Genomic DNA, 203,943 nt, shown 5'->3' on the forward strand with positions numbered 1-203,943 from the left:
TACCACACAGTGTTACTGATAGTGACATCTCACTTCCGCTTCCTTTCGCTCTATTCCGCAAGGTATATTTACTTTATGAATTATGGGTATTACATATTACCCGACTACGAAAAAGCCAAAAGGGTAACGATTTTCACTTCCTATTATCATGATTGTCCTATGTCCCTTGACAGTAAATTCGTCCTAATGGTTAGGGTAACATGGGCTAAATTTGTGTGAAGCCGGGTGACCATAAAATGTGCACTACAAATCTTACTAGCGATAGCCTAAGCAACATTTAATAATAAACTACTTACAACACTGTTATTGCTTTATTTCTGTTTAAATGTCGGATTTGTATTTAGTACTAACTTTATAAAGTCTGCAAGATTTTGTATAAATTCTTTACATTTGGTAAACTACACGACTCAAAATAATGCAATAAAGCGCTGCAGAACATTTCAGAAAGATCAGTGTGCAATCGCCAAGTAAAGTTAGACCATGTATGAAAGTCAAAGCATAGTCAGTCAATAGTTCTTATCGACAAATAGACATGCTTACTAACTACACTCTGTTCCCTGTGCTATTACTAAAAACTTCTTTTTTTTCCTTAGAAACATGGTCAACTTTTCGGCGAATGCTTAGTCTAATTATACGAATATAACATCTAATTCGGTAACTGCAAGCGTACTTGGACAATACACTCAACTATCAGCTGGCTCTTGAGAATGTTATCGAGTAAATATTTAACTCCCACCACACGCGACAGAATACTACCGACCGAGCGACGCCCGGATGATCTGCCGCCATGCTAAAAACAAAAAAAAAAAATGTTTTAAAAAAGGCTTGTTTGTTTCATAAATAAGTAGATGACGCCTGCAACTCCGTTGCGCCGAGATGCGTTTATCGCGCGGGAACCGTACATTTTCCGCGATAAATAAAATAAAATAAAAGATATTTTTATTCAAAATGGGTATCATGATACACTTTTTGAAAGTCGGACGAAGAAACTACGTTGCCTACCACCGGTTCGGGAACTACCCCGCCGAGAAGAACCAGCGTAAGAAACTCGCACGGAGCCATCTTTTACTAAAAAAATGGAAAATTGGAAAATAATATCCTATAACTTTTCCCGGAACTCAAATTATCTCCATACCAAACAGCAAAATCGGTTCAGCGGCTTGGGCTTGAAGAGGTAACAGACAGATAGACAGAGACACAATTTCGCATTTATAATATTAGTAAAGTAAAGTAAGTTCCCGAACCGGTGGTAGGCAACATGTAGACATTCTAAAAATATTTGCTTCAAATTTATTCAGAAATAAAACAATATTTTTTTTTATAAATAAACATGTTAAATTGACAAATAGGTTATTCAGGTGTTTTGCCACTGCTTACTTGTACTGCGAGACTGTCTTTACAGGCACAATAAAATTAAATTATTCGTCAATGTAATCTATGGATCGAATTAGGCTGCGTCCCCATCAGACACGGAGACAAGCACTCTCGTTCGAGCGCAAATATCGACTGAATAGGGACGCACCGTACGCGACACCGTGACACGGTGCTGCGCCGTACCGTATCACGGTGGCGGCGTTGTGCCGTAACACGGTGCCGGCGCCGCGCCGTGTCTGATGGGGACGCAGCCTTATATGCTTCCGCGCGACCGAGCGGCCCGGCTGCAGGCTGTTACATAACGGAATCGCAAGCAATCGTGTGTAACGATTTATTTACTACAATCAATACAACGAACGCTTACCTAATCCGCCATCTGGCGCGTATATTCCCTATTCCTTCTTCTTTCCTTTCTTCTTGCCGATGCGTTTACTGTAGTTCTGCGCTAGCGCGTGCACTATCGACACCACAAAGTACAGAACCATGGCCAACACGAATTTCTCTAGAAGACTAGACAGTATGGACCCTTGGCTCTCCATTTCCGCTCCGTCGTTTTTATGAAGACGAGCCTTTTGGTTCTTCAAAAACTCTAGTAAAGGCTCCTCAAGTTTTGGCCCGATGTACGGTATCTTCTCCACCCAAGTAAGAGCTTGCCTGTAATTTACACGCTTTTATTAGCTTGGGCTGTATGTATGCAATGGAATCTTTGATAACGATTTTTTTCCCTATCTCCAGTAGTTTAATTAATTCAAAACTTGGCATACGTATTTATTTATTTATTTACTAGCTGTTGTCCGCGTCAGCAAAATGTGATAAGAAAGATAATAAAAACCCCTTTTAAATATTCCTTTATAGAAAAAGTGAAATATATCCTCCTTTTCGGAAGTCGGTTAAAAAGTAGCCTAAGTTATTCCTTTCTACATCAGCTATGTGCCTAAAAAAGTCCCGTCAAAATCGCTCCAGCCATTTCAGAGATTAGCCGGAACAAACAGACAGACAGACAGTCAGACATACAGACAAAAATTGTAAAAAATGTTGTTTCGGTGTCTGTACCCTATATACATTCATATGCATTAGTAAAAAACGGTTCTTTCAATATTACAAACAGACACTCCAATTTTATTTATATGTATAGATGTATAGATTTATATAACATGGAAAAGCCAAGTCTTTTTGTATTAAGAGCCAATGACAATGCAACAATTTGTAATTTTTTTAATAAAAAAAAAATATTAACACTACCATAATAATGAAGACGTGAATGAAATAACACGATGAGTAACATTTTATAACTCATTTTTAACTCATCATCATTTTTTACACATTTTTTCTCTTAAATAATATGAACAAAGCTTGTAACTTACTTCATCACCTGGCTAATATTAAATGCAAAAAACCGGTAACTATTTTATTGTTACTTATCGTGTTCTTCCATTCACGTCTTCATGGCGCGGCCATGCCGACTGCAGGCGTAGTCGCAGCTTTTTCTTTGGAGGGGGGGGGGGAGGTGTGTGTCACTCAGTAGTCACTTATCTATTTTTTTTATCTGCGCCCTCGGACGGTTCTGGGTTCACAGCAGCTGTCTAAGGTCGGACGAAGTGGTGGTTAGGGGATATCTAGAAATTTCCTTTTATTATTTAGCAACATTTTGAGATTTTTAAATTTTACCCTAGATTTGGGGGGGAGGCATGTCCCCTGTGCCCCCCCCCCCCCCCTTGGGACCGCGCCTGGCAGACTGTATGGGCGCCGCAGACTCGATCGCACAAAAAGTCTGTCGTCTGCGATCTCCTTTAGGATTACACTGACTCAGTACTCGGTACTCACCCAACAAGAGCCTCATTGAAGGCGATAATAACAAACATCTTCTGTATGTGCATCTTGATCACCGCTTTGCCCAGCAGCGTCGCGCCGAAGAAAGTCCAGAATGGCACCAGAAAATGTCCACAAGTCAGACCAGCCAGGTCGAACAGCGGGTTGGGTATGGACGCACACGCTAAAATGCCAGCGAATCCGACGCGTTGTACTAGCTTCTGGATCATGACTTTTGCCCTGAAATATTTGTTGTTGTGTATGTTTAATTATTTGTTTCGGCTATTGTAATGCCATAATATACGAAATAGACATTCATAAACGCACAGCATTAAAATCGCTCAACAAAATAGAAGAGGTTTGGCGCATTCTTCTATTTTAGGTTTTTTTGGTGGGTCGAGGAGAGAGCGGAAGTAGATCAGACGTTATTGCTAGATTGCATTCAATGTACAGAATCATATTTTGTTATACCAATACCATCCGTGTTCTTACTGCATTCTTGTGAATAAAGAATTATGAATTAATATTGCATGGCTTTTTGCTGCAGTATCCTCAAAAGATCTTAAATCGTTATGCGTTATAGACCTAAAAATCAAATACTGCGCTTCGACCTCCTCTTTTGCTAAGCGATCCTTAAGTGTGGCCATAAAAAGGCCACCGCTTACACAGTGGTCTTTTAATTAGAAGCCACCTGTAAAAAAACAATGTTGTCTCCCGCTTTGTCTCGGGGGTAACACAGTTGACAGTAGCCATTGCCGCCCGTGTGGCCGGCTATGCGTCAAACGGCAGCGCTGCGTCGACGCAACGCGCCGTGTGAGCTGGCTCTAACACAGTTGACAGTAGCCATTGCCGCCCGTGTGGCCGGCTATGCGTCAAACGGCAGCGCTGCGTCGACGCAACGCGCCGTGTGGGCTGGCTCTAACACAGTTGACAGTAGCCATTGCCGCCCGTGTGGCCGGCTATGCGTCAAACGGCAGCGCTGCGTCGACGCAACGCGCCGTGTGGGCTGGCTCTAACACATTCAATGTCACCACAATTTTCTAGTAGTTCCCAACGATGCCACTAGGGCTCTCACTCAAAACTCACCTGCTGCTACTAGACTCTTGTAGCTCAGTGGCGGCGCCGCCGGACAGTCTCGCGGCGCGCGCCATGAAGTACGGCGGCAGCTCACCCAGCGCCGTGCCCATGCCCCACATCATACACTCGATGCGGACCTTGGACATTATACTCCAGATGGTGACGACGGTCGGGCTGACGGTGGTCGGGCAGATTATACTGGAAATAAAGTAGGCATTAGTAAGCTAAATAAACTTATGATAGGTGTAACAACGCCTCGTCGCAACGAGGTCGTGGATTCGATTCCCGCGTTGGAAACATGTTATTTCCGAGTTTGGTTAGGACAATGCAAGCTGATCTTTTTTTTTTTTTTATTAAATAAGGGGGCAAACGAGCAAACGGGTCACCTGATGGTAAGCAACTACCATCGCCCATGAACACTCGCAACATCAGAAGAGCTGCAGGTGCGTTGCCGGCCTTTTAAGAGGGTATACGCTCTTTTCTTGAAGGTTTGCAGGTCGTATCGGTCCGGAAATACTGCTGGTGACAGTTCATTCCAGAGTTTTACAGTGTGCGGCAGAAAGTTACGCGAAAAACGCACTGTGGAAGACTGCCACTCATCAAGGTGATGAGGATGGTATGTTTTTCGCGTGGGACGATAGCGAAAAGTAGCAGGTGGTATGATTCCGAACAATTCCTCAGAGCACTCCCCGTGATACAACCGATAGAGGATGCAGAGTGAAGCAACATCTCGGCGTAATTCCAGGGGGTCCAAGCTGTTTGAAACACTATGGCAGTCAACAATTCGAGCAGCCCTTCGTTGGATACGATCCTGCGCCTTGTAGAGTTGTAGGCGTTGGTCCGGACTGAAGTACTGTCTCGCTCTGTTAAGAACGCCAAGCTTCTTCGAGGCTAATTTGGCCTTACCCTCAAGATGATATCGGAACTGGACTTCGCTCGATATGTTGACGCCAAGTATCTCAATGCTAGGGGAGATAGTTAAAGATGTGCCCTCGAAACGAGGATAAACGACCATTGGTGACTTTTTAGTGGTGAACGCGCAGACTTGTGTCTTGGCGGGGTTGAATTGGACTAAGTTACGTCTACCCCATTCAGAGACCTTCTCCAATGAATTCTCCACCTTAGACACAAGTTCGTTTCGACTCTCAGTGACATTTTGCCGAGAAATATTAGGGGAGCCGGTATATACAGCATCACCTGTACTATCATCCGCATAGCAATGAATGCCTTTGGTTTGTAACATGTCATTGATATGCAGTATGAATAGAGTAGGCGATAGCACACAGCCCTGAGGGACACCAGCATTAACAGACTGAGTTTCCGAGCATTCGCCGTCAACTACGACCTTTATGCTTCTGTCTGCTAAGAAACTAGTGACCCACTTACATAATTTCTCGGGCAGCCCGTATGATGGAAGCTTTGATAGCAGCGCTTTATGCCAAACCCGATCGAAGGCCTTCGCAATGTCCAAACTAACAGCCAATGCCTCTCCCTTCGACTCAATTGCCTGAGCCCAACGATGAGTCAGGTATGCCAAGAGATCACCAGCCGAGCGACCCTTACGGAACCCGTACTGTTTGTCGCTTAGCAATCCCTGGCCATCCAAGTATCGAAGAAGCTGGCTATTGATAATAGATTCCATTATCTTCGAGAAGAGAGAGGTTATAGCGATTGGTCTGTAGTTGGAAGACGCGTCAAGACCGGAGCCAACTCTGGAGCACACTTTTTCAACACAATAGGCGGGATTCCGTCAGGCCCACTCGACTTTTGGATATCAAGGGAACAGAGGGCTTTTCGCACTGAGCGCTGATGAAACCTTATATCCGCATGATGCTCGTGCATCGCGGTATGGTCGGCGGTTTCTGCCCCCCGTCATCCAGGATCGAGTTTGATCACCTGATTGACAAGTAAGATGATCCATGCGTCGGATGGGCATGTAAAAAGTCGGTCCTGCGCCTGATCTCTCGCCGGTCGTGTCGTAGGAGGAGTAGAGAGTGCTCTTGTGTACTGCGCACACACTTGGGCACTATAAAATAATTACTCCTGCGTGGCTGGCCTGGTTTCAATGAAACCGGCCACTGTCACCGAAACTGGTGTGGGAGCTATTAAAACTAAGTGATAATGCCTTAGAGTTTAGGGTGTGAATAGATTCCCTATATCGAGTTTGTAATCAGCGCTGAAAGAGTAACTTTTTTTACATTTGTGTGGGAAAATTATTCATGACGCTTGCCCATACAAATCACAAAAAAATTTTGCTCTTTCAGCGCTTCTTCTTTCACGGCGAACTCGATATGGGAACCCATTCACACCCTAAAGTAGTATCACTTAGTTTTGTTACACCTTGTATAACAATGTAACGGCAGAGATTTAAGACAGTGGATGGTAAATTTAACAAGCATTAATGTTGATATAATGCTCTCGCGCGGCGTGTAACATGCATTCTAATATTACACTTGAGCCGTTTGAGCTCTGCGCCTATGCCAATTTGTAAATCTGTTTCAGGTACATAAAATAAACAATTACACACAGGATATATATTACAGTTTAATTTATGAATAGTTGGTGTTATGAATTACGCGTTTTAATAAAATGTAATACTAATTATTCAGTTATTCTACGGTAATATAGGCTCGCTTTCCAAAGACCGCTGCGATGCGCGCGTAAATCGTGCGCGCTTTTTGTTTTGATCGCACTTTTTTTCATGTCGACAAATTTTTTTGTGTAACTTTCTTACTGATATTATGATTGTAGTTAGTTGGAAAAAAAAATATTTTAGGGCTCCTTATAGGTCAGAGCCAGGGGGGGCAAGCGCCCCAGCTTGCCCCAGTGTGGCTACGCCAGTGCACATGCGAATGTTTTCACTGCGTTTCCGTCTGCAACGTGTTCACGTTTAAGTCGGTAAAACAATTGAGATGAAATTTTGTGTGGAGATTCTAATCAAGTCAATTATGTACAAAATTTCAGCGTGTGCAGCTCCGTGCCGAGACCCAATTACCAACCCTACCAGGCTAGAGTTGGTGCACCCAACAGCCCCACCAGGCTAGGGTTGATACCCCCCAACCCCACCAGCTAGATACTCACTCATTAGGATAAGGCGGTGTGGGGAAATCCAGTGACCCGCATTCATACGCGGCCAACGTGACGCGTGCTATATGCGGGCCCAGGTACAGCAGGAACGTGTGGAGTCCTGTGCCGAGACCCACCGAGCTGAGCACGCCGAGACCCACCCACCAACCCCACCAGGCGAGGGTTGATACTGCCTCCTGGAATAACAGGTGAGAGGGTTAAGTAGGGAATGCCGCATGAAGGTATGCTCTGATGCAATTCAATGGGATCAAATCTAATTTTTTTATTTATTTCTTTATTAGACTCGCCAACAGCAAAACACAGAAATACATTTAAATACACTCACTTAACTAAAACATGCACTTATGTGTAAGCCAATTATAGGTGTGTATGGCATTCATTTAAGAACAGTAGATATTATTTCTTAAATCTAATAATGATTACAAAGTAGTTTTTCGATGTGATCTACATGCAAGTACTAAGAATACTACTGAGTGCCAATATATTTCTCTATTATGTATAATATGTTGATGATTGATATGAACCAGTGATATAAAAATTGGTAGCGCTATAGCCCGCACTGAGCTAAGTTTACATGTAAATTATCATAAATCGAACAATTATAATATTAAGCATTGAGGTCTTACTGAATGTTTAAGTATTAAGTATTAAACAGATATTAGTCATAGCTGTATCTGCTGGTTGGAGAGCCTGGGCTCTCCCGGGTTTTTGAGCTATCCTAATCCTAAGCTATTATTCATATATTATTGAACCAATGACTGAATGAATCTTATACAGAAAGAAAAGATTTGGGCAAAGCATAGAACCCTGTAGGACCCTAATTAATATCTCAATAAAGTATGATGTTCTCACCTGTACAAGGCTCTGGTGAGGTCCATTGATGTAGTATGCGGCGGTAATGCTTGCCAACAATGACACTAAAGTTAGCGCTACTAACTTATATCCTAATAGTCTGAAATGAGAAAAATATTGACTTAAGACAAGCTTTCCACATAACATGTCGTTTGTTAACATGGACATTTTATTTATTATTACTCATTTATAAATTAGAGGATATTAATATTATTACGTTTTGGGACAAGTGTAGAAGACAAGACATTTTTGAGGAGTACAGAATAATATAAAGATTAAAATATAAAGAGTAGACAATTATGGTTAAGGACATCTAGTATTTCCTTTATTTTATTTTGCCTTTATTAAAATGAACCTAGGTTCATTTTAATAAAGGCAAAATAAATTTTGTGACTATTATTTCTTTAGTTGCTTCAATTGCTACCATTTGTAGAAGAAAAATGTGTACTATAGAGAAGTATACCTTTGCAAGCCCGTTGAGCATAATATGAGTAGTTCCCTGAGGAAATATTCTATTGTCTGTACCGGCTTCTTCCATAGCACCAAGCTGTCTGTATCCATTGATACAGCTTTACTCCTGAAAAACATTAGACAACAATTTTAGTATGTGCTCTAAAATAAAACTTTAGTCCTAAGTCCTTACAAATAAAACACTTACACTACAGCTATACAATGTTTTGGCCTTGTCTGATATATTAGAAAAGCTGACTGACCGACAACGACAAAACATTATATAATTACAACATCAGAATTCAGAGTGAAACTTAAAATAATCTTATGACGCCTGAAGTTAAAACCCAATTTAGAAGATAATAAGAGCAGAAAATAGGAACTTAATGCACTTTATGTAACAACTGACAACATCAGTGAAAGTGACTAATTTAATTTAAATTACTAGCTATTCGAATCTTCCAAAAAAGTAACATGAGCAGTTGTTTTTTTTTTTAAATTTTAGTTCTAGTTACTCATAGCTAGTAAGTTAGCGGTTCAATGATCATAAAATTAACAATTTAAACTACGTCAATAGACAAACGGCAATGACAGAATAACCTACTGGCTTTAAAAACAGACATAGAATACTCTCGTAGTATTTAAATATGTATATTAAAGATTTAATTAAACTGTGAAGTTGTTTCGTTTTTTGAACACGATTACAAAACAGAAATATTTGATGGAAGTTAAAAGATAAATAAAATAGGCAAGAGGAATTGGTTTGTAGATTTATGAGATCCCACCTAAATTTCTAATTATTTTACAATTTACACACAACATTTGAATGAGTCGCTATTCGCTAATGGGAAAAATGTCTAGCTATGACTGTTATGAGGATACAGCCTGATTACAGACAAGAAAGACAGACGGATAGATAGCGAAAGCCCAGAAACTTTAACTGAAATTTAGCTTCTAACCTGATGTTGAATGATAAAAAAAACCTGAATATCGTACCAGTGCAGTGTAGTTGCCCCTTAACTTACTTGGTTTCCTTCGGGCCGGAGTGGTGTATGCCGTTGCGGGGTCGCTGCTCCGAGTTCACTGGTACCGCGGATGCCGCCGCCAGCTTGAAATACCCGAGCCGGGCAAGCTAAAAATAATAGCTGATATTAGCTCGATAGTTCAAGGTGTGGGTCGATACGCTGAGAGTTTGAAATTGGAATTTTGTTTTTTTTTTCAACAAAAATGAAGACAAGAGACATTGAATGATTATGCCTCTCTGTTGACTGAAATTTTTATACAATTCTCCTAGGCACACAACGATCATTTTTTGGCGTAATTTCTCTGCTTTGGGATTCGATACCACAGAGAGCGTCTAATATATTTTTTTAACTATTTATATTTGCGTGCCAAGAAACAGTCACAAATGCCAGTCGTAATTTACGAATAGTGACCAAATACCAACCCGTCAGTACTTTAGTTCCGCATACGGTTTCTTTCAAACTAAATATGTACCTACAGTCAGAAAAAAACCTTATTCTTCTGACCTAAGATACATAATATTCTGATTCTTTATTTTCATGATTACTTAATATAATTTTAATGGAGGGTTAAATTACTTTATTTAAAATGTTAGTTTATATGAAAATCGTTATTAAAGTTAAATAATAATGAAATATCTGTGATCCATCAAATTTTACTGCTCTGATTGTTAGTTAATGAAGTAAACAGTAATATCAACAAGCACATAATGTGCTAAGATAAACATTAAACACATAAGATAAACATTTACGTGGTGATGTTCGTCAATACTTCTACGAATCTACGAGATGGGTTCTACGTTATTTATCAACCGATATTATATCACATTACAGCGGGGCTAAAATGGTCACATTTAGCAATTCCTCTCAATCAATTCAGCAAATGAATTGTCTAAACTTTCAAACTGACAAATGTCAAATCAGTACAAAAATACAGAAATGAATTGCAAACAGAATTGCATTTTGCGATTTTAGAAAAATAAATCATATTATGATTCATTGATTGATGATTCTTCAAAGCGACCATTTTAGCCCCGCAGGTCATTACCAGAGTTTAGAATCCACAAGCCTAGCTAGATAGCCTAGCTAGACAGTGGAGCTAGATGGGGTCTTGGGTCGTCTAACATCTCGTATACAAACCCCCTAATAATAATAATAGCTCCCGCACCGGTTTTGGTGACGGTGGTCGGTTTCATTGAAACCAGGCCAGCTATGCAGGAGTAATTTTATAGTGCCCAAGTGTGTGCGCAGTACACAAGAGCACTCTCTACTCCTTTACTCTCATAACCCAGTGGGACGGAAGACCGACACGACCGGCGAGAGATCAGGCGCAGGACCGATTTTTACATGCCCATCCGACGCATGGATCATCTTACCTGCCAGACAATCAGGTGATCAGCCTGCATTGTCCTATCCAAACTTGGAAATAGGTAACATGTTTCCAACGCGGGACTCGAACCCACGACCTCCGAGTCAAGAGCCGATTCTGAGATTCCAATTAAGTGATATATATATATATATATATATATATATATATATATATATATATATATATATATATATATATATATATATATATATATATATAACTAGCTGTTGCCCGCATATAGGGGTTTTCGGGGGCGATAAATCGATCTAACTAGTAATCATTTTTAGAAAATGTCATTTTATTCGTGTTTTATCGAATACCGAGCAAAGATCGGTCAAATAGCTAGTTTAATTTAATGAAAGATAATGAAAATGATACAAATGTAATCTTATCAACAAATCAGATGCAACCCAAATCCCAATAGGTATACCTTATCAGTCCAAAAAACAATCATGGCTTTACAGTTTACTACTCAATGTTAAAATTAAACTATGCTTTGATAAGATAATATTATGTGAGTCGTCAATCTTCAAATTTTTCTGATAAGGCATTTTACCCATGTGGAGGAGTTTCCTTTTTTTTAATACAAAAGATCGGTCTTACTACAAAAGATTTAAATACCTGTTGAACAGTTGATTAGAGAAAAATTCAGTATAGTCTGTCTGTCTGTCTGTCTCCAGGCTCACCAGGCTGTAACTATAGAACAGTAATAGCTAGAGAGTTGAAATTTTTACAGATTATGTATTTCTGTTGCCGCTATAACAACAAATACTGAAATCAAAATAAAATTAATATTAATTAAGGGGGGCTCCCATACAACAAACGTGATTTTTTGGCCTTTTTTGCTCGACATCAATAATGAGAACAGCTAGGTACTTGAATTTTTCTCAAAGTCCTTATATGTGTACTTTAATATTTAATAATAATTTTAAAATAAAATAAATAATTAAGGGGGCTCCCATACAAAAAATACAAATTTTGGCCTAATTTTGCTCTATAATGGTACGGAACCCTTCGTGCGCGAGTCCGACTCGCACTTGGACGATTTTATTTTAACCAAAATCCGCCGAATGCTCTAATAAATCCCTCTCATTATAATACTCATTAAATCGCATAAAACCGTCCATTTTCCTGGCAAACTTTTAAATCTTATTACTGCAGAAATAAGGTCTATTATCGAAAAACAACGTGCTATACCCGCGACTGTACATAGGCTGAAGTCCCCCAGTTTGACCTAATTTAGGGGATCGATTGACGAGATGAAAACTGCTTTTTTCATCACGTCTGGAACTAGACTGGGGAATTACCCTAATAAAAGGGACAAAATCGCTTACACTAGGTTCATCAAGGAGCTCTATTATCTGCATTATCTATTAGGGGACTGACAAGTTACGGACAAACGTAGAGGGAACGTAGAAATTAGACATAGTGTGTCTTTAGCCAAAAATAAGGCAAAGATCTCAACAGAGTGGGCACCCGAAGATGAACGCCGCCGCCGTGGCCGGCCTAGAAAAAGAAGGCGCGATGAGCTGAAAGCATACCAACCAGGCTGGCCAGCGGTGGCGCAGGAGCGAGCACAATGGACAGCATAGGATAGGCCAGCATAGGCTAAAAAAATTTGAACAGTCCACCATTACAATGCTTGTAGCTAGGATATACATTATACAGTGGTAGCCAACCACGAAAGCCCATTCGAGTATGCCCAAGGGGCAAGCCAAAACGGTCTTGGCAGTTGGCGCTCACAAAGAGATTATATCAGAAGAATATTCTACCATCCATACTAATATTATAAATGCGAACGTGTGTCTGTCTGTCTGTCCGTCCGTCCCTCTGTCTGTCGTCTGTCTATCTGTCTGTCTGTCTGTATGTCCATCCGTCCGTCCGTCCGTCCGTCTGTTACCTCTTCACGCCCAAACCGCTGAACCGATTTTGCTGAAATTCGGCATGGAGATACTTTGAATCCCGGGAAAGGACATAGAATACTTTCATGTCGGAAAAATGTACGGTTCTCGCGCGATAAACGAATTTTGGCGCCACGGAGTTGCGGGCGTTATCTAGTACTAAATATTCCAGCATTCGTCCCCAAACAAATATAAATCAAAGTCTAAACTAAACACACACAAAAACACACAGACACACATAAACTACAATTAACAACTACTTACTGCGCCATCGTAGACTAGTGTGAACTATCTAGCTGGCTCTATTAGCTTAAATACCATACAATTTGTATAATTAGAACTAGGGGACCACAATCCAATGAGCAAATAGGGCAATATAATCTATATTAAAAATAGCAAGTTAACCCTTTTAACCGACTGCGAGAGGGGGTTAAGTTTTGAAATGCGTGATTGAAATTGAAGTACCTATTATAAATTACTGAATACTTACTGATGCAATAGGATGTAATCTGTTTGATGAATGAATTTTAGTTGTCTCTTCAAAGTTGTACTCTACCCATGAAAAACTCTATGTAAAAGATATAATATTTTTGTACATTGGCTATACAGTATACACATTTGTTTTACCTCTGGCTAAGTCAAAGAAATAAGAATCACTCTCTTAATAACTTAGACTATGTCCAATAAAAAAAAAGAAAATAACCATAGAGCACTTTGCTCTATGCCCTAGTCTAAACGAAAATTACGCGGGAAGCATTTTCAAAACTTACCCGGATTATTATAAAATCCTTTTCTCAGTTGTCACTAGTCAAGTAGTCACTTAAAAAAAATCGTTCGAAATTTGAATGCTGCTAAAATATGGAACGATAATAATAAATTGTTTTTTCGAAACGGTTGTTGTCACTAATCGATTGCGCATTGGCACACAACACGCACTACGTGTTACGACTATCACTGTCTAGTCACTAGTCTCTAGTAAATAGTAGTAGAAATAAACATGCGTCCGCGCCGGCATGCGGCACTGTGACGCCATAGAGCCTCACTTTCAAAAATATTACGCGATCGCTCTCTACTTTTACTATCGGTAGCGACATAATATTTGCAATAGTGTGAAAATCCATTATTTCCGCTAAGCTGATTTGGATGTTTGTATTGTAGGTTTTGTAGCAGCTAGGAGGCTCACGGCCGCACTGAGATATTTAATGATGATTAAACTTCAATTTAATAAAAAGTTTGACAGATAATATTACCAGGGGCTTATCACTCTTATGTCAATTTTTACCCGAACTACGGCGAAGCAAAAGGAGGGTTATGCAATTAATATTCGTTTCTGAGTGTGGCAGTCAGATTTGTAGCTGAAAGAAAATCAAGGCCTGATGACTGATGAGCTCAATTCTCATATTTGATGAAGTCAAAGTTATGTGCGTCTAATTATTATTAAAGATATCAAAACTGTATTGTTGTAAGATTATTTAGCAGAATTGGCTTGCAAGTTGCTCGAGCGCTAATATTTTATTTAATTATATGGATTATGTAGACAGTAGAATGATGAGGCAAGGAAAATGATTCTGGTCATATTGGTTCGGTTGGTTTAACTTGGGCAAAAGCCTGACGTCTGTTATTTCTTTGTACTTTGAGTTTTAGACGAAATACTTATTGGGGCCGAATATTTGACCTCGTCGAAACTTTCCAATTTGGAGATGGCAAACGATAGAGACATAGTTTGTAGATATCCATCAAACAAAATCTTGTAAGGAGACTTCGATTCTCAATGTCGATAGCAGTGTAGAAGCTAAATAAAAATCGATTTAGAAAATTGCAAGCATAATCTAGAATGGCAATGCTATTAAAATCAAACCCACAAAAGTATACAAAGACGAAACATATGCTAAATTTAAAGAAAACACACACGAAGGCACGTATTCACGCATGTACGCACTCACACGCACGCAAGCAAATACGCATGCACACACGCACGCAAATACGCAAGCACGCACGCACGCACGCAGTACATGGCAGTACGCACTCACACAATTTTCAGTTTATGCTTCACAACTTTCAAGGCACACAAAACACCTACCCAAGGAAATAGAACTCGATATTCATCAATTCATATTGAGCCAGTGACCCATACTATTAAAAGCGGCGATGTGAAACTCTATTTGAGCGAAAATCGATTTTGTAATGTTACCGGCACTCTACATCGATAGGAACTAAGATATAAACAAAGACGAATATAGTCTAAAAGTAATGGCTGCCCTCCAAAACACTAATTAAAACGATAATGTATGCGGGGCAAAGAACTAACCCAGAATAAGAAGAGCTGCATTAGCTGTAGTCTGTACTTCGGATTTTCGTACAAAGTGATCTTTCTTTGTCTTGTTATTTTGTTAAATTAAATTTAGAACGAGATTTGCGTTATATAGCCAGCATCGAAATACAATGAGATTATATAGAACGATAATTCTCATACATTGGACTGCTCAATTAAGCTCCATTTTTAAAAGGTAGCTAGAGCAAGGAAAAATATATGACCGATTCGAGTGAGTCCCAAGCTAAAAGTACGAATTAGCCTTCTGGCTAACGGCGTCAAAAGGCGAAACGGGCCTTAGCGGGGCCCCGTATAAAAAATATTTTGGAAGGGTAAAGGAGAAAAATGCATAAAATTTAAAGAAATGAATCCATTAGGTATATTATATGAAATATTTTGTTTATCATTTGTAATATAAATAAAATGCGAGTTAAACTCGCGCACGAAGGGTTCCGTACCTCAATCGAGCAAAAATAGGCTGAAAATTGTGTTTTTTTTTTTATGGGAGCCCCCCTTAATTATTTAAATTTTACTATTGATTATTAAAGTACAAATTTAACTGAGTATTTCGTCAATATTTCGAGTGCCTATGTGTTGCAGTTATTGATATCGAGCAAAAAATAGCAAAATAATCACGTTTGTTGTATGGGAGCCCCCATTAAATATTAATTTTATTTTGTTTTTAGTATTTGTTCTTATAGCGGCAACAGATATACACATACACAATCTGTGAAAATTTCAGAAATCTAGCTATAGCGGTTCTTGAGTAACAGCCTGGAGACACACAGACAGACAGACGGACAGACATTGGAGTCTTAGTAATAGGGTCCCGTTTTTACCCTTTGGGTACGGAACCCTAAAAATTAGGAAGTTCTCAATAATGTTTGCTTACGCATATGGGGGCCCTCGTAGCCCGGGGCTCCGTCCATTTCATACGGCAAATACGGCGCCTCTGGCCTTAGCTCTACGCATACGCCTCAATTACTCTTCCATAACGTATTTCGTTGGGACAGTCACAATCAAATTGTCGACGGTAAATTAAAAAGCAAAAATAGCATCGCGTGATCGGCGCGTGTTGGGCCACGTCACGTGCACTACGCTTACAACACTACGTGACACTACGCTGTTGTAGCCACGATTAAACTACCATGGTCTTAACCAGACCAGTAGCTTAGACCCTTTCGAAAAAAAAAGAACTACGCTGTTTACTATCAGCTGTTCCTGTTTCAATAACCCCATTGAGGGATTTGCCTAGCAACAGCTTAAACAGCTTCTTATTATAATCAGTTTGTTCTCACAGCACGCTGCATGATCACTTCCACAATTCCTTAATTCTGTGTTAGATTTGCACTGTTTCTGTCTAAACAATGAACTCTGGATGAAGTACTGAATAAAACATCCATACTAGTAATATTATAAAGGTGAAAATGTGTCTGTCTCTCTGTCTGTCTGTCACCTCTTCACGCCCAAACTGCGGAACCGATTTTACTGTTTGGTATGGAGATACTTTGAGCCCCGAGAAAGGACATAGAATACTTTTTATCCCGGAAATAATATTATTGTTTACAATCATACAGTGCTGGCCCAGATGCGGGCTAGTTGGCACTCCTTATTGTTAGTAGGAACTAACCTCAACTATTTACATAAATATCTTAGATAAAGGTTAATAATGCTCATAATAGAACCCTAATAAGAACCCTACATAAGAACTCTGAAGTCTGATAATAACCTACAAAAACTTGTCCTTAAATTGAAGGGAAAATAAATTCTAAGCTACTGCTTAGAATTTCTGCACATAAGTAATTAACCAACAAACAATGTTGAAAGAAACCATTTGTTGTTAACTTATGAGTTGTTAAAAAAAAAGAACAAATTGTTAGTCACAAATTACAATTTGGTGCAGAATATATTAATTTTATGGCACACATGTTGTATTCATGAAAAAGCTAATCAAAAATCATAAGAACTTGTTGGTGCTAATCACTTATTCAATATAAAAATAACATAAAATTTATGTTCTATTATTTTCTGTCTTTGCATTAATAATTTTGTTAATTAATAATGGCACACATTGCATCATGATTTACGGCCGTTCCCAATATTTGATCTATCTCTGGTTTTGCCCTACTAGAGATAGGAATAGCTCACAATTGACATAAAATATATGTCTCTAATGTCTAATGTGAGCTATTCCTATCTCTAGTAGGGCAAAACCAGAGATAGATCAAATATTGGGAACGGCCGTTAATGATTCAATTTATATGTATTCATGATAACAAAAGAATTGAAATTCAGCAAATACCACAAGTATTTCCTGATGTTAAATTGAAAATCAAACATAGTTATCAGTGTCAGTTCAATGTTAACAATAATAATATGGTGGAAACATACTAAAGTACTAAATAATGAGATATTATGGACTATGGTACATGATGACATGTAAATAAATCATATACTACAAGACAAACTACACTACAACACTCTGAAACAATAGTCATATACTACAAAATACACTCTAAAACAACTACATATACAAATGCAAGTGCAGTACTAAGTGACATTGCATTAAACTGCTCCGCAAAACAAATTAAAATCAAGCAAAATATACTCCATAAGCAAATATACCAGCTCATTTTTGTTTCCCGAAGTCCGTTGGCCTCTTTTCCGACACTCCGCTCGTAGCTGTTCCTTGTTCATAGATGCCAATGCATCGGGGCATAGGTTCTGGCGTACTTTCCCATTCTCAGAGACCGAGTTTTGCCGGGGTATCGTAAGTGAGGTAGCTTGATTGCGTACGCGTCTAGACCCAGCTGATTTGGTCATATCTTAGTGTTGTCTAGTATGTCTACTACTTTTGAAGTATTGTCTCTCCATAAATATTTCCTTCCTAATTTCTTGTCTTCATTAGTGGGCATAGGGATGACATACATTAATAATTCATAATACATACACATATAATACACATTATACACTAGGCATTCTTTACATAAATGGACAAACTAAGTAGAATAATAATAAATATCGATTTTATTATTGCCAAGTAGGTTATTATACTTTGTACACAAGTTTATTGTGCCAATACGTTCCTTGGCATCTATTAAACAAAAAGCCACGGTCAGCCTCTAAAAAATAAGCTGAATAGATATTTATTGTTCATAATCATTCGACAGTCAGCAAATTTTGAATGCAATTTCTAACCTATAACAATTAAAGTATTAATTATTTGTATACTTACATACACAGTACGTCCCGAACGTTTATAGGATACTAATTATACATTAGATACAACAATTTTAAAGATTTTGCTAATTTAAAATAAAATAAGAATACGACACACAATCAACCCAACTTTATTTTGTGAAGTAACTAATGTTGCCACATAAAAAAAAATTGTTGAGTGCCGTCCTAGCGCCCTCTATATTATATATGCAATAAATAATAATATTATGCAGTATGCTGTAGCCTGTATGCTACATATTATTATCTAAAAGCGTTAGGAAGGCACATAACAATTAACATTATATAATAATTAATATTTCAGTTCACTATTTTTAATTTATCGATCACTTGTTTTGTTGTTTATGGTGGTTGACGCTGATTCAACGGGTTCACTGTAAAATAATCAAAATAATATTAAAATTTAAAAAACAGAAGATGCCACAAGCATGTTTATTAAATTAAAAATTATCTGTACAATAAAAATTACAGGGCTTTGGACTAACTGTTAACTCTCGAAGATTTGCCAGAGCCCAGAGGCCAGAGCTATAATCTGACAAAAATGAAAAAAGTGAAGAAATTAAAAAGTGGCAACATCGTAGTGTCATCCCTTTCAAATCAATCGAAAAAGGGATGACACTACGATGTTGCCACTTTGGAATTTCTTCATTTTTTTGACATACTAATTATGTGAATCTACAGGCTTAAGAATAAGTAAGTAGGTACATCATAATTCATAATAAATGCATAAATTATATAAACTAACCTGGAACCTTTTACTTCTTTTCCATAAGTGACCATGATTACTACCATTGTAACAACTGCGCCAAAAACCTGAAAAAATACTGTTTTGATAAAATAGTTACCGCCCCATCAATTACATTGTCTCTACGGTACTAAAACTATAGTCCGTTAAGAAAGTGAAGAAATTAAAAAGTGGCAACATCGTAGTGTCATCCCTTTTTTCTTAGATTGATTTGAAAGGCATGACACTACGATGTTGCCACTTTTTAATTTCTTCACTTTCTTGACAGACTGTAGTCTGTACCTATATACCTACTATCTATTCTTTTCGGTGAGCTTTGCGTACAAAGTATAAAATATTTACTTAACAATATTAGGAGCCTTAATTTTTTCTCAAAGATTACCTTAGTACAGAAAGTTCTGGTTAGCGTGAACATGTCTTGGGGCGAGAAGGTCGGTCTCCTCAACACGGTAAGGCTCTGGAAGAGATCCAACTCATTGGACACGGCGACATCCCTGAAGGAGCATTTCAGACGTGACAGGTGATGACGAGTGTTGCCCATCTAAAAATGTATTTATTTCTATTACGTGGCCTTAGCCCGTACCGTGGCGTTCGTAGCCGTACTAGAAGGATGCTGAATAGTTTACACTTGGTTTTCACATAAAGAGGTATCAGGTATGAAGGTACTTTAGGTGCCTAGGAGAGTCCCACCGGCCATATTTTGTCCCCGCTAACTTCTTCAACCCGTCGCGAATTAAGGCGACTACAGCACGAATTTCGGGATTCGGGGTACCGTACTTAGTTAAATGATCTAAGCATAGTTTTTAGCATTAGGTACTTATGTCGGCAACCAAGATACAAATAATTGCTTACACCATATCATATATTAATTATTATTATATTTTGATCGACCTCTGCGGCTTAGTGGTTGAGCGCGAGGTAGCTGGGGCTGCAGGTTCGAATTCCGACTCAACAAAATGTTGTCTATGTCCCTGGGTCATGAATATTTAGTAACTGTCATATTATAATATAAATCTTAAATATTATGCAACTAAAGTAAATATTAAATAAATTTTCGTTGTCTGACACCCATGCATAACACAAATCCTTCGTGTAGGTACTTAGGTACTATAGGGCCGACTGACGTGGTGTGAAGTGTCCATAAAAAATATTATTATATTACATTAACTAGCTGATGACGCCCGCAACTCTGCTGCGCCAAAATTAGTTTATCGCGCGAGAAACGTACATTTTTTTGGGATAAATATTATCATATAATGTACTTTTCCGGGACTCAAAAGTAACTTCATTCCAAATTTCATCAAAATCGGTTCAGCGGTTTGGGTGTCAAGTGGTAACAGGCAGACAGACACACTTTCGCTCGCATTTATAATACTATATCTAGTATGGATATACCTGCTCCTGAATACGGTGGCATTGCTCCGTCAGTAGAACCAGTCGGGTGGTTGTGATGATAAGCCACACCATCGGCAGAACTGCTGCTGCAATGTCTCGATTGTCTAAAAAAATAATTAAGACTCTGTGGAAAATCATTTGCATTATTTGTTCATTTAATTTTTAAGCCGATATTACACGCGCACGTGCGCGCGTGTTACGTGCGCACGTGCGCGTGTTCTGCTGTAGCGTCTGGGAAAACTTGCGCGCGACACTTCCTATTATGTGTCCCTGAATAATTAAAAGTATTTTACCTGTCCAGACAGGACTGCTACAAAAGAGTTTTTAAGGCTCCTATAGGCATTAATAAACGTTACCTACAGCTAACATGTTAAAGTATCTGAGCCCCTAGCCAAGACGTTTTCTGTATCGCTTGTTTATAAAATTTAGAAAAGATGAAATAAATTGGAAAAGACGGATATATTTACGTGAGTACCTAACCTAGGGTAGGTTATTTTCCTGTTCTGAGGTTAGGACTTAGGTGCTCACGTAAATATATTTTCTACACACGTTTGGCATTTAAGCCACATTGGGCACCGTAAGCTGAAGTAATTGTTATACCACTTGCAGATCTATACTGGTGTAGCAAAACAAAGTTATAATACTTAAGAGGGCGACTGACCAAAAAAATCAAACATCGTCCTTCTCTCTTCACACTCACGCCCGTCTTTCATATGCCACGTTCACGTTCAGTTTGCTGTATGGGCCCCCCTTAAATATTAATTTTATTAGGTTTTTAGTATTTGTTGTTATAGCGGCAACAGATATACCTACCTACACATTTACACAATCTGTGAAAATTTCAGAAATCTAGCTATAGCGGTTCTTGAGTTACAGCCTGGAGACACACAGACAGACAGACGGACAGACAGACAGACATTGAAGTCTTAGTAATAGGGTCCCGTTTTTACCCTTTGCGTACGGAACCCTAAAAAGAAACTATCGAGCATTTTTTCAGTAATCGTGTTTTCGTCTTGAGCATTTAATCTTCATGAACTGAAGTTACCTACTTGGGTAAAAAAAACAGTTTTCAAGACCTTACAGATTTTGAGATCTAGGTTTAAGTATGTAGTCAAGTTAGGGTCAGGTGCATTCTTACTCGTAAATAGGTAAATGAGTAGTATAATGTGTCGCAGCCCCCCGGTATAGAGTTTACCGTGAAAAAATATTTTTTTTAACTTTTGTATGGGCAAATTGTTTATCCATACAAATCACTAAAAAAACTCCTTCAGCTATGCTACTTTCACAATGAACTTTATATAGGGGGGTGGGGACCCATATAGTAATTAGTACACCCTAAGCTGTAAAGTATTATCACTTAATTTCGTTACACGGTACACCCACTATCGGTAATAATATATAATGAATATTTACCAACGTTAGTAATCTCCAACACCTGATTGTACATAGACATAATCACGTTGATGGTCATGTACACAGTCATCCACAGGAGTCCTGCTCCATCCTTGTCGTTGATGAAATATATCAATTGACAAAGCTTAGAGTAGGACAGTGCAATTTTACGTATGGTATATTCCGTGGGTTCCTTTGCATTATCAGGAGCTAAAAGTAAAAAAATAATCGGCCAAGTGCGAGTCAGACTCGTGCACGAAGGGTTCCGTACCTTTATAAAGGAAAATAGGCCAAAAATTGTGTTTTTGTATGGGAGCCCACCTTAAATTTTTTATTTTATTTTAATATTATAATTAAATATTAAAGTACACATATAATAAAGGAGTTTGTGAAAAATTCAAGTACCTACTTACCTGTTGCCATTATTTATATGGAGCAAGAAAGGCTGAAAAAATCAGGTTTGATGTATGGGAGCCCCCCTTAAATATTTATTTTATTTTCAGTGTTTGTCGTTATAGCGGCAACAGAAATACACAATCTGTCCAAATTTCAGAAGTCTAGCTATAGCGGTTCTTGAGTTACATCCTGGAGACAGACAGACGGAGGGACGGACGGACAGACATCGAAGTCTTAGTAATAGGGTCCCGTTTTCACCCTTTGGGTACGGAACCCTAAAAAAGGTGTAAAAAATAACGGATAAGGTATGATCATGGTACTTAGACTAATAATAATCTAGACATGCGGTAGCGTGTCAAGCCAAGTTCCAGCATAAGCAACAGCATCCAGCAGCATAATAAATGGTGAGCAGGACCGTGTGTAATATTATAAATATATTACACAGGTATTCTAGAGACTAGAGTCTAAAACACTGTTTTTCAACCCGTACTTCCCGTTCGTGCTAAGTTTGCCGCTGTCAACTGTCACGCGTTTATTATTTTCTCACTCACTCACATTCACTCACAGAACCGAGTGAGTGAGAGAACGGTAAACGCGTGACAGTTGACAGCGGCAAACGCGCGAACGGGTAGTATGTTGTGACACCCTGCCCCCTAGGAGCGAAAAAAATTTCATACACCACACACATCACAAAAAAAGTTGAAAAACAAAGGTCTAGAAGAATGTTAATAACTTACAAAATACCGAAATTTTGCTCCTTACACCAATTATAGCTACGCGGCTGTTTCTCTTCACATCAGTGTGTGGTGTGAAATTCACTTTAGTACCTAAAAAAAATATAAAAAAAATATCCACAGCCGAACATATAACCTCCTCGTTTTTTGGAAGTCGAAATACGTATAATGTAATAAAGCCCCATCAATACACATATAGGTGATAATTTCAACTGTCTATAAAACGGATTTGTACGTGGTCTATACTCTATAGTTATTACAGTTCGACAAGGCTTTATTTGAACGTGGGTGACATTGACGGGAGCGCTGCTGGTAAAGGAGAACTGTCAAACACATGTCAAAAATGACGTTTTTCTATGATAGATGCGTTTAGTTCCTTTTCTCGCCACGTTCAAATAAAGCCTTGTCGAACTGTAGATAAGGAGATACAACCTGCTGCTTCTGATAGACAAACAGAAAGAGAAGCCACCACTCGAAGCCACACTAATATAATATTGGTGAGGCTTCTCTTTCTGTCTATCTAAATATTTTACGTGGTTTTGACATAGAATTATAACGTGTTTTGATATATTATATTTTAGCTTTTAAATAGACTTCACCGATTTTGCCTAATTACTAAACTTACGTTGGAAGTGACTGTTATAAATATTCTTAAGGCTCTTGTTGACCATAACGAGCTCCACGTGTATGTTTTGTATGAAGTATATAAACCTTATCGTTATCAACATCTGAATGTATTGCTGAGTAAAATGAATAGCAGCTACGTAGCTGAGAAAACCTGAAAACCAAATTGTAGCACTGATTTCGTAAATGGTTGCCACGTACGTGCTTGTAGGAAGCTGTAGATTTAAGGTGACGTCGCGATAAAGTAAAAAACCGTATTGGATAAGTTTTAGATTGCTTATTTTCCGGGTCGGCCTCTCATAGAAATTAGAAAACAAGCAATGGAACAGCAAAAATTCGAAAGGACGTAGCGACAAAATGGTTTTTGTCGTGTAATTTAAAAACCATAAATACATTTCATATAAGCTATAGGCAAATTAAAGTGTATGCTTGTACCAATTTATGTACAAATTTTGGAAGCTTAAATCAATCTCCTCTGTTGGCAAAATAGGAATCCCTTTTTTACAGAGGTATTTTTGATTGATTATTCTGTGTTATAAAAGTTGACCAATCGTGTTATGCTATGGGTAATTCAAAGACAAAGACATGATGAATACTGACAATGAACTTTTAATTTCTTAGCTTTAGTCATTGCTGAGAAAAATCGATATCGCTACAGCCAAATTATCAAGGCGTCGCCATAACACTGATGCCCGCTTGCGTCAGCTTGTCGACCGCAACTCCATTGCGGCAAAATTCGTTTATCGCGCGGGAACCGTATATTTTCCCGGGATAAAAATATCCTATGTCTCTTCCCGGGACTCAAATTGCCTCCATACCAAATTTTAGCAAAATCGGTTCTGCAGTTTGGGCGTGAAGAGGTAACAAACAGACAGACACACTTTCACATTTATAATATTAGTTGGATATTGATATACATTTAATAATATGTTTCACTCGTTACCACATAAAATATTATAGTAAGTGATTTTTTTCATAAAACAGTAATTGTAAAAAACAAATGAACTTACCAGTCTGTCTGCACATGGAAATGAACTCTGCGTAGAAACCACACACCACCATTTCCAATATAACATAAATGGTAATGTAGTGATTGATGTATCTTTTCCCAACATTGATTTTGCTTGTCTTTAACTGCTCATACACCTAAAGTAATGGAAGAATGTTAATCTTATATCTTTAAACGAGCAATTCTTGTATATATATTTATAATTGGAATCTTGGAATCGGCTCCAACGATTTTCATGTAAATAGGGGGTTTCGGGGGCGACAAATCGATCTAGCTAGGAATCATTTTTGGAAAATGTCATTTTATTCGTGTTTTATCAATTTATACCGAGCTTTGCCCGGTGAAATAGCTAGTAAATAATTAATTGACACGTTAGTAAAATTGGATGAATAATTTTGTCGCTATATGGTGGAAGAAATACTACCAACACCTTTCTGATTCGATGTAAAACGATTGCTTAAAAAACAACAATATAATAGATTAAAATCCATTCAGTAGTTTGCGTGAAAGAGTAACAAACATCCATGCATACATCCAAACAAACTTTCGCCTTTATAATATTAGTAAGATATCTTTATTCTTTACCTACTAGAAAGGTGGTAAACAGGTGTCACCTGTAACTCGGCTTATCACGACAAATCTGTAATTTTTCTTAATGCTGGATTTACACGGGTGACTAAGGCCACACGATTTACGCCGCACGGTGAAAATCGACCGTCTAAATGACAATTCGACTACGCCGCATTCGGCTAAAGCCGCAAGTCCCAAAATCGTGCGGCCAATAGCCGCATGCGGCTGGTGACTAAAATCTACCGTGCAAACGCTCAGTCGCAAGCGATCGCTTGCTGCAAATACATAGCTGAGACCTGTTAGTCACCCGTGTAAATGCATACAATCTTGTTGGACATTGTTTTCCAAGACTCAAAGTATCGCCAAGTAAGCAATGTCACGTCATTCTACTCGGTAGGTGTAACGAGATCCTTAAAAAGAGGCGACAAGCAAAACGGAGATATACGTATACAGGCCGCAGCGGCCAGGTCGCGGCGGCCATCGAAAGTATGGCGTGGCCGCTGGCGCGGTGCGCGTGGTCTATGGCGGTTTTATAGTTAAGGTAATTCTCGATGGCCGTCGCGACCTGGCCGCTGTGGTTTGGCCGCTAGTGCGCGCCCGTGCTTAGTGTGGATACCTCATTTAACAATTTTCTATTTATAATACTAGTGTATGGATACCTCATTTAAGACCTTATAGCATTTCTTCAAACCAGCTTCTTTCTCCTGTATTTGTAAGTTGTAAGCAGTGATAATGTTTGATAGCAGAAGCGTTATGACGATCAAAACGTATTTTGAGATGTCCGTTTTAAAGTGATTGTGGATGAAGTATTGTGTGTCGAGGTAGATGATAGCGATATCTGAAAGAAGAAAATGCATTTAGCCATTACTTATTACTACCATGAAGTCTCAAAAAAAATGGGCCACTTTTAGAGATAAAAAGAAGTCCGACTGGTACTAGCCCTCTCTCTGCATTCGCTTTAATAAGTTACTATTCATAGTTTGTGAAATAAATCGATATATGAATCAAATATCGATCCAACTATTCACAAACTTTCAAATTTTATGTATACCTAGGTCCTAGGTATTAATATGTTACATAATATATACAGGCTGCAATTAAACCTACCTGCCAATTTCTTTTTTGGGGCTTAGGCCCCAAAAAAAATGATACCTAAGTATCATTAGGTGAGTCCATTAAACTAAAAAAATAGGGTGTTAATTTTTTTACAATAACATATTTTATCCCAAAAAAATCGATGCACAATGGTCATCATATTATTTAATTGTTTTATAATTTTTGGGTACTTTTAGACGCGTACGTTTAGCATATAAAAATGTTCAATAAAGAGAGCTTAAAATACAAAACGTATGACGTCAAACTATGGCGGACAGTGTTTTCGGCGCCATTTATAAGGCATATTTTTCAATTAACATTTTTATGGGTTTCTACTGTGTAAAATATTAAAATATTAGTTTTTTTTTGTAATAATGAATGATTATGAAGCGATTAGCATGAAGAAAAAAATGAGGTCAAGTAGCCTATTACGATATTGCGACCGCTAGTTCATCGCGCCGCTTAAATATCCAGTCGGAAGACCGGTTATGCGTAAAGCGGGGGTGACGCGTGGGGTGGGAGGCGGGAGGCCCGATGCGATGGTCGCCGGCGACCGTTTAGTACCACGTGCGTAGTTGTATAGCTAACACGTTATTTTCTTTGTCACGGCCCCCCCGGCCCCCGCGCTTTAATTAGTGTCTGTTACAATGTACCCTAACCACGATCGAGTGTTATGAAATGTGGAGGCATAGGTGGAGGTGCTACATTTTGAGTGGCGAAATTTACGCGGAACCCAGAGACTGTACGAGCAAGAAAGCCTTCCTCATCTTCGTAATAGCTGATTGATGATTCTCGAATGCAACAGCTGTACCCTGAATCTGAATCGCGAAACAATCAAAGACTCGGATTATGGACAGTTCGCACTTCGCAACACCTGCACACGCCTAGCCAGCCTCGAAGACATGCCTCTGACGAGGTTAAAAGTGACAAAGTTGTGCTTAACAAACTTTTAAAGTCTTAAAGACAGTGTGCAAAATGCGCTAGACTCTGCTTAGAGCAAAACGGATTGCAGTTTGAACTGTGTTTAGTGTAGACAAGATAGATGGAAGTAAATAAGATTTAGAGGTAGGTTGTTTTGATTTTTAATTAGTTATAGTGTGTACATAAGTTAATTGAATTTTATAAATACGCCTAAATGCAAAGGATTTGGTTTAGATTTATTATAAATTTCTAAAGTGTTTATTTTTCGTAATTAAAAAGTTGTAATTTTCCATTCTTCTGATGTGATCAATTAATTTTTTTCTTAACATACCTGTCTACGTCCTTTACATTTGACGGTCCTAAGTCCGTCAAAGTATGAAGGGAAAATTCGCAACTTATGAGTTAGGATAATAACAAGAATCAAGTGACAGATTAGCCCTTAATCAAATTAAGCAATTGCCTAGGGCATCACGTCTGAGGGGGCACCAGAAGAGTAAAGGTTCAAAGACCGATTCTATTGATTCTATTCGGATAGGGGGGCCCACAGGCATGGATTGCTTAGGGCATCAAGTAGTCTTAATCCGTCACTGCAAGAATGTCAATGGAAGGGCGGGGCGGGGCCGGGCCGCGTATGTGTCCATATTTTGTGGTGTTTGGTAGGATAACTTTCGGAGGCTATTTCTCAAAATTTTAGTACTGAGTGATTATAAAAGAAGAAATGCGTGTATTTTTATTTTTAACAAGGATCAATATATCCAAATTTGGCACGAAGGTTAAATTGCACCCTGTAGTTAGTTCTCAAGTGTCACTTATCCTATATCCCTTTCACTCTTTCAAAGTAGCTTCGTACAAAATTTCACAATTTTTAAAAGATTAATTTTGTTCTCATTTTTTTTGGTGAAAAAGTGGGCCCCGTGCGAGTTTCTTACGCCGCGCGCCGGTTCTTCTCGCCGGGTTAGTTCCCGAACCGGTGGTAGGCATCATGTAGGACATTCTGAAAACATTTATTTTAAATTTACCTATTCAGAAATAAAACAATTTTGATTTTGATTTCACGTTAATCGGTTTAGTGACACAGTCGTTTAAACAGACAGACAGACACTTTCGCATTTATAATATTAGCAAGGATTTAGAGTATATTAGCTATGTCCACAATGTGCACTTTCATCTTCAATTTTCGTCATCAACTTTCATATTGGCGCATTCAATAATTGAATGCGTCGCGGGCATGCCTCACGTTCGCTGTTGACTGCGCCATATAGCGCATGCCCTTGACGAACAGAACAAGGCACAGTGTGGACAAAGCTATTTAGTAAAATAATAAATATTTTCATTTAGACTTACACAGACCAATATGAAGTACTCGGCCATACCAAATGATTAACTTTGCCATCCGATTTCCAGCGCCGCCCGGGAAAGGACCAACACCAGTCAAGCACATCAAATACGATACAAGAGTGTGGTTCTCTTGAAATACCATTTTCGGCTGTATGTATGTAATGTAATCTTTGAGTACTATATTTTTACCTGCCTCCAGTAGTTTAATCAATAATAATAATAATAAATTGTTTATTATTCATCTCCATAAATTACAAGTTATAAAGTACTTAAAAACTAATTATTGTTTACGTATACATGTTATTGTTGTAACTTGTGGGAGATCTGGAGTCTAAACTAGGCCAAGCCTGCAATATAGATCTCCAGGCCCCCCCAAAACTAGATTATTATATTATCAGTGTACAGTTTGTGAACATAAGTAAAGTAAGTTACACTCCTTATACAGTGTGTAACAAAAACTAGTGATAATACTTTAGGGTATGTACATGTTCCTTGTAGAGAGTTCACTGTGAAAGTAGCAGCTCTGAAAGACGAACATTTTTTTTCACTTTTGTATGGGCAACGGCCCGAGCGTCACGAGTTTCCCCATACAAAAGTGGACAAGGAACACGTACACACCCTAAAGTATTATCACTTGTTTTTGTTACGTCCTGTATATAATTAATTCGAAACTTTGCAAACGTATCAATTACGTTTACGTACGTAACGTACTATCGCATCTAGAACGACGATAGACACGCATTAAAGACGTTTTCTTCATAAAATGTCTTTATAATTTATATTCCCATTATCCACTCGTTAATATCCTGAAAATATTTACGTAACTTCCTCAAGCAAATAATATATTATGTATTGTAATAAATCAAAACTGTAGGTAAACAGTAATTTGTGAATAGTATACAATTTAATAGCTAAGCTGTTTAGGCAGCTGCAATTAATATTATAAATATATTTAACGTTTACTAGTAAATGAGTTTAAATATATATAAATATTTAATGATTTAACATCAATTCTGATGTTAAAATGTAACGCTATATACTCGTGTACAATAATTGGACACGAGTACTTTTATAATATTCTTATTAATATTCTTCTTATAATATTCTTATTAATAACTTATCATTATTAGTATTTTTTTAGTATTTATAGGTAAAAAGTTAACATTTGTATCGAAAAATGACCGAATTGTTACTAGGTTACGACTTACGAACTACGAGCGTAGACATTCTACGTCGTAGCGCGAAGCTACGCACGCCGTAGCTTCGCGCTACGACGTAGAATGTCTACGAAAGGGTCTATGTTTTGGTTTCAGATTCATAGTACGTATAATTTATGTTATTTTTAGCCTCCGATGATAAAATGAGGCGTTTGTGTATGTCTGTCTATGGAATTGTTTAATTTAAAGATATTTTATTATTATTATTTATGGGAAGCACGAATGAAACAAAAGAATAAAAGAATTTGAAATGATATATTGCAGTATTTTATTACAGTGTTTTAATTTGGTGAGAAATAAAAAAATTGTTATAATATTAGGTACAATTGCTTCCATATTAATTTCTTAGTAGGGTGTACATAGAATAACTCGTCTGCAAAACCTGCAAAAAGTGGCAATATTAGAACACTTCTTCTTTTAATATTTTAATCAAAAATCTAAAGTATCTATAGTGTTACGGTACATGGTATAAGGACACGTGGTGCCATCTAGCGACAAACCAGCGAAACTTACCGAGGGAACACAGGCAACATAAATCCCCTACTCAATACTAGATGGCATGAGGTGCGCAAGTACATACTCAAACTTTCTAGAAAGGTCCAATGTTTGTTTACGTGTTTACCGTTTATTTGTTTGCGTGTTTACGTGTTTTAATTTAGACCTTATGACTGAATCCATAAGGTCTAAATTAAATTTGCCAAAAAAATTCAACTTACCGCACTTATCGTAAGGACGGCAGTTTTATTGTGGTATATGCTCGAGCCTCCTAGAAAGTTCCCACGGTTGTTTACTTGTTTACGTGAATCGGGAACTTTCTGGAATTCGTCTCGCCATATAAAAAGCCGCAGGCAGGCCCGGCGAGTCAGTTCGGTTCGAGCGATCATCAAAGCGACTTCAGAGTGACAACAAGTGAGTGAACCAGTGAGTGAACCAGTGAAACCTGCGACTTGGCTACGACCTAGGACAGTGATAGTGCTTAGTGATTGGACCTAGTGATTAGTGTTTGGACTTAGTGCTAAGTGTTGTGACCTAGTGTGTGCTTGTGTGACCTAAACTTAGTGAATAAAGTCTTCAAGAGAGTCAGCAGGTCTTTCTCTCCAAATCCTTCGAACCCTAGCACGTAACAACAATAATATCTTTAGACGACCTCTGTGGCTCAATCGGTGGGCTGTTGGTAGCTCAAGCCGGGCCGGTCGCGGGTAACTGGAGCCATAATTGCTATAATGTATGGATATAACGTTCCATAAGATGGTATTTCGTTGGATTTACGTCAGAAACTTACAGAAACAAACAACTCCATGTTGAAAGTGATCATGCCGATGGCTGTGAACTCGTCGGGTTTCTGCGTGCGGTGTATGATCATCATGATCGCGCGCCGCACGCCGCGGTCGGGCACGTCCTCCCAGGAGCAGTCGTACGCGTTCTTGGCTAGGTTCTCCTCCTGAAATGGAATGTAGCTGACTGCCGCACTCATAGTGGAACATTAATTACTTAAATGTAATTATGTAATTCAAAATTTTGACATAAGCCCCATACATTATCTGTCTTAATCATAATTAAATGTCTCTAAGTACGGCGGTAAGTGTTTTATTGTGGATGGTAGGGCAATGTATTGTCGACAAGAACTGCTATACTCATTATCTTCCGTACTCCACCGTTTTCTACAAATATTATGTTTGATAATTCCATGTCCATAATACAGTAGTAGACTGTCTACGAATACAGTTTATATTATACGTAGTAAAGGGTAGTTTAAGTCTTCAGGCTTTGTCTCAAACCAATCGAAAAAGCTAAAAGCGAAGCGGATTATAGTTCAAGAAAAAAAAAGGTAAAAAAGATCTAAATACGTACCAATTTTCTCAGTTCAGACGCAAGGAAACACGGCAGAAATATATGCAGGACTGTAGCCATCACGTAGAAGTAATATGTTAAGTTCGAGCCGGTGCCACCCTGGGAACAAACATAAATGAACATCTATAACGTTCCCTCTGACAAACATTTTATTGATTATTTAATGGAGATTTTGAAAAACGTGCATAGAGCTTATGTCAAAACTCAAAATCAACAAGCTTATGCCTGCGTCGGCTTGGCTTCACATAAATCGTCCAAATTATTACGTTCGCCGCCATACAAGTTTCTTACGCCGCGCTGATTTTTCTCGCGGGGTTAGTTCCCAAATCGGTGGTGAGTCAACACGTTTTTTTTCATTTGCTTAAAATCTATGCAAGTATAAAACAATTTTTATTTATTTTATCTGGCTATAAATGTTTTTTTAATGGTAATGTGCCTCCCAACGGAATATAGCCACCTTTGACTCTTGCGACGTGGTCTGTGTGAGCGCCATGCCGAGCTGCAGCACGCCATGACAGAAGATGCCCGCCAGCCACACCTCGAAACTCTTCTGGATGTTCTCCACGAAGCTGGTCAAACATGCACGGAAAAATTGATTATAAATTGATATGGGTCAATCACGCCGAAACGCGACATAGCGACAAAATGATTAACATATCAAAAAATTTCAAATCTCTGTTATAAAAGTTGTAAGAAAAAGATAATTTAATGTATTCTTAATTGCCAGATAAGGAGGAATAATTCAGCCATTGAAATTGTTATATTTTGTTCTCCTTTGGTTTAGTACTTAGTTTCCGCACAAACGTTATAACTATTATCGAGCTGAATACTAATGTTTTCATCAAATAACAAGTCTCTCTAGGCTCTCTAGCCGACGACTATAAGAAGACAATATTATTATAATATTTCCCTAGGCTAATTTAGAGATAAATGCAGAATGTATTCAGCACGCATGGGATCTTAACTTGCTTTACAGACGTATTTTTGGGGGTGTTACGGTCCTGAGATTCGAGTAACAGTAAAAACCTTACAGGCGGCACTCCAGGTGCTCCCGCACGAACTTGGCGACCTTGGCCCTCATGAGCTGCACATCCATGTCATCCAGCAGATGCACCAGGTCTCGGTATATCAGTTTCAGTTTCAGCGCCGCGTGGAACATGAATATTATGAACGAGCTGTCGTATCCTGCGAGTTGTTTGGAGTTATGATTATGATAGACTTGGTAAACATTAAAGGGGGATAACATACTTTAAGCATAATAATTATAAATTCTGATTGGTTAAAGCGTTTGTCTGCTACTTTTTACCCGTCAAACGCTGACCCAGTTGTAATGAAGATACTACGAGAGAAACCTCGAAAGATTTTCAAAAATATAAGAGAAAATTTGCGTGAACTTAAGGCCATCCCCCGAGCAAACGACCTTGACCGTACATTTGCCGCGTTGCCGAGATCGCACTAAAACCCTATTTTTTTACTTATATAATACATATTTGACCTAAAGAAAATTAAAACGGGGAATATGTAGTTTATGATATTGTCGATCTGGAGTGTGTTTCATGTAAAAATAATTTGTAAATACTAAGGAGATGCTGAATGTATGCTTGAATTTTAATAAATTGCTTTTACTTTGGAAGCTGATATCATAAGTATAATAAACAAAAATAGAAAATTTAAAATGTGGAAAGGAATGTTGATATACTGAAGATTATTTCTGTATTTTTATTATGACTTTGTAGCTTTCAAATTATGAGTTTATGAGGCTCTAAATACGGTAAATTACGGAATCTCCGTAGGAAAGCCCCTAAGGGTAATATCTAGGAATTAGATAATTTTTAGCTTCAAACAACTAGCTTTAAGTACTTACACCAGTTTTCTAATTCGAAAATGCTACGCCTATAAGCTACGTCGATTTGCTACGTATCCTATCATTAGATGAGTACCTATTTACTGTCAAAATAGACACTACCTTACTTACCCAAGAACCCGAAAGTCACAATGAAAATAATATACAACTCGTAGATATTAAAATATTCGAAGAACGGCGTAGAATACTGCGTTTCCATGTCCACAAACCAATATCTGACTTCATGGAACATGAATCTTTCTGGTGAATCGCTGAACAGCTGGGAGTATATGGTGGAGACCACAGCCAAGCTTGGGTAAGATACTGCAGTAGCATATAACACTCCATGCCATACTTTGTCCACCTTCCTAGTCAGGGCTATGGATTCGTCAATGATTTTCTGATAGTCTCCTGGCATGCGGTTATACTTCTCATAGTCACTGTTGACTTGGTCGATCACCGCTCTTAGCTCATGCTTTTTGAGGATGCTGCAAACCATCTATAAAAGTTTTATAGTTAAGTAGATAAGAGTGATATTGTAGTGAATTTGTAATGTTGCCGCGTTTTGCATTTTTGTGATGGATATTTGAACTCGCAACACTTTTGACAATCCGTAACATGTTTAAATATTTTGTAGTTTTTGTATTTCCCCTGGTTCTGCTCGAGGTCTATGGCCTGAACTGAAAGGGTACGTCTGAAGTCACGGCTTGTTGGCTTCAGACGTACCCCTAAATTGGTTTTAGTCATCAGACTCATGAAGTCGTTTCGTAAGAGTTACAAAGGTAGGTATTATAGAGTTTTTAAGAAACAATAAATTGACCTTGATAGAAGTAAATATGATGGAGACAACAGCAATGATCTGGCGCGATATATTCGCATAGTCTTTTTCGTAGAATCGGTCCCTGGCGTCCACACCCATGATCACTATGCCAGGTACCGCCAATGTGATGAGAACGACTGTGGGTAAATATGACCTGCTTTAGAATCAGTATTATATTTTATTTTTTCAGGAAATTGGTACATTATAGGGCAATTCCATTCAATCCATAATTAGCTTTGAATAGCTATGGGAATATGCATGGGCGTACCCAGGTAGGTACGGTTTTATATATAATATTATTTATAAATCGACGTTTATTTCATTTTGCAGGAGGGGAATTAGCCCCCCGAAAGATAAAATAAACGTCGATTTTCTTGGCAAGTGGGAATTAAAAACGTGTTCCCTACTCTGCGCAAAATGAAGTATTGAAAAGTAGGTTGAAAGCAAAATACTTTTCAGTTAGATTAATAAAAGTAAATTTTCATGATTTTTTTATCATGGGAAAATGATATTTTCAGAAGTTAAAGTAGGTATCCATTTATTAATAAAAAGTCAAGCGGAATAAGTACAGAAATTTTGAAAATTTGAAAGGAATAACGCCACTTATATTTTTCATTTGAGTTAGAATTTAGCGCTATCTTCACTCTTCAATTGATTCAGTCGGCGTATAGACCAAGGTAGCATTAGAGATACGAACGTTAAGCATTATTCAAAATCTCTTTCTCCCTTATATCCATACAAACTTTCACTATATTATTTACAGAACAAACCTGATGTCCTTTTCCGAATGTGATCGTATTTATTATTGGGATACATGCCCATGAAAGCCAAGAAAAACATAGACACTGAGTATACTTTGTGCAAGGGTTTATATTTTTTGTCATTGTCACCTGAAATTAACATGCCTTCTTAAAATAGGGATAAAAGCAATGATATTATATGAAAAACTCAAGATACAAGGAATATAATGTACCTATCTCTTGTTTACTTTAATTTATATCTATGAATTATCATAATATCAAACGCCTTCACAAATTAAATAGCAATTTCGTCAACTTACATAAAGGCACGATTGAGTCAGACATTTTTAAAAATAATAATTGATACTTCCCCAAATATGTTCGAAAGTAAACCTTTTGAGTAATATTTTTTTTACTAATTACAAATCTTATTTTACCATCGACCTGTTTATAAGACGTGTTTTCATCGAAAACCGCTTTCCTTTCATGAAGCATCTGAACAATAAAATATACCTAATTGTTAATTTTACTTTGCTACTACAATTGAATAATAATTACAGGCTGTACTTTAATAAAAGCTTATGATGGTAACTACCTATTACAGTTTCTCACTTGCCTACTGACACGGCCTTGTATGTACATACAAGGCCGTGTCAGTATAATAACGATATCAGATATGCCTTACGTAAGTAATTAAAGGGAATGCCGATAACTTACTCGTGCAAACTAGGTACTTATTACATATTTTATTAAATTTTAGCAATTAGGTATACGAGTAATATTAAAAGCAAGCTGCGGGCATGGAATGTTTCAATGATGTGACTTGACTCATGTGTTGCTAATAAAAGTCCCAGTAACTTTTTGATACTGCCGCACTCAGAGACGAATATTTTTAACTTATCTGTAGGGTCTGTAGGTAATCAGGGCCCCCGTAAGGCCTCCTGTGTGCAAAAACAGGATTTTGGCGCCCCTTTAGGCAATTTTTGGGACCTTGGTTTTGGCGCCCCTAGATGATGGCGCCCGTGTGCATTGCACACATTGCACTTATGGTAATTGGTAGCGGGGGCCCTGTTATAGGTACCGTAATGAAGATTTTGACTTATGCCCCATATTACATTATCTGTCAAACTCTTCATAAAAATTTCATAAAAATTTAAATGAACGTGGCGAAAAAAGGAACTAACGCTGCCATCATACAAAAATGACATTTTTGACAGCTCTTCTTTACCAGCAGCGAGTGAAGCAACCCGCTCACGTTCGTTTAACGGCCGTTCCCAATATTTGATCTATCTCTTGTTTTGCCCTATTAGAGATAGGAATAGCTCATAATTGACATAAAATATGTCTCTAATGTCTAATGTGAGCTATTCCTATCTCTAGTAGGGCGAAACCAGAGATAGATCAAATATTGGGAACGGCCGTAAAGCTTTGTCGCACCCTTCGAAAGAAAGTTTTCATCAATATTTCCTCAGAATTACCGGTGAACCCCTTTTTTTGGGCTTAAAAAATCGCAAATCGTACAAAGAAATTCATAAGCAGTTTTTAGCCGTTTATCTTTGATACAAAGTTCCCAATTCTGATGAATACTAAGAAAATGTAACACTTCCGGCAAAAATTACGTATGATAAATGGATATTTTAAAATTAATTATTTCACATAACTTGCAGGAGGTTTACTTCTACTATATATATTTCTTATTTAGGTCAGAATCTTTGAATTTATAAATGTTATAACTTACCTACATCCTTAGAGAATATTGTTTGAACCCTCGACGTTTAATAGCCGAAGTGCCATAATAAGATAAAAAAAGAAGAAGACATTAGTGACAGACTGTCAGTGTCACTAGCAACTGTCAATTGTCGTAAGTCATTTGTCATTGTAAAACATGTCATTGGTCTGGGTGGTGGTGGCATTTATTTGATCTGAAATTAGTAAAATAATTGTTTTTATTCGTGATATTAAAATTGTATGAGTCTCATTATGTGTATAAAATACCTATTTATCCGCGGCCGATAAAATTCTACAGCATCATATTGATTTTGTTCCACCAAGATTCAGTCTACAGATTAAATTATTGTCATGGTGAGTCCTGAATATATTACTTTATTTATTATTATTTTTGTGTGTTAGTTGTGTTGTATAAAAATACTAAACATTTCTTTGTAAAATTTCATAGGCATACCTTTTTTGAACATCATATTATGCTCACCAATCGGGTTCATTGCACTTCCAAACTGTTCACAAAAAATTTAAAGTACGCCACTCAGAAGTTAGATTTATGTCCTGCGTTATGAGTTATAACCCTCGCGATTACTCTTGGGAGGATGAGATAACTTTTATACTTACGCTTAGTTTACATACAATAACATGCAACTATTTAATATCATAAGGTGACTTCTACCATATAGTCATTAAATTACCTACTCAATATCCTTATGGTTACTATCACATGGATATATTTTTGTTGTTTTGACTATAAATAAACAAATTCTGAAGTACTGCAATGAAAAACTATGTCTCTACAACTGTTGTTTGGTTATAACTTATATTAGACTATTTTGTTTAAGAAGAAAGCTGAATATCCAGTTTTCTGTAACAGAAGCTTACCTACATAAGCTTACAAACATAATCTCTATTATATTTCTAGTTGGTTTTTATATCGTTGTAAGTGATTGCTTATAGTTTGCTGGATCTGACTACACCTAACTTTTATGAATCCATTGTATTCTCTGACCTTTAGGTGTGTCTTGTACTTCGTCCATCAATCATGCATCAATGGCTTTATTTGAAACTATGCAATGTGGCATACCATTGTAGTACCATTCCTCTGCACCTTCCAAATCAAAAGTTGCGCAATCTGCAACCCTGCTGCGAGGACCTTGACCGCTTCACCATCATCAATTTTTTTACTAAAGATAAAAAGTTGAGCTAGTCTTATATTTATAGTTCTTTAAAGTAACACACACACACACACAGAGTTTCAATCAAAATGATTCTTATGTGGTGGGCATGAGTGTCTATAAAAAATAAAACTGTGAACACAATTTAAGTGTAAAATGGTGTATACACATTGCACAGTAGGGATTGCTAGATGATGAGTGTTTTGTCAGACCTTTATTTTCCATTTATACCACATATTTGTACATGATAATTATTAATTATTATAGTTGGCACAAATCTTTATTAAAAAAGGTGTTAACTTTTAATTTTATACATATTTCTCTTAACACAAAGTGACCAAACACAGCTTAATACTTCGATCGCGGATTCCAGGAATTGCTTTTGTATTCAATTGTTGTCGCTATCACAGGGGCTCTTATGGAGCTTAAAGAATGAATGTTATTACTATTATAATTGTAAAACTTGTTAATTGCTGATTTTGTTAGAACAGAAAATTAACAAAATCTTTAAGGTTCTCAGTGCACAAAGAGCAATCAAGAAACCACATATTACAAAACTCATTTGCTTATCTAATGTGCTATACAGTAAATTATTTAGTAACAGTTAAAACAAGCTTGATAAGTGATAACTGATAACTAATGTTGGGTCTTAGTTTAAACATTGAGCTCTAAAGAAGTCATATGCTTCTGCATTACCAGGCCTACCTACTGGTTGGTACTATGTGATACAGGGTGTAACAAAAAAAGGGATAATATGGGCATGTTCCTTGATGAGAGTTCACTGTGAAAGTAGAAGCGCTGAAAGATCTTTTTTTTCACTTTTGTATGGACAAAGCACCACAAGTTGCCCCATACAAAAGTGAAAAAAATTTGATATTTCACCACTGCTACTTTCACAGTGAACTCTCCACAAGGAACATGTACACACCCTAAAGTATTATCATTTATTTTTGTTACACCCTCTTTAATATGTAGAAATTAAATACTAATAGGATGGTGAGGAAAAATAATTATAGCTTTATTTATTGATATCAAGATAGGAAAAGTTATTATGGTATGAAAAAAAACAAAAAAAACCTAAGAACTCTACCTAGCTCTACCGTCCCAAACTATGGGACCAACAAGCTGTAAAAAGCTAAGGTTTTAAAAATATTTTTGGTGGTTGATGCAGTGGTTTCCGGTTACTGATATTTGTATCATTTCAAATATTATAATTTGTCAAAACAGTGAAGAAATTAAAAAGTGGCAACATTGTAGTGTCATCCCATTTTTCTTAGATTGATTTGAAAGGGATGACACTACGATGTTGCCCCTTTTTAATTTTTTCACTTTTTTGGCAGACTTAATATACATAATATAGTTGCTAAAACAAAATGTCTTATGTTTCCACTAATATTCCATTAAGCTTCATGGCTATATCCTGACGATATTATGAGACTAGTTCTTCTTTACTCTTCTTTTTTCGCCGTACAAAAGGTATTTCCCCTTTGAAACTATAGTGGGGATGAGGATGACAAAGAAATTCCGCGAAGCTTACGTTTCTCACACGAACCGATTGCTAACATTCTCCTATCGTGTTTGTTAGAATTAAACAGCTATATCCATGCCAGAGTAAAGATACAAGGAAATACCAATTTTATGGGTACTTCCCCTTTGGAATCATCTGGATCTTTGTGGGTAAACGTCATTGCAATACACATTTAAAAACACTGCGACCTCTGCGCTTCATTGGCATTGGAAACTGTTACCGGCTGTTATTCTATACACGTTAGGTAATTAGATATTTTATCTCCTCATTACGCATGATGCTTAGATACGTAATCCTCGTACGTACTTCAAAAGAGTATAATATGCCAATCGGAGTTCGGAAGAGGTCTTAATGTGTGCAAAAAGCGTGCCATTTTGATTGGAGCACGATTTGTCTGTGTGATTAGGAAATCAATTTCAAGTAAACCTTAGCTAATTGGGCTTTAAATCTTTTCATTAATTAAGCACTTGACAACGACCTTACAACTATTATATCTAATATTGAGCTAAATGTCAAGAATGAAAGATGATGATGCAAATGAGCAAAATTAATTTAAAAAAATTATTGATTACGGTAATGCATTTTAAATTATATCCGCATTATCCATTTAAGACAATTCTCAGACAGTAAAAACCACTAGTAAGTACCTACCTACCTAGAGTTTTGAGTTTTTCAGAAAAAAAAATGTGTTAAGTATACATTATTATATTGTATACTTGGTGTTTAGGACTTGCTGTAGCCGATTGGCTATAGCAAGTCCTAAACACCATTTTATTCGAATAAAAATAGCACTACACTGTATTTACAATTACAAATCGATGTGAATATACTGTGTGTAGACCGTACAGTCATCAAAGGTCCGTCTTCATGTAATACGTTAGAGGGGCGTGATAGACAAGGACAAAACCTTAACGTCTGCAAAGTATGGATTATCGTAAAATAAATAATGAATAGCAGAGTAGACGATGAAGATTAGAGTGGAATAATCCGCGTGCCAATATCGGGTATACAAGTAACTGCACATAAGAATGTCCGGTTTTAGGAGCGTGTGACGGTGTGCGTGGCCGTTAGCGGGCCTTGACCCCGGTTCACCTGCCACTTGCCAGACGCCAGGAGCTGGCCATTATGATGTAGGAAACGAGATGTGCATGTCTTGAGACTTGAATTTATATTCAAGAGATAATGAGGAGCTGGTCAAATAAAATATAAGAGAGATGAAACACAAGAGATAGGAACGATGTATGGCATATTTAACCTTCGGAAGGCAACAAGGGTGACGCGTCACCCCAACACTCTAGAAATGTATCAATATAACTAGTTTACTATGATTTTTTCTATTTCTAACACTCGATCTATTCTCTAATTTGAGTGGTTCTGATCAGTCGCACGCGTCGATGTTTTGCTGTAAGTTTTTGATTTTGTTATATCGACACCTTTGTTGGGGTGGCCCGTCACTGTCTATCACCCGCGTCTTACCCGTCACTGGGTGTCTGATTGACTTCATCTCTTTTTAACAATATGGACCAAACTGCGAGACGAGTGACAGCATATCATACTTTTGACTATGACATGTAATATATTATGTAACTGACGTGTCGGGTTTTTGCCATAATGCCCGGTTTGCATTATTCCAATCCAGTAATCCAGTCCAGCGCCTTTTTGCATAATTGAATTCCAGTGCCCTTTTACATTCCAATCCAGCGCTGCATTTGCTGCTACAATAATGTAAACGGGCACTGGAATGCACTGAGGAACCAGTGCGTTTTTTCGGCACTGGCCCGTTTACATTATTCCAGGTAATCCAGCGCTGTATTGGAATGCAAACCGGCCATTATAGTACATACGAAAGGGAGAGTTATCGAGGACAATTTTCGTTCTCACGTGGCCTGATTTTAACGATCTATTTTCTCGAGGAATCTCCGCAACCGGTTAGAAGGCAGAAGGTCACCAGTGCCAAATTAATAAGGAACTTGAAATTGAATATTTTATATTCATAAGTTACATTTGCATTTGGCATTTCGGAGATGGCTTTTTGCACGTGCTCTATATTTGGTGTGTGTGTAATGTGTGTACGTGTGGTGTGTGGGGGCGGATGTCTAGCACATAATTATAGTCTTCACACGAAGCTAGACACATGTGTCTGTCTATCGTCTAGAGTTCTAGACTTTAAGTTTATTAGCATTGTCACACTATGTAAATTGTAATAGATGTTCATGGTCGCGTCGCTTATCAGGTCATCCGTCACCTCGTTTTCCGGGATAGTATAACCCGAAATAAACGTTCGTTTAAATGTACTAGAGATCGCCCAATGGTTGAAATTCGACCTTAGTTTCAACGACATTAGGACTACTATATTTTGTAAAAAAATATAGACTTTATCATATACTAGCTGTGCCCTGCGGTGTTACCCGCGGTTTAAGTGATATAATATCATAAAAGACTATGAAAAGTACCAATAATAGGGTCAAAACGTGACGACACATGGTTCTATAACGGTTTATGGTACATAGTGATGATGATTAAGATGAAGGTAATTTGCATAGTAGCTTATATGCTTTCCGCTCTTAAAACAACGTCAAAACTCCCAAACTTGTATCTATAAAGAATCAGGAGTTCTCTGAGCATCTTCCGAACCATGGTATACCTTGGTACAAAATCTTACTTGTTGAAAGCATATGCTTAGAATACTGCTCACGAAACCGAAGTCACCACATGTTTCCATATACATTTTGAGGAGTTCCCTCGATTACTTATGCATCCTTCATCAGATCACCACTTTTGTGAATATAATACCAAATTGGGATGATACCCTATATACCAAAAGAAAAATTTTGAAAATCGGTTAACAAACGGCGGAGTAATCGTTGAACATAAGAAAACGAACATAACACCTCCCCCATTTTGAAAGTCGGTATTATTGTAAAGTTTCATTAAAATCAGTTCAGTAGTTTTTGCGTGAAAGAGTAACAAACATCCATACATCCAAACAAACTTTCACCTTTATAATATTAGTAGGATAGTAGGATAGTTAGATACTACATAGTAGTAAGAGTGAATGTTCAGAAGACTTACGGTAGTAATACTCCCACACCAGTTTCGGTGACGGTGGCCAGTTTCATTGAAACCAGGCCAGTTACGCAGGAGTGATTTTATAGTGCCCACGTGTGTACGCAGTACACGAGCACTCTCTATTCCTTCTACTCTCATAAGTCATAAGTCATAACACAGTGGGACGGAAGACCGACACGACTGGCGAGAGGTCAGGCGCATCCGACGCATCATCATCTTACTTGTCAGACAAACATTCATATAATCAGTTGATCAACCTGCATTGTCCTAACCAAACTTGGAAATAACATGTTTCCAACGCGGGAATCGAACCCACGACCCCCGATACAAAAGCCACGCTCTAAGCCGACCAAAGAGGCCAGACTTCCGGTAGTAGCAAGCTTTATTAATAAAATATAAAAAATAAACGCTTTGCTAACGCGCGTTTTGATATGGATTTGACAGATTCGCAGGACGTCTCACGCAATTGAAATCTATGAAATCCATACAAATTTATGCCGCGCCGCGCTTCGTCTCGCCTCGTCACGTTGCTGTCTGAATTGACCCTTAGTCTGCCGAACACTCGCTCTTAGTCAGTGTCTGCTTTTCTTTATTCGTGCTTTTCGCATGGTCTTAAAAATGCAGAAAAAGATAGCATCCACCTGCAAACTCGAACAGAATATTTTATAATGGACGAATCACGAAAGCAACATAATTATATTTAACTGACTTATTGGCTACCTGGTAGCGGAACGAGTATAGTCAGTAAACATCCGCGAATATTCTTACCTGGAACCATAAACTTTATTCGCGTGGCGCAGAACACTAACGCAATGTTAATGATCAAACCATCAGAGAGTCATTTACCTCTTTGACCTGTCTCTGAGAGTTAGAGTTAGAGTGATCTATAATGATTTCTTAGGTTTACGCGAGTATCACACACAGCGTTGCCAGAGGTCCCGATTTTTTCAACAAAATTAAATATCCCGCGCGGGTCAGGCTCAGTCCCGCTTTTTGGGGAAAGCCCGAGCGTACGTGCAGCGTGCTGAGAAAGAAGTAGAGGGGTGGATTTTCTTAGGAGATAAAGATTCAAAAAACTTTTGATTTTATACCTTTTTTACTTTGTCCCGCTTTTGACTGAAGAATCCCGCTTTTTCACTCAAAAAGTTCCAAAGTCCCGATTTGGCACAAAAAAAATCTGGCAACGCTAATCACACATGATAATATTATAAGCATGAGGTTTAAGCACTATAATTTTTGTCGGTCGTGGTCGCTTGTCGCGCAGCTGCCCCCCCTCGAGAGTCAGGCATGGGCGTACCCTCGGTACGCCCATGCCTGACTCTGAAAGTTAAAATGTCCTTGCTGGTATTAGATCATTTTAAATCGAATTCTTGTTGCATCCAACTAAGTTCTAGTCGTGTGAACTCATGCAACTAGAACTTGCTAAATCTGAGTTACATGAGGCCTGAGGGTTACTACAAGTAAATGACCATAGCATTAAATGGCTAAACTCTTCAACTTTATTATTTGACGCAAGCCGATGACTTGGTATTGCTAGTAGCCCTAGCATGGCCGCCAGTAGAAATGCGAGAGTATAGAATTCAATTTTTGTCGGTCGCGATTAGCCTCGGTAAAGATCGTAACGGCACTTTAAGTTTATGTCCATAGTTCGTCTATACTTTCGCATTTCTACTGGTGGCCATGCTAGGGCTACTGCAGGAAACTTTAATACTACGATTAAAAACGAGCTCATATTGTTTTGGTCTTTATGAACTCTTTGTTTTGACTTCCATCAGGCAACGCATTGTGCATTGGAATATTCCTCTTGAGATACACGGATAATAATAAAGCTCATATTATGGCCCGGATGCATAAACACACTCGTAATCTTCGGCTATTAATTGGAAAGTCGGGAGTGTTTTATGGTCTTAGCTATTGAAGCAAGTTATTGCCATCCATAGATTATTCTCTAGATCAGCTATTCTCAAAGTGTGCTCGTCTTCGATCAAATATATACTTGATCGAAGGTGCAGCTCGCGGAGCTCTGAGGCAAAGGTCTTGTAGGGGCTCCGCGATAATAAAGGAAAGCCCGACTTATTTTTATATATTAGATTATAATCTAATATATAAAAATTAGAGATGTGCCGATCATGACTTTGGCCGACTAGCCGATTAGTCGGCTGCAAAGAAGCCGACTAATCGGCCGACTAGTCGGCCAAGCCGATCATGGTTTCGGAAGTTTCCGTAACGCTTTTTTTACTCCTGATTCGCGGGTAAGTCACACACGCGGCACACCGCCTGCGAAGGTGTCTAATCGTGTCATGTTTACTTCGCGTAGGTACGTTACTTTTTTGTTTTTATGATACAGTTGATGGTTTTCAGTTGTCGACTATTCGCCGACTACAAAAGTGGCCGGATAGTCGGCTTTACCGACTAGTCGGCACATCTCTAATAAAAATAAGTCGGGTTTTCCTTCCTGACGCTATAACTCCAGAACGCACGAATCGATTTCCACGGTTTTGCATTCGTTGGAAAGGTCTCGAGCTCCGTGAGGTCTATAGAAAAAAAATCAGAAAAAACTTCAAGAGAAAAGCAGGAAAACATGGAAAATTATTTTTTGGCAAAACAACGTTTGCCGGGACAGCTAGTTGGTTTTAGAAATGTCATCAGACAGCAGCATAGAGACAATTCATTCAAGGACAAATCATATTTTTTCTTGGGGGGTCAAAAATTTCCGCCACCAAAAAAGTTTGAGAACCGCTGCTCTAGATTATAACAGTACCTTGATTATTCTATTTGAATGCTACATTAACTTATATGTAGCTTAAAATATACGAGGATTCTGAACCTTCCCGTCGGGCTAATCATAGGACAAGGCAAGAATTAGTACTTGCGCCAATAGGCAGTAGGCTACAAACCAAACCAACCTTGTGTTAAAATGTCTGCCTTCTCTGTCATATTACATTTTACAAAGAATAAAAGAGATAGCTTTAGTTAAAGCCAGGCGCAAATGGTATTGTTCTATAGTCTTGCACTTTATGTTAAAACATCTAAAGCTTGCGCAACCTCCATTCCACCACGCAATTAGGTCTGTACATACTTAATAAAAAAATAAAAGGTAGTTAAGTTGTAAAACCACTTAGTCATAATGACTGTTGACTCATGTATCCCTCGGTGTTGGGATTCGCCCTTGGTTTGTTCCAAAGATGATGTGTTTGTATAAAATTCTATTGTGAGGATGGATAAATCTTTGTTCGTATGACGTATCAGGGTTATCTTTAGCATCGTTATTTCTTAAAAAGTTAAGTTATTTTTTTTACAAATTTTCTATATAATATGAATTATCGTAGGAATTATCAGGATATTTTTTAGGTTTCCGTACCCAGAGGGTAAAAACGGGACCCTATATTACTAAGACTTCCATGTCTGTCTGTCTGTCAGCAAGCTATATCTCAAGAACCGCTATAGCTAGATTTCTGAAATTTTCACAGATTGTGTATATCTGTTGCCGCTATAACAACAAAATATACTAAAAACTAAATAAATTAGATATTTAAGGGGGTTTGAGCTTTCCACAACACTAAATTCTATTTGCACCAAGGATTACATTTTTTTTGTAGCGCAAGGTCTTAATTATCACCGTATTTTTCATATTTAAAATATAATCAGTCTCTATATTATTATAAATTAAGTACTTTGATTTTTCAGACTAATTATACCGAAGAATTTATAACTAAGTTGGAAGCTCCACGTGGTTCGAGATGTATGTGAAAGTTTGTTGCATAACATTAAATAGCCTAAAATTAGAGAGATACATAATTGATGCATTCTGGTCTAATGCTTTTGAGTCATAGACGGAATAAAAGATCTTGAGAGTCGTGCATATTATGTATGCAGTTCAATAATATTCTACTTATACAGATCCGTTACGTTCATACTATTTTCCGGCTTAAATCTCTTCCGAACAACATTGACAAATTTGACAGATTAGTGAAACAAAAAATACGAAATACCATTTACATAAAAAAGACAGACTATATAAAAGACGGCCCAATTGGGTCGTATTTGAATTTTGAAGCTTCACAACGCGCGGTAGTAACATATCTGCTGAGTTTTTTATTATTATATCATTGATGTAGTTAGTTTTTAGTTACGTTTTTTCGCCGTTAATCTTTTTATCATAAACTTGTTCACTTTGTCAAACTGCATTTGTCTGAGGCCCGATTCCTGTAACTCGGTCATACGAGGTATGAGAATTTGATTCGTCAAGTAATAATGCGATGTTCGTAATGCCTGATCGTGCTAAACCAGACTTAGCAGTACGCTCGCTGCATCTTGATGTAAATCATGACTGGTTCTCGCAGCATAAAATTGTTATTTGATCGTAACTACCAACTGTAACAGAAAAAGTGGTTTTACTGCGGTAAAAACTAAACAAACATTACAAGTTGTTGTAAAAACGTGTTTAAATTCAATGGGAAATTAAATTTCATTAGATAATACGGAAGATTTACTATTAGACATTCTACGTTCGTATCTACAACGAGATTATCTAGTTATCGATTCACGAATGCTAGTATATTCCGAGCCCGTTTTAATCCAGATGATACATTTGCATATTCCGGTTTATAAATATCAAAATCGGTCGATCTATCTATTTGGCATTCAATGTTACGTTGACATTTTTTGAATAGCTCGAGAATTTTTAATGACCTAATTAAGTGCTAAGTAATAATTTTGTGCATTTTTTATTTTCTTACATATCCGCGTTTAGAATTTGTATACAGAACTCCCTAAAAAGACAAGAGAGTGTAATATACTGTATCATCATCATCATCATATCAGCCTATAGTCGTCCACTGCTGGACATAGGCCTCTCTCAATGAACGCCAAGATGACCGATGTGGAAGATATCGGGTTTTGGTCGGATTGTTTACTGTATATGCTAGTAGCGCCCTCAGTAGCTCTACCATTAGTTTAAAGCTGTAGTTCTTATCGATACTCGATACCGACTACGTAAATTTTTAGTATGGCTTTTACAGCGCCTCAAGCGGTCACTTGCGGAACTAAAATCGCGATACCAAAAATTTACGTAGTCGGTATCGAGTATCGATAAATACTATAGCTTTAAACTCATGGTAGAGAGATCCGACCTTAGTGTAATAGCTTGTACTATTTATATCTATTCTGTGGTAATAGTCCCTATTCAAATCGGGTAAGTAGATTTAGAGATTACTCCCTTCAATGTCACAAACTCACAAATTTTACCTCACAATATTAGTGTAGACCAGCCATGCTCAAACTGTGCTCCACTTATTTAGAACCCTAGATCCCAGCCCCTGGGAAATGTAGAGGATCCGCTAGCGATAGGTACATAAATTGCTTTTAGAAATGTCATCAGACATCAACAATTATTCGTTCTAAGACAACACATATTTTGTTTCACCAGACCTACAATATAGAGCAAAGTCAACACACACATCCACTCTGACATTGGCAACTCACTGAAGCCGCCATAATTAAAGAAGAAGAACACATATTTTGGGGGTCAAAAATATTTAAATATCATTTCTTAGAATGGTTCCACCGCCAAAAAAGTTTGAGAACCGCTGATGTAAACTATGGAATACAGAATATGATTTTAAGTATTCATGAAACCTTGTAGTCTCTTGATTTATACGTTACATTGTCTGTGTGAATTATGAAAATTACTGACATAACCACTAAAATACCTCTAAAAATTAGTTGTTGTGTATAATGTAAGTATAATCTTATGTATTTTATCAACATTTCCACACGGTATTTTCTAAAGGAAACATATCATAAATGTGTTTGAATTTATCCTATGATAACTATTTGCGAATGGCTTCACAGCGGATTTTTCGACTCTGTTACCTAAAGTGTTCTGTGAATGAATTGAAGACGTAAGTGGATGAATTTGATAACTGACATTTTAAAAATCTAAGGACAATTACTCACATTTTCCCTAATAATTTGAACAAACCTTGTAACTTATCTACTTTATCATCTATTAGATATCTGGCTATGTACATAAAATTCATATGATTTTCCCGGTCCTGAAGCTTCCATTTATGCAAAAATAATCGCCAGTCGTGTCGGTCTTCCGTCCCATTGGGTGATAAGAGTAAAAGGAATAGAGAGTGCTCTTGTATACTGCGCACACACTTGGGCACTATAACTGGTGACAGTATGATATAATAAAAATCTTAAATCTATACTAATATTATAATTCTGCAGAGTTTGTTAGTTTGTTTGTTTGTTTGAACGCGCTAATCTCAGGAACTACTGGTCCGATTTGAAAAATTCTTTCAGTGTTAGATAGCCCATTTATCAAGGAAGGCTATAGGCTATATTTTATCACGCTAAGACGAATAGGAGCGAAGAAATAGTGGAAAATGTGGAAAAAACGGGGGAAATTATATGAAAGGGCTTATTTGAACGCGCTAATCTCAGGAACTACTGGTCCGATTTAAAAAAATCTTTCAGTGTTAGATAGCCCATTTGTTGAGGAAGGTTATAGGCTATATTTTATCACACTAATGCCTGTTTTCACCAACGACACCTAAAATTTAGTTGTCCCTTAAGCCAATATAAAGGGGACCTAACGTCAGTTTTGTTTCAATAATTTAGGGGATGAATTGACAACCCCGTAATTCTTAGGTGACGTATATCACTACATAGTATAAAACAAAGTCGCTTTTTCTGTCCACATGTCCCTTTGTTCCCTTTAATTGCGGTTTTCTTTAATAGATAGAGTGATTAAAGAGGAATGTTTGTGATAAATATGAAGATATTTATGGGAGTTCGCTATTTTACAAGTAAAATATCAGACGGCCATTCGATAACAGATTCATTGTCAAGGCAACCGTCATTAAACGTCGTTGTCGTTGCCATATACGTCACCTAAGTGTAACGGGGTCGTCAATCCATCCCCTAAATTATAAGGGTCACCTAATGGTTTGACGGATGAATCGCATAATAGGTTGTTTTAATCAAAATATATACGACACCTAAGTTTTACGGGCTTGTCAATTCATTCCCTAAATTATAATGGTTTAGGTGTCACTTAAACGTTGATGAAAACAAAACTTGTGTTAGGTGCCCCTTATATTGGTTTAACGGACACCTAAATTTTAGGTGTCGTTGGTGAAAACGGGCATGAGACTAATAAGAGCGAAGAAATAGAGGAAAGTGTGGAAAAAACGGGGGGAAATTATTTGAAAGGGCTTATTTGAACGCGCTAATCTCAGGAACTACTGGTCCGATTTGAATAATTCTTTCAATGTTAGATAGCCTATTTATCGAGGAAGGTCATAAGCTATATTTTATTATTCTACAGCTAATAGGAGCGAAGAAATAGAGGAAAATGTGGAAAAAGCAGGGGAAATTATATGAAATTGCTTATTATCTTAAGACCCAATTTCACCAACATATGTTTGTTAAATCCTAACGAGGCATTACTTAACGGAGCTTAGAAAATTAAACAGACTGTTAAAATACTTATGTCCCACAGTAAAAATTTCACAGCGGATTATTAAATGCAATGTTAAGTGAACAACGAGTGAACAACTATCAATTCGTTCATTCTTGTTATAAGGCGACGAAATTGCAATGTACAAGATTAATTAATACGACATGTTTGCTGCAATGTGTCACTTTTTTCCATAGTAGTATAATAGTAGATAATGCGACCAAATTAAAATATCACTAATCGCATACATTTGTTACGCTATAAAATAAAAGTATTACATACATTTCCGTTGTCTGGTACCTGTAACACAAGTCCTTTAGGTACCTAGCACGGGGCCAGACTGACGTGGTGTGAAGCGTCCATAGATAATATTATTATTGGTTTCAATGAAACCGGCCACCGTCACAAAAACCGGTGTGGGAGTTATTATTATTTATACCAAATTCCAGCAAAACCTGTCTGTTAAGACAGACGGACACTTATTCGTATAATATTTACTTTATATTAGTATGGATATGGATACTGGATATCCTAACTCATGAGTCCGCCTATGGCTATAGATTTTCCACTTACATTACCTATTCTGGGTTAATAGTGATTAGTGGGTATCTGATGTATAATAATAATAGCTCCCACACCGGTTTTGGTGACGGTGGCCGGTTTCATTGAAACCAGACCAGCTACACAGGAGTAATTTTATAGTGCCCAAGTGTGTGCGCAGTACACAAGAGTACTCTCTATTCCTTTACTCTCATAACCCAGTGGGACGGACAACCGACACGACTGGCGAGAGATCAGGCGCAGGACCGACTTTTTACATGCCCATCCGACGCATGGATCATCTTACTTGTCAGACAATCAGGTGATCAGCCTGCATTGTCCTAACCAAACTTGGAAATAACATGTTTCCAACGCGAGAATCGAACCCACGACCTCCGAGTCAAGAGCCGCGCTCTATACCACTAGTGACTAGACCACGGAGGCGTGATGTATGATGTATCATGAATCGCCTGTCTTCCTTCTTGCATGAAAGAGAAGGCATAATATTTTGACAAGCCATGTCCATTCATCATCCAAAAATATTTTACTTGTCGTGACTTCGTGACAGTACCTTCGAAAGAATACGGATGTTACTTGTCTTCAAGTAGTTTTTCTTTTTCGACACGAGTGAAGTCATCCGCAAGGCTGTGCAATGGTATCTTGGAGTATTTCACTCCCATCGGCTAACCTCGAGCGGTCGTGACTCGTCTCTTACATTAATTACCACTATGTCAACCTTCAACGTTGGAAAAACGCAGAGTTTACCTTACTCGGGGCCGCACTAAGCGCTACTGGGGTTTGTTGAGAGTGATAATGGAGTCTGAATATTATGTGTAACATGTTACGTTACGGTACAAAAGTCATTCGATGTTCCCAGAAAGATGATGTAGTAGTAGCCAAACTTGTGTTGTGGTGGGTTGTTGTCGGAAGGGAGTAACTCTTTGTATGTATTTGCGATTTGCGACTATACATCATACAAGACGCGCGTCGTTCACTCTCTCTCTTTTAATATATTGTCCGTTGTTCCTACAAAACATTTCGCCCGGCGATGCAACCTATCAACGTTGCGTGAAATGATAAGGAGCATTTTTTTTATGAAATAAGGGGGCAAACGAGCTAACGGGTCACCTGATGGAAAGCAACTTCCGTCGCCCATGGACACTCGCAGCATCAGAAGAGCTGCAGGTGCGTTGCCGGCCTTTTAAGAGGGAATAGGGTAATAGGGGAGGGTAGGGATGGGAAGGGAAGGAAATAGGAGAGGGTAGGGAAAGGAATAGGGTAAGGGATTGGGCCTCCGGTAAACTCACTCACTCGGCGAAACACAGCGCAAGCGCTGTTTCACGCCGGTTTTCTGTGAGAACGTGGTATTTCTCCGGTCGAGCCGGCCCATTCATGCCGAAGCATGGCTCTCCCACGTCTAGCATCAATGCAGCGGCCAGCGGCAAGGCAACGCAACGTTTTTTTGATCTATTGCGAAGTATCTACGAAAGCGACAAAATATCAGACTAGAGAAAATAATTGCGGACATCTAACTCTGTACTAAAAAAAATATTTTGTCGTTAGTATGACCCTATCACCCTAGTATTACAAATGTAGTAAGCAAGCAAATAAAGGAGTTAAATCCGGTATAATCAAGAAACCTACACGTTTGCTTGTAGTATAATCTTTATTTACATTGGCATTAAATATGGTCTCATATCTTTTATCAAAGTTTGTTTTTAACTTTTATATAATAGGTGAAGACATTATGCGGAATCCTGAGAGGCAGGTTCGTCAGTTTTCTCTTAGATGACGAAATACAGACCTTGTATGCAAATATCGTGATTCGTGTATACATAATTAATTTGATTAAATATATTTTTTTATAATAATCGTGATTCGGTGAAGGATGTTCACTTGCTCAGTATTGTGCGGCCGTTGAGTTGACGCAGTGTCGTGAGAGCCTTTTGTGGTTGGCAGAAGGGACATGAGGCCTGAAGTCTGAACTGATAAGGGTGGTTATTACTTATTTACATTAATTGTTCTTCTCCGGTGAAACTATCGCTTGAAGCTTATAGAAAGTGTGGAAGTGGTCTCTTAATTTTATTCGTGTCCACCTCAACGTGGCTAAGTGTAAGTTACTTCTAGTACATACAGACATAACAATTTTAGTTATTTTTTTTTGATTCCCCATTTTTTGCTATGCTTACTTAACACTATCATATTATTATTTATGTAAGTAGATGATTTTAACGCCTCCGTGGTCTAGTGGTTAGAGCGTCGCTCTCGACTCCGGAGGTCGTGGGTTCGAATCCCGCGTTGGAAACATGTTATTTCCAAGTTTGGTTAGGACAATGCAGGCTGATCACCTGATTGTCTGACAAGTAAGATGATCCATGCGTCGGATGGGCATGTAAAAAGTCGGTCCTGCGCCTGATCTCTCGCCGGTCGTGTCGGTCTTCCGTCCCACTGGGTTAAGAGAGTAAAGGAATAGAGAGTGCTCTTGTGTACTGCGCACACACTTGGGCACTATAAAATCACTCCTGCGTACCTGGTCTGGTTTCAATGAAACCGGCCACCGTCACCGAAACCGGTGTGGGGAGTATTATTACCTAAAGAATATTTAATCTTTTATTTTATAATATTAATTATTAAATAATAATCCTTTTCTCTAGTACCTTGAATTAAAATAACTTTAATGCTTATAATTAATGGGTACTTTTATTATTTAACTCTGTGTTGTTACTTGTTGGTTGTTGACTATTTAGTATTTTGCCATACCTCCTACTCCTCTACAAACAGTTCGAAGACTTCGAAGTATATCAAAACTACTATAATTTCGCCTCTATGGGGAAGGCCGGTCGAAACTTTTCGTAGATGCCGCCACCATAGCTTTTACCTGTCAATGATTTTGTCAAACAACAACAACAATTTTATTTAGTAGTTTTGCATAATTTCTGTATTAATTATATTGAAATCATTATGTATTCGTCTTGGCGTGTAAGTGAGCTAAAAGCTGAACTAATGAAAAGAGGCGCATCGCTTAACGGAAGACGGGCAGAATTAGTCGAAAGGTATAACCTCAAAAATATTTGATTTGCATTTTTTTCCAATAAAATTAGGCACTCATAGCCAAAAAATGGAAAAAATGTGTACCTTTTTACAAATATTTTTAAGTTACGTAACAATATTAAGTAAATATTCAATTTGGAGCTTGAATTATAACTTCTATTGTTGTTATTTATTCTTAACTTTTTCACCTTGTAGATTGGAACTTTACGACCGGAATTCCAATTTTGGAAGTGCAGAGAATCAGTCCGTTGACGATGTGATGGAAGTTCCTCATGTTAGGACATATCGGGACATAAATGCTAGTTCATTGTTACCTCATGTAACCCAAACTTACATACGACAGTAATTTTGCTGGTAAGTATACATAACCCACGTACGTAAGTACAAATATTTTCATTACAATTAAATCAAATACCTATAATCACCTATAATATTTTATTACTATTTTTAGTGATGACAAGAAAATAAGTGAAGCTAAGGCATTGTGTGAGTCCCGATACCTACCTTGTTTTAGCAAGAGGATTTGGATTCAAATATGGGGGAAAATACCTTTATTAAAGGATATTGCAAAAAACTATGAAGCAGCTGCAATATGAAGTAAATTTAAAGCTTCACAAAAGTGGAATAGCACAGGAATCTAACTGTAAACAAGTTTTTGTTTCTTATAACTACTTAAACCAAGTTTAGTTATAAGAAACAAAAACTTATTATTCAGCTATATCTGTAATATATTAATTATAAAGCATTAATGTGATGAAACTGGATTAAAGCATTGTTATAATATAAGATCATATAAATAAAACATACATTGATTTTGTACTTTTTATTATCAACAATACATTCCCTAAACTTATACTTATAACATAAAACAAATAAAAAATATTTCTGATGCTAAAGGCACATAAAAAGAGTTTGTAAAATTTTGTATGTTTTTGTTAAACCTATCAATCTCTCAATGTGCACACATTGCCTGGCAAGCTTCTGGTCATGTTTTAGCAAAACCCCTGCTATTTGTGACTTGCCTTTTAAAAAAGTAGGTATGTTAATAGTAAATATTATGTTTTTTTATTGCAAAGATTCAAGACCTATTTGATTTGATTGAACATTAAAACCCCTGTCTGCCATTATAATACAGTCTCCTTCTTGACACTAATTATCTATTAAAGGACTTCACTGTATCATATTTTGACGGTCACTTATTGCTCCGATGTACCCTTGAGAACAATTATCCACCTGGGGTTGGACCTACTAAAAATTTAATAGTATTTTTATTTTTGTATGAGCTAGTATGATTGAGTAGCTCTTTGGGCGGGGTATCTGTAGTATCTGTATCTGTGTATATGTGTTGATTCTTGAGACCTAAAATAATAATTTTATACTTACCTATTATAAAAACATGTATGGAAACAAACTATGTCTACTTATATATTATGATTTACTTACAAAATATAGTTAAAATAATAACATACCTGATAAATACTTATGTTTTGGAAGTCGGAATCATGGATATGTTTACATTTTTATGGGGCCTAACTTCGGGCCTAAAGTTTTTCCTTGTTATAGCTTTCAGCCACATCTTAGCCATATTAGGGTCTTTTGGGAATTATAGTGGGCACCTATTTATTTACAAAACGGGACTTCACACATCTGAGGCATGTTATTTATTTAAAATAATCGAAAATTCCCTTTTAATTCCATACACTTTGACAACTACAAGGTGAAAGCTACTATAGCGCCACTTTGACAGTTGCCAACCCCATTGCCTTCAGTCGTTATCATATTTCTGCGTATTCGTACTTGACCCGCCACCATGGGGGATGTGTGTCACTAACCCGTATACATTATACATAAGACCTATTTTGCTGTCGCTACCTGTGAAAATGAATATGCATCACACTTGAATAATAGCAACTGTATGCACTTGAATTTTTTCTTCTTGCAACTGTAAGAAGTTGGTGATTCGGTTGGCTCTAACCTTGTGGCTCTAAGTCTAACAGTACTCGGCTTTGGTATTTGATCCCTATTGGTGTACATCAGGGAAAGTTTCCTCAATATGAAAGAGTGTAGTTTTGGTACAGAATTTTAATTGGGAAAATATGACCAAATTTACTAATTTGTTTTATCTTAATATTCGTAACTATTATTCATGGGCCAGGAAAAAGGCAACGTAAAATCTAATTAAAATAGTCAAGGCGACTCTGTATTTTTTCATATTTTCCTTCTAGCGCTTTCACTGTGGAATTTTAGTTCCATGGCACTTAATTATTCATATTCAGTTGTAAAGTTTGACTCATCGAGAGTTCAATTCAACTAAAAACTCATCGTGTAATCAGTGAATCTGTTTTTTGTGCCACTATCGTATATGCTTCGTCACGATGCGTACTTCGGTGTACGTAATACAATATTTTATTTAGCACATTGTAACAGCACGCGCGCGCCGCGATTGCTACACCGCAATTAGTTTAGGTCTTCTAATTCTGCGTTTTTGCAACAGACATTATACGTCCTACAATGTGATTTTGTAATTCACCAGATACTGCTGCATTCTTTAAGCACAAATGTTTTACTCGACTTGAGCCCTGTAAAGTTCTTTACCCTTCAATTTGTGATGCTCGATATTGACTGGATACGTTTTTCAATTTCAGGTGAGACTAGCAGCTTGTAGCGCGGGCGGCTGAGCCATGGTGGTGGGAGTGGGCGGCGCGCTGCGGCGCTCGCACCTGGCCGCGCTGGCGGCGCTGGCCACGCTGCTGCTGCTGCTGCTGGCCGCGCGCGCGCCCGCCCCGCCTCCCCTGCTGCGCCCGCGCCCCGCCCCCCGCGCCGCGCCCCCCGCCCCCGCTGCGCCCAACACCACCGCGCCGCACACCGCCTCCCGCGCCGCCGACACCGCCGCGCCGCGCTCCTCGCCTCGCACCTCGCCCCGCACCTCCCCGCGGACCTCCCCGAAGACATCGCCTAAGACGCCCGCGCGCCCGCGCCCCGTGCTCACGCGCGACGTGTACGAAGCGGGCCACTCGCGCCCGCACCCCGAGCTGTGCCCGGCGCTCGGCGCGCACGTGCGCCTGCTCGTGCTCGTCAGCTCGGCGCCGTCGCACACGAGTGCGCGGGAGGCGGTGCGCCTCACGTGGGGCCACTACGCGGCGCGGCGCGACATCTCGTTCGCGTTCGTGCTCGGCGATCCGCCGGCGTCGATGCGCGCCGCCGTGGACGAGGAGGACGCGCTGTACGGCGACATCATCGTCGGGCGGTCCGTCGACTCGTACTCGAACCTCACGCTGAAGACGCTGTCGATGCTGGAGTGGGCGGACACGTACTGCCCGCGCGCGCCGCGCCTGCTCAAGACGGACGACGACATGTTCATCAACGTGCCGCGCCTGCTGCAGTTCGCGGCGGCGCGCGCCAACGAGACGCGCACGGTGTGGGGCAAGGTGGTGCACAAGTCGCTGCCGAAGCGCACCACCAAGTCCAAGTACTACGTGTCGCCGTTGCAGTTCCCCGGCCGCGTGTTCCCGGACTTCGCGACCGGCCCGGCGTACCTGATGACGGCGGATGCGGTGCGGCCGCTGCTGGAGGCGGCGGGAGCGGAGCCCTACGTGCGGCTGGAGGACGTGTTCGTGACGGGCGTGCTGGCGGCCAAGCTGGGCATCAAGCGCCGCCACGCCGCGGAGTTCTACAACAAGAAGGTGGCGGCGCACCCGTGCGCGGTGCAGCGCGGCATCGCCATCCATATGGTGCAGTACCACGAGCAGTTCGACCTGTGGCGCAAGCTGCTGGACGGCAAGACCAAGTGCGCCAGCTAGCCGCGCCGCAGCTAGGCGCCGGCCCGCGATGAATCTCTCTCCGCGCTTGTGATCGCCGAATACTCCCGTTTCTCGACCGCGATGTTATTTTTGTATTATAATTACGAGATGTATTTTTTATACAATTTTTTTACGAAATTAATATTGTAAGCGATAAGTTTTACTGCAGCCGGCGTTCGTCGAAATTGCCATGAATTTATTGTAACGCTGCGCTGGCATTATTTGGGTGAAGTTATGGTTCGGTTGCTGTCAGAATTTTCTGAGGGTGTTGCCCTAATTTGTGTAAAGGCTCGTACGCACTAGCGGCCTTTGTCACTGCGATTTAACGCAGCTAAAGCCTGTAAACAATAATTAGGACTAAAAAGATTGTGCTAATAGATTTTATTAGTATTCTTTTTGCTGATCGCCAGTTATAATCTAGCGAACCTTTAAGATATTATGGGGTTATTCATCCGTGGCCTATTATAACGAGAGCAGCTTACGAGCTTCTATATTTAACTTGTATAAAAATAAACTGTATTTAGCCGCAGATGTTCAGATCTAGCTTTCTGAATTGTATCTAGGCAGTCTAGCATAAATACCTCTAGCTATACCCGTGTACGACGTTTATTTATAGTTTAGATTTTTTATTTATGCTTTTGACTGTATATTTTTTCTGTGATAGGTTTATTTTTAGATTGAAATTTTCTTCTGTATAGCGCGAATCTATTTAACTTTTCAAATTACTTGAGTCATTTAAATCACACAATTTTATTATTTAGGTTTATTAGCAATTTAAAATAGATATTATTCGAATAATAGATTATTTTAAGTTATAAAGGGTTCTGTTTTCGAATACTTCTTTGGAACGAAAGGGTTTATTTACATTAGTTTATTTTTTTTTTATTATTTACTGGTGAGTGTCATAAGATAACAGCCATAGAGATTATAGACGACGATTCTGACTTTATACTTTTTTATTGCTCAGAAAGTAAACTATGGCAAGTATTTTTATGTGACGTGTACCACTGTGCAATGTACAAAATAGTCGTTTTATAAGTACTAAGTATCTTATTTAATACGTCACAAACCTAATGTCCTTAGACCTAGGCAATTTTGACATTAGGCTAGTTACAGACATTTGTATAGTCCGTCAAGAAAGTCATGACAGGCGGGAAATGTTCTAAACGTAATCACGCTTTTATGGTGTATTTTTTTCTTTGTATTTACACAGAGAACGCTTATTACATTTTAAATATTGACACCTTTTTATCTCGAATTAATAAAGTTCTCATATCTTTTATTTCATTTAAAAAAATTCCCGCCTGTCATCACTTTCTTGACAGACTATAATAAAAAATAATTTTGATTGTATCCAATTCCATAGTACTTAATTTATTTTACTGTTATATTTATTTATCTCATAAGTATCAATTAATGAACAAAATGTGAACCTCAAATTATTTTAAAAATCGGAATGAAATAATACTCTTCTATAATAAGATGTCAAGTTAAACTCCTCTTCTAAATTAAATTATTTACAGCAAGTTTACGCTAATGGCAGTAACATGTATTGCCTTTTTCCGATACTTAAAAAAGCTAAGTACATAAGAAAGCTACATTGCTTAGTCATTAGTTTAAGCGTGGTGTAAAAATTTTATTCAGGGGAGTAGGAATATAAAAACCTGACCAATAGAAACAAAAAAAAAACACTTTGAAGATAATACTTGTGTTCTTAGGTATATTTTTTAAATAATAAATACTCAAAAATCTTTGGATAAATAGTTACTTGAAATCTCAATTCGAATCGAAATCACACGAATTTATTTTAAACGAATTTCTCTTAACGATTATTTTACCATGACGTTGAATGAACACTTATTTAAAAACAATGTCACCTGTTAAATATATTTTTTGTGAATTTATTCGTATTATAATTAAATTCTTGGCTGAAAAGAAATTACACACTTAATTCAGTGTGTTTACACCCTAAATATCATTTCTTACTTTTGCCTTCTCTTTCATATGTACGGAAAACGAGGGAGATGAAGCAGTTATGACACATGTGTCTTTCAGATTTGTATCTATGTATATACCAAGTTACATTACATTACATTACTGACTATAATAATTAGTATTAAGCAATTGATACTTGATGTCAGCAATATGTAGCTATTACTAAACATGTTTACATAAAGTCACTAGAATGTATCTATACCAAGATATAGCAATAATGTTGTCAAATCTAGTTTAGAGATGTTGAAAAACCTTATGGTCCATTCTGAAGGATTGCACACCGTTATTAATGTATCTCAGAAATCTTAATTTCAATAAAAAAGTAATTGCCGTTGGACATTATTAATCTGGTTATATCTGACATTATTATCTACTGTGTATAATTGTAACAGTTGATTATCAATCGATAGAATAATTTAATTAAATTAACTTAAAATGTTTTATGTACTGAAGTTAGTAACAAAATGCAGTCACGTGTGTGATGTCATTTCAAAGTGATGTGACGCTGCAACTTCGGATGGGACAATTTGATTTTTTAATGTTGTATTTTTAAGGTTGGAGATACTTGGAATTATGTAAATATAAAGCGAACAAATTACAAAAATATACATATTACAAAATTATAATTTGTTACTTATTTATCCTCTGCATTTTGTAATATTTTATTTAGAAAGTTGCAATGCAAAAGCTACACAATGAAATATTATACATATAATACCTAACTTTAAAACCAGCTATTTTTATGGTGTTATTGTTCTCAATTCCGTAGACTGTAGAGAGTGCGATGTTGTTTTTGTTGAAACTATGTACCTACTACCTATATAATATTATAATAATATAATTATTTTTGAAAATTTAAATCCTTTTCTAAAAGCCTGTCATTGATGGGTTGTTCTTAATGTCATAAAGAATTTGTAATTAATTTAACACAACTTTATTTTAATTACTTTTGTGTAGTTTGTGTTCAGAATTAAAATACCTGATTAAACAAAAGTCTGAAGTCACAACTAAATCTACACAATACACATATCTTACTATATATCCCAAAATTTTTGCATTTATTTGGTAACCAAATCTTTATTTTATACAGATGACGTCGCGTCTACAAACTAGCACATTTAATCATTCGCCACCCTGCTTAAAAATTGGATCTGTCTCAAAGCGATAAAGTGTATAGCGTAAAATGACATTAGGGTGGGCGCACACGCGCGGCCGGGCACTGATTGAAAAGTATTGAGGCGGGATATCGGGACACCAGGCAGTCGACGCGACATGGAGCAGATAGACGGTAGTTCTGCTGGCATCGCCTTCGCGGTAGTCTACTTCACATTCTTCTTGGACAATGTGCTGCTTACTGTGCTGGGTTTGTACTTATTGGGCTATGATTATTTGGATAATTGATATCGCTGATATATTATAGATGTGATTTTGCTTGATTTCCAGGTGGTCCATTGGTTTAAGAAAAGAACCGAGATTCGAGATCGAATTTCTCTTGGCTTTTACAGCGAAGCTGAAGAAGCTTTTTGCATAAATAATTATTTTATTAGTCAATTGTATATTTTGTTCATAGTGTTAAAACCTCTTGGACCCAGTTTGATTTTATTGTATGGTTCTTACTAATCTTATGGTTTTACCTACGGTATAACGTCTCATAAGTCTTATAGTTTTAACTAACTATAGGTACTATTTTTTTAAAGTGCCAATAATCCCGGACTGGGTGCGTGGCGAGGCTCTATCTCTGTGGGCGCAACACGGCGCCCCTTTGGCTGGCATGCTCAACGTCACCGTGCAACAAGCCACTGAAGATGCAGGTGATATCTCATTCTTTATCTCTCTCAGACATAGAACTTCTCATCGAGTGTTTTATCGCACAAGATAATATGCGTAAAACGTGCATTGATCGCCAAGCTACACGGAGTCTTTTCTCGGCCCGTGTGAATTAAATGCAGTCACAGATTTAACTAATACTTCGCTACTCCCTGTACAGCGAGATAATTCAACTCTTGTGTTTGAGAATTCAATAAGTGCATCAACAACTGCATCAGAAAGCTTGCGGTCTACAGAACCGATACACTCTTTAATGTCTTCGGCACACGATTCTATTCTTACGTCAATCTCATTTACCTACTTTTATTAAAGTTTCTACATAATTCCTCACAGTTCTTACAATTTTTAATTTTCCTCCAGGCAACGGCATCGGCACCTCGCAAGCCATAGTGGGCGCGGTGTTGAGCGCCAAAGCAGCAGTGCAGTTGGCGGCGGCGCCCACTGCAGCGGCGTACACAGCCCGCGCGGGGCCTGCCGCTGGCCTGCGTGTAGCTACGGCCCTGCTGGCTGCAGCGGCAGCGGGTATGGGTGATGTTTATACTTATTAATTTTATGACGAAAATCGATTAGCTAACTAAGCCTTACAAACAATTAGTTACCTAAGTACGTACAGATTTTTTTGTTTCCCTTTCCTGGGAAAGCAGGTAACTGAAACTAAGTGTGTGATTTACGTGTGCTATAAAAAAATATTTCTTAACTTTTTTTAAGTCTATTGAGTTTCGCAGAGACTAATTGCATAATTGTCTCGACTAATAAAATAATTTGCAGTAGACTAAAGTAAGATTAATATTTACAAATCCTACTTTGAACAATGAACTACAAAATTTAAAAAAAACCTATTCTAGCTTTTTCATGGTGCGGTCGCGGCACTGGCGGCGCAGCGTGCGCGGGCGTGGCACGGGCGACGCAGGGTGCGGGCGCGGCGCTGGCGGGCGTTGCCGGTGTCGCGTTGGTCGCGCGCGCGTTACCCCCTGCCGCCCGACATAGGGCGTTAGCTGCGCTGCTGGGCGCTGTGGCGTTAGGTAGGTTACTTCAGGTTATGCTCTATTATTCAATCAGGGTGCAGGTGTGGCGCGGGCGACGCAGGGCGCGGGCGCGACGCTGGCGGGCGTGGCCGGCGTTGCGTTGGTCGCGCGCGCGTTACCCCCTGCCGCCCGACCCAGGGCGTTGTTGGGCGCTGTGGCGTTAGGTATACTATGTGTAACTAGTTTAAGTTCTCTTGAGATCTAATTTAAATCTAAACGCGATAAAATGCTAATGATATAGTGGAACTTAATAAGTTCTAAATTCTATTATGATATTGTGGCGGTACCCACAATTAGCCTCACAATCCTGCATCGCACTATCGAAGTTTCGAAGAACGGCAGTGATAATATTATTATATTCAACATCTGAAATGACGTCAGGGGGTTTCGGCCTGACCGAGCATGCTATCTCGATCTTCCTTTTCGGCCGTCACATCAGTAAAATATTATGATGTTGCAGGTGTTTTGGTGGGCTACCCCTTCGGCGGCGCTGCGTACAAACTGTGGAGTCCCGTCGCGCCGTTCCAACTAATCCTTGTAGCTCTGCTGTTCAGCCTCCGTAAGTGCTTAACTGGTTTTTATCGATTTAAAGCCAAAAAAGGTTAATATTTTAAGCAATATATGGGTACGTTTTGACATGAATTAATAGTCAGTAACTATACTTGAACGTTTGTTTTCAGTCGTCCAGTATCTATTCCTGGATAAAGAACAATACAATCGGGTAAGTATCGTACGTCTTAGGCCCGTATAAATAGTCAGTACTCAAGATGCGACCCGGTCTCAAGACGCGGTTCGGCTCTGTGATTGGTCCAAATTTTGACAGCCAACCAATCACAGAGGCTGAACCGTGTCTTGAGACTGGATCTTAAGTACTGACTATTTATACGGGCCTTAGTTTCAATTAGGGCCGGGACACATAAACACGATACGACGTCGTGTCGTACCACGATGTGACGTCGCGTCGTGTTAATCTACGACGAGCATCGTGAAAAACTACGTCACGACATCGTAACGTGCCACGATACACGGCACGACGTCGCGTCGTAGGAACTCACGATTTGTGATCTGTCGGCTGGGTTTGACTTTGACGTAACGCGACCAAACTATCTAGGTCCCTCACCTGCCTAGGAATCAACCTCTCTGATAGTAGGTACATAACTTAGAAAAGCTCTGACTTGGACTAGATAAGCTTCTAGTATTTATGTCTTGTGTTGCTGTTTGGATCTAAATTATAATATTTTGCGCTCTAGGGAACGGAGATGGCGGAGGGCGGGGCGCTGTCCGCGGTGTGGGGAGCAGGGAGGGGCGTGGCGGGCGCCTGCGCGGGCGCCGTGCTGCTCACCACCAGCGTCATGGCCGCGCTCGAGCCCTGCCTGCCGCTGTGGATCATCGGGAAGTTTCATCCAGAGGTCAGTTTGCTTGGATTTAGCCATTTAGATATTATGTAACAAGGAACTGTGCATGCGTGCACAATATGTGCAAATCAAACTTTTAATCGGTTCAGTAATTAAGGAGTCCATCGCGGACAAACAACGTGACACGTATTTTTTTAAATATAAAAACTAGATGACGCCCGCAACTCCGTTGCGCAAATTCGTTTATTGCGCGGGAACCGTACATTTCTCCTGCTTTATCTCCATACCAAATTTCAGCGGTTTGAAGGCGTGAAGAGGTAACAGACAGACAGACAGACAGACGGACAGACACACTTTCGCATTTATAATATGGATAGGTGCTAGTTCTGATTTATAACGACCATTTTTGAAAGCAACTTGTTATATGAAAGTAACAACATAATTTTTGTCTACATTGTCTTGTCGTTCCAGCGCTGGGCTCTCGGCGTGGTGTTCATACCTGACAGCGCCGGCTACCTGCTAGCCACGAGCACGCTGGGCGGCGTGGCGCGGCGGTTGGGGGCGGAGCGAGTGGCACTGACGGGCCAGCTAGCTGTCGGGGTCGCGGCGTTGGTGCTGCCACACGCTACCTCGGTACGTTTATACGTCCTTGGTACTTATAACACAAGTTCATGGTAAAAACTCAGCACCTATAGCTTTATCTCTTTCACGCACTAATATTTTACTTCCTCGGTTACACAGCTAACGATGCGTACGTGTATGCGATAGGCAACAGCAAATGCAACAGGCTAAAATTTTACAATACCAACTGTCGAACAGAATTTTCATATACGAAATGAATTGATGTTGCAAGATACGATTCAAAATGCAATAATTTATGGTTTACTCTAACATCAATGGTCAGGTGCCGCTAGTAGGCGTGGCGCAGGGCGTGCTAGGGGCGGGGCTGGGCGCTACCGACGCGGCATTGCTGCCGGCGCTGTTAGCACGTACTGGCGGGCAGCTGCCGCGTGCCGCGTTGTTGCAGGCTGCAGCTAGTGCTGCCTACGCCGCAGGTACTGTATGTGCATAATGCGAGATTTGATAGACGCCGTAGAGAAGTTTACTTCGATTTGTATGATATTAAAAACGCGCTTGAAGGTGTTAGCGTACTTAGCTGGCCCCTAGACGATCAATTATATTGCACAATCAAATTGAAGAAGGAGAGGATTAATATTGAACGCGCCCTTCAATCTTATTGTCAAACAAGTTGTTCAATAAAATATTGTTCAATATTATTGTAGGTCTAGGGGCCAGCTAAGTAACAATTTTTAGATAGCTCGGTCGAATCGAAATCGCAAGAACAAACTTAGAAGTAAAAATATATAGTGGTAACTAATTCGATGTCATCACAGGATGTCATAAAATTTTTACAGATGAATTATATTAAGGAGTGTACTCCTTAATATAAGTTAGTGTTTCTATTAGTTTTGTAGAAACAGATTAAATAATCACCCTGCATTTCTGATTATTTATTATACTGTTGTCCAGGTCCAATAGTGGGCGGTGTGATATCGTGGGGGTGGGGCTTCGAGTCTGCGCTGCGCACGTTCGGCGTCGCCAACCTGCTTTACGCCGCGTACCTCTACCGCGCGCTGAGGGCCGACCCGCTATCGGAACAGGTAGATTAAACACAGTGCCGGTTTTAGCACCACCCTTTAGAGCCCTGGGCGAGATTTCTTCGACGCCCAGGGTGCTGGTAGTGCTGAAAAAACTGGTGCCCATTTTGTTTGCCTTCAGCGCCTCTTTTTATCCGGCTCCCTGGGCGGTTGCCCTAACGCCGCTTCTGGCTAAACATTACTTGCTTTTCTCCATTTTGTGCTCTAGTGTGTCTATGTCGACTCTTGCAAGCCAGTAAAATTGACGATCGTCTGGTGAAAATTAGGTGCATTCAGTGACGGATTAACCCTTAACCAAATTATAAGCAATTGCCTAGGGCGACGTCTGAGAGGAAGCACACAAAATACGTCCTTAGGGCATCACTATCTTACGTCACCAAAAACCACACCAAAAAAGATAAAAAAAATAAGTTTTTAGGCGGTAAATACAGGTTTAAAGAGTAAAAACCGATTCTAGTTGTATCAAGTAGTCTTTAATCCGTCACTGGTAATTAGAGTTGGTGTTGTCGTTTTCAGTGGGGCGCCAGTGTCTCGGAGGACGAAAGCGATACGGGAGAGGAACTCACTCCACTTGGACAGACACGATAGATGGAACTTGTTGATTAATAATAAACTTCTCTAAAACAATGGCTTCTAGTTTTTATTGTTTAACCTTCTAGTTAAAAAAGTTTTAAGGTGCCGGTTGGCAGCGGACGACATGAACCGTAGACGACGTGTCGTCGTGACACTACTGGTTTCTATGTATTTCTATATGAAATAACCTCCCCAGCTAGCGACACTTCTTCTTCTTTTGGCGTAAGCCTCCCCATTTAGGAGTTGCCAGCGTCAGAGTTGAGGCGAAAAATGTGAACAGTTATAACTTATACAACGTTTCAGAAATACAACCAGTTGTGTCGCGACGACACTTCATCTGCTGCAACTTCATGTAGCTGGCTTCCAACTTGTTTATACGTACATGCTTGTACCTTTATCCGTGTGAGAAAGCTTTGCAATAACACTTTAAGCATACAGGCGTGATCGCAGTTCGCACTAATGCGACACGACGTTTGTAAAACTGAATAGGTCAGATTCACGTTTGTTAGACGTCAGTTCTATGGAATGTGTCGCATCGCTGCCGTGTAGTGCGGTCGGTCCACTGACCTACATTATACACGGTCTTTCTGGTCTTACCTTTAATGAGAGAAGGTCACTGATCTCCATTATACAAGTATAATGGAGGTCAGTGGAGAAGGTTGACTTTTATAGTGTAACCTATTTTATGTAACAAAAAATTTTTTGACTGTTATACTAATAATGACATAAGTGTCAAACATTTAGGTTTATTTTAGGTTTTCGTTTTATAATTTGGAATCAAAATTCAAGTAACCGACCCAAAATGGGTAGAAAAATAGGTAAGGTTTTTAAATTACTGTTTGACACATTTTTTTAAGGTCTAACTAAAATAGGCTAATATGGATTGCCATCTTTTAGGGCCCGGTCCAGGGGCGTACTTACTTCCTCCAACTGTGGGCTATAACCAACACGACCCCTCCCGCTACCGCATGCCCATGTATTCGTTCGGTGTGAAGCCGCCCCTGCACTTCGGGTCGAGAGGCCCCGGGCCCGTCTATCGGATCGAGAAGATGACTCGCGAAGGCATTATATCCGCCCCTGCCTGGAGCCTGGGGGCTAGGTAACTACATTTTTATCATCAATCGGCCATCTCGTCCCAATCTACTTCATAATACTACTTATAACTTCTTCAGGTTTCCAACGCGCACAATAACAACAGCTCCTGGCCCGGGAGCCCACGCGCCCGAGCTTTGCCCAATATTCAAGGAGTTCAGACCGCCTATGTACTCGATGGGGGCCCGCTTTGGTACCGACTTCAGGCGAATAGGCCCCGCCCCTAACGCCTACAGCGTGCTCGGGAACAAACCGTACCCCGCCTACAGCATGGGCGCCAGACTTGGTACCACTGTGAAAGTCCGTAGTCCGGGACCTGCGGTGTACTACCAGCAGAATATAGCTATGTATAAGTACAAGTGAGTATTATTAATCTTCCATTGTCGTCTGTCGCGTCCGCGTGGCAGTGAGAGAAACAGAGTTCGTATTAGCAAACGAAGTTAACTAATAATTAAATTTTTATTATAACTATAAATCCTATTCAACTTCTTTACTGCAAGTAGTGATAAAAACTCTTGAGTCACTTGAGTTCAACATACAATACAGGATGGTGTTTTCAAATACAGTACGACTATCTTGATAAATATGACGCTCGACTGTCGATAGTAGTCGAGATGTATACAATTATACATGCGGATAAGCTCCCAGTACGAAACACATTCAAAAAGCACTTCTTTGTATTATGATTTATGATATACTACAGCCTTACCCCCAAAACTGAAAGATTTTGATTTAAGAGTCTGATTAGTTCCAAACTAGATGACGCCCGCAACTCCGTTGCGCCAAAATTCGTTTATCGCGCGGGAACCGTACATTTTTTCGGGATAAAAAGTATCCTATGTCCTTTCCCGGGACTCAAAGTATCTCCATGCCAAATTTCAACGAAATCGGTTCAGCGGTTTGGGCGTGAAGAGGTAACAGACAGACAGACAGACAGACTTTCGCATTTATAATATTAGTATGGATTGAGCCGCAGCACGATTTTGCGCTAGTATAATATATTATGTCGGAAGTAGCAAAAATTTGAGATCGAGCTGATTCGATTCTCGATTCGATTCTGATTCTGTCGGGAGTAAGGCTGCTGTTCTATCTTTGTGCTATCTCTCTTCCACAGAGCACCGAGCTACTCGCTGGGCGGGCGGCGCGAGTCCGGTAAGTACTCGCGCTCGCCCGGACCCGCCGCCTACCCGCCTGATCTATACAACACAAAGAAGGTAAACCCAAAATATTATTATACAGTAGACCGCTTGATACCGCCCGTATCGAGCGGTCTATTGCACACGCAACACATTCTAATGGTATAAATACCTCTAGGTAACTTAAGATGCGCTTACACGGGCAATAATTACGGCAATAATTGCTCGGCGACACGAATGGAGCGATCTGGAGCAATTAGTGGAGCAACATGGAGCAATTTATTTCATATCGCTCAAATATTCGATATTGCTGCTTGTTGCCGCAAATTGCTTGATGTAGTTGTGACGTCAAAGTTGACGAGAATTGACTGGAGTTGAGCAATTTTAGTTGCCTGTATAAGCGCACCAGTAGTAGTAGTAGTTAAAGTAACTAAACATGTTTGTCTGTAAGTTTGTAATAGTGCTTACAAACTTACAGACAGACATGTTTAGTTACTTTCTACATGCATTTAACTTAGATTAAAAACTGTCTTAAAGATTATTACCACGCAGAAAAAACGACGCCAGCCCTCACAAAGCTCGGCTTTTAGCTAGTAGGTACCTACCTATTTTAGACCTTGAAGAGCTTGTAGTTGTGACTACAGTTTATAATCATAATATACAAATTTCACAAATAATAATATTATTTACAGAGTGGATTCTCATACTCATTCGGTAGAAAACACGGCGATGACTGCCCACCTATGATCACAGATGCAGACAGCATGGAATGTTTGTGAAGATATTCGTCCTCAAAAATTTATAACAAACATAGAGCAAATTATAGTATTGTTCCATTTTAGCGGAGCGGGCCGACAAAAATTTATACAAGTATTCGTGTCAGAGTGCGTGTTTGGTCATAAAACTCACATGAAAGATGCGAACCGCTGCGCCCCGTCACAATTTGTGAAGCTGTTTTTTTTTACATACAAATGGCAACAAAGTTTTTCAAATAAATTGATATTATTGGCAATCATTGGCTGTTTTTATTACCTAACACTAACTAATCCTTCCATACTATATTAAACAGAAATGTGAACCACTAAAATCAGAAATAACAAGTCATCGATTTTCTATACTACTAATTTTTATTACTTAAATTATCTTATAATATACAAAATGTACAATGTAGATTGTAGATTGTAGACATATTACAGTCTAGTATCTTTGAATTTTAAGGGGCATCATAGCAAATATATCTTTTACTGCAATACAATGCTTCAACATAGTGATGTGGCTTGGTTCTTAAGTTGGCACTATAGGCGAACTCGTTGGCCGACGCGTTGGCCGGCGCGCTGGCCCAATGTGTAGAACAGGCGAAATACCTACCGCCAACGCGCGAACGCCCGTTCTACACATTGGGCCAGCGCGCTGGCCAACGCGTTCACCTATATGTAGTGCCGACATTAGGTTAAGTTTCAGCATGATCATGGCAACATTTATCTACTAATTTATGGCCAGAATTTTTTACATTATTTAAAAACTATAAAACCTGAATAGTCTAAAACTTCCTAAGGGATCTCAGGCGGTTGTTACGACGCATACCCATAGCTCTGACACGAATCCAGTACTGTTTAGTGTTTGGGTCCAGGTCTTCTATTCTGGGTGCTTTACCTGTGTTGAGAGTCCATAGCCAGTCAGGGTATTCACTGTCAGGTTTCAACTGTAAAGTAATAAAGTAGGTGTTAATGTACAGTTTGAGACGATGTTTTTGTGACAGTGCCCATGTTTATACTAGTAGTACTTTAGCAGTATACAGGGCAGGATTTATATTTTTTATGAGTAGGAACAGGCTGCTTTAATTTTGCCGCCCCTATGTACAAACTCTACCGCCATCCTAGGACAAAATGACCATGGCCTATACTACCTATACATAAATCCGTTTATACGTGGGAGAGCCATGCTTCGGCACGAATGGGCCGGCTCGATCGGAGAAATTCCACGTTCTCACAGAAAACCGGCGAGAAACAGCGCTTGCGCTGTGTTTCGCCGAGTGAGTGAGTTTACTGGAGGCCCAATCCCCTACCCTATTCCCTTCCCTTCCCATCCCTACCCTCCCCTATTACCCTATTCCCTCAAAGGCCGGCAACGCACCTGCAGCTCTTCTGACGCTACGATTGTCCATGGGCGACGGAAGTTGCTTTCCATCAGGTGGCTTGTTTGCCCCCTTATTTCATAAAAAAATTTGTTGGCAGTACCGTACCTATAATTTTACACTTCATGATACCAACATTTACATAAAATGTATAAGCCCATCTCATACCTTAAGTATGGGTTCATATTCTTAATTACATAACATCTTCAAAGTAAAAAATACTTACTTTAACATCCTCTCCGTTTACATAAATATTAGATCCACAAACATAATTGACAAGTTTGTGAGGGTCGGTTTCAACTGGCAATTCCTTCTTTTCCATTACGCTCAGCTTCCCCACTTTGCCTTTCTTGCCCTTACCCAACCCCATCACACCTGGAATATTTTAATCACAGAAGGATTAGGCAATAGGCATAGATTTAAACAACTATAATATTATGTTTATTTCACAAAATATCAAATTCAATTGGATCCAACGATTTTCATGAAATTTAGTATATAGGCGGCGATCAATCGATCTAGCTAGAAATAATTTTTAGGAAATGTCATTTTATTCGTGTTTTATCGAATACCTACCGAGCAAAGCTCGGTCAAACAGCTAGTGAGATATAATTAGAGGTTATAATTTATGACTGTCTTCATTATAAATACAATAAAATTAACTGCTGTAGAAGCTGTTATAAAAATTATGTACAAAATTATGTACAAATAGTATTATTTTATACCTCCTGCAGCTGAAGTGGTCTTTTTAACGGCATAGTTATTTGCACTTGCATGAAAGTTGGTTATATTAACCACATTATTTACCCTTTTTAGAGGCTGAATAAATGTGCAAGATTTAAACAAAATGTTGCCTAAAATGGTCATTATAACTTTAAATTAAAACTGTTTCTAAAATAACAAAAAAATTGCAAATTATAATTTATTTTTGGTAGGTAGGTAAGACTTTGATTTATTTTCATGGACCTATCTTCTTCTTCCTCTTGGTTCTTTGGCACAGATTACTATTTACTAGTATATTGTTCTTTGGGTTTATTTTTTATTGTCTGTGATGAGTACTGATGACTGATGAGTGATGAGTGATCTTTTATGGTGATCATGGGCCATGATGGCCCACGGAAAATAAGGAAATGTCGTGATCTCAGTTGACATTTATCTATGGTTGACATGTTTCGGTCCAGAGGCCAGTGGACTGGTCAGGTCTTTGACTCTGTTGTGAAGAAGAAGAGGGGAGTTTTGCCTTTAATATGAAAGAGTGCTGACATTATATTTTTAGGGTTAAGATAAGATAAGATAAATATTCTTTATTGTGCATACATTATACATATTATAACAATTTAAAATAAAAGACATTTTTAAAACACAGGTACCTAACACACAATGGCGGCCTTATTACTAATTAGTAATTTCTTCCAGGCAACCACAGGTAGAGGAAACATAATTTTAAGATATATACTCGGCGCGGCGAACCTTGATCCCTATGACACTGACACTGACATTGTAATGGCGTCACCATTAAATTAGGATCATATTGGATGTGTCTAAAAATGCCATTTATAAATTTTACGCAGCTTTATGCCATTACAATGATATTCCATTAGAACTTTTAACAATTCTTAACATTTACAAGAAATTATCTCAATCTGAATTCACGTTTACGTCCTGCAAAACTTACGTCATCACACAACGTAAGTTTTGCAGGACGTAAACGTAATTTCAGGTTGAGATAATTTCTTATAAATGTTAAGAATTGTTAAAAGTTCCAACGGAATATCATTGTAATGCTATAAAGCTACATAAAATTTATAAATGGCATTTTTAGACCGCTCTAATATGATCCTAATTTAATAGTGACGCCATTACAATGTTATTAACTGTCAGTGTCATAGGGATCAAGGTTCGCCGCACCGAGTATAAGTATGGTAAATGTGCCATTAACAAAAATGTATTACATAATATTATATCAAACGTAACATGATGCTTCAAAATAAATATAATAAAAATATAGATATATAATTATAAAATAAATACACAGCTACATACATACATACATAAATACATACATACATAATTACCGTTCCGTACCCAAAGGGTAAAAACGGGACCCTATTACTGAGACATGTCTGTCCATCTGTCTGTCCATCTACAACTCTATCCGCCTGTCTGTCCATCTGTCTGTCCATCTACAACTCTATCCGCCTGTCTGTCCGTCTGTTTGTCAGTCTGTCTGTCCGTCCATCTGTCTGTCAGTCTGTCTCCACACTGTAACTCAAGAACCGCTACAGCTATTAGCTAGACTTTCACAGATTGTGTATTTTTGGTGCCGCTATAATGTCAACAAATACTAAAAACAATATAAAGTTAAGATTAAAGGGGGTCATGCCAAAAAGTCAAAAAGGGCAAAAAAATCACGTTTATTGTATGGGGATACAATAAACGTGATTTTTTTGCCCTTTTTGACTCGTAATCCATAATGGCTACATGTTTGTTATTTAAACACTTGATTTTTTACAAAATCCTGAATTATAATGTGTATTAAACCTAGTTACTTTAATATATAATAACAAAATTAAAATATAAACAATTGGAGGCTCCCATACAAAAACACAATTTTTTCCCTACTTTCGCTAATTACAGTACGGAACCCTTCGTGCGCGAGTCCGACTGCCAAAAATATTGTTCACGAGTCAACAAAATGTGTCCCTTTCTAATCAATCTACGATATAGGGGATATCGTAGATTGATTTGAAAGGGATGACACTACGATGTTGCCACTTTTTAATTTCTTCACTTTCTTGACAGACTGTAGGTATTGGGTAGGTACACAATTTGGTATAGAAGTGACAATTAATGTCAACGGCTTTATTTCGTAAATTTTTAATTTGAGTGTTAATGTTTCGTAGCCGTTGCTATTGCCATACTTTAGTGTGCGAAAAGGAACCAAATTCAAAACGGTTGAAGTATGGGAGTTACGTTTCCTTCATATACTTAATATATATGGTTTCCTTAGTTTTTATTAATCGTAGGTTTTTGTATTATTTTCCTAAAATTCCGTTAACTGGGTTTTTAATGTGTAGGATAATAACCATTACATATTCGTTATCGTGCACAAGTGTAGGAAAGTGATGCAATATCCAGAAACGTGCTATTTTGTGTTCCCTCTAAAACTGTCGAAAGATTCAGTAAAGCGTCTACCACTTTACTAAATCGACGTGGAATCGACCAACTTGACTTCTTAACTGTAATTGACTTTTACTTAGACTTTGATTAGACTTTAGACCTGACAATATTATAGAAAAACGATGCTGAAAATTGTATTTAAAAAAATAGAATATTGTTTTCCCGCCATAATGTACTCGACACTGGCCATGGTTAAATAGCCGAAGTGACATAATAAAAGAGAAAAAAAGAGAATTATAAATGTCAAGTGTCAACTTGACTTGATGTTGCTTGATGTGATGACTGATGTGAGATGTCAACATTCAACAAATTTCCACAATAAAAAAGGGCCGTGCTGTGCTGTGCTGTGTTGTGTGAAATTTTTCTGTTGATTCCTAAACTAACGGTGCTTTTGTTCTTATATTGTAAGCTATTTATTTACGATTTGTTTCATATTTAAATTAAGGCTGAAGAGTGCAAAGTAATAACGTGACGACACCAATTGGTTTTCCTCTCAAGACGGTAAAACCCCACAGTGAGTCATAAGGATAGCTTGTGATTACAGCTTTATGTCGAGCTTATATTATGTTTGAATCGCATCGCGATGAAGATGAACTGAGGCACTATAGTTCAATGACTGACGATTACGAAGACGTGCGTTACCAGGTGAGTCATGTTACATGTATTATAAAAAAGACATTTCTTTATTCTTACTAGGTATATCACCCAGATTGCACTACAGACATTCTATACTTGTATGATGGAATATCACGTATCAAGATTTTGCTACGTGAGCAATATGAAATTCCAGTGGGTACTTCAAAAAATTGTATTGTAATCAATCTGTTACCTACGTCTGTTAATGTGATACTTTATAATATACAGTACAAATACTATAATATATTTACAAGGTCTATTCTTCAAATGAAACCTGTTGACAATGCAGTCACACTTCAAATTCAGATCTGGTTGTTGCACTTGAAAAATTACTTAGCCTTTTGTTTACATGTAAAAGATAGACTACAATATTATATTTTTAACTGACTTCCAAATAGTAGGAAATTATATTTTTTTTGTAACAAGTCATACTAGAAATAATAAATACAATATTAGAAGGGCTAAGAAAAATCTGCTTTTATATTTTTATACCTTGTGAATGCAGCTCTTTTGTATCTATTTCATTTGTGTCTGCATTATGAAGTCATATCATTTCTTTATTTCACAGTATGTTGTTTTCTTACTGAACCTTTGTATTAAGACTTTGATGTCAACAACGACACAACCCTGAAAGAAAATTGCCGTTAACTATAAATATAATATGTATTTCCATGAAGCTTCTGTGTGTGAATGCAAAAGTAATTGAAAAAAAATTAATAATAAATAAATATCCACAGCCGAACATATAACCTCCTTGTTTTTTGGAAGTCGGTTAATAACAGAAATTGAGTTTATCACTATATAAATATTGTTTTTTTTTCAGAAAAATCATTTTCAACACAACAGCTTCATGGGTCTGAGTTTTGGAGTGACTGTATTTTTTGTTATTGTGGGAGGTCTCATATTTTTGGGGATACTGCTATGCCTCTGTCGCTGCCAAAGAAGGAGACGTCAACAGGGTGGACAAATCTTATCACGTAAGTAACACACAATTTTCTGTTAGCCTTTTGTATCAGCATTCAGCAATACATAGACAATTTAGTCATTTGTATGTATGTGTGTACTGTGTACAAACCAAGTGTGTATAATATTTAGTATTTACTATTTGTGGAAACTGCACTTGATGTGTGTATGTATCATGTAAATGTATAATATGCTGACACTGAAACTAAAAAAATTAATATAAATTAGAGACATAAGGATGAAATGGGTAAATAACAAATTGAAAATGTTCTTTTTCTGCAAAAAATTGAGGTTTTAGGACCAGGAAAATGATTTTAAATCTCAAAAATATACATTAATAGTCAGATGATATACAAGGTAATTTACAAGGTTTGTTCTAATTTTAGGGGAGGATATGAATGATGTCCTTATGTTATAAAATGTTATCCATTTCATCAACTTATGTCATCAAAAATGTGTACTTATGTTTTGCCTCAGAAGTTGCTGTACCATTAAATAATTTAATTGGCCTCCTGTAAATGCTTTCCCAAGAGTTATTGTTTACTAATACTAATACATGTTTCTCTTAAGCTTTATACTATAGTATTTTTTTTAATATTTTAAATATTAGTACTCTGTTTTTTGTGAATTTTCTATTATTAGATACTACAGTAGGGCCTTGTTAATCCGGAGAGGCAAAAACACGACCCTTTTGCGGATTATTGAGACATCCGGATTATAGTATGCAATATTTAATGTTAATAAAACACAATATGTTTAACGTTAGTGTCTTTAATAAATGTTTTAATAGCAATGTCTAATATTTACATGGCGGCGCCATGATCTTAGCCAACGCGCTAAATTGTCACTGTACTGCGTATTAGGGTCAATTCAGACCGCAACGCGACAAGGCAAGGCGAGGCGCGGCGCGGCATGAATTTGTATGGATTTGACAGATTTCAATTGCGTGAGACGTCTTGCGAATCTGTCAAATAAATTTATACGTGGGAGAGCCATGCTTCGGCACGAATGGGCCGGCCGACCGGAGAAATACCACGTTCTCACAGAAAACCGGCGTGAAACAGCGCTTGCGCTGTGTTTCGCCGAGTGAGTGAGTTTACCGGAGGCCCAATCCCCTACCCTATTCCCTAACCTACCTCCCTATTCCCTTCCGTTCCCTTCCCATCCCTACCCTCCCCTATTACCCTATTCCCTCTTAAAAGGCCGGCAACGCGCCTGCAGCTCTTCTGATGCTGCGAGTGTCCATGGGCGACGGAAGTTGCTTTCCATCAGGTGACCCGTTTGCTCGTTTGCCCCCTTATTTCATTAAAAAAAAAAATCAATATAAAAGAAATGCATCTAAGCGTCGCGTTGCGGTCTGAATCAACCCTTCCACGAAAGGCGATAAACAAAAGACTGACGGCGCATTGGCTCATGACAACTGACAGCCCGCACCTACACTCGCCGGCCTCCCCCGCGAATCCCATTGCCCGGCCGGATTACAGCGATCACCGAACAAGCGGGAGTCCGGATTACCGAGGCCTTCCTGTAGTATGTATAGTTAAAGTACAGTTATTGAAATGAGTTGTATCACTCAGCGCCTACGCAGCCTGCGCTGAACACAAGCGCCCCTTATCCTCAGCAGATGTACACTCAACCGATATACAATGGTAAGAAGTAGCACTACCTTAGTAGATCTAGCTGCTTCATCATTTATCCTAAAGCTATACTTTGCTATTTAGAGTAGATTCATATTAATATTGGATTTCCTTTGAAAGTTGGATTGAATAATAACTTTTTACTTTTTTTGGTAGGCTAAAAACACGCACACTGTAAAACTTTATTCACTTTTTCAAGAATGAGATTATGTTTTTTGATTTCAGAATTGATGCTGGATTTTGAAATTTAATTTAGTTAGGGCCTGTTTCACCACTTTCTGATAAAGTGCCGAATAGGCTATTCACAACTTTTTTGACAGATTCTCCATACTTCATCTGTTAAGTTAAGTGGTGGATAGCCTATTCGGCACTTATCAGGAAGTGGTGAAACAGGTTACAGGCCCTTAAACTTTCTTTTCTGCATCCTGTAATCTTTTTTTGGTTGCTAACGATAAATTCTTATTTCTATCAAATATTACAAACAATTTTTCTTATCTTGTTTACCAAATAGCATACTATAAGATTGTTTTGTTTACTTTGATTAATTGTTGGAATTATGTTATAACCACTATGTTTGTAGGTGAAGCAGATAGATAGATGACAATCTATTTCTTATTATAAATTCTTCTGTTAAGGCCCTGTATTCCCAGAAACGAAAGATTTTCAAGATTTAAAAGTGACAGGAGACATAAAAATATAGTAATTTAAAGTCTGAAAAAAATATATGTGTTAGTTAAGGATCTAACACAGTGAAATTTATATTCCATTACACATTATCATGAACTTCACTCGATAGAAAAAAATCCCAAAGTTACCTCTTCTTTTAACGAAATTGCCTTACTATGTCCAAATTATTTGGAATTTTCAGATTTTTGAACTGAATTAACGACAAAGAATGTATCTACGGCGTTTCGTTTTTTTGACTCGATTTAATCTATACTAATATTATAATTCTGCAGAGTTTGTTAGTTTGTTTGTTTGAACGCGCTAATCTCAGGAACTACTGGTCCGATTTGAAAAATTCTTTCAGTGTTAGATAGCCCATTTATCGAGGAAGGCTATAGGCTATATTTTATCACGCTAAGACTAAAAAGAGCGAAGAAATAGAGGAAAATGTGGAAAAAACAGAAAATTATTTGAAAGGGCTTATTTGAACCCTCTAATCTCAGGAACTACTGGTCCGATTTGGAAAATTCTTTCAGTGTTGGATAGCCCAGTTATTGACAAAGGCTATAGGCTAAATTTTATTACGCTAAGACTAATATGTGCGAAGAAATAGAGGAAAATGTAAAAAAAAAATGGGGAAAATTATTTGAAAAGGCTTATTTGAACGCGCTAATCTCAGGAACTACAGATCCGATTTAAAAAATTCTTAAAATTTTAGATAGCCCAGTTATCAAGGAAGGCTATAGGTTATATTTTATCTAGCTAAGACTAATAGGAGCCAAGAAATAGAGGGAAAAAAAACGGGGGAAATTATTTAAAAGGGCTTATCTCACGAACTGTTTTTCACGAATTTTTTCTGTTATTTGGATCAGATAAGAAGTAGACCACGTGAAGGATCATAGGCTTATTTTTTTGTGGACTAATTATTTTTCTGTGAAATATCTAATTTACGCGGGCGAAGCCGCGCGGAACGTCTATAGATAATAAAATCGTAGGAAAATCAATTCTGTGCATTGAATATTTTTGTACAATAAATAATACTTGGGACATGATCTACAATGCTAACGCGGACGAAGTCGCGGGCAACAGCTAGTTGATGTATAAAATAACGGCGGTCAAAAAACTATAAAATTGCAGGCGCAAAGGCTCGGCTGGTACGCTTTCAGTCACACACTTTGCGCCTGCTATTTTATAGTTTTTTGACCGCCGTAATATTTTATACATCAATTAAATCGAGTCAAAAAAAAAAAAACGAAACGCCCTAGATATATTCTTTGTCTTTAATTATGTGAGTGTATATCAGACTTTAACCAAATGTACCTTTATGTCCTTTCCTTTAAAATAACAGTTATTAAGAGCCCGTACTATCTTTTTTACTGCTCTCTTCACACTCACGCCCGTCTTTCATATGCCAGGTGAAAAAGGACGATCGCCAAGTTAGCGGGCAGTTATAGGTTTTCTGGTTTTTAAAGGGTTTTTTATATGAAAGTGGTAAAAAGTAATTCCAACATTGTATAGACGACTTTCTCAACAGTACATTGTATTTTTTCATACCGTTAAGACGTCAATACAATCCATAAACAGAAGATATTCTAAACCTTTTACAGCAAAAATCACAAAACTGTCGCGGGTTTGAGTTGGATTATTTAAAGATACTTAAAAAAAATAAAAAATCTATCTGCAACATTAGATTATAATTGAAATGATCTTACATGTTGTGCATTAAAACTTATAGAAATACTGTATTTTAACTGTTAAATCACGTCTGTAAAATGAGCGAAATCGGCAAAATTTCGTATACGGACTCTTAATAATAATTCAAAAAGGTGGCCACGGGACAATTATCGTAACGATTTATCTCCTCGATGTTAAAATCGAACGACAAATTGTACGTGTGTAGCAATATCTCAAACGATTTTACGTTCAAAAGATCGATTGGACGATTTTCTTGACGATCGATCGAAACGACAAATTGCCCCGCGTATGGGCACCTTTAGACTTACCAATTTTGTGGTTTTGGCATGTTTTTCAATATCCTTATAAGTACAAAGTTTCTTATGTAATGTATAACCAAGCTTTTTTAATCGCATGATCTTTTTAGAAGTATTTTTCTTGCGTATTAACTTAAATATAAAATCACAATATATTATGTCTGAGTGTTAATATTGAAATATGCCTCTTTTTGGCCCAAGGCCGACTGCAAACACACTATTTTTAAAGCAAACCATAGATTAAAAGTACATAGAAATGAGGAAGTGAAATGACTTCAAATACTAACTGTATGACGCTTTAGACCAAAATGAACACATTATTTGGTGCAAAACTTACTTTCCCAAACTTATAAAAAACAAAAGCCCCTAGCCAAGACATTACACAAGTCGAACGTCAACTTTATACAATCGAACGCTTAAAATATGTCAATTTCCCTACATTTTTATCGGTGATTCTATAAAGAAGCGATAAAGAAAACGTCTTGGCTAAAGGGCCAGAGGTATATGTACTTAAAAATAACGCCGGGTTATTTGTAAGTTTGGGAAAATCAGTCGTTGGCTCTTGCCAACGACTTTTTTTTCCTATCGGTAGTAAAATACGAGGGCTGTTTGAAACGTTCTCGGTCTAACATACTTCTGCGTGTCTTACAAGCGTATAACTTATACCATGTATAGGGCCAATAATAACTAGATTAAAACCTACGCCTTTTGTAAATTGCCTACTGCCAAGTCAGCAGAAATTTGAAGTCGCGCGTATTCAAACTGCAGTTGCGCTATTAAGGAGTGAGCACTCTGAGACGGGCCGTGCCGGGGCTCAGCGTGCCGGGGCTCATCGCAAAAATCCGCCTCCATACAATTTGTATGGAAGCGGAAATCCGCTGCGCCCCGACATAGTGTGCGGTACGCGCATCCGCAAAGTCTAATAAAATTGAATTGTGAACACGGAATCAGTCTTTGTCATTTTCAACAAGTTTTCCATGTCTAAAATTAAAAAAACAATGTTGTAATCTCGGAATAAATAAATTGATAAAATAAAGAAAGATAAACAAGCTTTTAAAAAATAGCATTACTTTTGTTTAATAATATCGTAAAGATAAAAATAAATGTCTTTGAAAAACCGGTGCCGCGTTTTCCGACAAAATTTGAAGTATCAGGCAGCTCGAAAGTCAAATTGATTTTTAAAAAATATTTTGTACTTACTAAAAAGATTCAAATTATATTCATTTTATTTTATAATGTTCATCATTCATCATCATATCAGCCTATAGTCGTCCACTGCTGGACATAGGCCTCTCTCAATGAACGCCAAGATCACCGATCTCCTGCTACTCGCATCCAACATGGGCCTGCAACTAAGCGGAGATCGTCGTCCCACCTAGTTGGAGGTCGACCTACACCCCGATTTTATAATGTTAACTCATTCATTAGTTTAATTTTTCTTTCTCTCTTTTAATGAGGGTGGAAAATTGAGCTATAAAGAAATTTTCTTGAAAAAGTGGGTGCTACAGATTAAGGCCACAATTTTTTGTTAAGGAATAAACTCTACTAAATTACTGTTACATTCTAAAATAACAGTACATTTTAAAAGGGAAATAGTAATTTATTAGGTCTTTACCAAAAAAAAAAATGTGCAGTAGGGCCCTACGACATTAGGACTACTACCTATATTTTGTAATAAAATATTGCCTCATATTTTTTCAACTCTTGTCTCTGGGACTCAGCTGATCTCAGACTGGCCGTTTAAGCATTGTCTAATAGTATCTAAAATTAAATAAAAAAAACAATAATCCATTTTCAATTTCTCAACTTGTTGTCAGCAGACTGTCATTTTTCCTAGTAGTAGTGTCGTAGTGTGTGTAACGTTTTATTTGTTAAAAATATATATGATAAAAGCATAATTTTAAAATAATATTAGCTCGATGCACTCCTTCACCATATAAACTATAACTGTGCGAAATTTCATGCACCTACGTTTCCCCATTTTTCGTAAAAAGGGTTACAAAGTTTTTCTCTCACGTATTGATATATAGATACGTAAAATAAATTTCACTATCGAAAAATTTGGGCTTGGGTTTCAGTATTACATTACATTTCTCAAATCTAAATTACGGTTACCAGGGACGGAGATATTCACATTACAACGCGACGTAGTCGATCTCGGTGATCATTTTGTAAGACTTTTTTAGTTAACTTTTTTAGTCATTAAAATTTATTGTAATTTGAATTTTAAAGGCATATCTTCTAGTTAAGGACTGAATTTAAAATTGAAAAATCATCTTAAATTATTTCATTGGAAAAAATCGACTTTTAACGTTGTTGAAAAGGAAGATCTTCCGACCGAGCGAAATAGCATGCTCGGTCAGGCCGAAACCCACTGACGTCATTTCAGACGTTGTATATCTTGCCGTTCTCAGAAACTTCGATAGCGCGATGCAGAAATGTTAGGCGAATTGTGGGTACCGCCACATCACTCCCCCCCCGAAGACCTGTGGTATTCTTCGATGCGCTTGTGTTGTCAGGTGTGGGCCGAAGCTACGCGTGCAATGACCAGTACAGCTAAAATGGTCGCTTTGAAGAATCATGATATGAATCATAATATGATTCATTTTTCTAAAATCGCAAAATGCAACTCTGCTTGCAATTCATTTCTGTATTTTTATACTGATTTGACATTTGTCAGTTTGACAGTTTTAACAATTTATTTGCTGAATTGATTGATTGGAATTGCTAAATGTGGCCATTTTAGCCCCGCAGGAGAGTGACCCCGTGCTCTGCTTGTTGACCGGTCGTTGTAGCCTATGGCTGCCCCGTTCAAGCCAGACACGGCTTATGGTCAAGGCGACCCGGCTATGCTCGATGTCTGCTGACGTGGTGCGGGAGGGGCGGGGAGTGTTGATGATGATTGATGTCCAGAAGTGGTCACCAATTTAACGTTGTTAGTGGCGGCCGAAAAGGAAGATCTTCCGACCGAGCGAGATAGCATGCTCGGTCAGGCCGAAGCCCACTGACGTCATTTCAGACGTTGTATATATCTTGCCGTTCTCCGAAACTTCGATAGCGCGATGCAGGAATGTTAGGCGAATTGTGGGTACCGCCACAGACTCAAAGCCGAGGACTTATCATACAGCCCTAGTTATAGCTTTGAAAGTAGAGTAAATATTACTTTAATAATTCCCTTAACAAGCAGTTTAAAGGTACCTACGCGTCCATCGGATCGGAATCGGAGCGCACGCAGCGGACGGATTTGTTGCTTTGTATTGATTTCAATCGTACTGCGTGCACTGAAATGTCATTTCTGCGCCTCACAAATTATAAATGACTACGCACCTTCCGCACCGTACGCCCCGATTCCGACCCGGTGGTCGCGCTTTAAGAGTAGTCAACGTATTCAATCCTAAAAAATAGGTAGTCAATGTAAAATAACCTAAAATTTTATTTCAGCACCACCGCCTGTGCCGCCTGCACCAAATAATACGTATCCGGCAGCAGCATATCCGAGTTACCCCAACACCGGGGGCTCGCCATATCCCACGAATACTCCGTACCCAGTCGCGTCACAGTACCAGGCATCGGCGGCACCTTACCCGGGTGCTGCGTCCTACCCGGCTACAGGGGCCCCGTATCCGGCTGGGGCCCCGTATCCGGCTGGGGCCCCGTATCCGACTGGGGCCCCGTATCCGGCAGCTGGGGCACCGTATCCAACCGCGGCCCCCTATCCGACTGGGGCCCCGGGCGGAGCGTATTCGGCGCCGTTCCCGCAACCGACGGCACCCAGCGCCCCTGAAGCTAGCGGTAAGTTTTTCTTTAACAAGCAACTCCGATTATCGCGCGGGGACCAACCGTTTTTTCTATGACCTTTCCTATCTGTTGAAGTATCTCCATACTACATCTAAATCGGTACAGCCGTTAGATAATCACGAGGTTACAGACAGACTGACTATCGCATTCATAATATTAGTAAGGATAGTTGGGACAAAATAGTGTTTTTGATTTAACCCTAATAGGGATAGTATTTATCATGCGCCTTCACAAATTATTTTGCGTCACAGGGAAATGATGTGACAGAAAACATAATAATATAATACTTGTGAGTCATTTCATGTTTCATCATATTATGAAATTCAAAATAATATTATCGTAGCAACCGGAATGGTTGCATTTAGGCTTGATGATAAAACCTTATCATATTTTGTTCTCAATACACAAACTTTTACTTACAAACTTTTTTGGTGACGGAAAGATTTAGGTAGCCCGTTTAAGAAGTGTTGCCAGACCTACAAAAAGAGAATGTTTTAATATCTTTGAAAGAATTGTCAACGTTGCGTCGACGCAGCGTTGCCGTTTGACGCATAGCCGGCCACACGGGCGCTGCGTCATCGCAGCGTTATTACGAAGCAGTCTTAACGTCAACACCCCCTCCCGCTTCGTTTCGGGGGCTGCTGTCCGTCATATGTGCGTTGCGACGACGCAACACGCTGTATGGACTGGCTCTTAGGCATTAAATTTGAACCTATAATCAAGGCTACCCAAACTTAGTACTCTGACAATATATATTTCAAAGTCAACGACTAGCACCTAAATCTCATTAGTCATTACTAAACCTTAAGCACTTGAAACTCAACATCAAGGACGTTTTTGTGTAACTAATTCTTATCTAAAACACACTGTGTTATTGTTATCAAATGACGCAGGAAAACTATGATTATCATCTCAATGACTATACATTCTACTTTTTACAACACAAAAAATGTTAGTGGAACCCGTACTTTCTTGGAACCCCTTGATTCCGTGGAGCACACTTTGAGAATCTCCGGTACAATTTATTGTTGTAAATAAACTCTCTATTTAATATATTAAATAGTAATTAGCCCTTTTGCTACTACTAGAACAAACATATCTATATCAGGTCCTAGAGTCCCCACAAGAACTGAGTTATAAAAACCCACTTTTACATATTTTTTTATCTTCATGACTCTAACCCTGTAGCACAGGGTAAAAATTTTATATTAAGACTAGCTGTCCCGGTGAACTTCGTGTCACTTTAAAACCTTCCCTGGACTTTTGCGAATATTTTAAGACTAAAATTAGCCCAATCCGTTCAGCCGTTTTCGAGTTTTAGCGTTACCAACACAATTGAAAATCCATTTTTATTTTATGTTATGATTAGATTAAAATATTACAATCGAGGTACTGTTGTACAGTGTACTAGGGCGCCGGCCTAACGTGTGATTTGGGCTTGTCTCATTTTGAGCTCGATAGATATTATAATTTTTCTTAAAATGACACTGAGTACGTTCAAAATTCAAGTCCTTCTTTTTAAAGAAACGCTCAGGTTATTTTTACCTTTCTTCAAGCCCTTTACTCTCGAGTCTCGACACGATCGAGAAACGAATCAGTTCGATATCAAAACTCAAAAGTCTTTTTTTTCTTCAGCGTCAACATTCAGAAAGTGTTTTTTTTTAAACACTTTCTGAACGTTGACGCTACTGGTGCCTACCACCGGTTCGGGAAGTAACCCGGCGAGAAGAACCGGCGTAAGAAACTTGCAACACTGATCATAATATCAACATGTTTTCCTAATCTTTACATTTACACTACTAATTCATGAAAAGACATCTCTTACGAATAATAATACCCTTGACTCTTTGACTATATTATGGTTGATATTGTTATCTGTTATCCAGTCTTCTTAGGGCTTGCGCCTCCGGGCTGGAATACTCCAGGTTAGTTCCATTCCAGAAGGCACAAAAATGCACTGCATGTTCTAGAATTTTATGAATAGATGGTAAATGTGCACTGAATTATTGTCAACCTTGCGCCAGTCTTGGTTATTGTGAAATCGTGCTGTCCAGGGTCGTAGCTACCGCTGAATATCACGTATGAATTATACGAGGCCCCCGAGCCGCAAGGGCCTCCAACGTGCGTTAGAAAAAAATAATATAAACTTTCCATTTCTTTCATTAAATTCACAAAATATGAGAAAAGTAAAAAGGCAACCACTCCTAAAGGCTCACAAACAAAATGTTATATGGGGCTCCGCTGAGGCACGCTACGCTTTTGGTGTTGGCTCTCTCGTTCTTTGTAGTTATGAAAGAGATGGCATGATATTTTGACAACCTAGGTCCAAGACTGACGCATGTAGAGTCCCTTTCCTTTAGTATTAAAACGTATATTCGTAATAAAGATGACGAAAACACTCCCAAACAAAATATAGTTATGAATATTTGAGATTGTGAGTGTTGTTAGAATATTGTGTATGTTTAAATTTCAACAGAACAAACAATAATGTTTAAACAATAAATCGTGTTGTGGAATGTCGCTTGAAATGTTTTGTGTTTAGAAAACATTAAAAGTTAAAACATGTGATTTATTATTAAGGCTCTTTTATATGTATCTTTTCCTTACAAGTTACATCCGCTAGAAATTTAAAATTAATAGAGCTAGAGCTACCCTAGACACAAAGGAGTAGGCAAAGCGACAAATTGAAAAAAGAAAATCTGTCATTTTGTCTGCATATAAATTATTGTTAGTTTTTTGTTTCTTCACATTTCTACTTAGTCATGCTAAATCTTCTTAGGTTAATTGTAACATATCATAATAATATGATATTGTATTATATGTATATTACTTTAAATAATAATGATTTAATATTGTTTCAGCGATGCCACCGAGTTACGACCAGGCTGTGAATATGAACAAGTCACATTAGTCCACGACGTGCTACGAATCTAAATACCTATACTGTTCAAGCCCAATTTAATCTTAACGTAAACAAAATAATAAGTCCTATTAAATTATAGCATCACTTGTTAGGAAGTGACGATAATCCAGTCGCAAATAGCGTAGAATTTCATACGTATTGTTTGTTGTTTATCTCTTTCAATTGCCCGAAAATATTGCTATCTCGTTTCTACTGATAAGCGAGTGAAAAACCCAAGTAGCGACCTCTAAAACTTCTGCGATTGTGATAATCTTTGCTTACGTTAAGGCTGAATTTATATGTGGGATCTATCAGACATGGAGCGGTCACGTTCTCTGTGTTTTATTACGTTGTATAGAGAAAAAGGGGCGTTCTGACCGCGTCAGAATTCCTCCAGTGTGACTGACCGCTCGAACGTAGAATGCGAACGCAGAACGCTTGAACGCGTGACCGCTCTCTGTCTGATGCGCCCGAACGCCCGAACGCGCGGTTAGGCGGATAATTCGCGAAATCAACCAAACCGCGCGTTCACGCCGCCGTATATAAATCCAGACTAAGATCTAAATGTCTGGATGAAATAGTATGATTGTAATTTGTATACAGATCTCACCTCCGTTCTTCCACAATGATTTGCTCCAAGACTGTCCATAGTTTTCTTGTCATGACTGTCAGTGGTTATTTCAATACCAAACATTTCTAAAAGTATAAAATGTAGTGTTTTAAGACCCATTCGATTTTTATTATTAAGTAATTATTATGATTTGTCATGTAAGAAAATGGTGAAGTCTGAAAATACTATCAGAAAAATTGATTCATAGGCTAGACCTACGTTATTTTGTCGGGTTATGTCAAGATGATGTTAGTCGTTAGTCATGATTATCGTCTGACATAACCCGATCGAATTGCGTAGCATATGAATAAATTTCTCTGATGGCACAAATAGTATGAATTGACCACTGGCAGCTTATGATATAGTATACACTTTTGTACGCATACATTGAAATACAGTAAGGAATAGTACAATATTAAGTTACTATTAAGTTACTGTGATAATTGTTATGTGAATTATATATTTAATTATATTATTTGAATAACATTAAAGGCTTATTTAATAAAAATATTTGCTATATCTTTGTCTTTGTCAGTCAAATGGCTTTTCCAATAAGTAAGATAAAGCTAGCAACTAGTAAATATTTTTATAAATAAGAGGGTAAGAGACTTATAGACTAGCCAACATGTAAAAGGCTATAGTTTTTAGTGCACTATAATACTTACAGGCATTTTTTTACTATCTGAAAATGAGATTAATAATCCAGGGTATTTTTTTTGTATTCGAATTATGTTTTCCCTTTTTGTGGAGTGAAGCTATGGTTCCTTTATACTTTTCATAATCTAAGTCTTTTTGCATTTGATGTTATGTATGTTGAATGTTGTTGGGCGAATAAAGATAATACTTAACATAATTTATATCTACTTATGACATGCCGTATTAGGATAAAAAAAAGTTATTTTTTTTGTATTTTGATGACTAATACCTAATTTGTTTATTACTCATATTTTTTGTCTGTGGTCATAAAATAGATAGTCAGTAGATAGTCTATTTTTTGTCAATGGTCAGTGTCCTCCATTATGGGTGTGTTCCGAAATATAGCCCAGTATATTAAATTGTTACTGCTATACTGTTGATTTGTTCCGAAATAAATGAGAGTACATTGATGTGTATCTTACATGCAATACTAGTACAATTTAATGTGTAATATATACAATAACGACACACTTGTCTCAACCAACGCCTCTTGAAACCGACGTCATAAGCACTGGCCAGAATACTGGGTTATATTTCGGAACTTACCCTATATTACAAATCCGCGGCCATTTCGTATTTAAAGAGAACTGCTCAGAGTTTACCCTCGCTGTAACTAGGTGCTATGTCTGTAGCCACGTGTCCCAATATATTATAAACTGTTAATAACTAGTCCTTCGTTGGATAGAGAGAAATTCAGACACTATTTATTGAACGGGGAACGTGCGCAATGAATCTAAAGCGACTTGCTGCCACCTATAGTTTCTACACAGTCCTTAGACTCGATTTATATGAGTCCGGTCGAACGCGCGGATTGGCGGCTACATCGCGAGATCACAAGCAATTGGGATTGTCCATTTTCTTTTAAATAGTGCCCATTACAAAAATATTTCGAGGAATAAGGTCAGTGATCGTTATTCTATATATAAACTAAAAAATACCCATTAGTTACTTATATTTTTAAACAAATATGTTTAACCCTACTTTGACCTTTAATGTCGTCATCACTGGAAGGCATAAAGTTACCAGTACAAATATTTCGTTTGAATTTAAAGATAAGTCAGTGTCCGAATTTCTTTTTATCATACGACCCCCGCGTTCCACTTGACGTTAAAAACGATCAAAACCCTCAAAATAGGAGACATTTTGAGCGTTTTGATCGTTTTTAACGTCAAGTGGAACGCGGGGACATAGATTTCTTATGCATAAAAAATAGAAACCAGAAAAACCTTAAGTGCCATAAGTTATACTAGATGGCGCTGTCGTCGAAATATTTCAAAAACTGGAAGAATTGTTTTTTTTTTTTATGTTCACGTGTATATTTGAATAAATTTATATTTAAATGGTCTTTCTGATCTCTATTGTTTATGATCTTAGAAGTTAGCCAACTTGAATTCCGTCATTGGCAGTAGTGAGTTACGGCCGTTCCCAATATTTGATCTATCTCTGGTTTTGCCCTACTAGAGATAGGAATAGCTCATAATTGACATAAAATATATGTCTCTAATGTCTAATGTGAGCTATTCCTATCTCTAGTAGGGAACGAATCGAAACCAGAGATAGATCAAATATTGGGAACGGCCGTTACACAACCAAATTATTTTTTATCTGCCCTAGCCTAGGTGTTACGTAGAAAGTTATAAAAACGGAATGACACAAACTGAACATAATATAGTGTAATAAGTTGGAAGATTGCTACAAATATTTCGTCCATGTTTATTTTCGGTTCCGAACTATTTTTTAAGGTTACACATTTGACTTAATTTGTATTGGCTATCCTCTAGTCTAGTGGAAACATCTTAGTACTAAATTCACTAAAAAACTCAAAAGCAGTAACACGAATCCGTGAGTGAAATATAAACCTCTTTTTAGAAGATTTAAATAAGGGTTTATACAGACATAAAATCTTGTAAAATTTTATTGTAGTCTAAATTATCATAGTGTGTCGTTCCTTCAAAACTATAAAAAAATTACGAGACTCCGTCTCGCTCAAACTAACGATTTTATCTATTGTAGTGATTATTATGAATTGAACTATGTAAAATGTAAATATAATGATAATGTTATTTACTTGGGTTTTTTATTTCTACCCACCAAAACATGTTTTCCCTTAATCAAGATGACAAGACTGGGCATAAAATTTCATACTTTTGTCATTTTATATGAAACTAGATGACGCCTGCAACTCCTTTAGGCTAAAATTCATTTACCGCGCGGGAACCGTACATTATTTCGGGATATAAACCTATGTCCTTTCCCAGCATGGGCGCCGGCAGGGTGGTGCCAGGTGGACGGTGGTGCACTTGCACTCCTTGGGAATCTCGGGATCAACAGGAATTATTGAAATAAAAAGCCGTCTATTGAAAATAATTTTTTATATACATAATTTTCGTAGAATGGTGCTAATGTTTCGGCACTAAATGTATTTTGACGAAAATAGTCACTGTTGTTCGTAAAAAGAAAAGATTCTTTCTTTTCTATCTAAAATCTGCACCCCTTAGAAATAATTTCTGCCGGCGCCCATGTTTCCCAGGACCCGAAAGTACCTCCATGCCAAATTTCAGCATAATCGTTTCAGCGGTTTTGGCGTGATGAGGTAACAGACAGACAGACACACTTTCGCATTTATAATTTAAGTATGGTATAATGTTATGAATATGGCTAAACGTATAAGCCTTAGGTAATACCAAACTTCATGGCATAGGAAGACTAAAATGCATTCGCTGCTGCGTAAGTGGGGTCTCACTTTTATCCTATTTTACACATGAAGGCGTAAATAAAATTATTTTGAAAAATTAAATATTGTCACTACAGTGACGAAAATAGATAGTATTTTTAAAAAGAAATAAATATATAAATATAATTCATTACGTTGTATTATTTATGCCTTTCAGATTTAATCAGTTACACTGCCTCACTAATCTCGTGCATTTTGCCGTGTGCGGTGTAGCTAATCAATTTTACGCACGTGCATTTCCCGCGATTTTACCCATATAACCCTTCCTGGCAGTCGGGTAAAAAGAGGATTGGATAGTTTGTTTGCGTCTTTTTAGTGTCAAATAGGTTCTCAAACTTATATAGCAAATTGTATTTGCCTACATACGTACGGGGTGTAACAAAACAGTGATAATACTTGAGGTTGTGATTATAGATTATGCTGTAAAAGTAGCAGCGCTGAAAGAGTAACTTTTTTTACTTTTTTCTGGGAAAACTCATGACGCCGCGCTGGAGCTCTTGCTCATACAAATAACAAAAAAAAAATTTCAGCGCTGCTACTTTCACAATGAACTAGCTGTACAAAAGACACACATACCATTCTGTAATATGTACTGGTCTAGACTCTTGACGCATGGTTCCTTAAACCAAATGTAGTCGACCATTCCCCTTTGAGCTAATCTCGCCCCATATCGTAACCGACGAAGGAGGTTTCACTTGTTAATCAACACAGCTTTCATCAAACTTTCCAAGTCGCCTGCGCTATACAAACTGGAAATTGTCCTAGAGGATCTGAGTCAATTGGGTCATATTAAGGTTACGCCTTTAACCTCATAAATAAAAAAAGACTATAATAACTTTTTTTCTCCTTCCAGTATTCCTCAGGCAAATGCTCATGCATTTTATCAAACGTCAATCGTTTAGCACGTATTAAGTCTGGGTAAACTTTTGTTTTTCAAAGGACGGCAACAATTTGGCCACCCACTGTATATTGGATCTTTATTAATGCAAATCAAATCAGTTCTTTGGAAGCTACGATGCAACACGTACATATTAAATAGACTTCTAAAAATACCGTTTACGTTTTTACCTGACACTATTCTAGCTCTTAAAACATGAAGTTTTTTCGCGAGTCCTTGCTTCAATTAGGAGCTACTACGGTTGAAACAAATACACACATAAAAAGTCTGCCAAAAAAGTTTTCGTTAGAATTAGCCTAATATTAAAGCTCGTAAAACATCTAGATTTTTCGCGAGTCCATCTTTCAATTAGGAGCTACGATGGATCAAACAAACACAAACATAAATGGACTGTCAAAATACCGTTTTCGTTAGAATTAGCCTAACATTGTAGCTCGTAAAACATCAAGTTTTTGGCGAGTCCATCCAACGATGGATCTTTCAATTAGGATCTACGATAGACCAAACAAACACACACATAAAATTTGCCAAAAATACTGTTTTTGTTAGGATTAGTGTAATACTCTAGCTCGTAAAACATCTAGTTTTTGGCTAGACCACCAGATAAGGGTAGGCTTATGGTGTTTATGTAAGAGTGTTGGGTGAAGTGTAAAAAATCTGTATGTCAAAATATATGTTGCGCGTGCGTACTGCGCCCAGTCCTGGTGTCGCCTGCTCCTGGGGCGGGGCTGTACATGCTTGATCCTTGATTTATTTTAATTGAAATAATATTTTTAAGAGCCTATTAGTCCCACTGCTAGGCAAAGAATAATTACTGTAGTCAAAACACAAAAATAACTATAGTCAAAACTAAGATGGTAACTTCATTGAAATTGCCATTCATGCCATTCACGGTTTTGACTATAGTACTGTTTTTTTTCAGAAGTAAAATGGGTCTTATAATATTTGTCCACAAGCCAAGACGGCGTCCTTATATTAAGTACGGGTAACATTAAAACTCTACGGGAAATACACTTTAGACAGTACAGTGTAGTTTAAATATGGCCTGTATGCACAATGCATATGCCCCGTAGTGTATTCTATATTTGTGGCATATTTCTTAAAAAAATGGTTCAGAACCTGTTCAATGACAGAAGGAGATTTTCAAATGATGAGATACGTAGCTCGTAGCACACTTGTAGCAAAATCCCGCAACGCTGCGAAAGTGCAACGCGCTACGGAAGCTCTACGCGCTACAGAAGTGCTACGCGCTACGGATATGCTACGCGCTGCGAAAGTGCTACGCGCTACGAAAGTGCTACGAGCTACGGAAGTTCTACGCGCTTCAAAAGTGCTACGCGCTACTGAAGTGCTACGCGCTACGGAAGTGCTACGGGCTACGATACCGCTACGTGCTACGGAAGTTCTACGGGCTACGATACTGCTACGAGCTACGGAATTGCTACGCGCTACGGAAGTACTACGGGCTACGATACTGCTACGCGCTACGGAAGTGCTACGGGCTACGATACTGCTACGCGCTACGGAAGTGCTACGCGTTAGGAAGCGCTACGCGCTATGGAAGTTCTACGCTTCAAAAGTACTACGCGCCATGAAAGTGCTACGCGCTACGAAAAACGCTTGTTTGGAAAAGGAATTTTAATGGTGCTTCACCATCAGCAGAGAATAATACCTCTAATAATAGAAATAGTTTGTATGAGTATACTATAAATTAATTATATATTTCTACTAGATGATTGTGCCAAAATCAGCTGTTTATCGTGTGGGAGCCGGGAACCGTACATTTTTCTGGGACAAAAAGTATCCTATGTCCTTTCCCGGGACCCAAAGTATCTCCATACCAAACTTCAGTAAAATCTATTCAGCGGTTTGGGCGCGAGGAGGTAAAAGACAGACAGACACACTTTCGCATTTATACATTATATTTTTCTATATCTTAACATTTGGTTCAACCCTAGACATTGGCGCCAGTATGTCGCCGCCAATTGTTGCTTCCCTAGGCCCAAGCGTGAGATCACTTGCCATCAGCCATCTCATTTGCACATTCGACATGACCGGACCAGTTTAAAGTTCATATCATAAGTTATGTGTGTGTGAATTGTTACAATGAAGAGACGGAGATTAAATTTTTAGGTGAGTTTTTTTTAGATTTTGAGACATTTTAATAAGATTCAAGTAATTTTTTAACCGCCTTCCAAAAAGGAGGAGGTTATATTATGTTCGCCTATGGATGTTTTTTGTTGATAAGTAATTTTGATTATTGAAGGTTATTTATTTCTTAAGACACTTTTGTAAGTTGCTATAAAGTTAAAGTGCAAGGAACTCTCTGGAGTATATTTTGATGACGTTGCTAAAACACGTTACGAATAGTTTTTCCTTCGATTTACCGAATCCTCTAAGAAACTAAAAAAATAATGCATATTTACATTTAATAATGATAAACAATAGATAAACTCTAGAAATAGGAGGGTCATTTATTTCTGATGAAATGCTCCAAGCTTTTGTTTAAAGTTCCAAATCTTCAAAATATTTTTCAGACTTACTTTTTTTATATTTTTAAAAACCATCAAACTTTAAATTCGTCTAGTTCTAAAAGTGTGTCTAAACCCTATCTATCAACTAAGTAAAGTCAGTCAGAATTTCGATTCATGTTTGCAATGAACTGAGTACCTAAATACTCAACCAATAATTCTTGTCTTCACTTGACTGAGGTCAGTCAGTCAGCATGGATTCCTAACCTATATACCAGGGGTTCCCAAACTTATTTTGTCTACTGCCCATTTTGAGAAAAAAAAAAATTTTAGCGCCCCCATTGTTTCAATTTAAAATGTATCCAGATGAAATAAATTAGCCCCCAAGCCTCTACACAATGCCCCCATTTTTTTCTGGGTCCCACAGCGCCCCCCTTTAGGCCTTCAGCGCCCACAAGGGGTGTCCCTTGTCCTGGCGCTGAAGGTCTAAAGGGGGCCCTTTATTAACACCCACTTTGGGAAAGACTGCTATAAACAATCATCCAACTCCTATTTTCAGTTGGCTGAGTCAGTCAATCACCATGGGTTCCGTCCGCGGCGCCCGCCCGCCGTCCAACACGGCGTACTTCGTGGCGCTGGCCGGCATCCTCTCCCTGCTGCTGCTGCTTTGCTGCTACTTCATATACTTCTGTGTTAAGAGGGTTAGAGGTGAGTGAGGGATTGAGGATGATGGTCAGTTTTTCAGTGTACAGACTGCAGAGTGCAACTACTCGATGTGAAGTTTAATACAATTTGCATCGAATTTGTTACAATTCTGTGAGACTCTTAGAATTACAGATTAGTTTTATGAGTGCGCAGAGTTTTTATTATAAGTAACTCGCAGTTTGGTGAGTCAATATCAAAATGTTTAATTAATTAATCGTTTGTAACAAGTTTAGATATGCCATCTAAACTTGTTATTGTAATTATCTACTTGACGTCGAGTAGTATTAAAAGTGGCACTCAGAATTGTAGAAAGGCCGATGATCGAATGATTCTATCCAATATGCCAAAATGTATTTAAAGAACCTACTTTGAATAATCTATGAAATTCAGATAGCTGTTTTATAGGTTAAAAAGCTCTCTGGATATACTACTGGCTAACAACAACCAAAAAATTAAATTGATAAATTATTCGGCGACTTGCATCAAATTGTGAATCACCTAAAACGTGGACACAAAATTTGACGCTACATTGTATTGCAGAGCTGATGAAGCAAGGTTTACCAGAGCCAGTGGCGTCGGTAAGACCGCCCCCGAAATCGACCTCCTACCCGGTACAACCTGGTATGTACGATGTACACGCCCCCTGGATTTTGGTGGAAATACTGACGAAAAGAAACCATTAGCGTTCATGATTTCGTGTGTGAGTGCGTGAAGTGTGAACAGTGAACTGTGACTTGAGTTTGAAAGACTAAAGACGAAAATGATTTTGAGTCTAAGTTTTCCTTTCATTACAATTCTTAGTGTCAGGACATAAACAATAATTTACCAAGGAATTTGTTTACTAGTTTAAAGGCTTTATGCACTTGTGATTGGTCAAGATGTCCTTTATTGCAGTACATGGATTATTCTTATTTTTCTAGTAAATATAAGCTGCAACTAAAAATTACTTGATTAAAAAGATATGTATTAAGAAGTTCTAAATGGAATACTAATTCTTATAATACGAGAACTTAAATTTTAAAGCACGTTTAATAATAATTTTTAGAATGTTTGTTAAAAAATTGTTGTTTGCGTTTCTATTCGTCAGTGCTTCCATCAGTTTTCTAGGTTCCAGGTTTATTCTAGAAGAAATACACCAATTAATTTGTTTAAAAATAATTGCGATTAAAATAATTGTAATTACGTTCTAAATAACAATCGGGTGAATGCACAGTGTAGTTCTATTAAATTACACGATACAAAGACGCTCTATTCTTAAGTAATAATAATATGTCAAAAACTTTATATTACATTTTTTGAAATCAGGAGTGCTCTGAGGAATTGTTCGGAATCATACCACCTGCAACTTTTCGCCATTGTCCCACGCGAAAAATATACCATCCTTATCACCTTGATGAGTTACAGTCTTCCACCGTGCGTTTCTCGCGTAACTTTCTGCTGCGCACTGTAAAACTCTGGAACGAACTGCCACCAGCAGTATTTCCAGACCTATACGACCTGCAAATTATTCGTGTTCGGAATTTAAAGGCCGGCAACGCACATGCAGCTCTTCTGATGTTGCGAGTGTCAATGGGCGACGGTAGTTGCTTTCCACCAGGTGACCCATTTGCTCGTTTGCCCCCTTATTTCATAAAAAATAAATACAGCCTGAAATTAAGTGACCAAGCTCAGCAAACCATTAAAGTTGTTATGACCCGAAAGACGACACCGTGAAACGTTGTTGGCACAGATTCAAGATATCATCCATCTTTATTAACCTACTCAATGCTAAAATAGCCTTAGGGTCAGGTCACACACAATATGAAATGAGACGAAGCATGACGATGCATAAAATATGCAATATTTAAGGCGGCGACTAACCCTAAAGTGTCGATTTTATAATTCATTTTTAAACTTGAAAATAAGCACCGAATTGTTTCATTTTCTAGAATTAAATACTACATTATATTTCCGAGAATTCGATCTGAGCAAAAACACGATATCTTAAAATTTTCTCGATAGAAAAAAATCACCAAGATGCATCTAATTTTCACGAATTTTTCATTTATTTGCGTGCATTGAACTAAGTTAATATTTTAACACATTGTATAAAACTCTATCATTGAGAGATCGACCTAGCGGATTTTTAAAATGTTGTATATTTATCGAGTTATTGAGAAAAAACTAATTTGGCGATGAATCCGCGTCGTTATTTTTCACCTGGCATATGAAAGACGGGCGTGAGTGTGAAGAGAGAAGGACGATGTTTGATTTTTGGGGTTAGTCGCCCTCTTAAAGTAAAACTAAAACAGCGTAAATTTTGTATAGATATTATCATTGCTTCCCGTTTCGTTACATCTTATTTAGGAGTATCAGTATAGAACGTCTGAGAAACGAATAATAGCTTTTTGGTGTATTTCTAAGAGTAAACAAGGATTGGGCATCAAAATTATTATTCAAAATTTTGTTTCTACTGCTTGTTTAGTATCCAGATATTATACTGGCTTAAAGTTATGGTAACCATTGGTGTTATGTATTATGTGTATCTAGATCCAAAAATTATAGAAACTGGTATCTGATTATGCTTTGTGGTATGTATTATATGGTGTATAGGTAGTGTATAGGCATAAAGTTAATATACCTAGCGGAATAGAGAAAAAAAGGCCTAAACAAGAGAGATGTCACTATCAGTAACACTGCGTGGTAAAAAGAGACGTGTGATACATGACAGCAGCACTCTTTTTTGACGTCCAGTCAGCAAGTGCCGCACGTTGACAATTTAATCTCATAGAATTCATGTTCAATCATGCTTGTGGAAGTGTATACGTACACATATTTTTCACACAGATGAAAACTAATTTTGGTTCCGTTTGACAGCTTGAGATTGTTGCTCTATTCCGCTAGGTATATTAACTTTATGTGTATAGGTAAGTATTAAAATACCTACATATTTTCAAGCTACAATATTGCGGCAAGATTGAAATTATCAGCGTGACCAATTATAATGAAGCATTGACAGGCTCATAGTAATTATTATTATTCATCTTGTCACTCACTACATACTGGTATAGTTCTTGCAATCTACGAGCGCGTGTAGCCTTTATATCCTAAGATCCGACCGTAAAATTCTGCATGAATCGTTTTTTTCGATACTAGTCGTTACCACTTATAGTTCTTGCAATCTATGAGTGCGCGGCGCCCTTAGTTGTGTTGGTGACCATATCTATACACGCGTACATGGCTCGCTCGTTACTGACTGCTCCGTTAGGTACGCACACTAACGAAAATGTATATTCGTATTTCCAACTACAAATAATAGTATTGGATCCGACCGTAAAATCCTGCATGAATCGTTTTTTTCGATCAAATATATTTTAAAATAATCTTTAGAACATATAGAATGGATTAATGTTGGGTTGCCTTGTTAAAAGTAGCCGCAAGTACCTCTGTCAATAGAAAAGTAAGTAATTCAATAGAAAAGTAAGAACTAAGAAGGAATGACATTGAGGAATGACAGGACACTACGCATAAAAATAAAAACGCCTGTTAAATAAAAATAGCAATCTTGCAGGTTCTCGACGTCCTCAAATCCGGCCAGGCATAATAATTGTAGGCCTGAACATTTGTCTTAAACAAAAATGATGGCAACCCCAGTTTGCGGCTATCGTGCAACTGGCAACCATGGATATTCATGCACAAAATGCATAAAACTTTAATTTTGTATCAAAATTACTAAAAAAGTCGATGCTTCAATTTTGATGAAGAACTTTGTCTGTTTACGGGCTGGCAACCCTAGGTTGCGGCTGACTTAGAGCTGGCATCCATTTATACCTTATTTTGTCTCGTCATTTTCTTTCAAATGATGTAAAATTTACTGAAAAAAATATTCATACAAATTATGCATTTATCTCATGAACATTAAACTTAATTAGAGGTACTTGCGGCTACTTTTGACAAGGCAACCCAACATTAATCCATTCTATACGTTCTAAATATTATTTTAAAATATATTTGATCGAAAAAAACGATTCATGCAGGATTTTACGGTCGGATCCAATACTATTATTTGTAGTTGGAAATACGAATATACATTTTCGTTAGTGTGCGTACCTAACGGAGCAGTCAGTAACGAGCGAGCCATGTACGCGTGTATAGATATGGTCACCAACACAACTAAGGGCGCCGCGCACTCATAGATTGCAAGAACTATAAGTGGTAACGACTAGTATATAGTGAATGAAGAGCGCTGATGACTAAAATATCATTGCATACTAGCTGTCCCGGCAAACGTTGTTTTGCCATAAAATGATTTTCCCTGTTTTCCTGCTTTTCTCTTGAAGTTTTTTCAGATTTTTTTTCTATAGACCTCACGGACCCCGAGACCTTTCCAACCAATGCAAGACCGTGGAAATCGGTTCGTGCGTTCTGGAGTTCTGTAGTTATAGCGTCAGGAAGGAAAACCCGACTTATTTTTATATATTAGATAGATTATAAACTCATCTCCTTACCGATAAAATATACTTAAACCTATTTACTTGTCGTGGTCTGCCACATTGGAAAAGTCACAGACAAATAAATTGGGCTGAAAATATTTTTATTAGTAAGAGGATTTCCAAATGCTTAATTATGGATTTCAATGAAAAACTTTTTTTGCAGAGGTCCGAGAGAGTGCGACCGCGATGGCGCGCCTCTGTCAGATGCCGTCTCGCTCTGACGCGGTGTTTCCGTCTCAACAGCCGTCCAATCTTCCCCCACCCCGCGTTCTCTCCCGTCCACAGACGCCGAAACACGTGCCGCAGTGCCCACAGTTGACTGTCGAACCTCCTACGTAGAGGTTAAACTACCCGCAAAAGTTTGTTTGAAGTTGTTTTATATCTAAGGACCACTTGCAATAGCGTTATTGGTAATCTTGTGCCAAAATATAAAAAAACAGGCTCTGGCTATGACAAAAGCAAAAAATCCAGGGCTTTTTGCAGTAGTCTTATTAGTAGTCTTGTGTCATCAAAATATCACAAACACAACAAATAACAATATATGATCACGTGCTACAGTTGGTTGCTAAACCTCCCACGTAAAGTTACAACTACCCGCATAATGCGAAGTTTTTTTATGTCTTTTTCGAAAGACTGGAATAGCTTTATTCCAGAATGACGCAAGTGGACCTGAATTTAAGAAATAAAATCAACAGACTAATAAGAAATAAACAAACTGTAGCATAAGTACTGCATTGTAATGGCAAAGTTATTATATATAATCGTTTTGTTTACGAAAATTGCAAATTGATTTTCTTTTGCTAAGTGATGGCAATATGGTGACAACTGACAACCAGCCTAAAACATTTTTATCTTAGTACTGATTGCTCGGTGGTGTGTTAAATGTCTAATGACATACTTGTTATGTATGCATTAGGCTGGTATTTTAAGGATATAATATACTCAAGTCCTCAAAGGATATTTTCGTATCACCTTAAATTAGTAGGTATCAATTGTGCGCTGTTAAGCATTTGTGTGCATCATACCACAAAAAATATATATGAAGTTATTTATTTACTTCATTTAGAACAAAACTGCATTCATAACTCATAAAAAATATTTGTGAACTAATACACTTAAGCTTAAACATCGGCCAATTCATATAACGAAGTTCCTTATGGCGCGTTCGGCGTTGCGAAAGCAGGCTAGACAGAACGATATATTTTACCTCGATACTTTTTTGTTAGTACCTGCATAATAGGGGCAGAGGGCGTTGATAGTATTCCTTTGCTTCAATTAGATGGCGTTTGTTAGTATTCCCTGTCAATAGATGGCGTTTTAGGGTTCCGTAGCCAAATGGCAAAAAAACGGAACCCTTATAGATTCGTCATGTCTGTCTGTCTGTCCGTCCGTATGTCACAGCCACTTTTCTCCGAAACTATAAGAGCTATACTATTGAAACTTGGTAAGTAGATGTAGTCTGTGAACCGCTTTAAGATTTTGATACAAAAATGGAAAAAAATAAAAAAAATATTAGGGGTCCCCATAGATACAACTGAAATGGAAAAATTTTTTTTTCATCTAACACGCATAGGGCGTGTGGGGTATCTATGGATAGGTCTTCAAAAATCATATTGAGGTTTCTAAAATCATTGTTTTCTAACCTGAAAAGTTTTCGGGAGACACTCTTCCGAAGTGGTAAAATGGGTCCCCCCCCCCCTCTATCTTCTAAAGTAGGGGCACGATAAGTCTAAAAAAATATATGATGTACATTACTAAAAAAACTACCAACAAAAATTGGTTCAAACGAGATCTAGCCAGTATTTTTTTTATACGTCATAAATGGTAAACCTTAATTTAACTTTCATTAAATCAACTGAAATATGAAAATAAATCAAAAACCTCTTAATTTCATAAAAATAAACCTTATTGCTGCTGCGGAACCCTTCATGGGCGAGTTCAACTCGCACTTGGCCGGTTTTTTATATAATTTTTTTAGTGTATAATAATAATATGTATACAGGTTTTTTGAATACAAGAAATATCAAATAACTTCGTTCCATTCGGGTGTCCCTTGTTGACACCTCTCAAGTTTTTATTTTAAAACAGTTATTCATATAATATACAATGCTTTATCAAATTGAGCTTTATAAAAGCTTAGAGCTTTTGTAATTAAATATTTTTTGTAATCATGCCGTAATTATAGTTAGATATTAAACAATAAGAAAGTTTAAAGAAAAATGTTTTTGATTGTGCTTATGATGTTTATCAAAAGAGAGAGAAAGAGAAATATAATAAAGACATTACGTAAAATAATGCTAATATTAAGCGCGTAGTATCTGTGTGTATATTCTATGCCAAAAGTGACCAATAATGTGCCAAATTAGATTAATATTATAGCATAATATTGTGCTTTACCTAACTAATACCAAAATGTTATTCGTATCTAAAGAAAAAAAACTTGATAATACCTAATTTATGAAGTTTTTCCTTAAGATTTATTTAATGAAAAGTAATTAAGAATGTTTAAGATTATTTATTGTTACTAATTGAAATAAACAATAACTTTATAATAGTAAAAAATTATTAAATAATATTATGAACTGTATGTCTGTATCGTAGTTCGTAAGTCTGTCTGTTTATGAATGTCTAATAATGTTAGGCTTTTGATAAAGGCTGTGTATTTATAATAAAATTTAAAAACATATTGTGTTTTTAATTTCTAATAATTATTATATTAAAATACTAGTGTTTGAGAAAAAACTTAAAAGTGTGAGGTTTCCTAGCCCCGGAAAACAGAAGAAATCCCAGAGATTGTTTCTTTTTGCTTTCAATACTCCCAACAAAAAATCCTCACAGATATTTCCAAGAAATTTCTTAAATATAAACTAAGTGATAATACTTTAGGGTGTGTATGTGGGTTCCCTATATAGAAATCGTTGTGATTTGTGAAGGAAGCAGTGCTGAAAGAGTAATTTTTTTTTCATTTTAGTATGAAAAAATTCAATTCATGCGATTTTTAAATCACAATATAAAATTTGGTCTCTCAGCGCTGTTACTTTCAGAGTGATCTTGTGTACTGCGCACACACTTGGACACTATAAAATTACTCCTGCGTAGCTAGCCTGGTTTCAATGAAACCGTTACCGAAACCGGTGTGGGAGCTATTATTACAAGATTGTCAGGCTTAATTAAAGGTGATAAGATAAATATACGGAAGAAAACAAAAGTCTGTTAAGTAAATTTATTTACATAGGAATCAACAGTTACATAAATAGTCAATAGCTTAGCAATAAGCGTATAACGAGATTTCAACATTATAGCGTTAACTATGAGATTTTAAATCAGTTTTTGACTTTCATACAAACTCAATATTCATTTCCACAAGTCATCGTCTATGCAAAGAGTATGAGACACCACTGCACCGTTAATAAAATGTCACACCCAAATCGCTTAACCGATTTTGTGGAAATTTGGTATGTAGATACTTTGAATCCCGGGAAAGGACATAGGATACTTCTTATCCCGAAAAATGTACGGTTCCGGGGGTCGAGTTCTCGAGTTACGGGCGTCATTTAGATAATCATATTTTGGACTAATATTTTTTAAACAACCCATTAATGTGAAATCTGTTTACTAGCGTACATTGGCATATACAAAAAAATAAAAAATACTTATTTTTAACAAATTCTAGCTCGGTGAAGGTCGAAGGTATCTTTCTTTTTCATTCTCATTCTCATACCCAAAATTAATACTTTAAAATAAAAAATACAATTAGATTATACCTATGACCTATCTACCTAAGATAAGTTTATCCGATTGTGTTTTTGTTTAGCTACATAATTGTATTTTAATTGGTCTTAAAGACTAATATAATTTATTATGTGCTACGAGATGGGGAAATATATTCTTTTTCATAAATATAACTTTTGATAATAATATTTTATAAACTGTTTATCTACACTTTCATTGCCAATGCAACAGCTTTAACTTTCCATAAAAATAGCAATTAAGTAAGTAGTTTAAATTATTAGTATTAGGTACGAGTATATCCTGGTCTCTGAACATGTAGAAATTGGGCCAAATGTTCTATTGCTACTTGTCTTTTTCATGAAGATGCGAAAATGTCGTTATTGCATAATCGTGCGCGAGTGGAAAAACACACCCTGTTTTTCATTCGCGCACGTATATTCAGCTTCATACTACCTAGTACAAAGACGTTCTACCTATTCGGGTACCAAGCTTTAGAGCCTGGTTTTGTTTCTTTGACTAGATAGGTAACATTGGACGTATTTTTAATAATTTAATTAAATGAGTTCCCTTCAGGACTGACACACGTGGGATAAGTGACTTCGTTGTTCAGTAACTGATGTTTAAAATTAATTGAAATCTTTACTTTCATTTATTTTTAAGTGCAAAAATACGGGCACATTAATTTTGTTAGAGAAAAGTGGCCGTTAGTAGTAGCTTGTCCCGTGTGTTAGTCCACGCAGTCTTTCACACTATGTAAACCACTGTATAATTCTAGCGTAACTAGACTGTCTATATGGCAGTCTCCTTCCGTTCTCTCGTGGACAGAAGATGGAGCTGATCGTAAGAGGGTGGTGCTTCATCACATTCTTCTAGCTCGTAATCTAAGTCACTCTCTGGAAAAGTTAAAAGATGATAAACGTGAAAGAATATATTGAAATTGGTAAGCCTGACAGCCAATCTGATTCAACATAACTCCAAAGAAGTTCCTGGACATCTGATACTTTTTCCAAAAGAAGCTGACACAATAAAAATGATAATAATTTTACTCATATCTACATTTTCCATGCTTAAAACACGGCTTTCGATTCAGCCACCATTTACCAACCGCGTCGTCTTCAGGAGGATCTGATAGTACCACGCTAGCATCAGATATTCCAATTTCCGGATAAGGTAGCTGAGGCCTGAGTGTGGCGCCAACTAATCTCCAGCCCTGCCATGTCTAACTTACTTCACTCCTTTCCGACGTGCGTGGAGTCGACTCAAGCCACCAAGCACGTCGTCCTCAGCAGTAGGTAATGAGGTTTACCTGATAAAGCGGCGGAGTGTGGTCGCATAGTTGGTGCCAGCACATCTCCAGCACTGCCATGTCTAGCTCGTCCCCACACGCGCTCCACCATAACCCCCGGCTCTCGGTCTAGCCGCCACGCACCAAGCACGTCATCCTCAGCCAAGTAAGACGCATCCGAGTCGTAGCCTACAGCCTCTGTGGAAAAACCCAAGAATTAAAGCATACTGGTATGAATGGTTACTGGTAAGATAGTATCGTTTGTAAGGGTTTTCATAGTTGTATGAGTTAAAAGAGTACTTGGAAAGAAAGAATTGAATTAAAAAAAAAGAAATAATTCAAATTATTAAAGGCGTTTGCATTTCCTAATTCATGCAGGTTTTTTTATCGATATTATCAATTGCATATTGCTATGCTGGAAAACGCGTTTAAGGTCTGGATTGATGCATGTGTCTAACTATGAAAATAAGTTTAGGTAATTACTAAGTTACACCTTACCTACGGATGGAGGAGGAATGGGCACTGGATGAACATTGTACAGACTCGAACGAGATTCCACGGTATGATGTACTGCTCCCGATCTATCTATCTCTTTTCCGTCGACTGTCCCAGTTTCTTCAGTACCAGTTATTTGGAATTCGGGCATCGACTGTTTCTTAACGTCTGCACTCTTGATTGACTCATTTAGGTTTTGTTTCGATACTTTTGGCTTAAATATTTCGTTATCTTTTACTTCCGAAGTATCATTAATCTCGTTGGAAATATCAGTAGCTTCCCCAATATAAAAGCTTGGAGACTCTCTGACCTCTGTAGCATCACTGTCTTTGATATCCTCATTCAATAGCTCCTTGTTACTATTTTTATTTTTTGACGATTTGATATTCGTGTAGTGTTTCTTGCAAGTTCTTTCAACGGTCAATTCATTTGGATTGGTTGCTTCCTCTTCTTCGTTAGAGCTATTGGCTTCGCTGTTGTTGGAGGATTTGAGTGGGATATATAGATCCTTGTTGGATCTCTCCCAGTCTCGTCTATGGAGTACCTCGTCTATGACGCTGGGTGCAGAGTGGTAGCGGGTATCGTCGACTACTTCGTGATGAGATTTTCGTCTTCCGCGTATCTCCTCGTGACTTCTATGAGCTGATAGCGGCTGCTTCGTGCCTGAAATTTGCAATAAAATTTTTAAGTATTATGTTGCAAACATTGTTGTTTGATTGTATAACCAATTACACTAACTTTTTGAAATATTAAATTTTGCTATGATTTTTTAAATTAAATTTGTTTTACCAGAAGTGCTTGGTAAGTGCAAAGACACAGCGCTGCTGCCGAAGCGTTTGCTGGTCCAATCGTGGGATTTTTTCCGGGAACCAACTTCTGTGAAATGAATTATAGGCATTACAATATGACAAAATAGGGCTTATTTTACATCATGCTTTAGGAGTTGATAAGAGAGATATCTGGGCGTAAACTGTAATGGTTCTTTATAAACGAAATGTGTGAATTAAATATTATTCAACTAGAGCAACAGAAACTAGGCAATAAACAAGGAACATTATTGTAACTTACCATGAGTTACAACTGCAGGTTTTTGTGGGTGATTTCCCGAACTGGTATCTGAAATGTGACGGAAGTTATAGAAGTGATCATAAAATAATGAAATGTCTTCATTAAAAAGTAATAGCTTTTATCATAATATGAACATTTAGCATTTAACACATAATTGTGGGAGAGCCATGCTTCGGCGCGAATGGGCCGGCTCGACGAGAAATATCACGTTCTCACAGAAAACCGGCGTAAAACAGCGCTTGCGCTGTGTTTCGCCAAATGTGAGTTTACCGGAGGCCCAATCCCCTACCCTATTCCCTTCCCTACTTCCCCTGTTCCCTTCGCTTCCCATCCCTACCCTCCCCTATTACCCTATTCCCTCTTAAAAGGCCGGCAACGCACCTGCAGCTCTTCTGATGCTGCGAGCGTCCATGGGTGACGGAAGTTGCTTTCTATCAGGTGACCCGTTTGCTCGTTTGCCCCCTTATTTCATTTAAAAAAAAATTCAATTCGTATGGATAGGAGCTTAGATACAATATTATTATTGTTTGTGCTGTCTAAAGTTTTTATTATCTTTTTTTAATTTCCTTAATTATTATGACAGATGGTTGAATATAATGAAGAAAAAATTAACTTTAAAATGACTGATTCTCTTTATTCTAAATACGAAAGCGTGTTGTTTAATTTTTCAGATTAAGCTTCAACTATAATATCTTTTCTCGTTTGTGTTGTGGCAAATATTATGTTCCCGCTTTACTTGATAACCCTGAAATATCCTGGAGATTATGAATTAACCGACTTAAAAAAAAGGTGGTTTATACCAGAGCTATCATCAGCCGGCCAGCAGCAGAGCCAGCACAGCACCAGCAGCGGCGCGCAGACCTCCGCAGCAGCGAACCCGCCCGCGACACCCCAGGCACCCGTCATCATGCTGGAACATCATCATCATGAGGTAAAATAAAAGAATCAAGATCACCAGGACAAACGATTACCGCCAGCTCTAGACATGTATAGGCAGTATAGGCCATGGCCTATACTGCCTATACATGAGCGGCTAGAATGGCGGCAGAGTTCATACATAGAGGCGGCAAGATTAAAGTGGCCTGCACCCATAAAAATATAAATCCGGCCCCGATTACCACCCAAAACTTGAGAGTTGCAATGGTCTATTTACTCGGTGAAATAACTGATGTGCCGCCGTGCCGTGGGGGAAGTTTTTCAGCATCAGGCGTTTTTTCAAAGAAATCTACCAATACTTAAACGATTCTGCTAATACTTAAACGATTCTACGAATACTTAAACGATCGTTAAGTCCATCTTAATACACTTGCTTATCCTTCACGCTTCAAGGCGGTTATATTATATTAGATCGAGGTAAACGTACCATATCTACTTAATATTTCTACACTTACTTGTTATAAGTCTGTTTCGTAATTGCTTGATATTTCAAGGATCCAAATAATAAAAGACATGAAAACACTTCACACGTACTGATTTGAACTACTTAATATGACGAAATATTTAATTTCGATAGATTAATTATTGAATGCTTTAATAAAAAAACAATATACTTAAATTAATTATTGAGTAAATAAATAAATAATAATAAAGAAAATTCAGAATTGAGTAGAATTTTTGTGGAATTTTGGTCGCGGAGTGAGTGATCGCGCGCGAATTTTCTTGATACAATGCTTCAAATGAGAGTATGCATAAAGCTGGTGATACACTAAGAATTGTTTGTTTTTATTCCTCAAAATAACTTGGAAAACGGAAAGGGTTTTTATGTATTACATCTTACTGCAGCAGTCTACACGCGTTATTGCTTTCATAAAGTTGAATTAAGTAATTTAAAAAAATCAAGCTCAGATTAAAAAATATATTTTATGTAGATCAAACTCAAATTTCTCAGCACTGAGTAGGCACTAGGCTGATGACGATGAAGTATAGCTAAGAACACGATCGATAGTGTCAGATTTTAACAAAAAAATTACATCAAAATTGGTCCACCCGTTTGGATGCTACGATGCCACGGACAGACATACACAGACAGACACGCCAAATGTTTTGACATCACACCCCTCTTTTTAAAAATATTAAAAATTTAAAATAAAGGGTTAAAAATTTTCATCAATTAAAATCTATTCTTACATTCTGCACGCTCCCTAACCCAACTTACCTACCATTTATTTTAAACACTTGTTTTACTTTGAAAATTAAATATTTAAACGAATGTCTAAAATTCTTAAAAGTATAAATAAAGCATCCTATTATTTTAGTTTGATGTATCTGACGACAAAGAATATAAACTCTTAAACGTGCCTCACACCACATAAAGATATTGTGTCACACACAGTTAGAAAACATAACTATCTTTTCGCAGTCAGGTAAGAACTGACTTCATTTTAACACGCTTTTATTAGCTCGGACTGTATGTATGTACGGAATCTTTAAGCACGATTTTCACCTATCTCCAGTAGTCTAATTAATTCGAAACTTTTAATACGTATTAAGAGCCGATGACAATGGGCCAATGACAATAGTATATTAAAATTTTTGAAAAAATTAAAAAAGCGTGTTTTTTTTTCAAACTATTATTTGTACCTATTTATCCCAGTGTGTCCGGGGTCTGCAGTGGCGCCGGAGTGTCGGCCGCCATCGATCCACCCCCAGCCTCACTTACATAACGAGCTGGTGTTTTGATTCTGCTCTGACGAGACTCGACACTAATAAATCGACTAGCCAGCAAAGATTTCTTAACCCTATTGATATTATTATATTGAGAGTGGCAAAGTGCGCCCACCGGGCAAGTGCGCCATTAGCCACAGCTATTTCTCAATACTGCCGATTGGAAATCTCCAATCAGCATCCTCCATATGGCGCACTTACCGGGTAGGCGCACTTTGCCACACTCACTATATAAAGATTATGGAAACAATAATCGGAAACGAAATAAAAACCGACAAGATATCCAGGCACACTTTGTAGTTGGCTATTGACTGCAGAGTGCAAACTAGCTAGTAGCTACCGAAGCTGAAAACTTGGAAATGTGTAAGAAAAGTCCAGATCAACTACACGTTTACATTTTTTTGTATTTGTATTTAAATAGATCCGCCTCCGTGGTCTAGTGGTATAGAGCGCGGCTCTGGACTCGGAGGTCGTGGGTTCGTTTCCCGCGTTGGAAACATGTTATTTCCAAGTTTGGTTAGGACAATGCAGGCTGATCACCTGATTGACTGACAAGTAATAATATCATAATAATAATATCTATGGACGCTTCACACCACGTCAGTCTGGCCCCGTGCTAAGTACCTAAAGGACTTGTGTTACAGGTACCAGACAACGGAAATATATTTAATACTTTTATACTATACATATACTTAAGATTTTTATTATATCATACACATATTTAATATACATCCAGACCCGGGAACATTGAAAACTTTTTGTTCCGTCGGCGGGATTCGAACCCGCGACCTCCGGCTTGAGCTACCGACGCGCTCACCACTGAGCCACAGAGGTCGTCGGTATTAGTAAGATGATCCATGCGTCGGATGGGCATATAAAAAGTCGGTCCTGCGCCTGATCTCTCGCCGGTCGTACCGGTCTTCCGTCCCACTGGGTTATGAGAGTAAAGGAATAGAGAGTGCTCTTGTGTACTGCGCACACACTTGGGCACTTTAAAATTACTCCTGCGTAGCTGGCCTGGTTTCAATGAAACCGGCCACCGTCACCGAAACCGGTGTAGGAGCTATTATTATTATTATTAAATAGATGGTTTTCAAAATATTAGTTTAGAGAAAGTACTGTCCCAAGTTTGAGGGTTTTATCGATAGCTGCAGGAAACGCACTTGAGTGTTGCAGTGGTGTTATGGGTTGTAGCCGCTGCCGAATACCAGGCTATATATTTTGTTTCTATTCAAGTTTTTCTTATGACATCGATACAAAAATAACAGGCGGAACCCGGGGTAATCCAAGCATTATTTTGCAAAGGTTTTATGTGAGATCGTGATATCTTCACAAGCAATTTAATTATTCGCACCGAAGCATTTGCTTTGAAAATTTGTATATTATATATATATACAGGGTGTAACAAAAATAAGTGATAATACTTTAGGGTGTGTACGTGTTCCTTGTAGAGAGTTAGCTGTGAAAGTAGCAGCGCTGAAAGACGAAAATTTTTTTCACTTTTGTATGGGCAAGGGCCAGAGCGTCACGAGTTTCCCCATACAAAAGTGAAAAAAAATGTTCGTCTTTCAGCGCTGCTACTTTCACAGTAACTTCTCTACAAGGAACACGTACACACCCTAAAGTATTATCACTTATTTTTGTTACACACTGTATAGGGGGTTTCGCGGGTGATAAATCGATCTAGCTAGGAATCATTTTTAGAAAATGTCATTTTATTCGTGTTTTATCGAATACCGAGCAAAGCTCGGTCAAACAGCTTTTTATATTAAAACAACAAGAATATTTTGATATAACGTGTGTTATCAGTTACGCAATTATTATAAAAAATAAAGATATCGCATAACATCGAGATGAATTATACAGATCAGTTATAACTCGTATAAGTATTAAATATATTCCCGTTGTCTGGTACCTGTAACACAAGTCCTTCAGGTACTTACCACAAGGCCAGACTGACGTGGCGTGAAGCGTCCATAGATATTATTAAATTCTCATAAAAAAAGTTTTGCCATTGCTTTCTAACTGCTGTTTAACCCTTCTTGGGTATCTATACATATAATATTATAATATATTGTGTAGCGTAGTTTCGACCAAAGATGAATCTAGTGATAGTATCTATAAAAAACGTTTAGGCATTATTGTGCCAAATAAATACACAATATGCATCTATATATTTAATATTATATAATATGCTTAAGAACGCAAGACGAGACAAAATATATTATAAAGGAGGTAAGGCGTTTAATTTTTACCTGTAGTAAGTAGTTACGTTCGAGTACTTTTTTTAAATCTTTCATCAAAGAAGAATTAATAGAAGAAACCATTTCCTCAATCATATACTTTTCCCTTCCTCATACACATCGCAAAACATAACCCTCCTAACACAGTCGGGTAAACGCGGCCAGTTTCTAGCGTACTATTCTCCAGTCAGCGCATGCAAAATTGATTGCGACGTAGCGCGCACGCGTACAACTGCAGACTATTATTTGTTCGCTCCTGTGATACACGTTTGCACCAATAAAGTTTCATAAATAAAAACATTATTAATAATACTGTGATGTAGACGAGTGTGCAGTGATGTGTGCTTTGTTGAGTGATATCGATTGAGACTGCAAAACAAGGTAGGGGATTATTAATTTTAAGTAAGGTAGCGTTTTCTTCTGAAAATTTAGGCAAAATGGTTGAGTTTTAGTGTAACAGTTTTAGGCTTTACTTCTCATAAAAGAACAATTAATAAGGCTTAAACGAATGTTACATTTTATGAGTATCATATTAAAATTCAGATATTGCTAAATATGTTTTTAATAGTAAGTAATATTTTTTACGATGCTCATAGCAGATTCGTCAATATAAGTAAGTCGTACCACGCTGAATAGTTATATTTTTAAGAGATATTCTGTTAGTTTGTATGACTGTATAATGTAGGTATATCTTTCATTAGGTAAATTATGTAATATTATAGGTACTGTTGAAAAGTTCTTCATTTATATTAATATAGTAATTATAGTGGTTTTCTTTACAAATACTTATTGGTTGCCAGGAAGCTGTTAAATGTTTGTTGGTTGCTGGATGTTATTGACGGGAAGGCAGGATTATTTCGTTGATTGTCCGAGAAAATGGTTCAAACTAATAACTATATTTTCTTGGCCAAGGGAACTTGTACCTTTGACAATATTCCCATCTATTATTATAGGTACCTCTACTTTTGCGTAAGCAGTTATACATAATTTATTTGATCCAGAAGTTAGCATTAATACAAATACTATCTACTATCATATACATTATACATACCTAATATAACCTTTTGCTTTTTATCGCTAAAACAATTTAGATGAAACTTGAAAGGTATAGAGCAGGGGTCTACAATTAGTTTCGCTCGGGGTCCGTTTTACCGTCCGTTCACATAAAAAAAATTATTTATTAAACAATTATTTATTTTATTAAACATAAAAAAAATATATTAAATATGTAATTATGAAAATTACAAAGGTGTTTGTATCAATGAGAAAAGTGACAATTTTTGTTGCTACGAGTTCATCAGTATGTCGAAACTGAAATTAATTTTTAAAGAAGAACATGCATGGTCCGCACACAATGGGTCGGCGGTCCGGATGCGGACCGCGGTCCGCCATTTGGTATAGAGATACTTTGGAGTCTCGGGAAAAAGGAATATTTAATGCTGCCAAAGAAGGTTCTTGTGCGATAAATACATAAATTGCTAGGACAATTAAATTGCAGGCAACAATATATTATCATAATAGAATTCAACCTCTGAAACATAAAAACTTAGATAATACTAGATGACGCCCGCAACTCTGTTGCGCCAAAATTCTTTTATCGAGCGGGAACCGCAAAAAATTCCGAGATAAAAGTACTTACCCAATGTCCATTCCCGGGACTGAAAGTATCTCCATTCTCCACACTAATTTTCAGCGAAAAATATGGTTCGGGCGTGAAGATGTAACAGAAAGACGGGGGCCGACAGACAAACTTTCGCATTTATAATATTAGTATGGATAAAGATAATATAATACAGAAGGAAGACTTGACAACAACACGCTTGAGTTGGTAACAAGTCCATTTATAACTCAAGAGCGACTTTATATGAAAACCTATGTATGCTGCACTTTACCTGGATTACAATTTGTAGATTAGAGTAAGACTACTGTTCCGGCATGTAGGTACCTACCGTTTTCCTGGGACTTCCGGTTTTTTTTTAATGAAATAAGGGGGCAAACGAGCAAACGGGTCACCTGATGGAAAGCAACTTCCGTCGCCCATGGACACTCGCAGCATTAGAAGAGCTGCAAGTGCGTTGCCGGCCTTTTAAGAGGGAATAGGGTAATACGGGAGGGTAGGGAAGGGAATAGTTGAGGGTAGGGAAGGGAATAGGGTAGGGGTTAGGGGCTTGGGCCTCCGGTAAACTCACTCACTCAGCGAAACACAGCGCAAGCGCTGTTTCACGCCGGTTTTCTGTGAGAACGTGGTATTTATCCGGTCGAGCCGGCCCATTCGTGCCGAAGCATGGCTCTCCCACGTATAGATTTGTTGGCCTAGATGATTTAAATCAGCAGGGGGAATAAATATGATGATTGATGATGATTATCCATATTCCACGTCTATACTAATATTATAAATGCAAAAGAATACAAGATGTTAGTGTAAGCACCGTTATCCTTGAAACCATCAAAAGAGTCCGTCAAAATGAACAACTTTTTCTATGAGAACAATGCTGGGAACTCAAAAAAATCCGTCTTCATACTCATACAAATTGCCAATCCGGGCATCTATATAGGTATGAAGACGGCATTTTTTTTTTGAATTCTAAGCAGATAAGTTGGTGTAGGCTACCTGAGTCCCGGGAAAGGACATAGGGTAATTTATATCCCGGAAATTTTGTAAGTCTCGCTAGGACTCGAGAACGGCTGAACCGTTTTAGCTACATTTAGTACTTATTGAAATATTTGTGGTAGTCCAGGGAACATTTATATTAGGGTTTAGGAGGAAAGTGATACGAACTACGAAGTATACAGGGTCATCTCGTTAATAAATGAAATCAAATCAAATCAAATCATTTAATTCAGGCATCAGAGGCCCATATAACAAATACCTTAAATCTAACATACATATAATTATATAATAAATACCTTAAAACTAACATACATATTTTATATATACTTAAAAACTAACACTGTCACATTTTGCCGGCGACGTGACTCGCTTCGTTCCGGAGTCTCCCCCGGAACCTCCGATAGACTACATCCATCGGCCAGAACTCCGGCGCCTCGAAAGTCGACAGAAGATTCGTCGGTACTCTCACCACAAAGGAGCTAAAGTTAACCTTGTGGCGAGACTGCAGACGCTCGACCCTCAGGCGCAGTGTCGTCTTCTTCTGGATGTAGTCCACGACATCCTGGACCTCCATGGACCAGTGCAGGCGGGATATGTACAGGGGCGTCGCGGGGACCTCGCTCCGCAGACGCAGCTCAGGTACATATGGTGCGGTGCCGCGATGGTTGCGGGCGGCGGGCTTCTTCCTCCTCTCCACCAGTATGAAGCCCTCCTCATCGCACCTCCTGCCTTCGTCCTTGCCAAGCCGAGAAGATTCCACCTTGCGGCTCTTCGTAGCCTTGCGGCTCTCAGTCTCGCGACTCTTCGAAGCCTTGCGGCTCTCATTCGCCCCATTAGTTTTCGCCCGCGGGGGAGGTGCGGGGCGACCAGCAACAGTCGCAAAGTTTTTCTGAGTCGCCTGAGGACTCGGGGTCGGCGCAACCGGGAGGGGAGCGGGGGCGGGGGCGGCAGCGGCGGTGTTCGTTGACCCGTCCGATGATAATGCTAACGGGCTAAACGTGCTCGCTTGCGCGCCACGACGAGTAGTGACGAATGCGGCATCAGCATCAGGTGACCTACATATTGAATTACCACTTTTTAATTGCGATAATTCAATACGTAAGTCACTGATCGTAGACTCTGATGCCTGCAATCTACCTCGAACTCCGGCCAGCTCCTCCTTCAGGAACCTGATGTCCTTCAGTAGGCTGACGACGTCGACGTGGTCCAATGTGACGGGTGGCAGCTTGTGGAGCTCCTTTGCCACAAAAGCCGGCACCTCATCAGGATCCGTCTGCTTCAGCAGGGAGATGATGTCCTGCACGCTCCTTTCCGTTCCGTCTCTTCGTCGCGACGGCATATTCGCGCTCTGTCCGAGCGTCTCGTATAGCAGCTGCTTGCCCTTGCAAATCTCCTCGCTGGAGAAGGAGGACTTGCAGATCTGCATGATGCTGACCTCGTCCATAGTGTCGATGGCGTGCTGGATAAACGCCAGCAACTCGTTGGCCACGAGCGCCATGGTCACGTGCAGCGGCAATGTGCCGCGCGATTCGCAAAAATATTACTTTTGCTGCGTGTGTAACGCGGAGGTGCACGACCGGTCGCTAACTCGACGCATTACACACTCGATATTATAATAAAGAACTGTGTTGTGGGATGGAGGTAGGTCGGCTTCTGTTATAACACGATTTAGTGTCGCCATTTTAGGCCTGCAGTGATTCTCAAACTGAGGTTCTGTGGGTCACCTGCCAAAATGAGTAAGCATATTTGATAAGTTCACGGCCCAAGGTCGGAGGGCCGGAACAATATCACAAGGGCTAGGGACTGAGGGACGAGGGTCAACGACAGGCGTGAAAATCAATTAAGTTTTGTACGAGGTTAATAATTTTAACGTTATTTTGAATATTATGGGCAGTTATGATTTAATGAATTAAGATATGAATGAAATGTACTTTATTGTGCACAACACACGTTACACACAAGCATAAAATTGAAGCATACAAAACTAAAAAATTACACAAAACCCTTGCAAAGCCAGCAAGAAATTGATATTTACTCAATAAATATATCAATTTCTTGCTAGCATAAGAACCGTAAGTACATTTTTCTAAAATTATAATTTTTCTTATTCCGTTGCAAAGTATTTTTATACTTTTCATCGAAATCGGTTCAGTGGTTTCAGCGTAGTGAGATAACAGGTAAAACAGACAGACCGACATACGTAATTGCACATTTATTAATATGGATATGACGTAAAGGGCTCCTCATAATAATTAACCAACTACGGAACCTTATGCCGTATTTAGCGAGTCCACTTGACCGGTTTTCACTCGATCCAATTAGAGTGATGTTGAAACTAACGAGTTGGATTTAATTGAATAAATTCGACCCCATTTGACTCGGTCAGTCAGATGAGCTGAGGTCAGCACTATAAAAGTTTAGCTCCCAGTCTGGGTTTTTATTAACCCTAGACATATCCAGGCTCTTTTACCTCATCACGCCCAAACACTGACCTCTTTAATACACTGGACAGGCGATCGCTATCAAAAAGATATTCCTATTTGAAAGTCGCCATATTGGCGCTGATTGCTATGTGAAAGCAGTAGTGAGTGTACTTGGAACTACTATTTTGCAAATGGCGGTTGTCATTTTCTATATAAATTAGTTCGCAGTACGCTCACCGCGGCGCTTCAAATATATTACCGCGGCATAAGAAATAGCTGTCATTTTGTACGGCATAGCCTGTCCAGTGTATTATAGAGGTCAGTGCGCCCAAACCACTGAATCGATTTTGCTGAAATTTAGTATGGATATACTCTGAGTGCCGGGAAAGGACATAGGATACTTTTTATCCCGGAAAAATGTACGGTTCCCGCGCGATAAACGAATTTTGGCGCAAGTCGCAACGGACTAACATATTAAGTTTTGTTTTGTTAATTGTTGGCATGATATTCTAATACAGGATAAATTTTAACTCGAAATGGCGCTAGGAGTTTCGCTTCCACATTCAGAGACATTTAATGATGATAAAACTGTCATTTAATGAAGAGTTTGACAGATAATGTATGGGGCTTATGTCAAAATATTCATTTAAATACAGTTAAGTAATTTAACTGTCTCTGAGTACGGCAGTCAAAATTATAATACCTGCATTTACTGTGAAGGTGATTTTAGTGTCGTTAGTGAATAATACACCATAACGAAACGAATCGACTATCGAGGCGCTACCAGACGTTGCATAAAAACAATAGATACTTTCAAACTTGAAATGTCTATATATAGCCAGTAGCCACTACCATTTTGTAATACAGTAATTGTCCTGGACTGTGGTATTATAATATTATTATATCTACAGTCCCTTCCATCGTGGCGGCCATATGGCACTTACAGGTGCGGTCCGAGGGGGGGGGGGGTCACAGGGGACATGACCCCCCCAATTTCAGGCTGCGACCGCGCCTGTGCACTTAACGTATCAGTGGGGCTACTTCTGGATGGTCGTGAGTGTGACGCATTAAAATATTATGACGATAACTCTAAAATTATATGGGGGATGTATATTATAATAACTATGTCATTGGAATGTGTATAAATTAAGATAAGAAAATAAAAATTAATAATTAATCCAATTTTGTCACGTTTTAAAATTAATCAATAAGAAAAACACACTTCTCCATACATTTTAAAACTGTTTTTCGAATGAAAATTCTCTGGTTACAAGCATGGTTCGGCGTTCATACAAATTTTCATTTGACGGCAAATATTTTTCGCTAATTATTCGCGATAAACTAGATACCTAAATAACTAGTCTAGTCTAAACAGCTCCACATAGTTACGTCATGACTCATGTCCTACTACTGTTACGCTGCCGACCTAACATTACTAGTTACAACTGACAAGTGATACAAGTTAAGTATGTAATTATACTATTGGGGTCCTGATTCTTAGTATGAGAATTGGGGCCCTGTCTTTTTACTCACGGTGGAATAGAAATCAAACTGGGGCACGATCGTGCAGTGGCTGAATTTGTAATAAACTAGGATTAAGAAGTTTGGTCCCTGGTTCCTGGAATGACGCGTCGCAATTTGCAGACTGTCTTGCGCTCGAAAGAGACGCCTTGGGGCCTGATTCTTACACCTTGAAAGTCACCACCATCGATGGCTACCTCATTTTTCTTTACAATACAATATACAGGATACAGAAGAGACATTCGTGTTATATAAGAACGGGGCCAAAAATTAAATCCAAATTCATGGTATGACAATCGGAACTCTTTCTAGGGTTCTGTGTTGTTCTGGGTTTTACCAATAGGACTTAACAATTGTGTTTGATAAGTTTATCCTGAAATATAAATAGCAAAGGAAAAACCTGTCATAAACATTGAACAACGAAGTGCGAATTTAATTATTTAAACTGAAACAGAGTTAAGAATAGAAGACAATAATACTAATCTAAATGTTATATATTCTACTTAGCGACGACGAGAAGCAATGCATTTGTAAAGCCATTAAAAATTAGAACAGGAAGCCCAAAACCGCGGGCGGCGCCTACATACAATATCTTTTATTTTACTTCCCTAATCGAAATAAATTTATATATCGAATGCTGCTTAGGTCGGATTACATGATTTCAATCCAGTAATCCAATCCAGCGCTGGATTACGACGGGTGGATGACGGTTGCACCCGTGCGTTCCAGTTATCCAGTATTCCAGTATCCCTTTATTGTTTCCAATAGTCAATGCAGGCTGATCACCTGATTGTCTTACAAGTAAGATGATCCATGCGTCGGATGGGCATGTAAAAAGTCGGGCCTGCGCCTGATCTCTAGCCGGTCGTGTCGGTCTTTCGTCCCACTGGGTTATGAGAGTAAAGGAATAGAGAGTGCTCTTGTGTACTGCGCACACATGTGGGCACTATAAAATTACTCCTGCGTACCGGGCCTGGTTTCAATGAAACCGGCCACCGTCACCGGAACTGGTGAGGGAGTTATTATTATTCCAGTAGCAACCAACGCTGCATTGGATTACTGGATTGGAATAATGTAAACCGGCCATAAAAAGGGCCCTTGACGATCACATCAAACGATGGATACCGCTGTCGATCCTGGCGACACAGGAGATACAGTGGTGGGAATGTGTGGTGGGCCAAACCCCGTTAAAAAAGGCCCTTGACGAATGCCCAGCTGTTTTGTCGTAATGATGATATTAGACCTATTTGAGTAATATAATTGCGATAACCCACATGCTCAGCAACCGTAAACCAAATCTACTCCGGCAAATTATTCTTTCAAGCTATTTTAGACCTACTGTTATTCAACATTGATATTATTTTTCCGTGACCTATTTTAATGCATTACATGAATATTGATCAAGTTGTGTGATAAAGGAATTTTATGAAACAACTTCAGCCTATATTTGCGTTATGTTTGTAATAAGTTGTTGTTACTATCAGAGAACGTGATTCAATAGACAGATGCAATGGTCAGTGACGGATTAAGACTACTTGATGCCCTAAGCAATCCATGCTTGTGTCCCCTATCCGTATGTCAACTAGAATCGGTCTTTGAATCTTTGCTCCTCTAGTACCCCTCAGACGTGTTGCCTTAAGCAATTGCTTAATTTGATTAAAGGTTAATCCGCCACTGCAGATGGTGGACCTACGTAAATTGGTCGCGTTTTGTCAAACCCAGTTAACCGATCACGAATTACATTGAATTGACATAATTCGACCAAATGACGTTCGCGAGTCTGTAAAGTGTAAACTGCCTACGAATCAATTTCTTCGATGGTGTACCATCGAATAAATTAATTCAACGTCAACCATATTGGGTAAAGTGAACATGGCAAAAGCATGAGAATCTTAGCCAATTGTCACATTTGCATAAAGTACTCATTGCATGCTTAAAGCGATCAAAAATGTATGTAAGTAAGAAATATACAGGGTGTAACAAAAAAAAGTGATAATACTTTAGGGTGTGTACGTGTTCCTTGTAGAGAGTTTACTGTGAAAGTGGCAGCGCTGAAAGACCAAAAATTTTTTTCACTTTTCTATGGGGAAACTCGTGACGCTCGGGACCTTGCCCATACAAAAGTGAAAAAAAAAATCGTCTTTCAGAGCTGCTACTTTCACAGTGAACTCTCTACAAGGAACACGTACACACCCTAAAGTATTATCACTTATTTTTGTTACACACTATATACACATCATTATCAGCTGTATAATGTGCCATTTCATCAAGCTTTTCTCGTGTTTCGTATATCGTGAGAAAACAAAAATACTTCTAATTCTCAATAATAGTATTATAGGTATACCAGAATCTGACGGCAAAAAGTGAGAAAATAAATTGACTCTAGTTTGTAATACCGGGGTAATAGGAATAAAATATTTCGATTTTTCTTTTTTAATTTAGTGGCTTATTTTGTGTGTGAAACATGCAAAATATATCAAAAATTATCCATTAATTAGGGATATTATTTGAAAATCTGCCGTCAAAATTTGCCATCAGATCCTGGTAGACCTTTGCTTAGGTAACAAAACAATTTCGTTGTTTATTTTGTTAATCCTGCAAATTATGAAAATTAAGAAGCTTAGAGTTACTATAGAAGCCATCTAACGACGTTTATAAGTTATAAGGTCGCAATACGACATTTATAACATAGTAATGTCAGAGCGACGTAATACTGATAACTCTGATAAGTGAATAGTAGGGATGGGCCGAAATTCGTTTTACATTCGGTTTAACCGAACTTCCGCAGCTTGAACCGAACTTCGTCATTCGGCCGAATTTCGGTTAAAATGCCGAACATTCGGCACTAAATATACTTGCACTATTTTAATAGAAATTAATGAAAAAAACAAGATACTATAAGAACTATCTCACACTACTACTACTCATTCATAGTAATTTCCTTATTTGAATTAGAAAAAGTAATCATACGTGATAAACGAAAACTTAAATTGGTCTTTTTAACGACCAGTCTCAAAAATCTTTGGTTAATTTAAACAAACAAAATTAAACTGCTCTTCTCACTTTTTTGACTTTACTTTTACTTTACAAATGACTAGCTAACGGCTCCGCGGGGAAGCGTGGAGTGCGGGCGGGGCACATCTAGCAATATTTGCAGCAAGTGCGTAAACAAGTCACAACTCGAAAAGGCGCGGCGAAATTGAACCGAAGTTCGGCCGAACTTCGGCCGAATTTTTCATTTTTACCGAATGTTCGGCCGAAGTTCGTATTCGGTTCAAACTACATTCGGCCCATCACTAGTGAATAGTGATAATATAGGCCTATCACTGAGGTCAAGATGTATTTCATAATACTATTTGATAATCTTACAATGTCAATAAGATAATTCAAAGCCAAATGAAATGATTCACTTGCCCATAAAATATTTTTTTCAAAAGAAGTTTGTGAGATTGTATGTTTGTTACTTATTCAATAAAAAATAAGTAAGTATGGAGTTAGTTTACTGTGGCAAAAAATTACAATTTATTTTCCTTAATAAACCACAAGTTACACCGCGGGACACATAGCAGTTAATTCTAATCGACATATAAATTGAACCTAAGAATAGTCATCACCCTAGGTTTTCGAAAATTCAAGAGTCGAGACCAAGTCCGATGGATCAGCTTCATGACTGGTGAAGGAACATGTCTTCACAGGTCCCGATCAAACTAAAATACATTTTTTTTGTCCCAACTTAAGGGCTCCCGACACAAAACTGCGAATTCACATCGTGATGTCGTTTTAGTATGAGTTTTGTCGCAGATAATATATTTTGCGATGCGATGCGAATTTGCAGTCTTGTGTGGGAGCTCTAAGAGTGAAACCAAGCCACAGATTACTAAATAAAATATACGTAAGCCAAGCCTTAAGCCATCGTGGAGGCATAATAGATTAACGGATAACAATTACGCATACACTAACATCCATACTAATATTATAAATATGCGAAAGTGTGTCTGTCTGTGATCTCTTCACGCCCAAACTGCTGAACCGATTTTGCTGAAAGGGGTTTTGGTAATATTGGCGTCATTTTCAAATCTTGCGGCCACTCACCAAACCGGCATATTATGAAAGAACATATCAAGGGGAGTAAACTTTATTAAGGGGACATATAGCTAAACTATATCGGAGCCGAGATATTCAGCATTTTAAGTTCGTATTTTCAACTAAACGTAAATTCAATCATAACATGAATATTCAGGAAAATACAATAAAACGCCGTTATTTATTAGCTTAAAGCCTTCCTCGATAAATGGCCTATCCAACACAATAATATTTTTTCAAATCGAACAAGCAGTTCCTGAGATTTTGAAACACACAAACACTTCAACTTAATAATATTAGTATACAGGGTATAACAATACTAAGTGATAATACTTTAGGGTGTGTACTGTGTACTGTGTATGAGTCCCGTGTATTAGAGTTTACTGTGAAAGTAGTAGCGCTGAAAGAGATTTTTTTTTTCACTTTTGTATGGGGAAAATCTTTACGCCAGGGCGCGCAAATCACAAAAAAAAATTTTCTTTTGAACTTTATACAAGGGACACATAATGTATACCCTAACTAAAGTATTATCACTTATGTTACAACCTGTAGATATAGATTATAGATACAAGAACAATTAATTATTCATCTCATCATTGAATCAAATGTTAGTCGCGCTAAAACCCGAAAACGGCTGAACGGATTGGGCTGATTTTAGTCTTAAAATATTCATAGAAGTCTAGGGAAGGTTTCAAAGTGACACGAAGATCACCGGGGCAGCTAGTAAAAAATAAAAATGGATTTTCAAATGTGTTAGTCGCGCTAAAACACGAAAACGGCTGAACGGATTGGGCTGATTTTAGTCTTAAAATGTTCGTAAAAGTCCAGGAAGGGTTTTAAATTGACACGAAGTTCACTGGGACAGCTGCAGCTGTACTTCTATAATGAGTCGGGAAGTAGATTAAAAGCTGGACTGAAAATTCTGCCGAAGGCTGGTGGCGTCGGGCATCATACTACTTTGCATACTGCAAAATTCGCTAAATAGTGGAAATAATCGACATTATATTATGGGAACAACACGTTCCCATAGTTGTCCCCTAGAGTTATTTTACCCACAACACATTAATACACAAGAACAATAATTATAATTGCCTAATATTGCATCCGGCCCTCTGAAAACCACTGTCTAATGAAATATAGTCTCAAGTCTGGCTATATTTTAGTCGGATGAGAGTTACACCCAGTGTGAAAATATGTATGAAAAATTATTCATATTTGACGCGGACGAAGTCGTGGGCAATAGTTAGTGAGAAATATATATCCAACAGATTAATATACCCTTTCTACGCCTGTTTGTTAAGGATAGCTCGATAAAGTAACGTTAATTACCATTGATTTTGTGAACATAAGATGCAAAAATAAATATACTAAAATAATCGTAGCTCAGCTCCGATATTACTTAGAACAATTTTTATTACTAATATTATGTTTCTCTAATGTAGTGCTACAAAATGGTTATGGTTTTATCCCTGGCCGCTGGAAAAAAAAAATGACGCCATAGGTCCATACAAGGGCGTCGCCAGCCGATGGCGCAGGGGGGGGGGGGGGGGGGGGGGGCAAGTTGACTTTACCTACTACAATTCATACTTTTCTCATTCTCTATGAATGAGAAAAGTATGTATGAATTGTAGGTAAAGTCGACAGCACATAAAGCTTTTGACTTGTACTACGAGCCTTACATCTATTACCAGATTTTAATATTATATTGGTCGTTGTTTGCATTATATTTGGCAACTTTTTTAGGATCTCTAGGGGGGGGCAGCTGCCCCTCCCTGCCCCCCCTTGGCGACGCCCTTGGGTCCATACAAAGTTACCCAATGCCCTTTGGTGTGGAGATACTTTGAGAAAATGAATGATGTATTCTATGTCCTTTCCTTTTCATCCCAGAAAAATTTTGGCGCAACGGAGTCGAAGGCGTCATCTAAGTAGTAGCTTATAGGTATTTATTCTTTTATAAACAAAATTATTTAGGGCCTGTTTCATTCACCACTTCCTGATAAAGTGGCGAATAGGCTATTCACAACTTTTTTGATAGATTCGCCATACTTGATCTGTCAAGTTAATTGGTGGATACCCATCACTTATCAGGAAGTGGTGAAACAGACCCTTTACCTCTTCTACAGATGCAGGCGACCCCGTCTCCTCCACGATGGTGGTGGGAAGGGCAGCAGTGGAGGCAGTGGGCGGACGGCCGAATAGGCAAGCACGAGCTCGCGCAGATGAGGCTGCAGAGGATACAGAGGCTGAGGGAGCTCCAGGCGATCCTGGAGAGACAGAAGCTGTCCATACCTGACATACTTATATACTCACCGTCTAAGTAAGTAAAATAGCATCACATACTTCCATACTAATATTATGAATGCGAAAGTCTGTCTGTTACCTCTTCACGCCCAAACCGTAGAAACGATTTTGCTGGGTATGGAGATACTTTGAGTCCCGGTAAAGGACATATTATTATGATACTTCGGAAAAATGTACAGTTCCCGCGCGATTAATGAATTTGACGCAACGGATTTGCGAGCGTCATTTAGTGACTAGTACATAATATTTTGCATTAAAATATGTAGCAGACCATCATCATACTTCAAGTCACAAGACCACTTGAATCGGTACGCGTTATAAGCGTTTTCAAATTACTAAAAGACACTAAGGCCCGTATAAATAGTCAGTACTCAAGATGCATCTCGGTCTCGAGACACGGTTCAGCCTCTGTGATTGGTTGGCTGTCAAAATTTGGACCAATCACAGAGCCGAACCGCGTCTTGAGACCGGGTCGCATCTTAAGTACCGACTATTTATACGGGCCTAAGGTCCACTTGCGCAGATCCAGGTTAAAGTTAATATCGGATTAAATAGTGTATTAGCTCTTACATTCTTCATGTACTTATTTTACGAAAAAGATAACAACTTTAACTTTAACCCAGATCTGTGCAGGTGGGCCTAAAAGTAGTGTACATAATGAAGTATTACTGCGCAGTGCGTACCCTTGTCAAACTCGAGCCTCTGCTTCAGCAAGTTTGATTTCAAAGATACGCTAGAGTCACATTAAAGTATGATACTTACTTTTTTTTTATTGTTCTTTATACGAGTATCATTGTATAATATGTATGCACTATATGCACAGTTCATAACGTGTGCATATTATGCATTTAAAGTATAAGAGGATTCTAAGGGCCTGTTTCACCACTTCCTGGTAAGTGACGAATAGGCTATCCACCAATTAAGTTGACAGATCAAGTATGGAGAATCTGTCAATAAAGTTATGAATAGCCTATTCGGCACTTTATCAGAAAGTGGTGAAACAGCAATTTAGCAATTTCACTAACGATTCGCTCGGTAACCCTAATTGCCCTACCAGATTTCATAAAATAACCTCCCTGTAGAGAAACTGCAAATAATTTCACTAAATTGAATAAATAATAAGACCACGTTACTGTTGGGTTTCAGATTCAACAACTTGCACCAAGTGGTACACACGAACATCAGGCCAACCATATCGTGGAGCCAGCGACCTGTCCCTTGGGATATGACAGACTTTGACACGGTACGGTTACTTAATTGACCCACTTAGTCCGTCTCTAAGGAATTGTGGTAGTGTCTCTTGACTGTTGCTGGTGTAAAAAAGTTGCTGTTGATCGTACCAAGGTAAAATGACATTGTGAACTTGACCACATCAAGCCTTTCTTAATTCAAGGTAACATAAAGATAAAAGAAAGTCCTGTTAAGTGAACCTTGAGGCTCAAGTCTCAACCCACGTTGTTAATGCTTAGGTTGGTCAGAGATTCTAAATCCCATTCATATTACGTTTTTTTTCCCACACGTGGGAGAGCCATGCTTCGGCACGAATGGGCCGGCTCGGCCGGAGAAATACCACGTCCTCACAGAAAACCGGCGTGAAACAGCGCTTGCGCTGTGTTTCGCCGAGTGAGTGAGTTTACCGGAGGCCCAATTCCCTTCCCTATCCTCCCCTATTCCCTTCCCTTCCCATCCCTACCCTCCCCTATTACCCTATTCCCTCTTAAAAGGCCGGCAACGCACCTACAGCTCTTCTGATGCTGCGAGTGTCCATGGGCGACGGAAGTTGCTTTCCATCAGGTGACCCGTTTGCTCGTTTGCCCCCTTCTTTCATAAAAAAAAATAACACGTAGTATTTCGATCGTCTAGCATTTTGACTTACAGTGACTATCATAGCATGAACTTTCTCTTTTTCCAGGCCAAACACTTAGACGCCATCAACGAGGGTCAACGCAAGCTGGACGTGGACCAGGGCATGTGGGGAGCAGCGCGAGGGTGGGCGGTCGGTGCGCTGCTGTTGCTGGCAGCGCTGTTGATACTGCGGGCGACTGACAGGTGTCTCACACGGGGGTTCTTCCGAGGTGAGTGACGTGAGACCATAGAATACACGAGTGCAGATAGCTGCTGATTTTTACTACATCCATACTATTATTATAAAAGCAAAAGTATCTTTGTCTGTCTGTCTCGCTTTCACGCCAAAACTACTGAACCGATTGTATTGGAATTTTGTATGTGCACAGCGGTTTTTGGGAATTTTGAATTTTGATACCGTGCGCTGTAAACTGAAGTCCACGCGGACGGAGGCGCGGGCAACAGCTAGTTAATAATGATACTGGCTTCGGACCGGTGAATAACAAGAAGGTCATCCGAAGTGAGTTAAGTTGTAAACACTTGGATAATGATATGAGAGGCGTGAGCGACGGGGCGGAAGGAGCACTGCTACTGAGCTGGTACTGCAGCTAACACTGCGACTCGCAGTCTGCGAGCTATTTTTTGCAATGGTTCCAAAAAAAAAACTTCGTTTAGGCTCAATACTTTTGAGAAATTTCAAAGAACTGGAATTTTAGTTTGTAATCTTGTATCTTCCTGACTAGAGGTAACTTCACTGCTAACTATTTCTTTAAACGTGTAAAATATTATCAGTAAGTACCTCTATTCTGCACCCACTTATTAAACCATATTGAATGTTTTGTTTGACTTGTAACATTATTGCTTTCAGGTCGAAGAAGACGATCTGAAGAGTGGACAACGCCTAGTGTACAAGCTACCAGACGTAAGTAACAGTATATATACCTAAAATACAGCAGTATATGTATATTTAGGTAAACTAATTGCACTTGAACTTTATCTTACCATATTTTTAATTTCATTTCAGAGCATCCAAGTGACATCGCACTAGCGATATCAACAGATACCAACATTGCTGAATCCAGTACTGAATCAGTGGACCTTCCTCCACCATATTCCGCTGTCTCCCACAAAAGAGAGGAGCCCCCGCCTCCTTACTCCGCCTGCTACCTGGCCCATCCCAAAGACGGTCAGACAGTCAGACTGTACAACGGGCAGCAGCAAGTCATCACTGACGAAAGCCAGAGAGAAGAAGTAGCTCATTCCCATAACAGCTTCAACCATGCACCAGGCGAGCAGGAGCAGACAGGAGATGTGGAACGAGCGCGACTAGCTCCCATCGCGTCGCGAGAAATTTCCATCGAATCGGAAGATACAACGGTATCAACAGACGCAAGGAATACAACAACTTGTTAGGTTCAAAGTTGCCAAAGTTGGTTGTTGTCTCATGAGTCTTCCAAAGAGCTGTAGCAATGAAGACTTTAAGGGAAGAGGAATCCCTACGGGGTTTTATACGAAGACAAGAACTCATTCCTTTTAACATTTAACTCCTGAAACGAATATAAAATAGAGAATTCGTAAATAGTAAAACACTCGCGAAGCTGTGTCAAAAGAAAATACAGGAAAAAATTCTTATGGTGCACAGTAAAAAACTTATGATCGAAATAGCTAGTCAACTAACAATAAATATTAATCAAAGTATAGCAATTTCAAGACTGCTGATTGCTGAATATTGCAAATCTAGAGCAATAATGCTTCTGTAGAAAATTGCTATCTATTATACGGCAAATGCACGAAGCATATACCTGGATAATTTATATAGGTACCTGGCAATTATTATTAGCCTTTATAGAAGAAGCTTTCTCATTTCGTGATATAGTAGGTACGAAAAACGGAAAGTAATATTTCTTACTGCGTGAAAAACACAACATAAAAGTTATAACTGCCTTTTAAAACTATCATAATATTAACAATAAAGTTTTTACCAACGATTTCCAAAGAGGAGAAAGGTACTACGTACGACTCATGAATATTTTAGTATTCGCTAAAAGTAGGCCCTAGGCACCTACTAATAAATGCTTTAAACAAGTATTTGGAGGTTGTAACTAATTTATCTTCTTATGTATCATAATAATATTGTAGGTTGTAGTTTTAGCAATAGATACCATACCCAATATCTCTAGTCTAAAAGCAATACTGTCCCCATTTACAATATCTCAAACCACGGCCATATTTTCTAAAATACTTAGAAATAAAATATTCAAAAATTCTCAGTTATTCAATATTGTAATATTTAGATAATAATAATTATTTATTAGTTATCTGAGGGCACGGGAGCGCTCGCGCCAAGTCTACAAACTGAAAGCTGTATTGCTATATTAGTAGCTGCACCTTTCATAAAAAAATATAACAAAAATAATCTCCAACTCCAAAGAACTCTCAATAAAATACTATGCAATATTATTAGGTAGGTATTTATAAAACCTAATGTAAGTGGTTTAGCTCAGTAAGTTTATTTGTAACACTTTTGTAGAAATCCTCAACGCATTACGTAGATGGCACGATATTTTTTAAATAAAATTTTAAAAATTTAATAAACTCAACGTGTTTTATTTACACTACGGATAGGCACAATATGAGAAAGTAAAGAAAGCCGATGAAATATAACACAAATTTTTAATAAAATAATTTATTTTTACTCATAAAATATCTTTTTAAATCTAAGTTACCTAAGTTTTTATTCTATAAATGCACTTTGACAATTGAGCTTAGTGTTTTTAGCATACCTATCTAAAACAAATTCCTAGCTATTCATTTTTATTAATTTCTTAAATGCAATGGCTTGATTTAAAAAGCGAGTCTTTTATTTTTGTTGTTTTGTTTAAAAAGTTTTACATTGGGTATGTAAATTCTAAACGTATTGATAACTTATTGGGGAAAGCAGGTGTGAAATATTCTTATCTTATAAATTAACTAACTTTTATCCGATTAAATACAATATTGAACAAAAAATGTACAAAATATATGCACGGTATAGATCTACTTTTACATGACTTATAACGTAAAATAAGCATCTAGAGAGATCCAACCGCACCATCGTTGAATAAGTTGAAATATTTACACTTACAAAAGGTAAATAAAATTATTACATTTACATTCTTATATGAAGTGTAAATAATTCTGTTTAAGCTAATTGTTAATACGTAACTTATGAAATATAAATACAGTCTTAAAAGTTGCAAAGTTAGCACCATTAATTAGTTAGATAAAATAGCTAATCTATTTATCTATTACAAATTATTTAGCGTTGAGTATAACGCTGCACCAATGTTTACGCTTATTTTACGAGTAGCAACCATTTCTAAGCGTGAAAGCCAAAAATTTACTATAAATAATTGATTAGAAGAGCATATTACATAGTATTAATCATTTCAGTGAACTCCGTTTAAACTGTAATCATTTTAAGTCCGTTAACTTTTTCACAGTAATAATATATATAGTTAACAATTGTTAATTAATAAAATTGGAAAGAGTGCATGAAAAGTGTATATTATTACTGTGAAGCATGAATTTCCACCAAGAAGTTACGGTACATTCTATATCGTTAAATTTTTTCCAAAAAAATGTTATAAAGACGTGGTAGTAGCACTGCTATGGCCCCAGACTGTGTTTGTGACCATGTTTTGGCCTGTTCATATTATATTTTCAAACATTTTACAGTCAGAACCACCTTTTATATTGTCCGGGACGTTATAATATTATATCCCATGGGTCCATGACCTTCCAAGTTCCTTTCTACAAGTCCTGTCTAGCGCGTCTGACGTATCGCGCGAAGTAGTCCGGCCGCCAGCACTTGCACGAGCCAGGGACGAGGAACCAGTCGTAGTAGAGACGCACCTGCAATTAGAAAAGCATAAGCCAGGGATCTCTAACCTTGCGAACAACTTTTTCATAAAACTAGGTTATACTTTTAAATACAAATTACTAGCGACCCGCCCCGGCTTCGCACGGGTATAAAATTATATAGCCATGTCAGTTGTCAAATGATAAATCGATTTAGTAGTTTTGATTTATATTCATTACTATAATTAATTATTAATGGCCGGTACCGCCGCAAAAGCTATGTACTACAAATTTTAAATCTGTAATATCTTCGAATATAAGTATACCTACACTAGCTATTTGACCGAGCTTTGCTCGATATTCGATAAAACACGAATAAAATGACATTTTCTAAAAATGATTCCTAGATCGATTTATCGCCCCTATATATATATATATATATATATATATATATATATATATATATATATATATATATATATATATATATATATATATATATATATATATATATATATATATATATATATATATATATATATATATATATATATATATATATATATATATATATATAAGAATAAGAATATTTTTATTTTGTCACCACACAACACATGTACTTAATTAAGTAAATCAAACAATAATTTAGCTGAAGTGCATTCATTTCTACAATACCTACAATACATACATTGTGGTGTGATGTCAAAATTGCCCAGGCTCAGCTATACGCAGCAAGCTAGCTCGCTGCACTGGTATTCTGCCAGGGTCAACACTTGTCTCTAGGCCCAGGGATCTAAAATACTTTACCAAAGGTTAAAGTCTGGGCCATTTACCAACCGATTAGAGTGATCCTTTCGCTTTGCCATAAAAGTCTCTTCTTCGGTGAGAGATCAAAACCCTGAAAGCTATTAAGCCAACATACCCTGAAAGGTATGTCGTACCTGATAGCAGCCGTACTCGTCCTGGCCGTCTTGGCATAACTTCTGTCAGAGATCAAAACCCTGAAAGCTATAAAGCCAACATACCCTGAAAGGTATGTCATACCATGGTCATACCATGGTCGTACCTGATAACAGCCGTACTCGTCCTGGCCGTCGCACGTCCGCGCGGTGCTGGCGTCCTCCTGCGCGCCGTCGGGCGGGTAGTGCAGCTCCGCCACCAGTAGCGACACCCAGCGCGGCGATGACAGGCAGCCACCGTCCAGGTAGTGGCAGCGGGCTTGCATGCACCTGGAATATCATTGTTATGAAACGGGGGAGTTTCCGGGAGTGGAAGTGGTACGGGGAGGTTTTTCTCACCCAAAACATCCTTCCTCAACCCATGTCACCACCAAAAAATTGTGGTAGGTTTGTAAACCTTAGCCGTTAAAGGGTAAATAGGCTTTTTAGCCGTTATAGTGGCGTTAATAAAACGCCACTTTATTTGAATTTTTGTCTGTCGCGGTCATAAAGTTAATATTCCGCTAGGTATAATAACTTTATGGTCGCGGTCGCGTGCCGTTCGCGGTTGCGAGGTTCGGAACATCTGCATCACCTCATTACATTCTGTGACTGCGCGTTTTCACATTACACGGTGCGATCTTGGATGAGATATCGTGCCGATAAGCAAAACAATGAGAAGGACAGGGATATTATGCTTTTAATATTAAAATGACAACTTAAATTTAGGTGGTGTGACCTGAGCTGCGGCAATACTGGAAAAACTTTTTTGCCAAGGCCAGGTAGCCAAAATTATAATTTGCTGAATAAAAAGTAGATTAATTACCTTGTGACCTCAACCGTTTGTGTGAAATATCCTTCGTATGGTATCTGGACTACGTATCTCCACACTCCCTGGTAGTTGCGGGCGAATACCGGAGTTGCGTATTCCACTCTCGCCGGGCATGGTGTGGGTGGGCCCTAAGAAATTAGGATGTTTTTTAAACCTGTTTTTTTATTGTGCAAAGTACCCACAAACAAAACACGTTTAATACAATTCATGTGATTTTACTTTAGTGTATTGATCAGCTTGATCTTAATATTTATAAATTAATATTAGGTACCTCATATCTGTGTGGCGGAGAGTGAGGAGCGTGTGGGGTAACTCCAGGGTCCTCTCGACGTTCAGGGCCAGCACTCTCACCGTTGATGGCTCGGTAGAGCATACAGAATCTGCAAAAAAATACCATAATATGAGTTGCCGTAATTTATTACAGTATTACGAGCAAGTCCGAGTAGTTAAGGATACGATACGATACGATTATCAAAATGCCTGTACCGTAAGACCAGAGTAGACAGAATGATAGAGTATACCGACTTAGAACTGATGTTGAAATTTTTAAATTTGACGTATTATGACGAAAATCGTCGCTAGGGTTGTTAAATTGTTACCTACGAATTTAAAACTATGACATATTCGCTGGACGTGTTCCTCTTTGGTCGTATTGTTGTTTGTGTTTTGGCACATGCGATTAAAATTGTCAGAATCCAATTTTGAAATCTTTATTTTAAATATTTAAAAATAAATTATATCAGCCAGCGCGAGGCACATTCCGTTCATAATCCTAGTGAAACCCGACGAATTTGACAGATATTGAAACCTGTCCGTTTCTTTGCAGTCGAACTACTGGTCGTTATGTCTATTGTGGTAAGACCATGGTCACATTATATTTCATCGCTTCATTTTTCAGATATTTTATTCACAACGTAGTCCCTTTAACCTACAGGTGACTTTTTGCACGCTTTAAAAGACATTTATGAAACTAGTTACTCTCTTAAGAGTCAGTTATGACTCAATAGTCAATATTCCCCTACCACCCCCACCACCGCCGGAGTTGTGGATGGGGCAGACGGCCATTTTGGACTCCTTTCCTTTTTCGTGCACGGTGGTGACAGCACGCACCTTTCTATTAATAAGAGTTTGAAAAAATATTTCATGTTTTTAAATTTTATTTTATTTATTATTTTTATTATTTATTCCACGTTGTTCGTAATGCCAAAATGAAGTGCAGAAGAAAAAATCGCTCATTACGAACGAAAAATAATTACGTAAACGTTATCACCGCAAACAAGTTGAATCATCAGACCCATCTGATACTGAAGGTAGGAATTTTTTGTATTACAATAACACTTAACAATAATAAATGACATCAGGAAAGGCCGTGAGCCTTGTCCGGTCAAACTAAATCCTTCGTCAGGGCAGGCCGTGAGCCTTTTGTTCGTTGAAGTGATGATAATAATTAATTATCCGTTGTAATATTGCAAATAAATGAGATCAGGAAAGGCCGTGAGCCTTGTCCGATCAAACTAAATCCTTCATCAGGGCAGGCCGTGAGCCTTTTGCTCGTTGAAGTGATGATAATAATTAATTATCCGTTATAAAATTGAAAATAAATGAGATCAGGAAAGGCCGTGAGCCTTGTCCGATCAAACTAAATCCTTCATCAAGGCAGGCCGTGAGCCTTTTGCTCGTTGAAGTGATGATAATAATAATCATAATATATTTTGTTTTTGGGCGTTCTTAATGCCGACAACAATTCTGGGCAAAGACCTATAAATGCCGAAACGCTGGCAATGGCGTAAGATGGAGCCCTGCTCCGTCCCTCGTAGTACCCGAATCCATTCCGGGAACCGAGGTTATTCTAGAATCTAGAAACATTGGAACCGAAGAACCCGGTTCCAGGAATAGTTCTGGTGGAACAATTATAAAATGCCGAGGCAGCGGATCAAGCACTTGTTCCCGAAATTTCGGAAGCTCTCGAAGAATCCACTAGTGACACTCCTGACTATGGATCTAAAATTCATGATAATTTAGCCAAATTATGGTTTCCCCTTCTAACAAAAGGGTTGACAAACTTAGAGAATCGGGAGAAGATATTAAAGGACTATTCAATTCCCGACAACTGCAGGTTGCTACAAGCACCGAAACTCAATGCTGAAATTTCAGCAGCTGTCCCCGATTCCACTAGGAACTGAGATAAAATTTTATTTATCCACCAACACCTTTGTTGTGGTATAACGGCTGTTAAATATAGGGCTCTCGATATTCTCTAAGTGGGAGGACAGAAAGAGTGTCATTCACCACTTAAGCAACGTCTGTCGCTTGCTGTCGGACTTGCATCCCACAAATGCTCACAGTAGAATATAAAACGTAATTACACCAAACCTGGACAAGAACTTTATACATCATGTCGTCCAGGATTCAGTAAGAGATGACACTCATTTCGGAAACAAGCTGCCGGAAAAGATCAAAGCGGCTAAAGCGATCGAACGACGGGGTCAAAAAAATTCAAAAGACCAATCCGAGAGCATCCGGTTCACAACCCAATAATAACCGTTCCTATATAATTCGGGAAACTGCTCGGGCCCACACCGGTATACACCGAACCGTGGCAACCGAGTTAGGAGAACTTGATGCAGGAACAGTCTGCACCCACGACGGCGAACAAGCCGCGTACTCCGGCGCCGCAGTGACTAAGGTACATGCTGGCCGAATCAGATTTTTTTACAAAATCTCGTCTTAATTCAGTATTTCTTGATTGGATACAACATGATCTCTACATAGTACCTCTTTGCAAAGAAGTTCATCAAAGTAATGTTCCTCGTAATACTTTTTCGAAATCGGAACATCAAGAAATTAAGGTTTTGATTGACGATTGCTTAGCTAACGTAAATGAGACTTTGAAACTATTGCACTGCCTGGGATTCGTGATTAATTTTGATAAACCCAAGCGTAATTTTTTTGGTTTTGTTTCCGATACTAAAAATTTAATTATCTCACTTCCAGATAGTAAAAGAAATAGTATCGCACGTTTAGCGTAAAAAAAAAATATATATCGAATGCACTTTGCGAGAATTTGCTTAATTGATTGGAAATCTAGTTGCGGCGAGTCCGGTCGTAGATATTTTTCAATTGTAGAAAATCCAAATTACGAACGTAAGACAAAATTACCTTGTTCTATTCTTGAGGATCTCACTTGGTGGATTAACAATATTATAAAACGGCATCGCATCCAATGCGACACACCGGTTACAAAATGGAAATTTACACGGACGCATCGCGAACCGGCTGGGGCACAGTTTACAATAACAAACGTGTCCACGGTTGGTGGTCAGCTAGTGAATGCACTTACCATAATTATAAATTATTTAGAATTATTAGCAATTCTTTTTGGACTTAGAGGCTTAATAGCATCTAAATAAACTGTACGATATTATTGCGATTTGCGGGTAGATAACACAACAGCCATAAGTTATGCAAACAGAATGGGAGGAGTATACCAAGGGAAATCTGGCTTGTTCAGAATCTATAATTATTAATCCTGACACAGAATGAGAACTTTCTACAAAATGTGTCCAAAAAATTGTTACACAATTTAGTCAAGCGTGAGTCAACCGGATGTTGACCTATTCACTTCTCATACCAAGGCCAAATGCACGAATTACATTTCCTGGAGGCCTGGAGGCCCAGAAGCATTAGCGATAGACGCTTTGACTTCACTTTAAATTGGGGAAAATTTTACTTCTATTCATTTTCTCCTTTTCCTGAAATACTAGTTTAAACTTTAGTCTACGGATGATAAGGCACATGGAATTCTCGTTTTTCCTTATTGGCCTTCTCAGCTCTGGTTCCCCCTTTTACAAAGATTACTAGCAACCGAAATTTTATTTTTACGGCCTAATAAAAATCTGCGACGGTCACATACAAGGCTATAACATCCCCTCAATGCAAGCCTTTTCCCAAAGACGTCCACGAGAGGCCGTCGACCTCATACTGGCATCTCTCCGATAGCACGGTAAAGCAATATAATGTTACTTATAACTTATAAGGCATGGTGGCGGTTTTGTGATGATACAAATATTGACCCATTTCAATCAAGTCTATCTGTCGAGTCGGCCCGATGAAGAGTGGTAGCTGCGCCCGCGCAGCGTGAGGTGAATGGGGTCCGCGAGCCGCGCCCCGCGCGCCCCGCCAGGCCCGCTAAGGCCGCGAACACAGTCGCGCTGTTGTTTGCGCTAAGGGCGCGAACATTCCGTTTCATGCTTATTAACTTTTTTGACGAAACAGTTTAATGAGGGCTGCTCGTACGGAAGTAGGTACTCGCAGATCTATCTGTACTCCTCGGTATATCGGTCCCGACGAAAACGTTGGTCGTTTGCTTAAAGGAGCTTATAAATTAAGACCAAAAATTCACAAATACATATTACAGACTTGGGACCCTCAGGGTGTTTTAAATTACAAAGCGGAATGGTAGGTATCCATATATTTCGTTAGTTCTAGGTACAGCCTACAGAGTACAAATCCTATTTTTGATAAAGATAGAAAATATTTCATTTAATAATAATAATGCTAAGATTCTAATTACAGATATCATAAAGACCTCCGTTCCGGGACAGGAGCAGCCTTTACTGCTAAACCATTTTTTACAGATAATCCAAAGATTTGTCCAATTTCTAAGAAAGGATTATATTTCCGTCACCAAAAATAAGAGATCTTTAAAAGACGGGAAACTGTTTCTCACTCACAAACCGCCACACAAGCCAGCCACATCCCAAACGATCAGTCGCTGGATTAAGCAAGTACTATCGGAAAGTGAAGTGGACGTGTCGACGTTCGGTGCGCACAGTACCTACTCGCCACGCGTCCACCTCGGTCGCGAGCCGCGTGGGCCTGGACGTCAACACGATCCGCAAGGTTGCTGGATGGACTCCTTCATCAAATACTTTCACTCGATTCTACAATAGAATCCTCCTTGATGAGGGAACTTTCGCAAGATACGCTTGCCTTACCTCCATAGATATATAAGACCTATCATGTAATAGTTTTATGTGTACTGATTGATTATTATAATTCTTCCAATTATTATAAGATAAACAAATAAAATAATATAATATGTTGTATATTATATTTTTTATCATTACCTTATTATTAGGAAAAACTTTCAACTCTAAAATTCTACGTTGTTGATTTTTCAAACGTTTTTTTTCAAAATTTGATTGATCCAACGAACTTACCTTGTGTGAAGTTCGATCATTAATATAAGAATCGCTTCATTTGAAGATATAATTAATACCCACCCTCCCTAAGAGACCCAAGGTGGAAAGTTTTTCCTACACTAAAAATAATGAGTCCAAAATGGCCGTCTGCCCCATCCACAACTCCGGCGGTGGTGGGGGTGGTAGGGGAATATTGACTTTTGAGTCATAACTGACTCTCAAGAGAGTAACTAGTTTCATAAATGTCTTTTAAAGCGTGCAAAAAGTCACCTATAGGTTAAAGGGACTATGTTGTGAATAAAATATCTTCAAATGAAGCGATTCATATAATAATGATCGAACTTCACACAAGGTAAGTTCGTTTGATAACTTATTATTTGCTGCAGTTATTAAAAAACATGCTGTCATGTGTCAAATAATAAAATGTCATTGTCAAATCACAAATGTCAATACAAAACATTGAGGTTAAGAATTGAATTAGCCTTTTAATTCAGAAAATACCGCACAGTTAATGCATAAATTAATGTTGAAAATACAATGTCTTCAGCATTAGTACGCCAAGCCCTTGAATTTGTTGAACCAGAAGGTAAGTCGACTTATCTAAATAATTGATTGTCGTGGTTTAATTAAGTGAGGTTTTTATAACTTTGTTTACATTTTTCAGAGAGTGATAAAAGGAAACGTAACAAGCGTCGCAACAATTCAACTCGGCATCCTACGGGCACAGTTCAAGGTTCGTTCGCTTGAAGTCATTGCGTCATACACTTGTAGTAAATCTAACCTCAATCTGAGAATAGTTTTACTATGGAACTACTTAGGCTGTTGTGAGTTGTGACATTTAGTTCTAGTACGGCTGCGGAGACTCGCACTCGTTTGTATACCACTCTAATATTTTTTAGTGCGATTTTAGTGCAAGTGTAAAAAAATCCTACCAAACTGCTTTATTAAAAACTGAAAATTTTCAGATTTGTATCATCCGTACAACCAAAAGAATAAGAAGCCAACTAAAGGAACTGAAAAGTCAAAGAACAGCGCTGAAGAAAATATTAAAAAACTATTGGCCCTTTCAACTCCGGTAGCAAAAAGTGTGGCAAAAGACAAGGTGGGTAACTATAAGATAACATATTTATTAATATTAACACAATTAAATTATTGTCCTTTCGAATATGTTATAACAACAGTTTTAGAAAGACAGTAATAATGTGTTTGTAATTTGCATCAGATATGGTGTACCACTTACTAAAATTTTGCTATTGCAATAAGGTCCAAATATGGTACATCAGATTTATCAGCAGCCAAAGATCATGGTAATATTAAAAATACATAAATTAGCAATTGTAAAGCATAATAAATTTTTATACAAGGGCTAATTAATTAAGTATTATAATTAAGTAATTAGTATCATAATTACTTTGCCTTATGTAATAATTATTGTTATGAATTTTTTTTTGGTGTTGTATTATTTTTACCACTTTAATGTGTTATTAAAAACCAATCCAGTCCAACCAAGTCATAAAACTGAAAAAGTCATTATCAGATAAGAAATAATATTGTTTTACAACGGTAAGTTGAACTGGTAGATATTACAAACTAGAGAAAATATAGTTTTCTTCTGACATTATTTAATACGAGCTTTTGCCCGCGGCTTCGCTCGCGTTAAGAAGTATTATTATATACAAACTTTCATCCTCTATTTGAACCCCTTGGGGTTGGAATTTATCAAAATCCTTTCTTAGCGGATGCCTATGTCATAACATCTACCTGCATGCCAAATTTCAGCCCAATCCGTCCAGTGGTTTGGGCTGTGCGTTGATATATCACTATGTCAATCAGTCAGTCAGTCACCTTTGAGTTGTATATATATATAGATTTCTATAGTACATTCCTAATATCTTGCAGGAGTGATGCAATTGTATTTTTTGCAATTATGCAGGTAGTTTTTTTAAGCCAAGATGGAATGGGGATTGTGAATTTGTACTGTGTACTCAAACTCAAATTTCAAACTCAATTTTTTTTTATTCAGAATAAATTTAAAGGAACGAACCGGCGAGAACACAAGTACACATTACCTATTATATATCGTGAAGGAAAAAAAATCTTCATTCATTATTTTATTTTCAGATTATTGAAAGAGCAATCAAAGGAAAACCCCTGCTACAAAAAGTTGAAAAACCCAAAGAAGACGAATCATCAATTCTATTTCCAGAGGAAAACTTTGAAGAATTTGAGGAAAACTTGTTTTGTAGCTAGTTCATAATTATTTTTGTGATGCATATATGGACATACCTGATGCAGTTTTAGGAAAAGTGATATTGGTTGTAACAATAGTAACATTCCTAGTATTCATACTCTGGGTAAACACTTACCCTTTCATTGACGAAGGTAAAGATTACATTTTGTATATTTTATATTTTTTAATAGTTACGATTTATCAAACACGAGCTTTTGCCCGCGGCTTTGCTCGCATTAAGAAGTATTAATATACAAACTTTCATCCCCTATTTAACCCCTTTGGGTGAAATTGATCGAAATCCTTTCTTAGCAGATGCCTACGTCATAACATCTACCTGCATGCCAAATTTCAGCCCGTTCGGTCCAGTGGTTTAGGCTGTGCGTTGATAGATCACCATGTCAGTCAGTCACCTTTGAGTTTTATATATAAAGATATATTACATGTTTATATCTGATAAATTATTAATAAATATATTTTCACTTTGATTAATTATTATCAGGGCGAGCGAAGTAAGTCCTAGTATATCCCACAACCTGTTAACATTTTGTGGTACACTTTACGGAAACACTATCACACCTATTGATTTGTGCTGTAACATAGTAATTTTTATTTATATGCAGATTGCAGATGTGTTATCATCAGTCAGTCAAGGTTTTATCATATGTAGATGTGTGTGTTATCATCAGTCAGTCAAGGTGTGACGACACAAGACCCCACAAAGCTCGGCTTTTAGCTAGTTTATCTGTAATTTCACTTTTATTTAACTTATAGTGCAATTTTCTCTGTTACAGATTTACAAGTATATCAATACATTCCTGATCCACAGTGGGGCTTGCTCGCTTGTGCCGTTTGGGGATTATTCTTCATCGGGGGGCTTATGGCATACACCCTATATCACATCTACCCCTATCTATAAAAATAATATATAAGATGTCACGACAAGACTGGATCATTATTGGTATTGCCGGAGTTACATGCGGAGGAAAGACCACTATATCCAACAAACTTAAAGACACTCTAAGCCCAGTGTACATTTTCCACCAAGACCAATATTTCTACCCCGACGATAGTCCTAACCATGTGAAATGCGAGGGCTTGGAACATAACAACTACGATATCCTATCGTCCTTAGACATGAATAAGATGTATGAAGATGTCTTAAAGACTATGAATGGGGAAAATAAAGCGCATACATACAATGAGAACAGTGGTAGTGGCAAATTAATATTATCTGGAAAGAAGTTTATAATAGTGGAAGGGTTCACCGTACTCAACTTTGAGCCCATAAACGAGATTTGTGATTTAAGGTGAGCATTATTTTTATATTATAGTAAGGTATGCTATCTCTCATGTTCCATTTACAACAGAGGTGATATTATTTTGACTTTGCTAGTAACAATAAGCAAAACTGGTAAATTGCGGTTTCTTTTCTCCTCCTCAGAGTAGAGTTTCCTACTATTCTTCTTAGCCACAGACATAGATCAAGATAGATACCGCATGTCGCTTCATTTGTATGAAAACGAGCGTGTCACTTTTTCCTACCTACTGTGACGTATCGATGATAAGAAACGTGTCCATTATCTAGGCTAACGTTACTATTTGAATTTCTACAGCTCAATACGGCACTTTTAGGCATTTTTGAAATTCCGATTGACGTCCAATTCCGATAGCAGACTAAACAGACTTTCGAATGTCCATACATGGTACATAATATGGTACATACACATGCAGTATCTATCTTGATCCGTGTCTGTGCTCTTAGCTATATTAAATTTAGCTTACTAACTACCTTTGTAATGTTGAGTTATCCTCAAGACATACAAGTGAGACACACCATTGTGGGAAAACAAAGTTCTATATTTTATCAATATAGAACTTTGTTTTCTCACAATGGTGTGTCTTACTATTAAAGCCAAAAAGAAGGGTACTTTGGCTGTATATGTAATATTGGTTCTTATCTGATTCTTTAATAAATGAGGTGAAAATATATTCCTAATAATGGTTCGGAGATAACACAGGCCATATAGTTAATCCGCGTCGTTAGGCTAATAACTATTTTTTACGTACTACAACAGTAGATACCAGGGTGTAACAAAAATGAGTAAAAAATACTTAATAAAGAGCTAATTATGAAAGTAGCCGCAATGAAAGTTTTATTTTAGCATTGCATTCATGACGTTGGGGCATTTCTCATAGAAACATTAAACATAGAAGTCAAAAGTTGTTACTTTTGACTGCTATGTTTCTATGTTGTGTTCTCTGCATCGTCATACACACTCCAAAGTATCATACTTGTTTTGTTACAACCTTTTTTTTATAAGTAAGGGGCAAACGGGTCACCTGATGGAAAGCAACTACCGTCGCCCATGGACACTCGCAACATTAGAAGAGCTGCAGGTGCGTTGCCGGGGGTTGAGTTTTTTAAATTTAGCCGCATTATTTTCAGATACTACCTGGTTCTAACCTACGAGGAGTGCGTGCGGCGTCGCGGCTCGCGCGTGTACGACCCCCCCGACATACCCGGATACTTCGAACAGTGTGTGTGGCCTGAACACAAGCGGTACAGGCAAGAGGTAAACACGCAATTATTGGCACTTTAAGGGCCAGCTCTAAAACTCGGTCGCACGCTCGTGTGTGTATAAATGAAAAATAGTATGGGCAGTGCAGGCATAGTAAAAGGAGGGGAAGTAAGTAATCTTCATACAAAGGCACCGCGCGCGGCTTATATGTGTGCGCCATAGTATCAATGCGTCGCCACATACGGCACACAACAAAATCTCGGCGTGTTTTAGAGGCTGGTACCGCCGAGATTTTGTTGTGTGCCGTACGTGGCGACGCATTGATACTATGGTGCACACATACAAGCCGCGCGCGGTGCCTTTGTATGAAGATTACTTACTTCCCCTCCTTTTACTATGGTGCAGGCGCGTGCGACGGAGCGCGGACGCGGGCGACGGACTGTCACACGCTCGGCGGACGGCGGGCACACGGTGCGGGCGTACGCTTTTCGCAGTCGATGTTGTTTCCGTTGACGTCTTTTTGCCAAATAAAAAATTTGTAAATAATCCATTGTAATCTATTCGACACAGCTGTACACGCTCGAGATAAAAATTATACTAGCGGCGCTAAATGAGATGAGCGCACGCGACGGGTGCCCGCTCGCGGATTCGTGGCCCGCGGCGGTCTTTCGACGCGTGCGCCCGCGCCCGCATCCGCCCGTGTTTAACGGTTGGCACTAAGGCCGGCCATGGATCAGCAGTTGCAGTCGAAACCGACTACAAAACGCGGTCGCCGCAAGGCAGTTTTCCGCAATATCCGCAAAACACGGACCGCTTGAGCAGTTCTTGAGCGGGCTTTATTTCAACGCTACTGCTCTAGAGCAGTCGGTCCCAACTGAAACTTGCGGTCCGTCTATGGCCAGTCTAAGGGCCCTTCCACACGCCGTTTTTTACGCTCGTTTGTATCGATACAAACGCAAGTTGAACGCTCAGCAAACGCAAGGAAGCCTAAAGTTTTAAACTTTATATCTGCCAAAACGCGATGAAAACGCGCAGAAGTCGAGCGCATCAGAAACGCGCATCGTCAGGGAGCAAAAAATACGTCGTGGGGTAGGGCCCTAAGTGTTCATACTACAGAGAATCCTGCTGAGGTAAAATCTATTGGGATGACTGTCAAGAAGTACTTTTCTTTATTGCCTAGTTGAATTGGAAAATCAAGTTTACGGCTAAGCCGTTTATGGGTTTCATAGAATGCGCAATGGACCATGAACCGCTACTGAAATTTTACTTATTTTGCGTATGGAGGAATAAGAAATTCTATACCATTTAGAAGCCACGGATAGAGAGAATTAGGCAAATTTCGACTTCATTCTAATCTGTAGTTGTTACTTAAACTTTAACATAAATATTATATCACATACATTAATTTTGTTTGTGTATTATTATTTCAGATAGAGAAAGACAAGCGCATCGCATTTTTGGATGGCAGTAGACCAGATAACTTCGAATCTATAGTCTCTGATCTAAAGGAGAAGGGAGCCAAGTATTTATGATTTAATTTTGGGAGTAGCATTAGACTTAACTATTGAGTAACATTATATTATACTATGATATAGTATTTTATATATTTTGTAACGCATCTTTGTACTACGAAATAAATTATTTCAAAGGCAGATTGAGAATCAACTTTATTTGGCTGGGTTCGGCTAGGGCTAAGACATAATCCAATCAAATTATGTAGGCCATCTACTTAATGAATAAACTACTCCATAGTAAATTTTATAATTATTGCGGATTTCACCAACGCGTGTGAAAGTTGATTCTTGATGAAATATAATCAATCTCTTTCGTTCTTTGTATGAATGAAAGAGAAGGCACTATATTTTGAAAAACGAAAAAGTAGTAGGCGTCGGTGATGTATAGCGATTTGTAACTAGTTAATTTAAAATATCCCAGTTGAATTTTTATATTGTTAAAGTATATTAGCCCACATAAAATTAGTCTGTCGCTATGTCACTTGTACAACATTCACGAGAATTGTTAATAAATTAATTTCATAGTTATTTGTTGTTTTATGTACAGTCTCTAATTTTGCAAACATTTATCCATACTTCCATACTTATAATATTATAAATGCGAAAGTGTGTCTGTCTGTCTGTCTGTTACCTCTTCACGCCCAAACCGCTGAAACGATTTTGCTGAAAATTGGTGATACTTTGAGTTCCGGGAAAGGACATGGGCTACTTTCTATCCCGGAAAAATGTACGGTTCCAGCTCGATAACGGAGTTGCGTGCATCATCTAGTTACATTATAATGTTAAAGTGCAGATTCAGATGCGTGTGGTATTTAAAAGGCGAGTACAAAGAAGAATTGTATGGACTGATCCAACTGATAATGCTGTGTATTGTTCTGCTTAACACAATTAAACGGGTTTCTCTGTATCTACTCTTAACCATATACCTACTTCTCTTAACGAATACTTTTATTGACGTGAAAATTTCTCGGCCACGTGTCACACCAATTCCGCCGACCTTTGCCAGAATCTTGAACTGATCTTGGACTGTTCTTATAAAATGGGAATTATGTCATTAAAACTGCATTTTCTTCTGTGACGTTTGTATAGAACTTTTTACAATTTTACCTGGATTGGACTTAAGAAATCAACATGTAAGTTGTAACCTGGGGCTGTACTACGCAACTGTTTTGAGACTCAAACAATAGGGATGATGACAAGGTCAAAGATTAGCGAATTTTGTTAATACAATATAGAAATCACGGTAAAAAATAAGTGTTCCCAAAATTTCAGCTCGATAGCATTTGTATTTTTTTTGTTATGCGCCTTCAAAGTTGGATATTCATGTCGAATTTTTTTTCAATTAAATTTCTTAATATTAGTATACAATTCGATAACATATGCAATTAAAAGCAACTTTTGTTATGAAACCACTTTCATAAACGCAATATTTAATAAACCTGTCGAACAAAATTGTCTCCCGATGCGTACAAACTACGAAAGACTGACGTCATACTTTCGTAGCAATTTGTATGGAGCGTTTCGGGCAGGTCTTTTTTATGAGATATTTGAATTGTCATATCTTGGTGAATTTTTAAGCTATCAGAGTCATTCTTTCAACGACGTTTCTATTTTTTAAGTGTCTTTCAATTAACGATAAGAAAAAAAAAATAGTCATCATGCCTATTGAACGAGAATGCCGCGTCTTGCTCTAACAATGTCATTTCACGTTTATTAGAGTAGGACGCGGCATTTTCGTTCGATTGTTTGAGTCTCAAAACTGTTTCGTGGTACGGCCCCTAGACCAAGGTTCATGCGGCCACGGCTGTATTGCCGCCTTGGGTGGCGCCGAACTCTCCGCACCACACGTCGCACATTCTCTACAAACTCTTTCAATATCTGCATCTATACCGGGCAGGCCCGGATCTACGTTTTAAAAGGGAGGAGCAGAATCCCAATTTACCGCCCTCCAAACAAAAATGTGCGTTTTCAATTAGTACTCAAATAAAATGCTATGATTGCCCCGCGACAAGGGGCGCCTCCAAGTCTTTTAACAACAGATAGAATTCTGCGAAACAACGTTTCAACGCCACCTGTGGCGCACGTGGCGGTGAAGAAAGCGGCAAAAGATTGGGAGGTGGCCTCCGGACGCCCCCCAATCTTTGCCGCCCGGGGCACCTTCTCGCCCCCCCTAGATCCGGGCCTGATACCTGGCCAGTTGGCCACCAACTGAAACTTCGTGCTATTCGCTTATTTTAACTATCCCCATGTGATCCACATGCAACTCGCTCAACATATAATATTGTAAACTAGTCGGTATAACTAACCTACTACCCCATACAATATTCTAGCCTTTTCTCTGACACCTCTGGGCTCTGGCGTTCAATTATTATTGAATGGTCACCAATATAAAGAATTTTACGTGGGAGAGCCATGCTTCTGCACGAATGGGTCGGCTCGACCGGAGAAATACCACGTTCTCACAGAAAACCGGCATGAAACAGCGCTTGCGCTGTGTTTCGCCGAGTGAGTGAGTTTACTCACTCAGAGTATACCGGAAACCCAATCCCCTACCTTATTCTTAGTAATTATTCCCTTCCCTACCCTCCCTATCTTCCCCTATTACCCTATTCCCTCTTAAAAGGCCGGCAATGCACCTGCAGCTCTTCTGATGCTGCAAGTGTCCATGGGCGACGGAAGTTGCTTTACATCCCGTTTGCTCGTTTGCCCCCTTATTTCATAAAACAAAAAATTAAAAATAAAGGTATACTTACACCCCGCCATTCGCGCAGAAGCCAGTGTCGCGGGGCTCGTCGTTGGCGCGGTGCTCTGCCTGCAGCGCCTCGTCTTCCACCGACCTCTTCGCGCGTTCCTCAAGCCTACAAGAAGAGTAGGTTATTCATGTTTACGTAGAGATTTTAATTGGACTTTTGGTCCATTTATGTTCGGGCCACACTAACGTCAAACGCCGTTAATTATCGCGTTGTTGGACGTTAGGTGTAGCCACAATTTAACGCGATAATTTTCAACGGGGTTTACAATGCCGTTTGCCGTTTGGCAATAGCTGTAGTGGCAGTACATCAAAGAGATTAACGCGAGAATTAATGCTATGAAGCGGCCACACTACGCATCGTCACTGTGCGTTGAGAGCCCGACGGGATCACACGTGTTGGCTTCGACTTGTTTGCATTTAAATAGCACGTTTTTTAATTTAAATACGTACTTTGGTTATGGAGTCTTCACTCTACTCTTGTTACTCCTAACGAGAAAGTAATTGCTTTTTTTAGATTTTCCAAACCGAATAACTGAAATCGCAATGGTAGTTCCAGAGATATGCGAACACAAACATAAAAACATACATACATACCATACATACATACATACATACATACATACATACATACATACATACATAAATACTTACACTTTTGAAAAATTTTGGCACATTTGTTCAGACGCTGATATACGAAAATTAGGCAGTTATATTACATACATACGCGTCGAATTGATAACCTCCTTTTTTTGAAGTCAGTTAAAAAAAAGACCCGAGCATAAAATAAACGCCGTTTTCAACGCCGTTTTGAACGGCGTTAAACGTTGACCGTTCAAGTGTAGCCACCCACTTTAACGCGTTAAAATTATCGCAATAATTGTCGCGTTGTTGGGCATTGACGTTGGACGTTAGTGTGGCCCGAACATTAGTCATACTTTAAGGTAGCCTTTAAGGTCTACCTCAAAGTATGACTAAATAGTACTCAAATATATAACAAGACGTAAATACATATTATATAAATACATAATAGTAGGTACGTAAAGTACTCCTGAGCCTATTTTCTCCTGATTAATTTCGTTGCGGGCCTCCAGATAGTTTTAGCATGTCCCTCGGGCTCCCTGATCATCCGGGCTATCAAAGAGTTTTCGTGGTTGGAATTTGGATACTGCTGTCGATCCTGGCTACACAGGAGATATAGAGGTAGGAATGTATGGTGGGCCAACGCCCGATTCTGCACAACTCAATATTACGACTTCTTCATCTCAATAACACATGCGTCTACAATAATTGCCCATGAACTTTGAATGTGCTTAGTTCGTTGCCTTATCGTGGTGGCAATTATTATGACACGTTCTTTTATCATCGTGGTTCTACTATACGCGTAAAGAGGCAAATTATTAGCTACGCAATCTTGGTCGTTACCCGATTCTGTATCATGGCAAATTGCAACCTCAACTGCACCTACCTGTTTTAGTCAACCTCATACTCTGCGTCGAGGCTCAACCACACGTACCTTTACCCAACGAGATCATGAACGCGCTAATCTCAGGAACTACTGGTCCGATTTGAAAAATTCTTTCAGTGTTAGATAGCCCACTTATCGAGGAAGGCTATAGGCTATATTTTATCACGCTAATACTAATAGGAGCGAAGAAATAGAGGAAAGTGTGGAAAAAACAGGGGGAAATTATTTGAAAGGGCTTATTTAAACGCGCTAATCCCAGGGACTACTAGTAATATTATACCTGTTGTGGTCGATGTCGTGCGCGGGGCTGGGCTGTGGCGTGTAGTGTGCGGGAGGCATGTGCGCCACTCGCGGCAGGGCGTCGTCCGCGCGCAGAACCGGCAGAGTCCGGGAGAGGAACCGTAGAGTCTGGTTGCGGATTAGGTCGCTGGAAGGAAGGTCAAATGTACAGATTTCCGGTGGTATTGAATTTAAACATAAAAAAAATGTATCAAGTATCTAATTGACAAACAAGAGTATATTTTACGTTCGTCTACGTTCACACCAAACGTGTTGTTAATCGCGCTACAGTCAGTTTGGTGTGAAGACTGTGAACGTAACTGTAATCAATTTATAGTGTCATCTTCTATTTGATACTTACAAAGGGTACGGCTCCCCATTGGGGTTCTGCCCCATGGGGTTCCGCGGTATGAGCCCCCGGTTGAGGTCCCCGCACAGGTTGTTGGCGCTCACGTGCGCGCGCGTCTCGTCCGAGCCCGCGCACTCCGTCGCCACCTGCCGGTACGGAGGGGGGCGTACCCTGGAATATTTAGGGTAGGCTTGTCAGATATTGGCTCTATGAAAAAGGTATTTACAGCCCTTCTGAGAACAACCTTCTTGTTCTGGAAGTTGGATAAAAATTAATATAGTTGCGTTGACAACATCAACATAGTTGATAGGCTATAATTTGAAAATTATGTTGAGTTTTACTTGAGTTATACTCGTTATAAGTATCCCTTATTATATACCTATGTAAAGCAGTTAAACAGGCATAGAGTATATCACGCAATCATCAAATCTGTATTAGAGATATGTATTTTACATCTATGACACTATTAAAGGAAGGAAATCAAGGATGCTCAGTTTAATCTTTAGTTTTTATATTAATTGTTAAATATTAAAAACCTAAGGGACCTATCAGACAGAGAGCGGTCACGCGTTCGAGCGTTCTGCGTTCTCATTCTGCGTTCGAGCGGTCTACTGACCGCTATAGAGTAATACAACACAAAGAACACAAAACTGACCGCTTGCAAGCTTGACCGCGTGACCGCTCTCTGTCTGATAGGTCCCTCAGATAAACCGGGCACAAAATAGAACGAATTTATTCGTCAGTACTTACCTAGGAGGCGTAGCATTCGGTGACTCAACGAAGGCATAGTATCCCTCAGGCGGTTCCTCTGTGTCTGTCGCGTTGTTGTCGACAGCGCCGGCCGCTTTGGGTTCGACAGTAGGCTCCGTTACTCCAGCCGCCGCTAACACCACCTGTTGAAAATACCAAAAACCCAGTTATAACTAAAAGTTGTCGAAAAGTTAGTTAAGTAGAGGTTGCATGTTTTCGGATTTTCCATTCGATATTACATCTAAATATCGTGGATTTGGTGGCTTGAGAGTGCAAAGCAGACAATACACACTTATATAAAATTGTATAACGTTTCTTGTAGAAATTTTTAATTGGTAAGCTTGTAGTGGTTGGGAATTTTTAAGGTACGGCTACATCATTTAATTTACTACAGTAGAGGAAAAAACAAAGGAGGACAAAATAGTCATTGCAAATTAGTTATCGCACAAGAGTATGCGACAACTAATTTGCAATGAGTAAGCTCTGAATCTGTTGATTTTGATGTAATTCGGTACAAGTATAGACTAGCTGCATCACCGAGATTTTCTATTGCGTGCACGGAATCGCGGCCAGATAAACGTAATTCTACTAAGTGGTTTAATTTATGAAGATAGTAAAACAAAAGCTATTACAGTTCATTTCCTTGATAAGGAAACACTCGATAGTCTCGAATAGTGAACAAGGTCTCAGTCGCCACTAAAATGGGCCAGTAAGTTAAGTAGCTTATAACAATTGAATTACGACGGACAAAATTCTTTAAAATCTATGTTTTGCCGTGAAAGTGGTGAAACAAAAATACATTCTTATTTCTAGCGTTCACTTTCTTTTTAATAATGGCGACAGTGGATTTGGGGCAACACATCAAATTTTACGCTCCGAACGCCTCCGAATGGACGGTCCGATAGCTTGGATAATCGATTTTGAGTTTTGAGACCAAGTCCGTGTTCTCTATTTTGGTGCGCCGATACTACGATTCGGGCTTTTTCCGTTGCAGGTTAATCGTATTATAATAGGACGTATTAACTTATGTTTGCAAGTAGGTAGGTAGTTAGGCCTCAATATGATAAATGTAAAATCAAAGCCAAATTCGAAAATGTATTGGATATAACGTTCAGTCAACGTTTTGGGAACTAATTTGGAAACTATCCCGGCGAGATGAACCGGTGTAAGAAATTCGCATCTTTTATCAAAATTATGGATTTAATATCGATTTTTCACTATCTTTTCTCTATATTGTTTCTAGTTCTATGTAGTTAGAGCCCTAAGCGGGCCCATAGACGGTCAATTTTATTGCTCAATATTACGTATACTTAATTGTGGAATTGACCGTATATAGTTAATATTGAACAGTTTGAGCTAGTTTAATTTTTATCGCACCATATTATTGTTAGTAGGCCGCCTAACTGTTAGGTCTGTAAAGCTTTACCCTGCATCAGAATTTTATCTCCATTTGACCTTCGCTTCGCGCTTCGCTAAACGAAATGGGCTACAGTTTACACCCTAAGGCCTAAAAGTAAGAGTGGTGTGTATTCCGGTACGAATCCGGGCGACCCAGTTGTTCGCGTCTCCGAGTACAGTTACCCGTTACGCGGTGGTACCCTGACACGAATACCGCACGCACATGTTTACTACTGATGTATATCGACGACATTGTCAATGAAAGTTTTTTATGAACCAGGGAAGGTTAGGGACCACTGTACAAAGACACTCGCAACGCCAGAGGTGTTACTTTCTTTTGGATATTACAAGTCGCCAAATATTCAATTTCCCTAACAAAATACTATCTGCCAATAACGATTCCTATTAAGCATGTTGAGGACGTCATCAATCTCTCAAACAACTGCTAATCGTGTATCTTGACCTAATCTTGACTGTAACTTGCCTGCTGTCTCTTGTATGTTTGATAGCCTGGACCTATTCAGAGTCAGTATATTTCTAACAAAAGCTTCTAAAGTCCCAACCAACATGGCGAATCCAGGCATACAACTTCATATAAAATGTCTAAAGTATGAAAGTGTGATCAAAATGATGAGATTATCGTAACAATAGTCTCATCATTTTGATAATTGTAATTAGATATTTTTATTTTGGTATTTAATTTGATTGCTCTATAATATAATGACTCACAGAAGGTAGGTAACTTGATCCCTTATTTACTGTTGAAAGATAACCGGATATTGTTAAAAATTTCAGTAACGAAGAAGTTAAAACCTGTTTAATCTTAATTTAACAGTTAATAACCACGAGATAAAAATGTAAATATTTTCGATAACGCCACTCTGAATACATAAACAGTGATTAAAAGTATAATGTTGTGAAATCTTTCGTCGAAAGCTTTTGTTAAAATATTTCATATTAAAATCCAAGCGGAGTACCTCATGGGAACGTTCTTGGGCCACTCTTATGGCATAAATAGTTGTCATGTTTTACATGTATGTAATGACAACATAACGGACTTATAATCATTGTTGTAGATGGTAAAGCATCAAAATTAAACTAACAAACATAATTCCCATGGAGTACCACAAGATTACATTCTTATATCATTATTTTTCACCGTTTATTTTAATGATTATAATATACAAATTATTAATAGTCAATAAAAGTTCAAATTAATCATAAGACGTGTCCAAATGATATGATATAACGAAGATGAAAGTTCAAACATTCCAATAATCCGAAGAATGCGAAGCTTTTGACAACACATCATTATGTTATTAAATTGATTGCCCACTTAAAGATGATCAAAACATCATTAACACATAGTCAAAATATCATTTCGAATTTAAACCTTAAGGCCTTAGCACATTTTTGATGATTAACGATGTGAAGTGTTTTGTGTCTTTAAATTAAAAAATCCCGATTGAACCAACCATGTCCTAGCAGATTTTATAATTTGTAGAACCATCATAATACAAACGGTTTCTTAATTCTATGAAGGTATCAAAGAATTCTATTCAAATAGAAGTCTTTGGAAGGTATAGACAAATTGACATACAAGGAAATTATCTATCATTTTAACTTCTGCACCATATTTTGTTTGTGTTCGTAGATGCGTAGATTAAACGCATTTCTATGGCGTTATTTTGTTTATTGTTCACATGATGAAGCACCCTTAGGCATTTTATGGTCAGATTTGACTTTCACGTGGGTTATTGTATTTAGTAACGTAATTACGATGACACACTTTGTATTGCTTAAATGTCATTGTTTTTGTTTCGCTCTAAATACTGTACCTACATTACAGGTTTCTCTGGTTACTCCTACGAATTGAACTCTTTCTCATAATGTTGTTTCATAGTTTATTTTAATTATTTTATATGTTGCTCTTCTCAGTCATTTTCTAACGTCGTTTTTAATACCTCTCTTAATACAAATAAAAATGAAAATTCGAGTGTCCTTAGCAGGATGATCAAAGTATACATTATGGGTAGATATTATGTTTTCTTATTTGGATATGCATTTTGGTAGTAGCTCTTAAGTTTATTTGTGTCTCCTATTCCATTTTTGTTGCATCTATTTTGGCCATACCGATTGGGTATTTTCTTAAAATGTATCGGTGACAGTTTCTATTACCATTTATAGAAAAGCTTAAAAGCATAAAATCGAGGTATGGTTATAAATAGCTTTTTATGGACTATCCTTCAATACCTTTTAGGTATTAAAATAAACTTAAATGTAGGTTAATAAGTGGGTGTAAGGGAATATCATAGAGAAAGCTGTATCCTTTGAGTTTTTCGTGACGTCACGGATGACCGTTAGCATGACCTTGCTGTAGGCCAAGGTCCATAACGGATAGGTCATTGAACTTTTGTTTGTAAGTCAGGTTTGTTTCTATTGTTATTAGTTCAATATTAAGTTATTACGAGGTGGAAGAAAACTGTAAAAATACGGATGCTAATAGATCAGAAGAAGACACTAAATAGGACTATTCTGAAAGTAATTATTATTATTAAAGAAGATTATTAAAAAGTAAAACAATAATATAAAGAACACAGTTTGTTTGTCCTTCTTTTCTTTTCTTGTTTAATTATTTTGAGTCTTATCAATTATTATGATTTACGACTGCACTAAGAGACTTTAAATGATAGAAATAAAAATATTTCTATCATTTAAAGTTTTATGTTAAAACAAATACTTTAAATAAATAAGTATGCGGCTGTTTGAGTGACTTTATGTTAAAATAAATAATCCTCCGTTCAAGAAAAATAAAACTTAAGAGATTCCGATAACATAAGTCATTTAAACTACAGTTAGAAAATACCTCGAACTAGAAACAGCTATCTCCAAAGTTAAGCGACGGGAAATTCCTATTATCAGAGGTGTTGACTCGAAAGTCATAATATATTCATATCGAGACACGAATGATCTTCCATCACGACACGAGGCGGAGATAGTTTTCACACTCACTATGAATTAAACAATTGTTTGATACGATTGTATTCTACCTTCAATATGTACATTTTCAGAGAAACTTAGGCTGGTATAAATAGTCAGTACTTAAACTTAAAATGCGACCCGGTCTCAAGACGCGGTTCGGCTCTGTGATTGGTCCAAATTTTGACAGCTAACCAATCACAGAGCTTGAACCATTGCTTGAGACCGAGATGCATCTTGAGTACTGACTATTTACACCAGCCTTAATCAAAAATGATGGGTACCGTACTTAGAGACATTTAATGATAACTTAACTTTAATAAAATGGAGAATTAAACAGAAAATGCATTTTTTGGTAACGTCTTTATAACTTTAAATTAAAGTTAAATAATAATTAAATCTAAATGAGTGCAGCCATAAGTCAGTTGGTGCACATGATTAACGTCCATAGTACCTTAAAATATTAGTTTCGCATAAAAGAGTATTTCTATTTTAATAAGATCTATGATACCAAATGTGTCCGTAATTATTCTATTCATTCAGCTTTATAACTCCAAAATTCTTTGGCAATTTTCTGTTTATTGAAACACTATATCGCATCTTTAGCATCGTACCTTATGTAATTATATCTTTAACTTTAACCATAACAAAAGAAAGAAATAAAAAAAGAAATAAAAAAATGTCTAATGAACTGTCAAATCCCTAGTAAAAGTCCATAATGGACGCCATATTTGACGATAACCTTATCCTTAACTATAACTACGACTCTGGTGCAACCCATCCTAACATAATATACGAAAACTGAGCAATACATATGCGTCGAATTGATAACCTCCTTTTTTGAAGTCGGTTAAAACATATCCAAAGCTGATCTTCATAAGGAAAGTTTGTTGCCACTTGCCAATCACAAATCACAATAGAAGTCGGTTTCAACAGTCTCAATGCAATACTTTCTACATAATATTCTATTGTATCATACATTCATACCCAATAAGATATGGATTTTACGCCAAATTAAGGTCACTTTTTCTTTCCTTTGCGGACGAAACGGAAACGACCCACATATCAAAGTCATAAAAGACCTTGGAATCTCTTCGAATAAAGATAAGTTAATTAAAGATAATGTGATTCTTGTTAAGTTTATTGCTTTCTAAATTGTTACATATCCATAAAAGAGGATGTTTGGTAAAACTTTTTTGTCTTTCCACATCAAGGTGCCTCGTCACAATGGTCCATGCTGCCCCACTACAAGCCGGTGAAGACGGGGAAGTGGTGTATGATGGCGGACGATGGTCATGTCAGAATAGTATGTCTACACAATGACCATGGCCTTAAGTGGGCCAGCATGGCCACCATTGTAAAGAGGTGCCTTAACAGAAAATTAGGCTAGGATTCCTTGAAGAGCTCTATTTGAGTAAATGAGTAATGCGCTGGGAGAGCGGTGGAAGTCGTTCAATAGAGTTCCCATGGCTCTTCTAAGTGCGGAAGTTTGTATCGCATGGGTTTTAGTAGGTTAAAATCCCACATATCCTACCCAGGAATCTCTTTGAAGATTTCCTCTGTGCTAAAAAGCAGAGGCTGTGGCAAGGAAAAATTGCTATTTTTTTGCTAAAAAAAAGAATAACAAAAACTCCTAACGTCAAAACATAACCAAGCAACGTTGCTATTGAAAAGGTAAACTCCGTGTGTAAAAAAACCGAGCTTTGAACATTTTTTCTTATCCCATCGTTATAAAATCAATAATTTGTGCGTAATAATGACGCACTTACCGCCGTTCTCAAAGACATTAAGTTATGATTAACCTTCAATTAAATGAAGAGTTTGACAGATAATGTATGGGGCTTATGTCAAAATTTTGAATTAATTAAAATTATTACATTTAAGTAATTAATATTTAAGTAATTAATAATTACATTTAAGTAATTAATTTTCCACTCTGAGTGCGGCAGTTAGAGACGAATATTCGTTACTTATGAAGATTTTGACATAAAACACATACATTATCTGTCAAACTCTTCATTAATATGAAGTTTAATCATCATTAAATGCCTCTGAGTGCACGGATATAAACTATGCTATTAACTTAACAGAAGCTGGTAATAACTTTCATTTTAATATAATATATCTACACTACTATTATAAAGAGGAAAGATTTGATTGTTTGTTTGTCTTGAATAGGCTCCGAAACTACTGGACCGATTTGAAAGATTCTTTTACCATTGGAATCCTACATTAATTCTGCTGAACATAGGCTAAATTTCATTTTATAAAAAAATAGGGTTCCGTAAGATATTTGGGATTTTCGGACGCAAGGTGTAAAAAATCAACCAGAAATGTTACTTTTTTCGCGTACGCTGCCTAAACTATAAAAGATAGAACCACAAAATGTCCTAAGTAATTGTAGATATTTTAAATATCTACAAAAAAGTCCGCGACACACTATACCTATCTATGTTGAGTGAGGCACAATAACCATTTTTTTATTAAAAAATCTTGAAATGTTTTTGGACTATATTTAAATGCCTTTATTTTACTCATGGCATTAATTCTTATCAAAATAAATTATTTCATTACTAAGTACAGTTAATGTAGATTTAGAAAAAAAAAAAACAATAAAAATGTGTATAATAATTATTATAATATAGTAGTTACAGGCTAAATAGTGTAAACCGTTGTTATGTTCTGCTTAACATAAAGATTGACTAAGAAATAATAATTGAAAAAAAATATTTATAAATCAATGTGCACCCGTGCGAAGCCGGGGCGGGCCGCTATTTATTATAATTATATTTCTTAGTAACAAAAATACGATAATAATTCATCAATTAATACGATATTTGTAAAATAATGGTCGCAATTGGAGACATTGTGTTTGTACAAAATATTATTTGGTACTAGCATAGTTGACTTAAAATATTATTCAACAGGTAGAGTTTTCTTTTCATTATAATTTATTAGTGTTATAATAATGATATTAATTCAAATTACCTTAATATAGGATACACTACATAACTTTTTTTATCTGCAATTCCTAACGTGAAATAAATTTTAACGGAACTACTTACACATTTTCCCGCCTACTCCACATTTGTGTCTTAAGAGCTTACCTGACTCTAAAAATCAAACATCGTCCTTCTCTCTTCACACTCACGCCCGTCTTTCATATGCCAGGTGAAAAAGGACGGCGCGGAATCATTGCCGAGTTAGTTTTACTTGAATAAAAGACGAACTATAAAGATTATGAAAAAAGTGTTTTGAGCAAATTTAGGTTTTATCAATACCTTTTTAGATATTAAAAAATATTAAAGAAAAGACAGCAAACTTCGAAGATCCAAGCAAAAATGTGTCTAAAACAAGGTATTTTGTAAAAAGAAACTATCGAGCATTTTTTGAGTAATCGTGTTTTCGTCTTGAGCATTTAATCTTTATGAACTGAAGTTACTTGTGTCAAAAAATCAGTTTTCTAGACCTTACAGATTTTGAGATCAAGGTTAAAGTATGTAGTCAAGTTAGGGTCATATGGGCTCTTAACAAAGTTCCGTAGATTCGGATCCTATTCGATTATTAATTTGACTCTTTATAAAGATTTACAAAAGAATATACGAGCTAATTATGATAACTGGCAACTCCTTATGAATTACATACATTCCTAGATGCAACGACCCTACGACGATGCTTAAATCAACTACCACAACTTTTTTAAATGTTAAAAAAATCTTGTTTTTTTTTTAATATAATAAAGAACTCACCAAGAACACAAAACACCGCATGTTCACAAGTCACACAGCACTTACTTTCTAGCGCGCGCGGGACACAGTGCGGCCGCCGGTGTAACGGGGCCGCGAGAGTGGAGCATTTCTCCGCAGCGCCCCTGATACACCTGCGACTGTCGCTGCGAAGACGTGTAAGGCCAGAATACACTTGCGACTTGGGCTTACGAGAATAAGACGTGTAAGGCCAGGATACACAAGTGAGTTGTGGCAAGTGACGGGTAAGGCCAGGATACACCTGTGAATTGTGGCAAGTGACGTATGAGAGTCAAATCAGACCGGAACTCGACGCGTAGATACATTTCTAAATTTGTATTGAAGTGACAGACTTGCATGACATCTCACGCAATTGAAGTCTGTCAAATCCATACAAATTTAGAAATGCATCTACGCGTCGTGTTGTAGTCTGAATTGACCCTTAGGCCAGGATACATTTGTGAGTTGTGGTAAGTTACGTGCAAGGCCAAGATACACCTGTGAGTTGTGGCAAGTCACGTGTAAGGCCTGGATACACGTGTGGGTTATGGCAAGTGACGTGTAAGGCCAGAATACACGTGCGAGTTGTGGCAAGTGGCTTGTAAGGCCAAGATATACTGTTGTATCCGTTACTAAAATTCCCTGAACTCCGGGAGTTCTGGCAGAAGTAAAATTGTATATCTATATTTTAAAGCAGTCACACATTTTGCCGACAGTCTACTCTAACTCCATCTTACACTTTTCTATCAGATCAATCAGTCTAGTGAAGATAATTTAGTATTTTTACTTCAGAGGAAGACCCTAGCCTATATCATAGGACCTACCTATTTAGTAAGCCATCCTCAAAACGTAGAGTTAAGCCGTGATGGCGATAAGGAATAGTGTTCTGGATTATATAATATTATATAAATAAATTAAATATGAACAAATAAATTAATAAATAAATTATAAGTATCGCACGCCACTGGAAAATAGGTACCTAGTTCTCTATAGTCTCTACATTCGTACGGTATGTAGACTTATTTTATATGTGATAATGTTGAGTATCTTGCAGATAGGTTTTATTTTTCCCATTTTTAAAGAGAATAAAAATAATATGCGTTAGAGTCCCGTTATCTTCTGCAATAAGAATACAACCAAACAAGTTACAAGTGGCTATTTACATACATTATTCATGTTGTCGTGGTCGATCGAGCGCTCGTATGTGTGTCACAGCCTTTACGGGGTTCTTGGATTTGTTCCATAGATAAAAGTTATGCACGTACCTGGATCAACCTCGATACATGTGTCTTTATTTTTTAACCCATTACGAAGCTAAAAGGAAAGGGAGATTTATCGCGCGATATAGGCGCGGAAACTATTGGTACGATTTTGATAAAAAAAGTGTCGATAGTCAAAACTCAAAGTACATAGTATTGCTATAAATACTATGGTCTATTATAATGATAATGATAATATTATGGTAATGATGATGTGAATGACATAATGTTTTTAGCCTTTCATAGTTCCAGGTCATAGGAAAGACAAGCCTTGATTCAGCCAATCCGTACATAAATCCATTGATCCTAAATTACTAAGCATCCCACATATTTTAATGTAGTAGCATCACAATTATTGTCTATTGTCTACCTGAGCTATCGCATCGAAACAAAGTAGATCATGCTTGACCAATGTATAAATGATCGGAACCGAACGCGCACGCGCCAGTCTAATACAAATGAAAGCGTGAATTCCACGCGCTCTAGGCCGGACTCTATTCTCATCACTCGAACGACCCTTCGATCTTACGCCTCTAGTCCACGGACGCTGCGAACTGCGAAATATCTGCGAAACAGGAATAGAGCGAGATGCAACATAACGCACTGTCGTGTGGTGGATGAGACAGTAAATCGGTTCGCCTAGACTAGAGGCGTTAGTCTACAGTTTTTTTTAATTCTTTATTTTTGTCTACAGTTTTTTGTTAATTCTTTATTTTTAAAGGGGGTTTGATCACTTAGGGCCAGGCCACAACACTGCGTTGCGGCGTCGTATCGCAAAAGCAACATCGCACTGAAATGCGATGCGATGTCGCAACGCAAAAATTTCATATAGTATAGCACTCTAATTTACATTAGAAATTTTCACGTTGTGTTCTGCGGCGTCGTAGATTTATACGATGCGACGTCGCAACGCAGTGTTGTGGCTGGCCCTTAGTGATTAAGTCAAAGTCTACAGTTACACGGTCAGTCTGGCATCATTTCAGTCCATTAGTTTGAGACTGACGCCAGGAGGATGTTTGAAAAGTACATAATAAAAAAATTATGGGTCTGGAAATCAACCGGTTAGACGATCATTCTTTTATCATTCCTGACCAAACTAATGGATTGAACTGATGCCAGACTAACCGTGTAACCGCAGACATAGCTAGGCTCTCAATCTTACGCGTTAGATAGCGCGCGAGTTCCAAAAGTTCTCAGTATACTGATCACTGATCAGTGTTCACGACGTCAAGTACGAGTGTCCGACGTCATAACATTGTACAGGGTGAGACAAGTGTCACGTATTAGTAGTATATTATTATGTAATACTAGCTGTGCCCCGCGGTATTACCCGCGGTTTAAGTGACATTAAGTCTGTGTAATAAAAGAATATGAAAAGTACCAATAATAGGGTCAAAATGATTTATGGTAGTGATGATGATGATGATGATAAATGTAATTTGCATAGTAACATAATTATTATGCTTTCCGTTCTTAAAACAACGTCGACACTCCCAAACTTGTATCTATAAAGAGTCAGGAGTTCTCTCAGCACCTTCCGAACCATGGTATACATTGGTGCAAAATCTTACTTGTTAGTAGCAAATGCTTAGAATACTGCTAACGAAACTGAAGTCACCACATGTTTCCATATAAATTTCGAGGAGTTCCCTCGATTACTTATGGATCCCTTCATCAGGTCATCACTTTTATGAATATGGTACCAAATTCGGACAATAACCTATACACCAAAAGAAAAATTTTGAAAATCGGTTCACAAACGGCGGAGTAATCGTTGAACATAAAAAAAACAAATATAACACCTCTTCCATTTTGAAAAGTCGGTTAAAATTGTGGTCTTTGTATTATTCTGATGTATAAGCTATATTATTGTAAAGTTTAATTAAAATCTATTCAGTAGTTTTTGCTTGAAAGAGTAATAAACATACATCCATACATACATACATACAAGTACATAATATATATATATATATACATCCAAACATTCGCCTTTTAAATAATATTAGTAGGATTTGCTATAATGGCATCCCAACAAAGTCATACACCTGGCTAGAATATTTCAAAACGAATCTACAGGGAAATCATAAGGGCCTATTTCACCACTTCCTGAAAGCTATCTGACACTTATCAGGAAGTGGTGAAACAGGCCCTAAGTGTCTCCAATGCCCAGCTTCCCCTGGTATTTTGATGAGGCTCTTATTGATGGAAGCTAGTTCTCATATTAGTAAGCAATGTGCTCTCTAGATGTCGCTTATTGTTATATAGAAACTAGCTGTCCCGGCAAACGTTTCTTTGCCATATAAAGTATTTCGGCCGTATTATTTTATTGAAGGGACTAAATATGTATGTCACCATGGCAACGTCCATCGCTATCCCGTCGCACAAACAATGTTCGCCGTCAGTCTCGAGTTGTAATAATTTACTATTATTTATTCAACAAATGCACTTATCAATATAAAAAGTACCCAGTAGCCGATTCTCAGACCCACTGAATAATATGCATATAAAATTTGGTTAAAATCCGTAAAGCCGTTTCGGAGGAGTACGCGACCTAACATTGTGACACGAGAATTTTATTTATAAGATTTCAAAATATAATACCTATTTAAAAATAAAATAAAATGTTACACTGTCGGACATGCTTCCTGAGTGCTTTTTAGGGTTTCGTACCTAAAGGGTAAAAACGGGACCCTATTACTAAGACTTTGATGTCTGTCCGTCTGTCTGTCTCCAGGAGGTATCTCAAGAACGGCTATAGCTAGACATCTGTCATAGAATATGTATATCTGTTGCCGCTATAACAACAAATACCGATAAAAAAATAAAATTAATATTTAATTAATTATTAATACTAGAGATCGCCCAATGGTCGAAATTCGACCTTAGTTTCAACGACATATTTAGGACTAAGTACTACCTATATTTTGTAAAAAATATTGACTTTATCGTTTTTTTTTTCAACTCTTGTCTCTGGGACTTAGCTGATCTCAGACTGGCCGTATAAGCATTGTCTAATAGTATCTTAGATTCAATAAAAAAAACTTAAATCCATTTTCAATTTATCAACTTGTTGTCAACAGACTTCAACCATAAATAAAAGAGTAGATATAATTCATATGTATAGGCTTGTCACTCAAAAATCTGTCATTTCTCAAAAGTTACAAAGTTTTTCGTTCGCGTATTAATATTATGATTTCCCATACAACAAACGTTATTTTTTGGCCTTTTTTGCTCGATATCAATAACGGCTATCATAGCTAGGCATTTGAAATTTTTACAAAATCATTAATTATATTTGTACTTTATTAATTAATAATAAAATTAAAATAAAATAAATAGTTAAGGGGGCTCCCATACAAAAATCACATTTTTGGGCTATTTTTCTATAACGGTACGGAACCCTTCATGCGTGAGTCCGACTCGCACTTGGCCGATTTTTAAAAAAGTAATTTGTCAAGTCAGTTGTCAATAAATAAAATGAGAGACATGAAGAAGACATGAAAATTTATCTATTGTGATTTGAAGTTATTAATCCATACCAATATTATAAATGCGAAAGTGTATCTGTCTGTCCGTCTGTCCGTTACGATAGCTTTTGCCCTGGAAAAATGTACGGTTCCGGCGCGATAAACAAATTTGGCGCAACGAAGTTGCTCGAGCGTCCTCTACTATTGAATAAATCTTGGCAATTCCGAATGTATGTTTTTAACACTATATTCTATTTTTACATTTAAAGACTTTATTTCTCAAAAAGAATACTGCCGCGGCCGCACTCAGAGACATTTAATTATTATGATTAACCTTCAATTTAATGAAGATTTTGACGGAAGCTATAAATACATGGGAGAGCCATGCTTCGGCACGAATGGGCCGGCTCGACCGGATAAATACCACGTTCTCACAGAAAACCGGCGTGAAACAGCGCTTGCGCTGTGTTTTACCGAGTGAGTGAGTTTACCGGAGGCCCAAACCCCTACCCTATTCCCTTTCCTACCCTCCCCTATTCCCTTCCCTTCCCTACCATCCCCTATTACCCTATTCCCTCTTAAAAGACCGGCAACGCACATGCAGCTCTTCTGATGCTGCGAGTGTCCATGGGCGACGGAAGTTGCTTTCCATCAGGTGACCCGTTTGCTCGTTTACCCCCTTATTTCATAAAAAAAATGTAACCAAGGACAGCATTGTTAAACAAATAAAGTGCAATCAAAAAACCTCTGAAAACGGATACCATTAAAAATCGACACGACTTTAAAAATCATTCTCATCGTTTTTTTAGTTACACACGACCAGGAATTTCTTACAAATGAAATAAATTAATTATTAATTTAATATTGCCTTGTTATAAGTTTCTAAAATAACTAGACATGAGTAGGTATGTAAATAATTTTAATATACTTAGTAAAAATTTTAAACATGTATAAGATATTTATTTAAATTTAAAACAATAATTACAGATGTCGAAATTTTTCTCGTAACAAATATAATTTTGACTTATAATATTATGTAATGACTAATGTTAAAAAAGGGGAACATTATAAACGCAAAGGTCGGATACAGAGGGCGCTACTAGTACATACAGTTAATAATCCGACCAAAATCATACATGTTGCGCACGTTATAAATTACAATATTATGAGGATATTGAAAGAAGCGTCGCCAAACGTCGAACAATATGTTTGTTTACTGTATGCGCTGGGGCTGCCGTCTAGCTTGAAAACATTGCAGTATAACATATCCTACTACGAATATCCTATCACTTTCAAAGCCTTTCACTTCACACTTAAAATACTTGTGTTCACGATCTTTGTTGCCAATTTCCTTAGAAACTGCATCACATATTGTGTTAGTAAAATAAGATTTTGCTTAATTTTTTTGCCTGTATGAAATCGATTTAAATATTTTATGAAAATTATGGGTCTGTAGTGATGAGATGAGCCACAAACCCATCAGTACCATTTTTACGACTTGGATTATACACGTGCCAAAAAATAAAGGAACCCCACAAGCTATGTAGAGGGCTCTTAAGCACTGATAAGACGAAGTACCATTGAAAAGACAAGCAGTAACTTCAAAGGCCAATTTTATTATTGTACCTTTGTTCTTTTGGTTTTTACTTTTTCATAATGAAAATATATTACCAAAGATGTATATTATATATTACCATGGTAGCTATAGGGTTACATATACCTTACATAATATTATGTAGTGTTTGTTACGATAGACTTGATGAAATCAAGGAGGGAAATGGGGCAATATTGTGAAGTGATAAAAATATGAACGCCTGGTGCACCAGGCGCTCATATTTTTCTTTTTACTTTCAAATATTTTCCCCCGTTTTTTCCCCCACATTCTCCTATTAGTCTTAGCGTGATAAAATATAGCCTATAGCCTTCCTCAATAAATGGGCTATCTAACACTGAAATAATTTTTCAAATTGGACCAGTAGTTCCTGAGATTAGCGCGTTCAAGTTAGCCCTTTCAAATAATTTTCCCCGTTTTTTCTACATTTTCCTCTACTACTTCGCTCCTATTAGTCTTAGCGTGATAAAATATAGCCTTCCTCGATAAATGGGCTATCTAACACTGAAAGAATCATCAAAATCCGTTGCGTAGTTTTAAAGATTAAAGGGAACAAATGCGACATGAGGGAAAAATGATTTGTTTTATAATATGTATAGACGAAAGTGCTACGAAGTTCACCTAGTTCATCTAGTTTAGAATAAAATAAATTAAAAATAGTATGCAGAGATGTGAGCAAGTATTCTCAGTAAAGGAAACCGCACCAAAGCTAACTTAGTTGCTCACTTATAAAGGTGTTACGTTTCTATTTCAGGTTTAAACATATTTGCCTGTATTATTATGTTATTAAATGAAAATTCTCAGCATGTTTGCTTTTAAGCATGTAACTTAAATAATTCAAAGTATATAAGTTTACGATTTCAAATGAAGTACTTAAGTTACCAATAAAATGTGACTTGATGAGCGCTGGATTACTAGAATAACGTAAACGGGCACAGAAATGCACTGAAATACAATGTGAACCGGCCATGAGATAAAAATCACTGAAAAATTCAGAAATCTAGCGATAGCGGTTCTTGGGATACATACTGGCGACAAACAAACAGACGGACAGACATTGAAGTCTTGGTAATAGGGTTTTTACTCTTTGGGCACGGAACCCTAAACAGGTAGACTCAATCATTTTTATGTCAAGTATAACTACTTCGAATAGTTAAAATTATGTCTATTGTGGTTAAACGTACCATCAGAGAATAATTCATAATATTATGCAGTTGATGGCCTACGTTATTTGGTAAGGCTATGTCAAAACTATGTTAGCCGTGTTGTTTTGACTTGACATAGGCCATAGCCCAACCAAATTATATAGGAAGTTAATTCATAGCCAGATAATAACAAAATATAATAAAATTAATGTTTATTACCTACTGGATGACGCCTGCAACTCCGTTGCGCCAAAATTCGTTTACCGTACAGTACATATTTCCAGTATAAAAGTATCCTATGTTCTTTCATCGGCGTGAAGAGGTAACAGACAGACTCACAAACTTTCGCATTTATAATATTAGTATCGATTATTCAGCTGTTATTACCTGTGTTACCTGAACAAACGCTTATGAAAAAAAAAAATACTATTCAAATCAAATATGCCATTAGTTCAATAATTTATTATTTACATGTTTTCTACTACTATAACAATGAATTAGAAGTTCTTCAATTTCTTCAGCAGGGCATCGAAGTGGGTACCAGTGGGGTCATATTTGTTCTTGAAAGCGATGTAGCCGTCGGGGTAGGTGTCGAAAAGGCCCTGTAGGAGCACCCTGAGGGTGTGGGTCTCGAGCTTGTTGCATTCTTTGCAGCCATCGGTCACCGCTTCGAGGGCGTGGTCTGTGAAGAAAAGCGTTTTGAAAGTGTAAAGAGAAGTAGATAATATGTATTATGCTGGCTAATATCACGAGCCGCGCCGCGCCGATTGGCGCCGAGACGATTTGTAGTAGACATGTATTAGGCTGGCTTCTCACGGCGCGTAATATCACGAGCCGCGTTGCGCCGAGCCGATTTGTAGAGTGAGCGACAGCAGGCGAGTCCGCGCTAACCGTTCTCACGGCGCGTAATACAGGATGCAATTAAACCTTCCTGCCAAATTTTATCCAAGGATTAGGTATCATTAGAAGAGGTCCATTTAACAAAAAAAAATTGGGAGCTATTTTTTTTTTTTAAATAAATAAAAATTGTTTTATTTCTGAATAAATTTGAATCAAATATTTTCAGAATGTTGAACTACATGTTGCCTACCACCGGTTCGGGAACTAACCCGGCGAGAAGAACCGGCGTAAGAAACTCGCACGGGGCCACTTTTTAGTAAAAAAGTGGAAAATTTGTCTTTTAAAAAAATAAATTTTTCAATGTAAATAACTTAATCTATACAATATGAATACACAATTGTAAGTCACATATAATAAATGTAGAAGCAGCCTTGCAAGCAGCCATCCTACTCCCAAGATGTGCTATCGTTTAGGAAATCTTTGACCGTATAGTAGGCTTTGGCACACAAACGTTCTTTAATTACTTTTTTAAATTTATTAATTGATAGATTTTGAACGTTTTCCGGGATTTTATTGTAAAGGCGTATACATTGACCTTTAAAAGATTTACTTATTTTGCTAAGTCTGATCACTGGTATTTCCAGCTTGTGCCTATTTCTAGTGTTTCTACCGTGACTATCACTTTTAGTTTTAAATTTAGTTAAATTCTTTCTAACATACAATACATTATCCAAAATGTATTGAGAAGCAACAGTTAGAATACCAATTTCTTTAAACTTTTCTCTCAGAGATTCAAAAGCTGACATTTTATAAATTGAGCGTATAGCTCGCTTCTGCAGCACAAAAATTGTATTGATGCCGGCAGCGTTTCCCCATAAAAGGATACCATAAGACATTCTACTGTGAAAATAACTAAAATAAACTAGTCTTGCCGTGTCTTCATCAGAAATTTCCCTAATTTTTCTGACTGCATATGCTGCAGAACTGAGCTTACCTGCAAGATTAGCAATATGAGGACCCCACTGTAATTTACTATCTAATGTAATGCCTAAGAATACAGTGGAGTCCACCAAATTCATTTTCTCATCATTTAATAGTAAATTGGTTTGAACTTGCCTAACATTGGGCAAAGTAAATTTTAAACATTTGGTTTTCTTAGAGTTTAAAAGTAAGTTATTAACATTAAACCAATGTACTATTTTTGAGAGAGCACTATTTACCTCGTCGTAATTTGACTGCCGTCGCTTCACTTTAAAAATAAGTGAAGTGTCATCAGCAAAAAGTACTATCTCATTATCCTTAACTAGATAAGGTAAGTCATTAATGTAGATGAGAAAAAGAAATGGTCCTAAAATGGATCCCTGTGGTACACCTAATTCTATTTTGGTCCCATTGGATCTTTTACTATTAACTTCAACCCTTTGAGTCCTATTTTTGAGGTAAGAAGTCAAAAGGCTGAGTGCTGAGTCCCTTATGCCATAGTGGTGCAATTTTTTGACTAAAGTAGCATGCTCGACACAGTCAAATGCCTTAGAGAGGTCACAAAAAATACCTAAGGCATCCTGTGACTCCTCCCAAGCTTCAAATATGCTACAAAGAAGACCTATACCAGCATCCGTTGTGGAACGACCCTTAGTAAAACCGTATTGGTTATTGTGTAATAAATTATTTAAATTAAAATGTAACAGTAATTGCTGTAAAATTATTTTTTCAAATATTTTACTAAGAGTCGGTAAAATCGAAATAGGCCGGTAATTAGTCGGATCTGATTTAATTCCCGCTTTAAATAAAGGTACGACCTTACTGTGCTTCATTAAGTCAGGAAAAACACCACTCTTAATGCAGTCATTGAAAATTATTGCCAGATGAGGAGCTATGATGTCAATTATCGATTTAATAATTTTTGTAGACATGCCCCAGAGATCAGTAGTATTTTTAATATTCAACAATTTAAAGGTATCAATAATATCTCTAGGGCTAATTTCCCTAAACTTGAAATTGACATCACATTCCTTTACATTGTCTCTGAGTAGCTTTTCAGCAGCTTCTGGTGAGGAATTTAGATTTTTTGTAGTTGAGACCGGAATGTCAGCAAAAAACTTTTCAAAAACCGTCGCAACTTCGAGATTATTTGTAATCTTTTTATTTTCAAAGTATAATTCAAAATCAGTGTTACGACAGGTGACGTTTCCAGTCTCACCAGATATAACCTTCCATGTAGTTTTGATTTTATTTTTAGAATTTTTAATTTTATTTTTGATATATAGAGCCTTAGCAGCTTTACAAACTTTTCTGAAGGTTTTAGAATAATTTTTAACATATGCTTTAAATGATTCACTACTGTTGCTACACCTCTCATCATATAATTCATATAATCTTTGCCTACTTATTTTAATTCCTTTAGTTGCCCATTCAATAAATCTGGTTTTTTTATTATCGTTTCTAACTGTTTTAGAAGTAAATACTGTATTAAATTGTGTTCTTATTACCTTAAACAAATTATTAAAAGCTTCATCTGAGCTATTTGATCTACCCAATGACTGAATATTTGAATTTAATTTACTTCTAAATTGCTCAATACGTTTTGTAGTCACAGGAACAAACACAAGATTATCCTTTACGTTATTATCGCAATTGACATTAAATGATGCTAACTGTCCACAGTGATCAGAGCTTAACTTATTAATTATTTCTTTTTTATCGGGAATGAGATTTGTAAATATGTTATCAATACAAGTAGCTGTGGTCTCACAGACTCTTGTAGGTTCATGAAACAAATTGCAAAGGTTATATGATTTAAATAAAGATGTAAATCTAACAGTTGTGGAATTCAAATCCAATAAATTAATATTAAAGTCTCCACATATAATAACCCTTTTGTTAGATGCACATATTTTTGACAGTATTTGTTCCATAGTTTGTTCAAAGGTATCAAATAACCCTGAAGGAGGCCTGTATACACCCACAATAATAAGATGACTTAGCTCTATGCAAGCTACTTCAATTGTTCGTTCAATAGAGAGACTCACAATATCTTTACGTTCCTTAAATTTTAAATTATTTCTAATTAATATTAAAGAGCCGCCTCTAATGGCATTTTCTCTACTGAACGAACTAGCTATCTGGTGGTTATTGAAATTGAAAGTGAGTTCATATTGAGCTGGCGCGGCGCGGCTTGTGACATTGCGCCGCGCCGTGAGAAATCAGCATTATACATGACATCGACATGTATTATAATTTAAATCTTGATTGTCCTTTACTGATCCGATTTTGATGATTGAGATGGCACATTATGAGGTGTACTTTTGCTTTACAATATAGAAGTATCTAAGATAGACATATAGATATACAGGGTGCAATTAAACCTACTTTGAAAAATGCAGCGCTGCTACTTTCACAGTGAACTCCCCTACAAGGAACACTTACAGTACACGTACTTTTGTTACACCATGTAGAGTTAAGCACTTTTAGAAGCGCTACATAAGTAAATCATTGTGTTAGTCACCCCAAAGTTCGAGAACGGCTAAACAGATTTGGCTAATTTTAGCGGCGACGTGTAGTGTCCATTAATCGTGGTGTTCTTTTTAGGAAAACTTTCGGAAGCTATTTCTCAAAATGTTAATACTGAGTGATTAATGATTATAAAAGAAAAGATAGGTACGTGTATTTTAAATTTTTGTTTTTAACAAGGATCAATATATCGAGGCCGGAAGGTTTAATAATTGTACCCTGTATATCTTGTGTATTTTCTTGGGTATAGTTTTCAGCTTTTGATATTATCTGAAGCTGAAAACTATAACAATTATTGTAAACCGGTAGCACAAAATTTGGTTAGAATGGGTACACAAAAATATGTGGTTACTTGTGTAACAATGAGTAGGTAACACTATTTAAAACTGTCACTGCATGCCTATTTTCACCTTACTTCTACGCATTTCAAAACTACCTTCGTTAACATTTGGGCCAATAGGGCAAATTTTAAAACTGAGACAAGAGACGCGTAATTTTTTGAGTTTTTAACTTGTGATTTCTGAAGCGCAATTTGCTCCCATTCAGTTCCATATAAAGCATATTTTAGGTCGTGTCACAGTGAAGCATAAAATGTAGGTTGTACATTTTTGTGCATAAAATTATTACGCATACAAATGTAGTATGCACGGCTAAGTGATGATTTACAATTATACAGCATGCAGTTGCGGCGCCTGACACTATATGCTGAGCTCTTATTCCTCCGTGCTCATTTTGGCCTTTTAACTTTTTAGAATAAAATTAAAAAAATTGAAATGTCAATTATGACATCGACCTTGTTTTAAAAAGTTCGGACGTCAAAATGAAGACCACTACCACAGATTAACCTTCTTGACCACTACTTTCGGTTGCGGCCGCCATTAAATTTTTATAAAAACTCCCATGCTTGTAATTCTTTCAAAGACGAACGTATTTGAAAGTTGTACGTACTTGAGGTACAGAAGAAATATGTACTTAAGTTTTTCTCTGCATTTATGTGGACTATATCATAAGGGGAACTAAGTTTTTCTCTGTATTTATGTGGACAATTATATCTTACTAGCTATTGCTAATTAGTAATTAGGTATCAAAGTATCAGCCCGATCGGTTTAAAATTGACAAAGTTTCTTACAAACTTTCATCCCCCACTTTCATACCCTCTTGGGGGTAGAATTGATCAAAACCCTTTCTTAGCGCATGCCTACGTCATAACATCTACCTGCATGCCCAGCTCGATCCGTCCAGTGGTTTGGGCTGTGCGTTGTTATATTACTATGTCAGACCCCTTTGAGTTATACAGTGTGTAACAAAACTAAGTGAGAGTGTAGGTATATGTGTCTCTTGTATAGAGTTCACTGTGAAAGTAGCAGCGCTGAAACACCAATTTTTTTTTCACTTTTGTATGGGCAAGCGCCCTAGCGTCACGAGTCACGACTCACGAGTTTCCCCTTACAAAAGTGAAAAAAAATAATTCTGCGCTGCTATTTTCACAGTGAACTCTCTAAAAGGAACACGTACACACCCTAAAGTATTATCACTTAGTTTTGTTACACCCTGTATATAATTAGATGGTGAACTTACTTCTATACTTCGCCATGGTGGGTGTGCAGGGCTCCACATCCAGGAAGCAGTTCATATTCTTCTTTAGAGCTACCGGGTCTTTGACCATGGCCTCAAAGTCGAAATTGTCATCAACGTCCTTGTAGGCCAGGACCACGGCGACTACGAACGGTAATAACAGGAAGGCCTTCATGATGGATGGATCTGTACGGGTTGAGCGTCAAAATCATGGTTTTAGTGACAGTACTATTATTGTAGCATCAAAAATATTCTATCAGAGAAATTAATCCATAGTCAGATGGTAGACCTACTTAATTTCGTCAGGTTACCTCAAGCCCAAAAGATAGATCTTTAAGGGTTGATCGTCAAAATCATGGTTTTAGTGACAGCAATATTATTATTTTAGCATTAAAAATATTAAGAGGAGTCCACACCGCCCTTTTTTCCATACAAACGTTGTCCCCTGTTTCCTCCCTGGATAATGCTAGTAGAGTAATATTTTTTTTCTGAATATCTACGGCCACTAATACAATGTCCCTATGTTTTCCTTTTTTTCATAATTTAATTATTAAATAAGATATGAACGTTCAAAAACCAAAAAAAAAATGGCCAGATTTTCCGCTGTGTTCAAACATCCAGAAAACAGATTTGGCTAGATTTTACAAAAAAAAAAAAACATAGGAACACAACTAAAGCCTTTCTTTAATCTTTAATGAAAAAAATACTTAAATCAGTTAAGTTTGGGAGAAGGAATCAGGGGGACAGCGCATCGTTGATTTTCTGAAGTTGTCTCTATCGCGTTCTGCGGTATAGGCTTGAGGTAAGGGAGACAGCTATAGGTATTAGACGTACTTTTTTTCATTTCTCTAGCCCCTGGTGTATACTCTTAAGAACATGTACCATCGAAGTCATTGATTCATAGTCAGATGGCAGACCTACCTATATAATTTCGTAATGTTTTTTTAATACAATAAGGGGGCCAACGAGCAAACGGGTCACCTGATGGAAAGCAACTACCGTCGCCCATGGACACTTGCAACATAAGAAGAGCTGCAAGTGCGTTGCCGGCCTTTTAAATACGCTCTCTTCTTGAAATTTCACAGGTCGTATTGGTCCGGAATACTGATGGTGACAATTAGTTCCAGAGTTCTCAAGCCCAAACGATAGATTGCAGCTAACATTAAATTGCCGTAACCCGACCAAATAACGTAGTATATGATCTACATATTTTGATCGCGTTTAGTCAAACCCAGCTGACAGAAGACGACTGACATTAATAGCGTTTTCGGCATCTAACCCTGCCCCGAGGGCAGGCAGGGCGGGCCGAATGGATACGAAAATAGCCGAAGTTTCAATTAAGAATATTGTTACGTGCTAGGGTTCGAGGATCTGGAGAGAAAGACCTGGTGACTCTCTCTTGAAGACTTTATTAACACTAGGTCACACAAGCACACACTAGGTCCAACAACTTAGCACTAAGTCCAAACACTAATCACTAGGTCCAATCACTAAGCACTATCACTGTCCTAGATCGTAGCCAAGTCGCAGGTTTCACTGGTTCACTCACTATTGATCACTTGCTGTCACTCCGAAATCGCCTTGATGATAGCTCGAAACGAACTGACTGGCCGGGCCTGCCTGCGGCTCTTTTATATGGCGAGACGAATTCCAGAAATTTCCCGATTCACGTAAACAAGTAAACAACCGTGGGAACTTTCTAGGAGGCTCGGGCATGTACCACAATAAAACTGCCGTCCTTACGATAAGTGCAGTAAGTTGAATTTAATTTAGACCTTATGGACTCAGTCATAAGGTCTAAATTAAAACACGTAAACACGCTAACAAATAAACGGTAAACACGTAAACAAACATTGGACCTTTCTAAAAGGTTCGAGTATGTACTTGCGCACCTGATGCCATCTAGTATTGAGTAGGGGATTTATGTTGCCTGTGCTCTCTCGGTAAGCTTCGCTGGTTTGTCGCTAGATAGACCACGTGTCCGTATACCATATACCGTAACAATATAAACTACGCATTGCACTAGTACTAAGTCCACGTGCTTCGTAGATCATCGGTTTTGTTCGGTTATTTCCATATCCATTCATCCTGCCCTGCCTGCCCTGCCCCGGGCCAGTTCCAGATGCCGAAAACCAAACCAAGAAAGGAGATATCTCCCTATAAATAGGATAGGAAGTTGCCGATCGATGCCTACTCTTAGATATCTCTCGTATATCAGATTTTGTACTTTCCTTTCTGGAATTTCTGAAATTCTCAGATTATACCATCGAAGAAATTGATTTATAGACAGTTGACGGATCAAATCACCTGAACTTATAGCGTTCTCAGCATCTGGAACTGGCCCGGGGCAGAGCAGGCAGGGCCGGCCGAATGGATACGGAAATAGCCGAACAAAACTGATGATCTACGAAGCACGTGGACTTAGTACTAGTGCAATGCGTAGTTTATATTCTTAATTGAAACTTCGGCTATTTTCGTATTCGTTCGGCCCGCCCTGCCTGCCCTCGGGGCAGTGTTAGATGCCGAAAACGCTATTAATGTAAGTCGTCATCTGTCAGCTGGGTTTGAGAAAACGCGACCAAAATAAGTAGATCCGCCATCTGCCTATGAATCTACTTCTCTGATAGTACAAAGCTGTTCTTGGTGGTAAGCGTGGTACACGTGGGAGAGCCATGCTTCGGCACGAATGGGCCGGCTCGACCGGAGAAATACCACGTTCTCACAGAAAACCGGCGTGAAACAGCGCTTGCGCTGTGTTTCGCCGAGTGAGTGGGTTTACCGGAGGCCCAATCCCCTACCCTATTCCCTTCCCTACCCTACCCTATTCCCTTCCCTTCCCCACCCTCCCCTATTACCCTATTCCCTCTTAAAAGGCCGGCAACGCACCTGTAGCTCTTCTGATGCTGCGAGTGTCCACGAGCGACGGAAGTTGCTTTACATCAGGTGACCCGTTTGCTCGTTTGCCCCCTTGTTTCATAAAAAAAAGCTGACTACCTGAGGCCTAGACTTGCTTGCGATTTACTGATTTATAATTAAGTACTAGTTCTAAGTTTGCTATATTTTTTTTATTTACTACAAAATCATACATCTAATTACAATTTTATACTTAGATATGCCTAAAAACTCTTGTCGAGTTTGTCTATATGGGTTGTCTAATGTCTATACGATAGGTAAGGCTTTTGTAAGTTGTAATTATTATTATTTCAATATTCTGAAAGCTTAAAATATCTTAAGAATTTTACTCAATACTGTACTGCATCGTTATTATTTTAAAGAAAAAAGCCTCCAGAGACGGTCGTAAGCTGTACATAATTAATTTTTAAGCGCCAATAACCACGACAACACAAGAGAATTTATCTTCAAACGACGTCAAAAAGAAAGACAAATTAATTAAAACAAAATGTACATACGTGTAAAATGGTTAGCTTGACTGGATGTCTTGAACAGTATTATATTCTAACAGTAAAACCGAAATCTTATATTATATATAATAAGTATATGTATTATTAATTATACAATTAAAATTCCCGAATTCGAAAAAAAATGTTAATTAATAAAAGGACTTGAAGTATTTTGTTACTGTCAGTTTTGTAAGCAATTCTATTATTTTGATGTTTATACAGGGTGAGTGTAACATTGAACTCTTATTTTGACTTGAGAATATATTATTTTGTATTGTTGAGTAAATAAATGCTTTGTAATAAGTTAGTGAGTTTTTGCTAAGTACATAATATAAGTATACTAGCGACCCGCCCCAGCTTCGCATGGGTATAAAATATATTATAATATGTAGCCTGTCATTCACTGAAAAAATGATTAAAATTTAAAATCAATTGGGTGGTTTGGATTTATAATATTCATTACTACTCGTGGCCTGTATTTAGCCGCTACCGCCGCAAAAGCTACATCCCGCAATTTTTAAATCTGTAATGTCTTCGAAAATATTCATTTAAATCATATTATGCTGTAAAGGGCCATATAGATCTATATTCAATCAACAACGTATGTTAGAGTATTTAATTGAATAAGGATTAATGCCGTAATTGGTTAAAATCGCTTCGAAAATTAGCCATTATTTGTAGTAAAAAGTAAATGACAAAAAAATGTTATTGTGGGATATGAGAGATAAGTTAGATGAGAGTAAGAGATAGACATAATTATATCACATATACCATCGCGAAGTTTTCTGTTGACCTTTTCATTGTGTACAATTTACTTGGTACATTATTTTGATAAATCTCGTAGGGTTTAACATGCGTTTGCAATGTAAGCGGAAAAAATGTAATTATTTACGACATCAGATTGGAAACCTCAAAAATAACAGTATTTTTCCACTATCTAATGATTGTTATTATACTTATAAACCTTCCTCTTTAATCACTCATCTATTAAAGAAAACCGCATCAAAATCCGTTGCGTAGTTTTAAAGATTAAAGGGAACAAAGGGACATGTCACATGAGGGAAGAAAAAGCGACATTGTTTTATACTATGTAGTTTATGTGTTCGATCACAGAATATACTATGTATTTTCTGTGATCGAAAAAATATTTTATGACCAGCCTAATGCTAATTAACTTCTCTGTTAAGTGATGTTCAACCGAAAAATGTTTTTGGCCGTAGCTAAAGCAGAAGCTGATTAAGTTATAAGTTATGACATTACTCAATACAATCCTCGGCTAAGTCGAAATTTGAAACTATAATATTATTTACATAATATTATAGTTTGATATGATTTAATTATATTAAAAATTGGATGAAAGTAAAGGTTTAATTTTAATGTTTTTTAAACAAAAAAAAAATATATTGACTGTAAAATATGGAAATATATTCAAAATTAAAATTCGAAATAAAATATACAACTTGGCTAGGAAACAGACCAAGTTCATCGGTTTTTTTCAGTATATATAAGCCTCAAGGGCTTATATATACTGAAAAAAACCGATAACCTTTGGCTAAGCCGTGATTTCAGATACAAGCCGAAGTTTTGCAAAAAAAAAAACAAAATAAGGCAAAGCCGAAGCCGAAGCTTGGGTTAAACACTAGTCACTAAGTACTTTTATTTTCGTGAAAATGTTTTACGACTTACGGAATTACGTTTCTAGGTATTGGGCGTGAAACTCATAAAGTATTCGTTTGTCTTTTGTTTTGATGGCGTAGTTCTTTTAGAAGCAATGGATTGAATTAAAATTACTGCTTTTATTTGCAATTTACATTTTTTTAACATGATTAAGAAATTATATTATTCTTTACAAAAATAATATTAATTAAAGGCTGTCAACAACTAAAATATGACTTTCAAGAATTTCGTCTAATCATCGTCCCATAATCCTCAAATAATATTTTAATAAACTAAAATCTGAACACGATTAACTCATAATAATTTAATTTTATGAAAATTTCTCAAACATTTAGAAAAATTAATGCTCGAAAAATCATAGTAAGTATAGGTATTTTCAATATTATTTGCGAGTTTCAAAGAGCATCCTGTATAAAATATGTATGTAATATTTAGTAATTCAGCGCAATGATGGTTTAAATAATTTGTTATATTTAGCTCAACAAATTACTTACTATACGGATTCTTGTAATTCAAATTTCAAGGTGTTACCACGATTTTACAAGACTTTAGTAGCCTATAGTTCAAACTATGAGGCAAGTCACAAAATTTCATATGATATGAAAAAAATGTATCATAATATTATGACTAGCTTCGTAGCTTAGGACCACAGATTTTGTAGCATTATTAATATTATAGTAACCATGTTTTAGCACGAATTGGCCAGTTTCACAAATACCCGCGAGAAAATTGCCAGGTTTGGTTTGTTACCAGCGAAACCTTTTAGATAAAACCTTAGAAACCGAGCTTAATTAGTAATGTCGCCTGCAGACCTTGTTTCGTTCTTATAATCGGTTTTCGATAGTAGATCATATTTTGTTATATGGTAAATAATAGTAAAAAAAAACTAAAAAAAACATGGCACTTACGATTTATTTTCATCTTTTATTAGAATTATTCGAATTAATTTTTTTTTCTATTTTTTTTCAAAATATTGCATTGTCATCAATCAAGTGACTCTACTTCAACTCCCAAGCGGCCACATGCGGCCGCGATAACAATAGAATAGCAATTGTGTCAGGTTTTTCCACGATCGAGGGGCAAAGTTTTGAATTAATTAGACTACTGGAGATAGATAAAATCGTGCTCAAAGATTCCGTAACATACATACAGCCCAAGCTCATGCGTTATAAAAATACTATTTCTACTTTTCATTGTCTCAAGAAGTTTGACTCGTTCAGACAATGAATTAATGAATGATTCATTCATTGTCTCAACGAGTCAAGCTCGTCAAAACCTTCATTTGTTGAAATAGCGCAAAATATTATTGTTTTAATTGAGTTGAAATTTGCCAATAATATTCCGGTAATATTCGGTCAGGCTAAATAATTATGGTCAACAATTCTTATGTCCTTTCCCGGGATTCAGAATATCTCCATACGTAAAAATTTATTCAGCGGATGATACATACAAGTTAGGTTAGTATAGGCACAGTATAGCAATATGACCTAATATTGCTATACTGTGGTATAGGCCACAGTATAGCAATATGAGTATAGGCACAGTATAGCAATGTGACATATCTAATATTGCTATACTGTGGTATAGGTTACAGGCAAACAAATAGACACTCATTTATAAGAAATATGTAGACTAAAAAGATATAAATTGACGTAAATTTACGTAATGCAGTATTCTACTCTAACTTTTGCACTTTCATTGCACCTGGTTGCTTGAATGGCAATTGAAAACATTTATATAATATTTATTAAGTACATTGAAAACTGAAACGCGCAATTACAAGAATCAGCAAAATAAAAAAAGTCAAACATCAATGGAACACAAAACAGAAAGTGGTCCAATTAGCTCCTTTGAGCGGCGCGATCGTCAGCAATTAATTAATTTCTGTGGTACTCCTCCGTAGGAATAAAAAAGTAAAGTGTAAAATATACTTAATTATTTTCGAAAAAAGAACACTTTAGGTCGTATTTGTTGGTGGCCCATTTTGCGGTCTGATACGTTATGGAATAGGCAAGGGTGTCGCCAGCAGATGGCGCAGGGGGGGGCAAGTTGACTTTGGCTAAGGTTCAGAAACCTACCCCAATTTTTTGGTGCTCACATGGGTTGAGCAAGGATTTTTTGGGTCAGAAAAACCTCCTCGTACCACTTCCACCCCCGGAAACCCCCCACCCCCATTTAGGAGAAATTTACATTTGAAATTTTCGTAATCTTGTTCGATAAGGTCATCTGTTTTCTTTGAATTACCCATGGCATAACACAATTGGTCAACTTTTATAACACAGAATAATTAATCAAAAATACCTCTATAAAAACAGGGATTCTAATTTTGCCAACAGAGGAGAGTGATTTAAGCTTCCAAAATTTGTACATAGATTAGTTCAAGCATACACTATAATTTGCTCATAGCTTATATGAAATATATTTATGGTTTTTAAATTACGCGACAAAAACCATTTTATCGCTTACGCCCTTTCCATAACCAATTCTTGTTTTCTATAAGAGCCCGGCCTCTCATAGAAAACAAGCGATCTAAAACATATCCAAAACGATTTTTTACTTTTACGCGGCATCACCTTAATTAGACTACTGGAAATAGGTAAAAATAGTGCCCAATGATTCTGTTACATACATACAGCTAATAAAAGCGTGTTCAAAAACCCTTTTTGAAAATTCAATACAAGGACAGGCCGGGATAATATATTCTAAGTTTTTCAGGTAAAGAGGTTCTTGCGTCTATCAATCTGTCTTTTAAGAGGCGTCCCCAACGTGAAGTGTGAATGACACTATTTGTATTTAAACGCGTAATAGAAGAAAAATCCTTCAAACCCTTTTTTATAAGGACAATCTTGTGAGAAACCTTGCTGTTCCATTGAAACTGAACCCTACTAGGTTGTAATCAAAACTATTTGATGTACTAGACGTTATTGTAGAGTGTAGACGCAACTTGTTCGTAAAAAGTTCCTCCTTTTTTTTCGTCATGGCAAAATAGGTAAAAATAATCCGGGAATCTAATAATCTTTAAAGGCGGATCTCCATTAAACCCCCATTAAAAAAAATAGTGGGTGCTTAGTTGCTTACATCACAAGAGAACGTGTGTAATTTTTTTTTGATCCAGGATCAGCCTGTGTCAACACACATATAAATTATGTTAGTAATTTATATGTAATTGTAGTCACCCATTGCATAAAAGGTTTTTCACCCTATATAATAAATCCGCAATTTCAAGAAATTGCATGAAACTTTAACACAATAGTTAAGTAACAAAGCAAAATTTCTTAATCATATTATGTTACTTACGTAAATACTCGCAATGTAGGTAAATATAATTCGCATCCTTAATTTTCCCATACACCATCTCGCTCTAACCGACAATAAGTCCTCAAACTATTCCATATTCGATTGCAGCAATAAAAACGGTCGCAGCAAGGGGTACAAACCCTGAAACAACACGGTTGTTTTCGTCCGCTAAGTAGGGACCATAAGTTCTCTGGGGAGAGTGGAAAGTACGGAAATATCTTGCACTCAATTTACATAATAAGACGGTAAGACGTCTTAAGAATGATAAATTGGGGTTTTATTCATACGCATTTTAGGGGTTTATGGGGCAGCAAACAACCATGGAGTTAAGTGCCCACCTTGCAGGTAGTAGGGGTTTTTCAGTAGCTTGCAGAAGGGTTTTTAGTAGTTGATAGTGAATTTATATGTGCGACCATGGAATATCCCTGAGCAGGTAGTTGGCTCGAAGAATTTACATACCTTTTGTCAACGCACAAAATTAAGTGCCAAAGTCAACGTAAAAATCCGTAGTACAATAGAAAGATCTTAGCAAAACATAATAGGGATAAACAGTAGAAAAGCGATTTTGTTTCATAGTTTGGTATGTATTGATAGGTAACCTTGCTTAGTCAAGTAGTCATAATAATAGTTTAAACTTAGTTTAAACAAAACTAAAAAAGGCACGCTTTTTTCAAATAAGTATATATTTTTTTATTAGACGCCTCCGTGGTTTATTGTTATAGAGCGCGGCTCTTGACTCGGAGGTCGTGGGTTCGATTCCCGCGTTGGAAACATGTTATTTCCAAGTTTGATTAGGACAATGCAGGCTGATCACCTGATTGTCTGACAAGTAAGAGGATCCATGCGTCGGATGGGCATGTAAAAAGTCGGTCCTGCGCCTGATCTCTCGCCAGTCGTGTCGGTCGTCCGTCCCACTGGGTTATGAGAGTAAAGGAATAGAGAGTGCTCTTGTGTACTGCGCACACACTTGGACACTATAAATTACTCCTGCGTAGCTGGCCTGGTTTCAATGAAACCGGCCACCGTCACCGAAACCGGTGTGGGAGCTATTATTATTAATATTATTATTTTATTATTATTTTTAATTTTTTTACAAATTATTACATTGTCATTGGCTTTTAAGGGTCGATTTACACCGCAACGCGACGCGTAGGTGCATTTCTAAATTTATATGGATTTGACAGATTCGCAAGACGTCTCAAACAACACACAAGTCTAATTCCTGCTGGTGAAATTAATTACTGTAAAATTAGGACCACCAAGATATAGGCTTCGCCTAGTTTGGGGTCCACAGGACAATAATTTAAATTGTAAAACGTACTTAATTATATTATATCTTAACAAAGTGCTAAGGTTATGTTGAGACTTGATGTGTTTAAATTAAGCTGTTTATTTTTACATTAATTTTGCATGAATTTCTAATTGTAACCCTGTTTTAATATATTATTATTGTGGTGGGTAATAAATTATTGTTATTATTATTAATTGAAATCTGTCAAATCCATACAAATTTATGCCACTCCGCGCCTCGCCTCGCCTCGTCGCGTTGCGGTCAGAATTGACCCTTAATACGTATGCAAAGTTTCGAATTAATTACACTATTGGAGATAGGTAAAAATTGTGCTCAAAGATTCCGTTACAAACCAATGATATTCTATGTTACTAACGTAACTAGATTGGAAGTTTACGGTAGCAACGCGTTGCCACTTCGAAGATGCCTGCAGGCATATCTCACATACATAATGACATAACGAATATATGACTTGACATTGTCTTTTGAACAAAAAAGTGGTTACGCATTTCTGAGAATCTTTTGTAAGACATTGCTACTCTAGTATTTTAGAAACTCATTGTTACAAACATATTACAGGCTACAGCCCAAGCTAATAAACATGTGTTAAAAATTGTATGGGATTTAAGGATGCTATCAGATAAAAATTAGCAGGTCGATGTCTGTCAGTACAAGTGTCGACGTTAAGGACATTAAAATAACATTCATATCAGCGCGCCTTGTACAGTGGCGGTTGCGACGCTCGCCGCGTTGTTAATAGGGCCGAAATGTATGAAGAAATTTGAGAGCGTTTCTTATTTTTCTTATAAATGGTAATGTTATTTATTTTTATATAAAATATTTAGCACTTCGTACAGGAGACAAAATAAGCAACAATTTTTTTGTATATTTATTTTCCTTAGTTCAGTGTATTTAGCTATACTGGAACCTAATCAGACCCCATTTTTTTTTAATCTTTCGCGATTATTCTGGTGGTCAAAACATATTTAGGTATGTAAAAATTTGTATGCGGCTATAAAATTTTTATGGCGTTGACGTGGAGGTGAATGTATTATTTTTCATTTAAAACCAAAATATCCTCGCAGTGTGACTCCTAATTCTTTAAAATGGTACCTGAAAATCGCTGATATTTGTGAAAAAATGTGATAGCGTCCTTAACGCTAGGTGGTTATGTCTATTGTGACGCAAGGCTGCAAGCCATGTCACAGGATTGGGCCACCGGCAAACTCACTCACTCGGCGAAACACAGCGCAAGCGCTGTTTAATGGCGGTTTTCTGTGAGAACATGGTATTTCTCCGGTCGAGCCGACCCATTCGTGCTGAAACATGGCTCTCCCACGTCGAACTGTGTAAATTCGTCGAAAGGAGGCCAATCGGCTTGGACAGGCGATTCGACTAGTGACTAGCCGCACGGCTAAAATCGACCCGTGTAAATCCACCATAAGTTATCAAATTCAAATTCAAGTTAATTAAATTTCTAATATATTCAGCAAAAAACATCCACGTTAGGAATTTTTTAAATTTCATTAAGTTACAAATTTTACACCATGAAGTAAATAACGTACTAAGTATGTAATATAAATTTTACATTACGAAGTAAATATACCGTATGTAAAATGGACAAAAATGTTTACATCTGCATTAATTCATCAAAGCGTGCATTCTGCTTCATGGTAGAACCATTTACAGAATTCAAAGTACATTTTCTATTCACCGAAATTTTTGAATCGTGTCAAATAAACGCAAAATTAATAAGAGCAGCTGCCGCTGGCGTTGAAGAATTACTTTATTGGGGGCACGATAATGAAAATTGGATGCTCTAAATACTGAAACTTCAATTCAATGGAATTCGTTATTGTAATTACCTACACATTCAATATTTTCCGTTGAATGTATATTTTGCATATGCATAGTGCATTCTACATGCTAACATTCTACATAATAACTTTCATGCCGTTCGATTCACGATAATTTTAACTTTTCTAACGTTTGCGCTTTAATTATTGTGGATAAGTATTCGGAAAAATTAATGTTCAATTTTGTTTTCATTGATGTTTATTGAATTGGATGGACAATCAAGCATGCTTACTACAAAATTTGTGAGATTTAAGAAGGTAATAGCAAAATTCTTTTAGTTAATTTGAAGCTCCCTTATTATAAGATCGATTTTAAGGTGACCTTGATAATTTGGCAGCAGCGATATCGATTTTTCTCAACAATGACTAAAGCTAAGAAATTAAAGTTCATTGTCAACATTCATCATGTCTTTATTTTTGAATTACCCATAGCATAACACGATTGGTCAACTTTTATATATTGCCGGCCCTGCTTCGCATAGAAAACAAGCGATCTAAAACATATCCAAAACGATTTTTTATTTTAACGCGTCGTCAACTTAATGAAATTTGGCACAAACACAGAGAAGACCACGTGGGACATTTGCTACTTTTTATCTCTGAAAAATGTACGGTTCCTTGGAAAAGCTGCCAGAAACCGCGGCAAACATCTAGTTTCAAATAATTTCACCGAATACAATCTTAATTCGAAAGCTAATAGCTATAATATTAATCTTGTTTATGTAAACTGTGCGGGCTGGCAGCGAGCGTGCGGTGTCGTAAATACGGTCTATGTAGTGAGCTTGCCAAAGACCTTGCGTAGCGGTCCTTGTGCCGGACATGGGTGTCTCAGAAATGTCTCAATTTGCAGCTATAGACTTTAGAGCAGTGGTCCTCAACCTTTTTTATACGGGCCACAAACAGGTTTTTTGCAGTAAATTTCCGGCGGGCGTCAAAATGTTTTAACTTCCCGTAAGCTACTGATAAAGGCACTGATAAAAGTTGCTTTAGAGTCTTTATATTAAAGACTAATGAAAAACAACGTAAGCAGATAGGTAGGTCTTCTATAATCTATATTCTATATGAACAAAGGCTACCGATGACTTTGAGATACAAACAAGAGAGCAACACTTTTTGAACTTAATTACTAATTATTACATGCTAATTACCATTTTTAGGTCAAAAGGTGATTTAATTGCTTATCTAGTCTAAAATGAAACGTCTTTTTTTATAAAAAAATATTTTTTATTCTAGTTGGTCTTGCTGTAAGTAATTTGAAAACGGCTGAACCGATTTGGCTTATAATTTTATTCACCGTGAAGTCCAGGAAAGGTTTATAAGTGACACGAGGGTATATTGAGATAAAAAAAATAGTGTGTTTTCTTTAAGAAATTTATAACCTTAAAATGACTTAAGAATTTAACCTAAAAATGCAGCAATAAACATTTACCATTATTACAATAAACATTTATGTAAGGAGTAAGGACCGAAAAGGTAAAGCATAAATTCAAAGTCGAGTTACGGAAGCAAGAATGAAAACGTTCCGAGGCTCGTTACTTAATTCTAAGAGCTGGAGCCCGATTCTCAACTCCTGAAAGTCCTTTCGATTGCAGGCCATCTCACTCAAGTTCACTCATGCTGTATCACGCGCGAGTGAGATGGCCTGCGATCGAAACGACTTAGAATCCTGAGAATCGGGACCCTGGAATGTTCCTTGGTCTTTTATGATATCAAATAGAACGAATCCTTTGCTACTTTCAAGTGAAAATTAAATTTTCGGTATGAAAATGTTATGTCGTAGACAATTGAAAATCATTAGGCGAGGAATGCTGCATTTGCTTGCAGTTAGCTTGCAGTAATGAAATAAAACGCTAGAAAATGGGCGCTGTTCTCAGAAGCGAAGATGTTCAAGTTAAGATAACATAATAATTATTAACCGTTAAAGAATTATAATATGGTCCAAATCACAAAGCTAGTCACAAAGTTTCATAGTGATTTCGACATTTAATAGGAAGTGTTTTGCATTTTTGACGAAAAACAAACACATAATTAATGTAGGTGTGCCGCTTACAAACACGATAATATAAATCGATTTGTCAAGCAAAGCTATGAAACGATTTTTGTAGGATTTTGTAAGGATTTTGTAGAATAGGATAATTCTAAATAAATCTAAATAAATAAATAAATAAATTATTCTACATATTATAACGCCTAGAATTACAAATTAGCAATGCGCTATACTTTAAAATCCTAATAAAACAACGCCTAAATTTATATAATAGCAATGCAGCAAACATCGAGCCGATAAAGAAAATAAATGACGGCCTACACGTATTAAGTATCCTCCATTAAAAGTAGCGCAACGTGTTATATTATGACTAATTGTAGTTTGTTGTTGAAATTGGAGCTAATGGGTCTAGCCTAGACTTTGGTTAAATACCTAACGGCGAGAGGGAAGATGGGAGGAGTTAGGAGGATGAGTTACGAAAGTATCGCAGTATAAGAAATATAGAGTAGACCATCTTCATTACTAGAGCGCTCGTTGGGTCATGACGGAACAATGTAAGCGATTGAGAATGTGTAGAGACATATTTCTCTAGATTTGACCATGATCGATTACGACTGCTTTGCAATCGTAGTGGCAGTCATGGTTATCTATTACTAGTTGATGTCCGCAACTCCGTTGCGCCAAAAATTTGGTTATCGCGCAGGAACATTTGGTTACATTGTAACGGAATAAAGTGTATCCTATATGTCCTTTCCTGGGACTCAAAGTATACCTAGTTCAGCAGTTTGGGCGTGAAGAGGTAACACAGACACACTTTCGCATTTATAATATTATAACTTATAAGTATGGATATGGATAGCCCAACGAGTAGGAATCCTTGAAAGTAGAGTAATAGAGCCGCGTCAAACTTGTCAATGCACTAATTATTAATTTGAAGAATGTGGCTGATTTACGCTACTGTACATATATTTTGTACTGTGAAAAAACGTTGTGTGTTTCATAAGTTTATATTGAGTAATAAGTTTGCCCGTGGCATCATTTACGTTGACAGAAAATCCTTTTTTTCTTACATCTGTAGGTAAATTGTAATGCTAAGTGCTCACATGCGGTTTTGCTCGATAGTTTTACTCCAAATCGAGTAATAATTACTGTGTGGGCCGCAAAACTCACAGCTCGAAGGCTCGTATCGAGCCGGCTCCATGGAATTAAATATATCGATTTAGAATAAAAATATCGAGTAATGCTGAATGTGTGGACGAAATCCCGAGCCGCGGGTTTTGCTCGACGTTTGCTCGATCGAGCAAAACCGTATGTGAGTACTTAGCATGAAAAGATTTTACTGACATTGTTCTATCAACTCTTCACGCTTAAACTACAGAACCGATTAAGATAAAATTTGTTATGAGAGATCTTTGAGTTCCGGGAAAGGACATTAGATAGTTGTTCTCACGCCAAAATGTACGGTTTACGCTTAAAAATAGTTTCTGTTCAAACGTAGTTTTGAGCAACGTACAGTAGTTAGGTAGGTATGATTAATTTCGAAACCGGTCGTGTAATTTGTTAATAATTTCTTAATATAGTGGAAAAAGTGCACGCAAATATTGTTTTATTAGTGTTCAACATGCATTTCCACCAAGAACCAACGGTACAATCAATTACATATATTAGGTAGGTATGTCTGCTCCATTTTCAGTGCTAATCTCAACAATTTGCCAACACAAAACCAAATAATTACTTACAATAACCAACAAGGTACCTTGCCAAACGTTCTATAATATTTATTGGACATTTGGGTATTTAGGGTATAAAACCTAACGATTTTCTTCGTTAACAGCGTCGTTATACTATGTTATTATAGCTTGTAGTCTGGATAAACGTAGGCTTTTAGGTGATAGGTAAACTATATTAAACCTTTAAAAAAAATAATAATAAAGGTTAACCTTTATTAACTTTTAAAAGTCAGTTCATATTGCATCGTGCGATGAATTTTGTCATGGATTTCACAAAATTGTTGAAGAAAATACGTGTGGCACTCGGGGACTGCCGCGGTAAAGCTATGCATAGCATTGTTTATCAACTTATGCAATTATAATTCGCATACGTCTAGTCGGACGCACACAAACACCGAGCCAAAGTCTGCCAAACTGAAACGACGTTAGACGAATGCTAGGTATTTTTCGTTACAGAATTTCTTGATTCGGCGACCTCGAAGTCCGCGATAAAAGCTACGCAATAGCTAACAAAAGCTCTTTAGATTTTACGCGCTACAAAAAGCTTGTTCCAACTTAACTTACGGTGCAACTTCGTACAAAAATCAAATATAATTGAATACGCCAATCGTATTTGTAGAGAATATAGTCAATAAAAAATAAAGGAAATAAACCGAAAAGATTTGAGACGTTCAATTCAAACAAGGAAAAGTTTGCCCAAGCAATATGCCACAAGGAAAACAATATGAGACTTAAAATATAAAAACACGGAGAAGGTACAACTTATATAATATCGCCCGGTAACCGAACATTTTTCTGGGATGAAAAGTATCCTTTTTCCTTTACCGGGACTCAAAGTGTCTCCATACCCAGAAAGATCGGTTGAGCGGTTGTAAACCTCATCAAGAACACCAGCCAGACGAATCAATTTAGACATTCGACACAAGGAACAATGGTATTGGAGTATAGAATTCGAGCACCGACGTAACTTAGCACCCAGTTGCTCTCTAGTGTTTTTAATTACATTTCGATTGCCTATTGTGTCTGTCTTGTTTGATTTTAATAAACGAAATCTTGATAGGCTTCGATACTGATCGTAGTATAAAAATGGGTAGATTTCTAAACACTAATGAAACAAAAGGGGGCAAACGAGCAAACGGGTCACCTAATGGAAAGCAACTTTCGTCGCCCATGGACACTCGCAGCATCAGAAGAGTTGCACTTGCGTTGCCGGCCTTTTAAGAGGGAATAGGGTAATAGGGGAGGGTAGGAAAAGGGTCTTCATCATTTGTTTCGAAACCGGTCGTGTATTTCGTTAGAATTGATAACAATTTCTAAATATAATGGAAAAAGTGCACGTTCATTGTGTTTTATTTGTTTCTAAAGTGAATTTCGATCAAGAAACCGAAAAAAAATAGTTTACTAAACCTTATCTACCATAGTCCATAGGTTAAAAGACTATCTTGCCAGGTAGAAAAGGATAAAAGAAATTCGTGTAAATATGATGTAAATATTAAATTTTAATACAGTTACGACGTTTTTCTCCTAATATTCAGGGGTCCACGGGTCGTAACTACAGCAACCGTTAATCCGGCCGGCTTACAGGAAAAAACAATTTGTTGTCGACAATTGTTTGTTTGTCGAAGGTATTTCGTGATAAACTAGCTCTTACTAAATTGTTTGACTTCAGTCGTCCTTTTTGCACCGATTTTTAAATCTTTTTACATTTCACGCTCTTGCCAAAATGTACCTATTTATTTATATCACTTGAAACAATCGATTTTTGTGTAGAGCTCTACGAATAATAAAAAACTAAGGATAAGTCACTCCGTCAAAAAACATGCTCCACAGTACTTGTCAAAAAAGTGTACCTTAGGTACACATTTCAATACATTTGCAATATTTAGGTGACCTTGAGCGGTACTAGGCTGACGTTACATGACAGATCAAAAGGAACCAAATTTAAAACGGTAATAGTATGGGATTAACGATTCCTTTTTATTATTCGTAGGTAGAGCCTATAAAGTTAATATACCTAGCGGAACCGGTATACCGTGGTTCGGAAGGTGCTGAGAGAACTCCTGATTCTTTATAGATACAAGTTTGGGAATTTTGGCGTTATTTTAAGAAAGCCAATGCTACTATGCAAATTACATTTATCATCATCATCACTACTATATTATACCATGCATCGTCCTATGGTTATGACTTATGAGCCTATAAAGACCCTGTTATAGGTACTTTTCATAGTCTTTTGAATCGAGTCTCGAATTTGTAAAGCGATAATTAAAAAAAATCTATACCTACCTAATATTATAAACCTGAAGAGTAGTAAGTTTGTTTGAACGCGTTAATCTCAGGAACTACAGGTCCGATATAAAAACTTATTTCAGTGTTAGATAGCTCATTTATCGAGTAAGAGTTAAGACTATAGGCTATATTATATCATCACGCTAAGACTAACACGACCGAAGAAACTCAGGAAAATGTGGGAAAAACGGGGGAAATATTAGAAATTACGAACTACTGGAGCAATTTTTATGGCAATATTTGGCACAGATATAGAGTAGACCAAGTGAAGGGACTAGGGACATAAGCTATTTTTTATGGGAAAACGTACGTAAAATTCGAAATTTACGCGGGCGAAGCCGCGCGGGACATCTAGTGTTCATACTGTGTTCACATCGTTTATGTAAAATACGATATCACTAGACTAGAAACATCTGTCACTTCATTGTCAATCGAGGTATGTAAAGAAAATGACAAGTTTTTTTGACAAAGAGATCAATGACCGTTACAGACAGAATTCCGCGATTTGAGAATATACAGAGACTTAGATACAAAACCGTAAATTATGTTGATGTAGAATCGGGGTATAACTATAAATACAAGAAGCTACTTAACACAAATGCTGTAGGCGAGGCTGGGGTCTGTCTTACTTGCGGTTGCTTTGAACATACCGCACGAACTTTATTGCATACTAGATGATGCCCGCAACTTCGTTGCGCCAAAACTCGTTTATCGCGTGGGAACCGTACATTTTCCGAGACCTAAAATGAAATAATATAACTAGATGTTGCCTGTTTTATTTATGGCTTGGTAATCACATAATATTATGACGTAAACTATCCAATGTCTTTCTGACTCAGAGCAATTATAATAAATTTAATCTCACAGAAAACCGGCGTGAAACAGCTCTTGCGCTGTGTTTCGCCGAGTGAGTGAGTTTACCGGAGGCCCAATCCCCTCCCCTATTCCCTTTCCTTCCCATCCCTACCCTCTCCTATAACCCTATTCCTTCTTAAAAGGCTGGCAACGCACCTGCAGCTCTTCTGATGCTGCGAGTGTCCATGGGCGACGGAAGTTGCCATCAGGTGACCCGTTTGCTCGTTTGCCCCCTTATTTCATAAAAAAAAAACGGTTCAGTGGCAATAAGCATAAAGAGGCGATAGACCGACTGACGGACTAAAATACAGACAAAAATATAGACTATAGAGCATTTAGCTTCGTGCTATAGAGTATAGACTATAGATTATCTGTTATTGCCATCATTTATTAGGACTAAATAATTGTATAAAGATTGTCACTAAGAAACTGCGCATTTTTTAGTTGTTTATACTTGATCTTTCTAGCGATCTCTCTCTTAGTTAACCGTCTTGATTACACCCAAATAAACTACATTTTGCCGTGATAAAAACTATATAATAATATTATAATAGTTCTTTTTCGGGGCTTAAAGTATCTCCGAACAAAATATCAATTAAACTGATTCAGCAGCCTAATTAAGGCTAAGCCCAGACACCTATCCATACTAATATTATGAATGCGAAAGTGTGTCTGTCTGTCTGTCTGTTTATCTGTTACCTCTTCACGCTCGAACCGCTGAACCGATTTTGCTGAAATTTGGCATGGAGGTACTTTGAGTCCCGAGAAAGGACATAGGATGGTTTTTATCTCGGAAAAATGTACGGTTCCCACGCGATAAACGAGTTTTGGCGCAACGGAGTTGCGGGCGTCATCTAGTTACTAATAATTCATTAATTCACATTAATATACTGACACGACATTATTACGACGACGATTATGACACGACAGTATTGCGATATACGCACACACAAACATACTTGCAAAAATTACCTCCTCTTTTCACATCAAGTGTTGAAAACAGAAGGGAGACTCTACAATTTGACACTCCATATCGGCAGGGCTGCGACTGAATCTATTTAGCCCCGCACGTCCCATTGTCTGAAATTACGCGTCAGCACACGACCGGCTTGATTACTTCCCATGTTGACACTCCTTAAGCGCTATGCACATGTTTACGGCTTGAAGATTTTGAAGATTTTCTCGTTGTTGGCAGTTTTTGAAATCTTTCTCGTAATTAAGCCGTCCTAGTTATGTTGTATTATTTTCGTATTGCCGAATCCGTCCGTAGCGGTCACTGACCCCGTGTCCAAAACTAGTAGCGATGTAAGTATGAAGCATAATATAAAATATTACTTCGAACTCATAAGAATTTGAGATTATTATCTTTCTAAGAGTTGCCAATAGGTTTTCCGATGAATCTTTAAAGAGTTCATTATTTATATTTTTTTCTTATGTTAACTAAGTACAGTGCGAGCATTTTTCATATTATATCACCTAGACTAAAAAGGTCAATGACCGCTATGGACAAGACTGGCTGATATCACTATAGACAGTTTTCTTGTTAGATTTTTAGACACTAATGTTTGATGAGTTATGTCGCTACAAAAACCTTTCTCGTTGTTAGGCAGTAGCATTGTTAAATTAATCCAACACTTAATATGAGTTTTGTGACTACAAAAATACATAACAAAATATCCACTCAGCATACACAGACTTTTTGAAATATATTGTTAGTGTAATACTTTTATACGTACAGCATTTTTCTATATTATATGCACACTCACGTGCTAAATGTGTGCATATAATTATTAGTCTTATCTTATATCATATAATCAAAGTCTTATTACGGACTCACGTCCCTAATAAAACTTTAAGCGTAGGCTCTATATTCCGGAAGCGTGTGAATGGGCCTTAATCCGCCTTCACACTGGCACTCAATATGCAATTCGTTCTGTACTTTAATGTTCAAACTGAATTCTTTTAATTAAGCTATCTCTTTGTGAACATTTCGTTGTAATTAATTTTCATTATTACCTAATATGTCTTGCTTTGTTCACATATATATTTTTTTATAAAAATGTCTTTATGTGATTATTATTTTTCTTCCCTCTGCTGTTCATAACTTTGAATAATATTTCTTTTTACTACTAGCAAGGTTGAAATTCTTGTGTACTTTAAGAGAAGTTTATTCATATCTATGTAGGTATGCCGTATGCATAAACTCGGCCAAACTACGTAGTTTGGTAGCGTTATGTCAAACCCAGCCGAGATATTAAAGCGTACGGAAGTGCGCAGGGCAAGTTCCAGTAGGCCGCGCGCATGCCGTGCACTATTTACACGAACCGTTTCGACGTTTTGACTCCCCTTAGCGCAGTGTCTATAAAGATAAAATTATACCTACGTAATTACATACTAGTACTTAAGCAGTATACCAAATAATTATCATAGATAGGTATAGCTTTGGTAGATCCTGAAATATTATATGTTCCTGTAAAAATAGCTAATTTTGTCACTGACTCACTCACTCACCGACCGGTAATCAAAACCTCTAGGCCACTTCCATAAAATATATAGCTAATAGTATAGCTTATTAAATAAATACTGATTACTTAAAAAAATAGCTTCTATTGATAGTTTCACAAATACGACTAGCGCCATCTATAGAAAGTATTATTTATATCGAGCGTGGCACAAAAAGAAAAACAAAAGTATGATCTCTTGAAAAAAAAAAAGGATTGAAATCCCACCAAAACATTTAAAATGGGACCATAGGCTAGTTTTTGGCCTCAAAAAAGAGTAGAAATCCAATCCAATGCCAAGTTTAGATACGCTTCATCGATCGTAATCATCTTCATCAACAGCCTGATCCATAATTATACTTCTAAATTTGAACTTGGTTGGTTTTCGTGCTATATACACGTAACACGTGATGTGTAATTAGATAATATAAAATTGTAAATTATAAATGCATAATTAGATAATATTTATAAAGTTTATTTTATATAATTAAATTAACCTGCCAAGTTCAAATTAGAATGATGTTGAAATCCAATCCAATGCCAAGATTAGATGCACTTCTGAGCTTGGCATTGGATTGGATTTCAACTCCTTTTTTAGGCCAAAAATTAGCCGAAAGGAACTTGCCCCATTTTGACAGGTATGTTTTTGGTGTGATTATTATTTTCATTGAATTGACATAATCCGACCGAATGATGTAGGTCCGGTACTGCCAATGGATCAATTACATGTCTGAAAATTTCTTATGATAAAAAATCAATGTGAGTTCTCTAAGAAGTTTCATGGCAAATTTTAGCCCTTAACCATAATAGCTATATTGTACTAGTTGACGCTCGCAACTCCGTTTCGTCAAAATCTTTTGTCACGCGGGAACAGTACATTTTGCCAGGATAAAAAGTATCCTATGTTCTTTTTAGGGATTAAAAGTATCACCATACCGAATTTCAGCAAAATCTGTTCAGTGTTTTGGGCGTGAAAATGTAATGGACAGACAGACACACTTTCGCATTTATAATAATATTAGTACGGATATTAGTAGGGATATGGATTATCTAAGTTACTGATAATAAACAGTTTTAATTAACACGCACAAAGTAATTGGGGATGTTTGTATCAAAACTAGAGCCAGTTTACACGGCGCGTTGCGTTGCGTTGCGTCGCAACGCTAATATTTTGACGCATAGCCGGCCACAGGGTCGCTGCGCCATCGCAGCGTTATTACTCGAAGCAGTCTTAGGGTCAATTCAGACCGCAACGAGACGAGGCGAGGCGCGACGCGACGCGACCTAAATTTGTATGGATTTGTCAGATGTCGTCAGCGTGAGACGTCTTGCAAATCTGTCAAATCCATACTAATTTAGAAATGCATCTACGCGTCGCGTTGCGGTCTGAATTGACCCTTAACGTCAACACCCCTTACTGCTTCTCTCGGGGGCTGCTGTCCGTCATGTGTGCATTGCGACGACGCAGCGCACCGTGTGAACACCTTGATTATTTGTATGTAAAACAACGCAATGGCAGCACTGCGTCGACCCAACGCTGACGCAACGCGCCGTGTGGACTGGCTCTTACGTATCTTGACCCGACGTAAATCATGTTTTTGTTGATAAATGCCAGAGCAGCCTCCACGCCACAGCCGTATAAATCAGAGTTAGATGACCGAATAATACTATAGATAATATTTCTGACGTTAGTTTCAATGAAATTGAGATATTTGTAACATCTAAAACAATGTAGGTATAATAATGTTTATTTATTTGTTGTTGGAGACTTATCACAATATCCTTTTCTATATAAAAACTAGCTGTCCCGGCAAACGTTTCTTTGCCATATAAAGTATTTCGCCTATATTGTTTTATTGAAGTGACTAAATAAGTATATCACCATGGCAACGTCCATCGCTATCCCGTCGCACAAACAATGGTCGCCGTCAGTCTCGAGTTGTAATAATTTACTATTAGTACAGTTATGAAGGCAAAAATCAGGCACAACCTCCGATTTCGTTGAACCTCCATCGATTTGGATGAAATTTTGGAATTGAGTATGTTTTACCCTCTACTTAAAAAGTGACATATACTCGTATTGCGCTCTTCGCATTTTAGGGGTGAAATTCACCCCTTTTTCAAAAAGGAGGAAAAATGCAGATCTAACCATTCTGGCTTAGTAATTGTGTTTAATTAGATAAAATAAACGTTTTTTCAATATTTTTATGCCCAATTTATGATTCTAATAAATTTTTAAAACTATGAAAAAATTATTTTTTGTATTTCTGAGTTTCTAAATATTACATACAGGGTTTGTTTCATATTTATGATATAATTTTTGGTTGACGATGAAATTTCAACACTTACAAACTACTCTCTCGATGCAAAATCGCTGTAAAACTATTGGTTAAAAAATTTAAGCCTATTAAATTATTGTACACGAGAGAAATAAAATCTTATTTAAGTACTAAGTATGTATTAAAATTATAATTATTGCGAAATTTTTTAACCTTAAAAACTACGGCTCGTCTTAATAATAGTTCTAACTTTTTTATCAGCTAGTAAACCTGATATAAAAGTTTTCAAAATTGTATTAATTGTAGTGTTTCCTAAGTTGAATAATACCCAGTACAACAAAAAAATTATTACTTAAATCGGACTTGTAGTTCCGGAGATATGCGAACACAAACATAAAAACATACATACATTTGTTCAGAGACTGAAGTAGACTAACATAAACAAAAACTGGGCAGTTATGGAAATATTACATACATGCGCGTCAAATTGATAACCTTATTATTTGAAGTCGGTTAAAAAATAAACAAGCCGTTACCCAAAGGGTAAGAGCGGGACCCTATTACTAAGACATTGATGTCTGTCCGTTTGTCTCCAGGCTGTAACTTAAGAACCGCTATAGCTAGACTTTTGAAATTTTCACAGATTATGTATATCTGTTGCCGCTTTAACAACAAATTACTAAAAACAATACTAAATTAAATATTTAAGGGGGCTTCCATACAAACAACGTTATTTTTTTTGCAACTTTTGCTCGATAACGGCAACACATAGGCACTTGAAATATTCACGACATACTCAGTTGTATTTGAACTTTAATAATTAATAATAAAATTTAAATTAATTAAATAATTAAGGGGGCTCCCATACAAAAAAACACAATTTTCAGCCTATTTTTTGCTCTATTGTGGTACGGAACCCTTCGTGCGCGAGTCTAACTTGCACTTGGCCGATTTTTTATTTTTGGATTGTCTATTGTTTTTCCACTGATCTGAAATTAATAGCAGGTTATCCCCTTTCTATCGAATCTCACTAACCTAGTGGGGATTTTGAGAGTAAAGGAAGAGAGAAGGCTCTAGTGTACTGCGCACACACTTGAGCACTGTAAAATTATTCCTGCCTATCACCAAAACCAGTGTGGAGGTATTTTAATTGTTATAATTTGGAAAATATACTAAAATATTCAATAAACCACGTCATCCTCGAAAGCCCCACCACTTTTTCCAGTAAATGTTTACCATTTCTTTCACTTTTTCCGTCATGAAAAGACACATACACTTACCCATACATGACGTGTATTTAGTTTAGTACCTATTGACACGTTTTCCTACAATTTAAGAATACCAAATCTCTGCTTCAAATTTTTTTCAAAAAATAATTTATTTGTCTTATTACCATAGCTCCCGTAATTTTTTAGTTATCAGGTTCATTTAAAAAACATTTTAAAGGTAATTTCAAGAGCTTTGAGATTATGGTAAGAAACCCTTTTTAAAGCCCTTAATTTTTAAAATAAAAAGCGTTAATAAGTGCTAGTTACGTGGTTATCGCAGTAAAAGTTAGGCTTTATACGTCTTTAATCTTGGCTATTTTTCATCCTACAAAAATAAAAAGGAAACCAAAAGCTTTTTTAGGAAACGAACTCGAATTTTATTTTTTATGTTTTTTTACGAATATCCAATATTTTAAAAGTTATATCCAAAAGAAAATGAAATTTACGAAAATTTGAAAACTTAAAATTTTATGAAATCATCTTTTTTTTCAAAAGTAAGCATTCTAAAGCAGGTTAATTTTTTGAAGTCATAACTTATGCTAAAATAAAGAAAAGCCTTTAAAGATAACCATAAATTTGAAATTTTGTAGAAATGGTGAAAGTTTTATTTTTCGTTTTTTCCAAAAAAAAATTCGAAAGTGTCATCTTATTTTTATCATAACTTGCTCAATTTTAATGCTATTAATTTTTTACAGTACTCAATAGAAAGGAAATTTTAAGTATTTTAAAAAGTGTTCAGGAAGTAAATGTCATAAAATGCATCAATTTTCCGTTATTTGTGTATGAATGTTTAGTTTAAAGTACTCGCCGAAAAAAAGTATACATATAATCACCTATACTTCACTTTAAATTAAAATTAGAAGGTTATTAAAATTAGGGATTTATTTGATTTTTAATTGACTTCAAATTAGGTTATTACACATTTTTCGTAAAAACATATAGTTTTTGAGTTATTTATGAAAAACCGCTTTAAAACATGTAGTTTTATCACGAAAAATCACAATCTTCAATCTTTGATTACTCAGAAAGTATAGATTTATTCCAAAGACTTTATGCAACAAATTTTGCTTAAAATTTGTCTGTTTATCGATTTCTGATTTTATTTAAAAATATTTCACCCCCGAGAAGGGTTGGCATCCACCCCCAGGGCAAAAGCGCAAGTTGGTACTATGTCACTTTTGTTTCTTAGGGTATCCCCCACCAAAATCGATGGAGGTTCAACGAAATCGGAGGTGAAAACCTTCAATGACTCCACTATATTATTTATTCAACAAATGTACTTATCAATATAAAAAGTGCCCAGTAGCCGATTCTCAGACCCACTGAATATGCATATAAAATTTGGTTAAAATCAGTAAAGCCGTTTCGGAGGAGTTCGTGGCCTAACATTGTGACACGAGAATTTTATATATAAGATACTAGCGACCCGCCTCGGCTTCGCACGGGAATAAAATATATATAGCCTATGTCACTCACTAAAGAAATTATTAAAGTCGATTCAGTAGTTTTTAATTATTGGTTGGGGAAAAAGTTTCTTCGCATTGTATAATATAAAATTCAAAAGGTTTTTTTTTTATAAAGTTTATTTACAATTGACTAAAGTATATAATATGTGTCATTTTGTTCGAAAACTTTTTGTCATCTTGTTGGTAGGGACATGATTCCATTGCTATAAAAATTTTGGGCCTTCTGATGAAAAAACTGCGACAAGTGGTTTTGGCAATCCTCTTGTGATGTCAACCTGACAATGCCTGGAATTCTGCAGCAACTGAAACAGTTTGAAATCTGAAGGTGCAAGGTCAGGACTATACGGCGGATGCATAAACACCTCCCAGCCAAACTCACGTAATTTTTGCTGAGTGACTAAAGATATGTGAGATCTAGCGTTATCATGGTGAAAAACCCTTCTGTTGATTAATTCCGGCCGCTTTTTCTCAACTTCTTGCTTTAATAAGTTGTTCGCAGTACAGTTCAGAATCGATGGTCCTGCCTGGCTGTAACAGCTCATAATAAATAATGCCCTTACAATCCCACCACACACACAGCGTCATCTTGTTGCGAGTTAACCCAGGTTTCGCCACTGTCTATGAAGCCTGACCGCCCTTTGACCATGATCTTTTTCGCACGTTCTTGTTATGGATGTTCACTTTACGAAGAACGTCCGTCAAGTACCGCCAGTGCCGCCACCGGCCAAATAACCGCCTTTTATTCACTATCGATCCCCGCTACTACTGTCTACTATACCCCACTTTTACTTACAGGTTGAGGTTTATTTCGCGGAATATTGCTAATGACATACTAAATTTTATACTTCTTCACTTCTAAACGGCTGGAGCGATATAAATACAATTTGTACGCAGTTAGTTGATACCCTGGATTAACACATAGGCTACTGTTTACTGCGGGACAACTTAACAATTTATTTTCCCTCATAAGCCACGGGTAACACCGCGGAGTACATCTAGTGTATTATAAACTTCAACCTTGGTGATATTGGCATAATAACAACAATAAAATATAAAAGCAGACGAAGGTCACAGACTCTTCCCCTAAAATGTTAAATACGCTTCTTTTTCCTCATTTGCGCATTTTCCTTATCCCAAAAAGACAAGTGGAAATCAAGGTAACTTCTGATAACAAGGCAAAATAATATTCATTTTACACGTCCGTACAAAAGGTCCCATTCATGAAGAAAATACTTCTTGAAAAGGCAAATATAATTCCGATTTTAACATAAAATTCCATAATGTGAGTTTATGTTGAATAAATTGTAAAAAATTGGTGTCATGATTGTGGCAGCTGTTTACATATATTATGTTATAATCTGTGAAAATTTCATAAGTCTTGCTATAGCGGTTCTTGAGATACAGGCTGGAGACAAACAGACAGACGGACAGACAGACAGACAGACATCTAAGTCTCAATAATAGGGTCCCGTTTCTTCCTTTGGGTAAAAAATATACGCCCTTTTACTGAATCGTAAAAAGGTGTATAATAATTAGGTACCTATAGCGTCAATATTATATTTTGTCTATCATAGGCTAAGGTGGATTACACTTCTACACAAAGGGTTCTAATGTAGGAAATGCCTTGAATAGACGAACATGAATTCGCCATTTTGACATTTTTTAAAGTAGCAGTAGCTTCGGAAGAAGCAATTTTTCTCAGTGACAAACGCACCCTTTTCATCTGCCTGGTATCTTGAGATCCGAGATTGTGGTAATGAGAATCCTAATAAGGCTCTTTGTTGAATTTTCTAGGAATATCATGACTTTTTTTATGCTCAAAATTACAAGGAATCTTTTCAATTTTCGTGGATACTATTCCCAGTTTTTACAATGACTGTGAAAAAAGTAGTATTCTCTGTATTAGCTTCTGTTAAAAACACTGAGTGAGATGTGTGTGAGTTAAGATGTTAAAGAAATGTTATAATATTGGTTATGAATACTAATTGTCTTACGGCCGTTCCCAATATTTGATCTATCTCTGGTTTTGCCCTACTAGAGATAGGAATAGCTCAGATTAGACATTAGAGACATATATTTTATGTCAATTGTGAGCTATTCCTATCTCTAGTAGGGCAAAACCAGAGATAGATCAAATATTGGGAATGGCCGTTAAGGAGGCGACTAACCTAAAGTTGTCAATTTTATAATTCATTTTTATACTTGATAATAAGCCCCGAATTGTTACATTTTCTAAACTGAGATACTACATCATATTTCCAAGACTTTGATTTGAGTGGCTACACGATAGCTTAAAATTTTCTCGATAGAAAAAAAAACACAAAGATGCATCTAATTTTCATGAATTCGTATATATTGCCGTCACCGTGCATTAAACTAAGTATTGTGCATTAACACATTGTATAAAATTCTATCATTGAGACACTGACCTGGCGGATTTTTAAAATATTGTATATTTATAGAATTATGAAGAAAAAACTAACTTGGCGATGATTCCAAGTCGAACTTTTTCACCTGGCCTAATATTATGAAAGACGTGAGCTCAGAACATCAAAATGTGAGTGTGAGAATGAATGATGATGTTTTTTTAGGTCAGTCGCCCTCTTTAAAAGCAATATAATATTACAATTCAATCACTTTTTCAATTTCATTCAATCACAACACAATATTTAACAATACCGGGATAATAAAAGGATTTTTTTCCTAAAAGGTACATAAAATAATATGTCGTATCTACTACTAGTAGTACCCCTAGGTACTTAATAAGTGACCATTATAGCAACAGCACGCTTATAGTGGCTTTATTATGTGAGTCATGAAACTGAATTTTTATGCACTCTGCAGTGTGACACCTGCTTTTAGTTATTACTTATTCATTTTATAAAAGTATCATGAATGTCATAATACAACCGAAACATAGAGGTATAATAATAATAGCTCCCACACCGGTTTCGGTGACGGTGGCCGATTTCATTGAAACCAGGCCAGCTACGCAGGTGTAATTTTATAGTGCCCAAGTGTGTGCGCAGTACACAAGAGAACCCTCTACTCCTTTACTCTCATAATCCAGAGGGACGGAAGACCGACACGACCGGCGAGAGATCAGGCGCAGGACCGACTTTTTACATGCCCATCCGACGCATGGATCATCTTACTTGTCAGACAATCAGGTGATCAGCCTGCATTGTCCTAATCAAACTTGGAAATAACATGTTTTCAACGCGGGAATCGCACCCACGACCTCCGAGTCAAGAGCCGCGCTCTATACCATTAAACCACGGAGAGGTATAATATTATATTGTAATATATATTATGTACAGTAGACTGCTTTCTTTACTAGCTGATTTAGGCGAAGAAAGACATTAGCGTGATTCTAGACAACTTAAAGTAGTTGCACATTATTATGCTGCATATTTTTAAGGTTCCGTACCCAAAGGGTGAAAACAGGACCCTATTCATGAGACTTCGATGTCTGTCTGTCCGTCTGTCTGTCTCCAGTTTGTATCTCAAGAACCGCTTTAGGTAGAGATCTGAAATTTTCACAGATTGTGTATATCTAATAATAATAATAATAACGTTTATTTAACAATAAGACATCACATTACACTACCAAAAGACAATACACATTACAATACATAAAGAAAAATAATTACAAAAATAATAGCATAATGATATCATGAGGAACGGTGCATTGTCATGTCTACTGCCAAAAAGGACACCACTCAGGCGTATCACCGTGACGTACACCACAGTGCCTAGTGTTATGTGGTTCCTAGTAAACCATCATCTGAAAACAGGAACGGATAAGCACTCAGCAATACATTATAACATATTACATACAAACTATTATTTTTTATATAAATATATAATATGGAGTTCTTTAAAATTATAAGATACAATAATTAATATGAAAATATAATATAAAATAAATACTATAATATTATGAGTTGTGCGTGTGACTCAGTGCTATGGCATGGTTATGCGGCGGACCCGTCCGCGCCCTTCGTAAAACCCGTGCTCTCACCATAACGCAAACGGCTGTCCCATGAGGTATTAGCGCCGCGCGCGCAGGACTATTGGCCACCGCTATACACCTGACCGTAGCAATGAGCGATATATATACTTACGTAATACATAAACAGTAATAATATGCCGCTATAACAACAAATACTAAAAACAAAATAAAATTAATATTTAAAGGGGGCTCCCATACAACAAACGTGTTTTTTTTTTGGCCTTTTTTGCTTGATATTAATAATGGCAACAGATAGGCACTAGATATTTTCACAAAGACCTTAATTATATGGCTTTTTCAATATTTAAGAATAATATTGAAATAAAATAAAAAATTAAGGGGGGCTCCCATACAAAAACACAATTTTTGGTATATGTTTGCTCTATAATACTACGGAACCATTCGTGCACGAGTCCGACTCGCACTTGGCCGATTTTTTTACTACATCCGACTTATTAGTCAAGCACACAACTGAGGTGGGATTTCACTAGGCACACTTAAAACTTCGTTTTATAAAACTTAGTTCTCATTGAACGGTTATGTGAATCTCGTTATGTTTCAAATGGATTTTACAAACTTCTTTTGATCGCGATTAATAAATCTAAGTTTACGTGACGTCACGCGATTATTTTACATGTTTTTATCATTTTGGAGCCTTGTCACGTTAATTTAACAACAAAATAGCAAGAAACAATACATGAACTAACCAAACGCATGTGTCAAAACTGTCATACGTTTTGAACCGGTTCAGTGTGCATTGAACGCGTTCGATTTCTTTGGTGAAATCGCCCCTGAGTTACCTACTGTGTGATATTTATGCAGTGTGTAACAAAACTAAGTGATAATGCTTTAAGGTGTGTAGGTACGTGTTCTTGTAGAAAATTCACTGTGAAAGTAGCAACGCTGAAAGACCAATATTTGTTTCACTTTTGTATGGGCAAGCGCCCCAGCGCGGCGTCACGAGTTTCCCCAGACAAAAGAAAATAAGGTCTTTCAGCGCTACTATTTTCACAGTGAACTCTCTACAAGGAACACGTACACACCCTAAAGTATTATCACTTAGTTTTGTTACACCCTGTAGTATGTTATTAATTTATAATGTAATAAATTACCTAACCTTACTTAAATGGATTAGTATTGTTATTGCTTAGTTAAAATTATGATAGCTTCCCTTAAAGCAAACTTGCTATATGAAATAAAACACAGACATTATAGATTCAAATAGATTAAAAAAAATGAGAGAGCCCACTTAACAAATAATAATGATCGATTAGAAACAAATATTACACAACCATTCTCCATATCATCTTATTATATCAAAGCATACGTTTTATGAAAAAAGAAAATGACAAAAATAATATCGACGCGGGAATGAAAAATTTGCACAAACATAATTTTTCAAGAGATAATAAGGAAACACAGCAATACGTATTTTCCTCCAAGATTGGGGTGATTCCAGCCACTTAAAAATATCAATCCAACTTTTTAAATAAGACCGCGAGGCGAGGGACTGTAGATCGCAAGATTTATGAGTTATATTATACAATATTGAAAGTATAAAACAACCAGATGATGCTCGCAACTCCGTTGCGCCAAAATTGGTTTATCGCGAGGTAACCGTACATTTTTCTGGGATAAAAAGTATTTTTTTATCCTATCTCTCTTCGTAGGGCTGCTGGAAGAGATTTCTTTTTAGAAATAAGCAGATCCTTAGTGTCGTCTTTCTGTGTAAACTGTTATATTATTGTTATGTTTTTCTGTGCACAATAAATAAATAGGGCGTGAAGAGGTAACAGACAGACAGACACAATTTCGCATTTATAATATTAGATGATGTACAATCGAAGAAATTAATTCGTAGGCAGATGGTGGACCAACTTATTTTGGTCGCGTTTAGTCAAACCCAGCCGACATATAATTATGACGATTACATTAAGAGCCCATATGACCCTAACTTGACTACATACTTTAACCTAGATCTCAAAATCTGTAAGGTCTAAAAAACTGATTTTTTGACACAAGTAACTTCAGTTCATAAAAATTAAATGCTCAAGACGAAAACACGATTACTCAAAAAATGCTCGATAGTTTCTTTTTTACAAAAAACCTTGTTTTAGACACATTTTTGCTTGGATCTTCGAAATTTGCTGTCTTTTCTTTCATATTTTTTAATATCTAAAAAGGTATTGATAAAACCTAAATTTGCTCAAAACACTTTTTTCATAATCATTATAGTTCGTCTTTTATTCAAGTAAAACTAACTCGGCGACGATTCCGCGCCGTCCTTTTTCACCTGGCATATGAAAGACGGGCGTGAGTGTGAAGAGAGAAGGACGATGTTTGATTTTTAGAGTCAGGTGAGCTCTTAAGTTAAAATATAATCGCACCAAATGACGTAGGTCCGTCAACTGCCTGGGAATCAATTTCTTCGATTGTACAATATTGAAATAAAAAAAAAAAACACTTTTGCAAGTTTCTCGTGTAGCTTGTGTAGTTTGGCAGTACCTAATAATAATTTGGATTCTGGGAGATATTAGTTTTTTTTTATTATTTTCTTCGAAAGATTTTTAGTTCAACTTCTTTTTTTCACAATTAAATAAGTTAGCTGTAGTGTGATAGTATTTTTCATTTCGATTCATAATTCAATTCAATGAAATTAAGCATTTCTTTATTTCCTAAATAATGAAATTAGATTAAACTTATGGATTGGTAGGTACATATAATAAACATATTTATGATAATCAATAGTACAAAACATATGATACCAAATTAACCAATTATTAACTTTGATATAAATAAAATATTTAACCAAGAATTAACTTTAGCGCGCGCCTAAACATATTGTTCCAATTGCGTAAAGATAATTGCGCATAATATCTTTATATTAATAAACACATAATTACAACGGCACATATCGTTAACGACGCTAATGCGTTACACTTGTTTGCCGTTTCATTCGCACCTGTGTTTGTATTGTGAATTTGTTCATTAATTAATCCTAACTATGGCTATATCAATAAACGCGTTCATAATAATATAGCGTGAACGATCGTTTACTATACACACTAATAAAAATAATAATAATGCCTCCCAGGCCGTTTGCGGTGACGGTGGCCGGTTTCATTGGAATATGCAGGTGTGAGAGTGCCCAAGTATGTTCACTATCTCAACAAGAGCGCTCTCTTTTCATTAACCAGTAGGCCTAGTACGAAACCGTTTTGAGACTCAAACAACGTCATTTCACGTTTGTAAGAGTAGGACACAACATTCTCGTACGATTGTTTGAGTCTCAAAACCGTTTCGTGGTACGGGCCCAGCCTAGGACGACGGAGGACCCACACGACATCGGAGAGACCAGGCGCAGGACCGACTTTTTTATATTCCCATCATTGGTAACTAACTATCTGATATGAAAAATAGTAAAACCAAGCGTCGGATGGGAATATAAAAAAGTCAGTCCTGCGCCTGATCTCTCGGATGTCGTGTCGGTCTTACGTCCTACTAAGGTGGATGAAAAGAGAGTGATCAACATCAACAACATTTTTCCAACGCGGGATTTAAATTCTACCTCAAAGTGAACAAAATATGCTCTAAAACACTTCCCAAGGAGGCGTTTTCGATACTAATTTAAACTGTTTTTAACTTTTTACCTTTTTTTTTTAATGAAATAAGGGGGCAAACGAGCAAACTGGTCACCTGATGGAAAGCAACTTCCGTCGCCCATGGACACTCGCAGCATCAGAAGAGCTGAAGGTGCGTTGTCGGTCTTTTAAGAGGGAATAGGGTAATAGGGGACGGTAGGGAAGGAAAGGGAAGGAAATCGGAGAGGGTAGGGAAGGGAATTGGGCCTCCGGTAAACTCACTCACTCGGCGAAACACAGCGCAAGCGCTGTTTTGCGCCGGTTTTCTGTGAGAACGTGGTATTTCTCCGGTCGAGCTGGCCCATTCGTGCCAAAGCATGGCTCTCCCACGTAAAATATACACGTAAAATATATTCGTGCCAAAGCATGGCTCTCCCACGTAAAATATATTCCCATCCGACGCTTGGTAACTATCTGATATGAAAAATAGTAAAACCAAGCGTCGGATGGGAATAAAAAAGTCGGCCCTGCGCCTGATCTCTCGGATGTCGTGTCGGTCCTCCGTCCTACTAAGCTGGTTAACGAAAAGAGAGCGCTCTTTACTTAATCAGCCTGCGTTGTCCTAGGAAACAACATTTTTCCAACGCGAGATTTAAACTCTACCTCAAAGTCAAGAACCATGCTCTAAAGTACTTCCCAAGGAGGCGTTTGCAATACTAATTTAAACTGTTTTTACCTCATAACGCTTTAATCGTTAAACCGATTGTTTGTAGTAGACCCTCAAAAAAGGACAGGATATTGTTTTATTATTTAAAATTAATAATAAAATACTACACTAAGGGCCTTATCACACTGGCGATTAGCGAGCGATTTGAAAGCGACGCGACTGCGCAGCGCACACGCATCGATGACGCCGCGATTGTGCGGCGTGCACGCAGCTTGCCTTCGGCGTTTTGGACATTCAGCAGCAAAATGGATTCTGACGTCACTCCCTAAACGAGTCTACTATATATTATAATAATAATCTGTGTAGACGAGTGTACAAAATGGCGTCCACGCCACGCCGCGACGACGCTGCGCTGTCGCGACGTGCACGCCGCGCAATCGCGACGTGTGCGCTGCGCAGTCGCGTCGCTTTCAAATCGCTCGCTAATCGCCAGTGTGATAAGGCACTAAGTATTACACTTATTAGTGCAAGAAAAGTGTTTATGTATTACTGTAAGGATAGTATTTATCACGTAAAGAATGAAAAAAAATGTACTGAACCGTTATGAAATATGT

At 37.5% G+C, this 203,943-nt stretch overlaps 15 protein-coding genes and 2 long non-coding RNA genes across 19 annotated transcripts in view; 8 read left to right on the plus strand and 9 right to left on the minus strand.

Annotated features, from left to right (window-relative positions):
- Positions 1-226: 226 nt before the first annotated feature.
- Positions 227-18,601, minus strand: LOC121727754 (vacuole membrane protein 1-like). Its single transcript, XM_042115739.1, has 10 exons — positions 18,488-18,601; positions 17,878-18,151; positions 9,675-9,781; positions 8,663-8,776; positions 8,200-8,299; positions 7,342-7,523; positions 4,270-4,458; positions 3,199-3,423; positions 1,739-2,028; positions 227-790 (listed from the first exon to the last, which is right to left on the minus strand). Exons 2-9 carry the CDS (start codon positions 18,073-18,075, stop codon positions 1,767-1,769), a joined length of 1,377 nt encoding a protein of 458 aa, XP_041971673.1. The 5' UTR covers positions 18,076-18,151; positions 18,488-18,601; the 3' UTR covers positions 227-790; positions 1,739-1,766.
- Positions 18,602-18,936: 335 nt separating this feature from the next.
- On the minus strand, positions 18,937-22,444 carry LOC121728070. Its single transcript, XM_042116176.1, has 6 exons — positions 22,435-22,444; positions 22,043-22,231; positions 20,630-20,733; positions 19,617-19,775; positions 19,235-19,302; positions 18,937-18,940 (listed from the first exon to the last, which is right to left on the minus strand). Exons 1-6 carry the CDS (start codon positions 22,442-22,444, stop codon positions 18,937-18,939), a joined length of 534 nt encoding a protein of 177 aa, XP_041972110.1.
- A 7,818-nt stretch (positions 22,445-30,262) lies between these two features.
- LOC121728071 (odorant receptor 2a-like) lies at positions 30,263-34,550 on the minus strand. The gene is made up of 7 exons (XM_042116177.1): positions 34,440-34,550; positions 33,752-34,118; positions 32,808-32,994; positions 32,234-32,345; positions 31,777-31,875; positions 31,208-31,366; positions 30,263-30,307 (listed from the first exon to the last, which is right to left on the minus strand). The coding sequence occupies exons 1-7, from the start codon at positions 34,536-34,538 to the stop codon at positions 30,263-30,265; spliced, it is 1,068 nt and encodes a 355-aa protein (XP_041972111.1). The 5' UTR covers positions 34,539-34,550.
- Positions 34,551-37,071: 2,521 nt separating this feature from the next.
- Positions 37,072-58,705, plus strand: LOC121728072 (beta-1,3-galactosyltransferase 5-like). The gene is made up of 2 exons (XM_042116178.1): positions 37,072-37,261; positions 56,384-58,705. Exon 2 carries the CDS (start codon positions 56,420-56,422, stop codon positions 57,536-57,538), a length of 1,119 nt encoding a protein of 372 aa, XP_041972112.1. The 5' UTR covers positions 37,072-37,261; positions 56,384-56,419; the 3' UTR covers positions 57,539-58,705.
- Positions 58,706-60,652: 1,947 nt separating this feature from the next.
- LOC121727888 (chromaffin granule amine transporter-like) lies at positions 60,653-66,003 on the plus strand. Its single transcript, XM_042115932.1, has 11 exons — positions 60,653-60,896; positions 61,231-61,344; positions 61,721-61,882; positions 62,206-62,382; positions 62,846-62,944; positions 63,066-63,106; positions 63,636-63,794; positions 64,212-64,373; positions 64,645-64,795; positions 65,271-65,401; positions 65,915-66,003. The coding sequence occupies exons 1-11, from the start codon at positions 60,806-60,808 to the stop codon at positions 65,984-65,986; spliced, it is 1,359 nt and encodes a 452-aa protein (XP_041971866.1). The 5' UTR covers positions 60,653-60,805; the 3' UTR covers positions 65,987-66,003.
- A 690-nt stretch (positions 66,004-66,693) lies between these two features.
- On the plus strand, positions 66,694-69,199 carry LOC121727803 (outer dense fiber protein 3). 2 transcript variants are annotated; one of them, XM_042115803.1, is made up of 5 exons: positions 66,694-66,789; positions 66,869-67,070; positions 67,144-67,422; positions 68,178-68,277; positions 68,892-69,199. In XM_042115803.1, exons 1-5 carry the CDS (start codon positions 66,774-66,776, stop codon positions 68,976-68,978), a joined length of 684 nt encoding a protein of 227 aa, XP_041971737.1. In that variant the 5' UTR covers positions 66,694-66,773; the 3' UTR covers positions 68,979-69,199. The 2 variants fall into 2 exon arrangements, with proteins under 2 accessions (XP_041971737.1, XP_041971736.1); XM_042115802.1 differs by lacking the exon at positions 66,694-66,789 and having other exon boundaries at positions 66,850-67,070.
- Positions 69,200-69,714: 515 nt separating this feature from the next.
- On the minus strand, positions 69,715-71,246 carry LOC121727805 (39S ribosomal protein L54, mitochondrial). The gene is made up of 3 exons (XM_042115804.1): positions 71,059-71,246; positions 70,560-70,708; positions 69,715-69,901 (listed from the first exon to the last, which is right to left on the minus strand). The coding sequence occupies exons 1-3, from the start codon at positions 71,198-71,200 to the stop codon at positions 69,740-69,742; spliced, it is 453 nt and encodes a 150-aa protein (XP_041971738.1). The 5' UTR covers positions 71,201-71,246; the 3' UTR covers positions 69,715-69,739.
- Positions 71,247-73,806: 2,560 nt separating this feature from the next.
- LOC121727802 (mucin-1-like) lies at positions 73,807-86,138 on the plus strand. Of its 2 annotated transcripts, XM_042115800.1 has the most exons (5): positions 73,807-74,158; positions 74,973-75,126; positions 76,690-76,761; positions 82,848-83,198; positions 86,066-86,138. In XM_042115800.1, the coding sequence occupies exons 1-5, from the start codon at positions 74,078-74,080 to the stop codon at positions 86,113-86,115; spliced, it is 708 nt and encodes a 235-aa protein (XP_041971734.1). In that variant the 5' UTR covers positions 73,807-74,077; the 3' UTR covers positions 86,116-86,138. The 2 variants fall into 2 exon arrangements, with proteins under 2 accessions (XP_041971734.1, XP_041971735.1); XM_042115801.1 differs by lacking the exon at positions 76,690-76,761.
- LOC121727807 lies at positions 80,003-102,358 on the minus strand. The gene is made up of 3 exons (XR_006035725.1): positions 102,346-102,358; positions 92,891-92,901; positions 80,003-80,125 (listed from the first exon to the last, which is right to left on the minus strand). It is a non-coding gene; the product is annotated as an uncharacterized LOC121727807 (long non-coding RNA).
- Positions 93,012-99,054, plus strand: LOC121727806. The gene is made up of 4 exons (XM_042115805.1): positions 93,012-93,177; positions 94,075-94,223; positions 94,761-94,841; positions 98,856-99,054. The coding sequence occupies exons 2-4, from the start codon at positions 94,097-94,099 to the stop codon at positions 99,029-99,031; spliced, it is 384 nt and encodes a 127-aa protein (XP_041971739.1). The 5' UTR covers positions 93,012-93,177; positions 94,075-94,096; the 3' UTR covers positions 99,032-99,054.
- A 788-nt stretch (positions 102,359-103,146) lies between the features above and the next one.
- Positions 103,147-110,217, minus strand: LOC121727889. The gene is made up of 7 exons (XM_042115934.1): positions 110,192-110,217; positions 106,073-106,182; positions 105,273-105,320; positions 104,994-105,080; positions 104,208-104,867; positions 103,731-103,907; positions 103,147-103,317 (listed from the first exon to the last, which is right to left on the minus strand). Exons 2-7 carry the CDS (start codon positions 106,179-106,181, stop codon positions 103,214-103,216), a joined length of 1,185 nt encoding a protein of 394 aa, XP_041971868.1. The 5' UTR covers position 106,182; positions 110,192-110,217; the 3' UTR covers positions 103,147-103,213.
- A 165-nt stretch (positions 110,218-110,382) lies between these two features.
- On the plus strand, positions 110,383-127,552 carry LOC121727790. The gene is made up of 6 exons (XM_042115783.1): positions 110,383-110,560; positions 122,941-123,134; positions 124,265-124,361; positions 125,031-125,193; positions 125,832-125,885; positions 125,988-127,552. The coding sequence occupies exons 2-6, from the start codon at positions 122,941-122,943 to the stop codon at positions 126,374-126,376; spliced, it is 897 nt and encodes a 298-aa protein (XP_041971717.1). The 5' UTR covers positions 110,383-110,560; the 3' UTR covers positions 126,377-127,552.
- Positions 122,267-142,571, plus strand: LOC121727791 (nicotinamide riboside kinase 1). Its single transcript, XM_042115784.1, has 4 exons — positions 122,267-122,271; positions 138,941-139,317; positions 140,457-140,583; positions 141,960-142,571. Exons 1-4 carry the CDS (start codon positions 122,269-122,271, stop codon positions 142,059-142,061), a joined length of 609 nt encoding a protein of 202 aa, XP_041971718.1. The 5' UTR covers positions 122,267-122,268; the 3' UTR covers positions 142,062-142,571.
- On the minus strand, positions 128,688-155,824 carry LOC121727789. Its single transcript, XM_042115782.1, has 9 exons — positions 155,765-155,824; positions 147,639-147,781; positions 146,901-147,059; positions 146,541-146,687; positions 144,797-144,901; positions 130,845-130,953; positions 130,568-130,701; positions 129,870-130,032; positions 128,688-128,857 (listed from the first exon to the last, which is right to left on the minus strand). Exons 1-9 carry the CDS (start codon positions 155,783-155,785, stop codon positions 128,756-128,758), a joined length of 1,083 nt encoding a protein of 360 aa, XP_041971716.1. The 5' UTR covers positions 155,786-155,824; the 3' UTR covers positions 128,688-128,755.
- LOC121727792 lies at positions 131,291-138,031 on the plus strand. Its single transcript, XM_042115785.1, has 5 exons — positions 131,291-131,310; positions 136,288-136,363; positions 136,442-136,510; positions 136,743-136,879; positions 137,899-138,031. Exons 2-5 carry the CDS (start codon positions 136,315-136,317, stop codon positions 138,025-138,027), a joined length of 384 nt encoding a protein of 127 aa, XP_041971719.1. The 5' UTR covers positions 131,291-131,310; positions 136,288-136,314; the 3' UTR covers positions 138,028-138,031.
- A 7,917-nt stretch (positions 155,825-163,741) lies between the features above and the next one.
- LOC121728073 lies at positions 163,742-169,344 on the minus strand. Its single transcript, XM_042116179.1, has 2 exons — positions 169,173-169,344; positions 163,742-163,926 (listed from the first exon to the last, which is right to left on the minus strand). The coding sequence occupies exons 1-2, from the start codon at positions 169,342-169,344 to the stop codon at positions 163,742-163,744; spliced, it is 357 nt and encodes a 118-aa protein (XP_041972113.1).
- A 22,191-nt stretch (positions 169,345-191,535) lies between these two features.
- The window catches only part of LOC121727962, a 21,991-nt gene continuing 9,583 nt past the window's right edge, over positions 191,536-203,943 (minus strand). Inside the window, exon 3 of the long non-coding RNA XR_006035749.1 lies at positions 191,536-191,618. This is a non-coding gene — a long non-coding RNA (uncharacterized LOC121727962). The remainder of the gene's footprint in view (positions 191,619-203,943) is intronic.

This window comes from Aricia agestis, chromosome 6 (assembly GCF_905147365.1).
Source record: "Aricia agestis chromosome 6, ilAriAges1.1, whole genome shotgun sequence".
NCBI lineage: Eukaryota > Metazoa > Arthropoda > Insecta > Lepidoptera > Lycaenidae > Aricia > Aricia agestis.

Excerpts from the sequence above, each read along its gene's own strand:
- LOC121727754 (XM_042115739.1), bottom strand. The coding sequence starts at position 18,075 with ATGACCAAATCAGCTGGGTCTAGACGCGTACGCAATCAAGCTACCTCA. Across the intron at positions 8,300-8,662 it reads TGCTCAACGGGCTTGCAAAG|ACTATTAGGATATAAGTTAG; the intron begins GTATACTTCTCT and ends TTCTCATTTCAG. Across the intron at positions 4,459-7,341 it reads ACACCGCCTTATCCTAATGA|TATAATCTGCCCGACCACCG; the intron begins GTGAGTATCTAG and ends CTTTATTTCCAG.
- LOC121728070 (XM_042116176.1), bottom strand. Across the intron at positions 20,734-22,042 it reads GTTGGAGATTACTAACGTTG|ACAATCGAGACATTGCAGCA; the intron begins GTAAATATTCAT and ends TTATTTTTTTAG. Across the intron at positions 19,303-19,616 it reads CCAGAACTTTCTGTACTAAG|GTTTTTGGCGCAGTTGTTAC; the intron begins GTAATCTTTGAG and ends GTATTTTTTCAG.
- LOC121728071 (XM_042116177.1), bottom strand. The coding sequence starts at position 34,538 with ATGGGTGTGGACGCCAGGGACCGATTCTACGAAAAAGACTATGCGAAT. Across the intron at positions 34,119-34,439 it reads TCATATTTACTTCTATCAAG|ATGGTTTGCAGCATCCTCAA; the intron begins GTCAATTTATTG and ends AAACTTTTATAG. Across the intron at positions 32,995-33,751 it reads TGTGACTTTCGGGTTCTTGG|TCTATCATAATCATAACTCC; the intron begins GTAAGTAAGGTA and ends ATGTTTACCAAG.
- LOC121728072 (XM_042116178.1), top strand. The coding sequence starts at position 56,420 with ATGGTGGTGGGAGTGGGCGGCGCGCTGCGGCGCTCGCACCTGGCCGCG.
- LOC121727888 (XM_042115932.1), top strand. The coding sequence starts at position 60,806 with ATGGAGCAGATAGACGGTAGTTCTGCTGGCATCGCCTTCGCGGTAGTC. Across the intron at positions 61,345-61,720 it reads ACAAGCCACTGAAGATGCAG|GCAACGGCATCGGCACCTCG; the intron begins GTGATATCTCAT and ends ATTTTCCTCCAG. Across the intron at positions 64,796-65,270 it reads TAGTGCTGCCTACGCCGCAG|GTCCAATAGTGGGCGGTGTG; the intron begins GTACTGTATGTG and ends ACTGTTGTCCAG.
- LOC121727803 (XM_042115802.1), top strand. The coding sequence starts at position 66,850 with ATGGATTGCCATCTTTTAGGGCCCGGTCCAGGGGCGTACTTACTTCCT. Across the intron at positions 67,071-67,143 it reads GCCTGGAGCCTGGGGGCTAG|GTTTCCAACGCGCACAATAA; the intron begins GTAACTACATTT and ends TAACTTCTTCAG. Across the intron at positions 68,278-68,891 it reads ATCTATACAACACAAAGAAG|AGTGGATTCTCATACTCATT; the intron begins GTAAACCCAAAA and ends TATTATTTACAG.
- LOC121727805 (XM_042115804.1), bottom strand. The coding sequence starts at position 71,200 with ATGACCATTTTAGGCAACATTTTGTTTAAATCTTGCACATTTATTCAG. Across the intron at positions 70,709-71,058 it reads GACCACTTCAGCTGCAGGAG|GTGTGATGGGGTTGGGTAAG; the intron begins GTATAAAATAAT and ends AAAATATTCCAG. Across the intron at positions 69,902-70,559 it reads TAAACGGAGAGGATGTTAAA|TTGAAACCTGACAGTGAATA; the intron begins GTAAGTATTTTT and ends ATTACTTTACAG.
- LOC121727802 (XM_042115800.1), top strand. The coding sequence starts at position 74,078 with ATGTTTGAATCGCATCGCGATGAAGATGAACTGAGGCACTATAGTTCA. Across the intron at positions 76,762-82,847 it reads CACTCAACCGATATACAATG|CACCACCGCCTGTGCCGCCT; the intron begins GTAAGAAGTAGC and ends ATTTTATTTCAG. Across the intron at positions 83,199-86,065 it reads CAGCGCCCCTGAAGCTAGCG|CGATGCCACCGAGTTACGAC; the intron begins GTAAGTTTTTCT and ends ATATTGTTTCAG.
- LOC121727806 (XM_042115805.1), top strand. The coding sequence starts at position 94,097 with ATGGGTTCCGTCCGCGGCGCCCGCCCGCCGTCCAACACGGCGTACTTC. Across the intron at positions 94,224-94,760 it reads CTGTGTTAAGAGGGTTAGAG|AGCTGATGAAGCAAGGTTTA; the intron begins GTGAGTGAGGGA and ends ATTGTATTGCAG. Across the intron at positions 94,842-98,855 it reads CTCCTACCCGGTACAACCTG|AGGTCCGAGAGAGTGCGACC; the intron begins GTATGTACGATG and ends CTTTTTTTGCAG.
- LOC121727889 (XM_042115934.1), bottom strand. The coding sequence starts at position 106,181 with ATGATGACGGGTGCCTGGGGTGTCGCGGGCGGGTTCGCTGCTGCGGAG. Across the intron at positions 105,321-106,072 it reads GCCGGCTGATGATAGCTCTG|ATACCAGTTCGGGAAATCAC; the intron begins GTATAAACCACC and ends GTCACATTTCAG. Across the intron at positions 103,908-104,207 it reads CATTCCTCCTCCATCCGTAG|AGGCTGTAGGCTACGACTCG; the intron begins GTAAGGTGTAAC and ends GTTTTTCCACAG.
- LOC121727791 (XM_042115784.1), top strand. Across the intron at positions 139,318-140,456 it reads AACGAGATTTGTGATTTAAG|ATACTACCTGGTTCTAACCT; the intron begins GTGAGCATTATT and ends CATTATTTTCAG. Across the intron at positions 140,584-141,959 it reads ACAAGCGGTACAGGCAAGAG|ATAGAGAAAGACAAGCGCAT; the intron begins GTAAACACGCAA and ends TTATTATTTCAG.
- LOC121727790 (XM_042115783.1), top strand. The coding sequence starts at position 122,941 with ATGCAGGCGACCCCGTCTCCTCCACGATGGTGGTGGGAAGGGCAGCAG. Across the intron at positions 125,194-125,831 it reads CACACGGGGGTTCTTCCGAG|GTCGAAGAAGACGATCTGAA; the intron begins GTGAGTGACGTG and ends TATTGCTTTCAG. Across the intron at positions 125,886-125,987 it reads TAGTGTACAAGCTACCAGAC|AGCATCCAAGTGACATCGCA; the intron begins GTAAGTAACAGT and ends ATTTCATTTCAG.
- LOC121727792 (XM_042115785.1), top strand. The coding sequence starts at position 136,315 with ATGTCTTCAGCATTAGTACGCCAAGCCCTTGAATTTGTTGAACCAGAA. Across the intron at positions 136,364-136,441 it reads TGAATTTGTTGAACCAGAAG|AGAGTGATAAAAGGAAACGT; the intron begins GTAAGTCGACTT and ends TACATTTTTCAG. Across the intron at positions 136,880-137,898 it reads AAAGTGTGGCAAAAGACAAG|ATTATTGAAAGAGCAATCAA; the intron begins GTGGGTAACTAT and ends TTTTATTTTCAG.
- LOC121727789 (XM_042115782.1), bottom strand. The coding sequence starts at position 155,785 with ATGCGGTGTTTTGTGTTCTTG. Across the intron at positions 146,688-146,900 it reads AATGGGGAGCCGTACCCTTT|CGACCTAATCCGCAACCAGA; the intron begins GTAAGTATCAAA and ends CCTTCCTTCCAG. Across the intron at positions 144,902-146,540 it reads CACGACATCGACCACAACAG|GCTTGAGGAACGCGCGAAGA; the intron begins GTATAATATTAC and ends CTCTTCTTGTAG.
- LOC121728073 (XM_042116179.1), bottom strand. The coding sequence starts at position 169,344 with ATGAAGGCCTTCCTGTTATTACCGTTCGTAGTCGCCGTGGTCCTGGCC. Across the intron at positions 163,927-169,172 it reads CACCATGGCGAAGTATAGAA|ACCACGCCCTCGAAGCGGTG; the intron begins GTAAGTTCACCA and ends TTTTCTTCACAG.